This window comes from Tachypleus tridentatus, chromosome 2 (genome assembly GCF_004210375.1).
Source record: "Tachypleus tridentatus isolate NWPU-2018 chromosome 2, ASM421037v1, whole genome shotgun sequence".
NCBI lineage: Eukaryota > Metazoa > Arthropoda > Merostomata > Xiphosura > Limulidae > Tachypleus > Tachypleus tridentatus.
This window is the reverse complement of record NC_134826.1, coordinates 50,013,636-50,253,657: the sequence shown is the minus strand read 5'-3', so window position 1 is coordinate 50,253,657 and position 240,022 is coordinate 50,013,636. Positions and strand designations below refer to the sequence as shown.

General features: G+C 33.6%; 6 protein-coding genes across 13 annotated transcripts in view; 1 reads left to right on the top strand and 5 right to left on the bottom strand.

Moving 5' to 3' along the window:
• Positions 1-6,828: 6,828 nt before the first annotated feature.
• LOC143235574 (uncharacterized) lies at positions 6,829-13,435 on the bottom strand. The gene is made up of 3 exons (XM_076473824.1): positions 13,245-13,435; positions 12,074-12,197; positions 6,829-7,295 (listed from the first exon to the last, which is right to left on the bottom strand). Exons 2-3 carry the CDS (start codon positions 12,144-12,146, stop codon positions 6,871-6,873), a joined length of 498 nt encoding a protein of 165 aa, XP_076329939.1. The 5' UTR covers positions 12,147-12,197; positions 13,245-13,435; the 3' UTR covers positions 6,829-6,870.
• Positions 13,436-39,937: 26,502 nt separating this feature from the next.
• Positions 39,938-41,159, bottom strand: LOC143235566 (FMRFamide receptor-like). Its single transcript, XM_076473815.1, has one exon. It carries the CDS (start codon positions 41,074-41,076, stop codon positions 40,087-40,089), a length of 990 nt encoding a protein of 329 aa, XP_076329930.1. The 5' UTR covers positions 41,077-41,159; the 3' UTR covers positions 39,938-40,086.
• Positions 41,160-75,006: 33,847 nt separating this feature from the next.
• Positions 75,007-124,888, top strand: LOC143243587 (ecotropic viral integration site 5 ortholog-like). Of its 6 annotated transcripts, none has more exons than XR_013024693.1 (17): positions 75,007-75,328; positions 95,546-95,835; positions 103,029-103,236; positions 105,095-105,394; positions 106,599-106,724; positions 109,040-109,183; positions 110,592-110,681; positions 111,283-111,380; positions 113,962-114,022; positions 114,842-114,895; positions 116,016-116,183; positions 116,459-116,605; positions 117,193-117,342; positions 117,854-118,021; positions 119,673-119,839; positions 121,010-121,099; positions 121,597-124,888. XR_013024693.1 is itself a non-coding variant. In XM_076487285.1 (17 exons), the coding sequence occupies exons 2-17, from the start codon at positions 95,675-95,677 to the stop codon at positions 121,885-121,887; spliced, it is 2,403 nt and encodes an 800-aa protein (XP_076343400.1). In that variant the 5' UTR covers positions 75,007-75,328; positions 95,546-95,674; the 3' UTR covers positions 121,888-124,888. The 6 variants fall into 6 exon arrangements, 5 of the variants coding, with proteins under 5 accessions (XP_076343400.1, XP_076343402.1, XP_076343401.1 ...); XM_076487285.1 differs by having other exon boundaries at positions 119,693-119,839; XM_076487287.1 differs by lacking the exon at positions 75,007-75,328 and adding an exon at positions 87,608-87,626 and having other exon boundaries at positions 119,693-119,839.
• A 70-nt stretch (positions 124,889-124,958) lies between these two features.
• LOC143243571 (transient receptor potential cation channel subfamily M member-like 2) lies at positions 124,959-182,604 on the bottom strand. Its single transcript, XM_076487283.1, has 30 exons — positions 182,295-182,604; positions 181,859-181,996; positions 181,123-181,302; positions 180,405-180,617; positions 177,328-177,526; positions 172,094-172,283; positions 171,711-171,867; positions 168,568-168,661; positions 164,603-164,730; positions 160,911-161,102; positions 157,866-158,194; positions 155,810-156,062; positions 153,325-153,418; positions 152,081-152,192; positions 151,283-151,403; positions 149,909-150,052; positions 149,344-149,574; positions 147,672-147,846; positions 146,580-146,645; positions 142,257-142,365; positions 141,277-141,466; positions 140,527-140,675; positions 137,474-137,613; positions 135,416-135,614; positions 133,857-134,006; positions 133,281-133,367; positions 132,268-132,358; positions 131,352-131,453; positions 130,088-130,276; positions 124,959-127,045 (listed from the first exon to the last, which is right to left on the bottom strand). Exons 1-30 carry the CDS (start codon positions 182,307-182,309, stop codon positions 126,935-126,937), a joined length of 4,548 nt encoding a protein of 1,515 aa, XP_076343398.1. The 5' UTR covers positions 182,310-182,604; the 3' UTR covers positions 124,959-126,934.
• Positions 182,605-193,581: 10,977 nt separating this feature from the next.
• LOC143245493 (SCAN domain-containing protein 3-like) lies at positions 193,582-194,459 on the bottom strand. The gene is made up of 2 exons (XM_076491855.1): positions 194,286-194,459; positions 193,582-193,986 (listed from the first exon to the last, which is right to left on the bottom strand). The coding sequence occupies exons 1-2, from the start codon at positions 194,457-194,459 to the stop codon at positions 193,582-193,584; spliced, it is 579 nt and encodes a 192-aa protein (XP_076347970.1).
• A 9,770-nt stretch (positions 194,460-204,229) lies between these two features.
• The window catches only part of LOC143243535 (uncharacterized), an 84,288-nt gene continuing 48,495 nt past the window's right edge, over positions 204,230-240,022 (bottom strand). For 2 of the 3 annotated variants that reach the window (XM_076487281.1, XM_076487280.1), the window contains exons 2-6: positions 222,700-222,840; positions 212,441-212,656; positions 209,441-209,626; positions 208,299-208,517; positions 204,230-207,989 (exon numbers count right to left, since the gene is read on the bottom strand). In XM_076487281.1, the coding sequence (XP_076343396.1) occupies positions 207,670-207,989; positions 208,299-208,517; positions 209,441-209,626; positions 212,441-212,656; positions 222,700-222,840 (1,082 nt within the window). In that variant the 3' untranslated portion in view covers positions 204,230-207,669. The remainder of the gene's footprint in view (positions 207,990-208,298; positions 208,518-209,440; positions 209,627-212,440; positions 212,657-222,699; positions 222,841-240,022) is intronic. The other variant, XM_076487282.1, reaches the window with a different exon arrangement.

Below are 240,022 nucleotides of genomic sequence, written 5' to 3'. Positions count from 1 at the left end.
TATTCGTTGGTAAAAGAGTAGCCCAAGAGTTGGCGGTGGGTTGTGATGACTAGCTGCCTTCCCTCTAGTCTTACACTGCTAAATTAGGGACAGTTAGCGCAGATAGTCTTCGTGTAGCTTTGCGCGAAATTCAAAACAAAAATCCAAATGATAGACTTATTGTAGTTCCCCTCACTGGCACTTCACACCACTAAAAAGCGGGTTTCGATACCTCTGATATCGAGTAGCTTTGTGCGAAATTTCCAAACAAACAAACAAATCATCATCAATGGTTAGGAGTTTATCGATTTTAAAACTGTTTAAATAGAATCTATGTACGATAGAGGGCGTCCATTATGCCAAAGGGAGCATTCTCAATAATTATTTATGTTAAATTTTCGTATTTATTATAATACTTTAGGTGGGACAGCTTGGGGCGCTTGTTCTTCATGTGATACTAAGTGGAGACTGTTTTTAAATCTTGGAATATTTTGGGATCCCGAAAATTAAAAAAAAAACATTCTCGGGATAAATTTGGGAACTTTCAGTTATTTTTTCGGATGAATATTTTTTTATCGATAAAACACAAATAGTCGAATCATCAGATTGAAATAATATTGGCTTAAAGCGAAGCTGGTCACAATCGTAGTTTGTTTTGAATTTCGCGCAAAGCTACACGAGGACTCTCTGCGCTAGCCGTCTCTAGTTTAGCAGTGTAAGACTAGAGGGAAGGCAGCTAGCCATCATCATCCACCGCCAGCACTTGGGCTATTCTTCTACCAACGAATAGTGAGATTGACCTTAACATTATAATGCCTCCTCGGTTTAAAGGGCGAGAATGTTTGGTGCGACGGAGAGTCGAACATCTTAACCCACCTGGCCATGCCGGGCCTACTCTGTAATGAAGTAAAAAAGAACTTAAAATGCTCATAGCTAGTAGCAGACTTATTATTATACAAAATATATTACTTATAATAAAACTCCCCACGTTGGACAGCGTTAACTCTTCTGACTTACAAGACTAGAATCAGGGGATCTATTCCCCTCGGTGGATACAGCAGATTGCTCGATGTGGCTTTGCTATAAGAAAACAAACGAATTATAATAAAATCTCCATTCTAACTTAATTCTCTTACCCGCGGGCCCGGCATGGCCAGGTGGGTTAAGGTGTTCGATTCTTAATCTGAGAGTCGCGGGTTCAAATCCCTGTCACACCAAACATGTTCACCCTTTCAGTCGTGGTGGCGTTATAATGTGACAGTCAATCCCACTATTCGTTGGTAAAAGAGTTAGCAGTGGGCGGTGATGACTAGCTGGCTTCCCTCTAGTCTTACACTGCTAAATTAGGGACAGCTAGCGCAGATAACCCTCCTGTAGCTTTGCGCGAAATTTAAAACAAACCAATCTCTTAGACGCGCCCTCTATCGGTTTCCAAAGTACTCCTTTGAGATAATCTGTTTTTACGTATGATATAATTTTAAAGAAAGGTTTATTACTAACTTCGAGTTTCTACCATTGCTACAAGGACTGATTTTATCAAATTTGCAAGTTATAGTAATTTAAAAAAAAATAAATATCTGATTGTTTTTGGTTAACCATTAGTCTGTATTGTTTCTTTCATTTGCTTAACGAGTAGCTTCAAGGGAAAAACCAACGTGTGTTATCGCTTATGTACGGGAAGCGTCAAATCATTCTATTGAACAAATAAGGCAAGTAATAATAAGCAGTAACAGAAGAATGGAATCGAAACCTTTGAAATTCATCTATATATGTTTGTGATAAACTAAAATCGTGTAATGAAATACAATGTTGTATTTGTTCAAACGTTTAAAAGCAAAGTTTCTCAAAAACCATTTTGAAAATATTAAAGGATGAAGCTCTAGATGTAACATGGGAAATAACTTACAAATGGAACATTCGTCGTTGTGTTACATCACAAGAAGTAGTGGAGAGCAACTAACGACACCGATGTTTAGATGTTTATGTTTTTGGTTTTTTTCTTTGTTATAAACAGTTTTTATGTCATTATTTTCAGTTTGTGTTGTGGTGTTTTGTTTTGTTTTATCCAGGAACTAGAAGTCTGTTGTGTCTGTGTTTTGTGTTTAAGTTTTACCTGTGTTGTTAGTAAGAGTTTTCTATATCGATATTTTGGCTTGGTTTTCACTATGCTGAAACTAACAATTTTCTATATATACATATTAGTGAAATTAAATAATTATATCCAAATGAAGCCAAATGAATAAACAAAAATCATGAGAAAGGACTGCATTAAAAACACCAAATCCCAACCTTTGATTAATTATATTATAACCATAAATTTTAAAGCCATAAACAAAAAAATTAAAATGAAACAAAATACACTGCATATTTTAAAAAAGGGTCCTAAGGTAGAAGTTACAACGTGGGATTATAAAATGCATCCTAGGTTTTGGAGGTGACTGCGGATGCATATTTTCAAAAAGGATCATAGGGTACAAGCTACAAAGTGGGATTATAAAACGTATTCTAGGTTTTGGAGGTGACTGATAGACGGTGTATCTCCACCGAAATGTGGATCCTATTTCTTCAGTCACCTCCAAAACTTAGGATACATTTTATAATCCCAAGATGTAGCTTGTACCTTAGGATACTTTTTTATATATATTGGAGTTCAGGTTTTCGTTATCTTGTAAACAGTACTAAATCTTTCTGTTCGCTCAGTTTAATTTTTTATTTCTGATGTAAGTATTAGTTGCTTACTGTTTGGACTGGTTGGATACTTCCTTTGTTTAATAACTAAGTCTATTTTTTCTCTAAATTGTAAACATACAGAAGCCATCCTTGGTTTTGTTTCCTTCTTTATCCGTGGTTGTAACATTTTCGTCTTCTGACCATTTTGCTCTCCCTGTGTTGTGAGCACTGTAATGGTTTCCACTATTTGTTGGTTGATTACGATTATGTGTTTCTTTGCGAGGTAAATCTTACTATAAAATTAAAGGAATGTCGCTCTCTGGTAGCAGAATCTAACACAAATTCCCAGCAAAGCGTTTCAGAACAAGACATCGTTGTAAGATCAAGTTACCTGTTATATCATATACTCAAAACACAGAACATGTCTGTTAGCACTTGTTAGATAAACACATGTCTGTGTGAAACTTTTCACATTTGTTCTTCTACTGGAGTTGATGATGTGTAACACATTGTTCATCAGGAAAGTAAATAGGATTTTTTACTTGGGACACACAATATTATTAAAATATTTTGATACCAGAATTATGAATTATGAATAGGTTCCACATAAATTCTTAACATTGATTCAGCTGAGGCATAAATTATGTTAATAATATTCCCCCAAACCTAAAACTTTTCACCAACAATTTATTTTCATCTGTTTCCTACTGGAACAGCGGTAAGTCTTCGGATTTACAACGCTAAAAATTAGAGGCTCAATTCCCGTCGGTGGACATAGCAGATAGCTCGATGTGGCTTTGTTATAGATAAAACAAATACGCACTCTCATCTGTTTTAAATCACAATATATATCCAATTTCAAGTTTATTGTGGATTCGACTCTAAAATGAATGCAATGCAGTGCTTCTGTTTTAGTTTATTTCATTAATAATTTCGACAGATCCTCCGATTTAAAAATGTATAAAAACACAAAAACCTTTCAAATTCTCGTTTTTTCAAACATTTAATAACTTTTCTTTCCTTTAACTGTATAGCTTGGAAAACACAACTTGTCATTACGTTCGTGACTTTCTTGTAGGTAGTATCACTTCATGACATTTAATTATGATAATAGTAAATTAGTTGTAATTCTCATTATTAGATGTATTTGTTAAGTACCAATAGCAACTTGGTTTGTTTTGAACATCGCGTAAAGTTACAGTGTAAGGAAGGACTTTTTGTTTTGTCTTTGAATTTCGCGCAAAGCTACACGGGAGCTATCTGCGATAACCGTCAGGGGATCGAATCTGTGTTCCACTAAACATGCCTGTCCTTTCAGCCTTATAACGTCCCCATGGATGAAAGGGCGAACATGTTTGGTGCAACAGGGATTCGATCCCGCGGCCCTCAGATTGCCGACCATACCTGATTTATTTCTAAATTCTATTTTAATGTAAAAGCTAAACATATGGTAAAGAAATATAAATTCAACGGTTTTTGTGATTGAAACAACATAATGGCCCGGCATGGCCAAGCGCGTTAAGGCGTGCGACTCGTAATCTGAGAGTCGCGGGGTCGCATCCCAGTCGCGCCAAACATGCTCGCCCTTTCAGCCGTGGGGGCGTTATAATGTTACGGTCAATCCCACTATTCGTTGGTAAAAGAGTAGCCCAAGAGTTGGCGGTGGGTTGTGATGACTAGCTGCCTTCCCTCTAGTCTTACACTGCTAAATTAGGGACGGCTAGCACAGATAGCCCTCGAGTAGCTTTGTGCGAAATTCAAAACAAAACAAACAGAAACGACATAAACGTATTCACAGGTTGCATTAAAATAACTTGTTTGTATGTGTGTGTGTTTTCATACAACAAAGCCACATCAGGCAATCAGCTGAGCCCACCGAAGGGAATCGAACCTCTGATTTTAGCATTGTTGTAAATCTGTAGACTTACCTCTGTCCCAGCAGAGAACTGAAAGATCTTCTCATACACAAAGTTTGTTGCTGTTCTCTGTTGCTAAACTATATTTTTTTTTAATTAAGAGTCACAGATATAATCAACTATAAGGTGAACAAATACAGATTATAAGATCAGTTTTTACGGCATTTTTATAAAGTGACTAAGTAAACATTTAAATTAACCTTCTATGCTTAATGTTCTAAATTAATTATATTCTAACACTATGTAATAATGTCAGGGATTTATCGCAAATTTTCGGTAAAACTCCAGTAAATGTTGTTTTTTTTACATTAAGCACAAAGCTACTCGATATCAGAGGTATCGAAACCCGCTTTTTAGTGGTGTGAAGTGCCAGTGAGGGGAACTACAATAAGTCTATCATTTGGATTTTTGTTTTGAATTTCGCGCAAAGCTACACGAAGACTATCTGCGCTAACTGTCCCTAATTTAGCAGTGTAAGACAAGAGGGAAGGCAGCTAGTCATCACCACCCACTCTTGGGCTACTCTTTTATCAACGAATAGTGGGTTTAAACTTCACATTATAATGCCCTCACGACTTAAAGGGTGAGCATATTTGTGTGACGGGAATTAGAACCCGCAAACCAGGGATTGCGAGTCGAGTGCCTTAACGACCTGGCCAGGCCGGGCCTAAATCTATCGTAAGTTAACTAGATTTATCAATTATGGGTCCTTACAAAACCCATTATTTTTTTAAATAAAGTTATGCCATCATTGGACTATTATATTGGTTTCAAACATAGGATTGTATCGTGTAAGCCCGCAATATTTTCGCTGTTCACCGGAAGACAGTTACTACTAAGGATCGTCGATGTGTTTTGGGTGAAGTATGGGTGATTTCACCCAATTAGTTTGGTTATTTCTTCACAAAGAACGCCGTAATAGATGAAAATATAAAAGTATTCAACACGATGTAACGTTCAGACCTCACCAGTGGTTACACAAGTCAGTTACCTGAGTGTTAAACATGGTTTTTAACCAAACAACAAAAGCGGATAGACATTTGTTGTTGTTTTTTAATCAGTTACCTTCAGAAGTAGTTTCGAAAATATTACGTTTTCGAATCTGGTTTGTTTTAATTAAATACAAATAAACGTGGTTACCAAGTTACACACATTCACAGCTTCTTACGGTCCCGTCATATATAATGCTACTTTATATATATATATATTCATCGTTAGACTTAAACAATGGAATCTTAAGTGTAGAAACTGGTATAACAGCTCCTCCAATAGTACTTTATAACTATCGATGTAATGTTTGATTAATCCAAGTACTCGCATCCATTCTCATCGTCCTTCAATGTCAAACATACAAATATGTACTTACCTTGTTCCTTGATAATTTACTGGTTTATTACAGCCTTTCGAATTACTTACCAATTTGACAGTCTTGTGTAATGCTGAGATATATTCAGGTAAAAGTATTCTAGCAACAATTATTAACAGTGGACTAACTTGTGCTTATTATACAACACTGTTCTACAGTGTTTTACTTATAATTTAATTGTTAAAACCTATATTATTATACAATACTGTTCTACAGTGTTTTACTTATAATTTAATTGTTAAAACCTATATTATTATACAAAACTGTTCTACAGTGTTTTGCTTATGATTTAATTGTTAAAACCTATATTATTATACAATACTGTTCTACGGTGTTTTACTTATGATTTAATTGTTAAAACCTATATTATTATACAATACAGTGTTTCACTTACGATTTAACTGTTAAAACCTATACACACATGAAAATAATCTTATAAAAATGTCTTGATTAGAGATATTATCGAACAGAAGTGTTTGTTGTAAAAAACACTTCAATAAATCAAATCAAACTTATCTAATAATCCTTCATTTTACAGACTTTGAGAAGGTTTAAAACCAATCAGCGATAGGGTAACGTAATACTAAACATTTCTTATGGTGTAGATACCTTTCTTTTGGAAGCCGAGGAAGCATGATCTAATTAATTCATTTGTTATAAGACGTTATGTTAGTCCTACTATATTTTCAACACTACATTTCTAATCTAATCCCTTGAGAAATTTCAAGAATTAGAAAATATGACGAAATTAGTGAGGTTGAAAAAAATAAATTATACACACTTTTAATTCTTTGAAGTCTATAAAGGTTTAGATTTGGAATGAAATATTAAAACTATATTAGGCCTAACACAATGTTTTATGACAAATGTAATTATTCATTATTAGACATTGTTCACATAGGCAACCTCTTCATTTAGTAAAAAATGTTTCTCTAAAAATCAGCTTAAATAATTACTTGGATAGATATCGCTTCTGAGCTCTTCACAGATGACCTCTGACGCGTTTTGAGCACTTTGATGTAAAAGTTTGAAGTCGACACCGACGTTTGACACTTGTGCTACAATGGCCACGAATACGTTCCCATCGTTATTAGGTTTAGTTGGCCAAAACGGAGGTTTCTGGTTAGGCTCTTCAATCTGGTTTACCCAGAAATGGTTTGTTTTGGTCAAATTTAGAAACTCTCTAAGATAGGCTTGTACGTTGTCGAAGATTTTTTCAGTCAATAGAAGAACTAGCTTTCCTCCACGTGTGTTACAGCTGTGGCTGGCTTTGTTGTATTGGACATCTTCTTCTACAACCATCAGACATAATGTTCCTGATAACTGGAAGCCACTGCCACAGTCTTCACTAGTCTGAGTGGTAACTACAGAAGGAAAGTATGCAAACATTTTATTAGTATCAACTCTAAACTACCTGTTTATTTGAGAATGAAAGATAAAAACCTTATAACCCGAGCGCTTTTGAAAGGTTGATTTTCCTTCTTCGGAAGCAAACTGGAAGGTTAACAACTTAAAGGCTTACATGCTTGGGATTTACATTTTACGATTAGTTCTATTTTTATTCAATTATTTTATATAGAGAAGCATTATCTAGATTAATATTGATTAGAGTGTATTGAAAAGCTTTTTATTGGAAGGCCCGGCACAGCCAGGCGGTTAGGGCGCTCGACTCGTAATCTGAGGGTCGAGGGTTTGAATTCCCGTCACATCGAGATATGATCGCTTTTTCAGGCGTGGGTCGTTATAATGTAACTATACATCCCACTATTCGTTGATGAAAGAATAGCCCAAGAATTAGTGGTGGGTGGTGATGACTAGCTGCCATCTTTCCCTTTAGTTTTACATTACTAAATTAGGGACGGCTAGCGCAGATGGCCCTTGTTTAGCTTTGCGCGAAAATCAAAAACAAACAAATAAATTCTTATTGAATGACTACACTCAGTTATTGTTGGTTTTTATACCACCTGAAAGTTTAGTACATAATAAATAATTAGCACATACCTATTACTCATACCACGAGTGGTTCAGCTGTTGTTCACAAAATATTTGTTTAATATGTCAGTTATAACGTCCAGTTATTATAAAGAAAGTTTCTAAAATGTTTAATTGTTTTCGCTCTGTAAACGGAGAACATTTCAAATCAGTACTTCATGAGAAACATTAAATCAAAGAGTAAAATAAATCAGAAATAACGGTTTTATCTCTTTCTTTATGTGTATATGTCCTTAATCTTCGTGTTTAACATCGGCAACCGTAATGAAAGTTGAAACACTCAGACATAAAACTTTAACACTACATAAAATATGTTAGAACTCTCAGAACCTACCACACAGACACATAGAACTTTAACACTACATAAAATATGTTAGAACTCTCACAACTTACCACACTCAGACATAGAACTTTAACAACACATAAAATGTTAGAACTCTAACAACCTATCACACGAACATAGAACTTTAACAATACATAAAATATGTTAGAACTCTCACAACCTACCACACTCAGACATAGAACTTTAAAAACACATAAGATATGTTAGTACATATATATAATATAGCACAATAACAAAAGAATGGAATATTACTGCACATTAATAGACGTTTTCAGAGCGGACGAAGCTAACTTAGATTAAATATGTTTGATTATTGAAATTATTTTAACACTTCAGTATGCATGAGTATCATTTTTGATACAAGATTATAAGTTATTAATATTGATATATGTACACAGGATTCTATCAGACAATAAAAATAAACACGGAAAAAATTAGCGATATAGAACTTTATATATATATATGTTGGAACTCTTTTTTTATTAAAACATTTTAACACTATTCTACAAACAACGAACATTCCATTGTTACACAGGCTGTCTTTAACACAGAAGAATATGACCCAAAGTATTTTTTTCCTTTTCCCCGTTTTGGAACAACAACACACTTTAACATAATGATAACTTAGCTTCGTTTTTAACACAAGCTATTAGTAGTTCGTATATATCTGGTGGAATACACCACCTGTTCCTTTTGAAAAGAAGATCTTAGTGTTATGTGAGAGATTAACGCTTGGAGTTTGATCTTTCTGTTGAAAACTTACGCTGTCTTTCGTCACAAATTACAATAATGCATACGCTTTGGTTGTAAGCCCCTGGCTTACAATGCTGAAATTCGTGGTTCGATACACACGGTGGGCAGAGCACAGACAGTCCATCATGTAGCTTTGCGTTAATGACAAAAAAGCAAACACTTAGACTATCCCATGTAAGTTTGTATATTAGTCTTGTGGTATGCTGCTGTAAAAGCCTATGAAGGCCAGCAGGTAGCGCAAGTAGTCTAGAAACAAGTAGCTAAGTACAGAATTGGTGGTTCATGTATTTCAGGGCGTGTGACACACTTACACAACATGAATTCAGCATAAGTAATTTGCTTGAAAAAGTATAAAACCCTTGTGTGAAAAATTAGCTGAGTGCCAAATCACTCACTACTCAGTCTATGTGCAGTGTGAAAGGTAATGTGTGAAAGGAAACTGCACATTTGCTATCATCAGTATTTTAGTGTAGTTCGAGACTGCAGACCAACTAATCCACGGTGCTGGATTTCATGGACGAGCTGTAATCTAAAAGCTTCCCTATTTCAGCCGTTAAATCAAGATCTTTTCTGTCTAGAATTTAATTTAAGTGATTTGTTCTTTAAACTATTAAGTGAGGAGATAATGTCTTTACTTTGAATGAATAATTCTTGGTTGAATGACAACCTTCAGAATACTTCTGATATGATTTTGTCATTGAACCGTAAAACAAGGAAAAAAAGAAAGTAGCTACTATTACAGAGTTGGGCTGTTTTAGCTGGACTTTGTCCATTGGCGAAAGTTAAGAGAACCTTGAATTTTATTGTCATAGTCAATGACATTTTATAAATGCTTTATTGTGTGCATTCATGGAACGTTGTGACGAAAGACCTTGTCTTTTTCAACAAGACTCGTACTGGATCGTTTGTCCAGCAGGAGATTCAAACTAACAAGAACAAGGATATGCACTGACCTCCACAAACTCGACATCAATCCAACTGAATTGCTCTGGAAATTCTGAAAACCCGTCCTTTTCAACTGAAAGATCGGATTCCAAATCCTAATCTCCCAGACAACACTTAGATCTTTTATACAGAAGGAATTAGCTGTTTGTTCCATCAGATATATACAAACTACTAATAGCTTGTTTCAACGATGAATCTAAGTTATCATTATGTCGAAGTCTGTTGCCTTCCCAGGATATTGGGTTATGTAAAGTATATATACAGTAAGACATTGGTTTGAATCGAAGTCGACTTGCGATACAGAAATCTGTAAGAGTTGGATTCATCTTCATCAAAACGCTGAAATATGTGTCTCTCTGTCTCCGTCATATTCATATATCATTTTATAATTACAACTGGAACAAGTATTTAGCTCCTAAATATTATAATTGTTGTTAATTCATCACAACTATTGGACACCATTATATATGTTTGGAGTGGCATTGATACATGCTTGCGTAAGTACATTCATTTGTCACACCTGTTTTAAATCTGAGAAACTTTGGTTTCAATTGAGTTACTAACAGTGGTGGTCAAACTATTGCCAAAATCGCCAAATAACCATTAGCATGGCTAAATAGAGCACAAATCAATTATTGTTAATAAACGTTGTTCCAAAATCTTGTTTTAAAAGTTATAAGTCTAAGAATATAATATAATATAATATAATATAATATAATATAATATAATATAATATAATATAATATAATATAATATAATATAATATATTGAAAATCTCAGGGGAGTAAAAACGTTAACATGTTAAGTATGGATGTAGTCATGCAAAAGGTTAAACGCTACGAATACAAGACAATGTGCTTCAGGGTTGGAAGGAAATAAACAACTTCTAGAAGAATATTTGTGTGATGTGATGAAACATGTGAGAAAGATGTACGCCTATCAGTGACACATCATGGTTGTTATAAGAGAAATATTAGTTTAGAAATTAGAATTAGAAATATTAGTATAATTGACGGTTTTACACACAAAAATTAGCAATATCCAAACATCCCTGTTCCATAGCCCTTATCACAATATCCAAGCATCCCTGTTCGATAGCCCTTATCACAATATCCAAGCATCCCTGTTCGATAGCCCTTATCACAATATCCAAACATCCCTTCGATAGCCCTTATCACAATATCCAAACATCCTTTTGATAGTCCTTATCACAATATCCAAACATCCCTATTCGATAGCCCTTATCACAATATCCAAACATCCCTATTCGATAGCACTTATCACAATATCTAAACATCCCTGTTCAAAAGTCCTTATCACAATATCCAAATATCTCTGTTCAATAGCCCTTATCACAATATCCAAACATCCCTATTCGATAGCCCTTATCACAATATCCAAACATCCCTGTTCGATAGCCCTTATCACAATATCCAAACATCCCTTCGATAGCCCTTATCACAATATCCAAACATCCCTATTCGATAGCCCTTATCACAATATCCAAACATCCCTGTTCGATAGCCCTTATCACAACATCCAAACATCCCTGTTCAATAGCTCTTATCAATTGTACAATTTTAGTTGTTTACATTGTTGCAGTTTAATAAATAAATGATTTAAGACTTATAGTCTTGATGAATAATAGGTAAATATTTAGAGGGGAAAAAAGGAACTTTTAATATATAAGTTATGAAATGGTGAACTTTGAGACCTGATGCCATGCTAATAGAATATTTCTTGTGACACCAGTTGATGATAATTCTAACAAACAAGAGACAACCAGTTTAGGGTAATGTGTAGATTATAAAGCTGAAATAAAGAGAAATGCAAAATGATAGTCTTATGAAATGCTTAGAATACAGTTTATACCCTAGAGTTATTCGCCTTTTATTTTTATGTGTGACTCGTTTTGTTTTAATCCTTATCTTATGAAGAGCACCATTAAAGGTAAGGTTATGCCTTTCGGTATTAAAATTAAACGTACTTGTTCAGATACTTACCAAGATATATATGTAAACAAAGACAGAGATTTGGTATTCTATCAATATAATATATTATTTTAATGCAATACTAGAAATGTCGAAGTGAAAATTATGAAGTACTCACTTGTCTCATTGAAGGTCTCTAAATGAGAAGTCAGACAGCAAACGAGTATGCCAAGAAGAAAAATCTTTTTCATTCTCTCTTCCTTCCACCCGTCGAAATGGTAGATAATTACAATTACGTCTTCCTGCATTTACGTTTATATAAAAAATATAACTAGTTTAATCAGTTTCAAGCGTTTATCAATTTAAATCTCTTTGTCTTTTTCTAGAAACCAACAAATTGCGAGTATAAATGATTTAGTACTAATATACTATTTATTGCTTCTTAATAGCCATATTTTTACTATACTCTTGATTATTAAATATCACGACACACCAAACATGCTTGTCCTTTCAACCGTGGGGTCCTTAAAATGTAACGGTCAATCCCACTATTCGTTGGTAAAAGAGTAGCCCAAGAGTTGGCGGTGGGTAGTAATGACTAACTGCCTTTCCTCTTGTCTTACACTGCTAAATTAAGGACGGCTAGCGTAGATAACCCTTGAGTAGCTTTGAGAATACATTTTTACTTCAAGTGGGTTTCTCGTCATCAGCTTTGAGAATACATTTTTACTTCAAGTGGGTTTCTCGTCATCAGCTTTGAGAATACATTTTTACTTCAAGTGGATTTCTCGTCATCACGAATGGTGTTGGACGATATCACTCAAATATTATGAGTAACTAGATGCAACAAAAAAGCATTTAAATAGTTTAGTATCCAATGAATATTTATTATTAGTATTACATTTACTACGAGCAGTTAGCGGTAAGTTTGTGTACTTGCAATATTACAATTCTGGGTTTGATTCCCCGCAGTGGACAGAGCACAATTAGCTCAAAATTGTGTAGGTTTGCACTAAAGCCAACAAGTGCCTCATCTCACACCATGTCCTTGAATTCAGCAAAATGTATCTTTATTAAAACAACATCCCCGATCTCAAACTTGAATTATAATATAGAGCATTGAAGTCAACAAATTGCTAGCAAAATATTTCATTTTTGAAGCATTCGACTCTAATACTGTTATATCCTCGGTGAGCTCAGCAGATAGCCCGATGTGGCTTTGCCATAAGAAAACACACAAACACACACTGTTATACGAACGTGAATTGTATCAGTTTGATTTGGTTATTAAGCACGATATTTGAAGATATAACATTATTGGCTCTCTATGCTCTCAAAACCTGTCTTACCTGTAAACTTACCGTTGAGCCACTGACGAGCGAAGTATATCAGAATATCTATCTTGTACTTCAGGATACATCAGGTACTGGAGAAAACTTATGCTCACCTGAACGAAACGTTGAGAATTAACATTTATAAGCATAGTCTTCTAAGGTTATTCATAAGTCCCGTTTATAGTCTGTTCTCAACCCAAGAATTCTTTTTCACTTCATATATACATATATATTTATATCAATTGAAGATTATGAATAGAATACGATATATACATGTATAGATTTTCATATATGTGTGTGTATGTATAACATAGATCCGCGAGGTCATATATTTTTGTAATTCCAGAAACGTGAGTTTGGTGAATTAGGCACTGAGTCGTGTTTCGTGCACAATGTTGGTTTTAGTAGAATAAAAAACAAACAAACATAATTACCACTCTCGTTCAAGAAGTATTAGATACACATTCTTAAAATATCACAGAACGCCCTCTAGTTTAACTCCTGCACGCAACTTTAACATTACTGGATATTTAAGTGATTATTTGTGAAACCAAGAAAGTGTCTCTAAAAGCATCTGGAACACCCTTTAGAACCAAAAAACACACAAATATGTGTCGCAACTCTGAATGCAATATGAATAGCAAAAAGATCAAATATATTCACATTTAGACGTCATTTCTAATTTAGGCTTAAATTTCCATAGTTTTTCTAACATGACCGTAACGTTTCTTTTTACTGTCATGTCATATTGTAGGACACAAATTTATCAAGCGCTGCAGGTTTCAAGGTATGAATTTCCCAGAAGTCTCCGATATTTTTTGCACTACCTCGTGTATTCAACATTTAAATTGTAACTTTCAAGTGTATTTTGTAGTTTTGTTTCTTTGTTGTTAAGCGCGAAGGTACACAATGGACTATTTATAATCTCCTAACTAAGAATATTGAAACCCTGATTTATAATCTCGTAAGTCCAAAAAATTGCCACTGAGCTACTGGGAGCATATTTTGTAGATTGGAATTGATAACATATTCTATTATTTATGAGATTATTTATTTAATAAGTAATTACGAAAATGATTAATTGAAAAACAATGTCTTTTTAAATTATTAAACTAGAAAGTTTAACACGTGTCCCAGTGGCATAGCAATATATTTGCTGACTCAGAACGTTAGAAACCGGGTTTAGGTACCCGTAGTGGGCAGAGCACAGATGCCTCGTTCTGTATCTTTGCGCTTAACTTCAAACAAACAAACAAACTCTGGTGCATCATAGCAATATGTTATACAAAGATCGATTTATTTTTCTATTGATTTCGTCTGCAGATCTAAATAATTCTTTGTAAAGAAATTATTTCATTTACATAAATTACTGATTTGAATGTAAAAAATAAGACTATATTTCTAAATATGCAAACACCTGTTTCTAAATATTGAAGATCCAATACAAACAACTATTTTTACCTGACAAAATAGCACGTTAAAAATAACTCATCTATTCGATAAAATTCAAGAAAACTTGCATAAATATTCAAAATACGTTAAACATTCAACAAAAAATGCTGTGTAATACACAGTTAGATCATTATTATTTTACTTATATCTCTACTTTTTTTAAATACGTAAATTAGTAATCGAGTGACCACGGCTTTTTCGTATTTGTGTTTTTTACGCTCCTGAGGGTGACATAAAACTTGTCAAAAATGTTCAGTTCCTGTTTTATGACTGTTGAGGCCCGGCATGGCCATGTGGTTAAGGTACTCGACTCGTAATTTGAGTGTCGTGGGTTCGAATCCTCGTCACATCAAACGTGCTCGCCCTTTCAGCCGTGACTGTCAATCCCACTATTCGTTGGTAAAAGGGTAGTCTAAAGGTGGGCGGTGGGTGGTGATGACTAGATGCCTTTCCTCTAGTCTTACACTTTTAAACTAGGAACGACTAGCGCAGATAGCACTCGTGCAGCTTAGCGTCAAATTCAAACAAATATTTCACGCACTTGCACTGACTCCTTTCAAGGCCATGTCCATGTAGGTAACTATGGTAACAAGTATGCAAAAATGTAGATGTACCTACAAAAACCTAGTTAAGGTTGTAATAATTACCACAAGGAACCTATAACATATACTTGAGAAAAGGAAAGGTCAAACGTTCCTGACCATCTTGGGTCTAAATGATCAAATCACGACGGCCCGGCATGGCCAAGTGAGTTAAGGCGTGCGACTTGTAATTTGAGGGTCGCGGGTTCGAATCTTTGTCACACCAAACATGTGCGCCCTTTCAGCCGTGGGGACCTTATAAAGTAATGATCAATAGTGCTATTCGTTGGTAAAAGAGTAGCCCAAGAGTTGGCGGTGGGTGATGATGATTAGCTGCCTACCCTCCAGTTTTACACTTCTAAATTATGGACGGCTAGCGCAGATAACCCTCGAATAGCTTTGCGCGAAATTCAAACAAGCAGGGTTTAAATTTTTTGTTTGTTTGATTTTGTTATTCTTAAGAGGATAGCATTATGTATCGTTGGATTGGATATACAAACTAAGCCTTGCTCGAAACGTATATCAGCCAAATATGTCACAAAATATTAAACGATATTTTTGTAGTTCTAAAACATATTTGATAATAGTTTCATTAAAAAGAAACAAGCACAGGAAAACGAACCACATGTTTGAAAGGGGTTGCGTAGCTGAGTGTCGGAATGTAGGGGGCGCGCTTAGATGTTTGAATATGTAATTTTATATTTTTATTTTATTATTATTATTCATTATACATGTGGTCAGCTATCGGTCAGTTACCTCTTTCTTTCTTTGTGAACCTGACGATGATCGAAGAAAGTCGAAACGTAAAACATTTTCTCAACCCAAAGCAGCCGTTTCTACATATATATTTTTCTCGACAAGTGGGTTTTCTCGTCATCACTGATTATTAGTTCGTGACAGCTTTTATGAACACAGAAAGTGTGAAACACGTCGAAAAGTAAAACAACAGTAATGCAGACGACTCTTTTTAAGAGTAGAAATAAAATTAAATATTGCATAAAACATTTGTCTAGTAAAACTGTGAATGAAGAGAAATTTAAAATTTAAAATTCGAGGAATATTTGTACATGAATATATTAAACAGAAATATAAGAAATAAATTATTATTTGTTTTTAGTAAAGTAACGAGGATCGAATCACGGATAGAGATTTGTCAGGTTTATGGAACTAAGCTACTCTACGGTCAGTGTTTTTGTTATCATTATAATCATTAAACAGTTTTAACTTAAATTACCTTGTCGTCCTGTCCTAGTTACCATACAGTTTTGATTTTAAACACCTTGTAACCGTGTTACAGTTAACATGTAGTTCTGGCTTGAAACGTTCCCGTATTTAATAAGTATGGCCGAAAACATTATCACCAGTTTGAGTGCTGAAGTGATGTATCAACTCGTTCTAATCTTTAGAAGCTACAGTTAAACGAACAACGTGTTAAATTAGTTGTGTTCATTACTAGGTTGATATGTAATTGTTAATACTGGTCTGGGTAGCTACTTAGCTTCCTTTGATCAGGAATTAATGAAAACAACTAAACAGTGTCAAATACGGTACGGTGGATACTGTGTTATATTTATATGCGAGCAATAAAGTGGAACTCGCATACTCTACTTCATACAGACGTACACAGTACGGTGGAACTCAGATACTGTATTTTACACAGACGCACACCGTACGGTGGATTATTGTTTTGAATTAAGCACAAAGCTACACAACGGGGTTATCTGTGCTCTGCCCACCACGGGTATCGAAACCGGTTTTTAGCGTTGTAAGTCCGCAGACATACCGCTGAGCCACTGGGGACAACCGTACGGTGGAACTCAGGTACCGTATTTCATGTGCATCCACACAGTACAGTGGATCTCAGATATTGCATTTCATACACATGCACACAGTACAGTGGATCTCAGATACTGTATTAAGAAAGTATTTCTTAAGAGCGACGAAAGTTAAGTATTTTAAACTGTTTCAGTTGATTATTAAGCCTAACCATTTAACTTATATGTAACTACAGGTGTATAAATACGAACCGAACTGTTAAAATCACCTTAGGTATTCAACGTTCATTATTTATTAACTTATTTCATTATTAATTATATTTATTTATTAACATTATCAATTATATTCATTTATTGGCAGTTATTTTCATTCATTCATAACCTTATGATAAAAAAAGCATACATAGATTATGGTAAGTATTTATGTCTGTTTTAGCATAAAATTACAGAATATGCTAATCTGCGCTTAAAGATAATCGAACCCTAGACTTCATTGTCTAGGGTTCGATTACCACGGGATTGGCCGGTGCATTTGACGCATTGTCAAAAACAAATTTTAAATGTGTGTGTGTTTTCTTATAGCTAAGCCACTACGGGTTATCTACTGTGTCCTCCGAGAGGAGTCGAACCCCTGATTTTAGCGTTGTAAATTCGAAGACTTACCACAGGGGACAAGTTTTACATTGTAGTTGTTTAAACAGTATGCAGCATGTGAAAAACAGTTTTGCACGGGTTTGTCCTTTACCAAACGACAATCCGTACCCTGCTGGGTGACCTTCCAGCAAATAGATTTCTTACAGAAAAATGTTTCTTGCGTGTTGTGAAAGTAAGAACAGCTGAAACTGAACATAAATGTTTTTCCAGTTAATATTAAAGAAATAAAATAACAGTTTTATCTTATCCTTAAAAAGTATTAAAGTGTATTTCGTGTGGCATCTTTATTTCACACGTCAATAGAGCTATTTGAAAGTTAAAAACACTAAACGTTTTAACTATATGTTAGTGTTCTTCCGTCAAGAAGTGTCTATATACATAAACGTATACATAATTATATGTGTGTGTAGAAACGCATTGAGTTACTTGGGATCATATTAATATACCATAATAAAAGTATTTCCTGCGTACACTTTTAACAAACTTAGTCATACATTTCCGAAATTGGATGTTTTATTTACATTGGTCAATGTGTAACAGTCCATTAAAACACTGAAATACAGAATTTTAATTACATCAAAATGTTCAAAAGATACGTTGCATCTCAGTGACTCAGCGGTAAGTCTGCTTGGTCACAAAACTGGCTTTCGATACCCGTGAAGGGGAACAGCACAGTTAGCCCATGATGTAGTTTTGTGGTTAATAAAAATATGTTGTTTAGGAAATCTTTCTTCAGAGCGAGTTAATTATAGAATCACTGTTAAAGTAAAGACTGTTGTTTAATTTTCGATTATTCTGGTACAATTTCAAATTTCGCGCAAAGCCACACAAAGGCTGTCTGCGCTAGCCGTCCCTAATTTACCAGTGAAAGGTTAGAAGGGAGGCAGCTAATCATCGCCACCCACAGCCACCTTTTGCGCTACTCTTTTAACAACGAATGGTGGTATTAACCATTACATTATAACGTCCCCACGGTTGAGAGGATAGCATGTTTGGTTTGACGGGGACTCGAATCCGTGACCTTCAGATTACGAGTCGATCACCCTAACCAACTGGTTATGCCAGGCCCACTCCAGTATAACTGTTGTTTAATCTTCGAATGTTCCAGTACTACTATTGTTGTCGTTTAATAATCGAGTGTTCTGATACAACTCTTGCTCTTAGGTTATATCCTGAGTTGAACTGTAGGCAGTAGTACGTATCTTCTGTACAAAATGTAAGAATGGCGGGTTGTACAGTTTAGCGAAACGTAAATGCACTTGATAACTTCCTTTAACTCAAAGTGAAACACTTTATTCATTTTGCTTTCCACCCAAGTCAGCGTTTCGTTACAGCTAACATCATCGTAATTATTTTGTAAGTGTTTGTAAGTATTCAGTTTGTTTGACAGATCAATACTTTCTCTACGTCAGAACCCAATACACAAGAAAAAAAAAAGTTTCCCAAGCTAGTGTTTTACGTTGTGAGTCAAAAATGTCGGCCATGGAACTCTTCAGGCCTAAGACAAGGATTTTGTTAGAGTCTCTAGCTGTTCTGTTATTTTAGAGAGCGCGTGATGTGCTCCACTTTTGTGTATATGTATGTAAGTATGCTCGTGTGTGTACATGCTTATGTATATATATTGCTTAAAAAGCTTAAAAGGAACTGGTGACAGATTAATTTTTTTATACATTGCGTTCACACAAAAATTTATTTTCAAGACAAGTCGTATTGGGCTATCTGCCTATAGGGAATCGAACTTTGGCTATTAGCGTTGTAAGTCTGTAAGCCTACCCTTGCCCCACCAGAGGGACTCACACAAGAGATCTACCGACAGCGAAAGATGATAAGATATGGGTTTAAGCACCCACATATGCTTTTCTTCAGTTTGTGAGGCAGGCAAAGAGATCTTAAGACTATTAGAAGGTGTATCCCCACTTTTCCAGATAAATCCAACATAATAATATATTTTATATTTTCTCGAAGTGTAACATGTACTGTTGTGTTGCGTTCTTCTATTGAACTGTGTGTATTTTCTTACATCAAAGCCACATTGAGCTATCTGCTGAGCTTACCGAAGGGAATCGAACCCCTGATTTTAGCGTTTTAAATCCGTGGACATACCGCTGGTGGCTTGTATATCTTAAACTTGTTAGGCCCGGCATGGCCAGGTAGGTTAAGGCGTGCGACTAGTAATCTGAGAGTTGCGGGTTCACATCCCGGTCGCGCCAAACATGCTTGCCTTTTCAGCCATGGGAGTGTTATAATGTGACGGTAAATCCCACTATTCGTTGGTAAAAGAGTAGCCCAAGAGTTGGCGGTAGGTGGTGGTGACTAGATGTCTTCCCTCTAGTCTTACACTGCTAAATTAGGGACGGCTAGCGCAGATAACCCTCGATTTGCTTTGCGCGAAATTAAGAAAAAAACAAACAAAACAAAAATCTTCTATTGAATTCAATTTCTTAAGAGTTTTATTTTTTCTTTTCGAAAAAGGATATGTTTCTTAACAAACTAACAAAAAAGTTCGTTTAGAATCTTTTAACACCTTTCTTCCTGTTGTAAATGTTACTTCACTTTTTCTGTATATATATATATCGTTACTCTTTTAAACTATAAATATAAACATAAAAGCCAACAGTCGTGTATAACCATTAATAATTATTGTTTGTAACGTGTTTTGGAAACTTAACGTTTTCAACGCGTGTTCTTCATACTGTCCAAAAATCTATGTACTATGAAAACAAAGTACTACAAGTCAACCGGTAAAGCAAGTCCCTTTACTAATATTTTAAGAATTATAATTACAATGATCATCTTACTTTAAATATATATTTCTTGGTGTCGTGTCTCAGGAACAAACCAGTGGTAATGGTTGGATAGATTCGACGCCATTCAATGTAATACACTGTAATTAATGACGATAGTAATTCTAGTTAAGTAAAATGAATGAATTTCTTACAAAGTTAAAGACCGAAAGTTGGCAAAACAATAAAACCAATAAGCTTAACAATGCATGATAAAATTACACAAGTTTGATTATGAGTCTGTAAAGATCAAGTTAAGAACAATATAGAGTTTGTTTCTTTTTTTTTTTTAATTTCGTGCAAAGCTACACGAGGGCTATCTGCGCTAGCTGTCCCTAATTTAGCACATAGTCATCACCACCACCGCCAACTCTTTGGCTATTCTTTTACCAACGAATACGGGACTAACCTTAACATTATAACATGTCATGGTTGAAAGGGCGAGTATGTTTGGTGCGACAGTGATTCGAACCCGCGACCCTCAGATTTCGAGTCGAACGTCTTGACCACGTGGCTGTGCCGAGCCACAATATAGAGAAAAAACACATCCGCAGTGTAGCAAAGCTTTTAATATGAATATATATTTTGTAAGTTCCGCATTAGAAATGTTATAAGCGGACGAACCATCACAAGCAAATCATTATAATAACCTTACCTCTTCATTTGACCTTTGGTTTTGAAAATCAACGTTTTCATTTTTAATGAACGCTCTTCGTTGTGTCTCGTGGCGGCTAAAACATAAACTTACATAAAATTACGAATCTAAAGTTTCATCCTGGTAGCAAAAGAAGTATTTACAAATGTATAATACAGCTTTTCGTTAAAACGAACGATAAACTGCTTGCGGTGCATTGAAACATAGACCTAACTTTACACTTTCTTCAAATGGACAAATTGCTTAATAATCACAACAAATAGTTTAAACTACGAAATTATTTTCCACCATAGCCAGTTACTATATCTAACAGCATTGAAATTTAGAATATACACTGCTGGCCAAAATCTTAAAGCCAATGAACATTAAGAAAAAATATGCATTTTGCGTTGTTAGACTCAACCATTTATTGGAGTAGAGCTTCGAAAGATTGAAATAAGAAAAGTGAAAATAAAAATAAAAAGGTTTTTAGCATTTAATAGGGAAAATGTGAACACAATGAAATTAGCCTTAATACTAGCTGGTCAAAAGTTTAAGACCATACCAAAAAGAAGTCCTAAACAGGGTAGGAAATGCCCAACAAGAGGTCTCAGTAGTGAGTTGCACGGCCGTCATTGCGAATACCTGCAAACATTCGCTTTGGCACGGTCGATACAAGCGTTTGCAGAAGGCTGGCTGGAATGTTATTCCAATTGGTGAAGATGGCTTCACAAAGATCATGCACTGTTTGGAATTGACATCCATCTCTATAGACTTCCCTTGCCATCTGCCCCTTAAACATTTTCAGTGGAGTTCAGTTCGGGTGAACACGCTGGATGGTCCAAAAGAATCACGTTATTCGCTATGAAAACGCCCTTTGTCCTGCGGGCATTGTGGATTGCAGCATTGTCCTGCTGAAAGATCAAGTCATTTCTACACAAGCGAGGGCCTTCAGTCAATATAGATGCTCTCTCCAACATGCCAATGTAGCCAACTGCTGTTTGACGCCCCTGTATAACTTAAAGCTCCATTGTTCTATGGAAGGAGAAAGCACCCTAGAGCATGATGGAACCTCATCCACTGTGTCGTGTAGAAAATGTCTCCGGTGGGATATCCTTATCGTGCCAGTAACGTTGGAAGCCATCTAAACCATCCAGGTTAAATTCTTCTCTCATCAGAGAACAAAATCTTCTTCCACTTTTCTACGTCTCATGTTTATTGCCTCCCAGCAATGTTCAACTGAGCTGTTTCGTGGGGTGGAACGAGGTGTGGCTTTTGAAGATGTGTACGGTTTTTAAAGCCTTTCTCTCGTAGATGCCGTCTTATTGTTCTTGAGCTGCATTCTGCGTCCATAAGGGCCTTAATCTGGTTCGACGATCGGGTTGTGTCTTGCCAGACAACCCGTCGAATTTTTCTGCTCAACGCCGGCGAAATTTTCTTGGGTCGGCGACTTGAAATTCTCGTTCCGTATTCCTCTGGGTCTTTTAAGAAATTTGCAACAGCAGTTTTACTACGCCCAATCTCACCAGCGATGGCATGTTGAGAGAGACCTTGCTTTTGCAGCTCAACAATTCTGCCACGTTAAAACTCTGTCAACGTTTTAGCCTTTGCCATGTTGTTTACCCAATGTAACACAAGAGATGTCAGTGGGAGATGTTGACAACGCTAATACTTGAACACAAATGACTAAATTTTGTTATGTGTTTACCGATGAACGCTTCGTTTTAGTATGGTCATAAACTTTTGACCAGCTTGTATTTAGGCTAATTTCATAGTGTTCACATTTTCCCTATTAAATGTTAAAAACGTTTATTTTTATTTTACCTTTCCTAAATTTACATCTTTCGAAGCTCTACTCAAATAAGTGGTTGAGTCTAACAACGCAAAATGCATATTTTGTCTTTATGTTCATTAGCCAGCAGTGTATCTACGAAAATCACTACGAAACGGATGCTCAACTAGCCATATTTTTTGATTAGTTAATTTATCAAGTTTAAGATATACAAGCCACCAGTAGTATGTCTACGGATTTACAACGCTAAAATCAGGGGTTTGATTTCCTTCGGTAAGCTCAGCAGATAGCTCAATGTGGCTTTGACGTAAGAAAATACACACAGTTCAATAGAAGAACGCAACACAACAGTACATGTTACACTTCGAGAAAATATAAAATATATTATTATGTTGGATTTATCTGGAAAAGTGGGGATACACCTTCTAATAGTCTTAAGATCTCTTTGCCTGCCTCACAAACTGAAGAAAAGCATATGTGGGTGCTTAAACCCATATCTTATCATCTTTCGCTGTCGGTAGATCTCTTGTGTGAGTCCCTCTGGTGGGGCAAGGGTAGGTTTACAGACTTACAACGCTAAAAGCCAAAGTTCGATTCCCTATAGGCAGATAGCCCAATACGACTTGTCTTGAAAATAAATTTTTGTGTGAACGCAATGTATAAAAAAATTAATCTGTCACCAGTTCCTTTTAAGCTTTTTAAGCAATATATATACATAAGCATGTACACACACGAGCATACTTACATACATATACACAAAAGTGGAGCACATCACGCGCTCTCTAAAATAACAGAACAGCTAGAGACTCTAACAAAATCCTTGTCTTAGGCCTGAAGAGTTCCATGGCCAACATTTTTGACTCACAACGTAAAACACTAGCTTGGGAAACTTTTTTTTTTCTTGTGTATTGGGTTCTGACGTAGAGAAAGTATTGATCTGTCAAACAAACTGAATACTTACAAACACTTACAAAATAATTACGATGATGTTAGCTGTAACGAAACGCTGACTTGGGTGGAAAGCAAAATGAATAAAGTGTTTCACTTTGAGTTAAAGGAAATTATCAAGTGCATTTACGTTTCGCTAAACTGTACAACCCGCCATTCTTACATTTTGTACAGAAGATACGTACTACTGCCTACAGTTCAACTCAGGATATAACCTAAGAGCAAGAGTTGTATCAGAACACTCGATTATTAAACGACAACAATAGTAGTACTGGAACATTCGAAGATTAAACAATAGTTGTACTGGAGTGGGCCTGGCATAACCAGTTGGTTAGGGTGCTCGACTCGTAATCTGAAGGTTTCGGATTCCAGTCCCCGTCAAACCAAACATGCTATCCTCTCAACCGTGGGGGCGTTATAATGTAATGGTCAATACCACTATTCGTTGTTAAAAGAGTAGCGCAAAAGGTGGCTGTGGGTGGCGATGATTAGCTGCCTCCCTTCTAATCTTTCACTGGTAAATTAGGGACGGCTAGCGCAGACAGCCTTTGTGTAGCTTTGCGCGAAATTATAAACAAACCAAATTGTACTAGAATAATCGAAAATTAAACAACAGTCTTTACTTCAACAGTGACTCTATAATTAACTCGCTCTAAAGAAAGGTTTCTTAAACAACATATTTTTGTTAACCACAAAACTATATCATGGCCGAGATGTCCTGTGCTCCTCCACGGGTATCGAAAGCCAGCTGTGCAACCAAGCAGATTTACCGCTGAGCCACTGAGATGGAGCACAGAACAAACTGTGTACTGTTTAAGTAGTTAGTCGCCATCTATTGGTGAAAGAACAAAACTAAGTTGAAATGTGAAATACTTCATTAAGAGCGAATGACAAAATAATACTTAATAAAAATTCCTGAATTCAAACGTTTTCCTTCATAATTTAGTTTTGATTTTCTAACTTAGTGTTTTTTGTTTTTTAATAGTGATTTCTTTTTCTCGTGGTGAACCAAAAAATAAACTCCCGAAATCGCTTTTAGAGATAAAACTGATGCTATTCTACCAAAAAGCGACTTCTGGCTCGAAACCTATAAGAATAGTGCGATAACCAAGTGGCTCAGTGGTATGTCTGCGGACTTATACTGCTATAATCCGGGTTTCGATACCTGTGGTAGGCAGAGGACAGATATTCCATCATGTAAAGAATGAAACTTACTTTACAGCACAACAAATACCACGTTATACGGTTTTTGAAAACGTAACTAAGTATGATCCTTTACAACCATTAACATTTTTATATATCTTTATTATTAAGCCTAAAGTTACAAAATCGGGTTTCGATACTCGTGGTAGGCACAGCATAGTTAGCTCTATGTACGTGCCAAAGTGAAATTATGTTTTAATATATTTTGAAATGAAATCAATTTTTACGTTCCTTCGGTTGTTTTTATTACAAGCAATACTGTTTGTTGTAAAGCGCACAACTAATACAATGTGCTATCTATGCTCTGCCGTGTTGGGTATCGACACCCGGATCCTAGCAGTATAAGTTCGCAGACTTTCCTCTGTGCCCCTTGTTTGTTTTGTTTGTTTTTGAATTTCGCGCAAAGCTACTCGAGGGCTATCTGTGCTAGCCGTCCCTAATATAGCAGTGTAAGACTAGAGGGAAGGCAGCTAGTCATCACCACCCACCGCCAACTCTTGGGCTACTCTTTTACCAACGAATAGTGGGAATATGACCATCACATTATAACGCCCTCACGGCTGAAAGGGCGAGCATGTTTGGTGCGACGGGGATGTGTTTAAGAATATAGCGGTCACAATGATAATCATGTAACCAGCTCAACATTCTGGTTCTTGCTTTCCATCTCACCTGGTGTATGAACCATATAAACAGATGTTGATCAAAATGAGGCATTTTGTTGTGTCTGAACCAACTACAACCAACCAATACATGTAAATGAAAACTAACACTTAAAACAAGGCATCTCATTTGATAAGCTGCTTAAAGTGTAAAGAAGAATGATTGAAATTGACAATAGTTTTGGAATGTCTTTGGTGGATCACTTTCATTGGAACTTCTTAAATTCAGTGTTCTAAAAAAAAAATTTTTTTTAACTAAAGTTACACAATAACAATACTGTTTCGAAAAGTAAACGTTTGTGGTTCTCTCTAACATTTTAGTTTATTGTCACAAACGTTCACTGTACCACAAAGAAAGATCGAAACGTTTCAAAGAAGCGGAGAAACCATAGAGTTTACAAAAATATTTATTCAGCAACTGAATATTAAAAGTAGATTCAGTTTGTTTGTTGAGATTCACGTTTTAAGACAGAGATTCCAGAACGTCCCAAAGTATTTCTGAGAACTTGTTTGAGAGTTTACATTTGTGGTTCTGTTTACCTAACACTACAAACAATAAATAATTCGCCCAACAAATTGAATTACATCAGAGCCGACATTTCTCCCTCAAGCTAGAGTATTACATTCGTGGTTATTTCAGGATTATATTCAAAGCTAAACAAGTATATTTGAAATTATACAAAGTCCTGTCTATGGAAACTATTTCCTATTCTAAACAAATGTACTGCGGTCTTGACGAGAAAGGGTTCTTAAATATGACTTTGGTTATCTGAAACTCTATAACCAGCAATATGGAATATGTATAGGGGCAACAGAAAACGAGTATAGAATTTAGTTGTCGATAAGTTTGGACTGGTAGACTCAATGGAAGGGATTCAACAGTTCTTCAGAACCAACTTTTGGGCTACACGAGTCCAAAATGTGGAATGTATCTTTAGAGAAACAGACGGCGAGCCATGAATTTTCAGATTCATAGTCTGAACAAGATAGTATGATGAAGGGGTAATTAAGAATAAGCGGGAATACGTAAAAATAATAAACATATATATGGATGGTAAGTGAGAAGCTGATTAGCAAGAATGGGGTAGATTTATTAGTTTATATGGAATGGTTGATTGTTATTGTTTTAAAGTTAAGAAATATATTAATTCCAAGTGTATAACTATTTTTACGATTATATTAAGGTTTATTTTTTCCCTAAACCAATGCAGTGCTATAAAATAATAGGAGTTATTGATTAAAATAAGTTGGTTTGTTTTTAGAACAGAGCCACATTGAATTATCTGCTGCATCCGTAGTGAGGAATAGAGCCCAGAATTTTAGAGTTGTATGTTCGCAAATTTAACAATGACCCACCCGGTGAGTTTGTTTTTGAATTTCGCTCAAACCTACGCGAGGGCTATCCACGGTAGCCGTTCCTAATTTAGCAGTGTAAGACTAGAGGGAAGGCAGCTAGTCATCACCACCCACCGCCAACTCTTGGGCTACTTTTTTACCAACGAATAGTGGAATTGACTGTTACATTATAACGCCCCCACGGCTGAAAAAGCGAGCGTGTTTGGTGGGACAGAAATTTGACTAAGTTTGCAAATAATTTTTGGTATTGTGGTTGCTAATAATGTGATAAAACAAGTACATACATCAGTTATTAGATACAAGATCACCCATGCTTTCAACTGTCATGTTTCTAAACCTGAGATAATAAAAATAATAAAGAAATCTTAAATATTTAAGTAGAATCAATCTTTCACTTTGAAAAATTGCTCTAATCTGACTGATACAGTGTGATCACTTGTTGTATGTATTATGCAGAAGTTGCATGGTAACCCATCAAACGTTGAAAATATAGTTACTACTTTCTATGACTATGTAGTGAATTTACATAAATAACAATAATATTTCATTATTTATACTTATATTTTAGAAATGTACAGTTAAACAAAGGAAATTGTATTTAAGTCAAATGTGTTACTACGTATTTACAGTTTTGTATAGTAAACCAATTATAATCTATATATATTGTAAATACATAGGTAGCGACAGCATATAATAATTAACTTTTATTTTAATAAAAGTTTTTCATAAATATATTGTAATTGTCAAATGCTTTAGTACAATAGAACTTTCATTTGATTCTTAATGGACTGAAACAGTCTGAGAGTTTTCCAGCACAATATATAATAACTATTTAAATGTTAAGTAAAGAACTATTTTCGCTGACTTTTAAATTTTGGTAAAAATAATTAAAGTATGGTATACATATGTAAAGGCTATTATTAAACATGTTATGTATAGATAGATAAATATTATAATTTTGGTCTAATTGAATACATTTAGCTATCTGTAAAAGTGAATATTTGGAATTTCTTTTGAAATTTATATATCGATTAAAGTAACTGATGTTTTTGTATATATATATGGCAAATACCGAAATGTATAATTCGTGTTACCTAAAATTTTAATTACTAGGTTCATGATTTATTGTCCTTGGAGTAATTAACCATTTTTGGATTCTTGGTTTCAATGTGCACGTGAAAGTTGGTCTCAATCCGATTACTTTTTAAGTAGCTAATACCAACAAACTAGGGAAGTGCTCTATATCTCCATTAGAAAAACGTTTCATAGTGATACAAAATTCGGATCTCGACTAGATTTGGGAAGGATCGTCCTATCTTTTGTAAACATTTGTCGTAAATCGATTTATTATTTTTCGAGATACGCATGTGGACGTAGATACATACATAAGAATGCAAGTATAATAACCTCCTTCACCACTCCGGGTCGAGAGTTAAAATTGATCGTTGCCTTACCGAACAGATTTGGGGTTAAACATAACACAGTTAAGTTTTAAAACCAGAATAAAGACTGGTCAGATGCAAACTCTCTCTTCGTTAACCTGAAGATGATCTAGGAAGGTCGAAACGTGGTTCTCTGCTTATCAGTAAAAGTGTCAATATCCATTTTAGCCGTTCTGAGATACATAATTAGAGAACTGTTTACTAAGCACTCAGGAAGCTAGCCATATGACAGGTATTTCATCTGTAACTCAAAATGACATGTTTCTAGTAACTTTAAGAAATGACACTAAGAGAAGAAGAAGAAAGTTATAATGCGTAAAATATGGACACCTGCGATCACGAAGATAGCAGAATACAAAAATGTAAGCACTCCAAGCCAAAAGTAATATGTTGTGATATGTTTTGAAAAATGTTGACAAGGTAACAGCTAAGTGTTTAACTTCAGTAATGGTTTCTTCAAGAATAACCCAACCTGTTGAAGGGTCCGAGGTTCAGGAATTTTGCGCAAAGCTACACGAGGGCTATCTGCGCTAGCCGTCCATAACTTAGCAGTGTAAGACTAGAGAGAAGGCAGCTAGTCATCACCACCCACCGCCAACTCTTGGATTACTCTTTTATCAACGAATAGTGGAATTGGCCGTTACATTATATCGCGCCTATGACTGAAAGAACGAGCATATTTGATGCAACGGGGATTCGAACCCGCGATTCTCAGATTAAGAGACGAGCGCCTTAACTACTTGGCCATGCCGAGCCGTCAAGTACAATCTTTGTACTACAAGTAATTGTAGTCCATTACAAAAAATTAGGGACAGCTAGAGCTAGCATTTTTTTCTTTTTTCGTTACTTTGAGCGAATGTCGTAAACCAGCCACTTCAACTTGTTTTTGTCGTTCAATGTAAGTTTGGCTGGTTAGATTTATATGAGTGAATGTATCTATATATATTCATCGAAACAAAAATTAATCCTATCAGAATGCAGATGAACTAGCCACGTACAGAAGCGAATAACATAAATCACTGTTAACACTAAAAACAGATCAGTAATCAAAGGAACAAAAACAACAAACGAATTCATATTTAGGAAAATAATTTCCTTTTATTTTGGTAGAAAATGTTTTATCCATAAGATATGTTTATGGCTCATTAAAAGTTCCTTAAGAATACAAATCACTCCCTTTGTAAGTTCATACTGTACTGACCGAGTTTAACTTACAGTGTGTACTGACCGATTTTAACTTACAGTGTGTACTGACCGATTTTAATTCATAGTTTGTAGTGCTCAATTTTGTCTCACAGTGTGTAGTGCCAAATTTTGTCTCACAGTATGTACTGCCCTATTTTATACTAATGTTTGTACTGGAACCCCAGTGGTACAACAGTATGTGATGGGTAGATAACCCATTGTGCAGCTTTGTGCTTAAATTCAAACAAATAAAACAATCATTTCTTCTTCAGTGATTCTGAAAAAAGAATATTTCACCTTTTGAAATCACTCAGGTCACAGGAAATCGTATTTTTGTGTAAAAGTGACTTTTGTTAATTTGATTAACAGTTTTCTCTTAGCTAAAGAAGAGACGAAACGAATTACGTGCTTCAACGTATGTTGGTTCAAGATTTATGCAGATTGATATGGAAATCACAAGGCTGCATGCTCGAAGTCAATAGAAATTCGTGATTGCAACTCCCATTTCATCTGTGGGGTCGTTATAATGTAACGATCAATCCCATTGTTCGTTGGTAAAAGAGTAGACCAAGAGTTGACGGTGGGTGGTGGTGACTGGCTGCCTTTTCTCTAGTCTTAAACTGCTAAATTAGTGACAGCTAGCGCAGATAGCTCTTGTGTAGCTTTGCTCGAGATTCAAAAAACAAACAAACAAAATCGTAGACGTTGGCATGCTTAACAAGGGTGCCCCTACATTAAAAGTAATTGTGTCTAAAACCTAACTTTCAGTAAGCGGGATGACAGGACGGGCTATATATATACACATACGTAAACAAATAGATATGGCAGGCAAAAATCACACACAATCTTACATCCATAGTCTGAGCTTTCAGTTCTTGAAATAACGTACCCTATCTTCTTTGAAAGTTCATGATCAAATGGTGGATGGGATAGAAACACAAGGTTTCCATATGTTCTGAAAGCATGTCGACCCCTCTACCAATATTCATACTGTTACTGTTTGTTCTCTGATAGTAATCCTCCAGTGACACCGCGGCATGTGTTGGGACTTCCCACCGCTATAAACCGGGTTTCGATACCTGTGGTGGGCACAGCGCAGATAGCCCGTGGCATAGCTTTGTTCTTGATTGCAAATAATCAAACAACTCTACTAGTAGCTTTTTGAATAACCTATCGCTTCACTTGTTATGGTGATACATGAATTATATGTGTATATTTTTTTCCTTATAAAAAAGCCACATCGGGCTATCTGCTGAGTCCACCGAGGGAAATCGAACTCCTGATTTCAGCGTAGTAAATCCGTAGACTTACCGCTATATCAGAGGAGGACAACTCATAAATTAAAAACGTATTTATTCCACGAGATGAATAGCGCTGTTCTAAGAGAATTAAACGTTCACGGAACTAAATAGAATTAGCAATGTCTATTCTGTAAACACTGTCCTACAATGGCATTAATACTGTATTTAGGTTGGATTACGTCTCTATTACTCTTCATACTAATCGGAAGTCGCTCATGCAGTAATATATTCCAAATGCTTTCAGCCAATGCTGATAAGTTTGTGTTGAATACCTAAGGTCTAATACATAAATAATTCACAAAAATGTTTGTGCAAGTGTTTGTCCAAGATAAGACCATGAAGAGCCGTCGCTTGCACTCTCATAAGTAGTAAGCCTTAACGTATAGGATTTTCTTATATTTTGGCATCACACAAAATGAAAAATTTTAAAACATTATTGGTTCACTATAAACAACCGATCATAAGAAAAACACGAAACGGATTCCTCAGTTTACAGTAAATCAACTGATGAAAAGAAACACTCAGAATGGCTTCCTTCCTTTAGCAGATGAATACTCTAGTCATAGTGAAACAACTGAACAAAAGAAAAAAATCTGAATGGCTTTTGCTTATGAGATAGATATCCCAAACACAGTAAAACAACTGAAAAAAAATCAAAACAACTTCCTTTATCAGATATGTAAGATTCAACCCTAACTGTTCCCAAATTTTGAACTGTGTACCACAAGGAAAATAACTAGCCGTTAACAACCATAGGGCTGAATGTCAATTTTATAACGCGTCCACAGCTGAAAATGCGAAATTTTTGGTACCACTACGTTTCGAACCCTAGCAAGATGAACTTAAACGTGCACAGCAGAAACGCTTCATTTAAATGTAGAAAATAAAAAGTTTCGTTTGTTTTTTAAATATCACAACACGGGTGAGACGTTACTAAGAGTGTCTTACATGATTGTTTTTTAAGCCTAGTCATTAAATATGGCGTACAGGTCATGTAGTAATAACCATAATTGTAGGACGATACACATAAATTTAGCTTGATTTATCTGCGTCGTACGAATCATGTGAACTATTAATAATACTAGCAGAAATATCCGCCGTCCTCCGGATAGGTATAACTGCTATTTCCTGTTGAAAGCTATAGGGTCTGAAACCTTTTCTGGAACTGTCTGACAGTTCTATAGCAGTGTACTGGTACTTCACATTCAATAATATTTAATATCCATTATAAAAATGAATTTATTTAAATTTTAGTTTTAAAATGAGGTATCATTACAGCATCACATCACAGAGTAAATTTTATCGAAGTATTTCTTTGTAGACACAGTTATCAATGGAAGTGCCTCGCTTTTCTCTCACAACACTCATGAGATTTTAACTGAAGAAAAACAAATGTTTTTAAGTTTGTTTTTTAATGGTTTTATATTTGAAACTTATTCCGCTTTGTTCGTAATTTTTATTGGTTAAATACAAAACAAATCATTTTATGGTGTTTTTTATTGTTTTATTTATTGCTCGTCTCCCGTTAGGACAAGGAGATCCGACATGGCCAGATGGTTATGGTGCTTGACTTTCAATCCGAAGGTCGCAAGTTCAAGTCCCCGTCTCATCAAACATACTCCTCTTTCAACTGTAGAGGAGGGCGTTATATTGTAACAGTCAATCCCACTATTGGTTGGTAAAAAGTGTAGCCCAAAAGTTATCGGTGGGTGGAGCTGTCTTCCATCTAGCCTTACATTGCAAATTAAGGATGGCTGGCACAGATAGCCCTATAGACGTTCAAAGTACAAGTGCGAAAAAATGTTTATCAGCATCAAAAGATTTCCATTTTGATATTTCAAATAAAACGATATTCTATTTTTCAATTGAAGAAACAGGCTGAACTTAGGAATGCTCCAAAGAGAATCCTCAATACACTAAATAGTTCCTTCAAGGCATTTATTAGTTGAGGATTTTGTGGTAAACGAAATTTTCAGGCGAGATAATACCTCAGGGAAATGTAAAATAAGTTATATCGCTAATAAAGTTTGAGTGGCTGTCTCCAAGAATAAAAACCTCCACGCAGAAACATCTGCGAGAAGCAATATTGGAACACTTCAATTTATCTCGGTCGTTTTATTACGTTAAAAGTAATTCTATATTTCTTGAAATGTCTTATTTTCGACAAAATATTTTACTTTCAACACGGATATTAAAGGAGTAAAATACCCTTAATCGTAGCATTTTTTTTCCTTTTGGTCAAATTAGGCCTAAAACGTATTTCAGAAATCCTGGATTAGCTTGGACTAGCAGTACTAGTACATGGTCCGTCATGACCAGGTGGTTAGGGCGTTCGATTCGAAATCTGAGGGTCGCAGGTTCGAATCCCTGTCACATTATACATGATCGCCCCTTCAGCCGTGAAGGCGTTAAAATGTGATGGACAATCCACTATCTGTTGGTAAAAGAATAGTCCAAGAGTTGGGTGATGATGACTACCTGCCTTCCCTTTAGTCTTAAATAACTAAATTAAGAACGACTAGCGCAGATCACCCTCATGTAGCTTTACGCAAAATTAGAAACAAACAAGTACATTTAATTTAGAAAGTTGATATGTTTGTGATTTATTTTAACTCAAGCACAAAGCTACACAGTGGACTATCTGTGCTCTGTCCACCACGGGTATCGAAATCTAGTTTTTAGCAGTGATAGTCCACAGACATACCGCTTTGCCGCTGGGGGACGTTAATATATTACCGAACTGGATATTCAGGTTTATGTTCAGTTCATTATTATGGTACTCGCTCGTGAAATGACTCTCACTTCTTTCTCTTACCGAATTCCATTCAGATGATAAATGACGTGACCAGTAACATGAAAAATTAGTCATTATCACCCGAATATTGAAAGCACTATAATTAAATATCAGCAGAAGTGCCCGTCCTTTCGACGGTGAAATACAAGCTCACAGGCCCGGCATGCCCAGGTGGGTTAAGGCGTGCGACTCGTAACCTGAGGGTCTCGGGTTCGCATCCACGTCGCACCAAACATGCTCGCCTTTTCAGCCGTGGAGGCTTTATAATGCGACGGTCAATCCCACTATTCGTTGGTAAAAGAGTAGCCTAAGAGTTGACGGTGGGTGGTGATGACAAGCTGCCTTTCCTCTAGTCTTACACTGCTAAATTAGGGACGGCTAGCGCAGATAGCCCTCGAGTAGCTTTGCACGAAATTAAAAAACAAACAAACAAACAATACAAGCTCGTTTGTAACAAAGGATAGAAATTTGTTTCTGTATTTTTTCTTAACAAAATAAGCATTAAAAGTGAAATAAAATACATAAAAGTACCAATACTAGAAAGAGAAACATACTGTTTTTTGATAATTCTATTGATATGAAATTAGATGGGGATCAGATCCCCTCATGACCTTCCAGACATTATTTTTTATCATTATGTCAGTTTGTTCTGATTTAGTAGTTTTTTGTTGTTGTTGTTTTTGGTTTTTGTTTTTTTTTGGGGGGGGGGTTCGAAATTAAATGCTCCTTTATATACTTCCTCGTTTCATCTCCCTTCATTGCTGATCAACCAAGGAAGGTAAAAACGTATAATGAATAGATGGCTGAAAAGTACAAACAAAAAACACAAACTCGGCTTTATATATTAGGTTACAATGAGAGGGTGTTGACGGATTCATGTATATAAAGCTGTCTCCCGACGCTCAGTGGCAGGCATCGGGACTTAGAATTCGATGTTTGATCGCCGTATCGGACACAACTTTATTAAATCAACACTAACTAGGTATATTTAAAAAACAAAGCGAATGTTGCAGAGTACGTCTCTAGAGAGAGCCGTGTTGTTTCAAGGCTGTGAAGTAAAAATTGATGTCAGTTTTACTTATTAATATTAACGTTTGTCTTTTCCAGATCCCGTTAACTTTAGTAGTTCGAATCGAATACAGAACTTCTTTTTTACGATTGAATCTTTTTTAAGTTAAACCCAATACCGTTATGTTAAAGTAATTTAGTTGAACTCTCTTTTTATCCACATTTATTCATGTGTGCGAATAACTTTTCACCATCAGAAGGATCCTTCGCTAAGCGTCCCCTACTCTTTGTGGCTCAGAAAGTTAATGGACTTATGAGCTCGGGTTTCGATACCCGCGTTAGGCGAAACACAACTAGCTGATTCTACTTCACAACAAACACTCAACCAAACTAACTTTCGCCGGCCCGTTACAGTTACAGTTACATTTCCATTAAATCGGAATAATTTCCTAAAGATTTAGGCAAACCAACATTCATCGAACTCTACACAATATCTACACGTAATTTTAACCATTTCTGATGATGGTTTAAAGCAAACCAACATTCATCGAACTCTACACAATATCTACACGTAATTTGAACCATTTCTGATGATGGTTTAAAGCAAACCAACATTCATCAAACTCTACACAATATCTACACGTAATTTGAACCATTTCTGATGATGGTTTAAAAAAACAAAAAACTAAAATAGTATTTTTTTCTTTGAGAGAGAGAAGAAACTATATAAATGTAAGAAAATATAATTAACTGCAAAATTTAATATCCATGTCTAAGCCTATACCTTTTTCATTTTTTCCATTTCCGGTACAATTATCTTCAGCGGGTTTAATATGAAAGATATAAAGAAAATTTATAAAAATGTTCAACAAATAAAGATCAAATGTTCAAAATTATATTTCCAAAAATATAATGCATTCATTTATTTTATATGCTATTTGTTCCCTGTAATATATGTAGCTGAAAACCTTGTTTAATAAAATGTGCTACTATAAAATGAATCTTGCTAAGCCTACACGAGTTATAATGTAACGGATAATCCCAATATTTGCTGACAAAAAGCTGTGGTGTACCTTTGCGCGAAATTCAAACCAAACCTAAGCCTACACGAATATAAAAAAAGATATATACAAACGTTTACCAACTTGGATGTTTCGAGAACTTCTGTTTCTTTACAATTACATGTAATTTGTATTGCAGTTTTGTTGTTGTTGTTGTTGTGTTTTCTTTATTAAAGCACCTGCTGTCACTGTGAAGCTAACTGCTAAAATTATTTATTTTCATTACGATTGTTTTAAATGTTTCGTGAGTTCTACAGTTTCGTGGATTAACCATTTGTGGTTCTTATCATTTTAACACTCCTACGAAAAGACGTTTCTAGTCCTGATTTCTCCAAGCCTGTTCCCCTGGCTGTGGTTTCGCTAGATAGTAGATAGGGACAGTGGGAATCTCGTTAATCCATTCATTAATGGATTTAAATGGCAATTTCATTTAAATACAAAATTATTAGCCTAATATTAATAACCTTTCAAGTTGCTCTGGGGCCTATTAGGCCCCACTTTTCGTAGGAGTGTTAAAGTATTCTTGCGTGACTTGAGTAACGAAACTTGTATGTCTTTTCCTTTATCAAGCTATATGAGTAGCGTGTATTAATAACGTTAAGTGCTGCCGTAAGTGCCTCAAGAGATGTACTAAAAATAAAGAACATTTATTTGGTTTTCTCTGATTCATGTGACTTCTTTACAAAATGTGGAATATAACCCGCAGAACACCTGAAGTATAGAATTATAAATATATAATAAAGATATGTGTATATCTGTATTCATAAGTTTTAATTCTTGGCATAATGAATTTAGCTTCTTTTGTAAATTTGATTCGTGATTTATTATGTTAAAACTGTTTATAGAATCGCTTCAACAATCCTTCTAACATTGGTTTTGTTCACGTGCTTCACTCAGTACTGACGTAATTTAGAACCTCTGCATATTCTAATCCCTCAACGATTATTTGTATGCAAAAACGGCTCGTTTGGGTTGAGAAAATATTTTACATAGAAGAGCGAACAACGTTTCGACCTCTTCGGTCATCGTCAGGTTCACAAAGAAAGAGGTAACTGGCCGGAAGCTGACCACATGTTTGAAAGGGGTTGTGTAACTGTGTGTCGAAATGTAGAGGGCGGTATTAGATGTTTGAATATATAATTTTATTTATTTTATTATAGTAATATAGGTATAAAGGCTTATACGATTATGTCTAAGCCTTTTCTTCTATGTAACGCTGTTTAAACTGCCTGATACATGATTTCCGTCGAAATAATAATAAATTTTAAATATAAAGAATAAGAACAGTTTATTTATCCAACTCTAGCAGGCGGTACTGGACTTAACTCTCATATACGTATACTAGAAAACTGTAACATTATCATTATAAGTTTCTTTTAGAGCAAGAATATCCCCGCTACAGTCTGTTCACCAACAGTGTTGGTTCGGTTGGAATTTACCAACGAATAACGCCCCCACGGTTGAAAAAGCGAACATGTTTTGTGGAACGGGGATTCGAACCCGCGACGCTCGGATTAGGAGACGAGTGCCTTAACCACTTGGCCACGCCGTTCGTTTCCAGAGGCTCTCAATGGTGGTGAATGGTTTATCAGGTACATCTAGTTATTTCAGGCTAAATAAAACAATTTATTTTTGTGATTTTGAAGTTTGTAGTGCAAACTAGAGAGTTCTATTTATCATAGATCTATGACTCTAGAAAACATAACTGGGTTTATTTCAGCCAACGATTCGTCATTACGGCTTCATCTGGACAAGCAAGACAATTGTTAACTGTAAGCTCAAATAAAACCATTGATGTTTTCTGGGCTAATAAGTTCTGCTTTATTCCTATCACTTATTCAGTGCTGAACACAAAATGTGCTTTATATTAACAAATAAACTTTAACTGTTCCAATGCATGTTTAATGTTTTGTTTGTTGTTTTTTTTTGTACTCCTGTACTCGGTTATCTAAAATCAACAGGTGATATGAAGTCGCTTGACAATAAAAAAATAATACAATTTCTAACGAGTAAAACTGTTCAATATTGTTTAAGGTGACCCAAGTCGTAAGATACATATAAAAATCTTAGAGGTTTTAAAGGCTATAATTATTTTCTGGTCATACGTACAAGCGTATTAGGGTGTGAAGTCGAAATCTGTTTTAAATATTAAACAGAACGAACATACTTCCAAAGGTTTGTTGGTTTTGAATTTCGTGCAAAACTATACAAGGGCTATCTGCGCTATTCGCCCCTAATTAAGCAGTGTAAGACAAGAGGGAAGGCAGCTAGTCATCACCACCCACCGCCAACTCTTGGGCTACTATTTTACCAATGAATAGTGGGAATGACCGTCACATTATAACGTTCCCACGGATGAAAGGGCGAGCATGTTTGGTTTGACAGGGATTCGAACCCTCAACCCTCAGATTTTGAGCATCCTAACCACCTGGCCATGTCGGGTTACTATTTTCAAAGAAGCCTAAATGAATAATACTAATTGATATTTGTTTAAACTTTCAGGAGAGCCCCCCTAGTGACTGAGTGGTAAGTATGAAGGCTCATACTACTACAAACCAATCTTCGACCCTCGTGGTGGTGGGCACAGTATAGGTAACCCATTTTATAGCTTTGCGCTTAACAATAAAGAAACGAACCAATTTATCGGAGAGTGTCACAGAAGTGAGGGCACCAGTGCTTTCTAGCGATAAATTTTAAGAACATATTTGACACTAAATCTATTTTGTACATGCGATTAACAAATTCTACATTTCATCACACAACATATATCAGGAACTAAAGACAGACCAGTGGTTTGAAAATACAAACTCGTTAACAACTAGTTACTAATTATGTAACTTATATTAATAATAAATTTAATATAATCTCCATACTTTTAAGTCTCGACCGTTCGTTTGTTATTGAGCTCAAAGCTACTCATATAGGCTATCTGCGACACAGATAGTCATCGTGTAGTTTTGTGTGAATTTCAAAAACAAATACTCCAGCAGCGTTATGCCCCTGGTGATGGGCACAGCGCAGACAGCCCATTATACACTTTTGTGCTTAACTACAAATAAACAAAACCTGAGATTTAGTCTTATTTTCCACTTAACACAAACTGAAATTCCGCGTGAGAAGGTTCAGTCATCAAGATGCCGGAATAGAAAAGAAACTAACATAAACTTTTGTTTAACTTTCAAAATTTTATTAATTTACAAGGGATGGCATACACAAACATAATCTATACAAACTATTATTCAACTCATAATCTAAAACTGACACTGTATGCCTACCGTAGGTGTTAATTGTTTATAAACAACTTCTGATCAAACATGTTAGGCACATAGACAGAATGGAAAAATAACTTACTAGATAATACAGCTAATTTCATACGCATCTCTTAACTATGAATACGTAATGTTATAAAATGAATCGAATTACAAGTAAACGAAAAATATAAAATGTTTATTTTTATTATTCTAGTTAATTGTTAACAACATATAATATTATTGTTTTAGTTAATTGTTAAACAACAGACAATCTTTTTGTTGTTGTTCTAGCTAATTGTTAACAACAGATAATATTATTATTGTTCTAGTTAATTGTTAAACAACAGATAATCTTACTGCTGTTCTGATTAATTGTTAAACAACAGGTGATGTTATTGTTATTGTTCTAGCTAATTGTTAACAACAGATAATCGTATTATTTAATTTTCACATTATTTTGACTAAAACGATTAAAACAATAACTTTGACGAATTGCAGATAAATAAATAAACCTTAAATTAATTATTAATAAAGTTTTTATTACGATAGTGCATTTTAAAATATAGTTCTTAAATTGTGCTAAATGTTTGTTATATACACACATATATGTACAGTTTACGTTTCCTTCAGTATGGGATTAGAGTATTTGGTTTTTCTTTACTGTGTGTGTGTTCTTAGAGCAAAGCCACATCGGACTATCTGCTGAGTCTACCGAGAGGATTCGGATCCTAATTTCAGTATTGTAAATCTGTAGACTAACCGCTGTACTAGCAGGGAATCTTTCCTTACTTTTCATTGAATTATCATATAAAAGAAAAGCTAGCTCTAATATTGCCAAGACTGTTTTTACAAATTTAATAATATATAAACATGTGTTAAATATTTCTATCTTTGAAACTGGTATCCATTTCACACATTCCCGCCATTTAGAACAATTTCCAGTTCGAAATGAACATCACTTGGTTAGTTCTCATTCCGTTAGAGGTTCACACTTGCTATTCTTTTCTTGGAATTAGTGTCGTGAAGATATGACTGGTGACACCTGGTGGACTGAAATCTAATCCAAACACTTCGATTTGTACCAGAAGTGGAAGTCTGAGTTCGATGTATCTTTTCCTTGCAGAATAATAAAAACAGAGTTTGTTTGAAGTTATGTCCGAAAATGTAATAAATTATGAAGTTAACAGAAGAATTTAGTGTTACCAGTAGATTAGAAAAAAGCGCCAAAGAGCCCCAGCTGACGTCAAAGTACTCCAGAATGTTCACCACGAGAGCGGTAACGTTACAGATTAGGAATATTACCACGACACAGAGCAACATGGTGGCCAGTCGTATCTCTTTCTGTTGTCTAAGAGTTAGTTTCTTACGATTTCTATTCGCCTGTTTGACAGAACGCCATATGAAAGTATTGAGAACAGCCAGGGTAAGAAACGGTAGAAAGTACATCATCAACAAATACATCCAAATATAATAGATTTCAAAGTAGACCTTGTTTTTACGGAATTCTGAAGGTTGGATGTCATACACCGTAGAATTAGTGACGGAATCCCAAACCTCGATCCTCTGGATTTCCCAAAATCGAGGAATATTGTAGCACGTTGCTGCCAGTGTCACAAGAATATTGTAAACCCTCGAGCGCTTATACGTGAACAACGATCTTGCGTGAAAAGGATGGCAAACCGCTACGTATCTCTCTATGGTAACAACGACAGTCATCCACACCGATCCTGTCTGAGCGATCAGAGCTAATGGATAGATCACTGGCACAATAAAGGGAAAGACGAACCATGTATAAAAATGTAGCCAGTGTATTGTTTTCCCCAGGGTTGTTAGGCCTAACATGATTAAAGCGCACGTTAAAACTCCGGTGTCAAAGATGGCCAAACCTTGAAGACTGCAGTTGATTGAGGACTGCATTTGAGGTCGAGATAAAACAAACAGCGAAATGACGTTTCCTGTAACACCCATGACACTCAGAGTTGTAACACCGACACCAGTGGAGAGTAGTTCCAAATTGGAAATTAACCCTAATGGACTATCTTCATTATCAAATCTGCGCCATGTATCGTTCATCTTCTCAAATGTCTGATTCGTCTGGCAAGATTGTATTCTCTTTTTGATTATATAAAAATAAGATTCACTCTCAACTTTACAAAACCAAATTTCCAGTTTATCTTTTTTTTTTACTAAGTTTAATTACTAGAACAAAACAACCATAATTCAAAGACAATTAGAAGTTATCGAAATTTTCAACCGTTCCTTTTCAAAACCTAAAAATAATGATTTTTTTTTATGAAAACAAATTAAATTTCTGTCGATCAGTTATTTTACATGCTTTCTCGGCCTTAATAGTACAAGGACTTGTTTTATACAAGAATATGGAATGTGTTTCTATACTAATATTTTGTTGAAATGATTAATCAGACTTGAAAAATTGGAAGAACAATTTACTTTCAAAAAACGTTGATTAAATTACTTTCTATTAAAGCAAACTGATCCAAGAGGCTCGAACTTTACACAGTTTGTTCGATTGATTGGTTGGAAAACAATCCCATGGCTTAACCATCAAATCATATTAACGTTTGAATAGTTACAAAGAAAATGAGAGCAATAGAGTTTTTAATTTGAGGTTTTCAAAAGTACCACCTAGTATCACTTTTAGTTCCGGGTTTTCAAAAGTACCACATAATATTACTTTGTAACGAGTACCAAATCGTCACAATTTGTGTCTAACTCATTAATTAATTAATAAGAACCGAATTTCAAACAAATATTCTGGTGAGATGTCTCACTGTAAATGTTCTAGATCTAGTTTCTTTAGTTTCTCTTGAGACTTATACTTACAAGCACGATAAACACACTTTATCTTTCAGTCAAAGGCTTGAGTTCAAACAGCACATTATTTAAAGACCGAAGTGTTATGTTTGACAAGCTGACCAATTATTCATACAATAATTCGCAACGTGTTTTCCAATGGAAATTTTAACACAATTGTAAAAATATTCTACAATTCACATTTAAACTAAGGAAACAGTATAAACTATGATATGACACAAGTGGAAACTTTTAAAATACTTCAATGTCTCTTTTATGACAAGTCAATAAAAACACGCAAAATCCACAAAAATGTTCCAAATCCTTGACAAATATTCATTTGCTTCTCATAAGGGCTTGGCACGGCCAAATTTAGGCACTCGACTCGTATTCTGAGGGTCGCAGCTTCGAAACCCCCTTACACTAAACATGCTCTCCCTTTCAGCCGTGAGAGCGTTATAATGTGACAATCAATCACACTATTGGTAAAAGAGTAGCCTAAGAGTTGGCAGTGAGTGGTGATGACTAGCTGCTTTCCCTCTAGTTTTACGCTGCTAAATTAGAAACGTGTGGATTTGCGCGAAATGCAAACCAAAACAAAACTTTGTTACAAACTTCTTTTCATCTACAGTAATAATCGTTTTCTAATCTTCGAAACGCTCAATCATCTTTTCGATTAACTTAATTAAATATCTCTACTGAAGTATCTTCTTACTGTTTACCGGCTTTCCTGTCGACTTCATCAGCGACACTTGAGGAATGGAAGCTTGTATAGAGACTTTATGTAACCTTTAATCTGTCTCTTGCAGCGCATGCGTCGTAAGAGCAACAAAAATAAAGTAATACACAGTCAATACCTTGCGTTGCGTTGCGTTGCGTCATTATGAGAGAAACTTAGAAGCTGACAAAATACGTCGTAAATAATCAGTTGCTTCAAGCAATGAAAACAGATTTAAACTGTTTCAAAAAAATCGTTCTGGTGAGGTACTGCAGTAAAGTATATTCTAAATATCTTGTTTATTTTATAACCAGGATTTATGATTTACCCAGGTTCTAGAAATATTCATCTTCAGAATATATAGTACACAAGCCCCTCCTATAGATAAAAACGAAATTTATTTGTGTACAGCCTCACCATATTCACAAAATCAGATAAACTGTGTGTAGAATAGCCAAACTCATCATGTTCCACAAGTTACCGTGCATTGTTATATTACATTTAATACTGGAAACATGTGGCCGAAAGTGATTAACTTAAGATTTAAGTGGGTATATTAAAGGTATCTTAAACTGCAGAACACCGCTCTGAATGTCAGAAAAAAAAAGAAATATATATACATATATATAGTTAATGACTTTATCTCCTACTTTCATGAAATTATCTGACGCAGTGAATTCTTTAGGGAGGAGAGCTCGACGAACCCCACCCTGCGTCTGCCACTGAATTTTCTTCGTATTCTGCTGTTAACCTGAAAGCATTAGCTGAATGGCATGCAGGCAGCTGAGTTTGAGAGATATATACAGTTACCAGAGGTTTACACTGTTGCCCGATTTTAACTCTGTATAATATTTATATTAGCTTGCGTACTTGGAAAGGTGTTATTGTATAGAACTCTTCATTTAATCGGAAGTGTATTTTTATTAGGTGGTATTTTCTAAATTCAACAGTCTTCATTTAATCAGAAGTATATTTTTTTATAGGTGGTATTTTCTAAAATCAAGACTCTTCATTTAAAACTGAAAGAATATATAATAATTAAAAATGGTGACAATATGTCCCTTTCGTATTTGAATAATTAAAAAAAGAAGATTTCAAGCCAATGAAGCCATTGCAGGCTTGTGTTATCGAGCATGTAATTTAATAAACTGTGATGAAGTCCTAAATTTCTAACATAGTTATCTTAATTTATGAGGAAAGTTATTCTCACTTCACTTTCTCCCTACCAGTGGCATAGCGTTATGTCTACGGATTCACACCACTAAAAACTGGATTTCGATACCCGAAGTGGGCAAAGCACACAGAGCCAAAGTTCTAATCAGAAGCATAATATCTGTAATAAATATAAAACCAATTCGAGCAGAACAGCTGTATCCCTACGTTCAAAGCGATACATTTCACAAATCATATCGACTTTTTATTCTTTTACTTAACATTTATTTGGTCTAACCAACGAAACATCATTCACACATTTCTTAGCTGTCGATTGATATTCTATGACTTTATATAGATAATTTCAACTGTAGAAAAACAGTAAGAAAGCATAAGATAGAAATAATGAAAAAGCAAATGGCATCTCGTACAGTTATTACTTTGTGACGTAACTTTGGTGTAATATGATTATTTACTGTTCTTCCAGACCTCTTGGGGCTGAGCGTGTTCTAGTAGTTAGTCTGTCCAGACAGTGAACCTGATGATTCGTTGTTCGCGACTTGTCTTGAAAACACTCTCTGCACGTTAGAATCGTGGATGCGTTAGAAGAGTAACGGTCAAATCCCATCATTTGATTTGAGAAGAGTATCCCAAGAGTTGTGGGTTGGTACTATTAACTAACTGTTTTCCCTCTGGTATATCATTTCAGAAACAGGGACAGCTGTGTGTATGAATAATTGCATACACAAAAAATCATAACAAAATAAAACCTCTTTTCCATAGGTTAAATACAGGATGGATCAAATTTATCATTTCTATTTTAAATTTTAGTCATCAAATAACTGAGAAAATACAACCATGTAGTTTTATCATCTTGTATTTCAATTCAAACAGTTTTTATTGTCTTATTTTTTCACTCCAGTGAGTAGAGTTATCCCATAAAATGGCAACTTACAGACACTAGTAGAAGTATGGGGGTATGTTAAGGATATCGTGTATCGCACACCTTTAGCAAACACCACGACGCTGTAGATCAGCATGACCAACGCCAACATCACAACTATAGCCGTGAGCATTATCGCAGCGAACTTTGACTGAAATCGAATATTGTTTAGACGTGCTGAGAGCCGCTGGTGGTGCACACGTAAAAGTCTATTAACAAGTCAATAAAAACTTTTAAGTTTGACTACAAGATCTTAAAAACTGCGTGGTTGTATCTCATTAGTTAGTTAATTAATATTTTTTTTTGAAATAGAAAAGATCATTTTGGGCCACCTTGCGCATGGTGATTTGTTTTAATTATGAAGGAACAGTGAAAGTATATGCATGTTCGTCAAGTTTTTAAAAAAATCAAGGAAACATTCAATAATCAATATAAATAATTGCAAAAGTAAGTGCTGATTAATCACAGAACGTCTTGGCATATATAATGTGTCAAACAAAACTTAAAGAAACACCTTGCTAAAAGCTTACAGTTACTTACCAGGTTACTTCAAGTAACATAATGAATATTTCATTTTGATGTCTCTAAAAGTTATCATTTAAGAAACTTGAACGACTTTCGTGGACTTCACAGTATTTTTATATTTCTACTCTTTGGGTTTTTTTTTTATTACTATTTTTTCACAGATTTTTATTTTTATTAACAAGCGCTCTGAAGTACAGGGCGGCCCAAAAACACGTGACGAAATATGAATAACATACACGCATAAACATTTTTTTCTTACGATTTTAGTCATTGTTTACACCTTACGTAAACATGCGACAGTACTGAAAGTCTTATTGTTTATACCTTACGTAAATATGTAACAATGTTGAAGTCTTATTGTTTACACCTTACTCGAACATATAATAGTGTTGAACTCTTATTGTTTACACCTTACTTAAACATGTAATAGTGTTGAAGTCTTATTGTTTATACCTTACGTAAACATGCAATAGTGCAGAAAGTCTTATTGTTTATACCTTACGTAAACATGTAACAATGTTGAATTCTATTATTTACACCTTACGTAAACATGTAACAGTGCCGAAAGTCTTATTGTTTACATCTTACATAAACATGTAACAGTGTTGAGGTGTTATTGTTTACATCTTACTTAAACATGTAACAGTGTTCAGGTCTTATTGTTTACATCTTACTTAAACATGTAACAGTGTTGAGGTCTTATTGTTTACATCTTACTTAAACATGTAACAGTGTTGAGGTCTTATTGTTTACATCTTACTTAAACATGTAACAGTGTTGAGGTCTTATTGTTTACATCTTACTTAAACATATAATAGTGTTGAGATCTTATTGTTTACATCTTACTTAAACATGTAACAGTGTTGAGGTCTTATTGTTTACATCTTACTTAAACATGTAACAGTGTTGAGGTCTTATTGTTTACATCTTACTTAAACATGTAACAGTGTTCAGGTCTTATTGTTTACATCTTACTTAAACATGTAACAGTGTTCAGGTCTTATTGTTTACATCTTACTTAAACATGTAACAGTGTTGAGGTCTTATTGTTTACATCTTACTTAAACATATAACAGTGTTGAGGTCTTATTGTTTACATCTTACTTAAACATGTAACAGTGTTCAGGTCTTATTGTTTACATCTTACTTAAACATGTAACAGTGTTGAGGTCTTATCGTTTACATCTTACTTAAACATGTAACAGTGTTGAGGTCTTATTGTTTACATCTTACTTAAACATATAATAGTGTTGAAGTTTTATTGTTTACACCTTACTTGAACATGTAACAATATTTTATACAAACTTACAGGATATGTGTTCAGAATGATTTCCATGACTCTCCTATACAAGTGTCTACTTTACACTTGGTTGATTATTTTTACCCAGTGCTTTACCCATACTGTCTTCATCATTAAGTTGAGTTATTTTAGAATATCATTTCCTAAAGTGAAACATAAAATGGCAGTTCCATTACTCAGTAATGTTTTGTGCTTAACTACAAATAAACGAACAGATACTTTACAATATGTTTGAGTGACTTACACGACCTCCTATTGCTATAACCACTCATAAATAAATTGAAAAGAGAAAAATATTATCAAATTGTACGTAAGAAGAAATATTATTCATAAATGACACGTCATGTGGCTTGTTGACTGTTTATATACTAGCGGTGTGTTTCTCGTGGGTTCTAGAACGATTGTCAAGACTCTCACGTTGCGATTGGTCTAGAGAAATCTATTGTTTACATCTTACTTAAACATGTAACAGTGTTGAGGTCTTATTGTTTACATCTTACTTAAACATGTAACAGTGTTGAGGTCTTATTGTTTACATCTTACTTAAACATGTAACAGTGTTGAGGTCTTATTGTTTACATCTTACTTAAACATGTAACAGTGTTGAGGACTTATTGTTTACATCATACTTAAACATGTAACAGTGTTGAGGTCTTATTGTTTACATCTTACTTAAACATGTAACAGTGTTGAGGTCTTATTGTTTACATCTTACTTAAACATGTAACAGTGTTGAGGTCTTATTGTTTACATCTTACTTAAACATGTAACAGTGTTGAGGTCTTATTGTTTACATCTTACTTAAACATGTAACAGTGTTGAGGTCTTATTGTTTACATCTTACTTAAACATGTAACAGTGTTGAGGTCTTATTGTTTACATCTTACTTAAACATGTAACAGTGTTCAGGTCTTATTGTTTACATCTTACTTAAACATGTAACAGTGTTCAGGTCTTATTGTTTACATCTTACTTAAACATGTAACAGTGTTCAGGTCTTATTGTTTACATCTTACTTAAACATGTAACAGTGTTGAGGTCTTATTGTTTACATCTTACTTAAACATGTAACAGTGTTGAGGTCTTATTGTTTACATCTTACTTAAACATGTAACAGTGTTGAGGTCTTATTGTTTACATCTTACTTAAACATGTAACAGTGTTCAGGTCTTATTGTTTACATCTTACTTAAACATGTAACAGTGTTGAGGTCCTATTATTTACATCTTACTTAAACATGTAACAGTGTTCAGGTCTTATTGTTTACATCTTACTTAAACGTGTAACAGTGTTGAGGTCTTATTGTTTACATCTTACTTAAACATGTAACAGTGTTGAGGTCTTATTGTTTACATCTTACTTAAACATGTAACAGTGTTGAGGTCTTATTGTTTACATCTTACTTAAACATGTAACAGTGTTCAGGTCTTATTGTTTACATCTTACATAAACATGTAACAGTGTTGAGGTCTTATTGTTTACATCTTACTTAAACATGTAACAGTGTTGAGGTCTTATTATTTACATCTTACTTAAACATGTAACAGTGTTGAGGTCTTATTGTTTACATCTTACTTAAACATGTAACAGTGTTCAGGTCTTATTGTTTACATCTTACTTAAACATGTAACAGTGTTCAGGTCTTATTATTTACATCTTACTTAAACATGTAACAGTGTTGAGGTCTTATTGTTTACATCTTACTTAAACATGTAACAGTGTTGAGGTCTTATTGTTTACATCTTACTTAAACATGTAACAGTGTTGAGGTCTTATTGTTTACATCTTACTTAGACATGTAACAGTGTTGAGGTCTTATTGTTTACGTCTTACTTAAACATGTAACAGTGTTGAGGTCTTATTGTTTACATCTTACATAAACATGTAACAGTGTTGAGGTCTTATTGTTTACATCTTACTTAAACATGTAACAGTGTTGAGGTCTTATTGTTTACATCTTACTTAAACATGTAACAGTGTTGAGGTCTTATTGTTTACATCTTACTTAAACATGTAACAGTGTTCAGGTCTTATTGTTTACATCTTACTTAAACATGTAACAGTGTTGAGGTCTTATTGTTTACATCTTACTTAAACATGTAACAGTGTTCAGGTCTTATTGTTTACATCTTACTTAAACATGTAACAGTGTTCAGGTCTTATTGTTTACATCTTACTTAAACATGTAACAGTGTTGAGGTCTTATTGTTTACATCTTACTTAAACATGTAACAGTGTTCAGGTCTTATTGTTTACATCTTACTTAAACATGTAACAGTGTTGAGGTCTTATTGTTTACATCTTACTTAAACATGTAACAGTGTTGAGGTCTTATTATTTACATCTTACTTAAACATGTAACAGTGTTGAGGTCTTATTGTTTACATCTTACTTAAACATGTAACAGTGTTGAGGTCTTATTGTTTACATCTTACTTAAACATGTAACAGTGTTGAGGTCTTATTGTTTACATCTTACTTAAACATGTAACAGTGTTGAGGTCTTATTGTTTACATCTTACTTAAACATGTAACAGTGTTGAGGTCTTATTGTTTACATCTTACTTAAACATGTAACAGTGTTGAGGTCTTATTGTTTACATCTTACTTAAACATGTAACAGTGTTGAGGTCTTATTGTTTACATCTTACTTAAACATGTAACAGTGTTGAGGTCTTATTGTTTACATCTTACTTAAACATGTAATAGTGTTGAGGTCTTATTGTTTACATCTTACTTAAACATGTAACAGTGTTGAGGTCTTATTGTTTACATCTTACTTAAACATGTAACAGTGTTCAGGTCTTATTGTTTACATCTTACTTAAACATGTAACAGTGTTCAGGTCTTATTGTTTACATCTTACTTAAACATGTAACAGTGTTGAGGTCTTATTGTTTACATCTTACTTAAACATGTAACAGTGTTGAGGTCTTATTGTTTACATCTTACTTAAACATGTAACAGTGTTGAGGTCTTATTGTTTACATCTTACTTAAACATGTAACAGTGTTGAGGTCTTATTGTTTACATCTTACTTAAACATGTAACAGTGTTCAGGTCTTATTGTTTACATCTTACTTAAACATGTAACAGTGTTCAGGTCTTATTGTTTACATCTTACTTAAACATGTAACAGTGTTGAGGTCTTATTGTTTACATCTTACTTAAACATGTAACAGTGTTCAGGTCTTATTGTTTACATCTTACTTAAACATATAATAGTGTTGAGATCTTATTGTTTACATCTTACTTAAACATGTAACAGTGTTGAGGTCTTATTGTTTACATCTTACTTAAACATGTAACAGTGTTCAGGTCTTATTGTTTACATCTTACATAAACATGTAACAGTGTTGAGGTCTTATTGTTTACATCTTACTTAAACATGTAACAGTGTTGATGTCTTATTGTTTACATCTTACTTAAACATGTAACAGTGTTGAGGTCTTATTGTTTACATCTTACTTAAACATGTAACAGTGTTCAGGTCTTATTGTTTACATCTTACTTAAACATGTAACAGTGTTCAGGTCTTATTGTTTACATCTTACTTAAACATGTAACAGTGTTGAGGTCTTATTGTTTACATCTTACTTAAACATGTAACAGTGTTGAGGTCTTATTGTTTACATCTTACTTAAACATGTAACAGTGTTGAGGTCTTATTGTTTACATCTTACTTAAACATGTAACAGTGTTGAGGTCTTATTGTTTACATCTTACTTAAACATGTAACAGTGTTGAGGTCTTATTGTTTACATCTTACTTAAACATGTAACAGTGTTGAGGTCTTATTGTTTACATCTTACTTAAACATGTAACAGTGTTGAGGTCTTATTGTTTACATCTTACATAAACATGTAACAGTGTTGAGGTCTTATTGTTTACATCTTACTTAAACATGTAACAGTGTTGAGGTCTTATTGTTTACATCTTACTTAAACATGTAACAGTGTTGAGGTCTTATTGTTTACATCTCACTTAAACATGTAACAGTGTTGAGGTCTTATTGTTTACATCTTACTTAAACATGTAACAGTGTTCAGGTCTTATTGTTTACATCTTACTTAAACATGTAACAGTGTTCAGGTCTTATTGTTTACATCTTACTTAAACATGTAACAGTGTTCAGGTCTTATTGTTTACATCTTACTTAAACATGTAACAGTGTTCAGGTCTTATTGTTTACATCTTATTTAAACATGTAACAGTGTTCAGGTCTTATTGTTTACATCTTACTTAAACATGTAATAGTGTTGAGGTCTTATTGTTTACATCTTATATAAACATGTAACAGTGTTGAGGTCTTATTCTTTACATCTTACTTAAACATGTAACAGTGTTGAGGTCTTATTGTTTACATCTTACTTAAACATGTAACAGTGTTCAGGTCTTATTGTTTACATCTTACTTAAACATGTAACAGTGTTGAGGTCTTATTGTTTACATCTTACTTAAACATGTAACAGTGTTGAGGTCTTATTGTTTACATCTTACTTAAACATATAACAGTGTTGAGGTCTTATTGTTTATATTTTACTTAAACATGTAACAGTGTTGAGGTCTTATTGTTTACATCTTACTTAAACATGTAACAGTGTTGAGGTCTTATTGTTTACATCTTACTTAAACATGTAACAGTGTTGAGGTCTTATTGTTTACATCTTACTTAAACATGTAACAGTGTTGAGGTCTTATTGTTTACATCTTACTTAAACATATAATAGTGTTGAGGTCTTATTGTTTACATCTTACTTAAACATGTAACAGTGTTGAGGTCTTATTGTTTACATCTTACTTAAACATGTAACAGTGTTGAGGTCTTATTGTTTACATCTTACTTAAACATGTAACAGTGTTCAGGTCTTATTGTTTACATCTTACTTAAACATGTAACAGTGTTGAGGTCTTATTGTTTACATCTTACTTAAACATGTAACAGTGTTGAGGTCTTATTGTTTACATCTTACTTAAACATGTAACAGTGTTGAGGTCTTATTGTTTACATCTTACTTAAACATGTAACAGTGTTCAGGTCTTATTGTTTACATCTTACTTAAACATGTAACAGTGTTGAGGTCTTATTGTTTACATCTTACTTAAACATGTAACAGTGTTGAGGTCTTATTGTTTACATCTTACTTAAACATATAATAGTGTTGAAGTCTTATTGTTTACACCTTACTTGAACATGTAACAATATTTTATACAAACTTACAGGATATGTGTTCAGAATGATTTCCATGACTCTCCTATACAAGTGTCTACTTTACACTTGGTTGATTATTTTTACCCAGTGCTTTACCCATACTGTCTTCATCATTAAGTTGAGTTATTTTAGAATATCATTTCCTAAAGTGAAACATAAAATGGCAGTTCCATTACTCAGTAATGTTTTGTGCTTAACTACAAATAAACGAACAGATACTTTACAATATGTTTGAGTGACTTACACGATCTCCTATTGCTATAACCACTCATAAATAAATTGAAAAGAGAAAAATATTATCAAACTGTACGTAAGAAGAAATATTATTCATAAATGACACGTCATGTGGCTTGTTGACTGTTTATATACTAGCGGTGTGTTTCTCGTGGGTTCTAGAACGATTGTTAAGACTCTCACGTTGCGATTGGTCTAGAGAAATCTATATCCAGTGGTGATTAACGTTTAACCATAAACAAAAATTGACCCGATTTCAATGAAAATATTTCACTCATGTAAAAGTGCATATGACATTTTGTGAAAAATTTGTGCGTGATGGAGAAAAATGAATATCATTTTCAGATCTAGCACACAGGAATTAGCAAAGAAAATGCAAACATTTCAAGACCATCTCAGACCTGTGTATTGGAATATGACTAGAAATATCTCTAATGTCAATGATTTAGTGCATTCTATTAAGCTTTTTCTTTTATGTCGCTGCATATTCCTAGTTAGCCCAGTATATCACATTAGTTGCAGCAGTTACTAAGTGCATTATTAGTTTTGATTTATGTGGATAACCTGTCCTTCGGTGAGGAAGTACTGATAATCAAATGTACTTAATGTATCTGCCATTTAAAAGCAAGCTTTGAAACACCTTCCATAAAACTGAAACGCAGAATCATCCGTTAGGGACTTTGCTAAGATTTCAGTTTCTTGTTTTATATGATTAATTACTTGAATAAATTAAGTTTCATGTTTCATTCTTCCAGTGCAGAACTGTGCAATGAGTTTTCTACTCTGTCACACCAAACATGCTCGCCCTTTCATCCATGGGAACGTTATAATGTGACGGTCAATCCCACCTTTCGTTGGTAAAAGAGTAGTCCAAGAGTTGGCGGTGGATAGTGATGACTAGCTGGCTTTCCTCTAGTCTTATACTGCTAAATTAGAGACGGCTAACGCAGCTAGCCCTCGTGTAGCTTTGCACGAAATTCGAAACAAACTAAATACATCAATATATATCACGCATTAAAAAGTGTGTTAGTGTGAACAAAATAAACTGGCAATTTGTCGAGATGTTTGTGTTGAGATCTGTACGAGGCTTGTACGTCATTCTGTTACGACAGATAAAGACAATTGAATTATTATGCGTTATGATAGACAAAACGATACTGGGAAAAAACATGTCAGAGATTTTCAGTAAAAATACAGTATCTGTACACAGCACCCGAATGTGTTTAGTTATATTATTTCATATATTATTAAAGTAAGTAATAAAACATTGTGGTTCTTGTATGAAATGTACGGTTTAGAAAACTGCAAGGCAAAGATTCAAATGAACAAACATTAAAGTCTAAATTAAAATATAACGAATAAAACAAGAAATAAAAACGTAAAATGAGAGAGATGTATGTCCTTATTCTTACCCAATAGACCCAATAGACAATCTACTGTACAAAAAACGTTGTTTGCGGTCTCTGTTTCCAAAACGTTTCCACATATTCTTGTTTCACAGGGCCCGGCATGGCCAGGTGGGTTAAGGCGTTTGACTCGTAATCTGAGGGTTGCGGGTTCGAATCCCCGTCGCACCAAACATGCTCGTCCTCTCAGCTGTGGGGCGTTATAATTTGAGGGTCAATCTCACTATTCGTTAGTGAAAGAGTAACCCAAGATTTAGCGGTTGGTTGTGATGACTAGCTGCCTTCCCTCTAGTCTTATACTACAAAATGAGAAACGGCTAGCGCAGATAGTTCTCGTGTAGCTTTGCGCGAAATTCAAAAACAAACAAACAAATTTTTTCACAGAAAGCGTGAAGAGGCACAGTTTCCTTTCTTTTTCGTTATGGTTACAGCACGTCGTTCCTCGTGTCTTGATAGATGGCGACACGTGTCCTGTTGGCCTTTCAAACCGAATGCCAGCAGTGTCACAGTGTTTGTAGACTACCAGCATATTGACAGAAGGACTGATTAATTAGTAATTTTAAACTGCAAGTTTCACCAAGACAAAACTACGAGTCATCGGCTATAATTCTGCTAGTTTAGTTTTGTAGCCAGTGTGTGAGAACTAGTTGAATAAATTGAAATAGCGAACAAATTTACACGTCAAAGAATGACATCTGCTCCAAACGTCTCATAAAACTAAACTACAGAAAGTTTTCAATAAGACGTGTGAATTTATTCTTTATTATTACTAACCCAAGTTTTCCTTAGTTCATCTTAGTGAACAACTCTCATTCAAGAACTGACAGTATTAGAATTAAGTGTAAGTATTGTAACTTTTCTTTTCTCACACATGTGTATGTGTGCTATAATTGTGTCTCTGTGTACAACATCATGTAATTAAATAAAACAAAGTTTATGTGTATTTGTGCGTATAAATTTTGGCCTACACAGGAAAACATAGATTGACACGTACAGCAATATTAAGATATTTTGTTTCGAATATTCGCTAGCCCTCAATAAATTTGGACTAATATATACGAGAGAAGGAAACTAGTTAACAGCGCACCCTACCTACTCTTAAGATTTTTTTTTTTTAATAATGAAATTTAACCTTCACACTTGGAAAATGATACGCAAACCATAGCTTCTCAGAATAACAGTCAGGCATGCTTGTCACTGAAAATGCATTTCAATATGTTTCATCTCAAAGACACGTATCCCCTGGAATCCAGGTTCGATTCCCTGTGGACACAGTAGATAGACTAATGTGGCTTTGCTCTATGAAAACAAACTAATCGAACATGCCTACGTATGGTCCACTATCCTCAGTGGTACTTTTCTCTATGTACGTTAATTTAACCCGTCCCACGGGTGTTTAGACAGAACTAATGAAATCAGATCAATTGGTGAGAGAATCAGCATTAATCACATTAATCAACCAATTTTCAAGGCAAAGTATACAGAATACTAATATTACACTTAAGGAAACATTCAATTAGCTTTCTTTCTTGTTCGTTCATACCAGAAATTAAATTAATTCCGTTGGGCAAGCATGTGTTTATACTTTATACCAATCAATAAATCGTATTTTTATCGATAATACTGAAAACGGTAAGGGGGAGAGGGGCTTCATAACACCAGCGTCACCTCACAGCTGTAACAGAAATAACCAAAAATAATCAATATTTAGCTTGAGTTTAATCGTGAAATGTCGAAAATGTTAAATGTTGAAAGATAGCCACATAAACTATCACCCGACATGACTACCATATAAATTCACTATCATCTCTACGAATTTGTGCGTGTAACAATATTGTGAAAGACAATTTGTAAGTCCTCCAAAGCTAGAAATCAGGTTTCGATACCCATAATGTGCAGAGAACTGATGGCCCATTGTGTAGCTTTATGCTTTATTACAAGCAAGATCTTTGAATTTGGTAAAAAAGATTTTAAAAATTCGCGTCTATCGACTCAGATTTCTCACATATAAAGGAATGACAGAGTTTTTAAATAGAAAGGCAACCCTTATTTCGTTGCCTATACGTTCATGTGCCTCATGTTGTGGTACCTCTGTGTGGGCCTGTGGGCCTCCCTGTATAACTTGTGAGAGAAACTCCTTAATTAAAATCTATCTATCCATCTCTCTGGTATTTGGGTATATATATTTTGTATACCCAGGAGGGTCAGGTACACCAAACCTCTTCCTTCTTCCACTATATTGTTGGAATGGACTGATTAATATGTAATAATATCAACTTTAAACTGGTCCTTTTCAGGGTAATGTCCATTTATATTGTTCATTTTTAATAAGTCTAGAACGTAGGTGGCCTGTTTTATTTTCGATCTATTTTATTATTACTATTATTATTATTATTTTAAATGATTTTATCTTAATGATCTGATGTACAAGTTTAACGGGGAGAGGTGTTAAGGTCTCTCTTTATCATATATGCAATACCTGTATAGTTCGCATAACAACTCATTTTTTCGCCAATTTTTATCAAAATATTTTATTGTACTATGTAGAAGTGGTTTTAGGTACTCTGTATGCTGATGTAATTAGTGTATTCTGTAATGTTTGGAGTTTGGTTTGTAATTATTTTTCACTTACATTGATCCATGCAGGAGCTGCATAGTCTATTACAGGTCTAATGTATGTCTTGTATATTTTAATGATGTTTTTGGTGTTGTTCCATAGTTTTACCAGTTATACTCCTAGCATAGTTTATTCTTCGCCAAATTTTAGTGTTTATATTATTTACATATTTTTTCCAGGTAAGTTTAGAATCATATGTTAACCCTAAAAATTTTGCAGATGTAGCAGTTTGGAGAAGCTCTCCGTTCATGTAGATCTGAGGTTGAACTTTTTGATGTTTCGTTGATTTTGAAAATATTACTAATTGTGTCTTCGCTGTATTAATTTTAATTCTATATTTTTCGCAATATTCACATAATCTGTTTAGTTTGGTTGTAAGTTAGTGGCTGTTATTTCTGGTGTAGGAGCACTTTTCCAGATCGCTACATCATCAACGAACTGTGACGCGCATCCATGGTTTGGGTCTTTAAGTGGGATATTGTTCACATACGCGAAAAGAATAGGCCTAACCACCCCTCCTTGAGGGACTCCAGCTTCTGGAGTGAATAACTCTGAGAAAGTTCCCTCTACGTTCATTCTACATTTTCTGTTTTCCAAAACGTTTGATAACCAGCGAATAAGTCCACGCGGTAGTCCCATTTCATACATATGGAACCGAAGACCAATGTGCCATACAGTGTCGAATGCTTTCTCGATATCGAGGAAGCAGGCGACAGTGCATTCTTTTTTATTAAAGATATTTACTATTGTTTCAGTTAATCTAATTAAATTATCTGTTGTTTGTCTATATTTTCTAAACCCGTTTTGTTCTTTTGATAATTTTAAATTAATCTCCAAAAATGTGGAGAGTCTATTGCTTATTATTCTTTCGAGAATTTTACCCACACAGCTGGTCAGGCTGATGGGTCGATAACTGTTTGGTTTATTGGCTGGTTTTCCTTCTTTGTGGAACATTACAATATTAGCTTGCTTCCAAGAAACTGGGATGTATTCAAAGTATAGAGATAAGTTAAATATGGCTAACAGGTGGTCGAATAATTTTGGAGTGCCTTTTTTGAGAAGAATTGTTTCTATTCCACCATTTCCCGGTGCTTTGTTTTTTGAATTTTTGATTGCTTGTTCAAGTTCATTTAGTTTGATTTTTTTGGTGAGTAGTTGGGTATTGTAGTCATATGTATTATTAATGTTGCTGTTTATAATGTTGACTGAAAAGTGTGGTTTATATAATTCTGTGTTATTTGTTACGTGGTTGTTTATTTTAGTGTAGTAATAGTTGTTCATGTCAGTGTCATTATGTGTTTAAATGTGCTTTGTAACTGATGTTTGAAGGCTTCTGCTTTCTCTTTGTTGGTTTGTGCTAAGGTGTTGTAATATTTCAGTGTTGGGTATTTTCTGGTCGTGGGTTCATTTGTGAATCTTTTTAAATGTAACCAGAACTTTCTAAAGTCGGTTTGTTCGTTTAGTTGGGAGCAGAAGTTGTCCCATTTTTCTTGTTTTAGCTGTTTAATATCTGCTCTAATTTTATTTCTAATGTTGTTAATTTGTGTTTTTATTTCTTTTTCTCTTGTTGCCATGAGTAGTCTTCTTAATTGTCTTTGTTGTTTTATCATTGTTAATAATTGTTTGGTTGGTTTCCATGCATTGTTTGTGGTTGTATATTGTTGTTTTGGTACCGTGTCCGTAACTGCTTTTAAAAGGAACTCCATGATTATTTGAGTGTAAGAATCAATTTCTGATTCGTTGTTCGCTGTATGTTTAATTTTGTCTGGTAGTATGTTGTCTAATACTTTTTGAAATTCTTGCCAATTTGCTTTTTTGTAATCAAATTTGTCTTGCCTACTGATTTTATCTTTATAGGGGGTGAGATCAAAGACACACCATATTGGGAGATGGTCACTGTCAACATCTTTTCCCACATTAAAATTTATTAGCTTTTGTCTAATATTAAAAGAGGTGAGACAGATATCTAGGATATCTTTTGAATTTGTTGCATCGGTGTTATGAGTAGGTGTATTATCATTAATAATGGATATGCTATTATTATCTATGAATTGTAATAGGTGTCTGCCATTGGAGTTTGTGGAATTACATCCAAAGTTCTTATGTTTGGAATTCAGATTACCTATTACTATTGTATTTTGGTTGTGGGAAAAGATGTTGTATATTAGATTTATGTCTATACACTTTGTTGGAGAACAGTATAAACCTGCTATTGTTATTTTCGAGTGGTTTTCTAAGAGAATATCAACCACTATATTTTCATTGTTGCTGTTCATTTGGATTTCAGTAACAGAAAGATGGTTTTTATATAATAACATAATTCCTCTGTTGATGTCATGATTATTTCTTCTGTCTTTTCTTATTGAAGTATAGTTGCATATTTTGAATCTATTCTTAGGATAAATTAGTGTTTCACTCATGATAACAATATCAGGGTTAGTATCTGTTATTAAGTCTTCGATCTCGTGTTTCATGGAAGCAAGTGCACCTTGGATGTTGTTACTTAGAACTGTGAATTTTAAGAATTTAGCATGTATCCTGTGATTGTTGTTATTAGTTGTGGTATGTGGGATGTTATGTGTTTTTTATTAATTTAAATATATACTCAAATTTGTTTGTTTGAATTTCGCGCAAAGCTGCACGAGGAACACCTGTGTTAGTCGTCCCTAATTTCGTTGTATAAGACTAGAGGGAGCTAGTCATCACTCCCACCATCAATTCTGTCGTCCCTAATTTCGTTGTGTAAGACTAGAGGGAGCTAGTCATCACTCCCACCACCAATTCTCGGGATACTCTTTTACCAACGAATAGTGTGATGGATCGTAACATAATTATGCGCCTACGGCTGCAAGGGCGAGCATGTTTGGTGTGACAGGGATTCGACCCAAAAACCCTCAGATTACGATTCGAGCGCCCCTTAACCACCTGGCCGTAGATGAGTTAAAACGTGTTTTGTAATTATTACAAAATTAATTGAGAATGCTCACGAAACCGGCTACTAAAATATTAATCAATTGTTGCTTCGATAAACATTATAACGAACAAATCTGTTTTAGTTTGTAATTTAGATCGTTTTTAGCTATATTTATGACATTAGTTTGTTTTGAATTTCGCTCAAACCTACTCGAGGGCTATCTGCACTAGCCGTCCCTAATTTAGCAGTGTAAGACTAGAGGGAAGGCAGCTAGTCATCACCACCCACCACCAACTCTTGGGCTACTCTTTTACCAACGAATAGTGGGATTGATCGTCACATTATAACGAACCCCACAAATAAAAGAGCGAACATGTTTGGTGTGACAGGGATTCGGACTCGCGACCCTCATATTATGATTCAAGCGCCCCCTAGCCACTTGGCCATATATGGTTAAAATGAAGCAACCTTCAGAGTTGTTAAGGTTCGTTACTCCCTTATCGTAATACAGTTTTCAAAATGTCTTCGATTTAAGCAGTTTCTCGGGTAAGAAGTTTCAACCTGAACAGAATCAGAAACGCAGATGGGCGAGGTCAAAGTTCAAACATCAAAATGTCAAATCCTTTCTAAGCTGAGAATTCAGGGTGTATTAGCACAAGTAGATGACAATGCTAATACGTTCCAACTGGACAAGCTGCCAGTGAATTGCCGATGCCCACGGTGCCCATCTTATGGCTGGATAGGCTGAAAGGGCGAGCATGTTTGGTGCGACCGGGACTCGAATCCGCGGATTACGAGTCGAACGCCTTAACACGCTTGGCCATGCCATGCGTTTATGACATTAAAGGAACTCAATTGTCACAATTTTCACATTCAGTTGCTAATACTCAAGACGAATGTAAAATTAACTTTAAAAGTTAGTTAGTTATCACCATTAGATTCCATCTAGGAACATAGGGCCGCAATCGCTTGCGGATTCTTCAACAAGTATTTAAGTGAGTAGGTTGTTAGCCCACTGCACCGAGCCGTCCCTAATTTAGCAGTGTAAGACTAGAGGGAAGGCAGCTAGTCATCACCACCCGCCGCCAACTCTTGGGCTACTCTTTTACCAACGAATATTAGGATTGATCGTCACATTATAACGTCCCCACGGCTGGGAGGGCGAGCATGTTTGGCGCGACGCGGGCGCGAACCCGCGACCCTTCCGATCACGAGTCGCACGCTTTACGCGCTTCGCCATGCCAGGCCTAACTTTAAAAGTAGAGTTCGTTAAATTGTTGAATTATTTTGAACTTTTTAAAACTATTTCTGTATATTATTCACTGACCGGAATAACTCGTGCTTTGCATAAAATACAGGCGGACTTTTTCTTGTTTTATTGTTAATATACACTTACACTCTAGGCGAAATACATTTAAAAATTAAAAAAGTATGGTCTTGAAAGGTTTACGTATTCCATATACATTGACCGTTATAAATCTCATAAATGATATATTCATCCGCTCTGCGTATTTTCACCACCGAGATACACGAGAACCTCATAAAAGATGTATTCATCACCTATGCGCGTTCGTACAAGAGAGCTACGTAACGACTGCTGTAGAATATACGGTTACGACAAAAAGTGTTCGTACTCCTGCGTAGTGAGTAGTTTTTTCTTTATAACTTAAAAAGTATCAAGATTAGGATAATAAAAGTAAAGTGTATTATAAATATTATACTAACACACATCTAAATAAATTTTTATGTAAATTGAACGACAAATACACTGTTTATAAACAAATAACTAAACATAGGAGGGGCAGAAAGTGTTCGTGCGTTTACTTTAATGGTCAGTTGTGTAGTCTTTCAAGTGAATTCCTTGGCGCAATCTCTCCTCATAGCCCTCCATGATCGTTTGACAGTACTCGACTGGTATTTTCTTCCACTCTTCTTTACAGAAGGCCTCCAACTCTTGCAAGTATTTCGGATGACGCTGATGAATCCTGGTCAAACGTTTTCAATTGGGTTGAGATCGGGTGACTGCGATGGCCACTCCAGAAAGCTTATATGGTTCCTCTGCAACCAGGATTGCACATGTTTCGATGTGTGCTTAGGGTCATTGTCGTGCCGGAAGATCCAACGACGCCCAAGCCGCAAATTCCGAGCATCATTCTTGATATAAGTGTCTAATATATCAACGTACTCTTCTTTTTTCATGATTTCGTTGACGCGGTGAAGGCTGCCTACACCAGAAGAGCTGATGGAAACCCATAGCATGATCGAGTCACCTCCGTGTTTAACTGTAGGGACGGTGTTCTTTGGAAGATTTCGTTCCCCCTTCTTACGGAAAATATAGCGAACATCATTGTGGCCGAAAAGCTTGATTTTAGTCTCGTCTGACCAAAGAATGCTCTTCCAATAGGTAAAGGGTTTTTCTACATGCTTTCTTGCATACCTCAATCGTGCTTTTAAATGAACAGGCTTTAAATATGGAGTTCTACGAGGACGGCATGCTTTGAACTCAGAAAAGCGAGACATGTTCGCAACTGCAGAGGTGCTTACTTTAACCCCAGTTTCCTTTACCGGTTTCTGTATGTCATTACGTTTTAAATGAGGGTTCCTACTAACTTCTCTGAGAACCTTCCTCTTGGTTCCCTCTGGAATTTTGGTGGGGCGTCCAGAACGAGAGAGGTTAGCAGTTGATCCTGTGAGCTTAAACTTGGCAATTACGCTTTGAAGAGTAGATTTTGGCACATTAAGTTGTGTAGCAATACCGGAAAGAGACACACGAGACTTTTATTTTACAATAATTCGTTTTTTTAAATCACTGGACAGTTGTTTCCTGTTCGCCATGATGACCAAACAAATAATGACGGAGACGGCACTAAATTGCAGGAAGTACATTTTTTGCTGGCTAAACTCCAATAATTATGAACCCAGTGTCTAGTTCTGGAATGGTATAATGTAGTTTATTCGCCAAACTAAACAAAATTTTTACGGGAATATCAGTTTTTTCACACGTTCTGAACTGTACGAACACTTTCTGCTCCTACTATTTTTGGTTATTTGTTTATAAACAGTTTATTTGTCGTTTAATTTACGTAAAAATTTATATAGATGTTTGTTAGTAAAATATTTATAATATATTGTACTTCTATTAGCCTACTCGAAGTACCAAGGATTACGAACACTTTCTGTCGTAACTGTATACCTCCAAATGAAGTATCGACTGAGCTTTGTTGTGGTTTATTTTATGTTATCTATGTGCACAATCTTTGTTTTGGACGCGATGTTTTTGTTGACTTACTGAGCTAAGGAATGATTTATATAATATCAACACGTTCTCGTAATCGCACACATACTGCGTCCTGCAAAGGATCTTTTTTAAATAACTTTAAGAATACAAACGATATTTTTACTAAAACAATGAATGCTTAATTAAAGTGTCCTCAATTGAAGATGTTTTCATATTTACCTACAACTGACACCAGAGGGTTCTCATTCTAGATGTCCATCTCGCTATGAAAGAAACGTCGCGAAAAACCTTGCTATTGTTCTAAAGGATACTAATTTACTTTTATGGATAAACTGCATCAAAAATGACGCTTACTTTAATTAATCTGCTGAAATTACAAGCTAGCTTATCTCAGTGAAACTGTTTGCCATGAGATGTTAAGTTCGTCGGGTTTGTTTCTTGGTTGCAAAAATATTTATTTGTTGATTTTTTTCAAATGAGAATCCACATTCCATTTTATTCTCTCAGTCCTTTTGGTTTTCACTTTGAGACTATTGTGGAAGTGACGTAAAATTTAAAGAATTGTTGCAACGTTACCGACGTCATGCGACTGCTCTACACGTAGACCAAAGCAAGCTACCTACAAAGTTCAAAAAAGAAGATTACACCAGTAATGTGTGGAACTAACTTAACATACTGTTCTTAAGTTATGGCTTAAGGTGATTAAAATGGATTGTTGTGCTAATTTACTCCCCTTGGGCTGAGCGATATTTTAGGCAGTTGATAAACAAGGCGGAAAAAAATACAATTTCATTCATTGTTTATGTCATCACGTACTTAAACTTAGATTAATCTTAATTAATTATCACCATAAAAAACAGAAAGTCGTAAATCAGAGACTAAACCATCTCCTGATAGAAGACTGTTCTAGTTTTTCTTAAAGGTTCTTTCATAGATTATATATTTGATGAGCTGCCACAGTCAACAGTGTTTAAAATATATGAGAAAAACTTGGAAATAACAAACTTTGTCCATTTTCTAATATTTAAACTGTAAATAAATTTTATTGTTTTTGTTTGTTTGTTTTCTATTGTGTTGTCCCGGCATGGCCAGGTGGTTAAGGCACTCGACTCCTAATCTGAAGATAGCAGATTCGAATCCCCGTCACACCAAACATGCTCGCCCTTTCAGCCATGGGAGCGTTATAACGTGAGGTCAACCCCACTATTCATTGGTAAAAGAATAGCCCAAGAGTTGGCGGTGGGTGGTGATGACTAGCTTCCTTCCCTCCAGTCTTACACTTCTAAATTAGGGACGGCTAGCACAGATACCCCTCGAGCAGCTTTGTGCGAAATTCAAAACAAACAAACAAACAAATCCTGTTGCTTTTCAGAAAACAGCAAACCGTGTCAGCGACATTTTATGCGTCACCAACCGACCGTAATTTCAGAGTACAAAATTATACAGAATTTTACGTTTTAAACAGAAACAAAGGTTGAATAATAAACATAATAGACACAGCAAGGAATTTTTTTAACTATTTAAAAGATGGTTTATAGTTTCGAACTAAGTTATTATTTCATTCAGTGTGTTCTTTGTATTATCAGTTTTACGAAATAGTTTGTTAGTTTTCTATTGGGCTAAACAATGGCTTTCTGTGGTGTGTCGGAACGAGATTTTAGTATTATAAGCATTCCAACTTACCGATCAGCCACTAAAGGGCTTACAGTAGAAAGCTTTTTTGATAGCAAGTAAAATTAATAGTGTACTTTGAAACAAATTATTATCCGCATAATTATATCTTAAATGACTTATCTGGCGGAATGCTTCATTTCTTAAATCACTGGAAAAAATAATATAAGAATATATAATATACATATTAAGTTTTTCGCGATGTTACCTGCTAATTTTAAGTTTATAAATATATATCTGTGGCATTTGTATCAATAAAAGTAATTATAAGTTGTTTGAAAAAATAGATAATTTACTATTGTACATTGTACTTTGTTTAATTTCACGTAAAGTTACTTGAGGATTAGTTGCATAGTCGTCTTTAATTTAGATTGATGGTGACTAGAAAGAAGTCAGCTAGTCGTCATCAATCAGAATTCTTTCTGTTTCCAATTAATGAGCTTTGTTAAAAAAGTATCCAATCTTCTTTTTTAACTGTTACCTCTACGATCAAATTGATGACGTCGCTATAAATTCTACACTTTGTTCAATATTTTACAATATACATAAATTCTGATCAAATTTCTCAGTCTCTTGACTACTTGAACAGTAGCCATATGATTAGCCGTTAACAAGACCATACATTTTCTTTTCTAAGCACTTTAATACACACCAAACACTAGTTTGGCTTATTTTAAATTATTCGAAAAACTTTTTCTCTTCCAAACATAAGAACTACATTGGTTCATGGGCGCCCCCTAGGAAAGTGCAAGAGTTGACCACCTTAAATTTCACAAAACATTACACGTGTTATGATGTAAACTTAACATTGTTCATAAACTAAATATATAATAACGTTTTATTAAAACGTTAAATTCGTGTCTGCATTTAAGCACACATAGCACATTACTTTAGTGTGTTGACTTGCACTGTAAACGGCATGGCCAAGCGTGTTAAGCCGTGCGACTCGTAACCTGAAGGTCGCGGGTTCGCAGCCCCGTTGCACCAAACTTGCTCGCCCTTTCAGCCGTGGGGGCGTTATAATGTGACGATCATTCCCAATATTCGTTGGTAAAAGAGTAGTCCAAGAGTTGGCGGTGGGTGGTGATGACTAGCTGCCTTCCCTCTAGTCTTACACTGCTAAATCGGGGACGGCTAGCGCAGATAGCCCTCCAGTAGCTTTGCGCAAAATTAAAAACAAACAAACAAACAAAATGCACTGTAAAAGATGATCCCCTACATACATATTATGAACCCCTGAAAAAATCTCTGTCGGCCTTCATGCATCGGTATCCGTGATGTTACATTTAAAGGAATTGTGTTACTTGTCTTTTAATTAAAGAAATGGAATTTAAAACATTTCGTATGAGAATACAGTGTAGTACTCGTATTGCAATATAAGTTATGGTTTATATGCAGTCACACTACATTATTGAGACATTTAAAAAACACAAGACATAAAAACGTAAATAGAGAAAAAGTTTTAAATCTTGCTACATAAATTAGCTCTAATGATTTTAAATTTTCCTTTGGCCTATTTACATTCGAAAACCCCCTTAAGCCTAAGGTAATAAATAACTGCATCGTTTTGTAAGACATATACTCTCAGTCAATAAAAGTTTGGGCTCGTTCAATTTCTGCTCTTTCCTGAAGGCGAGTTTCTCAGATTGAAGCTTCAATTCAGAAAGAAAACATAAATCTAAATATATAACAAACCTTCCTCCAAGAAAGAAGGAAAAAAGAAAAGCATGTTGGAACTATTTTATATCTAAAAGTTTCGACCAGTAAGAAGAAAGTCCACGTCAAAAGTACTTCCAGTCCTTACTATAAATCAATAAAGATTTTATCTGACATTGAACTGCAATTATGTGTATCGAACTAACCACTCGTATAGATTCCTAAAAAAAAACATGATTCCAAGTTTGACGTGCAACGTTGTAATACAACACCTCCGTGCGCAGTGTACACTGGGAAGACCCGGTACTTAATGGATCAATATTTCCAAAATTGAAGATATCGTTTCCGATAGACGTCATTATAAAAGAACATTAAATACCGAAATCCTCTTTAAAACAATGTTAATAAATTGTAATAGATAACGTTATATAAAAGGACGATTTTATTCTAAGGAAACGAATAATGTTTAAGTACACAAAAAGAAACGTACAGTTGTCTAAACGTTTAATCAGTATTTAAGTTTCTTCGATCCATCAAAAAAAATAAATAAACTGACGTTAGAAAAAAAGGTGAGGTCCAAACTTCCCGGCTTTGAATTGTTTTCTTTCCTTCTCTAATTAATTGACATTTCACGCAGAATAAGGTCAAATCCAAATTAATTTAAAATTCCAAATTGCTTTAAGTCCTGGAAGAAGGAAATGCTCATCACAGCCAGAATAGTCTGAGATTGTTTATTATTTTGCTCTTTTGCTTTTAAGCATATTATGAAATCTAGATTTAATTCAAATTTCTACTCTCCCGGGCCCGGCATGGCCAGGTGGGTAAAGACGTTCGACTCGTAATCTCAGGGTCGCGGGATCGAATCCCTCTCGCACCAAACATGCTCGATCTTTCAGCTGTGGGGACGTTATAATGTGACGGTAAACCCCAGCAGAAATATTTCGTTAACGAGTGTTTATTAAGTCACTTAATCTTTCTGAACGGAAAACTCAATATGGACAATTATGAAAATGGGTCCCACTGGATAAGGATTGGCATGGCCAGGTGGGTTAAGGCGTTGTTCGACTCGCAATCTGAGAGTCTCGGGTTCGAATCCCCGTAGCACCAAAATCTCATTATTCGTTGGTAAAGCGTAGCAAAGTCCAAGAGGTGGCGGTGGGTGGTGATAACTAGTCACCTTCCATCTTGTCTTAAACTGCTAAATTAGCTTTGCAAGAAATTCGAAAACAAAACAAAGAAAATACCTACTCGCCGTGAGAGAGTAAAAAGTTGAGTAACACAGTTAACACAGCAGCGAGCCTACCAAATGTGGCCTTACTCCAAAAGCAACAAACGTAACCTCCTATATCAAGAGACAAGTGAACATTAGTTCCATCCCTACAAAACATCTAAATCAATGTTTTGAAAAAATAGTTTACAACACTTTGTTCGTTTCCCTTTTCACATTATATTCATTCAACGACTGTACTTCTAAAGATACCGTCATGAAGTAACAGCAATAAACATTAGAAATATGTGTGTGAACTTGAGAACTCTTCACCCCATCGTGCTCAGCGGTAAGTCTGCAGGCTAATAACTCTAAAACCTGGGTTTTGATACCAGTGATGGGCATAGCCTAATCAGCTTGTCATATACACTGCTGGCCAAAACCTTAAGGCCAATGAACATAAAGAAAAAATATGCATTTTGCGTTGTTAGACTCAACAAATTATTTGAGTCGAGCTTCGAAAGATGAAAATTAAAATAAATTTTTTTTTAGCATTTAATAGGGAAAATGTGAACACTGAAACTAGTCTAAATACTAGCTGGTCAAAAGTTTAAGACCACACTAAAACGAAGCGTTAATCGGTAAACACGTAAAGAAATTTAATCATTTGTGTTAAAGCATTAGCGTTGTCAACATCTCCCACTGACATCTCCTTGGTTACATTGGGTAAAAACATGGCAAAGGCTAAAAAGTTGACAGAGTTAGAACGTGGCAGAATTGTCGAGCTGTAAAAGCAAGGTCTCTCTCAACGTGCCATCACTGGTGAGATTGGGCGTAGTAAAACTGCTGTTGCAAATTTCTTAAAAGACCCAGAGGGATACGGAACGAGAATTTCAAGTGGTCGGCCCAAGAAACTTTCGCCGGCAATGAGCAGGAGAATTCGACGGGTTGCCCGGCAGGACACCAGCCGAACGTCGATTAAGGCCTTTACGGACGCAGAATGCAGCTCAGAAACAATAAAACGGCATCTACGAGAGAAAAACTTCAAAAACCGAAAACGTCTTCAAAGGCCACGCCTCCTTCTACACCACGAAACAGCTCAGTTAAACTTTACTGAGAAGCACCAAATATGGGACGTAAAAAAGTGGAAGAAGGTTTTCTTCTCTGATGATAAAAAATTTAACCAAGATCGTCCAGGTGGCTTCCAACGTTACTGGCACGATAAGGATATCCCACCGGAGACATTTTTTACACGACACAGTGGAGGAGGTGCCATTATGATCTGGTGTCTTTCTCCGTCCATGGAACAATGGAGTTTCAGGTTATACAGCGGCGTCAAATAGCAGCTGCCATGCTGGAGAGAGCATCCATATTGACTGAATGCTCTCATTTGTGTGGAAATGACTGGATCTTTTAGCAGGACAACACTGGAATCCACAATGCCCGCAGGACAAAGGACTTTTACATGGTGAATAACATGATACTTTTGGACCATCTAGCATGTTCACCCGAACTGAACCCCATTGAAAATGTTTGGAGGTGGATGGCAAGGGAAGTATATAGAAATGGATGTCAATTCCAAACAGTGCATGATCTTTGTGAAGCCATCTTTACCACTTGGAATAACATTCCAGCCAGCCTTCTGCAAACGCTTGTATCGACCGTGCCAAAGCGAATGTTTGCAGGTGTTCGCAATGACGGCCGTGCAATTCACTACTGAGACCTCTTGTTGGGCATTTCCTACCCTGTTTAGGACTTTTTTTTTGGTATGGTTTTAAACTTTTGACCGGCTAGTATTTAGGCTAATTTCATAGTGTTCACATTTTCCCTATTAAATGTTAAAAAGGTTTTTAATTTTTTATTTTCTCTTTCCTTATTTTTATCTTTCGAAGCTCTACTGAAATAAGTGGTTGAGTCGTTAGACGCAAAATGCATATTTTTTCTTTATGTTCATTGGCCTTAAAAATTTGGCCAGCAGTGTACCTTCGAGATGATCACCAAACAAATCGGACAAGTAAATTTTAATACTCGTAGCGCCATCTTACGTTTCAGATATGTAAAAACAACAATAAGTAATTCTCATTTTTGATTTTGTTTTTAATAGAAAAATATATATAGGTTTTTTTCAAATATTCATGTATATAAATATACATTTAAATCCCAAAATGAGTAATCTACATTTACATCTACAAATATGATTTTACATGTTCAGTAAACTGTATTATTTGATCTAAACTTGTGTAAACCAATAAACAGTGACGTTTTATTATGTTTGTAAATAACTAATAACAACAGCTATCGGCATTAAAGATGGGAAAGGCACCCAAGTGGCTCAATGCTAGACTTGAGATCTTATAACACTAAAATTCGGGTTTTGTTCCTGCAATGTACACAACATACATACATTTTGTTTGAGAAATTTATTATTTTGCGGGACAAGAAACAAACCAACAAGAAATGAACTTTTTGTTTCTGCTAGTGTGGCCGAGCAATATTTTACTTTCGTAAGTACGTATCTTATTTTTTCTTTTTGGCTGCAGAAGTGCACAAGTACTTTTATCAAGGTTTAGTTTCTTAAATTTAGTAGATACTTTTTTATATATATTTCAACTGGTTTCTTTTACAGTGCCTTTGTGTACTGACTCGGTTTTTAAATCAGTATCTCACGATTGGTGAAATAAAACGAGAAAAATATAATCGATTATTTGAAAAATAAAATTAGCATATCAACCTTTGTTAATTCTGTATTCAGTTTCAAACCTGAAGGTTGAGGCCAAGTCTGAATATAATTTACAATAGAAGGTTAATAAGATAAGAAAAACTCCCATTCTTAGACATCATAAATCACAAGATAACTAATTCAATAGAGACCAAAATTATCGTTACGACAATGGATAAACAAGACCAACAAAGGTCAAAGTTCAGGAGCATAATAGATATACCTATCTCTTTGCAGTAACATGTTGTTGTAGGCTTTTGTTGTTGTTGCGTGTGTCTGTTATAATTACTAATTTAGACGTGTTATTTTTATAGCTTGGCCAAGCGGAGTTTTCACGTCACGAGAGAGTCATAGCTTAATGTCTAGAACTTTATTGAAAGTTTAACTGGCTGTTTAAGTACTATAAAAAGAGACTTATGCTGGAATAGAAACTGATTTTTTTTATTCGTAATTTTTTACAGTAAGTGTTTTTATTGAGTAGCGAGTCTGTTAGATAATTAGTCATTTTTAAGTTTTAAATATTAAATTTGTATTTTGACAAAAAATATATACATAAACATGTACGAAAAAGTGCCTAAGTAAGAAAGAAGGTAACAAGTAAGTAAAATCCTTGCTTTAGCAACTACCCTTAAACCTAGGTTCCTCAGTGTTAGCAAACGCTGGTTAAGCTAACTTGTAGAAATTTTAATCTATAAATAAAATCATTTTATTATCGTTGGCCTTGTCCTCGCGGCAATCGCTTTCAAGTAGTTATGATACAAGTTGTTCCATTGCAACTTTAAATTGGCTGTGGTTGTCACGTGGCTTGCTAATTTGAATATTCATAATCATTTTAACACAATATACCCAACTTCTCTGTAGAATTATTCTTATTAATACTTAGAAGGCAATTGCAATAGCAATACATGTTCGTATTGACTACTAACCACGTTAAGCACGTTGTGGTCACCACAACTTTACCATAAGTACAAGGTTGTTTTATTTGTTTGTTTATTTTTGTAGTTAAGCACAAAGCTAAACAATTAAGCTATCTGTGTCGTTTCCTCTATGGGTAAGCCTTTAGACTTGCCATTAAGCCACTAGAGGTCCAACTATCTTTAACTGACTGGTTTACAATAGGATTTAACTAGTTGGTCTTCGACTGTTAAAATCTCACTTTCTAAATTGTTAACTTAATTTTATTAAGATACAACTGTTACAATAACAGACACTTCTCTAGGTATGATGTTTTGTTTGTTTGTAATTAAACACAAATCTACACAAAGGGTTATCCGTGCTCTTCATGGTTTCTAGTGTTGTAAATCCGCATAGTGTTTTGGGATGTATTTTACTTAGTCAATGATCACTTATTTACAGGTTGTTCAAGAATATGCTGAATCAATGCTAATGATTTATTCTTGTGAACAGAACTGAGAAGGCTATGTTCCTTAGTATTTCCATTAAAATCCAGTTTTCTGTAAATTATGCCAGCTAGTGGATTATCTGTGTTGTGTCAATCATAAGTATCAAAACACAATTTTTTAGCGCTGTTTGTCCTGAAACTTACTGTTGAGCTATTGGGGAATTTCTGTTTAAATGTTAGTTCAGTTACAAAAACGACACCAACACGACGAACCACCAACAAACCTCGTAATTAACAGATCCGACCGAAAATTAAACAATGAAGAAACACTTCTACTCATCAAAGGACTGAACTTCACAGTAACACCTAGAAATGTTCCATCTATTGAAATGAAAGCCTGTTTGGAAGACCTAGCTAAAACACTGGTAATCCATTCGAAACAAACTGAAAACACCAGCAAAACAACGAAAAAACAACCACAAGGAAGAATATAACTTCGACAACAATTCCACCGACAACCAACATCCTATGTTTCCAAGTGGAACTGAAAACATCTATTTCCCTGAAATACTTAAAATCAGTGTATTAAACAACTTTTTTCAAATAATTTTCTCACAAAACTATCAATATAAATTCACAGAAAATAAATCTAAAAAACAACTTCACACAAAAAGATATTAATTCTATAAATAACTTAAAACAAGACAAGGACATTAAAACTCTAAAAGCAGATAAAGGCAATGCTATAGTTATAATAAACACAAATACATTCAAAAAATTAACATCTTGTCAGACACAAACACATTTAAACTGCTAAACATAAATCTAACAAAAACACGTGAAAACCAGTTAAACAAACTACTACTACAAGTGTAAAATACCAACACAATCTCAGAAAACATTTATTCTTATAAACAAAAGACCGACTCACGCACACCACAACTATACGGCACCCCCAAACCTCACAAACCTGATTGTCCACTACGATCCATAATGTCGACCTTCGAATCATTTAACTATAACCTCAGTAAATATATAGAGTGGACATTTCCTAAATATGTAACATCAGCCGGCTCCTTTTTCAAAGACTCTTTTAACTCTAAATATATTTTAATCAACTGAATCGTAAAGCCTTAATGGCCAGTTTTGATGTAGTCTCCCTCTTAACAGAAGTCCCAACGACTGAAGTTTGCAAGATAGCTTTAGAACTTTATATCCAAGACATCAACCCATTGATACACATCCCCAGCAACCAATTAGCAACCCTTATAGAATTCATTACAACCAAAACTACCTACGAATAAATGGCCTAAGTGTGGGGAATCCAGTATCACCAGTTCTAGTCAACATTCTTAAGACACAGATTCAATCATAAACGATCAATTCAGCCTTACACTCACCACTACACTGAAACAAATATATTAATGATACAATTTCTGGAGTCACATCTACAGAACATACACTTAGTTTTTTTAAATCACGTTAACTCCATACATCCCAACATTAAGTTCACCTGTGAACAGGAAAAAAACTAACCAAATTGCATTTCTTGACCTCAAAATCACTAGAACTGATACACAGTTCAAAACAGAAATCTACAGAAAAATCATCCATACTGGATTATACATTCTCTGGGACTCAGCATATGAAACAAAGCAAAAACTCAACATATTAAGAATCCAAATAAACACAGCCACAAAACTATGCTCACCCGATAAAATTAACAATGAAATTAACAAAATAAAACAACAGTTCATCAACATCAACAAACTTCCTCAAAAAACCGTGGAAAAAAGTATACGCACACATCTAGACCAAAAACAAACAAGCAAACAAAAATAAATCCCAAGATACAACAAACTACAAAACCTTATACTGCTGCATACCACATGTTCTTGACATCAGTGAAAAAATAACCAACATTTGGAAAAAAAACTTATAACAAAATACAACATTCCAGTAAACACTAAGTTTATTCAAAAACCAGGTACAAAACTAAAATCCATACTATATAAAAACTACACTGACAAACACAACACCAACATAATTTACAAAATACAATGCAAGAACAGCCACGACTTTTATATTGGAGAAACAAACAGAAAAATGGAAACTAGATTCAAATAGCACAAAAAACACCTTCACACGTTTCTGAACACTGCAAATCAAATAAACACAACATAACCATGGAAAACACTCAGATATTAAGTAGGAAAACAAATGTAAACAAACGCAAAATCGAAGAAGCCCTACTTATACAGCAATTAAAACAAAAATCAAACCAACATAAAGGAACACCTCTATACCTATACTAATTAATAACTTAACATCATATGTGTAAAAAACGGCTGGTATGAGTAGAGAAAGCACTATGTAGAGGAGCGAACAACATTTCGACCTTCTTCGGTCATCATCAGGTTCACAAAGAAAGAAAGAGTTATGAATGATAGCTGACCACGTGTTTGGAAACGGTTGTGTACTTGAGTGTAGGAATGTAGAGGGCGTGCTTAGATGTTGGATTATATTTATTAATATAGGTATAAACGTGTTCCTTTGTACTGGTTTATTTTGGGCTTGAGTTGTTAAGTAAGTTAGGCTTCTTTAATTTTGCATTTGTTTATGTTTGTTTCTTTATTTAAAAATTGGGGGTTTTCTATGATTATGTTGTGTTTATTTGATTTGCAGTGTTCGAAAACGTGTAAAGGTGGCTTTTCGTGTTCTGTAAATCTGGTTTTCATTTTTTTGCTTGATTCTCCAATATAAAAGTCGTGGCTGTTATCACATTGTATTTTATAAATAATGTTAGTGTTGTGTTTGTCAGTGTAGTTTTTACATAGTATAGACCTCAGTTTTGTGCCTGGTTTTTGAATAAATTTAGCATTAACTGGAATGTCATATTTTGTTACTAGTTTTTGCCAAATGTTGGTTATTTTGCTGCTGATGTCGGAAATATATGGTATGCAGCAGTGTATGGTTTCGTGATTTTTTAAGTCGTGGGGTATATTTACTTTTGTTAGTTGATTTTGCCTTTTGTATTGATGTGTGCGTATAATGTTTTCTACGGTTTGTAGAGGAAACTTGTTCATGTTGATGAAGTATTGTTTTATTTTGTCTAATTCGTCATTAATTTTATCTAGTGAGCATAGTTTTATGGCTGTTTATTTTTCTTAGTATGTTGAATTTTTGTTTTGTTTCATGTGCTGAGTCCCAAGAAAGGTATAGTCCAGTATGGGTGATTTTTCGGTGGATTTCTGTTTTAAATTGTCTATCGATTCTTGTAATTTTGAGGTTAAGAAATAATATTTAATTGCTTTCTTTCTGTCCACACGTAAATTTAATGTTGGAATGTATAGAGTTAATGTGACTGAAAAAATTAAGTGTGTGTTCTGTAGATGTGAATTCCACAATCGTGTCATCTGCATATCCGTACCAGTGTAGTGGTGGATGTAATGCTGTGTTAATTGCTTGTGTTCCAACTTGTGTCATAAAAATATTGGCTAGAACTGGCGATACGGGATTACCCATGCTTAGGCCATTATATGGTTGTGGTTGTTGAACATGAAGTTTGTCTTCATCGTGGTGAATCTTATGAGGGTTGCTAATTGGTTGCTGGGAATGTCTATTGATAGGTTAGGGGCTCGGATATAGAGTTCTAAGGCTATCTTACAGGCTTCAGTGGTTGGGACTTCTGCAAAGAGGGATATGACATCGAAACTGGCCATTAAGGCTTTATGATTAAGTTGGTTAAGGTTAGATTTGAAATTATAGGAGTCTTTGATGAATGAGCTGGCTGATGTTACATATTTGGAGAACCTGACGATGACCAAAGAAGATCGAAACGTTGTTCGCTCCTCTACATAGTGCTTTCTCTATCCATACCAGCCGTTTTTACATATATAATTTTCTCTACAAGTGGGTTGTCTCGTCATCATTACGCCCTCTGCAATCAGGTACCCGTTTATACTCTCGTCCCTAAGATGTATCTGTCAATGGTCACATTCAAATACTCTCTCTTTCTTAACCTGAGGATGACCTAGAAAAGTCGAAACGTTATTCTCTCCTTATCAGTAAAAGTTTTAATACCAATACCAGCCGTTCTGAGATACATTTTTATTTTAAGTGTGATTCTCGTAATCAAGAATTAGCTAAATTACGTTTATAATACAAAACACTAGATGGCAGGGCAGCATGAGTAGGTAAGTTCTCATTGTGGTTTATTAAATAATCGTTATCACTTATCGTAACATTGCTTTGGTAGCGGTATCTAATGTCTATTCGTATTTGAGGAAACGCGAGTTTATTGGGTGGGAAAATATGTTTAACTTAAGTAGTGAAATATAAAAATACTAATTTTAGAAAATGTATGTAAGTTTAAAAGAGCTACTACATTTCCGTGCTTGTGAAGTAGTATTTATTATAGGCTAATAATAATAATCTCCTACTAGTCCTAGGTTAGAGTTATAGCAGCTGACTGAGTGCCCATAGTTGTGTCTTGACTTTTGTCAATGGTAATTAATATCCTTATGAATTTTGCAACAACGTAGAAGTTAGAGGTGAGTGAGTTTGTAAGATATATCCTTTTCTTAAGAGTACCAGTAGAACAGACTTTGAACTGTAATAGGGCTGCAGTGTAGGCACATGATACTGATAAACCGATTATATCGTTGATAGTATTAACAATAAAGAAATGTAAAACTTAATTAGTTCTCATTAGAATGAAATATAAGAATTTAGTAATGTATTTTTCATGTGTCTAAATTTATCCAATGATCAAACAGATGAACTCACCAAAGTAATATGCTTAGATTTGCTCATAGTCTTGCTGTGGGAGTCTTAAGTACAGCATGTTTATTGTCCTCTGTTATATATTTATATTACAAGTATTAAATGAGTTTCACATACTGTCTTGTGGCAGTATGAATGATAAACCAAGCCCAGTATTGTTTGAAGTTGGGTAAGCAGCTAACAACAACTTTTGCACTGTTTTGATGTACAAATAAAATAATGATTCCAGGGAAATGTTTTCAGTTCCTCTAAATTCTGTTAGTTAAAGTGGTTGATGTTTACAATAATTTAACAGTTTGAGATATAAGGAATAATGAAAGTTATCTTTTATAGACTCTATTGCTTTTTTTTTAATGTCTTCTAAACTATTTTTATATCAAATTGTTTGTAGATCTATGGTTTTATTGGTTAGGCCTCCTAATAATGTAAGATTTATACTAAAAAAAATTAAAAATATAATCCTAATTACCTCTGAATTTCTTGTTATTTTACATAGACAATAAACTACTTTTACCTAGGATTTTTGGTCAGTTGTTTACAATAAAATAATGTAATATTCACTACTGGTGTATTCTATATATAGCATGTGATGGTTTAAGCATAAATCCAAGATTTCAGTAAGTGGATTATTTTCTGTCATACCTCCTAATGAGGTACACAATTTTTATCTTGATGGGACTTTTTAGTAAAATCTATATTAAAAAAATTGAAATTTTAATAACTTCATAAGTATTCAGAATTAGCTTGTACAGTTTAAAATTCGATTTTAAAGGTATAAGTGAAAAGTTTTTACAATTGAGGTTTATTTGAAATTGGTGAATGTTTTTAAAATTAATGAATTTGGCATCTTCCATCTGATGCAATTACAATTTTAATTTCGTTTGTGGTTGTCATAAGAAGTTTGAACATCTGAATTTACGGAGATGATTTTTCCAAAATATTGTGTAAAAATTTGTTCAGCACTGGTGTGTTTTTCTGTGATCTTTTAACCACTATATGAGTTGCACTTTGAGTGCTATTAACAGTTTCATGCCAGACTGTAGGCATGAAACGTGAAGATATGGTGTTAAAGAGAAATAAATATATAGGTTTTGCAGGTTTATTATTGGCTAACTTACTAAAAACTTTTCATAATTATATAGTAAATAATTAATATAATCAGAATACAAGTATATGCTGTATGGTCTGTATAGAAAGATTGTAGTCTGATTTAGGGTTTGTTGTTTACAGTATCTTGTATACCATTATAATATATAAAAAGTGATGTCAAAGTAGAATAGTGTTTGTTTTTTAGAATTACTTCATTGAAGTATTTGATATCTACAATGATATCTGAAAAGCATTAAAAATTAATTTTATATTCATAAATACCAAAACATAATGAGGATATGCAATTATCTAGATCATAGGTCAATCATCTCTTGTACAGAGCTTAGTTTGAAAAAGTGCAATACAATATATTCATCGGTGTTTTACTTATCGTTATAGAATTCAAGACACTAGTGTTGACCATTTCATAAGGTAAAACATTTCCAGAGTTCTTAGTGGTGTCTTTAGTGTAAGACCTCATTGCTGTTGCACTTGTTGTTGTAACTGCTACACATTTCAGATGTGTAAACACTCCAACAATTCAAGGTACCCAGTGTGGACCATTTCATGAGGTAAAACATTCCCAGAATTCACAGTGGTATCTTCAAGATTTCACTACTGTTGCACTTCTTGTTGTAACTGCTACACATTTTACATGTGTAAATACTCCAACACATTTTGTGACTCATTCAAATACTATTTTATGCTCAATCTCAGGTACAGTTTTCATTGATAGAGATTTTATTTGTTGTACAATTTAATCAAATGTTAGGTGTACCTTCTGAAATATCATAATGGTAACATTATGTTTAACACTTAGAGGATAAATATTTAGAAATATTCAGTTAAATATGAGAGCAAAATTCTATCTTGCTCCATTAAAAGCTAGTCCTAAATCCTAAATTATGTTAACACGATGTCTTCATATCAGAATTTTTTTTATAAAGTCACTTGGGGTCTATTTCATTGGTCAGTTATGGGAACTTAGAGTAAACCCTTAAAATATCCATTGGCTCAGCTATCCCTTCTGTAAACTTCTGACAAAAATAATCTGCTGAAACTGTTGTCCTTTTTGCATTTAACTGTGGCATACAAATTTCCATTAATTTGCACAAGACCTGAAAAGACAGGACAGAATGAGGTATAAATGTCTATATTACATGAAGACACAACTATCACGTAATATGGACAACTTTGTTTTAGTTTGTTGTTTTTATTCAGCTACTCTGCTGGTCTAGGTGTAAAGGGTTGCTTGGGCTTATTGTTTATGCCTTAGGACCAGGTATTCAGCCATGTTAGAAAAGGCCTCCTTAGTATAAAGCTACATGAAACCTTTCTCACAAAATTGATTGTGATTTTTCAGAACTCATTTTCTGATGTAAGTGGAACATAGCTTGAGAAAATTAGCTTGTCTTTATTTATTTTAGTTTTTTTATAATTAATTATTGAACATACTTGGTGGAATTTTCTCATAGTTGTTTTGTTATTAATTGCTAAACAATCTCTTCACATAATCTATCCTAGTTCTTTCAGCATTAATTTCTAAGCAGATTTTTTGCATAATTTGTCTTATTTCTTTTCATATTAATTCATTAACAGGCTCTTGTTTTGAAATTAATTACTGAGCATATGTTTGACAGAGTTTATTGTAATTATTGTAGAACTAGCAACTGCTGAATGGAGCCAGGGCAACATTTATTTTGGCTTTTTGTTAAGAGTTTGTGTTGGAGATATGCTTATATTATCCATAATTAGGAAATGTGCTTAATATAGTTAACACAAGGAATGTAACAATTTAACAGTAGTTTTAATTTTCCTTTTTTGTCACAGTTAACACAAAGAACATTATGATGTACCAGTCTTCTCAATATCACTTTTTTCAGCTGGTCAAAGTGACTTGTTCTAAACAAACTGAAAGATGGAGTGTAATTTCCAGAAGTGTGTAACTGGACCTGAACAGTTGTATCTCCTTTCTAGTTCTTAATTTAGCTCATCAACATAAGATGTTCATCCAGCTATGTTATTTTGAGTTAATTTTCAACACTTTCTGCACCAGAATGTTGAGTAACTCTAATTTTAATAAAAACGTTTATTTATTAAAAGCTTATGAACTCTACACTACTGCTACACATGCTCACTAAAATTAATAATTTTATAAATTGTTTGTATTGTTTATCAGTTTAAATGTAAGCATCTTCGTTAAAACACAATCTATATACAATGCATAAAAAAACTGGTTAAATATACATTTTGTCATTTATGTACCTTTCTTTTCAACCATAAGTTCTGACTTTCCTAAGCATAAGCATTAATATTAATCCTACAATCAGTAACGACACTATGTTGTTCTTGTTAACACGTTTACAATCAGTAACGACACCATGTTGTTCTTGTTGACACGTTTACAATCAGTAACGACACCATGTTGTTCTTGTTGACACGTTTACAATCGACCCCATGTTGTTCTTGTTGACATTGAGATCATATCAGTTTTTGTTGACACGTTTACAATCAGAGCTGTATATCAATTATCTAATTAGAAGTTGTTAACACGTTTACAATTAGTGTTGTTCTTGTTCTCAAGTAACGACACTATGGTTTTCCTCTGGATTGAGAATGTTAAAATCAGAGGTTCGATTCCTCTTGGTTAGCACTGGAAGAAAAGCAACAAACTCATGTTAGAGAAAACATCTTCGGTTGTGCTTTCATTTATTTTCTTTTTAAAACCCAAGAGTCGTTATAAGTGTTTTAAATTAAAGCAGTATCAGTACTGTTAATATTTTTAAATTAAAGCAGTATCGGTACTGTTAATATTTTTACAGCTATGGAAAGGAAGTGTTATGTATTTACTTCTTTCTTTTCTTGGTTTTAACTTAGAACTTAAATAACGCCAAGTAACAAAATTTTTTTCTTGTTCCTGGCCAGAAAGTGTTATTTCTCAATTGCTTATGCCTAAAGTAAATGGAAAAGACCTATTTTTCTCTTCAGACTTTGCTTTTGTGATGGCCAAGCGTGTTAAGGCGTGCGACTCGTAATTTGAGGGTCGCTATAATGTGACGGTCAATCCCACTATTCGTTGGTAAAAGAGTAGCCCAAGAGTTGGCGGTGGGTGGTGATGACTAGTTGCCTTCCCTCTAGTCTTACACTGCTAAATTAGGGACGGCTAGCACAGATAGCCCTCGAGTAGCTTTGTGCGAAATTCAAAAACAAACAAACAAAAAAGAAATAAGCTTTTGTGACCTGAGCTCCCTGTATCCACTCTGCCAGATACGTGAAAGTGATTTACATTACAGCCGCAAATCTCGAGAAACAACTCACTTCTAAACATTTTTGTTCTTCAGTATAAATAGCTGTAAATCTTGATTCATATGTTTTAGTCAGTAAATTCATTTATTGTGTAAATGAAAATGTTCAAATCTGACCGTTTTTACATAGAAAATAGGTTAATGTCTAAATTTCATTATCCAGGTCACAAAAACAAAGTTTGAAGGGAATAATGGTCATTTTCTGTACTTTTAAAACATAAGCAATTAAAAAATAACACGCAGGATCTAGGAACAAAATTTGTGTTATATAGTGAATTCCATGCGATTTGCTTCTGGCTAATAAAAACAAGTGTTTTCAACAAACATATTTTACGTCTGATATCAAATGTAATTGGTGTTGTTCGTGTTAGCAACTGAGCTCAATAACACTTCCATAAAGGCCTGTGTCTTGATGTAATTACAGTACCTGAAACTGGTGTAATAAACAGACCAGTAAGAGTAACTTTGAAGTTAAGCCTCTTTACTGATATATCATCAGTCGATATGATAAGACAAGGCCTAGTGGTTAAGGCGCTGGGTTTCCACTCTGAGGGTCGCAGGTTCGAATCCCAATCACCAAACATGTTCGCCCTTTCAGCCATGAGGGGCATTATAAATATGGACAATCCCACTATTCGTTGGTAAAGGAAACAGACTAAGAGTTGGCGGTGGATGTTGTTGCCTAGCTGTCTCCCATCTACTATATTCCTGCTAAATTAGGGATGGTTAGCGCTGATACACCTCTAATCAAATGACATTATCTACCTAACCCTTCCAGATCCCGATAAAGAAAACCCAAGAACATACAACAACACGAATAACATACTAGGAGATAACAGAACAAGAAACACAGATCTGTATGTTTCACCAACAGACTGAGTACAAACAATGACAGTGAGAGTAACAGCAACACCAGTTTCAAACACAATCAAGGGCTTTCTTCAAGATCTTATTATAATGAAGCTTGTGACGTATACATCCAAAAATCGGATCTCCGAAACTACCGGCCCGGCATGGCCAGGTGGTTAAGGCACTTGATTCGTAATCTGAGGGTCGCAGGTTCAAATCCCCATAACTCCAGACCTGCTCGCCCTTTCAGCCGTGGGGGAGTTATAATGTTACGGTAAATCCTATTATTCGTTGGTAAAAGAGTAGTCCAAGAGTTGGCGGTGGGTGATGATGACTTTAGTTTTACACTGCAAAATTAGGGACGGCTAGCACAGATAGCCCTCGTGTAGCTTTGCGCGAAATTCAAAACAAGCCAAACCGAAACTACCTCACCGACCATCACCATTCAAAACTGGGTAATATTTTTATAGCTAAGCAGCAAGAAATAAAACAACTAAAATTTACACAAAAATATGTTTCAGATTTAACCAATAAAAATTACAGAAAATGAGCAAGTTTCAAATATTAAACCATTAAAATACAAACTTATAAACATTTATTTAGTTAAAACCTCATGAGTGTTGTAAGAGAAAAGCGAGGCACTTCCATTGATAACTGTGTCTACAAAGAAATACTTCGATAAAACTTACTCTATAATGTGACGCTGTAATGATACCTCATTTTAAAACTAAAATTTAAATAAATTCATTTTTATAATGGATATTAAATATTATTGAATGTGAAGTACCAGTACACTGCTATAGAACTGTCAGACAGTTCCAGAAAAGGTTTTAGGCCCAATAGCTTTCAACAGGAAATAGCAGTTATACTTGCCTGGAAGACCAGTGTTTCTGCTGGTATAATAAACCAACAGGAACATCATAAAACTTAAAACAAAAAACATCTACACCATCTAATACCACATGCAATACACAAGTTTCTACCTAACATCATACCACAATGAATAAGAAACTTGCAGGTCATACGCTGTTAGGCTAAATGAATCCTAAATACATATATACCTCTATTTTTAAAAACGTTTTATATGTAAAAATACGATTCTGTGTGTGCGTGTTTGACTGCTAAACGGGACTGTATTGTGAACATGGACTAATTGTGTGATCATGCATGTGTGAAGCTTATGAAAATGAGTTAATATTACCCCATGTATTGGACATGGTACGACAAAAGGAGTTTGTTATTTAAAAACTGCAGATAATAAACAAAACTTAACATACTTATACCTCGAGTAATGCAACAGAGTAACAAGGGGCATTACCTAGGATCCAGTAACAGTGTGATCAAAGTAACAGTTTCTGATAGGAAGGTAGAGGTCAACACTGACCCTGACCCTACCTGCCTGAATCCTTATGAAGACGTACCATAAGGTGGAAAATCAAGATAAACTCAACCCCTAAAAAAAAAAAAGGAACATGAACCATATTACTGAGAATGAAAACATTAAGTACCAACAGCCCCCAAAATTATATCTTTCCTGAGGTTTTCTTCAGACAGTCACGAGCTAAATTATTGGGTCTAAACTACGATTTTGTCATAATTGAGCTTATAAACGAAGTTAGAAAAAAAATCTGGCAGAGAGCTAATTACATGCGATGTGTAACTGAAAAAGTAGGCTCTACGACCTGAAACATTTAAAATCTATAAAACATATATCCAGTGGTGAAATATACCTGCCCACCCATCATGGTTAAATGTAACCAAATTACACGTACAAAAGTTACAGACGATACAAAAATCATTAATAATCACACTAAAGCATACAGAGTTCCCAGGTACACAAACATTCCCATGATGTCAGACACCCTTAACAAAGATACATCATTAATAACCCCGAAAAACTTTACCACATATGATTATAATAGACTTGAACACTTCTCGCTATTAAATCTATTAAAACTACCTATGTAACCCGTGACCATTTACTACTTCGCAAAACTGTAGATACAGAGTTGTTGTATTTTAACTTAATTGTAACATGATTAATGCCATATTTTTCACGTCGGTATCTATGGAAATGTTTGTGTTAACAATACTTTATGTTGACAATGAACAAAAAAAAAGTATATACCAGAAAGTATGAAAAAATCTGCGTAATACATTTATCGACATGGTCTGAAAAGAGCTGCTGGTGTGTGCGAACGAACTGTTGTCACCCGCATTTAGTTAACTGCAGGACGTAATGGGTTTTCCTAACTCCCGTGCCAAATTCTACTGAAAAATTAATATGGGTTTCACCCAGGGACACCCAATGAGGGAGGTATAGTCCCAGGGTGCACCCGATCCTCCCAGGGCACTTGACTAAACAACAATAGGTGAAAAGTACCATACATGTTATAGCGCAATAAAAAAGATGATTTTTCTAATTGTTTAGGCGATGACATGTTTTCGAGGTTAGATAATGTTTTGTGTCTGACTCATTACAAGTATACTTGTTTTACCAAAAACGTTTCGGTTTTAAGATATCTTTCGTATTATGAGGCTTTAACATATCATTGAAACAAACTATCAGACACAACTAAAGAAAGAACGTGGATTTAGATGTGAATTTTTTGTTTCCTATCAGCGAGTAAACTACGGCAGAATGTATCACTAGATTTGTTGGCAAGGGCATTTTGAGATCTGTGTATCAAATTCTAGTTAAAGACTGTGATAATCAGTGATGTCGAGAAAACCCACTTGTAGAGAAATATATATGCAGAAACGGCTCGTTTGGGTTGAGAAAATATTTTACATAGATGAGCGAACAACGTTTCGACCTTCTTCGGTCATCGTCAGGTTCACAAAGAAAGAGGTAACTGACCGGAAGCTGACCACATGTTTGGAAGGGGTTGTGTAACTGAGTGTCGGAATGTAGAGGGCGGTGTTAGATGTTTGAATATATAATTTTATTTATTTTATTATACGAGGTCTGTTAAAAAAATACGCGGACTGTTTGAATTGCGTTGGTTCCAGAGGAATCCGCTTGGTGTCGCTAGGTTCGCACAGATCAGCTGATTACGACGCCATTTCCCGATTGCAGGTATCTTCATTTGTGTATTAGCTACGCGGTTTCAAGTGAAGTGCGATTTTTTCGTTTGGCGGATTTCAGAATGAATGACCTGAAGGAGCAACGTCTTGCTGTGAAATTTTGTGTTAAACTTGGAAAATCTGCGACTGAAACTTTTGCTATGCTTAACACGGCTTACGGTGATGTTGCTATGAAGCGTACGGCATGAACGTTTTAAGGATGGTCGACAGTCCATTGAAGATGATAAGCGTCCTGGACGTTCTTCCACGTCAACTGACGACCCACACATCCACAAAATCAACACCCTGGTGCGTGCAAATCGACGTCTGACTGTCAGGGAGCTTGCTGAAGAGTGTGGGATATCAGTTGGATCTTGTTACGAGATTTTGACCGAAAAATTGAAGATGCACCGCGTTGCTGCGAAATTTGTGCCACGCCTGATGACGGACGAACAAAAAGCCCATCGCGTCCACGTTTGGCAGGAACTGCTTCATCGTTCAGAAGAAGATGAAAACTTCTTGTCAAGGATCATAACAGGTGATGAATCATGGGTTTATGGTTATGACATTGAAACGAAGGTCCAATCGTTCCAGTGGATGGGTGAGACATCCCCCAGATTCAAAAAAGCTCGCCAAGTTCGATCCAAGGTCAAGGTGATGCTGACAGTTTCCCTTCGATGCTAAGGGTGTTGTTCACCACGAGCACCTCCCTGAAGGCTTCACAGTGAACCAGACTTACTACATTGAAGTTCTGAAACGTCTGAGGGACGCCATCCGTCGCAAAGGGCCAGAAATGTGGAGGAGTGGCGACTGGTTTTTCCATCACGACAACGCTCCAGCCCATTCAGCCCTCAGAACTCGTGAGTTTTTTGGCCAAACACTCGATCACTGTTCTTCCCCACCCCCCTGTTCACCTGACCTTGCTCCTTGCGATTTTTTCTTGTTCCCCAAACTCAAAAGACCCTTGAAAGGAAGAAGATTTGAGACGATTCCCGAGATTAAGGCAAATGCGACGAAGTTGCTGGAGGACATTACAAAAGAAGCGTACCAGGACTGTTTCAACAAGTGGAAACACCGTTGGGATAAGTGTGTGCGTTGGGGAGGAGAGTACCTTGAAGGGGTCCCAGACCTGTAACTTTATTTAAAGTACATTTTGTTTTATGACGTCAGTCCGCGTATTTTTAACAGACCTCGTATTAATATAGGTATAAAAGCGTTCCTTTATATTGGTTTATTTTGGGTTTAAGTTGTTGTATAAGTAAGGCTTCTTTAATTTTGCGTTTGTTTATGTTTGTTTCTTTATTTAGTATTTGAGTGTTTTCTATGGTTATGTTGTGTTTATTTGACTTGCAGTGTTAGAAAACGTGTGAAGGTGACTTTTTATGTTCTTTGAATCTGGTTTCCATTTTTCTACTTGTTTCTCCAATATAGAAGTCGTGGCAATTATCACATTGTATTTTATAAATAATGTTGGTGTTGTGTTTGTCAGTGTAGTTCTTACATAGTATAGACCTTAGTTTTGTGCCTGGTTTTTGAATAAATTTGGTATTAACTCGAATGTCATATTTTGTGATAATTCTTGGAAGAAATCGGTCGACAGGTGTTTACAATGTTCGAAGAACCTTCGAAGCCCTGTTTCTTTGTGTTTGAACACGTGGCTGAAAATAAACTTCTTTTACAGATGTTAAAATAATGGACAGATCGTCCCCTAGTGGCATAGCGGCATGTCTGCGGACTTAACGCTGGAAACCGGGTTTCGATACTCGTAGTGGGCAGAGCACAGATAGTCCATTGTGTAGCTTTGTGCTTAATTCCAAACACACAAAATCGTGTATAGTCTCACTTTAGGTACGATGTTAATAGTAATTTGATCTCTTCTCTATTGTGAAATTTACACAGGTTTCTTGAAAACAGGATTAAGTTTCTTGTTGTTGTTTTTTGTGGGGGCGTTATAATGTGACAGTCAATCACACTATTCGTTGGCAAAAGAGTAGCCCAAGAGTTGGTGGTGGTGATAAGCTGCCTTCCCTCTTGTCTTACACTGCTAAATCAGGGAAGGCTAGCGCATAGAGCCCTCGTGTAGCTTTGTGCAAAATTCAAAAACAAAAAATATTCATGCATGAACTTGAATCCAGGTTAAACTTATGTCTGTTATTTTGCATAAATATACAACCTTAAATTATTGATGCAGAAACTGTAAAATCACTGGCTAATAAATCTCACTCTCCGGAGAACACTGTAATTGTTTACCCTGAAGCGAACAGATATTGTCAAAACGTATACCGAATATATATATATATATATATGTTTAATTTTCCAACATACCTATAAAAATGTCCACATAATTGTATTTTATTCAAATTGTTCATCTCTTCTCCTTTCACTTCATTGTCTCGTGCTCTGCAGTTTCTTTTCTTATTGCTGACGTTCTTTTCTTCGAATACTTTTCATTATGAGTCAGACGAAAGCGAGACACTTTCGTGAGTTAACCACTTCATCTCCGTGTCGAAGACCTGCCCTATTTCCTTTTCTTGTTTCATTTTTAGGATGATTTTTGATAGTAATACCAAACAGAGCGTGATAAGGCACGGAGAAATAAAAAAATGTTCGCTTTCACTGTATAGTTTGTGTTTAATGGTTACTTTTTTACGTTCTTTTAGTTGTGAGGTAACTTCCACAGAAAACTGATTACTTGGAGTGATTATGAAGTATAGTGTTTTGTTGATGACATCGTGAAATTGATAACACGTGTTTTATCTTTCGAATTAATAGAAAAGGCGCCTGTCTTACCGTGAAAAAGGCAAATACATTATCAGTCTATTGTAGGGCCAGGTGGTTGGGGCGCTCGACTCGTAACCTGAGGGTTGCGGGTTCGAATCCTCGTCACACCAAACATGCTCGACCTTTCAGTCATGGGAACGTTATAATGTGACGGTCAGTCCCACTATTCACTAGTAAAAGAGTTGGCGGTGGGTGGAGATGACTAGTTGCCTTTCGTCTAGTTCTTACACTACTAAATAGAGGTAGATAGCCCTCATGTAGCTTTGCGCGAAATTCTAAACCAAACCAGTTTTTTATAACTTACTGTCTGTTTGGCTGTTTACCAACATTATGACGTAACTACGACAAGCCAGTGTTGTGGTGATTTCATCGCGCATAACACAAGGTGTTCGTCGTACCTTCCATATTTTAAAGTCTGGTTTATAACTGTCATGTGCTGAAAGTCTCCGATACAGACTTACAACGCTAACATAAGGGGTTCGTAATAAAAATAAATAAAAACTCTCGACATATTGTATCGTTTAATAAATACAACGACCCCCACTTTCGGCCCCATTTTTATTTTACTTTTACTGTCTTCCAGCAAAAGCTTCACGGCCCCCACTTTTGAAAAAAAATACTACTATATATGATAACAATAGTAATCTGGGTAAAATCACGTAATGTCTACAGCTTTAACTGTCAGAACCCCCGGAGATAAGATTGGAAAACTGATGCATTTCTAGTGCCTTTACATAATGTATAAACACTTTGTCTACTGAATACGGTTAAGCACGTGGTGTGCTTTCCGTAACCTTGTAATTAATTACACGAGACCAGACGATCCAACGCGCTCCTCCGACTTTATCGATCGACATTTGTTAAACAGGCGAGAAGTGTTCAACCGCCAACTTTCTCACCTCTGTTCCATTTCTTCTGTCTCATATCTATCAACTTCCCATGAGGCTGTGTCTTTACTGAAGGCTTTCAGTGTTGGGTAGGCGTGTAGATGTGTATTATTCAATATTATATTGTGCCGAAGTGAATATGTGATACCTACGTTTCTTTACAGGCAAAAGGCCAGAAATGTTAGTGTGTGGTGTTCTACCTAAAGATACAGTATTTATTGAGCGACTTTTCCACCAGAAAGATTTCTAAGACAAGATGGCATAAGTAGTTGGTTTTAGATATTGAAAAAAAAATATATTCATTTATAATTTAATTTAGATATAATTTAAAAGCAGGTATAACTAAAAATGTCTTGAATGTGTAAGCTCAAACTAATTAGCTCGTAAATCTATAATTAGTTAAAACTTATTACCTCTTAAACTTGTAACTAGTTTAAAACTTATTAGCTCTTAAATCTGTAACTAGGATAAAATTTATTAGCTCGTAACTTTGTAACCAGCTGAAAACTTCTTAGCTCACATTATATTGAAAACTGATGAGAGCCTGAAAGACAAACTCGTTGTCACCGTTTACATATATAACACTGCACAACAAAGTTTTTGCTTCTTGAACACTGTTGGGTGTTCCTTATAGATTTTGGCTGCTGATCACGAAAATCACATCCAAATTTGCCCATCACGTACCGTTTCATCGAAATCTTCAGTTTTGCTACAATGGAAAAACGATGCTAGGGCAACTGGAATCCGTCAATGATTGCTGACTACTGTTGGACGCTGCAATGTGATGCACCGGACGTTGAATACAAACGAAAATGAGGAGCAAAATACTTTAATTATGTTGAATTTAATAGCGTATTAGAAACATAAACGCAATTAAATACGTTATTGCCGGTTAACAGTTAACTGTCTATTTCTCAGAGTTCCTACGTGATGAAGCAAAACCAAAACTATATTTGTACATACCCACTACGTACCTGTCACAATCAGCAAAAACTTTTCAGGAAGCGAAACATTAAAAAAAAAAAATGTTATGCAGTGTTATTAAAGGTTTAGGAGTATTAAGTTTGAGATGGAAATACAATTTGAACTTTGCAATAATGTATGAGGGCCTTTACGGATGGACATTTAATGTTATAATAAAAAACGAATGGCAATCTTAATATATGAACTTTTAAATTTATACTAAGCAATGTGTGAGAAACTTAAGACATGAGCCTTTAACTTGTTATAAAAAAGTATAAGAGATGAACTTTAAACTTTATTATAAACAGTATACGAGAGCCTTTAGAGATGAACTCTAATCTTTAATTGTGTGTCTTTGGTTTAAACGTAACATGTTTCAAATAAATGGATACGACAGAAGAGCATTCATGCAGGAAAAGTATACATACATCAAAGAATGAACAAGTGTGAAATCCACCCACCGGTTGAGAGAAGGGAAGAGCTATAAATGTTCAGATGTACGTGTTTAACTTTCACAGGGCCCCGAATGGCCAGGTGGTTAAGGCCTTCGACTCGCGATATGAGGTTCGCGATGTCGAATCTCCGTCATGCCAAACACGCTCGCCCATTCAGCTGTGGAAGCGTTATAATGTAACGGTCAATCCCCCTATTCGTTGGAAAAAGTAGCCCAAGAGTTGGCGGTGGGTGGTGATGACTAGTCTGACACTGCTAAAGTAAGGGCAGCTAGCACAAATGGCCCTCAAAAACAAAACAAAAACTTTCACAGAAAGATTTGTGGCTGTAATTTTAAGTGACCCATACACATCCAGGTAGATACGTATTACTACATATGTATATGAAGTTAGACAAATTTAGTTACTTTATCCACACGGAACTCTCAAGTCTTACACTTCAATTAAACAGAATATTCAATGTTTAGCCCAGTGAAATAACTTTAGAGGTTTTCGATTTTGAATGCCAAGGCGCATGTGTACGAAACATACACTCGTGCAAGTAACAATTACAGTTTAAGTCACGTAAACACATTTCAAACTATCATAAGGAGCACGAATGAAAGCAAACAGAATACAACTCGGATACTTATGACGGTAACAATAAGAAAACTAACTTTCTATCTCGCCATGAAAATACTTGAGTTAGATGGTGAGTAAAAGAAATTATGCGAAACTTACAAAAGTGAGAATATATATAATTTTAATATGTTCATTTAGATATTTGTTTTGTAGAGAGCGCATTAAATATCTGTACATTTCATGAAATTTAAAATGTAGAAATTGTGTGCAGTATGTTGGAACAAAAGTGCGATATAAATACAAGATCAGTGAAGTATTGAATGAGAAATACATTTCAGAGTTACAGGAAGTGGTCTCGTGTATGTTCGAGAACCTGGTGGTTTTGTTATCAATCGGATAACGACAAGTTTATGTTAAAAAGTTTATATAAGTTAGACATATCATTTGTTGAGGAGTTTCTGTTATGAATTTCAGCTTACAACTTGTGTCAAAGTGGACGTAACTTATATCAAAAGTTAATGAAATTTATAAATTCGTTACTGTTATGTGAACTGGGCTGACATTATATTTGTCAAATAACCCAACAATAGTACACATTACAACAATACCTTCACCCAGTTTAAGATATTGTGTCTTGAAATATCTACAAGGAATATTATTGTTTTAAGTCTGTATGCATCTAGTATCTACTTCTGTTACTTTCAAAGCTTCCTATTTATAAAGTCTAATATTTAAATATAAGTCTAGATATAATAATTTAAGCTGGCTGATCTCGCTAAAGACAATAACGGAGCCACACGTGATTCGACATACCTACCTAATCAGCGGTCGCTCGCATGTTTAATGTTATGTTTGCAGTCTGTTACATAACAGAACTGTTACATAAAAGTTACATCTTTTTGGTGTAGACGACTATAGTGTCTGTTTGTCTAAAAATCTCGTTATATGGTTGTCTGAACTGATAGATTAAGAAGGGAGAACAGCCAATCCACAACTAACTCTTTTGATTTACTAATAGCATTTGACCTGTCGTGAACATAGTGGATAGCTTAATGTGGCTTTGCTCTTAAACAAAACAAATTGACCGTCACTCTTAAAACGTTTCTTCATCCATTACGTGATAAATTCTACGACAAAGAAACACGTATTTGGAGATTCTTTGGAGTTAAGGAAACCCTTTTGTGTTTTTTATTATTGGAGTTGTTGATGTAACTGTGTTATAGACCTAGCTACAGATTCATTCGACATTGGTAATAGAAGTTTAGAAACCTTATTTATAACAACTGGATTCCCAGGTTTAAACAATAACGAACCTTCACTACAGTTAAGCCTATTCTGAATACTTGTATTGTGTATTATCATATCCTTTGCTTATTTAATCGTATTTTAATTCACTTCACTTTTTCTCTATTCTATTACTTTATAAAATGTTTAAACTTTATAAATGTTTTGGTAGAAGGTAGAATCTGTATGTTCCGAAACATCCACAAATTAAATGTTCATTTACTTTACATACACGTGTCAAAAGTTGTTTTTGCTGTTATCGTTTTGTTGCCATGGTTATATATATATACCTTCTGAGTCTAATACATGTTTGACGGTAGCAACACCTGGAACTCGTAAAGTAAGAAAACAATTCTTTTACCTGTTGAACCGTAACAGAAAACTCGTTTTATCGAAGTTAGTAATATAAATTTAAGCCAGTTAGTTTGTGTGTGTATACATATAATATGTAAATTATGGTAGATTTCAACATTAGCGTAAAAATTCAGGTTTCTTTCACCGGTTTCATTAGGAGTAAATATTGGGTGGTAGTTTAATCAAATAGTAACCTAAACACGATTGAAAATATTGGTTGAACACAAATAATCCAATGTCGTGTAGATGTTACGTAACCTTTTGACTTGTAAAAGGGTTAACCAATCGCAGGAAGAACTCCTCGTTGGAGCTTGGACACCCTGCCTCTACGACCAGACCAGTGGTTCTTTGTGGTGAATAAGGCGCTTATTTTGTAATCAGTGTCCCACGGGCGGCACAGAAGAGGAATGGCGTTCTTTAGAGAGTTGATAAAAGCCAACAGGCCATGTATGTTGGAATTTCTGGCTCACTTCCGAGCTAAAGATACACATCGTGGACGGCAGCTGGTGAGGTATATTTTATAGCCGAATGGCACACCTATCATTGACATTTACGAAATAATGCGGCCTTGGGTAAGAAGCCCGTGGGTTTAAACTCTGTTTATGTACTTTCCTGTGCATTTGTCTATGTTTTACTAGCTATTGTTTGTTGTTCTTGTTTTCCTGCGATTGGTTAGTTCTTCTTACAAGATAGGAGATTATGTAACATGTACAAGAGAGTTAGATTACTTGTATTCAACCAACATTTTCAGTCGTGTTTAGGTTACTGTTTGATTAGGCTACCACCCAATATATACTCCAGATGAAGACGGTGAAATCTACTATAATTTAGAACTACGAGAAAAGAATGTTCTCTTTAATATAGCATTCTTGTGTATATAATGTATATGTGAATAGGGCGAAGAAACGAGATGTTCTGTTCATTTTTTTACTTCTATAACGATTTCATTTTGTTGTGACATGTCTGTTTCTGGCCCTCTATAGCCACGTGGTAAAGGCGCTTGACTCGTAATCTGAGAATCGTGGGTTCAAATCTCCGTCACACCAAATATGCTCGTTCTTTCAGTTGTGGGGGCGTTATAATGTGACGGTCAATCCCACTATTCGTTGGTAAAAGAGTAGCCCAAGAGTTGGCGGTGGGTGGTTATGACTAGTTGCCTTTCCTCTAGTCTTACACTGTTAAATTGGGGACGGCTAACGCAAATAGCTCTCGTGTAGCTTTGCGCGAAATTTGAAAACAAACATTTATCTTACTATATGTGGATTCTCCAATTGCACAGCGGACTTGCAATGCTAGAGACTAGATTTTCATACTCGTGGTTGGCCGAACACAGATAACCTATTGTGTGGCTCTTTGTTTAACTACAGACAAAATAAACCCTTAATATGTGATTACTTATGTTTCAACCGGTGACTCAACAGTAAGGATTGAGCTTTTCGATCTCTGGATCAGAATTTAGATCCATCCTCTAGTTCGGATCCTGGAGGATTAGGTACTTCGAAGACCTCTTCCTTCTTTCATCGCAATTGGTATAATGGTCGTTTGGATGGTTGGTGTCTTTGAAGATACCCACGAAGTAGGCCCCACTGGCCTCCTGAAGAACTATTACGTCAGGTCTCTGGAACCTTAGACTGATCTTGCTGATAAACTAGATCAGTTGACTTCTGGTAACGACGGATTTCGCAGAGGGCTACAGTTTCAGGCTAGATTTCTTTATGCTCGAGCCATCTAAGATCTCTTGTAATTCAACATTCCCTCAGCGGGCACAACATAGACAGCCCATTTTGTAACTCTTCGCTTTGTACGTGTTATGTCAAACGAACTAATAGGCGATCTAGTTTTCGTCCATTTAGTGTTATTGCGTGTTTAACCTCAAGGCTATACAATGGGCTGTCTTCCCTTTGCCCACAGCGTTACAAGTCCAAACGTTTGCCGCTGGGTCACCGGGACTAAATTGCTATCTTATTTGTATTCCAAAATTAAGTTACTTTACGTTGTTGTCTTTTGAGTTTCATACAGGATACTCAGATTATTTAGGGTTGGGCGTGGCCTGCTAGTTAGCGAGCATGCAGGACTGGGTGTTCACGGTCCGTCTCCCATTGCTGAAAAAAAAAAAAGATCGCTCTGCGCAGGCTGTAGGACTGAGTGTGTTTTAAGTGTGATGGGCAAAACTATTTGATTAAACGAGTTGTCAGTAAGTGTTGTTAACTAGCTGCTATTCCTGTAGTTCCAAAGTTAAGGACAACTAGTGCAGAGAGCTCTTCCAAAGATTTGCTCGAATATCCGAAAACAAACAACTCTAGTAATGTATATGTGTGGGCGGGGAGGTCGTAATATTTATGGACGATATGTTTTTGTTTCTGTTGAGAAAGATGATTATCTACATGGCCACGTGGTTAAGGCACTCGACTCGTAGTCTGAGAGTCGCGGGCTCGAATTTCCGTCACACTAAACATTCTCGCCCTTTCAGCCATGGGGCGTTATAATATAACAGTAAATCACCACTATTCTTTGGTAAAAGAGTAACCCAAGAGTTGGCGGTGGGTGGTGATGACTAGCTGCCTTTTCTCTAGTTTTACACTGCTAAATTAGGGACGGCTAGCGCAGATAGCCCTCCTGTAGCTTTGCGCGAAATTCAAAAGCAAATAAACTAATAAGAAAAGTGCATTAACAGTGAAACTTATGAATGCTGAAAAATGTTAGGTCTTAGATGAAAAATGTAGGTTCACGTAGGACTTTTTGGAATTCTGTCGTTATCTGACTTTTACACTACATTAAAACTGCCTTAAAGTTTATAGATTTTGTGAACTCTTGAAAACTCAATGAGTTTGGTTTCTTACAACATATGGATGAATTGAAACGCAGCGAAGGGTAAAAAATCGGCGTGTAAGGGCTCGTTTTGTTGGGTGAGCACATAAAAATGCCACTATATAAAGATGGTTAATTTACGACTGAGCATATATTCTGCTAGAAAGGGTCATTGCACGCTAACCGTGTTTGTAGATTGTAACTTTACACACTAAAGAAAAATAGTGCACGTGCAATTTCGATCCAAATGTACGTTGTTAGAACTTGTGGTGAATTTAGGGTATATTTGCTAATTTTAGAATCGAGAATTGTACTTTACTTCCTAGATGCTTATTTTGTCAGCCAGTATGATTTTAAACTGATTGGATATGTAGCATCGACCCATTATGCACGTGCAGATTATGTAGACACGTTTTGACACACGTTCAAAGGAAAACGCACTTTTCTTCTATAAATGTTTGGGTTATTTCTAGAGTTTTCTAATTTTTGTTTTTGTTGGAGTTGTATATTTTTTCCAGTAGAGATGCATAAATATCCTACGTTACTCCCTCTAGTTACTCTGAAGGCTTATAACTCGGAAACCCGGTTTTCGATACCCGTGGCGGGCCATTGTGTCGTTTTGTGCTTGAAAACAAAGAAATCTTTTATGATACCATTCACTGATTCACTTGTAAGTGTGAATGCCTTGTAACGCTACAAAGCGGGTCTCTACACCTGTGGTGGGCACAGCACAAGGTAGCCTATTGTGTAGCTCTGCGCTTAAGATAAAAAAAAAAAAGAGTCGTTTATGATATGTTATAAAGCAATAAACGTATTTATTTATCAGACATTAAGAAATGAAGTTTGTTAAATAACTTCAATAAAATTGTGAACTGACAAGTAAGTTTCAACAAGCAGTGCTTCGTTAAATTACTTGATCCTGTTTTACCTGGAAAACAAATAGTGTGATATTTCAACATATTAATGTGGTTATTAAGAAGTTTTGAATAAATGTAAGCAAACTAAACGGCCGAAAGTAAATTATATGCATGACAGCCCTATAATTTAATTAGGTGTGGTGTTCCAGTTTACATTTGGGCTAAAACTTTTTCTATCCATTCAGTCTCTTTCCAAGAGCCAAGCGTTGCTTAGCAATTAACCTGCCAAACTGTGAATCTGGTGATTTGAATTCCATTGCAGCATAGTCACCGCATTTTGAAGCCTTGAGTGCGTTATATGAATGACTGTCAAATCCCACTATTCGATTAATCTAGTTGCCTTTTTTCCAGTCTGTCGGTGCGAATATCAAGAAACAAATCCTCTTTGTTTCATTTTCGTCAATTTTTATTTTTGGAAAGCTCATTTTTAATCCATTTAAAATTTTTATATCGATAGAAGTAGTGTCTGTTACCACATAGTGGTGTCAGCACCAGATTTTATATTGGTGGAAGTTGATGGTGACTGTATACCTGGAAGTAAATATAATAACTGTTAAAAGTTTGAGTAAGAACACTGCCTTCCTAGTTTATATTCTCTCAAGCTTTTTATTTATTGTCATCTAACATGCAGGTTGTTCGATATATAAACTTTTTTTTTCTCTTCATTAGAATGCAGGACCTTCAATTTTTTCTCCTCACCGAGATGTCTAAAAAAACTAGTCTGGTCCGAGAATGAGATCCCACCCACCAGGTGATGCCTGATGTAAAATACGTGTTACTACTGGTAGAAGTTTCAACATGAGCGAAGTTCGTGTTAACCTAACGACGGGATCTTCGACTTGTTCGGTCCCCAATACGCCTTTCAAGACGTCAGCAAACGGGATACTAAACATCGATAAACGTCAATCTTTGAGCAAGGAGGACCTCCAACTTTTAGCTCGTCTTGAAGAACAGAATAGGTCTGTCTGTCTCTTTTACAATTTCTACTTCAGTTATATAATAACCCTTCCACCACATATTTCTCAACAGATAAACTTGTGGAAAAGCAGCCAGGTTAAAGCACTCTCCCACACCCCACAGTCCAAACAGTGTGGAGTGTGTTTTTGCAGTAACGAGTGTCGCTTCATGAATCTTCGTATTCACCGACCGGGCACTCTGACCACTGCGTGTATTTCTAACCCTAGTTATTAGCTGTACAACTAATGTTATTTCGGTGATAGATTGTTTGGGCAGAATATTCATGATGAAACTTTGTAGAATGGACGGCAACTGCCTGTTGTGGAGACACAAATGTAGAGGACAACTGCCTGTTGTGGAGACACAAGTGTAGAGGACAACGGGCAGTTGCCGTCCATTCTACAAAGTTTCATCAATGTTATTTCAATATTCTTGAAAAAAATTGATTGACATCGTTGTAGACGATTAATAATCGTTGAAGATTGCTGTTGTTTCACCATTTACCATACGTTGTGACAAGCATGCTCTCATTGTGTTACTTCGTTGTGTAAACATGTTCTTATTGTTTCACTTCAGTGTGTAAGTATATTATTGTTTCACTTCAGTGTGTAAGTATATTATTATTGTTTCACTTCAGTGTACAAGTATATTATTGTTGTTTCACTTCAGTGTACAAGTATATAATTGTTGTTTCACTTCAGTGTACAAGTATATTATTGTTGTGTCACTTCAGTGTGTAAGTATATTATTGTTTCACTTCAGTGTGTAAGTATATTATTATTGTTTCACTTCAGTGTGTAAGTATATTATTGTTGTTTCACTTCAGTGTGTAAGTATATTATTGTTGTTTCACTTCAGTGTGTAAGTATATTATTGTTGTTTCACTTCAGTGTGTAAGTATATTATTGTTTCACTTCAGTGTGTAAGTATATTATTGTTGTTTCACTTCAGTGTGTAAGTATATTATTATTGTTTCATTTCAGTGTGTAAGTATATTATTATTGTTTCATTTCAGTGTGTAAGTATATTATTATTGTTTCACTTCAGTGTGTAAGTATATTATTATTGTGTCACTTCAGTGTACAAGTATATTATTGTTGTGTCACTTCAGTGTATTTTTATAACCCAAGGTACGGTGAAGATCATATATTAACTGTATTTTTTAAGTTTAGAAAGACGATGTTGGATGTAGTGTGTACAAAGATTTATTTCAGTGTAACGGCTTCCTTATTTATTACCGATTCTATTTATATTTTACTGTGGTCTATTAAAACACTGGTGGAAAAAGAAAAAGTTGTCCTAAGAATTCTGTTAGGCCACTTTAGTAGATACTACATGTAAGAACAAAAATATTGAGTACAGTGTTTAATTTAACGTTAGGGTTTGCTGTGACCTAGCGGTTAGTTTGTTATGATGTTTTCCCAGAAGTATGGAGTTTCACACATGATACTGTTTAACACACCCTTACTTTCAGCTGGTAGAGTGCATCCTTTTATTCGGTTGAAAAGGTGAAATAAACGAGACGTTTTTGGCTGCGAGTGTTGCTGGTTAGCTATCTTCCCTTCGGACGATGGTTCTAAACAAAGGATATCTGTATCTGAACCCTACAGACTTCTGATTCTAAACAAAGGATATCTGTATCTGAACCTTACAGACTTCTGATTCTAAACAAAGGATATCTGTATCTGAACCCTACAGACTTCTGATCCTAGAGTGATGTTATTGATAACATATCTTAAACTGTACTGTTATGTTCTATATAAATATATCACATATGTGTATTTATGCATCACGTGAGAGGAAAAGAAAGCTGAATCACCAAATCAGTCGTCTTTTCTGTTTTTGAATTAGCAGTAAAAAAATTCTCTCCACCGGAACTGAATCACAGTTAAGAACCAGTATAATTATAGGTCACGTGACCATGTAAGCGACTGATTCACCGTGTTCAAGGTTACAGTGTGTCTCTGTAATCGAAACGGCCTCACAGCGATCTTAGTTTAAGGATAAAGAAATGTCACGTTGCTGTGGAAGTTAGAGCGTACACAGTTCGCTTTGGTGACAAAATTAAACAATATGTTTTTGAATCTCGCGCAGAGCTATTCGAGGGCTTTCTGCGTTAAATTAAACGATATTCAACTGTGCCCTCGTCTCACCACCACAGAAAAATCAATCGAAATGCAAATAATATTATCTATGTGATGGCATATATACAGATACATTATTACTTCGGACAGTGCTGTTGTGCCAGTGACGTGTGCATTTTACTGTATATGTAAGGAAATATTAATTGTGAGTTTATGGACGCGTTAAGTTGCAGCTATTAAAGTTAACGTGTGTAATTCAGCCAGCGTAGCAAGAAGACGGAAACACAAAACAACAAAAACTTCTGTAGGGCTGAGTCATTAACGAACTATATACAGTTGCAACTAAAAATACCACAGAAACGCATTGTGGGTATGTAACTCTAGTGACCGTGTGTATGTTGTTGTGAAATTTAGTGTTGTTTTTTTAAGTCAAGAAAACTTCACTCCAACTATTAGCGTTTTAAGTCACTAAACATACCGTTTAGCCACTGAGAGGATATGTATGTAATTATACTAAGAAAGAAGTTGTTAAACAAAAAGCAATGAGTTAAATTAATCGACATAAATTATAATGACAATTTTTCCATGTAATCGTATTGTTAGTAAGACTCTTTGGTATTAATGTGAATCTTTGATGGCTCAACTCAAGGCTTATTTCGCTAAAATTTGGGGTTTCGTCTTCAATGAGTAATTTTTTGCTCAAACATACGTAAAGGTATTCATTTGAAATGGCAAAATAAATGCTTCCTTAAGTTTTAACTTTAATCACCTTGTTTTCTTCACACATATTATTATTATTATTTTGAATTTAAAAAATCTCAAATCCGTGTTTTGATTCAATATAGAGTACAAATTACAAACCTGTTATAGTTTGTTTTTTTAAATAAAATTTATTTAACGATAGGAGGACTTGATGTAATGTTCACCTCTCTTCCTCAAAATCCATTAGCCCAAGGCGATAATCACGTGCTTCTTTGTGTCTGGCGTAGTATCCGCGTATGGGAGTAGAGAAAGTTAAAACAGTTTGATTGAAATTTCCAGCCTAGTAATTAATTCTTCAGTAAAATCTACCCAAACTCAATTATGCAGTTCTAGAGGCAAGCCTCTGCTTTTCAGAACGTTGTGATGAATATTTTGTGTAGCTTTGTAGCAAAGTAAAGCCTTTCGCTTCGGATTTAGAGTTGAAGTAGGCCAGATTCTAAGTAGCGAGCGTTCTTATTTGTTCATAAACTGATAAACTTGAATTTAACGACGAAACTTGCTTTTTCTCATAACGAGGAATTAATGTATAACTTGTGCATCGGATATAGATGTGAAATCTCGAAACTAATTTTTCAGACGAAAACCGTTTTTGGAAAATTAAAGTAGTAAAAGATCTCAACATAAGGTTACTAGGCCTAACATGAGCATGTTACAAATAACTGTTGCTGTAATAGTGACACAATTCCCCTCTTCAGTGTGACTTCGATGTCGCGATTGATGAACCCATGGCGATTGAATATACCTGATTCGCCAGTAAACTGGAGTAGATTTAAAAGGTAATCATCAGACTGAAGTTAAAGAGAGTAATAGTTTCGAATGTGGTCATTCTATAATGTTAATGTTGTCTACGGATTTACAACGCTAAAATTAGAGGTTCGATTCTTCTCATTGGACACAGTACATAATGTAATGTGGATTTGCTATAATAAAATCACTTGCTTATTAGGGTAAACAATAACATTTTAGTATTTATTGTTCTTTCTGACATAGTTTTCAATAATGTGGAACAATTTTTCAGCATTTTCAATACTCCCACACTACTTATTTATATCACAAATTAAATATAATTAATTGCACAGGCAACAAAGATTGAGCAATTAAAAATAGTTACATAACCATCAAGTGTTATACATAAGATTAGAGTATACACGTACGTACATTTTTTTAAGTTTACCAAATTCAACAGTTGTGAGTACAATGTTTTTAGTACTGATTACAGAACTTATTTTCAAAGTTACATCTTTTATATTAATATAATAAAACTCATAAAAATGAAAGCAATAAGTAAGATGGAAAAGTACAAATGAAAAGTAAAAGAGTATGGGAAAAATAAATGAAATTATGCAATAAAAAACAACTTTCATTTAAACTAGATGGTTGTAAGGTTCCCAGATTATACATTAACTTTCATTCTGCTCCCCAGTGGCATACCTTTTGGATTACAATGCTAGACACTGAGTTTCTGGTGGGCAGAACACAGATAGTTCTTTGTGTAGCACATTTAATATTCAAAGTCGAAAAGTTCTCACCTGTGTGGTGGTGGTTGATGAAATGTTCATGTACTATGTCATCCAATCAGTGGTCTATTTGTCCATTGTGCAAACTAGGATCACCCAATCAATGGCGTGTTCATCCTGTATGTAACTAGGATCTCTCATTCAGCAGCCTGTTTGTTCAATGTGTAAACTATTGCATTTTTTTACAAGTTACACAAAAAATGATACATTTGATAGCACTGTAAAGGATTTTTTTATGTTAAGTTGTATTTGTTAAGGAAAATGTTACACAGTAAATTATTTACGTTGTGCCTACCACTGGTATCAAATCCTGGAGATTAGCAGATTTACCACTGCCATTAGACTATAGGAATAAGAAATAGTAAATTTTCTCACATGTTTAGTGCTGTTTATGTGTGGGTAGGTTACACAACTGTTTCATATACATGTTTGAGTGCTTGATGTGTTGTGTTTTTGTTAAAGGTTGCTGTGTTCTAGGATTTCTTTGGGTTTCTGTTATCTCTGTGAACAGTAATCAGTTCTTGAAAACATTTAATTGTAGGGTCTTCAGTCTTCAGTGTAACATCTTCTCATTGGTCTGATGTTTGTTAGCTGAAGTGTGTTCTTGCTGTGTAGTGTGGAGTGTTTGTCCCTGGGTTTATGAATTGATTTGGATGGCTGCATCGTGGACGAGAGAAGCGTGATATTCTCTCTTAAAAAATGAAACTTATCGTACTTTTTATTGTGGGAAGTTTCACCACTACATAGACTGTGTACTTAAACAAATTGTGAGTAAGGTATTGACTCTGTTATTGTTCATATGTGAGGATTCATGAAATGGGTGTGTACTTGAATGTGTTGCTTTTTAATGTATGCTAGTGGTCAGATCATTGTCTTGTACATATGTTAATGTTGTGAAATGCCAGTGGAGAGTCAGATACATGTTGTCAATATACTAATAATACACAGTTGGTTCTGATCCATTGTGTTGATTGAACATACAGTTTTTAGTGTGTCTACCTAAAAGAATGTCAAGGGTGGAATGCATTATTGGAGAGATTTTGTTTGTGGTAGTTACCAAGTGATGGTAAAATATGTGAGTAAAAATTTGACTAACCATAAAGTAGGTTTGCTGAAGGATCATGTAATTGTCTTTGGTCTAAGAAATGTTTCTGTACAATTAGATGTTCATAACAAAGATAAATGTTTTCAATGATTTTATATATGTTGTGTTTGTTTCCAATTAAGTGAATGTTCTTGGTTAAAATAATTTTATAAGTAAAATCCTTTGTCTGAAACAAGGGCTGTAATGTTACATCAAAGTAACATGATGTTTGTTCTCTAAAACATCTGGATGTGGTAAATTGGTCAAACCATCATTTGGTGGAGAAGATAGAAAATAGAAAGTTCTGGGTTCATTTTTATGAGATCCTTGGCTTTTCTGGATAATTTGTTAGAACTGATTGTATTTTTAGTGAAAGATGTTTGAGTTTATAAAGTCAGGAATTGGTTATTTTAATGAGGAGTGTGTTGTTGTTTTACATCTTTTCATGTAGATAACCTATCTGAAAAATTCAGTTCACAGAGATCTTGTGTTTCCACACCGTAGGATAAACCAAAGACATAAACATTTCTGTTAATAAGGATGTATGAATTCTAATTGATAAATTAGTAATACATTTCTGTGAAGAAAAAAAAATGTAGGCTGCTGTGTGTGCTGCAGTACTTGCAGGATGAAAAAATTAACATATTTTACATGATAAATGTTGTGTTCAGGAGCTCTAAAGAATAGAGATTGAAATATTACATTTCCAAGGAATTCGACTTTGCTTAAATAATTTCATCTTTTTAGTTGACTTTACTGATTGGGAATGCATGTTCAATCAATATTCCTTTGACCAATGAAAGTGAACATATTGTGTGTATTAAATAATAAACAATATATGAGGATAGAGAACCTTACACAAGGGAATGTAATCTTCATGACAGCTGTCCCTTGAGTGAATGTAATCTTTGTGACAGCTGTTCTTTGAGTGAATGTAATCTTATTTCATTATTTCTATCCCAAAAGAAGAACAAAGGTGCTTCATGTATAATTTTTACAGTTATTTATGAAAGTCACCTATTTAATAATTTCAACCTCAACTCTTAAGTTCACTTGAATTGTGTGAAATAAACACAGAAAACTCAAATAAATTTCATGTATTGCTTGTGCAAGTCTTCAAAATGTGTTAACTAGTACAGACTACAAATGGTGAATTACCTGTACACATGCTCTTACCTTTCACTGTTGTACTATATTAACAAAGGTAAAAAACTTTAAGTGTATCTAAAATTCAAAGTTAAATTCAAATGTTGAGGTATATAGTGGCATATGCTGGTGAGGTATGATCCTTGGATAGGTGGTTTGTGTAATGTTACTCCACAGGCTGATGACCAGGTGGGTTAAGGCGTTCGACTCTTAATCTGAGGGTCGCGGGTTCAAATCCCCGTTGCACCAAACATGCTTGTTCTTTCAGTTATGGGGGCATTATAATGTGACGGTCAGTCCCACTATTCGTTGGTAAAAGAGTAGCCCAAGAGTTGGCAGTGAGTGGTGATGACTAACTGCCTTCCCTCTAGTATTACACTGTTAAACTAGGGATGGCTAGTGCAGATAGCCCTTGAGTAGCTTTGTGCAAAATTCAAAAAACAAAACAAACAAACCACGGGCTGATAATAATTTGTAACAAATCCTTTTATGAATTTCCAAAATGAAGATTGTAGCACATCTTATGTTCCACACACTTATGAAAAATATGCTGATATTATGCTATAATTACGTATTGATTGGTGTTTATTCTTTTATCTTAGAATTTTGGAATCAGACTCAAAGTCTTTAAATATGACACACACTCACTCCCGAAAATCATCTGATGCTAGTCTAGTCTCTGTTCAGTCTTCTCAAAGTTATCATGGTATGGCAACAGAGGATGAGCAGCTGGAAGATGTCTGGGTCATCTGGGGAAGAATTGTCAATGACTGGGAGTACCACATAAAGAAAAAGAATTTGTTTGTTAAAGTAAGTGATATTTTAATGTTTTTCGTGTTGCGTATGTATGTGTAATTAATGTGTTGCTCCATATTTCATAATGTTTTAAAATTACTCCTGTGTGTGTGTATGTTATTATAAGGAAATAAAAGTGATTTATGTTCCTAAGAATTGTATTGCAATGATGCTGTTTTGTGATGAGTTTCAACTATTAAACTGCCTGCATGGTCCTACTCCTTTGGTATTATTATTATTAATGTAATATGTGATTTTTATTTAATATAACAGTGGTTCATGATTAACATCTTTATATCATGATATTAGCCTGTTTCTGTACTCTTTTGAGCATGTCAGATTGTTTTTTTGTATTCAGGGGACTAAAACTGAAAACACTGTTTTATGTATATATATATAAAGTAGCACACATGCAAGCTTAGGGTTATCTTTATATATATATGTAGTTTTAAGAACTTAAATTATTTTCTCTAAAATTGGAGATTATGCTAAATGTTTCAGATATTTTTTATTAATCACATTTAAATCTTTTAATTTTTGAGAACACTATCAGGAAGCAGTTCTTTTCCAAATTTCCACGTAATTAATTTCACTTCACTCTTAGTATTGAAACTTGTTTTCTGCACTTTTACCGACTTCCTGTAAATGATCTCAAGTAGAGAGAAACTTAACAAAATCAGCAGATCTCAGAAGTTTTGTCATCAGAAAGTTTGGAAACATTTCTGTCCAAGTAATTATTTTAACCAGGTGAAATATTATTATTATTATTCAATATTATATTATTGAAGGTGAGCATCAAAGACCAGAAAACAAATCCTGAGGAACCCCACTCATTGCACTCTGTCAGTCAGGATACATCTGTTTGTGATGACCACATTTTGCTTCTTAACAACAAGCAAATATTTTTCCACTGAAAGTTTTATTACATAAATTTCATAAGAACCTTTTCTACCACTGATCCATTTTTAAAGCACCTTATCAAGTTTTTAGAAAGTTAAGATATACAATATTTATTGGGGTATCTTTATCCAAATCAGCAGCGGGTAATTAAGAAAATGAAGTTGTTGGTAGGATTGTAAAGTAAAAGGAAGAGGTAAAATAAACTGTCATGAGAGCATGGGAAAAGAATTAACATTGCTAGTGAAGAACGTGAAATGTAACAAGTTTTTTTTAGCCAAAGTGAATAGCAGATACAAAAATGTCAAGGAAAAACAATGTGCCATTTAGCTAAACCATTGACAGTTTTGATGTGATGAATGAGTACATGATGTCTTTTTACTGGTGTTTACCTGGGTAAATTTGGTCAGAGAGAACATTTTGATGGGATAGGATTATAAAATTATGTATTGGTGTTAGAGTACATTTTAAATTTGATTATGGTAAAAATAAAACTGTTTTGAAGAAATTTAGAGAGTTTGTTTCAGCCCCTGGCTGTCATCTGATATATCATGGAATGCCAAACAAAGGTGAATAGAAGAACAAGTGGAAAACATTTAGTTTCTCAAAATAACATTTTGATGAATATAAGACTGCTAATATGGTATCTACAATGTAAATGAAGGATTTTTTTTTGTTACGTATGGAACTTGTATTGACAAATATTAGGTTTTCTCATAAGTGTTTTATAACTATAAATTATATTGTTAGCAACCTTGGCTGTTTAAATCATTTACATTTTCTAATGACATCAGTTTTGTTTGGGGGGGTGATAGACTGAAATGGATTTCATTTTTATTAACATTTTCATTGGCCTATTTGAATATTCAAAACAAAAAACTTTGAACATATGTTTTATTATTGAGATGTTAAGTAATTCAGTATGATGCAGATGATTTGTGTGAGGAGACTTCGTAAGTTATGTTTACTTTTATAGGAACAAGTAAGAAAAGGTATACCACATCACTTCAGAGGAATTGCTTGGCAACTTTTATGTAATGCTCAGAATTGTCCTGCTAAACATCAGTATGCAGAATACATGAAGAACTCTTCACCATGTGAGAAAGTTATCAGAAGAGACATTGCTCGAACGTATCCGGAACATGAATTTTTCAGAGAGAAGGACGGGCCAGGCCAAGAAAGCTTGTTTAATGTGATGAAAGCTTACTCACTTCATGACAGAGAAGTGGGATATTGTCAGGGAAGTGCCTTCATTGTTGGGCTGCTTCTGTTACAGGTAAAGAACAATGATTTTTTTTATTCTTTGTTCATGTTTTTTGTTCACCAAAAATGTGACTTTCACTGAACAAAAGTTGATGTTTAGTCTGTCTTTTGACTCACAGTTCTTGTTGCAACAGACTAGTTTAGCTGAATACATGGCTTACCATTCCTTTTCAAAAGATCAAAACAAACAAAGTAGGCCTCATATAGTTGTGGGAGCTGTATAATAGGCTATAAGACTAAGACTATAGAATAAAACCAAACATATATATTACAGGTTTAATAAAACAGTGTTTGATTATGTGTGCTTGGTTGAGTTGTTTTAATAGATAAATTTAATGTGGACTTTTTGGTGTTGTGCAACTATTCAGTTTTACTTGGTAAAGAAACAAAAGATTTCCTGGCGACTGACAGATAAAGAACAAATTGGAAATGTTAATTTTACATTAAAAACTCCATATTAAATAATTGACAAAAATATTATGAAACACTTTCTGTTTAATTTCTTATACCAGAATATAATTATCACATCATTAACTTAGTTATTGTAAAGCCCCAAATTTTTTTCTTTATATAGTGCTTGATTAAAAATGTGGGACAGATAATTTTATAATTGAACAATCAAAGGTACCCATCTCCAGTGATGGGAAAGTTTAAGTTAATCTATAAATTTAAATAATTTCATGGACTTTGAAAATGTTAATTGTATTGTACTCTTGGTGTTACTCGAAGTCAAAGTCCAAGCAACTTTTACTGCTCACCAAGAAAAGTAATTGATGAGTGTTTCAGTTGTGCTAAGAGTCACTCAACAGTAATATATGGTAAATGTACATTTTTTATTATATAAGTTATGTCACATTTTGAAATATGAATGATAGTGTGATTAGTTTCTAACAGGTTAATGTAGAATATCCTACTGGCTGAACTAAATTTGGCATCAACGTTATTCAGACCTGTTTCCCTGTCATTTCTAAAGTGAATGTTGGGCTTTTCAAATGCAGCACAGGAAGCAGCTGCCATAAATGGAAGAAAGATGAATGCTTGGATAGACATCATGATTTACAGTGTGTGTATATATAAGAGATGGGCAGCAATTTCTCTTCTATCTCAGCTGTTAACACTAGTTAGATACATACACTTGAAATTATATCCGTTTAAAAATTACAAAACAGACTAGAAACATGATTTATGAAATCCTTCATGTTTTTCTTTGTGCCCAGATGCCAGAAGAAGAAACATTTGCTGTTTTGACAAGGTTAATGGAAGACTACAGACTGAGAGAAATGTATAAACCGAGTATGGCAGAGTTAGGTTTATGCATGTACCAACTGGAATCTATTGTTCAGGTAGACATTTATCTAGTTAGTTGTGTGTGAAATTCTTAGTAAGCTGTAGTATATTCTTTTACACTTTTGAGAATTAATTTGACCATTTAAGCAGCTTTTAACCCTTTTGCTACAGGCTTGGTATAATATACACAAGTTCATGTGCACATTTGCACACTTTATTTCACTATAACCTTTAATACAGCATGTGCATCTTCACAAAATTTGGTAGACATTTAGTAAAGATAAGATTTTCATATACCAAAACTCAGATATCTTAATGAAGTATTTTAATTAAAGATTTGTTATGAAGTTTCTTCCATTAATTGTCTGAATGCAAAGAGATTTCATGTTATGATTTAAAAAAAACTATTCTTCACTCCAAAAATCTCAAATATTATTTGTGTAATCTCTGAAACCTCAAACACATTTGAAATGCTTATTTTCAGTAAGACTTTATACAGTGTTATTTTTTATACTGTAACTCTGTAGGGTGTTACTTCACCAACTTTGTAAACATCATAATAAAAAAGGAAATAAATATAAATTATTCTTTTTTTTTACTCTATAATTGATTACATATTATAATATGAAAATACAAATGTTTAGTCTAAGTAGCTTAAGTCTTATAACCATATATATTTATTACTTTTTTATTATAATGACTTACCAGTCATGCATAGCTAACATTACATAGCTGGCATTGATGCAGTGCACATGCACTCATATTACATATCTTGGTAATATAAAACTGGCTCCAAGACATCATTTCCTTGGCTATGTTTTAGTGGACTAGTATTTTGTAACATACAGTCACATTTCAGCTATTATACATTATATACTTTTTATAGGTTATTACTATTTAGAAATAAACTGTTAAAAGTTTTTCTTTTCTTTTTTTTAATATAAAACAATAAATCAAGAAGTAAAGCAAGCAATTATCTCTTCACACTATGACCTTTGTACTCATTAAGCCTTTTAAAATTTGGGACGTGGAGGATATGAAACAAAATTGTTTAAAAAGTTATATATATTCAACTATATATATATATATATATATTTATATATATATAGTTGAATAACCAACCAGTTATAAATAACTGAACTGATACCATAGAATTCCATTATAATTTATTAAGCCTAGTAACTAAGATTTTAAAAAATATGAAACTTCAAGCATAATAAAGACACAACCTACCTCACTGAAATCTTGCTGCATTGAAAGAACATGGAACACTTTCAAAGATTAAAATGGCAGGAAATTATGCTAGGGACTTTTTAATCTGTTGATTGATTATTCACGTGTCATATATTGAAGTAAGTGCATATAAGGAACTGTTTTCAAGAATAGAAATAGGTGAATAGGGCACTGTGTTTGATTCAGTATATAAGCCATATCTCAGCTCATTAAAAAATATGAGGTTCTAATTTTATATTGTAATTTGTACAAAACTATAGACATAATATTTTGACATCACAAACATCTAATTTTAAACAGTGCTGCATTCAACATACCATGTGGCTCAATAAATTCTATATTTGGATGTGTTCTTTAAATATTTACTTTTAAAGTAAGAAATTAACTTGTATATAATATTAAAGTTTGAATTATAATCTTCAGTTTGATTCCAAACTTACTGACATAGATTCATAAAACAATAGTGTAATAAAATCTCAAATGCAAGTCAACAAATGTGATGTCATGACCTTTGACCTGTGACTCATCACAAAAGGGTTAATAATTCTTGTCTTTTATTTGTTCTTGTTACTTTTCTATCTTTTTCATGATGTTTCTCTTGAATATGTATGTAGAAGTACATGTTGGTTTAACGTATAATTTCATTTTGTGAATAGTCATATTCTTATCAATTAATTATGTTTTACGAAATAGTTCAAAGATGTATTTTGTCAATACATATACAGAACTAATTTCACTAATCAGTAGTGGCAGAAAAGAATGCAAGTAATTTGTATAGATACTTTGATTAATTTTATAGAACTCAGCTTCATGTGTGTTAGACATAACGCCTTTTGAATTTCTATTTTTGCGTGTACACTTTCAGTTCTATAATTTGTTTTTATCCTGCAGAAACAGACTTTTTGAAATACATATTCACTTTTAGTCATAAGATTGATTTATCGTTTCCCTACAGGAACTGATTCCTAAGTTACATGTTCACTGTTAGCCACAAGATTGATTTATTATTTCCTTATGGGAACTGATTCCTAAGTTACATGTTCACTGTTAGTCACAAGATTGATTTATTGTTTTCTTACAGGAACTCATTCCTGAGTTACATGACACTATCAGTTACTAGATTGATTTGTTTTTTCAGGAACTGATTCCTGAATTGCACGTTCACTTTCAGTCACAAAATTTTCACACATCCATGTATGCATCTTCATGGTTCTTAACGCTTTTCACAGCTACTCTTCCTCTGCAGCTAGCTTCAAGAGTGATGGATTTATTTCTCTCAGAAGTAAGTACAGTACAAATTGTATGTTACATTAAACTGTACATAGTTCCAGGGTAGTTGAGTAATTTGTTTGCTATATTTATATAAATGCTTAGTCAATATTTTAATCAAGTGGTGAAGATATAGATGTTCTCTTGTAATGTTAGGTATTATCAGTATTTGTTTCATAAGTTTTGTATTATTATTTTTACAGTTTATATGTAATATTTCCACATAAGCCTGAATAACATTTTCTAATTGAACCTGTAGTTGCTGATCATGCTTTAAGCCTATTAATGGTATTACATGAAGGACTAAAGTTATTAACTCAGTTTGCTGAATGTTGTTCATGGTGTTTTATGAAAACATTGGTTACTGTTTCTTCTACCGTTGGGTCTTTTGTTTTGTAAGAAAATTTCTTTCTGAGCTTATACTATTTGTCGAAAATCTAGGGTAGTCTAAAAATTAGTTATTTCAGAATCATATGCTCCAAATTTTTATCTGTTTTGTATTACTCGACCAGTGTTAGTAACCAGTATGTTTTATTGCTGGTTATCAGATATCACTTACACGTAAGAGACTGAAGTATTGAGTAATTGGCTTTTGGACCACTTTGTATAATGTCGTCAGTACTCAGCTTTACACTTTTGTATATAAATATAGTTTCCATTTTTAAAAACAGATTTAAAATAGTGCAGTATCAAATGAATATTTGTGTTAATGTTTTAAATAATATGCCTTAGCTGTAAGAGACAGGTGATAAATATACATTTTATGGATACGGATCTAATTTGCATTCGGTTTAGGTTTGAACTGACAGTGGTAGAACTCAAAAGATAAACTGACTAGAATCGCCCTCAGAAATTGAACTAAATTAGGTTTAGTGCTAAGTAGTTCTTTACCTACCATTGTTAAAGAGCTGAGACTTATGACACATTATAAGCCAAGTGTGCTTACATTGTGAAGTAGAGCTCTGAACTTCTAAATGTGTGGATTAGGAAGTGTAGTTATATAAATAACAAGCAATTTTGTTTACATTATTTCCAGGCATGCAGTAGCTCCATGCAAAAATGTTTGGGTAATTAAATATTTCAAAGTGTGAAAGTATGAACAAACTAAATTTTAAGAATTATTACCTCACTGAATAGTTTTATAATATAATGAAGATCAAAGTTTGGAAACATGTTTAAAGATATTAGCTTTCTGCACTGACTGGTGATTCCTTATAAAAGGTTGTCTTGTTTTGTTAGAAGTAAAACCCTATTCTAAACTTAAAATAATTTAGTTTATGTGAGTAGTCTGTGTGTGTGTGCCTTACAATGGGTGAATTGCTTTGCCTTCTGGCATACAAAGCATTAAACTTTTCAGAAAATACCAATATTTTATGCCTTACAGAAGCATTGCTAAAATTTTTTTGTCTTGTTATTTTCAGGGCATGGAAATGGTATTTCGTATTGCAGTTGCCATCTTACAATCTTGTAAGGAAGATTTGCTACAGTTGGACATGGAAGGCATGCTTCGAGTGAGGTTTTAATAACTTGAGAAGTAATATTAACCTTGGAAATTTTCCATTAGGAAGTAATGCCACATCTAAATACTGAATTTCATTTCTGTACTTTTCAAGTATAAAAGAAAGTAATGACTTTTGTTGTGTATTTGTGTTTATTAAATATGTTAGAATAGGAAATGTAGAAAAATATGGATTGATGGAGTCTGATGTTTAAATACATTAAACACGAGTTTTGAAGAAAGTAATTTATGACACAGTCATGATGCTATTACATTCCCTTTACTTAGAATTTTTTGTTACTTTGTGGCATATGATTGTATAAATGATATAAGGTTAAAATTGGTTATTAGAAGGGTGTAGAGTTGAAATTGACTGTTATACTGGTGGAGCTATAAACAGTTAGCAGAATGATGTAGAGTTAGATACAAACTACAAATGTCTGTCTGAGTTTTGTTGGTTTTATGGTGTAATGTGTGCATATATATACTTCCTTTAGTAGTTTTTACACATACAAAAAATATAATATTTCTAAACTGCTGCAAGTTGTGTATTACATTTTTTAAAATATTGAAACAGAAATAACCCAGAAGTTTTTGTTCTTTCATTTGTGTAGTATTTTCAAAAAGAAGTGCCTATTAAATGTGAGACTGACCCAGATTACCTAGTGACCATGGGTCTTCAGGTCAAATACAACAACAAGAAAATTAAAAAGTTAGTGTATTATTATTTTTAGAATTAACAAACTTTAAGTGTGTTGTAATAATATTTATTTAGATAAAGTAAAGAAACTACCAGTGTAATGAATTATCTTATTATATGTTTGTAAAACAATATGGTAGGTGTTTAGTTCACGTAAACAGTGTTTTACTTTTTAAGAGTAGATTAAACATTAGAGACTTCTGTAAAAATGTTATTTTCCTGATATGTATAAACTTTTTTTTTTAAATAAATTTTTTTGTTTTATTTGGTACATTTTAAAATCTCATTGTGATTTAGTATTGCTATTTGATACTAATTTTAATACTAATACTGTGAATCCATGTTTTAATTCTTTACAAATATCAAACTCGGTGAGACCAAATTAATACATTTTATTTTGTATATATGATTAGCTAAAACTTTGTAATTTCAACTTCTTTGTCATATCTGTAATAATTGTTTCAGGGTGTTATATTTTCCACAATTACATTTCACAAAAAGGATAGTGGTGAAATTGGTAAGGTTAGAATTGAATTTCTTTAACTTTCTTTTTGAGAAATCACTAGAGTAAAGGTGAAGATAATTAAGGAAGTTTGGCATCAAACAGTTTATTTCAATTTGACTTAGTTTTAGAAAAATTAGAATTCATTATAATATATGAAATGTGCATAGTTTCTGTTTCTAATTTTCAAATATCTTGAATCTATCTATGATTATATACTTGAAACTTTGTAATTTCAACTTCTTTGTCATATCTGTAATAATTGTTTCAGGGTGTTATATTTTCCACAATTACATTTCACAAAAAGGATAGTGGTGAATTTGGTAAGGTTAGAATTGAATTTCTTTAACTTTCTTTTCTGAGAAATCACTAGAGTAAAGGTGAAGATAATTAAGGAAGTTTGGCATCCAAACAGTTTATTTCAATTTGACTTAGTTTTAGAAAAAAATTAGAATTCATTATAATATATGAAATGTGCATAGTTTCTGTTTCTAATTTTCAAATATCTTGAAGGGAATCTATTATGAGAACAGGTAGTATGGGTGTTTAGTTTGTTTTGTATATACATTTTATTTCATGTTTAAACTCATGAAAATTTCAAACTTCATCATAGATACAGAAGAGTTAGTTTTGTTGGCTAAATTTTACCATGTTTAAACAATTTAATTACGCTTTTATTAAGAGTGTTCAACAAATAGAACTGAAGAACAGTATTACAACCTAGAGTTGAATAATTCTGTATTTAAAGAAATGCGAGGTGTGATAAAAAAAGTTCTAAGACTCCACTTTTATTCTGAAGAATAATGTACGTACATCAGTATTATATGCTAACCCCGTCAAAGTAATCTCCCCCAGCTGATACACACTTGTTCCAATGTTCCTGCCATTTTCAGAAGCAATGCTGGAAGTCTTCAACTGTTATGTGACTAAGTTCTGATTTCACATTGTTATGGATGGTTGGAATGTCATCAAATCTCTTTTCTTTCAACTTAATTTTGATGTTTTGGAACAGAAAAAAAATCACACGGGGCAAGATTGGGAGAATATGGGGGATGTGGTATCACAGGAATGTTTTTTTCTGCCCAAAATTCTTGAAAGACACAGCAGACAATCAATACATGAAGAGTTTATCAGTTAAAATCGCCTGACACCATCCGAAGGAAACCTCTGGTTCATCAGCAATTTCACAGATGATTAATCGTCAATTACTTCAAATATTTTCTTTCACCTTCGTGACTGTTTCATCAGTGGACGATGTCGACGCTCATCCAGAATGTGTGTAATCTTTGATCGATTCCCAGCCATCTTGGGAAGCATTTTATCCACTGATAAATGACAGCCTTACTTAAGCAGTCATCATCTAAGTCTGTTCTTAACATTTTAAGGATTTCTGTTCCATCTTTACCATTCTTCACACAAAACTTGATGCAAACATGTTGCTCTTCTTTTCTGTCCATTTCTATTAAAACAGGGGTAAGAAATACGTTTGTTTTTTAACACAGTTTTTTCACAACATGGGTATAAGGACTGGAGAAATGGCTTGTTTGTAAGGCAGATCACTAGTAATACTTTGCACACACATCAGTGAAGCTCACTGCCTTAGAGCAGTCTTAGAACTTTTTGATCAGACCTCGTATAATAACTAACATTTTATATTCAAATCTACATTTAAATAACAGCAATGCATGTGGATAGGATAGTAAAACATACAAAGCCAATCTATGACCTCACTTATCTTTATAGAACAGAGGTAATCTGCAATTTAAAAAAAAGGAAGAGAGATTTTTACACATTATATTATAACTCATTGGACAAACATAGTTCAGAAATTATTCTTAGAAAATTTATCACTAACTTTAGAATTATAAATTTCCATTGTAATTGGTAATTCTTTTAAAAACTAGACCCCCCATAAATCTAACTGATACTTGCATGATAAGTTTAGTGAGAAGGTTTTCCTCCATTTACTTATAATGAAGGAACAATGAAATTTTCCTGAGTTAGTTTTGTTTCATATAAACGTGTCCAAAATATTGTGGTGAATACTTCAGTATTTTGTACAAAACTTCTCTGTTTTTGATTGTCTTCTAGACTCGAGAAAGAGTATACTTCAATAAAGGTGAAAGAGAATGAAGAACAAGTTGAGATGAGAGTGAGTGTATGAAACTTAAAACAATATCTGTACATTTCTTTTACCTTTAACTTAGTACCATAATTCATAGCAACACATAACCATAGAACTGACCAGTTACACTCTTGTTGTAAGAAAAGTTAGCAAGATCTGTGGTTAAATACATTAGGTTAGTTGTGATAAATACAGTTTTTCTACACTTTAACCCTATCACAACTAGCCAGCACAACTGGGTATCAAATAACTTGTTATTTTTGAATATAAATTGTTTATTATATGTAAATTGATCTTTAGAATATTGTTACCTAGCCTGAGTAAGGCAAAGAATGGTACCATTTTGAAAGGTCATGACCTCAGTTACTCAGTCTTTGTCAGTTTTCACTATGTTTACTTTTAGAAAGTTTGTTCTAAGTTTCGTGAAATTTGCTTTAGTACTTACACTGTGTAAAGGAACAAATCAAGGAAAATCTGGCTAGCCTAGAAAGGGTTAAGATAGCTTGCATTTTACTGAAAGATTGATACATCGTAAAGCAAATACTTGCCCATGTTTTACTTACTACTGCTTTTTGTGGTGTAGTGCATACCAGCCAGAGTTTCGTTTTCTATTTTGTTTTCTGCATAATATATTTTATGGATGAAGAAATTATTTCATGTAACTGCTCTGGTAAGTATAAAGTGAAACTTACAAGATGGCTCTTTTTTTATAAAATTAAAATATTGTACAATGTCTGAAAAAAAGGGATGGTTACAATAAAATGAATATTGTAAATTTGTACTTGGGCAAAAGATGTTTGTTATTAGTGAAATACTTCTCACTCTATAATTCTTGTTTTGTTATAGAGATTAAGGACAGAAAACAGACTATTGAGGCAGAGAATAGAAAATCTAGAACAGGTGAGTTGTAACAGAGTTAATGTGGTAACACAGCTAAATAAAACCACATATTTTACTGGTAAAATACAAGTAAATTGGAGATTTAGGGGGAACTGTCCTCCCCTAGACATTTGTAGGTTTTACTTTTTTATATGGAGCATAAGAGAATAAGAGGTTAGTTTGGGGGAGGGTGCAGAAAAATTACTAACATCATGTCAGTGGAAGTCATAATGTAGAGAATTTAAAATACTGTGTATCTCATATGGGGGGCTGCTGGCTGATAAAGCTGTCCAGTAAAGACTGCTCCCATACTGCCCCAATGTGTAGTCAACCATACCATCACCCCCTTCAAATTAAAAACAGTTAGAAAGAAACTAATATAGTTATGTGTGTGACTACAATTGCAAGAGGTGAATATAGGGAACATATTCTAATTTTACAAATTATTTGTAATGGTTTAATGTCTCAAGTAACCACTTTTTCTGCCAGTGTTAATATCTGTCTCTTCACATGTTTCCACTTGTGAAGTTTTCAAGAGTCTAATATTACAAATAATTCCTATTAATATTGAGTTTACACATATGGCGACAGTAATGATACAGGAGAATACGCGACATTACTGAAAACAAACAATACTTTACGATAATTACACTTTCAGTGCTTCACTTGAGAATATAATATTTGAGAAATAATTGCTCTAAAAATATTTTTATACGGTCCTCATAACAACCAAAAGAACTTCTTGTGTGCCTAGTTCCTTAATATAGAATAAAACTGAAACACACATCTCTGTTTTCTGGCGTATTAACCATGTAAATTATGCGTCTCTCAAAAATAATCGTTTGTGACTCGGAATATATAGTCAACAAACATAAGGTTTTGATAGAAGTAATTAATGCCAGTGGTATTTATATTAGTTTACTGATTGATGGTAGTGGTACTAGATGATGTCAGTTATAATGATACTAACCCTAAAATATTTATTACTGTTGGTGTTAATAGTAAAGTATTTATCAATGCATGTGTAAGTTTTGGTCTTCATAAAAGTATAAAGTACCCGAATTTTTAATAAGAAATTATAAATGCAATTTTGTTTTTATTGTTTGACAGTTGTACATTTGAATAACAACTTTTTTTCCAGGAGAGCTCAGACTTAGCTGACCGCCTCATTCAGGGCCAAGTTACTCGAGCACAGGAGGCAGAAGATAATTTTGCCATCAAAAGAGAACTGGAAGATTTGAAATATAAAGAACAGACAATTAAAGAAGAACTAGATGTGGCTTATGAACAAATCAGAACACTCAGTGAGGTGTTTATGTTTGTTTTATATTGTTGTAAATCATTAAATTCCAATAATACAGTTGATTTAGAAAGTATTTTTGGAATGTTGTTCCAGGATATATTTTATTTAGCATGTATTTTTCACGAACGTGCAACTTTTTGTGTATTCAACTGATTAATACAGTAAATAAATAATGCTGTGGTGATTTTTTTTTAAAAACTAAAACTCTAGAATAAATCAATTGCATACTTTGTGGTTGCAGAAAGATATTTTTTATTTAAAAATTCGTACTTCTGCTACAGACTGGGTCACAACCTCCATCTTTTGACAATTCTGTTGATGAATTGCTGCAATCTTTACAAGAAGAACTCGTGACTGTGAAACTTCGGGAGGCAGAGAAAGATGAAATTATGCAGGACTTAAGAGGTCAAATCCAGGAACTTGAGGAGGTAAGACTGTTTAACTGAAATACAGGCTTATGTGTTTTCAAGTGAACAGAGGTTACTCATGAAAATAAAACATTCAGCTAACAGATATTAATGTATAATAAAACAACCGGGAACCACCATCTGCTTTGTTATTTTGTTTGTTTTTGTGGAGAAAGAGAGATTCTTTAGTCTCTTGAGGTTCTTTCATATATTGGTTTATATTCTTCATTTTAAATCAACTTTATAGGTTGTATTATTTAAAGAAATAAACATTGGAAATTCTCAGGAAGTTTGATATGAAATATAGTATTGTTGTGTGTTAATTATAACTTAGTACTGTAGTGTGTTAATTGTAACTTAGTATTGTAGTGTGTTAATTATAACTTAGTACTGTAGTGTGTTAATTGTAACTTAATACTGTAGTGTGTTAATTGTAACTTAATACTGTAGTGTGTTAATTGTAACTTAGTACTGTAGTGTGTTAATTGTAACTTAGTATTGTAGTGTGTTAATTATAACTTAGTACTGTAGTGTGTTAATTATAACTTAGTATTATAGTGTGCTAAGTGGGAATGAAACATCATAAAACCTGTTCTTCTATATTTCAGGCTAACAAACAGTTACGAGAAACAACTCCTGACAAGACACTAGCCCAACTGCAGGAAGAACTGATAGCTGTTAAGCTTAGAGAAGCCGAGGCCAACCTGTCTATGAAAGAACTTCGACAGAAAGTGTCTGATTTACAAGCCATATGGAGGGTAAATCTAGTTTTCAAGAATGAAAATAGTATATTATATGTAGTCAGTGAAATATACTCCAACAAAGCAACTTGTAGTTCTATACAGTTTATGGTTTTTAAAGTCACTGCTTATATAATAGACTGTTCATCAACAACTTGAAAGTATGAAAATACTGATTTTTTTTTGTATTGTATTCTACAAAAACATGTTCTTAGCTGTGCAGCAGTTTTTTCTTTGTTTGTTATTGGGTGCTTATGTCTAGCCCATTTTAGAATTTGTTTTCATTTACTGGTACACAAATCACAAGTATGTTACCAGATAGTAAACAGAATTATTTATGAGGATTCAAGTTCCTTAGTTTCAAAACTGTCGTATACATTGGAACAGTTAATATTTTTTCTCTACAAAGGTTTATAGAATATAAACATATAAATAAATACCTGATCCAAATTTAGTGATCAAATCACTGTGTGCACGTCAAAACTTTGGCAGTATTTACAAATTAATTTCCTCTTGTAATTTTCACTAGCATCATTTGAATGAGGCTAACACAGACTCACCTCCACCGTCTAAGAAACAGGAAAAGTCAGTGATTGTACAACTTCAAGAAGAACTTATTTCAGCCAAGATGCATGAGGCTGAAGCTATGGCAGAACTAAAGGATCTTCATCAGAAAGTAATGGAACTAGAATCTCTGGTGAGTTACTCTACTTTCATTTCTACATAAATGTGTCAATTTAATCTCTGGTGGATAATCATACTTATATTTCTACATAAACATGTCAGTTTCTAAGAATATTTTAATATTATGAATGACATACATTGTGAGAAGTTTCTCAGATTTGCTAGATGTGCCATCTGTTGTGGTTAAGATAGAGATGAAAGAGTTAATTTTAACACAAAACTGTTAGGTTATTGTTCCTTAAAACAAAATCATAGGAAGCACTAACTTTATATACAGTTAATTTTAACACAAAACTGTTAGGTTATTGTTCCTTAAAACGAAATCATAGGAAGCACTAACTTTATATACAGTTAATTTTAACACAAAACTGTTAGGTTATTGTTCCTTAAAACGAAATCATAGGAAGCACTAACTTTATATACAGTTAATTTCAACTCTTAACTTATTGTTCCTGAAAATTGAGAAGTGTTAAGTCTATGATTATGATTATCTTGTATCAACATTTCACACAAAGAGAGAACCCCCAAAAGAAAAGTTAAGTGATGAAGCCTAGAGAAGTTACTTGGAACTTACAAGAAGGAAGTGCCCTGCATAAATCAAAACCAGAAAGTAACTTATGAATTATAAATCTAATCCTGTATATTAAGACACTGAGTAGAAGTACCTAATGTCATAAATTAGTATACCAGGAAACCACAACTCCATGAAATGCATTAAATCATGGGTTGGGTATCCTTACTGTTGGTGATAAGTCATGATCTCAGCACTAAATGAATAATGGAGAGTAATCTTTTGTAATTTTGGATAAAGTAAAGATGCCATTAGAAGTGATTCTAAACATTATTACCAGTAAAATCTAATGAAACTTAACTCTTAAAGGAAAATATCATAGGTTATTACTTACAATACATCCTGAAATTCACAAGTTTCTAATAATGTACATCCACCCAAAAAAAGCCCAAAATTCATAACAGAAATACACTAGTCCTCGGTATGAAGAATTACACCAGTTCTCTAGAAACCCATAAAATCAGTGTAGTCTGTTTTCTCTGAAATATTTCCAGACAACACTTAAATTATCTCTATTTCAGTATTAACTCTATTTATGTATAGTGAGAATATAATATAATTAAATAAACTTAAATAATGTAATTATATTAAATAGTGTGGTAATGGTGTACATAAATAAGTTATCAGAATCATGCCAACCATATAAGCTAAGGAACAGATAAATATTCTGAAGTAAGTGCTTACAGAATAACCATATGCTGTTTTGATTATAATGTAAGTGTAAATATTAGCAATCAGAAGGTTATCCAGAAAGGTACATTTGCAGGTTTAATGTGACATACTTTTAAGCAGTATGGAATGTTGAATATCGTAACTTTTAAAGCATATCTGTAATATACTGTGATTTCTTCTCAGGTTCTTATATATCATATTGAGTTCACTAGGTTTCTTTTAGGTGTTTCATAATTGAATTTTTTCAAGTGTTTATGATGTAATCACCGTACCTGTTTACATGCCATGGATGCTAAGTAAACAGATTGAATGTGTTTCATTTTTACAATAAGATTGATATAAATCACTGATAAAAATGATGGAAGAAATTAGAATCTAAAAGATTTGAACTTTCAAGAATTGTGCTGTTTGTTTCTGTCAGTGTGCTTCATTCTTGTACAGATTCAAGTCAATCTGAATCAGATTAGACGTCAAGAAGATCAAGTGAAGAAACTCCAGAACATGTTGGACGAAACAGCAAGAAGGGAAAATGAACTTCAGAATCGGTTAAAAGAAGAACAGAAGAAATATGCAGACTTGAAATCTAAGGTAACATTTGGTTGAAAGTGTACAGAAACAACTTCTGATGAATTTCTTCTCAAGTGTATCTTCTCAGAGAATTATTAACTCAGATTTTTTGTAGAGAGCTTTGTGATTGTGATAAAATACTCTAACTTGAAGGTAAACTTAACACTCATAACATTTTAATAAATGTTTAGGGCAGTAAGATAGAACATCAATTATGTATTTCTTTCTGTTTTGCGTAGATCAAATTCTGAACAAATTACAGTTTTTAAATTCATAAGGTAAATTGACTGACAGATCACGTTTTGTACCTTAGGATCTCAGTCATGTTACAAGTTTCTTGCAAGCCATGTTTCTTATTGGTTTACAGTGCACATCTTAATATGAGTAAGTTTTAATCTTTTGAGCCATAAATCCCAAACTTGGTAAATAAAGCTGAATTAATAGTAACAAATATTATTTAAATATTTATAATTTAAAATTGAGAATGACAGTTTCTACGGTGATGGAACATTGACGTTGTAAACCGGGAATTCAGTTTTAAGGTCCTGGTCCCAGCATCATTTTTTTTATCACATAAAAATTTATTGTTAAATATCATGTTTTCATTATCTCTTGTTGGAGTTTACTTTTAATTGAAAATGAAGGTTATATGTAATAGTAAAGATCGAACATAGTGTTTGAACAAATATGTAGCGAGAATTGATACAAACTGCAGAACAAATGGATACATTTTCTTGATTTCTTATTAAACATAATTTTCATTTCATTTTGGTAAATAATTACCACTATATGTATACAGTTAATTAGTTAGATCTAAACATACAACTAGATATTCAGTGCAACTCATATCATGTAGCAACTCTAATGCTTTTAAAGACCACATCATATAGGATGTAGCAAATGTAAGGTTTATTAAATGACACATCACACAACAAGTAGCATCTGTAAGATTTTGTAAAAGCTATATTGCATAAGATGTAGCAACTGTAAGGTTTTTAATAGTTTCATGAGTATTGCATACTTTCTCAAACTATTTACCTAGAATGAAAAATTTCAGTTAACATTTTGAAATTATAATTGTATTAATTTTTGTGATACAGGTGGGTATGTTCATTTTTCTTACTTAGTTTATGGAAAATAGTTTTCAGTGAACCATTATAGTAAGCTCTAGAGATATTTTATTATTTCCAGATGATAGTTGGATTTCAGCTTCAGCTTGGTGCTGTGAATAGTGAGGATGGTAAACACCTATGTGAATATGTCTCTGGACTGAAGGCAGAGGTAGAAATGTTTGTGCTTACAAAGTTCAACATACTGCAAACTCCAGTTTTAACTTGTTGAAACTATCTTTGAAACAGTTCTTGTTTGTAATACATGTATGTTAACTAGGTTGATTCTGTGGAACCAAAATGTGTTTATACTACATAGTACTTGTATTAAGTAATTATGAATATTTGAGGTTCTAAATATAACTTTAGATTTGAAATATTAGCTTATTTATGTTTGTAAGTTATGCAAGTTATTTCTGTTTTAGGTTGTATGAAGTAATAATATCTTTAAGTTTGGTGTTTGATAGAATTAATAATGATCTGTTAATTTCTTAATGACAATTCTAATGTTTCTTGGTATCAGTTAGTAATAATTCTTTACTTTTTCAATGACACTTTTATTATTTCATAAAATTTTTTATTATCATTTAGTTTATTTTTAAAAGCAAAGGCTAGATTGATTGTAACAGCTGGTATAGTTGCATCTAATTGTTAACCTTTCTTGTTTAGGTTGTTCGTTTGGAAACTTTGAACAAAAAATTGACTGCTGCTGTTGCTAGCCAAGCTGTTCAAAGTCCAAGTAGTCCAGCCAGTAGTCTTTCAAAGGACAGCTCACTGACGAACTTGAACAGTATACTAGAGCTGGCCATGAGTCATAGCAACAGTTTCTGCGATGAATCTCTGAGTGAATTTCTGCATCTTGGAGTAGATCAGTGTCAGTTAAGCAACAAAGATTTGTTAAATAAAAACACTAAAGTAAACGGGAGGCAGCTAGCTGTCTCTAAAAATGTGTATATATAAGCTGTACAAATATTTTTCTTTCACAACTTAAGTTATGATGCAAAAAAATCTCTCTCCAAGAAGCATGAATCTTGTTTTCTGTGCAGTATTTCAAAGAGTTATCTAGTTATTACTATATGTACATTTATAGTGAGCAATATTTAAGGTTCACTCAAAATCAAAATTAACCCAAATTGTTTTCCTCTCTACTTGTATTGAATTAAAAAATACAACTTTTCAGGTACTATGGAATCCACTGTAGTTGTACACCTTTTGTTCCAGTTGACAAATAGCTTCTTTCATGTGTGTTGGTTGAACAGTGATATACCTTTTGTTGTTTGTTACTTAATGTCACACATTGTCTTCAGGAATAACTTTAAAACTTGTCTACATGCTGGTGTTTGGTTGTTTTTTATAATGTTCCAGTATTGATCATATCTAAAAATGCATAATAGGATGGAACATATTTTCCCCTTTGTAAAATTCTGCCTTTCTTTCTCTGGAATTACAGGCTTCATTGTGATATGCTAAATTATTTCCTCTAAAGAGTTGTTAAATTATGTTTCACTTATCTCCAAATTTTAATGTTTTTTGTTTTGTTATTGTACTGAGCTGTGATTATCAGAATATAATCCATAGCTCTGGGGATTCATTATTTCAATGAATCCCTTAATTATCGACTGCAAAATACAGGATATAATTCACATTTATTGGCTTCCATAAGATTACATGCATTCTTTTTTATTGCATATTAAATACTCTTGGTTTTCCACATCAACCTTTATTTTTACTGGATGGTAATGAAAACTAATTTACTGCTATTATACTCTTTACACGTAAATTAAACAACCATCGATTATTCTAGATGAGGATTTGAGCTGTAATTTATATATATGATAGTTTTTATCAGATTTGTGACTTTATGGGATAATAATTAGTTTTCTTACATCTTTTGTCATTACTCAGTATTATTTCAGAGCTGCTGATATTCAGCTAATGTAGTCATGTTATTTCACTGTAATACAAGTTAAAGTAATAATTTATAACTGTGTTTCCTTATCTGTTAAGTCAGTCCATTTTTAGTACATGAATATTTGTATGTTATGTATGATATCCTGAAGAATATTTTTAATGCCTTGAAAAACTTTTTAGGAATTAGGTTTAAGAAGGATTAATGTACAATATTCTAATTAGTTGTGTAATTTAATTATATATTCTTGAAGTGAAAGTGAAATGAAACATTTTAGTATTTAATTATTACACAAACCCTTACTAATAAATTAAAACCAACTTAAATTTGTAACACATGCTCCAAGCATAGAAAGTACGTGATTCCAGATAAACAGAACTGTAAAAAGTAACAATATTATTTTACGACAGAAAGCACTAGTAAACATTCTTGAATCAGATGTATAATGTCTCATGTCCAGAGTAATTTCATCATATTCAGGTGATATTTTTATGCACTAGATTGAAAATGAGTGATATTCATGTGATACTGATTAGAATAACAATATAAAGATGTAACAAATGTACTTATATGTCATACTTTATACCTTGTGGTAATAATTACATCTTATCTTTGTGCTGAACAATGTGAATGTTATTTAAATAAAGTTTCAATACTTAAAATGGTTTTACTCCCAAGTATCATGCATAGAAATCCAGGTATTGCTTATAGTGTCTCAAGAATGGCAGTCACTTTTAATGTGTTAAAACATGCTTTTCACTCCAAATCTTAATTGTTTATAACTCTATGCTTGGTTACTTTAAAGAAGAGTGAAATTATATTGTTACAGTAGTTGTGACACAGACCATGAGTTGTATTTTGACAGCTTTGTCTGTGCACATCAGTTATCAAAATACAAGTCCTATCATAATGTTTTTAATAAGAAGAAAGAATCATTTTATGGCTACAGTGAAATTTACTATACTTTCAACTTCCTAGATTGATTTGAAACTCTTAAAATATATTATAACAACTGATATATTTTCTATAAAACTAAAACAACAGCTGTAACACAGGGACCCTTAACATACAGTAATTTTGTCATTTTTGTACTTGCATTAAGCAAAAAGTTTGCATCATAACTGTGGTGAAGATCACACGGACTTGGAGAATTTGTATTAACTTAAGATCTAAACGTCTTTAGTTATCTGTTCTGAACACTCAAAAAGTACAGTATTATATTTAAAAAAAAAAAACTTTATATACATGTTTTTATTATCATATTTTTTTAAATTCTTATGCCAGTCTTCCAGATAAAATTTTGACATACTGTATTCAATAATTTTTTAAACAAAATATTTCAGGTTTTGTAATGATTAAATTAAAACGTTTTCCCACCTAGAAATGGCCAAAAATAAAATAAACATGGAATGATTTGTACAATATTAGCAATGAGAACCTGAATCCGAATTTGAAGGAATTTTTTGTCTATTTAATTCTGAAATTTAGTGTGGCAAAAAAAAAGGTTTTCAATTGTTTTATAATCTCAATATGAATTTTTTAATAAAATATTCTGTTTGTATAGCAGAACAGTTTACATAAAATCAAGGTGGTAAATTGAATTACTTAATTTTTATTCTATTTACACAGTGAATAAACTCAATCATATTGATGAAACATCTCAAGGCACAAGTTATTATATTTTTATGTAAAAACCATAATTCTTGTGTTTTTTTCTAACAGTTTTAAAATATCAGTATCTTAGAACTCCTTTGGTAAGCCCATTAAGATACTCATATTTTTTGTTGTTTTAAATTAACTATGTCACGATCCCCACCAGAATGCTGTTGAATGCAAGATTTCAGAGTTGCAGAAAGCGTACGAATGTGTGTAATTTACGTGGAGAGTAGCTTTTTAATTAGCTTGCATCAGACTATACTGTTTAGTTGTAGAAATTTTTATTATTTAATTAATTTTGACTCAACCAGTTGACTATTATTCCAAAGATGATTATGGTAGTAAGTGTTTTACTGTAAATTTGTCTTTATTTAATAAAATATTTAAAAACTTGAACTATGGTGTTAGTTTTTGGAAAATTATTGATGGGACTATAAAAATTAAATTTATATTGAATAAATGGAATGATGTTCCAAGTTGCTTGTGGAACTATTATTACACTACCAACCAACACTGCAGTTTCCCTTTAGTAACAGAATGTCAAGATCAGTTTTAGACTACAACTTTCACAAGTTACTGACTGAAGAGGGTTGGTATTACGGTTTACATAGATCCTTCTACAGCTGGCCACCCTGCTCACTCTTTTAGCCGTGGGGGTGTTATAACGTGATGGTCAATCCCACTATTTGGTGGTGAAAGAGTAGTCCAAGAGTTAGTGGTGGGTAGTGATGACTAGCTGCCTTCCCTCTAGTCTTGCACTGCGAGCACAGACAGCTCTGATGTAGCTTTGTGCAAAATTCAAAACAAAACAAACCAATCTTGTACAGTTATGACTTTCATGTTTCTACTGGTTCATGGATTGCTGATTAGCAGAGTAGAACTAAATTAAACAGACTACATGTAACTATCCTACTTGTGATAAAACCCAGGGGTTACTGGACTGTTTTAATATCCTGTAATTAATCACTCTTCTTCCTCCTACTTTAAAAGTTACTTTTTAATATTCATTCTTTATTAAATGACTATTACATTTTTAAGTTACAACCTAAAGATATATACATTAGGTTTCTGATATTAATGTGACTACATGTACAATAACAGTATACATTCGAGTTTTTTAAACAAAACGAACAATGTTGATAATTAATACAGATAACTCAGCTATAAATGAACATTTACACTTTATCAGAGTTTGTAAGATGATAGGTTATAGATGACACATGTTAAGATAAAAATTAAGTGTTAAAACTAAAACTGCGATCAACTCACCTCATAGGTGAAGTTGTATGATTATTTGTGAATTATACACAACAAATCATGAAATAGTCTCTGGACATATTTTCATCTTAAGTATTTCTTATATAAACTTTGGTTTGAAATACTGCAACATTAGCTCAATAAAACGTTTATATTTTACGACAGGGCATCATATTAACAAGTGTATGTTTATATAGTATATCCAACATTGTTTACTTTTTGAGTGAAATGGATTCTTATTTGTTTTTCAGGTTACATACGTCTTAAAAAATATCAGTAAGTATATAGCATGTCCACCAAACATGAATAGCACGGCTGTAGATCTAGTAGCTAAAAGCTTCTGATAAATATGGGAAGGAAGATTTACTTATCTTTCAGAAATTTTTTTTATTAAAGCTAGATATTAATTAGGCAGAGAATGTTAAGTAGGGTAAAAAGTATCTAAAATGAACAAAGAAAGTGTGAAGCTATATACAGTATCTAATTTCAATACGTCCATAGGGAAACTTAATGGATATTGAGCTTAACATTTCTAAACAAGAAAAATCTTTTAAAAGATATTTAACAAAACCAATCAGGGAGGTCAACCCAAAGTCATTTTTATAAAGTCTGTTTAAATATTATTAAATATTAAAAAATACTAAAATTAGGAGTTAGGATAGAGTACAAAAAAAATATCTAACTAAGAAAGAGTACGTGTAAGGTTTTCTGTCCCAATTCATACAAATTGTAGTTAGTTTTGTACATATTAAGAGTTATTTCAGCATCAGTTCTTTGTCACTCACAAATATACATAACCCTTTCTTTTAACTAGTCATTTTTTGCTGTTTTTAAGAATCAAAATACTGACAGTAATAACATTTGAACCATTTCCATGTGCTGACAAGCAAACAAACAACAGTAATAAGATTATATTAGTTTTCCAAAGATGGACACTTAAACACATTTAGAAAAATTCTAGTACACTCATTAATAACATAAGTCAATTCATAAATATATTAATTATTTTTGTAAATTTCAAAACCAAAAACAAATACAAAATAACAAACTTGTATTTTAAATTTTAGTTTTCAAGGATGTGCATAACAAAAATTCAATGGTTTTGTAAACAGTAAAATTTTGTCTGTCAAAATTAAATGGAAAAGTAACACTTGTTGAAAGTAAACTGAGATGCAAGTGTGAGACTTACTGTCTACTTGTTTTAAAATTTTCTGTTATCTTCTGAAGAAGCCTTACTTCACCATCAGGCAGTGTTAAGAAAATATCTTCAGTAATCTGCATCCAGTTCAGATTCATCTAAAAATCAAAGTAAACTATTACTATGTAAACTACATTTGTTTTTTACAGTTTCACTTTGGTATTCTAATGTCTGACAGATCACAGATGTTCTTTTGATTCTTATGGACCAATCAATGATCTGGTTATCAACCACTTGTAACACACACTATTTACTTGTGTACTGTCAAAGATTTCTTGAGTCATGTTAATGAAGCCATGCTGTAGGTAAGAGGAAAGATTTGTGTTTTTCCAAAAAATGGGTCCCCATGTAACAGAAGTCTTATTATCATAAACCATTTACCATCAGAGTCTATTAACAATAGTAGTTTGAAAAACAATTCAGTCACTAGTAAAAACTTGTGACCACTAACCATAAGTGGATGAATAAAGATAATGACAGAATATTCAAAATGCAACATATATCAAACTGTCTCAACAAACCAGGTTTCCAGCCCTACCAGGAAAAAAACAAAATATCTATTATATGACAAAAATACAGTAAAACCTGTCCAAGCCAGAAACATCAAAATTTTGCAGCATTATTTTAATATTTCTGTTATAAAGGGCCCTCTATGTGGTGGAACCTATGTAACGCTGATAGAAACCTCTTTCACCTACCTCATCTATCAATAAGTTGGATTAGAACCTGAGTAAGTTTAAAAAAGGTTTTGATTACATATTATTTTCTTATTTAATTAATAATTTCTTGGACAATTCTTATAGTAAGTATTAGTTAAATATATCCTGTTCTTTTTTATGATTTCATTATTTTTACAGTTATATTAGATTTGTGATTTGAAGAAATATATTTGTCTTTTAAGTGCAAAATTCTACTCTTTAAAAATAATTCTCATGAAAAACATAAATTCCTATCTTCCCTGATTTTAAAATTTAGGGTAAATTAACTAAATACCCTCATTTTTTAAAAGTTGTTTGTTATGATGATTCTAATGAAATCCAAACTCTGAGAAGATTGATACAGATGATTCTGTGAACGTTGACAAGAATGTTTTAACAGAGACTGATGAAACTGGTTTAAAATCTATAACAGAATCACAAGATGGTAACAGTGTGAGAAACTCAGAAGATGAACAAAGTGGAAAAGATAGTGAGGGAATAGAAATTCCTACTTCATCACAAGTGTTAAGTTATATTAACACTATCAAATTGTATGCAAAAATGAAGGGGAAAATAAACTTCATGAAAAGGCCATAGAATTGGCGTTCTCTTTTAACCGCATGAGAAAGCCCATTAAAAAAATGAAATATTTGAAATTGGACACTTTCTTCAAATAAATTTAAGATTTTGTGTATTTATGTATATTTTTATGTCTATTTTTGTTGTTATTCTAATAAATATAGCATAAACAGTATAATAACTTTATTCACAAATGTCTTACTTCCCTTGAGTCAAGCAAGCATAATGTTCCACTCAAAAATTATATATAATTAAAGAAATGCACGTTCACTGTCTAAACTGGAAATTTACTCAGTTCTGTGTGATTCCGCCTTAAACAGGTTTTACTGTATTAAGTTATCAATACTCATTTATTATATGTATTTGGTCTAATAAGTTTCACTTCATCCTGTTATTTACTAACAAAAATAATACGTAGAAAATTGTCTGAACTACATGACTGTTGGAGATGGTGTGAGAAATGCTCTTTTAAACAGTGTTTGGTCTTGTGGTTAGCAAACCTGGTCTGTGCATCCTAGAATTTGTGGTTTGTATTTCATTGCTTTACAAATGTGCACCACACTTATTTGGTCAGATAAAAGTAGTCCAAGAACTAGCAACTGATACATTCCCTGTAATCTATCAGTAAAAATTAAAGACAGAAAGTACAAGTGGCCCTTTTATAGCTTTCTGCAAAAGGAATGGCAATTCACAGCTACCTCTGGTGTAGTTCTGCACAGAAATTCTAAGCAAATTGATAGAACTTGGCCATTTAATTCCTTCAATAAGTTGGATAAATCCAGAATGACCCTGAACCTCATTACAAATCATGTCCACCCCACAAGTGCCGCATTTGGATCATGGTGAACACAAAGCAATAATGCAACAATTCACCTTGTTTGTATTGCTAGAACTGGTTTGAAAAGCATAAGAATAGCTAGTTATCTTTATTCACCAGCAAAATCAAAATATCACTTCACTTGAGCATCATTTAAATGAAGTTATAAGAAGCATTTGTTACCAATATTTTCTTTATATATTTATAACTATGTTCCTTGATAAATATTTGCAATTAAAACTTGTGGAAGCTTGCATAGTTTAGGCACACCTAGTTAAAATATGGTCAAATCTGACTTATTGGAAGCCCTCTAAAAACGTAATTAGTAACTGGTTGTAGACCTTGTATGTGATTTATAAAAACATAACTTAGTATTTTGTTATCTCAATAAATTGCATGTTTCTACTTTTTTTTTTACTGATATAGTTATTTCTGTGTGTGTGTGTGTAGTTTTCACATAAGAAAACATATGATGAAGAAAGTTGTTAAGTTGATGTCATCATAGTTGCCTTAGTTTCTTCATAACCTTCTCAAGATGATACCTGTTTTGCCTGTCAGTGGCCATAACTATAATGCTACATGGTGTGAAAGAATATGGGCAGCAGTGTTCTTCATTGGTAGTTCAGAGAGTACCTCAAGACTGCTTGATTAGTTATGTAGTTATCAGTAATTGCTCTGGATAAATCCAATATTGCCTGCAAATTAACAGTTCTTAAATTTACATAGTCTTGTAGATGATTTCAACCTAATAAGTTGAGGATACCAAACCCAGTTTTAGTGACTGTGCCACATCCATAAAACAAGTGCGCATTCTGCTTGCAAATTTAGGATTGGATTTGGCCTTTATTTCATTCTTACAAACCCAAAGATTCAGTACCATTTAAAGATGAATATCTGACTATCCTGTTATAGTGGACAATATCCTATTCTTCTACAGTTAATTTTAACTTAATAGATAACAATATATTATAATACTGGAAGAACAATAATAGATCTTAATGACAAATATCAAATTCATGCCTATCCATAACACAAAAACTTAATACCGGTAATTTATCAATACTGTGTTCTTCATTTTGAAAGTGAATGTTCCACAGTTCAACTTCTCGCCATGCCTGGTCAGTGTTCCATGGATCATCCATATATCCACGATGTATAACATCACATATAACATCTGCCCCAGTTTCTGTCTGACCATCTACGTTTTGTAAGGTTGCTCCACAACTCTTGAAAAACTACTTAAAAAATCTGATGTTAAGTGTCGCTTTATAACATGCAATTAATTATATGCAGTAAATTATATATCTCTATGTGTATAAGTGAAAGAACTTAACACGTTAGTTTTTGGTCAATTCACTAACATTACAGATTATAGCATTAATAAACCTGTACTATGATGTACATTGTTCTAGTAAACACAAGTTGTATAATTTTCTTTTTTTCTGCTCTGCTCATGCCAAAATATATTGAAAAAGTCTTGTAATCCCAATTTCATAACTACATATTATTCCAAATGACCACATAACACATTAGTCATGTTTAACAAAATTAGAATAGCAAAATGAGTTACTTTGAACATTAATAGCCTGATATTTTAACACTTTATCGACTAAACAGAAATACATTTTGGAAACAAATTACACCAGAAAATTTGAGTTTCATACATAAGCTGTGTTATTACTGTATGTGGAAACTAAGTTTTTATCCATTTATACATCTAATTAGTAAGCTGTAAACATGTTATGTTGAATGTTTTCATACAAAACTATCAGTTTTTTTATTACGTGTGTTTATTAAGTAGAATCTAATCACACTGCATTAGTTTAAGTATTTTGACTGTGATAATGGGAAAACAGTAAAAGAACACAGAATAGACTTTCTATTTTTACTACTCTTTGAATGTTTATTTCTCTTAATCTATAAAAAAATGCAGCTACTGTTTAAATATGATGTGAAAGTATTTGAATCTGTTTAGAAACATACCAGTAGTGTATTCCAGCATTTTAAACAAACAAGACAACAAACACCCCAGATTTTTTCAAACGTTTGGTCCTTTACATGTCATCAAAACTTCCCCACCAAATTCTTCCATATCTTAAACTTAATTTCAGCAACTAATTATACCTATTTATTTATTTCAGTGTATTAACTATGTTATAACTTCCAACGTTTTCCTTTAACAGTTTCTTTACCTTGTATTCTAATAAGTTTCTTCTAGTTAGTTTTTGTCTATTTAATTTAATAACCTATTAAGTGCTTTGCTAGGTTCATTATTATCTGTGACACTGTATCTAAATCTTGCTCTCTTACCTGTATCATATCTTCTTCATTTTGCCATTTAAAACTACCTTCAGTGTCAGTCATACAGAGATCATAAATAACACTGTATTTGTTTCCTCTACTTATAAGACCCTATGGTAAGCCAAGTAGCCATACAAATGAAAAAAAAAACTATGTTTAATGAATAGTAAGAGCTTATTTTTTCAATCTCTAATAACAAAAAAGTTTTGAAAATACTGTTCAACATTCTTTCTACTCTGCCAAACAAAACCTCTGATTATTAAGTACTAGCAAATATTTTTATTTCAAACATTACATAAAAAGCAATGAGATACAATACAAAAACTGTATTCTTTCTCTAATTATTACACATTACACACATGCATTTATTACTTACATTTTCACCATGTCAGTCTTTATTATTTCTCCAGTATCTTTCTCACAGCTAATAATTAAAATACTGTAATGTTTATGAAAAGAGTACTGCTTAACCTCATTGAAAAGAGAAACGTTCTAATATTCATTCAATAATATCTAATAAAATTAAAGATATTAATGTTTGTTTTCAATATTAAATCCTTTCTAACTATGTTCATCAGAGATGTAAGGAAGGTGCAGGTAAGTGTAGCAGTTGTCCCAGGCACAAAATAATAAGGGGCAGCAAAGTGACCAAAATAGCTTTCTAAGACCTTGACAAAAGGGGCACAAATATAATGACCAGCCTTGAGCATTTATATTTTCTAGCTATGATTCCATTGTTAATTATAATCTTATCAAAAGTGAGCATGTAGAATCAATACCCTCTTGTTAACTAAACTTGAGTTCTACCTAAGTCAGCCATCTTTGTTGTAGGATTACTTAAATGTTCATTTTCTTCTAATATTTTTTAAGCCATTATGAAAAATGTTACCAGCAACTGAAAACTGATTTATTTATTCTCTCTTACCCCTGGCAAAGAAATCTGATGCACACCTTCAGTAACAGCAATAAACTCTAGACCTTTCTCTTCTTCTGTAACCAGTTTGTTTTTTTGCCATCTGAAAAATATGATACAATCTCAAAACACATTCTGAAACTAATATCTTAATCACTCACATTATTGGACCCCAACAAACATATCCAAAAAAATAAAAAAACCTTAATCTAATTTATAACACAGCATACATTTTGTAAAAACCAACACCACAGGCACGTATAAACATTTTTCTAAATCTTCCCCCAAAAAACTAAAAACTCCATCTGTTTGCCATAATACTAACCAGTTTAGCAATTCTATCAAAGACATGATTTTACAAGTTTATAATTAAACAAAGCTAAAAAAGATATGTAAGAAGCCTATTGTATTGCTGCTCTGAATACTATACTACAACCAATAGTTAATCATGAATAATCAATTTCTCTGGCTAGATTACTTTCACATTTAGTGAAAGCAATAACTCACATTTAACAAGTTTATGTTTTATTGATGCAATAATGATAGCACAGCATTTGGTGTCTTATAAGAAAAGAAATTAATATTGGAGTGATAATACAATTCAATTAGTGTATAGTCTCCACAATGGGTTTAAAATCTTTAAAATAAACAACAGATGAGTAGCTTAGTCCTGTCTTGGAAAACTAACTGTAATGAAATTATTTCAAGGCATACCTTAATATATGTCCAGCTAACAAACTTTTTTTTTAAAATTGCAAATAACTGTTGTTTGGTTTGAATTTTGTATAAAGCTCCATGAGAGCTATCCACACTAACCGTCTCTAATTTAGCAGTGATAGACTAGAGTGAAGGCAGCTAGTCAAGTATTGGCTTACTCTTTTATTAATAGCAAGAATAATGGCCATATTGTAATGTCCCTGTAGCTTAAAGGGCAAGTGTATTTGGTGAAATGAGGATTTAAACTCTTAGACTGTGAGTGAAGCTCCCTAACCATTAGACTCCAAAGGAAACAAGAAATTACCTACCTAGTTATAATTACAAATATATAATGATTTGGTCCCCAGCATGGTAAGGCTCCTTTCCCTTTTAGTCCAGTTCTTCCAAGTGGATTTCTAAAATGCATATAAACGATAATAAACATAACATTTAAAGCTAATTTTAATAAAGCAACTAGAATAGTGATCTAGGATACACAATATATAATAGATGTGAAACTTGTGAGGAACCATGGACAAACTATGCAGCTAAATTTATATTTTATACATATTCAAGATAATATTTATAATACAAATAAATTTACATTTAACTTACTCTTTACGTCTACATTCTGCTGTGTAGCTAATTCTTATGTCTTGTACAATATTATCCTTATATTCTACTAGAAACCTAAAATGATATACGGCACAGTACCCCATATAATCTACAAAGAAGCTAAAGCTAGATTAATATATTCTACTAAACATCTAAGCTTCATTTAGCATCTTCATACCATAAATATACTGTATGGAGTAAACTTCAACTATGTATATACATTTTGTGGGTAATTCTACTACTAAGCTCAAACTATGTTCAATTACTCTTACACCAAAATTAATACTCACACAGGAAGCCCCTCTCCATCTAACTTGTACTCCAATGTTGTCTTGTCATCACCTAGAATCCACGATCGCCTATCAACAAGAGAACCATCTGCAGTAGTCGATAAAGAATTCCATTTTAAAACAGGAGTGGCACCTTTGGTTTTGATCAGACTACTCCATATTGTTGAAAAGAATAAAAACATATAATTTAATCATACTTTAGATATTTTATAAAATTTAGATTTATGTTTTTAAGTCCAGTTTAATATCTTAGAGTCATGTGTAAACTATTTAAATGTACACCTATAAAGTCTGTCTTGTTCAGAAAATAATGGTAAAGTACATATATATATATATATATATATACACACACACACACACACATATATATACACAGAACACAAACCTAAACGGTGAAGTTATTTATAACAGATGCCTTCTCAAATAAATGAAGTTAAAAGGCTAAATGCTAAAACAATATATTAACAACAGCCAATAATCAATGTTATAGCAACATATGTAAATACCAGATGTCTTCCCAGTGGCACAGAGATATAATGTTAAAAACTTTGTTTCAATACCTATGGGAGGCACAGTACAAATAGCCAACTGTGTGGTTTTGTGCTTAATAATAAAACAACAACAAAGGACCATTTCATTCTGTCATAAGGTCTCTTTTTTAAAAACAAAAGCACCCTGACTTTGTTTGATACATGAAACATTTTAAAAAGCTTTAGAAAACAAAACCTACATTCATATTAAAGCTGGAGAAAAAGTTACTGTAACATTGTTAACATGTAGTTGATACTAATAGAAACATTCCAAAGACAACTGAAATCAATTTAAGTATTGTTTTGTGAAGATTTCTGTTTGTCTTTAGTTCTGCAAAAACAACAACTTAAGAGCCATCCCTAATTTCAAAGTGACAGACTAGGGGAAAGGTATCTAGTTTATGCTACCCACCACTTGGACCACTTTTTACTAACAAATAACAGGATTGATCATCACATTATAATACCCTTATGGCTGAAAGAATGAACATGTTCAGGGATAAGATTCAAATCTTCGACCCTGAGGCATGACGTGCCTTCAAAGTAATATTTAGAAATTAAACTTTGTAGTATAGTCACTTTTATCCCAACCTGTATGAGATTTGAAAATGTAGTCAGACGTTTTAAGTACTACTGACCTAAGACAGACTTGTTTTTTACACTCACAAACAAATATACGATTTTGTTTGGTAAGTATTTTGATCAGACAGATCTGGAGTTATAGCAAAGTATCATGTTGATACTGGGTGACTTTAAAACAGATTATTGTATGAGTACAAGTACTTAATGGGCTCCATAAGTTTTTTATAGGAACTACATGAATGTCTTTGTTACTTTTAAGTAACATTCAAAAGTACTGAAAAAAATGTTAGAATTTCAATATTACAATTTTAAAAGCAATAGCCAGAAGAATACTATTTTTAAAAATTAATTCTGAAGACTTAGTTACATCAAACTATTTTCAAAACATGTGTTGTGTTTCTCAACTTTATAGTTTAAAAAAATGGAACAACTTGATTAGAAACTCACAATAATACATCTTCATCAACAAATGGCTGAAGAAAAACTGGAAATTCAGAACAATGACGGGTGTAAATAACAGGTTCATATTCCACCCACAAAACCTCCCATGGCACATATCTATCTGGAACTGGAAATCGTTGGACCATAGTTCCTGGGTATGGACTTTTTCGAGCAAGAGTATGAAAGGAGATTTGGTGCACAGAAACTTTGTAAGAGAATAAACTATATTCAAATTTATATTTTACAAATAACAGTAACACTAGTAAAGATCCTGAAGTAAGCAAACCAAACACCACATTAGAAAAACTTTATGTAATACCTTTTTATCCATTATCCAGTATTTTCTAACAATATAGATATTTTTTATGCTATCAAGAAATATACTTACAGAAAGAGATATGATAATAACAAAAAAAAAACAGCCACAAAACAAAATTGAAGCCATCATAACTAAGAAAAGGATCTGTATGTGTGTTTGTTGAATTTTGTACAAAGCTACTTGATGGTTATTTGGATTAACCATCTCTAATTTACAAACAATAGACTAGAGGGATTTGAACATTACCCACTACCACCTTTTGAGCTATGCTTTACCAATAAATAGTGCAGTGGTAGTTAGCCACCCTCTTTTTTTTTTAATACAGTTTTAAAAAACATTTTTGAAAATGTGTTAAATGTGCAAACCCCCACCTAAATGCACCACTCTAGTAGCATTGACTGTGACATTATAATGCCTCCATAGCTGACAGAGCAAGCACACTTGATAATTGAACTTGAACCAATGACCCACAGACTGCAAATCAAGTGCACTAACTATCAGGCCATGCCAGGTCACATAAAAAAGTAGTTCTATGATTTTATTCTTGTCCCAATAATTATCTTACATTGTCTTCTACCACATGTAACTTGTACACACGTTTTAGTAATGGTTTATTACTGGCTAAAATGCTGAATTGTTTTTTTCAACATTGTGTAAACTTTTGCTTTTTGGTGATTAATTTTCACAATAAAATATTTTAAAAACTCTCAAGATATATTTTTAAGCTTAAAAAATTGAGAAAAAAGAAAAGTTTTGAAAAAATCCTATAATTTCTTCATTGCTAAGGAGTGGTATTTCCAATGTACATGGAACCTTATGTAAAAGAGGGAATAATCATATAAATGAGAGACTCTGAGGTTTAAGCTTAATCATTCAGGAATTAGAATACTAAACAGAGATGAAACAGCCAGAATGTTTTTAAGAAATTAGTAAGTGTTGTAAAAAACAATTTAATACTTTTGTGAAATAGCTAAAAGATTATTAATTTACATAATTGTCAATTTATGGAATATTTATTTTTTAAGTGTATGTAACACATAAAATATCACTAAATTTAATAGTCAAAACTAATCACTATAATTAGTTTTATCAAAAATGGATGCAATATGATTATTTCAAACAGATTAGGCTCAAAAATTAGCTGCACATTAATGTAAGCATATGGATCAGACTAACTGGTAGAGTGTATTCTACGAAAGTGACTGATATATATATATGCCTTTAAGTATTTGATCTACTTTGTATATGAACATTTTGTAAAAGTTCTTTTAGTTGACTATTCTTTTCAAACTGTTGATTTTTATAACTCTATTAATTCATTTACTTCAAGTCACAGAATTCTGAAAATAAAAAATACACAACACAATTATTTAAAGATAAAAGTACTAACTGCTAAGCAAATTAACATATACAAGATACAAAAAAAATCATTCAAGCAATTAGATTATTGTAACCTTTGTTTGTTTGCCATCCCTAATTTTACAGTGTAAGACTAGAAAAAAGGTAGCTAGTCATCACCACCCATTGCCAACTCTTGGGCTATTCTTTTACCAATGAATAGAGGGATTGACCATCACATTATAATGCTCCCACAGCTAAAAGGACGAGCATGTTTGGTGCGACGGGGATTCAAACCCACAACCCTCAGATTACAAGTCTTGTACCCTTTTCTTCATGTTAACGAGTTTTGGTTGATTACTAGAAAGTGCATTATCTATTATATTATACAATGCATAATTTCCTACCTTCCTTCTGTGACATGTTTGTAAGGTCTTCTACAAAAACTTGAGCTTGGTTCATAATTCTGTCTAGATGGCTTATTAAACCTTTGAATTGTACCATCAGATTTTTCTCATGGTCAATATCTTCAGCTATTGTTGTTAAGCTGATGAGATAATAGATAAAATCATATTGGTTTTTCTAACAGCAAAGCTATACTGGGATATCTGCTGTGTCCATTACAGAAAATTAACCCTTGACTTTAGTATTTTAAGTCCACAGACTTACTGCTGTTCCATCAGGGGACAAAATTAGATTAACAGTCAGTTGTTAGAAGTTGTGACCATAATTTGCACATAAAATAGAATTTCTTTGCACATGCAAAGTAAATTTAGAAATTGTATTTTATTTCATGTATTAAAAAAATCTACAACCATGTAGTTCAGTTTCCATTAATACAATGTTTAAACAAGTAAATAAATTAAAAACTTTAATCTTCAAAAAATACTACAATACTTGATTTTGCAACAGCAAAATTGCATGCTTCCTATGTCTCAAGTTTCTTTTCTAAGTATAGCACATCTAATATGTTATTTATGCTTTAATAGTTACCCAAGGAGTATAAAACCCCAAGGGTCAGATATTTAAATCAAAACTATTAAATAAAATTAACATATCACATGATCGTTGTCAAATTATTCACACATCAAAACATTTCAAAATTCAGTTAATAATTCCTAGCACTCATCACACAGTATCAGATAATATCATAACACATATTAACTTTAGTATCAGATAAAAATTACACTTAGACACTCAACTTAACATAATCATGTTAAGTGAGAAAACAATGCAAACTATAGTTAAAGAAACAAGGTGAAAAGAAAGATAATTAGATTACCCCAACAAAATTATTTGTCTAAAAATAAAGCATACATTATCTTTGTACAACAGCCAGAATATACATACTTTTAAACCTTAATCAGATGTTTTATAATTTCATGTTTTACTTAATTTCTAATGAAACAAAATCATTATACTGCAGTAGCAAACTGTATTTATAGCTGGTATTAAGCTTTATCCAAATTATAATTGATTAAAGTGAAATGAAGTCATTTTTCACAACATATAATTAATTATATATTTTACATCTGAAAGTACTAAAGATACTATTTAGCTGAGGTACTTAGATGGGTGAAATGATCCTGTTTTTGATAAAACAAATCTCCATGTAAACTTATATAATGACAAAGCAAAAAATAAATTCCAATACTCAGTGCTGATACAATTTCACCTGTGACTACAATTGTGATTAACCATTTTCCAAAATAAGTTCCAGTACTTAATATTGACAGAATTTCACCTGTGACTACAATTGTGATTAACCATTTTCAAAAATAAGTTCCAGTACTTAATATTGACAGAATTTCACCTGTGTCTACAATTGTGATTAACCATTTTCAAAAATAAGTTCCAGTACAGAATTTCACCTGTGACTACAATTGTTATTAACCATTTTCAAAAATAAGTTCCAGTACTTAATATTGACAGAATTTCACCCTGATTATAATTATGCTTTGCCATCTTAAAAAACAAGCTCCAATAGTTAGTATCAACAAAATTTCATCCTTAACATACAAAAAAAGAAAGATATTAACAATTATTCTAATAACAGCATTCTACTGTTTAATCCCAGTTATCCTAACGAGTTCTGATTTTGTGTGTAATGCACCTTTGGCAAAGGATATGATGTGGATGAAAGACTATTATGCCCCATTTCTCGGGAAAAATCCTATCATACCAAATAAAGGATGCACTGTTTGAAAATACAAGCAACCTAGTAGTATCAGTTTAAAAAAAAGATATTCATACCTTAGTAATTGTTATTCTAACAAAAGATTTATTTTTTGAGATATAAATAAGATGTGTTATCAATATTACTATATATCATCCTATATTGTTTATATCTTATGAACCATCAAGTTCTTAAGTCATCTGTTCTGACCAAATATTGATTCCACTAGTTAACTGAACTACCAGAACTGAGCTACTAGTTCAAGCCAAAAACTCTACACATAACTGTCTTTCACAACAACTTATGGCAAATAAAAATAAAATATTGAACTTTCTTACTTTCTTCAGTTTTCAAATTTTAGACCTAATTTAAAAGTTTTGAATGATAACACATATCTAAGATATATACATACACAAACACGTAAAAAACAAAGTCAAAATATCTTTAAAATAAAACCATAGTTTGGTCACAAAAATCATACTTGATTACTTGGACCTAAAAACTATCAGTAACAGTATCATTTCTAATATCTTAAGTCACTCATATTTACACAGCAGATCAAAAGATATTGTTCCAAGAATAGCTAAATCTAACATTTTCATTTATTCTACTTACACTTTCTATCATTTAAATACAACGAGTTAATTCTATCACTTTTTATATAATACAAAAAAGTTAACCAAATGTTATTTTGAATAATTTGTTGATGCTAACAGAGTGGCATGTTGTAGCAGATGTTAGCTATGGCTGCACTGATTATAGATTAAGGACATAAAAACAGGTTAAAGCAAATTTGTGACAGTTGAAAACTCAGCATTAAATTGCTATCATCAACCCCAATCGACTCCATAACAAGCTGTTAAATTTCTCAATTCAACTCCAGTATTATTATTTGCCACTGACCTGTTCTACTGTGACCAATGCTTAAAATGGGTCAGTAGGTGTCAGTACACATCACTATCATCTTTAAGTTCCACTGGTACTTCTCATCATAACCAGAAATATGTACCAGAACTTTCACATATTTTTTTCCCTTTCAAGTACTGAAGCATTAGTGTATAGCAGAGGATTTGTGGATAACTTGTTAAGATATTTTTTGACCTAAGATGGGCATTGTCATTCTTAACAAAAGGCTTTTTACAATAAAAATTGAATTGTTGGGTAATAATACATACCAATGGCTCTCAGGATTTGTAAGACCAGTAATGAAAGTAATAGTTCCAAGTTCTTATAAAGTGTGATTAACCTTCAGTGTTTGTTATCATATTAAATAAATCATCTTACAGTTGAACTTGTTTCTTTGATAAATCATCCCCTCTTACACTTTCTTCTTCACGTTTGCAGTACTCTTGAACTAAATGTTTCCAGTAGTTGTAGTCTTCTTCATGAAGGTATCCACCAATATTTTCATCGAATAAACTTCCATCCTTCATCTAGAAACCATATTTATATATCAACTGTATATCAACATATTTTACCTTATATATGAAAAAATAATAGACATAACAACATAAAGGCAATTTTGAAAATTACTTGAACTGTATTCTTTCAAATACAACATGAACAAGTCCTTCCTATGTTAATTTACTGAAAACAAAGATGTATACCTAATGGTTATTATTACTAATTTCAGTTGTCAACATTATAACACATATCTGTGTATTTATATACATATTTTGCATGAGATGTTATATTGTACAGTTGGGTGAGTGTTAAAATGGCCACAACAGATTAATCAGTTTATATTGCATGTTGTTGTTGTTCTTACCATGCACTCACATCATTTTATAGACTAATAAACCATCAAAACTCAATCAATTTGATCAAATAAATTTGGAGTCATTTAATATATATTTTAAAAAATAATGTTAACTAGTTTTTATCAATGCTGAATTCTAACAAATTATTTTCCAAACCTACTGTTCTATTTACACAAATATTTGTTCACACGTTAACATATAAATTGATTATTCATTAATTTCTTGTAGTACTGATATTAAGTTATTATGTATAAGATCACCTTAAAAATCTTACATATTTTTTAGAGGTCTTCCGACATTTCACACAGCATAGTCCATACATCCAGTTAACAATTCCAATTAAATAACTGAAAATACTCAAAGGAGCAGGAAGTCGAAGACGGTTTGCAAAATCAACAATTAACTGATATCTTTGAAATTTCCAGACAGCAACTGTTTTGCTATCTATCTTAGATGCCCTAGCACTGAAAATTCACCAAACATATTTTAGTATTAGTGGGGAAGGTAATGAAATCTGTGTATAATTTATTTTAACAAAAAGCAACATGACCTAACAGGTGACTAACAACAATTTATTGATGTTAGAATTCGAGACATAGAAATTGTTCAAGTATGTTTAAGTCCATAGGAAAGAAAAATTATGGTCAAAACCTAATGACCTTTCTCCCTTTCACCACGACATGGCTTTAAAAAGTTTGTTACCTGTGTTATTGGGAATACTTAAAAGGTTTGTGGTATTCCAACACAGTATATCTTCAACTTCTCTCATTAAGCTACTGCACAGTTTTGGTTAGAAACAGCACAAGGCAATGATATTAATTCAAAATGTCCTCCTAATTTTATATAACTAATACAATATATTTCATTTAAAAAGATAAGTAACAAAGGTCATTATTTTACTGTACATATGTCAATAAAAAAAACCTTAATAACAGACTATATCTTATAATGTGAGTGGTTCATTTGAGTGAAATAAGTATATTAAATTATGAATAAAGTAATACACATCAATGTTACAACAATGAGAAAAAACAGTTAAAAAAAACTACACTGTTTCTGAATGTGAGCTTCCAGGTGGGTTCTTTGTCAAGTTGATCAAACAGTAAGTGACTGCCATTATTTTGGTTTAATTAGAAGTTATAAAATCAACCGAAAAATAAGTTTTCTTAATTAATAACATATCATCAGCACTGTTGATAAGTTAGAGGAATTAGTCATAAAAAAACTTGAAAATAATTTACACACAAAACCTACGTGAAAGTGGCATATAGGATTGTGAGAAGGATCATCTTCAACAGAACAAAGTACTGAATAGAGAAAATGTATGGCCAAACTCCAGTTGTAGGACACGTGTAATCTTTGTCTAAACATATGTGGAAAATAATTAGCATTTGACACAAAATGAAAGAAGCAACATATATTTATTCTTCAAAAGTTTACAAGTCATCACTATTCATATTACACACTACCTAGAAACCTTATAAGCTCTAGTTGTGAACTACCTATTACTACACCTTACAACAATATCTTGTTTACAAAACATACATCATTTGATTTTTGACAGATTGTTGAATAATTTCCCTTCAAAGCAAAACACTACCACTAGATCATCATATGATAATACTATATAACACAAATTTTGTTCCTGGATAGTATGTGTTATTTCTTAATTGCTCATGTTGTAAAAGTACAGAAAATGACCATTATTCCCTTCAAACTTTGTTTTTGTGACCTGGATAATGAAATTTAGAAATTAACCTATTTTCTATGTAAAAACGGGTAAATTTGCACATTTTCATTTACATAAGGTCTGAATAAAACAACATATGAATCAAGATTTACATGTGTTTATACTAAAGTTATACAAAAATGCTTAGAAGTGAGTAGTTTTTCGAGATTTGCAACTGTAATGTGAATCACTTTCATGTATTAACCCCCAAAATAGTCTCCCATCATGTTTTTCTCATATGCTCTCAGGTTACAAAAGCAAAGTCTGAAGAGAAAAATAGTTTTTTTCCATTCACTTTAGGCATGAGCAATTGGGAAATAACACTTTCTGCTCAGGAACAAGAAAAAGTAAAAATTTTGTTATGTACTGTAATCTTCTGAATATCAGATCACAATGAAATGCATGCTTTATCAGCAAATTATTTCACTACACATTTAAACTGAAAATTTGTTTAACATCAGAAAACGTTTTTATTTCACTGAGACCTCAAAATGAAATTTAATAGAAATAAGACAAAAAACTGTTAAAAGCTAGACTAATATATCTACATTTAAAAAAACAGACAGCTCATAGTTGAAACACAATCACAGAATACTGACTAAAATCCTTGTACACAGAATAAGTATTAGAAATATAATAATGTATCCCAACATCTTGACATCATTCCAAGTTGACCCTAACCCTTGGGTTATCAAACATAACCTCCTGGTAACCTATCTTCTGGTACATTTGTTATAAAAACATTAACAACTTTATATTTAAAGTTATTATTAAATGTTTACAATGAATGACTATACTACTAATAGAATGGCAATAAGCAACCAATTTAGCATACAAGTTACAGATATATGTATTTATATATATGCATGTATAACATTCAAAAACAAACATTATTGTACTACATATTAAAACTGTTATTGTATCCTCTTTGAAAATAATAATATAGGGAGAGTTTAGGTTCAAGCATCAATGTAATGGGGTATAGATATGCCTAAACCTTAGGTGTATGTATCTGCTTTTATAAAGATTTATTAAAGGTATAAAGACAGTAAACTACATAAACCAAATTCTATACATTTAAAGCACAATACAAGTAATATGTTAAGATGTTACCCAACAAAATGTTTAGAAGCTAATTAATATATAATCTTTAAATAAAACACTCATCTCTGATAGTTTATGGTTTTAGAAAATATCTGTATACTAGATTGGCTTAAGAGAACCTCTTTCGAGGAGATCTAGTGAATTAAGTAAATCATAATAAGTTATAAAGTATTATTGTTTAGAAAATAAATACGTGAGACCTTTTACACAATATTTAATAAAATCAAGGTAACTGATGTAAGATTTACTGTACATACAGAGGTTATTCTTAAACAAGTTAATGTTAAAAAGACACAATTATTTGTTCTTTTTTAAAAATAATTGTGTTTTTAACACTGAACATTACCCAAGTGCCAATAAATTTTTAAAAAGTTTACATTAAGTTAAAGTGCTTGCAAAACAAGTTAAAAGAAAAAATAAACTACACAATAACGAGAGTACTTTAGTCTTTAATATCTTCTTTAACACTGGATATAACTAGAAACCTGTTTAAATTAATTTTTTCCTGCTATTCATCCAGACTTTCAGTGATTTTTATAATTTACATGTTTAAGGTTGTTAATGGAACTGAAACTGTCAATTGATGTTTTTTTTTTCTTTATACTTTAATGATGAGAATGGTAAGATACAAGAACAAAAACATAAATTCTGACAGGGTAGAAGCTGCTTTCCTAAGACAGTTTTATTTGTCAAAAAGGGTGACTGGCCTTTGGAATGGGTTGCTCTAAGATGTGGCAAACACAAAACATTTAAAAGAATTTATGAAAAGGTTTAGTAAATATCTGAATGATGAGGGACAAACTTAGTTTTCTGTGTGTTTTTGTTAGTTTTTTTTTTAATTTAGTAGATATTCTATTTGGATTAATAATCCGTTGTTTTCCTTAAATTTTATGCCATTTTAAATTACAGTATTTAGAATCAATAAGTTTTCTTTTAAGATTGAAAGATGGCTTAATACAAATTGAAAAAAAATGAACTTAGTACTTTAATGATCGGTTAAATAAAATTATTATGAACAAACTTGCTCAAATTTTCAACAGCTCAATACATACACAAAATAATTAATATTATATACAAGTTAATTTCTTAATTTAAAAGTAAATATTAAAATAACACATCCAAATATAGATTTTATTGAGTCACATGGCATGTTGAATGCAGCACTGTTTAAAATTAGATATTTATGATGTCAAACTACTAAGACTATAACTATACACAAATTATGAACTCATATTACTAATATTATCAAACTAGAATATAAAATTAGAACCTCATATTTTTTAATGAGCTGAGATATGGCTTATATACTGAATCAAACACAGTGCCCTATTCACCTATTTCTATTCTTGAAAACAGTTCCTTATATGCACTTACTTCAATATATGACATGTGAATAATCAATCAACAGATTAAAAAGTCCCTAGCATAATTTCCTGCCATTTTAATCTTTGAAAAGTGTTCCATGTTCTTTCAATGCAGCAAGATTTCAGTGAGGTAGGTTGTGTCTTTATTATGCTTGAAGTTTCATATTTTTTAAAATCTTAGTTACTAGGCTTAATAAATTATAATGGAATTCTATGGTATCAGTGTAGTTATTTATGACTGGTTGGTTATTCAACTATATATATATATAAAGCTTTTTAAACAATTTTGTTTCATATCCTCCATGTCCAAAATTTTAAAAGGCTTAGTTGATTTATTGTTTTTATATAAAAAAGAAGAAAGAAGTTTAACAGTTTATTTCTAAATAGTAATAACCTATAAACACATATATAATGTATAATAATTGAAATGAAACTGTATATTACAAAATACTAGTCCACTAAAACAGTCAAATGGGAAGTCTAGGGGTCAGTTTTATGTTACTGGATACATAACATAATTGCACACGCACTGCATCAATGCCAATTATGTAATGTTGGCTATGCACGACTGGAACATGATTATAATAAAAAAATAGTAAATATATATCGTTATCAGACTTAAGCTACTCAGACTAAATATTTGTATTTTCATGTTATAATATGTCATCATTAAGGAGTGAAAAAAATGATAATTTATATTTATTTCCTTATTTTTTTTATGACGGTTACAGGTTGGTCAAGTGACAGACCCTACATAGTTAGAGTACTGAGAATAACAAAGTATACAGTCTTACTGAAAACAAGCATTTCAAATGTGTTTAGTAGGTTTTAGATGTTTACATGAATAATATCTGAGATTTTTGGAATGAAGAATTTTTTTTAAATCATTATATGAAATCTCTTTGCACTCAGACTAGTAACAAAACAGACTTGATAACAAATTTTTAATTAAAATACTTCATTATAAATCTGGTTTTTGATATACAAAAAGCTTGTTATTTTTACTAAACGTCTACCAAATTTTATGAAGATACAAACGCTGTATTAAAGGTTATATTGCAAATACTTAACATATGCAAATGTGTAGACAAGCTCACGTATATCATACCAATCCCATTGTGAAAGTGTTAATTTACTAAGTCTAAATGAACACAATTAGCAATTTCATGTTTAACTTGTGTCGAATTTTGATGGAATTGCTGATCTCTTGATATAACTCTTCTTAAAGCTAAATTTACTTTTATAACCAATATTTTTAAGCAACTTGAAGAAAGTATTCAAGATAATTATTTTAGATTATATTGTATCAGGAAGCACTTATATAAATAACTATATTTTAAGAATAATAATAAGATAAAAAAACAATGATGGGATACTTACAGTTACCAACATAACATGAGTGAGTGGTTTTCTGGTAAATTCTTAATGTTTGGCATCTCTCCTGGTCTATATTCATCACAAAAACAACATATTAATCACAGAATTTATTAATCAGTATTTAGATACTAACATTCGTTAATGTTTCACTTCATTTCTGAGAGTTAGAAAGTATGTACGTATGCATAATCTATTTAATGTCACATACATAAAAAAACGACTATAACAATTTACCACACATTTAGTACATGTTTAATAAATATATGTATCAGTTAAAACTTTGTTTTACCAAAGTGCAGTAAACTTACTCACAATTAAACAATATTATTATAATATATACTATATTAGATAAATTAACACCATTCTTAAAACATAACCATTTTAAATCACATTTAGACTAAAACCTCATCTATTTCCTCGGGCCTGTTAAATGTATACAATGAAAGCACCATAACAGAACTAAAGATATCTGTAAACATGTACATTTGAATACCAGTTTTCAGATTAAAAATTGCATATCAATGTTTAAATCATACTTTTTAATACCAAACTCTGTACAATAAATAGAAAAAAAAATTAAATTTTAATGGAAAGTAAGGATTGTTAGCTATTTATAGCATTACTATAAAAAGTTTACAAATCAAAATAAATGCTGCACAGTTAAAATGATAATAGTTGGTTAGATTTTAAAGCAATTTTCAATTTCTACTTTGGTTGGCAAATTTAGACTGCTTCATTTAGTTATATAGCCCCCTGTGGCACAATGGTATGTCTGCACACTCACACCACTAGAAACCAGGTTTTGACACTCATAGTTGGCAGATCACAGATAGTCCATTGTGTAGCTTTGTGCTTAATTTCAAACAAACAGTTTAGGCATATGAGTCACAACAGATTTTTGGTTCATGAATGTTTTGAATAACTGTCAATCACTTCTATTAAATACTACCATACTTGAAATACATTAACATATTTTTAAATATAAAGGAATAAAGATACATACAAATGCTCGTGAATTAATATCACAAACGTCTCTCTAAAAAAATCAGTGATTATCTTAAAATTTTATTTCATAAATGTAAAACAAAAAGTTACCTTCTAAATCTTCAACTGGTGCTAAAAATATAGAGAACCAAGCTCTGTGAAATGTTCGCCTGAAAAGTTCACTGCTTAATGGGTAGTCTGGGTAAATGACAGCATGTATTACCACTCCACAGCTAATAATCACAAGTATGGCCATTCGCATGAAGTTTACAAAGTCCACAGTTACCTAAAATGGGGTTTGACACAAATGAATATTTTAAAGTAAAAAAAACAAACTATTCCAGATAAACAACTTTAGATATAAATGTGAGTGGATATAATTTTTATTTGATATATTCTAAATTTATTTTCTATTTTCATTCCAGTAAACTTTTACCTTATTTTTGAATATAAATTATAGTTGTGCATTAAATATCTAAGAAAAATTACCAAATCTACAAAACGTGAATTAATACATGACTCTGATTACAAACATTATTAATTATATAATCCTTTTAGTTCTCTATTATAGATATAACCAACCAAAGTGTGTAAAATAAAACTTGAGGTCTCTCTCTCGTTTTTGTCTGCAATAAATATCAGTATCTGAAAATTCCTTTTAGAAATCAACAGAATTTAGTAGTTGGACTGAATCCCTGGATATCAGCAGCCGATGCATTCATTTTGATAAAATTTAAGACAAATCGACTTTTACGCTCCAGATAAATATAAAAGGATACATTTTTATTTAAACCAACATTTTGCCATTGCAGTTTCTTCAGGGTTAATATACATAACTGTTTGATATTGGAATATTATAATATCAAACATCTATGTGTTCATTATAAGTGAAATATTATGTCTATGATGTGAAACAATTCCATGTATAACAAGTTATGAAAATTAAAAGGTTCTTCATAACACATGCCTATTAATTAATCCATCAAAAGTGTAGATAAATTTCATTAAAAAAATACAGTTAATAAATTATTGCATTTTGTTAATAAATACCCAAATAAGTATTTCTGGAAACTGTATCAAAGATAATTTAATATTCACTTTACAGTATTATGTCACTTAGAACGATGTAGTAGGTTACTGATTGATGCATGTGAAACATGAAGCATACGTATTTTTTGTACTGATTTGTATTTCCAAATGCATTTAATTTCTTTAGCAGCTAGACAAATAAAAAAATCTTTATATCACAAGATATGGCAACTGCCAAGTTTTATTAATTCAGAAGGAAATGTGTTAGATTAAAATAAAACTAACTTATGAATCTCAGAAACCATGGCTGTGTGATGTATAATTACACATTTTGTATCTCCCACAGACAGGACTGATTCTAGAACATGTTGCATCCTAGATACTACTAAGGTACTTGAAAACTTAATCTATCATATGCGCATAAATCAATTTACTTTTCTTATATGCCCCAAAGCTGGTCAAATTCATCTGTTGTCCTATGAATACACAAGGAATACCAAACAGCCATGTGTGAGAAAAACAAGGAATGGAAATACTCTCCAACAAGAGAGCATGATTGAAAACTTCAACTCAATGTTCTCAACATGGAAATATATATATATATATAATATTAATGTAATATATCTTATCTTCACTCTGAGTTACAACTACAATGTTTAAAATCTCAATCAACTAAAAAATTAGTACATTTCTATAAACCCTGTTACAAGAATTCTAAATTTACTTATGTTCAAAGCACACATTAGGCACATACCATCAATTTCACTTTATACAGTAGAGGTCCCAAAGTTGGAGATAATGGGAGATATATAGCAATGAGACGATAATAAAAGTACAGCAGTCCAATACACATCAGTACCCTTTCATTATAGGGATCAAAAACGTCACTCACATGAAAAATACGCCCAAGTGAAAACAGAATGACAAAGGATATAATGAACACAATTTCACAACACTTCAACAACAGAGGTGCACTGGGATATCTCTAGAGGAAAAAAATACATACCAACACAGTTTAGCACTATTTGTGTTAGGATTCATGAATATCTACAAAGTTCTTTTATAAATACAACCAACTGTATATTAATAATTAGTAAACATTTTCTTTAGTCTGTGCTGTAATGTGCTACTGAATTGCTCCTAATGTATACATATAAATCAGAACAGTTACAAATAGTCAACTTATAGTAACTTCTTCAATAACCATGCCATCGTTATAATTAAAAAACAGAGGGACACATTTTGCTTTCTTCAAGAGTACACCATTTTTTATGAGAAGTTGTATTTTTCACTCTTTATATGCTCACAAGTATCCTTACTATGTATAGACAATACGTTCGTCTGATGACCTCCACAACCAAAAGAAATGTCCAGGCACAAACAGTGACATCTAAATAGAAATTTCCACATGATGGCCACAGAACAGCCATGCTGAATAGCCCAAGGTAAATTATGTAAAAAACCTGAAAATTACAGTTTTTTATATACTTTATCAAAACAGAGAATTTCTATGAGAAATATAAAGCTAGATATTGTTAAATATAAGTGAATAAAATATATGTTTATACATTTAATAGTTTAAATTTGCTTGTAGAAAGTTTTCAACAGCTAATGAAGCACAGAATAAAGCTTAATTTGTACAAAACATTAACACTGATAAATCAAATTCTTCATGATTTGCTTACAAGTCAAATAAGTAAAGGAAGGGAGATAACTGTGTTAGATTGTTTCCATTAACATTATTTATTTTCCAAATATTCTCTTCTTAATTTACTTTCTAAACATTATCTTCTTATTATTAAGACTGTCTCCATTAACCTAACTTAATTTTCAAATAATTTCTTCAGAGTATGTATCTTTAAAAGCAACAACTATAATGTTGAAACTGACATACATCATTCCTTGTGACCTTCTGTACTCATTGTTGAAGAATGAAATGGTAATTTAATATTTAATAATCAATCATTTATCTTTAAGTTCATTATTCAAATTCTGTCAAGGAAACTTCAAACTGGTCACATAAATCTTTATATTAAAAAACTTGAAACAAAGATGATGAAATGATATACAAATTTTGCATAGTAAGAGAAAAATGAGACCATATATATATATATATATAGAGAGAGAGAGAGAGAGAGGGAGTATTCAGTGATTTTATCAGTTCAGTATCTTTTAGTGACTTGGACAGTAAAAGTTTTTGTACTTATAACTCTGTGATTTAATTAAGACAAATTAGTATAGCATATTTATTACCAATCAATTTGCCAAGAAGTCTGTAACTTAATTAGGGTTAGCCTAAAAGCAAATGTAGTCTGTATCAAACTTTATTGAAGAAATAGATTATTTATTTATTGTTACCTGGACTACATCAAGTAAAACAAATAACATTTTCTTACACTTATTATGGAATGAGACTTAATAAAATATTGTTTCTTAATGCAAACCAGAGAGTAAAACGTATAAACAAAACTGCATTAAAAGTCATGTCTAAAAAGCATGCATATGACTGAAAAAAAACATACCTTTTATCTAAAAATAATCTTTACAAAACAAAACTTAAAATCCAAAACACTGCACAAATAAAATAAGTTTACATTCAGACAACAGTAATGACGTTTGTTTATTATACAATCATACCAAATACAGATACATCAATTTCATGAAGTGTTTTTTAATACATGCAAGTTTCTCACCTGGAATGTCCATAATTTGGTAACTGGAGCACTCCACATAAGACAGATCATTTTAAACAGTGATGGACGTGTGTCGGTAACACCATTTCTGGATTTTTGTGGTAGTTCTGTTTTGTGGTCTCTAAGGCCACAGCAGAAAACAAATTTACAAAACAAATGGTGATTGTGTGACATTAAAACAATTTTTTTTACTAGTTTGATAATTATTATACGTTGTTGTAAGTATTACATATGGCTGTGCACAAACTTTATATATTTTCCTGTTTTCCATACTGGTTTTCTTCTGTATGAATGATTTGTTCATTTATTCGAAATATACAACTTGCTGAACCAATATTATACAGAAGTGAGACATATGTCGAACTTGAATATCACTAAATCAAAACCAATAACAATTTCTTTCAATAAATCAAACAATTTATATGAATATTACCAGTTCAAAATACATATCTGCTTGCTTTAAAAAAAGGAGCAAACATAGGCATCTAACTGTTAATTAACAAGAAACATCAACAACTTTTTCAAAAAGTAGACTTATATTCTACTACTGAATAACCATTGAAAATGGATGTATACAGTTTTATTATTCTCTCATTTCATTTTACATTCTGCTATCCTTTTTTTAATTCACATTTACCACTGATTAAATCTAATTACTTAAAAGTAGTAGTATACTTTGTAGAATATAACTGTAGAGGTGCCAAGAGTTTGTATTACATTCCATTATGCTACATATACTCTATAGTAGTAGGGAGAAAATAAAACAAACAAACTAGAGCCTTAGCCATCATAACTCACTGGACTACATCTGCTAACCAAATATAGGATGAACTGGCTTTGCGTTGTGAATGTTGATTCATCTGATCTTTTGACTTTCCCAAACCATCTGTTTCATCGTCAAAGTCTGTAGCTAATAACAAACAGAATTACACTCTTCTGATACACTATACCATTGCTTTTATGCAAAGACACTTGAATGTCTAAATACATATATTAAACATTTCATGTATATGTTTTCTCTAATAAAATAAAATATGTTACTTTATTTACCCTCCAAACATTTCCCTACTGTTGATGCCACAGATCTTTAAACCTCTTTAAGTATTTTCAACAAGTGCATATACAAACCTAGTGTTAATAATAAATCACCATTGATGTAACAAATACCACAATTTTCAGCTCTTCTATTAAAAAAAAAGAGATTTGACTGACACTATAACACTACATTACCATTTTACAAACCTATGTTAAGAACAAATCACCTTTCATGTAACAAATACTACAATTTTCAGCTCTTCTATTAAAAAAAAAAAAGAGATTTGACTGACACTATAACACTACATTACCATGTTACAAACCTATGTTAAGAATAAATCACCTTTATGTAACAAATACTACAATTTTCAGCTCTTCTATTAAAAAAAAAAGATTTGACTGACACTATAACACTACATTACCATGTTACAAACCTATGTTAAGAATAAATCACCTTTTATGTAACAAATACTACAATTTTCAGCTCTTCTATTAAAAAAAAATATATTTGACTGACACTATAACACCACATTACTATGTTACAAACCTATGTTAAGAATAAATCACCTTTTATGTAACAAATACTACAATTTTCAGCTCCTCTACTAAAAAAAAAAGAGATTTGACTGACACTAACACTACATTAGCATGTTACAAACCTATGTTAAGAATAAATCACCTTTCATGTAACAAATACTACAATTTTCAGCTCTTCCATTAAAAAAAAAATATTTGACTGACACTATAACACTACATTACCATGTTACAAACCTAGTGTTAAGAATAAATCACCTTTCATGTAACAAATACTACAATTTTCAGCTCTTCCATTAAAAAAAAAATATTTGACTGACACTATAACACTACATTACCATGTTACAAACCTAGAGTTAAGAATAAATCACCTTTCATATAACAAATACTACAATTTTAAGCTCTTCTATTAAAAAAAAAAAAAAGAGATTTGACTGACACTATAACACTACATTACCATGTAATCAACTTACCATTATCAATGAAACTTGCCCAGATATCATTCGGATTGGTTTTGAATTTCACCCAAAAATACATGGGGAAAACAAAGAATGCACAGAGCAACACCTTAAAAACACAAAAAACACAACATTTGATATTGAAAATATTATCACAAAACATTTCACACAGATCTTCCATATGTATTTATATATATCATTAAACAATAAGCAACTACAAATGTACTTACAAAATATGTTGAAACTACATATGACAGTAATAAGTCAGACATGTCAAGAGTCAGTAAGTGATAAAAATTCAATTGATTTTTAAATTAAAAAATAATTGTTCTGTAACTTTTTGTTGTAATTTGATCACTAAAATAAAGTTGAATTATCTTATTAGGTGTAGTAACCCCTGAGTAGCTGTATTATTAAAACATTTTACTGTTTGATAACATATTTGTAGTTTCTTAAATATTTCTACATAGGATTAGAAGAACAACTCATGGTTACAAGGCAGTTTTTAAGATAGAATCAGCTACATCCTTATGGTTCTTTCAATGATTTGCAGATCTAAAAAAACAAAAATACAAGCTTCCAAACAACTGAACAAAATCCAGATTTTCAGATATTGACAATTATAATAGTAAATCCCACTATTTAGCTTATAAATAACTGCACAAACAGTAAGTTCTAATGAATGGTTACACTCACTACAGTCAACAGTTTTCAATTAGGAATGTTTATGCACAAACATTGGGGTCAATGATTTTGCCACTTGTAGCATATGTTGCAAAAGATGCCATTTGGGTTGAAAATATGGAATTTTAATCAGTGCAAAGATGTTCTGTAACAAACATTATATATGTTTGAAATTGGCTCAGTAATAAAAGCTGAATTGTTATAAAACCTTATTTCCAACTGATAAACAAGCAAATTAAAAAAAGTTATACATGGATAATTCAAGGCTGAGAAAAGTTTAACAATCTAAAGCATTACTGGAATTGTATTGAAATGGTTTCTTGCATTTTTTTGAAAGTCTTGGTAGTTTGGTCAGTAAAGGCTACTAACAAAAGCTGAAAGCTGCAGTAAGTAAAAATTTCTTTAATTGTAATATACTAAAATAAGCAAAGGATTCATTTCAAAAAGAATAAGGGGCATAGGAAAAAATTCTTAAAATTTTCTACAGCTTTAATGGAAATGTGTTTATAGCTTTAAGTTCAACAAATATTTCAGGTGATAAGCATTTTTTAATATTACTTCATTTATAAATTATATCCTTGTGTTCAAAGTCGTGAATTATTCCATTTCAAAGGCTCTTCACACATGTATGTGTGATTGTAAACTCATTTCCTGTGTTAGTGTTTCCCCAAAATAGTAAGTTACTTTATGATCAGTTACATTTCTTAGTTTCTTTGCACTTAAGAACAAAACTATGCAATTGGCCATTTTTGTACCCACCATGAGTTTCAAAACCCATTTTTTAGCATCATAACGCTGCATAAGCACTACAGAGAAATTAATAGGGGAAAGAGTTATATTTATTTGTAAAAAAATGTAAAAACCATTCTTTATATATAATAGCTAACATTATTACTTGCTTCCAAAGTATAGCATGCCCAATTAGTTACATGTCAGTTTAGGAACACTATTTCCAACACTAATTAAGCTTTGAATTATTCACTGCAGATCATTCTACTCGAGTCCTAAAACACACATAGAAACATTAGTAGAGATACGTTGATATGTAATATTTGTAATACTTTTTTTAAATGTAATTTCTTTCACTGAGTACACTTGACTGCTAGATTATGTATACATTTTTAAAGACTTTTTTCAGTGTATTTATCAACTTTGAATGTTTCTCAATAACATCAATAAAATGAAACTTTCTTACATAATTAAGATATCACTCAAAAATTCATTCACACAACTCATAATGGTATAGGTATATAACTAATGCAAGTTGATCACATGTAGATATTTCAATTTTATTAAAAAAGTTTTAAACTCCATCACAAAAAAAGAAACAAATTTAAATCCCTGGAATAATAATTGGTTTGTTACTATATAGTAGAACTTATTTTAATTTTAATATATACTGTGTGTGTTTGTGTGCATATATACATATAATGTACAAAATCACTATCATGGATATCACACATCTTTTGTCGACAGTTTTAACTAAAGAAAATGTAACCATGCAATGTAGACATATTATATATAGCACTTCTGGCGTTGTTATCACACATTTTCTTTTCGGCAGTTTTAATGATATAAAATGGAAAAATCTACTAAATGTATTATGTACAGCATCAGTGATGTGAATATCACATACTTTCTACCAACATTTTTAATGAAAACAAAACGACAGTTAAAAGTAAGTTTAAGAATCATATTGTAAATATATTCAATGCTTTTAAGACAATAATGTCACTAACTGTGATTTACAATTAATGCCTCAACTAATATCACTATACACAACAACTTAAAGTATAACCATATTATATATTCATACCTTAACACACAAAGGTAACTTCACAACATCCCAGGTACGCTCTTTGATATGAATGTTTCCATAAAACAGACTTGTCAACCACATTTGACAACAAGGATGGGCTAAAAACATATGATTTTTGCCTTCAGCTGCAAGCTCCACTGCAGTTCTGTATGACCAGTCAGGGCTTTCTTGACCCAGAATATCAAATGATCTGCAGCTTGCATCTCTATAGCTTATGTTAAGTATCCTAGTTGCCAATTCAGAAAATTTACTGACACAAAAAAAAAGTACAATGAAAAAATATACAGGAAGTAATCACATTGTATTATGTTGTACTTTCTACTAATAAGTATTGTTTAAATGAATCTCAAAATTCAATAAAAAGCCTAAAATTACGTAATTGATCACAATTGCAGAAGAATATTAGACAATGTTTTATAATCTATAATTATTCTTACCAACTTAGAAACTGAATTACAGATTACACCATTTGCAACTAAACCAGTCCACATGTCTTTGTATATCAAACTGAAAAAATAGACTTTACTACAATTTTTTAAAACTCCCATTCGCCTTATTTATATATACTTCTCTACAAGTGGGTATTCTCGTCATCATGAATAAGCCTTATTTCTATTTAAAACAGATCTAGATAATAAGCAATTTAGAAAAATTAAAACTGAGTTTGTGTTATAAACTATAATTTCCTAACATTCACTCATTGCTAACGATGTTAAACGTTTCACATAGTTAAATACAGCTACACCTTTCGTTTGGTCACATACACGTGTCAAACAATTAGGCATTCACAATGTACAAATGGCCATATATTATTAGTATGAAATAACAAAGACATTGTCTCATTTACAGTTCTTATACAGTCAATATTCATTGTCATTTTTCACCATCAAAGGCATTCATAATATACAACAGTCCTTAAGTGTGAACTATGTATGTGAAGAACCACAGAAAGCACTTGTAATACCCAGCAGTCCTTAAGTACAAACAATGTTGACGAAAACAACTAACAGAGTTAGAAAATCATTCATCATTTTTAGTTATTTAAATCTCTAATTATTTCAAAAACCTGCAAACGTTTTTTTAGCTAATTCATTTCATGTCTGTTATAAAATTTCTACTGACATACTTAAAGAACAGATCTGAACACAGAAGAATGAAATGCTGGGCATTCAAAAATGAAAACAGAGTAATATTTCTTTTGTTGTATTATATCATATGAATAGCTTACTAAAATAAAAACAACTGAAAATTACAAACATGGCAATGAACACTTAAACAAAATTAGCTAAAAAATTATAACACTGAGTACTGTCATGAAAGTAATCAAGTATCAGTTTTACAGCTCCTTGAAGTTCAATTTGTGCAAAGAAGAAAAATAAAAATACGATTAACCACAGTTAAGCCAACTGAAATAAACACTGTCTTGGTGAATATGTCAAAATATAGGGTGATTTTTTATATGCAAAAACGGCTCGTTTGGGCTGAGAAAACACTTTTACATAGAAGAGCGAACAACGTTTCGACCTTCTATGTAAAAGTGTTTTCAGCCCAAACTAGCCGTTTTTGCATATAAATTTTCTCAACAAGTGGGTTTCTCGTCATCACTGATAGGGTGATTTAATAAAGATATTGTACATTATGACATTATACAATATGAAAGAGACTAAGTGTGAAATTCACCCAAGTACCTTTACATTATACAAGTGTACAAATATGTTGAAGACATATTTTTTTTCTATCTGTAGCCATAAAATTAGTGAACAGTTTGTTGATGAAATGAGAATTTTTTAAGTGTCTACAAAACATAGCTCTATTATAGAGCTCTTTTAGAATTACACTAATGAAGTGTTAAAACAAAAGTTATTTGTTTTTATATTCAGTATAAGCCAACAGAAATAAACATTTCAAAACCTAATGGCATCATATCCATACCAGCCGTTTTTAAATATATAATTTTCTCTACAAGTGGGTTTTTTCATCATCACAGATCATTAAATATAATAAAATAAAATTTTCATCTTCTAATAAAAAACTTTAGAGAGTAACATTTTACCATTTGTTTTTCAAAATCTTTAACTTGTAACTTGATTCTGAAATATAATTAGTCAGTTTATTACAAATGTTGGAAATAACAAGAGCCAGATGGATGGGTTGGTCTGAATTCTGCCACAGGACTTCTGCTAGTATTGATCTGTTAGCGAAGATTGCCCACATTGTCATAAGTGTTAGTGCTTTTCTTTCGGCTGCAGCAGGACTACTGACATACATGCCTGCAGCATTGAAGGAAAGTCTCTGAGAACAAACAAACTTTGAAAAACCAGTTGTTGCTTGAATAAGTTTGTTTAAGTCTCCTTCAAGGAAGTTTTGACCTCTCTTTGACAGCTAGAAAAAAAAGTTAGAACGAAGGGTACATCTCACATCTTATGAAGGAAATTATACTTGTCTGCATTAGTTTCACAGAGCTGTATTTAAGTTTTAATTAAACACTTTTATTATTAATAAAATTAACATCAGGATGTACTTTATAATTCATATTTTTATATTATCTAAGCTTTCATTTCCTAATTTTAAAAGGAAATATTTGAAAAAATCCTCAGTCTTTAGGGTAACATACAAACTCTCAATTTTCCCCTTTTAGTCTGTAAAACTTCAACAGCATATATACTGCATACTGTGTATATTAAGTACATATGATCTCTAAGTAATTCTAAGTCATGGTATAGACTTTAACATCCTAATTTGTCTATTCACTGAGATTTCAATAAATTTTCCCAACTCAAGACAGAAGCTCTTCACCCCCCACTTCAACTCTCCTTAATTTTCAAAGAAGTTTTAATAGAATGTCAACCAAAATAACTTAAATAGCTTTCTAACTAACCTATAAGTAGATTAAAAAACCATTAATACAATGAACATCAAATCGGCTTACACAAATCAGTTACTTCTGCTGAACTAACATTGAATTGCAAAGTCAAAAGAACAGTTATACACGAAAGTGTGAAACACAAAACAAGCTCACTCTACTGATTATAAACATGTATGCCAAATAAGATCATATGGTTGTGAAAACTCTTTTGAAAGTTGAGGAGGGCTTCTGTCATGGGTTTTAAAAGTTCACTGATATATCAGCAAATGGTGTTTGTTTGTTTCGAAGAAAAGCCACATTGGATGTTATCTGCTGTGTCCACCATAAGGAATCAAACCTAAATTTTAGTATTGTAATGTAAATCCATAAACTTACTGATGTCCCATTAGAGAATTCAGAAAATGAAGAAATTAAGATATTGAAATTGTATATTTGTATCTCAGAGCAGCTCTTATGGGTATTAACATTTTTAGTAATAAATCAGAGAACAACGTTTCAACCTTCTTAGGTCATCTTCAGGTTAATGAGAAACTGTATATTTGTACCTTGTTTATTTATAGAATGGATTTACATTTCTTATACAGTGTAAAAGCTATACTGTTGAAGTTGCACAAACTTAAAGGGGGAAACAGAGTGTTTGCACGTCACATGACAATAAAGGTGATGAATGAAAATATTTTTTAATATTTTCTTTTAAACATTAAAAATAAAACACAGGTAATACAAAAATTTGGATCATCAGCTACATTTCAATGCTAATTTTATTGAATACATTTAAAACAAAATTATGTGATGAAAGTTTAATTGTAACACTGTAAAATGTTCTGACATGTATTTGGATTAAAATATAATGAACTTTCAGAGTTATAGAATGTCAAATTTAATGTATTACTAATTTACTATTTGTAAATAATGTTTTTCAAAAATTGTTGAAAAAGTCCACATTAATCCAATAATCATGCACTATATTCACTTAAGATTAAAGGCTTGAGAGGAGTGACTCCCTGTTGCTGTTCTCTTAGTCTAAAGCTACAGAATGGGTTATCTACTCTGTTCATAATGGGTGAAATGAATCCTATATTTTACCATTGTCAATCTGTAAACTTACTGTTGACCCGCCAAAGGACAAAATATACTATAATTTTACTGAATGAAATATTTAAAACTGTTCTTATCTCTATACTTGTAAAAGTACTTTTGTCACTCTTGGGACTTCCATGGGATGTTATATTCAAAGATTACATAACCAAAGTTTCAATGATAAAAGGAGGTTCATAGCTTTAAAATTAATATGAAACTATTTTCACAGCTCAGTACTGAAAGACAAGAAAGCTAACCAAACCCTTTTACCAATGCCCAAGAAACTTTTAAGGTACATCACCCTTAGCATATCAAGTTACATATTTACATTTAGAAGTTTCCTTTCATATAAAATTCACCCTTGTCTATGTTCACAAAATCAAATCACCAAGCCTGTTGGTATGTTTTGACATTTTGTACAGCAAAATTACTTTCTCTTCTCACCAAATAAAATTTGAGGAATAAAGCTACAAATCTCTCCAATATATTTATGTAGGTTACATATGAACATAAGAATTAAAAGATTTTCAGAAAAATTTGTGAACAATGCCTTTTGTACAGGTACATTTGATGAAAACATAACTTTAAATAGCTTCAATCATAATTGGTTTCAAACTAGTGTCTACATATATGTGTGTGTTTATGATTTGTTTGAAAGGAACTTTATAAACCCTACATGAACTTGGATGATAGACCTAACTTATCAGCACTTCTGGTGATATTCACATTTTAATCACATAGACTGTTTTCCATATCCAAATCAGTAGTGTTAACATATTAAGAAATATTCTCTTTCTATAGATATCACATTCTTACAAATCACTTACATTGTATTATGATAGTAAATGGCACAACACAGTAAAAAAAAAATCAAATGACTTCATAAATCAATTGCAAAAGCTATTAGAATGAAGAACCTATTTCAAATAATTATTTAACATGAGAGTTCAAAGTAAGACAAAAAATTACATCATAATAAAACTGAAACTGTCTTACAAGCCTTTCTCCATTGAGTTTTCTATAAGAAACATGACAGTAATTCAACTGATATAAATAGCTGAACTCTGATATTAAGTTAAAGGCCTCTTCAGTAGTGATGTAAAGTATCAAGTAAAAATACTATTAAAGTTTTCCTAATTTATAGATCCTTACCAATCCATGACCAAGAACTCCTTCCCAACAGACAGTCTGAAAGAACTCCTGGTTCTGTATTTTAAGAAACAAGATTTTCAGCTTTGTGGGTGTCAAGTACTTGTGAATTTGAAAGCCTTCCTTTAAGAAGAGATTTACAAATCTTTCTCGGCCTGAACGAAACAAAGCCTGTTCAAATATTTCCTTGGATATCTGAAACAAACAATTTGGTATATATTCTACAGACGAATTAATAACACAACAAACATAAACTTCAATTTGTATGATAGCTAAAGACAAAAGTAAATATGTTAGTTTTGTACACTCACACATTATCAAAACAACATTCATATTTTTCTCGATAGTGCATAATCTAAATCATTTTCTTGTATTTTTACAAGGTTTATTCTTTCTTAACGTCAGAACTTTTATATTACTTTATAACTGTGGTGAGTCCATATACCCCCTGTTTTGATTGACTGCATAATGCAAATACACTGCTGACCAAAATCTTAAGGCTAATAAGCATAAAGAAAAAATATGCATTTAGCATTATTAGACTAAACCACTTATTTGAGTAGAGCTTCAAAAGATGACAATAAGAAAATAGAAATAAAAACGTTTTTAGCATTTAATAGGGAAAATATGAATACCATGAAATTAGCCTAAATACTAGCTGGTCAAAAGTTTAAGACCATACTGAAACAAAGCGTTAATCGATAAACACATAACGAAATTTAGTCATTTGTGTTCAAACATTTGCATTGTCAACATCTCCCACTGACATCTCCTGTGTTACATTGGGTAAAAACATGGCAAAAGCTAAAAAGTTGACAGAGTCTGAATGAAGCAGAACTGTCCAGCTGCAAAAGCAAGGTCTCACTCAAAGTGCCATCACTGATAAGATTGGGCATAGTAAAACTGCTGTTGCAAATTTCTTGAAAGACCTTAAGGGATACAGAATGAGAATTTCAAGTAGTCAGCCCAAGAAAATTTCACCTGTGTTGAGTAGAAAGATTTGACGGGTTGTCTGGCAAGACACCAGCTGATCGTCAAACCAGATTAAGGCTCTTATGGATGCAGAATGCAGCTCAAGAACAATAAGACGGCATCTACAAGAAAAAGGCTTTAAAAACTGTAAACACCTTCAAAGACCACACCTCCTTCCACACCACAAAACAGCTCGGTTAAACTTTGCTGACAGGCACCAAACATGGGACATAGAAAAGTGGAAGAAGGTTTTGTTCTCTGATGAGAAACAATTTAACCTGGATGGTGCATATGGTTTCCAACGTTACTGGCTCGATAAAAATATCCCACCGGAGCCATTTTCTACACGACACAGTGAAGGAGGTTACATCATGATCTGGGGTGCTTTCTCCTTCCATGGAACAATGGAGCTTCAGGTTATACAGGGACATCAAACAGCAGCTAGCTACACTGGCATGTTGAAAACTGAAAGCCCTTGTTTATATGGAAATGACTGGATCTTTCAGCAGGACAATGCTGCAATCCACAATGCCTGCAAAACAAAGGACTTTTTCATGTCAATTAACGTGATTCTTTTGGACCATCCAATGTGTTTGCCCTAAACTGAACCCCATTGAAAATGTTTGGGGGTGGATGGCAAGGGAAGTCTATAGAAATGGATGTCCATTCCAAACAGTGCATGATCTTCGTGAAGCCATCTTCACCACTTGGAGTAACATTCCAGCCAGCCTTCTGCCAACCCTTATATCAACCATGCCAAAGCAAATGTTTGTAGTTATTCACAATGACAGCCATGCAACTCACTACTGAGACTTCTTGTTGGGCATTTCCTACCCTGTTTAGGACTTCTTTTTGGTATGGTCTTAAACTTTTGACCAGCTAGTATTAAGGCTAATTTCATAGTGTTCACATTTTTCCTATTAAATGCTAAAAAGGTTTTTTATTTTTATTTTCCCTTTTCTTATTTTCATCTTTCGAAGCTCTACTCAAATAAGTGGTTGAGTCTAACAATGCAAAATGCACATTTCTTCTTTATGTTCATTGGCCTTAAGATTTGGCCAGCATTGTGAGCATGTAATTTATTTAGAATGAAAGTTGTTATTTAAATTTTGATTGGCATGATACAGTTAAAGCAACATAGATACAAGCAAAGTTGTTGGTACTGGTCTACCTATTTGAATATGGAGCTCTACTTAAGGGATTAAATTACCTGCTTTGCTTCATAAGTCTATAATATCACTTAACATCGGTATTAATATTTTGATGTTATACAATATTATTGTCTGTTATTGAAAATACTTTCACTTTTACAAGTATTTCACAGCTTTTGGTATTATATATATATATACATATATATCTACATACATAAAATGTAAGTTAATAACAAATATTATTAACAGCTTGCAATAATCTAATTGTCACTAAGCTAGCTTGTAACAACTTACGATAACAATGTAAGTATGAAAGCCTACACCAAACAGTTCCTTCTATCATAACTGAGAGGGTCCTAAGTGATGCCATGGTAACAGTATTGTTCTGCAGAGTACACTAAAGTTACTGTTGTAATCTCCCTTTTTCATGCTGTCATATGTGCATGAGCACCAAAAGACAAAAACAGTTAATGGAAGGTGCTTGTGAACAAGATATCACATTTGTTCTTGTATCTTGAGGAGAGACTAACAGGTTGGCTTGAATGTTTTGTCCATTGGTTTCATATCTTATTGGCATCCACTCTGTTTACACATGGCATGTAAAGTGCCAGCATATTAGCTTTGAAAGAATGTACAAAGTTCTTTTTGATATATTTGTCAAATCTCCAGATATTTTGCCTTAACCATGACATCTGTATTCTATAGTCATTACAGAAAATCAAACTATTACAATAAGAGCTCAAATCACTAGCATGATGACAGCAAATATATGCTTCATCCAATATTGTTACAAATTTCCATTTATCACTTCCCAGGTACTCTTTTTGTAGTTTTTCACAAATGGTCTTCCATTTAGTTTTATGGCTCTTGTGAACTTTGCTCTTACAGCACTTTTATATTATTCAGAGTTCCAAGGGGCATCCTTTGTACAGTTAAGCTGAAATGAACCACTGTATTACTTACAGTTACAAACTATTTAATATTCTAAACTCCCTCTGATATGACTAGTAGCAAAGTGTGATGTAGCCTAACAGAACCATTCCTTTCCTTGTTTTAACAAGATGTAACCATGCAATATTCAACATATTATAATGATTAGAAATAGATGTAATTAAATGTACATTGATTTGGACTCTTACCAACTGATCTCTCAGGACACCAATTATAATCAGTTAATTCCAATCTTTTACCATTACCATATAAAAAGCATATTAATTTCTGTATCTAGCCAACTGTTAAATTTATTTTCTTATGTTTCAATATCAACACAAATGGAAATGATCAATCTTAGCTCCTAAACTTTACATGTTAAATGAACTTATGTAGCTTTAAATTCATTTTAGTGTTTATGTGTATATATATATTATGAAACATAAACAATACACAATATGATTCCATGTAATTTTTGAAAAGAGTATTACAGATATCCTACTTTTCAATTTTGTAATTTTTACACTGACTTAAGTTGTCCTACTTCCTAAGTTCAAAGATTATATAAATTTCTGCTGTGTTTATTAGATTCACAGACAATTCATAAAAAAAAACCAACACAAAACTGAATTACTTTGATACCTTAAATTTATTTGTAAGATCTTTTCGGAACACTTCATTGAGTGCTACGTGGGGAGAATTCCAATCAATACTGAGATAGAGGTTTTTCTCCATCTGATTATACCAATTTATAGCATCAGGCTTCTGAGCTGTACAGAATTAAGAAAAACAAATAAATACACAAAGATGTCTTACTTGTTGTTATTTTTAATACTAATTAAAATACTTTACTTGTATCAAGTTAAAATATGATCTATATCTCCAGAAAAAATAATCTGGTCATTTTCACAAAGTTTCAGCAGTTGCTGTTGTTTGGAATCAATATACAAAGATACAGGTTTTTCTTATTCTTGATTAAATTAATAATTTTAAGCTTTAAAAACATTAGAGAAAAGTGTTATTAGAAAGATTCGTAGTGACTAACTATTAAAGTGTCCACTAAATCAAACTCTTTTAAATACAACTAATTATCATAAAATGTTTCAGTAAATAATTAACTAAACATATACAGCCCTTACTTGCAGTTTCAAACAGGTGATCATAAATCAGTTGATATTAACAGATGTACACTTCTACTGCTGTAATGTACATTATAACTTTTTTAAAAATATTATTTTGAAACAATCAATTACAATTAAACATTATGTGATGTCTTGTATAGAGATGTGAAAATTTACCAGTCTAACGCCATGGAAGTAGCAACTTTTAAGCTTGGGCTACAGTGAATTCAATATGTACTAGCCCAGGGCTAGTAGGATTCTACTTACAATGAGTGCATATGTGTAAAATGCAACTCTAATCTATATTTAATTATTAAAGTTAACCAAAATGCTAACAAATATGTGTATATCTGTAAAATCCAACTCTAATCTATATACAATCATTAAAGTTAGCAGAAATGCTAAGAAATATGTACATATGTGTAAAATGCAACTCTAATCTATATTTAATTATTAAAGTTAACAGAAATGTCCCCCTATGGGCAGCTGTTTATGCTAGTATTTACAATTTGTAGTATTCATACTTTATTGAAAAAAAAAAAGATAAAAGTAAATTTTTTAAATAAGATTTGTTTCTGAACAGTACTTCATAAGAAAAAGTTTGGATTGTGTTCTTTAGTCGTACAGAACTCACTGCATCAAAATGATTCAATGTACAGAGCTTAAAATGTTAATACATTTTACTGATATAAACTATAACATTTTTGATATATTAAAAGTACTATAATTTATTGAAAGTATAACAGTTTTTTTTTAAGAACTCCAGTTTCTCAGCACTATATTTAAAAATTACATCAGAAAAGATATAATCAAACCCTCATGTACAGTGCTAATGAAAGTTGTGTTCTGTGATAAAGAAATGGTTGTTACACATACAATACTTATTTCTCTACTTGTCTCAATCTTGAATACCAAAAGTGTAAATTTTTTTATAGATTTCTGTTTGTGGTGCAATCCAATAGATGGCATAGGAATTTTGGTTACATACATAGATGTTGACATGCATGTTACATTACAGTAAGACACAAAATGCTTCCTTCCATTGTTACTCAAGTGTTTACTGTCACTGAAATTTCTGTAAAGCTGATAAACTGTTTATTAATAATAAGTTAATCTATCAGTCATATGCATGACATACAAACACATACATGACTCAACAACCAACTAGTAAATTAATGCCTATTTAATTAGTTTTCTATTTATAACAAATCTACACAATTATTTGTTGGTAAGTTAGAAAAAATAATTTTTTGTGCAAAGTTTTTAGTGATATTAGATTAAACATCTGTGGTTAGGTGATGTAAGTCATGTCATCCACTCTGATTTGGAATATCAAACAACTATGTGGTTGTTTTAATTTTCTTAATTATGTAGACTGATTAACCTGCTTAGATATTTTACTATTTTATAACATTAATTCATATTATTTTTCAATATGATAGCAATACTAGTCTATATCGTGTATGGAGACTGGTTAAACTACCCATATGTTTTAAATCTGTGTCACATATGTTATGATCAATCATAACATATTTAGTTTTGTAATATTGCAGAAATTACAATCACAAATAAAAGCATTAGTGTGGACAATGTCCATATAAAAACTTATGGTTACATTCTAGCTTAACTAACATGTAGCATTAGTGTGGACAATGTCCATATAACCATGTAATATTAAAATTATTACATTATTTGCAATTAAAATCTTTAGGAAATTTCTATTCAAATTTTTTTCCATTGTTGTAAACAAACACAACAGAAGTCAGGTTTGAAACTGTTTACAGACATAGTTATTTTTCAAAAGATTTTGGTGACACAAACTGAAAAAACTAAGCAAAATTTCAAAGTATAGAGGTAAAACGAGATATACTTTGATAGATTGTTTAGGGAAAGTATTCATCATGAAACGAGATATAATTTTTACCCCAAAAATAAAACAACTTTTAAATATTTTATTATTATAAACTATCATAACTTATTTGTGACTATAATAATATGCTAATAAGTGCTTCTGAACAAAACCAATAAAATATTGTATTTGCATGTAATAAAGTAACATTTAGATCTCTTGGCCCTTTTGTCCAGGCATTTAATTTTTAAAAGGTGTCAACTTTTACTGAAACATTGAGAAGAGACTGTCTGATGTAAAATATATACTACACAGCCAGAAATAAGTGGACACCTAACCATCACACCCATATGTGCTTGTTGAACATCTCATTCTAAAACCATGGGCATTACTATGGAGTTGGTCCCCCTTTTGTTGTTGTAAGTCTCCACTCTTCTGAGAAGGCTTTTCAGTAGATTTTGGAACATGGCTGCAGGGATTTGCTCCTATTCAGCCATGAGAACTTTAGTGAGGTGGGGCACTGATGTCGGGTGAGAAGGCATGGTTCACAGTTGACATTCTAATTCATCCCAAAGGTGTTCAAATGGGGTTGAGGTGAGGTCTCTTTGCAGGCCAGTCAAGTTCTTTCACGCTAACTTCAGCAAACCATGTTTTTATGGACCTTGCTTTCTGCATAGGGGCACTGTCATGCTGAAACAAAAAGGGCCTTCTCCAAACTGTTGCTACAAAGTTGAAAGCATGCAATTATCTAGAATGTCATTATGCTATAGCATTAACATTTCCCTTCACTGGAACTAAAGAGCCTAGCCAAAACCATGAAAAACAGCTCTAGACCATTATTCTTCCTCCAGAAAACTTTACAGTTGTCACTATTCATTCAGGTAGGTAGCATTCTCCTGAGATCCACCAAACCCAGATTCGTCTGTCAGACTGCCAGATAGTGAAGTGTGATTCATCACTCCAGAGAATGTGTTTCCACTGCTCCAGTGTCCAATGGCTGTGTGCTTTACACCACTCCAGCCAATGCTTGGGATTATGAATGGTGACCTTAGGCTTGTGTGTGGCTGCTTGGTCACAGAAAAAGCTCCCGACAAACAGTTCTTGTGCTGATGTTGCTTCCAGAGGCAGTTTGGAACTCGGTAGTGAGTGTTGTAACTTTGGACAGAAAATTTTTACATGCTATGCTCTTCAGCACTCAGCAGTCCCGTTCTGTGAGCTTCCATGGCCTACCACTTCGTGGTTGAGTTTTGTTGCTCCTAGACGTTTCAACTTCACAATAACAGCACTTACAATTGACTGGGGTAGCTCTAATAGGGCAGAAATTTGACAAACTGACTTGTTGCAAAGGTGGCACTCTATGACAGTGCCATGTTGAAAGTCAGTACAACCCATTCTACTGCCAATGTTTGTCTATGGAGATTGCATGGCTGTATGCTTGATTTTGCACACCTGTTTGCAATGGGTGTGGCTAATATAGCTTCATCCACTAATTAGAAGGGGTGTCTACATACTTTTGGCCATGTAGTGTATGTTATTAATGTGAGTTTTTTAAAATTTTTCAAACTACAAATTTGATGAAATACCTTATTTTACTGTGTGCATTTAAAAGAACCTAAAAATAACAAGAGTAAACTTACACTGAAAGAGAGCTTTGAGAATGTATTCATCTAAATTTATCAGGTCACACAAGTGACTATGAATATTTAAGATCATCAGGTAGGTTTGTTGCCCCTAGAAACAGTAATTAGACATATATATACAAATAATGTGTTTGATGTTAGTAATCAGATACATGAAATCATACTGAAACACATCATTATGCATTTTTCTACAATAAAATACAATGCAAAAAAATACATTTTGACTTGAACCCCATAAATGGCTATATTACAAAAATCCATTCAATGTCCATGAGTTATCAAACTAATTCATAATTTACTAACTCTATCTGAACAAAATGAAAAAGTATTATAATATTACTAAGACACAAACTTAATCATTAGATTGTATATATATAGTTTCCATCCCCTTCTTTTCAAAGTGCACTAAATCCAGGTACCAAACCCTGTCTTTATCATATAGATTTTTGTTTTCTCTCATATAATGACTTCAGACTTCAGATTGCAAGATAATTCATATTAAACTATGCACTTTCTTTAAAACTGTGAGTAAAAATATCATTAGTTAACATTATCATGAATGATTTTAACAAAACATTTGTATTACCCTAATCTTTTAAGAGTTAAAAAAGCATATGAAATGAACCCAATGTATATAATAGCAAATGGGAAAAATCCTTCAAATTTCATAAGATTACATTACTATATCCTTGCAACAATTAAAACCTATAAAAATTTAAATTATTTTCATTATAAATATGATTCTTTAAATTTCATACAATTATCCATCTTTTTGTCTCTTTCTCTCTCTCTCTCTATATATATATATATACACACACACACACACACACAATATAAGTGTACATAAAGAGAAATATACCACACAACTTATTCATCACAATTTGTTCATGAAATCCTCAGCAAAAATTGAATAGTAATATGCTTTTCACTCAAGCAAATCTTACATAGTGGATACATACTGCTGCATGTTTTGTATTATAAAATAAAACAGAGGAAAAAAAGTATCTCCTGTAAATAGCTTAATATTTGAAACAAATGTTGTTTTATCATGTTACCTTCAAGTTATTGACGTTGAATAGAAATTATACATATGGAGAAAACAAGAAAGATACGTTTATATCATATTACTTTTGTGTAAATTTTCAACACAACTATTTCAGAATGGGGAGCAAGTTTAATTTTAACAACTTTTTTCTTCAGATAGTTCCTCATGACTTATCTCTGCGTTTTTATTTAAGCACCAAGCTGCACAGGGGGCTATTTGTGTTGTGTCACCACAGGTATCAAAATTCAACTTTTAGCAGTATATATCTGCATACATACTGTTGTACCAGTGAGGGCCTCAAGATTTGATATGTACTGATAAACAATACATTTTTGTTGTCAATTTATAGCAAGTATCAAACATTGTATTATATTCATAGACTATAGGACATCATACCATCTAATAAAAAAATATAAAAGCTAGAATGAAATATTTATATCTTGTGCATAAGAAACAATGTTTTTGAAACTGAAAATGTTAAGTCTTTTTGATGACTAGTACTCAAACAGGCTCTCTTAAATTTAAATAATACTCATCATAATATAATGTTCTGAGATGACAGGATACTTACTGGCCCATCTAAGCTGTTCCATCCTTTAAACCAAATTAAAATTATTATAATATCTTAAACGCCAGGCCTTATCATTCATATACTTATCAAGTTTTTCTTAAACTGACTCAAATTTACTACAGCATCCAAAGGCCAACCACCCTGTTGAAAAATGAAACTGTCTTAGCTGAAGGTGACATCTATCCTGCCAAATTTTATATCTGTGTCCCCATAGTCCTACCATTCTCACTGTTAAATATGATACACCAACACTATCGATTTCTTTTACAATCTTAATTACCTCAATAAGGTTGCCCCAACTCTTCTTTTTTCAAGAAAAAACAATATGAGAGATTTCAGTCTCTTCTCACATAAAACCCCTCCATCCAAGAAACCATTCTAGTAACCCTTCCCTGAGCCCTTTCCAACAATTCGATGTCTTTCCTAAGGTTAGAAGCCAAAGATTGAAACGAAAACAATATTTCAAATGTGTCCTAACCAGTTATCTGCACAATGAAATTATAACCTCTTTAGGCTTGTATCTAAAATCCTATTTTCCATACCACTAGCAACAGCACACTGCACTGCTTTATAGACTGATCAATTATTCTGCCAAGATCCCTTTCCTCCACACTGTTGTTAAAGTTATTTCCATCCAAATTATGCTTTTAATTCAAATTATGATAAGTCACTTGTATTATCTTGCATTTATTATAATTAAAACCCATCTACCATCTTTGTCCAGCTCATTAAATGATCTAAATCCATTTGTAAATTAGCAGCATCCTCTTCACAGCTAACAACATCCAAGACCTTAATATCATTTGTAAATGTAATTAATTTAATGACCATTCCTTCATCTATGCCACTGAGCCATGGGGTACCCCACTTGTGACAATCAATTTTGAGGGACCTCCATTTGTAACAACCTTATGCTTTTTTCATCTAGCTGCTCTTCTATCCAATTTGCTTACTTATCCCCCAAACCTACTAGATAATTTTTTGCAAGCCTTTCATGTGGCACCTTGTTAAATGCTTTCTGAAAATCCAGATACACCAAATCCACACCCTCACTCTCATCTGTATTCTTATCAAAGAATGTCAAAAGATTTGTAAGGCAAGATTTTACCTCAATGAAACCATGTTGACTATCCAATAAAATTCTAAACTTTGTTAAATGTCTTGCAAAGCATTTTTTAACAAACATTCCAAAACTTTTCCCATAACTGATGTAAGAACAACAGGTCTATAATTACTGGGACAATATTTACCACCTCCATTAAACAAAGGAATTACATTAATAAACTGCCAATCCTTTGTTTGTAGTTAAGCATAAAGCTACACAATGGGCTATCCATGGTGTGCCCACACAGGTAACAAAACCAAGTTTCTAACACTAAGTCTACAAACTCACCACTGTGCTACTGGGAAGCATTATATAATAATAATAATATCTTTTTTTCCCTATAATTTACCCTACACATTGTTAAAAAAAACATATTTTTACATTGATACCTTTAAATTAAGGGTGTCTACAAAGCTCACCTGCTGTGCATGTTGTACACATTCTAGTATTTTATCTCTGAAAATATTTCTGGATATGGTATTTTCATCAAGGTCTGGAAACTTTTCTGCAATTTTCAAGGTAATCTGTGGCTTCAAGAAGTTTTCTATAAATTCTTGGTTCCATCTTCCATGAATCCTCAAGATAACACATGAGAATACTTGATCTCACTTTATGCCCAATTAAACACTACACTAAGCCTATAAAGGTTTAGTCTTTCATTAGTTATTAATGTCCCTAAGCCTGAATAAATATTTATTCTCATTCAACTTCTAAACAATAGTGGCTTTCATCACTTAATTATATCCACTCCCTTCCACATATATATGTTTATATACACTAGTATGAATAAACTATATCTCACCTATGCTTCACTTCTAAGAATGCATATGCTAGTATGTCAGCAAGCCCTCCACTTCCCTGAACTACCAAGACAGGACAGTGGTTCAGTAGATGTTGCAACACAATGTACACACATTCATACCCTCCTTGAACCAGCAATGCTATGACAGGAACCTCTGAGCCGTCTACCCGACACTTGTAATCATGTGTTTCTGATTAAAAAATAATATAGTCTTTATATTAATTGATAAATAATACATGCATACACATCTCTTTATACATTTCTTATTCAACTGTTGAAGAAATTGTTGTAATACAATATAGATAATTCAACAAGACTCTATTTGAAAACTTCCTTCTTGTTTATTTATCTCATTTGAAACTTTAATGTACCAAAATAATCATAGATAACAATAATAGTGTGTGTGTTTTCCTTACAGCAAAGCCACATCGGGCTATCTACTGAGTCCACCAAGAGAAATTGAACCCTTGATTTTAGCGTTGTAAATCCTTAGGCTTACTGCTGAACCAGTGAGGGAAAAATCTATAAGCTTTCATAAAAGCATGTGCATATGCCACTTATTAATAATACTTATTTTATGTTAATAATTCTAAACTTTGTGTAGCTGTTCTTAAAACCTCAGGGTAGAACAAACCTAATAAAATTATTACATAACTTACAATTCTTTTTAATATTATCCTTTCTCAGATTATGAGTTGAGCACCTTGACCTCCTGGCCAAGCAACATTCTAATGCCCCTGCAGCTGAAAGGCAAATGTGTTTGGGTCAATTCCCCTATCCTTTTGTAAAAGAACAGCCCAAGAGTTGGCAGTGTGTAGCAATGACTAGCTGCCTTTCCTCTAGTCTTACACTGCTAAATTTGGGGCAGCTAGCATAGATATCCCTCATGTAACTTTCTGCAAAATTCCAAATACAAACAAAATTTTCCTGCACTTCACGACAATGATCGATTGTTTTGCCAAGAAATAGAAAAACAAACATAAGTTTGGCAGAAAATTTTAAAAACTGATTTTTTTCTAAACATTATTTAAATTAGGCTTAACTGGATGTCCAATTTATCATTAATAACTTATAATTCAAATGAGCAGTAAATAAGGCACTTGTATAACTCTTAAATTTTTTTTTTCTGTGTGTGAATTAGTTTCACTTAATTTAATTTTCCGATTCTACATATACGTCTACACTTTACTAAGATAGGTAATAAATATAATAAACACTGGAATACGGATAGAAATATGCATTTTAGTTTAATTTGTAAATTTCATAAATAGCAATAGCATATATTATATACTATGCATTATTAATCCCACCACCTCACTCAGTTTTTTTCAAGAATCCTTCACTAGAGGGCCAGTATAAAAATAATATTTCCCAAACATTTTAAATCTCTAATCTAGTCTGTGACCCCATATTCAAAGAAATAATTGTTGTTGTAGGTCATAGCATTCTTCTGAGAAAAACAACATTGTCCTTAAAATCTAGACTTTTTTAGTTAATTTAGTTGGAATAAAGCACTTTCAGGTTTCATTACTACATGTACAATGAAGACTAAAGTTACAACATTAAACTTAATCCAACCCATCAGACATTTTCAGGTAACCACTCATACCAGTAATAGATAAGCTAAAAGGGGAATTTGTTTGACTTAAAATATTAGTGTTTTTATTATTACTTAATAACTGATGAGAATTTATTACATTAGTAAACTGTTTAAATTAAGATTTGGTGCATGTAATTAAATAACTGTTCCACGTTGTAGCTGTGGTAATTAAAGGGATACCTAACAGTTGATAGAGGAGTTGGTGGTATATTTATCTACAGTTTGGTTTAATAAGTGATGTGATTTTATCTAAAATATAAGCTTATACTTTTATTGATAAGTTATTGTATTACAGCAAAAATAATTAAAAGGCATGTCACTGTCACTTCTCATTTTAAAGACAAACATTATTAGTTTAGAAAGGAGATAAGGTAGTGTTAAAACAATAACACACTCAATTCGAACGTGAAACTTAACACTGTTGTCAGTGGGCTACTTGTACTTAGTGTTGTTTTTTATTCCCAGACTGCAATTGTTAAAAGTAGTGTGGGTGCTCACCCTTTATTAGGTACAACAGGTGCAAGAAGCAAGGTTTGTTTAGGAATTTGGGGTTGATGGGCATATTTAAAGAAATTGTATAATTTGTATGTGTAGTTTATAGGTTGGAGGAGAAACTGAAAGGCAGTTTTTAACAGTAGAGGTGATAGAAAATGAGAATGGCTGACTGCAAAAGGTGGCAGCAGGATATAGAGCAAACTGAGGTTTTACACGAAGGATACAGGGGCTAGTGATGACTTTCAGGAGGTTAGAGGCAGTAATGATATAGATTTGATTATAAAAACCAGGCTCTGGTAAAGAACACATTTCATCCTAGAAGATGCCATGGAGTTTACAACTGACAAAGAAAGTGACATAGTGATACTGTCTTTGTAGTGCATGTTAAGAATGGCATATAAGAAGAGGTAACTGTTAATTACAATGCATTCTAGAAACAGGGCCACAATAACTTAATTTTGTCATAGATATTGCCAAGACTCCACTGAGGGTATAAAATTATAAATGGGCCACTAAGGTTAAATACTTGGATTTATGAAATACATTAAGTGCAAAATGGAGAATTTTTTTTGAATGGATAGTTTACCTTTAAATAGGATAAAGGCTGGTTTGTTTGCAAGGACTATTAACTCAACTGTGAGGCCAACTCTAATGTAAAATTACAAAGAGGGCCCAAATAATAAGAAAAGATGATTTTCATATAATAGGAATAACTGAAACCTGCCCAAAGATAAACATTTATAATGAAAAGAATTCCTTTAGAACATAGGGTTATAAGTTGACTAATAAGAATGGAGTAACAAAAGGAAGGAGGGAATGCCTTTGTACATAAAATATGAATTAAAACTTGTTAGACTTGAGGATATCAGAGCTTATAACAATGCAGTTGAATCTCTTTGGGTTATAAACAGAAACACATTCTAAATAGAATGTGTCACATAACACCAGATGATACTGATAAAATTATAATAAACTCTACAGAGAGATGAGAGTTAAGAATTAAACTGTTAATGAGGTTATAATTATGGGAAATTTGAAATTTAGGCATAGATTAGGAAATGTTAGAGTCAAATGATGAGGGAGACAGTGTTTTAGAAATTGTTCAGGTTAGTTTTTCCAACAGTTAGAAAATATATAAAGAAAGGGCATTTTAGATTAACTGTTAACTTCTAATAAATAAATAGTTAATAGTGTAGGTTTGGGAACATATGGGTGCAAGTTATCATTTCTCAATTATATCTGATGCTTTGATACATATGGAAATAATGAACAATGAATTTTGGTTCCAAATTTCAAAAAAAGAGCAAATTTTGAAAAGATGTAGCAAAAATTTGGAAACTAAAGTAGTTGGAGGTACTGATCAAATGTGGAAATTATTTTAATTATTAAATATTCATTACAGAGAAAAAAATGTCAGCAAGTAAAAAAATCTAGACAACTCACAAAGGATACAAGGAATAAAATTAGGGAAAAACTTTATAAGAAGTTTAAATTCACTGCAATGATTGGAAATTAACACATTAATTCTGGGCTTGTTAAAAAAAAAATTTATAAACTTAAAGAATGATAAGTTTCCTGAACTGGATAATAGGTTGGATAAACAAATCATCTGTTTTTTTAAGTGCCAAAAGATTCGAAGTTGGCTAAATTTACTTTTCTTTTCAAAGCATATCATCAACACTGTCCCATTAAGTACAGACATATTAGTTTTATGTTAGTGGTGAGAAAAGTTACTGAGTTTGACAATGTGCTTTGTGAAATCATTTTACAAAATTCAGAAAGCATTTGATGAGGTACCACATAAAAGGCTTGTTGAACACTAAATAGTAAATTGGCAAGATGGAAGAAAGCAGAGGGTTGTTTTAAAATGAAGTTCAATCAGACTGGACTGTTGCCACAAGTAGAGAACCTCAGGGCTTGGTGTTAGGATCTCTATTTTTGTTTTTTAAAATCATACATAGATGAAGGAATCATAAAATAGATTATTTTAACTTGATTATATTAAAGTTTATGTGATGCTGGCTGTAAGGATGATGCTATTGCTTTATCAAAGGATTTCAATTATTTGAAAAGTTTGACAAATAAATAAAAGATAATGCAATCACAATTTGAATTATGGGTATAACTGTGATTGAAATAACCTTAATGGTGTTAAGGGGAAACATTCCTGCTTCTTCAATCTCTTGTTGTAGAAGAATAAATCAGGTTTTAGGCTGTATTAGTTGAAATATCGAATGCAAGTCTAAATAAGTTATAATATCATCATATAGGTCATAAGCTATATCACATGTGGATTACCGTGTTCAATCTTGTGTTCCTTACTCTAGGAAGGACATTAAATTGTTGGAAAGGATTCAGAGGAGGGCAACTAGAATAATACCTAGGATAGAAAAGTTGTCATATGAAGATAGGTTAAGATCTCTGAACTTCTTTTAAGTAAAAGAAGAGTTAGTGAAGATTTGATAGAAACTGTTAAAGGGTTGAGAGTGTTGACACAACGTTTTTTTTCATATTGGTAGTGAATATGGTAAAGCTAGGTAAATATAAATTTTGGGAGGGTAAAAGTCATCTTCAGCTAAGATAACTTTATTTTTCTAATAGGGTAGCTGTCCTCTTGAACAGATTGCCTTTGGACGTAGTGGATGCAGTTAATACAAACGAATTTAAGAGGAAGCTTGACAAATACTTGAAGGATAACAGCTGACAGTTTTTTTGTAGAGGGTTTGGTTTGATTCAGTGGGTAGGACAACTTATATGTACTAAAAGGCTCCTTTTTTTTTTTTGTTGTTATATTAGTTGCATGTCATGACATACCTCATAATGTCTCAAAGGAAAAGCATTTTTTCTCAGCTTTTACACACATCTTTTTCACAATGAATACATTTAATTTCCACTATCAAAAATAACCTAGAATTATTGTGTATCCAGGTATTACTCTCCTTGAATATAATCTTATTAGTTGTCATTATACAATTGTCAACAAAGTTATAAAAAATCAACAGTCTCATTAGTATCAGTTTATTTACATTAAAAAAAGAAACTTTACAAACAATCACTAAATAATAAATATGAATGACAATACAAATATTTTTACACTTATATATAAACAGTTTTTGTTTTTAAAATTAAATTACTATACCAGCTTCTCCCTCTAATTCCATTTCTGTTATTTTTTCAGTGTCAATAATGTACTGTTCTAAATCAAACAAGAAGTGGTGAATGCCCCTCTTAGCAACAGTTTCATCTCTAACAATTATAAAATGTGAATGGTCTGGATTCAGCTCATATTTGTTTTCTTCTGGTCGGTTTCCATCATTTTCAATCTCCACACGTCCAAGCTTAAAAAAGAAAAGGGTTTCAAGTGGAAACAACTTTCATTTTACTAAAACCTTGTCATCAAAGGTTTATGAAAAATATAAGTTATGTAATACAGTTCAATTAATTAAGAATCTAAATATTCAAATTAGGTGCAGAGACAACTGGATAAAAAAAAACAACGTTCATATAAGAATAGTATGGTATGATATACATATGGCCCCTTTATGTTAAAATTTTAACTGGTTCAGTAAATCATCACATATTTTTTGTTTATTTATATCTAGGGTATACCAACAACTCTTGCATCCTACTACTATTATACTGCTTTTATTTCACAGTCTTCCGTTTAAACATTTCTGAGAACAAGTGACAATAATTACACCTAAACAGTTCCAGTAAATCTTAACATACAGCACTATCACACTGGCTTCCTTCTTTATTATGTTACATCTTTAAAAAGTTATCCTTTTTATAAAACTTGAGTTGTGTTTGTTTAATATTTATATATATTTATGGATAGTCTGGTGTTTTAGATACCATTATTCTTTGTTTAGACTATTTTAAAATCAATTACACATATGATTCCACCTAATGTGAAATTTGAGCCCTAACTCCCATGGAGAGTTACAAACAGAGCTCTTGTGCCTTAAACGACTGTACAATTTTAAATTTCCCACATGCTCCAAGGCTATTAATACAAATTCTAATACAGTTGGTGTGGAGAGCAGTTACCCATCAAGATTAACATAAAAATATTAGTATTTATACTACAGCTGTCAGACCCCAGTTCAAATTGATATCTACCATTAGCATTTCATGTTAATCCTGTTATGTTTACTTCATGTTTTACTCTTCAACAAGAAGAATAATGTTATCTCTATTTACTTCTGTTTTTGATATTAAGTAACAGTATGTATATATATATACACAAACACACAGAGAGAGAGAGAGAGAAAAAGAAACATATAGCAATGTTACTCTAACCTCCCAATTTGGCTGGAGCCACTATTATGCCTTTTAAAATTGAGTATCACTTTTAGCATCCTTCTTTAACTAGTACACACCACCATACACACTTATTGCTTATCACATCTTAGTAGAGAAACATATGTTCATATTTATACCAACTTTAATAAAAATGAATTCACTGACTATTCATACCTTCAACAAATCAGTATTTACTCACCTACAATGTATGACAGATAAACAAGAAAACAAATAAATCTATATTAAAAATTACACAATAGTTATCAACAATAAATCAGAATATTCATTAAATAAGAAATTTGATATAAAGTACACACTGCAATAACTATAGATCTTTCTTTAAATCATCCACAGATCTGATTTTTCTGACAGTTTCTTATATAAAACTTTACTATCAGAACATCAGATGTTCAATTCTTAGTTAAAATACAGGGTGGCCTGTAAGTCCCTACCCATCCATATGTTATTATGTTATATTCAATTACACATGTATTATAAACTTGTTTCTTTTTTTTCAGAGAAATATGGCCGATGTAAGCCCATTTACAACTGAAGAGCGTATTGTGACAAGTACATGGGTACATGAGTGCAAGAATACCGGTGACAGCACACAGATCACTGGATACATAAGATATATGGATGGGTAAGGACTTACGGGCCACCCTGTAGTCATACACATCTGATAAATAAAAGTAGTGCTCTTGAGATACATTATAAGGAACATATAATATTAAGATATGCAAATTAATAAATTGTTGAAAAATATAAAAAATAGACTCACAGGTTGTTGTCTGTTAATTTTGAAATACATACATACAAAGCATTTTATTTTTGTCTCATATCTCCTCACAAGCAAACCATATTTTTTTACTTACTTGGCATTACTAAACAGACTAGCTATTTTCCTTGAGAATAAATGTTAATTGAAATATAATTTTCTTTTGAAAACTTATTACTTGCTTATTGTTCAAATAAGATGTTTATTAAACCTACATTTCAGTTATTATCAAACTATTTCTCTACCACATGACTAAATCATGAGTACAAGAGTTAATTTATAACAGTTTGATACCAATAAGAAATAGTTTAATCTTTCTATTTTAATTGGTGAAACTGTGAAGCTCTTTTAACCAAGCAAAAGCGATTATAAGATGTTTTTCTACAGACTGTTTTCATATTTTCTCAAATTGCTAGCCAATATTTCATGTTATCCAGTAAACAAAATAATATGTTCCAACATTCCTGAGAAATTTAACTTTGCTTGAAATATTTCATTGTTTTAGTTAACTTTCCCAATTAAAAATACTGGGTTCATCTATATTCCTTTAGTTATGACCAATGAAAGTGAGTGTATTGCATGTACTAAATACAAACAAAACAAACAACCAATAGATGCAACTTTACATGAGAGAATTTAATCTTCCTGACAGTTTTCCCTAAAGTGAACTTAATTCTATTGCATTATTTCTATCAATGTTATCATAAATGTTTAGTGAGGTTAGAAATATAATTATAAAACAATCAATTTAAGTTTTGCATGCAATTACTTACACACACACACACACACACACACTTGTAATGCTGAGAACACTACTTGCAGTAAAACAAACATTTAGATTCTACAACTGATGCTTTTATATTTTAGATTCAAGCATGACACTTGGTAAATAGCAAATGAGTAAAAGGAGTTTAGTCAGTGTTCAAATTCTGCTAGACATTCTCATTATCAAAAGTTTAAAATGCCTACAGTACCACAGGAGTTAGCAGTAGCATTAAAGTTGAGCAGTTTGTTTACAATATCACAGTAACTTATATCAGAACTAATGAGTTTAAAACAAATTTCTAGAGTTAATATTAACAACAGGAGTATCAGTTCCTAAGAGCATGATTTATAATGGAGATATAACTCACATTATTAAGGATCTCTGCATACTCAACTAAGTCTTCCCGAATAACACCAATAACTGTAAAATATTTCGAGGCAGAAATAGACTGACCAAAATGCTTGTGGCAAAAGGAGGATTGACCAATTTGTAATGCTTTATGAAAAGCATCTCCAATAGCTTTGGCTATTCCAGTGTTGGCTCCATGAGTTATAATCCACATTCTTGTTGTATTAGCTGCCTGAAAGAAAAAAAATTATTTATTTTTTATGCATGTAAATATTTTGTAAGAATCAATTTTATTTCTGCCACTTATATGTATACATTTTAGCCCAAGTTCACCGAATTAATTAATTAATGACAAGGATCCAAAGCTTGTGTTGTTTAATCAACCTTGAACAGCTAAGTAGCCTATAGGCTAACTAGAATAGGAAAGGAATAATCTAACTGGCCAAACTGTTGTTTTCAAATAAAGTTTTTCATGATTTTTTAAATATTACATAAACATACAAACATAAATATTAGTAACTGTGACTATCTTTAAAAAACTCACATCTGCAATCGATAAAACCCATTTATATACGTGTCCTTGGAGTGGCCCACTTAGAAATTTTGCAAATTTCAGACCCTGTTAATGACTATAAAGTTTACTAAAACAAAAAGTCCCATATGTAATACATTCAAAAGTCCCAGAAAATATTTAATAAAATTATTCCAATATACACAAAACTAAATTGGAAACATACTATAAGTAAACCCTTAAGTAAATCATCCAGTCTGCTGGCATTTTTCCATCCACTAAGAGGTTTTATATTAGACACCACAATCAAAACAATTCGAGGGCTATAAAGTTGCCATTCTTTGTGCATCACCTCTCCAATACTTTCCATCTGAACATCATGGTTAACTTGAATGAATGGTCGACCCTATAACAAGCATTAGTTTAGTACAGCTGGCTAAATGTAGATAAAAACATGTACATAAGATGCATGTTATTTAATCTAGATGTATTGTGTTCCTTTAGGTGAAACCTACACAATAATCCTGGATTAATGTAAACATTTGTTAATATTCACTACCAGAAATAACATACAAATTACGTTTTATGGTGTTGCAAAATAAATTTTGATAACTGATAAACTTATGTGTAGAAACAGTAACAAGGTAAAATAATATTGTCCAATACATATTTACAGATATTGTTGATGCCAGAATCAATAAACTACAAAGTTTCACACAAAACCTATGTTTATTTAATTAGACTTACTCAAATCAAATGAAATACAAAGTAGTTTTACATATTACAATTATCAGAATAACATTACTTCCAGTTTATAAATACTTTATAATTTTAACTTCTAAATGATTCTTAGGTATAAATCATCATTTTATTCTACAAAGAAAATATATTTAAAGCTAGATTCACTAAATTAATCTAGACCCAACATGAATATCAACAAATATTCTTTTTTATTAATTTACCTCTTCCTCATAAGCAAAATTTCTCCAAAAATGAATAACACCTTTCTTCATTTTTCCTGTATCTGTAACATCATTGGTGTGTCCTAACAATTCTTGACAGGTCAGTTGTGATTCTTCAAATCTATGTGTTTCAGCCATCTATATAAGAATATATGTTTAAACAATACACAAACTAAATCTTTAATCCAGGCTGTCCTACTAAATTATTTTGAAACTCTACTATAGGACTTGTAAAACTTATCATTATGATAAGGTTCTACCCTTGATAGACAATCCTCTTTAAGAAAACACGTCAAAGAAAAGTGAAGACAACTCCTTGGGTCTATTAACTAAGTAAACCATAAGGCTAGTCCAGTCTGAGTCTTTAGTTTCGGGGCTACTGTAACTTTCAATTGTGTTTGATTTACAAAACTAAACTAGCAAAATGCAAGTTTACCAAAACAGGGATCATCCAATACAGCCATGCTGAAAGATGTACTAAGATTGGTTGGTTGGTTGATTTAGTGTTTCATGGCACAAAGCAGCTAGGCTATCTGCGCCAAACGTCCGGTAAAAAGGTAAAACTAAAGTAAATGTAGTAAAATTCATAAGGAAATAAAGGTAAAACAAAACAGTTTTAAAAACATAAATAGCATAAAACCAATGTTGACATCCAGTCTACAATGTTAAGAGAGAAACTACAGTAAGAGAAGTTGTAAAGGACTTTCTGTAGCATAATTATAATTACCATTACCCGCCAGGAAGACTGACATGTAAGTACAAGAACCACCGTCAATCACCTTAAGTTGGCCTTTCCAGTCCCGATTCCGGGTTATGTGTCATTATGGCCATTATCAAAAAGTAATGTAATAAAAGTTTTCAAAAACATGCAACAATTTGTAATAATAACTCGCCAGGATGACTAAAGGGTAGTTCAAACAGCAGCGTTAGTCATCTGAAGTTGGCCTTTCCAGTCCTGGTGTCGAGTTATTTAATGTTAATTTCAAATCGAACAAGAGAGATTGTGATTCTTAAAAGGAAACCACAATAAAAAAAGGTTTAATGAATAAATATAAAACATTTAAATGGCATTAAAAAGATTAATGACCTTTAAAAAACTAAAAAATTTATCAAGGTGGACAGTGTCACCGTCACCAATAACACTGTCTAATGTTGTGGACAAACCTTGGAACAGAAGATGTTTAAAATAGTGCCGTCATTGAGAGTCGTAACGATGGCAAGAAAGTAAAATGTGGCTTATAGTGACCTAAGTGTTACACAGACTACACACTGGTCTATAAGTTTCAAATAAAAGAAAACGATAAGTTAAAAACTGTGACCAATGAGTAGTCCAGTTAGAACAACTTCTTCCTTCCGATCCTTAAGGAAGCAAGACTGCCAAAGTCCAATATAGGGTTTTATTTGGAAAAGCTTGTTTTCGCGTTGCTCACTCACTCCAAGTCGACTGCCAGCTGGCACGGAGCCAAGCCTTGAATACAGGACCATAGTCCATGTATGGAATAGGCACTGCAGTGACAGTGCCAGAACAGATAGATTTAGCTGCCGTGTCTGCAAGCTCGTTCCCGTGAATACCAACATGGCCTCGTATCCAGAAAAACTGGATAGAAGTATAGGGTGGCCCGTAAGTCCCCACCCATCCATATGTTATTATGTTATATTCAATTACGCATGTATTATAAATTTGTTTCTTTTTTTCAGAGAAATATGGCCGATGTAAGCCCATTTATACCTGAAGAGCGTATTGTGACAAGTACGTGGGTACATGAGCGTAAGAGTACTGGTGACACTACACAGATACAGTGGATACATAAGACATATCGATGGGTAGGGACTTACGAGCACAGGCAACTCTGTACAGTTACGACAGAAAGTGTTTGTACCCCTGCGTTCCGAGTAGTTTTTTACTCACAACTTAAAAAGTACCACGATTAGGTTAATAGACATATGGTGTGTTATAAATATTATACTAACACACATATACATAATTTTTTATGTAAATTAAAAAACAAATAAACTGTTTATAAACAAATAACCAAAAATAGTAGGACCAGAAAGTGTTCATACATTTCAGAACGTGTGAAAAAACTGATATTCCTGTAAACATTTTGTTTAGTTTGGCGAATAAACTACATTATACCATTCCAGAACTAGACACTGGGTTCATAATTATTGGAATTTAGCCAGCAAAAAATGTACTTCCTGCAATTTAGTGCCGTCTCCGTCATTATTTGTTTGGTCATCATGGCGAACAGGAAACAACTCTCCAGTGATTTAAAAAAACGAATTATTGTAAAATAAAAGTCTCGTGTGTCTCTTTTCGGTATTGCTACACAACTTAATGTGCCGAAATCTACTCTTCAAAGTACAATTGCCAAGTTTAAGCTCACAGGATCAACTGCTAACCTCTCTCGTTCCGGACGCCCCACCAAAATTTCAGAGGGAACCAAGAGGAAGGTTCTCAGAGAAGTTAGTAGGAACCCTCATTTAAAACGTAATGACATACAGAAACTGGTAAGGGAAACTGGGGTTGAAGCAAGCACCTCTACAGTTGCGAACATGTCACGCTCTTCTGAGTTCAAAGCATGCCGTCCTCGTAGAACTCTATATTTAAAGCCTGTTCATTTAAAAGCACGATTGAGGTATGAAAGAAAGCATGTAGAAAAACCCTTTACCTATTGGAAGAGTATTCTTTGGTCAGACGAGACTAAAATCGAGCTTTTCGGCCACAATGATATTCGCAATATTTTCAGTAAGAAGGGGAAACGAAACCTTCCAAAAAAAACCGTCCCTACAGTTAAACACGGAGGTGACTCAATCATGCTATGGGGTTCCTTCAGCTCTTCTGGTGTAGGCAGCCTTCACCGCGTCAACGGAATCATGAAAAAAAGAGTATGTTGATAAATTAGGCACTTATATCAAGAATGATGCTCGGAACTTGCGGCTTGGGCATCGTTGGATCTTCCAGCACGACAATTATCCAAAGCACATATCGAAATATGTGCAATCCTGGTTGCAGAGGAACCATATAAGCATTCTGAAGTAGCCATCACAGTTACCTGATCTCAACCTAATTGAAAACATTTGGCATGAGTTGAAGAACAGGGTTCATCATCATCATCCGAAATACTTGCAAGAGTTGGAAGCCTTCTGTAAAGAAGAATGGAAGAGAATGCCAATCGAGTACTGTCAAACGATCATGGAGGGCTATGAGGAGAGATTGCGCCAAGTAATTCACCTGAAAGGCTACACAACTGACCATTAAAGTAGATGCATGAACCCTTTCTGCCCCTCCTATGTTTGGTTATTTGTTTATAAACAGTTTATTTGTCGTTGGTATAATATTTATAATACACTATACTTTCATTATCATAGTCGTCATACTTTTTAAGTTACGAGGAAAAAAACTACTCACGATGCAGGGGTACGAACACTTTCTGTCGTAACTGTAGATGTTAATGAGAAATGGGCCAGTCGGTTTTGAATATCAGCGAGAACAGGGTGTGAACCAACATGAAGCGATTCCAGAGCCAGTAGAGAACTAAGCGAATCAGTATAAATAGTGCAGTTGGAGTACTGCTTAGCTTCAATATGATCCAGGGCAAGAGAAACGGCATACAGTTCAGCAGTGAACACAGAAGCTGTAGAGGGAATTCTGCATGCAACCACCAAACTGCAACAAACCATGGCAGAGCCCACAGAGTCACCTGATTAGGAACCAACCGTATAAATTGGAATGGAAAGATTTTTCAAAAGATGTTCAGTAATTAAAAGACGGTACTTCCAATCGGGAGTATTTGCACTTCTCAGATGACTTAAAGAAAGGTCACATTTAGGGACTGTAATAAGCCATGGTGGGATGGACTGACCAGTGGATACCGCAATGTTATCCAAGGACAGACCCAATTCATCCAACTGTGCCTGAATGCAAAGGTCAAAAGGAGCAATGGCAGATCATCTGTTCTGAAAAAAGTATGGCCCACCGAGTAGGGAAAACACAACCCCAGGTGGGATGCTTTGGTAAGGAACAAAGTTTTGAAGAATATAGTAAAGACAGTTGCAGACAGCGAAGGTGCAAAGAAGGTTCATGAGTCTCTACATATAAACTCTGAACTGGGGAGGTGCAGAAAGACCCAGTGCAGAGCCAAAGTCCTTGATGATGAATAGGGTCCAGCATCTTTAAGGCCCAGAGTCTGGCAGAGCCATAGACTAGTGATCCATAGTCGAGTTTCGATCGAATAAGAGCACGATATATCTTTAACAAAGAACATCAATCCACTCCCCAACTGGTGGTAGACAGGACACGGAGGATGTTCAATGCTCTTGTACATTTGACCCGTAGCTGCTTAATTTGTGGTATAAAGGTCAGCTTATAGTCAAAGATAAACCCCAAGAACTTAGTCTCAGGGACCACAGGCAGCAAAACTTCACTGATACGGAGTTCAGTATCAGGGTGAATACCCCGTTAGCAGCAAAAGTGCAAGCAAACGTTTTAGAGAGAACAATTAAAGCCGTTTGCCGTGGTCCTCTTCAGTACATGATCGAGGGCAGTTTGTAGTTGCCGCTCAATCTATCTCATGTTCAACGACTGACACGAAATGTGAAAGTCATTGACATAGAGCCCGTTTGCAACAGTGACAGAGAGTTGTTCAGTGACGGCATTAATCTTTATACTGAAAAGTGTGACACTCAAAACGCAGCCCAGAGGGACCCCAAATTCCTGTAGAAAAAAACGGGAAAGTGTCCAACCCACACGAACTTGGAATCTCCTGCACGTTAAAAAATTTTTAATAAAAATGGGTAAATGGTCACGTAACCCATATATATGGAGCTCTCGCAAAATGCCATACCTCCATGTTGTGTCACAAGCCTTCTCAATGTCAAAGAATATTGATACAAAATGTTGTCATTTGAGAAAGACTTCTCTGATTGATACTACAAGTCGAATCAGATGGTCCATGGTGGAGTGCTGTCATCGGAATCCACATTGGGTGGGGGAGAGGAGGTTGTTTAATTCGAGGAACCAAACAAGACGAGCATTAACCATCCTCTCTAAAATCTTACAGAGACAGCTTGTCAAAGCAATTGGACAGTGGTTTGAAGGAATCTTGGGATCTTCCCAGGCTTATAGAAAAATAAGATAATAGCCTGGCACCAGGCATTAGTAAAAACATTTTCCTGCCAGATCCGGTTAAAAAAACAATTAGAAGAATATCAAGAGAAGCAGGAGATAGATGGTGCAGCATGTCATAGTGTACACCATCTGGTTCAACAGATGTACTGCCAGACCGATGAACGCCCAATTTCAGTTCTACCAGTGTAAAGGGACAATTATAGTCATAAAGACAATCACTTCGAAAGGAAAGAGGTGATCACTCTGCCCGAGTCTTGATGGCCAAGAAGGTGGAGGAACAAGCAGAAGCACTAAATACCCAGCAAAAGCTTTCACTTAGAGAATCGGTGATGCTCCAGATATCATCTACTTCTTGGCCATCAAAGAGTAAGATCAAAAGGGGGACAGAAGTGTAGTGCCCACTGACCTTTCGAACCCTGTCCCACATGACTTTGGAACTGGTGGTAAAAGATATGCTACTTGGGAACTTAATTCAAGATTCCTTCTGGCTTTGACGTCTTACCCACCTAGCATGTGCACGGGCCTGCTGGAAAGCAATGAGATTTGAAAGTGTGGGACATCTACGGAAAGTATCCCAGGCCCGTTTTTGAGCTTTCCTTGCCATGTGGCAGGCAGGATTCCACCACGGACGAGGATATAGTGGAAAACGTGTCGAGGTTTTAGGAATACATTGAGTAGCTGCTTGTATAATACAGTCAGTTACTGCTGCCACAAGTTGTCTACTGATGGCTGACAGACGATGGCAGGATCAAGTTCAGCGAGAGCAGTGAAAGTGGACCAATCTGCCTGATCCAGCTTCCACTGGGGCTCGCGGGTTGGGTGGCATCGACCACGGCCAGTCTCTCTCAAAAGTATAGGAAAATGATCACTGCCTCGTAGATTATTGTCAACCATTCATGAAAAATGGGATAATAATGAAGGGGAGCAAACTGAGAGATCAATAACAGTAAAGGACTGAGTAGGTGCGTGAAAATAAGTGGAAGAACTACTATTGAAAAGAGTAAGGTTGTGATCAGAGAGCATACGCTCCACAGAGTGACCCTGCCTATCAATAACAGCACTTTCCTAGAGGGGATGATGACCATTAAAGTCCCCCAGGATTAGAAAGGGAGATGGCAACTGTTCAATGAGAGAATCAAGGTCTGATTGATCAAATGCCTCTCCAGGTGACAGGTAGAGAGACCAAACAGTGATGGTATGACCCAAGGAAACACGGATGGCTACGGCCTCCAAGGGTGTGTTGAGTGACAAAGACAGGGTGGGCACATGCTGATCAACCAACAGTGCCACCCCTCCATGTACTCGTCCATTACACAGCCTGTCATTTCTGTACAGAGAAAATTGCCGAAAGGTGAATGTATCAGCTGGTTTCAGAAATGTTTCCTGTAAGGAAAGACATACAGGATGGTAAGAAGCAATCAGTGTTTTGATGTCATCCAGATTAGATCGTAAACCTCGACAGTTCCATTGTATCAAGGTGGCCATTTTTAATGACGTGTCGGCGAATTGACTGGAGAACCCTACTGTTTACGACCACGTCTTTTTTCTTTACTGTCCTTTTTCAAGAGAGGTCTATCGACCTCCATGGATCCTGTCCTGAGTCGATTGGGCAGGTCTTTGTTCTTGGAAGGAGATTCCAGTGACTTATAACGCGAACGAATGACTGTTTTGCATCTTGAGGTGAGAGAAAAAGATGTATCCGAAGAAGTTTCTGTACCTGGAACCAAATGATGTGGATCTTGGGGTTTGTTGGAATGTGTGGGAGGAACAGAGATGGCTGTAGAAGTTGATTCATCAATTTTTTTAACTATGGAGGTCAAAAGGCTTTTCATTTGTTTTGAGAACAATTCTCTTGGAGGCACAGAGAGATCTGTCTGCACTCCCATTGTAGTTGTGGAACGAAGTGCAGCAGCATATGTCCAAGATGAAGTGGTGAACAGCAATTTTAGAGCCTCAGGATAAGTAATGTTATGAGTCGTTTTCAAATGCTGCACCTCTCTTTCCTCCAACCATTTAGGGCAAGGGTGAGAACCATTGCAATTGAACAATGTGGTTTTGTTTCACACTCATAGGCATCATGGTCCTTGCCACCAAAACAAGCACGTCAGGGAACCACGACAAGACGTCTTTGAGTGACCAAACCTCTGACACTGGAAACATCAGAGGATTTGGAATGTATGGCCGAACCCTGCAATTAAGATAACCTACCTTGATGGTGGCAGGTGCACGTGGTGATGTAAATGTTAAAACAAGGATATCTGTCGGCAGTGTAACTCCATTTTTGCGAGTGGAGATACGCCTCACTGCAAAAACTCCTTGAGTGGAGAAACCAGCGAGAATCTCTGACTCGAGGATGTTCTTCAAATCCCTCTCAACAATAACTCCTCCTGATGAATTCAAAGTATTATGAGGTGTAACCTCAATAGATATATCCCCAATTTCTTTTGAAAGCAAGAAGAGTTCACTGTGTTGGGATGTGGATGTTTTAACCAATATGTCTCCAGATTGAAGCTTCTTTACTGACTTTGGAGAGCCAACAAGTCCCTCCAGTCCCTTCTGAATAAAAAAGGGGAGTATTTGCCCTATAGGTTTCTCTGAAAGACAATGTAAGATGAGAAAATGAGGTACAACTGGTGGTACAGATGTTGAAGATTGCTGATCAGAGTCTTCAAGACATGGTCTTTACCTATTGACTGATTTTTCACTATTTTATTTAATTTTTTATTAGAAGGATCCATAGAAAAAAAAGAAAACTTCGGTGCCCACTGACTCCACCCACTATGGAGCTCTACAAGGGGATGCACTACAATGTCAAGCAAGGAGACTGCAGCAACGCCAGGGTTTCGTGAGCGCTATACCCAAACACCAGCATCATATACAATGTCCACAACACCCGTTGAGAACTTCCAACACTGGTACTTGGTTGACTCTAGCCCAAGTGGACCAGCCAACTGACCCAAGAGGCCACTCAAAGGCCGCCGGTCTACAGGAATTCAAGGCCAAAGTGGTGTGTTACGGTTGGACCTCTCAACCACCAGGATCCTCTCCTTCCCTTCACGGGTCGCCACGCACGGCAAACACGTGGGTGGATGTTTAGATCCCAGAGGAGGTAACCTGAAAGAACAGAACCTTCCCTGGGAGGTCTCCTCACCACATACAGGAATCCACACTGAGGGGTGTACTGAGATACTGTTTAAAGTCCATTTCTACGTATATATTTCTATTGTGTAAGCACTAATAGAAGATTTCAAGATTTCTTTTTTCATTTTGTGAAGGGCAATTTAGAAGAATTTAAAACAGTGACTTCAAAAACACAGATGCTAATTTTCTGCAAAAATCACACTTCAAAATTTAAAAACAAAAGAAAAAACCTTCATCATCCCTCCCTCCTGAGTCTGCTGCTGCACTTACCCAGAAAATGAAACTTACGATCATCCATGACATACTCACGTCTTTACAATTTGTTGAGAGAAACTCACAAAAATTGTATCGGTATTAGTTTTGAAAGAATTTATTGTAGAACGTTTCATTTCGTCACATTGGTATCTTGTAAGAGTGATGTCCAAGTTAAACTTGAAGAGGCCTCACTCAGACAAGATCCTTTCATTAGTTCCAGTGCTTGCATGTTGGACGAAACATCAACTTGCAGGCTCGGCAATACGTTTATTCGCCCAAAGTGTCCCCATCTGTTGGCCTGAAAATAAACTTTTACGAACCGCTCATACGAAGTCTTCGAAAACTTGGATACTTTAGCGTTTTAATTAACACAACCAAAAAAAAAAAAAAAGTTTGACTATACTGGCATTTCAAAAATTCAATCTTGAACTTTACTGAAGTACAAAACTATGCACTTCACAGCATACAACAAGTGCTCTAGGTGCAAGTACTGTATGCTCAACTCGCATGTTTTCGTTTTTTAAATAAAATAGATTTCAAAAGTCCACTAATTTATATATTTATATTCTTTAAAGGAGTCAAGATTAGTGGATAAGCGGTGACAATTCACTTCGAGACTTTGGTTTGTTTTAAATTTTGTGAAAAGCTACACGAGGGTTACCAATCCATAACGTCACAGTGAAAGACCCGATGGAACCCATTTCTAATCATTGCAACCCACCGCTAATTACTGGGGTACTATTTTACAAACAAAGAGTTGGATTAACCATCACTTAAAATGCCCCCGTAACTAAAGGGCGAGCATGTTTGGTGTGACGGGGTGTGACCCTCAGGTTACGAGTCGAATGTCTTAACCACCTGGCCATGCCGAGCCTTAAAGATTATGGAGGATAGAAATAATTATTGCTTCAATCATTATATATTTGTGTATTTTGTATCTCCTTTTTAGTATTGTATTGTTTTTTGTTTTCGTATTTCTTAATTATTAATATTTTTGTAGTCATAAAAACAATCTTTTTTTTGGATTGGTTAACACTTTAATTAGCTTATTATTTCTGTTTGAATATTTCAACCCTTAACTTGCACTTTTCTATTACCCCCTTGATTAATTTTACATTATTCCAATATTGCTTCATGCATTGAATAAATTTACTATAGGTTCTTTGTTTAAAATATCTTTGGAATTTTCAAGACTTTACGAATCAGCCAATATGTGGTAATACCTAGTTAATATTAGAGGGATGACACAAGTTGCAGTTAGGTAACATTCGATAGCATTAGCCTAACTTTAGGTCTTAGGCTTAAGTTTGAGTTGGAAACTAATATGGGCTTTGATATTTTGTTCGCTTTTTTTTTAAATCAATCTCTAACAGAGTTAGTAACAGAAATAAAAACCTAACATTTTCACTATAGCCATAGTATAGTATAATTATAATGTAAAAGTGTTAGTAGAAAGGTTAGAAAACTGCATCAATATACCATCCACTAAAGTATCGTCTGCTATTTTAAACTTTACGTTTACCTTATGCTTATATAATTATTAATTTACCTCGGTTTACATCTTTTCAAGTTTATAGATCGAAAAAAATTCACTAATATTCAACAAATATTTTTAAAACTTTGCATTATAACAATGATAAGAAATGATATATACCATTTATATTAAAGCATCAAATTTTTAATTATAATCTTTTTTTTAGAAGCCCTAATTCAAGTTAAACATTACCCCTTACTAATCTTAGTTTACTGTACCTCTGAAATCTTCAATTAAATTTCCAGGTCATAAATAAATACAACACAATATTTCGCATGTATCTAGATTTGTGTCGATATAATTACACAAGTTTATAGTAACACCCAGCACTTGTTTCGTTAATTGCATTGGTACCGACAAGCATATTCTTATCCTACAGTATTAATGTTAATCTTTGCTCGTGTGAATGTCGAACGTCCTTGATCGTCTTAACGAAATCTACTGAAATAAAATTTTCAATCAATCATAGCAGCTACGTTAGGGTTCTATGATCGGCTTACTTGTGTACCGTTTTATGCCACTATTTCTTTTTATATAAATATATATTTTCTTATTATTAATGAATAATGTTTTTAATTTTTAACGATTACGATTAACATAATAATGTAAATGCATCATTAAACTCACATCAAACAGTTAATTTTTTTTTTCCATAATTAACTTGCAATACAGTTAGCAAATAACCAGTTTTTCATCTGGGTGTTGTATATCCTTAACGCAGTGGTTCCAAAACTTTTTTCTGGGTCGCACTTTCAGAATTAAAATTTGCTCGCGCCACACTGAATTTTTTATTGATAAAAATATCTTCAAAAAGATAGCACAGATAGCTCATTGTGTAGCTTCGTGCTTAATTTAAAAAAAGAATGAACTAAAATTGTAACTTACACAAAAACCAAGAATAGCCACTTTTGAAATGCAAAAAATAAAATAAAATTTTAATTGCAAAAATATTATATCATATAATCAGGCCTAGATCAAAACTTCGGAGAACTTTTCCAAATTCTGTGAGGAAATGAATACATTTTATTTTATGCAAAAGGCAATATTGTTTTAAGAATAAAATCATTATGAAACATAGGCAAATTTATTAATTTTCACTCAAAATGTAAAGGAGAAGTAGCAGTTGAAAAATCACTTGTAACATTGCTTAACTCCGTGTTTCTCAACCATTTTTGTGGCCCGGCATGGCCAAGCGTGTTAAGGCGTGCGATTCGTAATCGGAGAGCGCGGGTTCGCATCCCCGTCTCATCAAACATGCTCGCCCTTTCAGCCGTGGGGGCGTTATAATATTTCAGTCAATCCCACTATTCGTTGGTAAAAGAGTAGCCCAAGAGTTGGCGGTGGGTGGTGATGACTAGCTACCTTCCCTCTAGTCTTACACTGCTAAATTAGGAACGGCTAGCACAGATAGCCCTCGAGTAGCTTTGTGCAAAATTCAAAACAAACTCAACCATTTTTGCTCGTGGTCCCCTTTTGAGTTTGATTTATCTCTGTGATTCCACTCCTTGTAGGTGTTGTTACGCAGGAAAATGTTATTTTATTTTCACATTGTTGATTTATAATATTATTTTTACAATACTGTATTATTTTCAAATAATTTGTTTATAATATACTGTTTACTTACACAAGTAAAAAATATTCTGTTAATTATTGACATTTTATTCAGTGTGATCCTTGGGCCTGATGAACACTTGAAAGTTTTTGGATGTCTGGTTGTAGTGTGGCCAGTGATAATCGAAAATCACTTCTTTTCACAACATCAAGACGGTTATGTATTTTTGATAGCAAATAAATCACATGACTAAAACCAGTTTCAACCAGATATGATATGGGAAAAGCGATAAAATACAGCTTTGTCTTCTCCCAGAGCTGTGGAAACTTATTAGCTATTTCACTACTTATCCAGAAATAATGTTTGTCACGTTTAAATCTAGCTTGGGCTGTTATATCACTGTGCAGTTCGTTGACATATTCTTGTAATGTGATGTCAACATCAGACACATTCACCTCAAATGGATCCGTCACCCAATCCGGAATATTCATATCCAGCGGGTCGCTGAACTGAATCTGCATATCACCATACAAATATTTTAGATATTCCACATACACAATAAGGTCGTAATTTTGCAGTTCAATGCAGTCAACGATGGCCAAAAAAGGAAATTGCGTGAACTCGCGACGTCCAATATTACTCCAGTATAACTTTAGTTTTCCAAGAAAAGCAGTAATGACCTCTTTGCAAGATATAATGTTACAGTTTTTCCTTCTAATTGTTTGTTCAACAAATTCAACTTTTCAAAAATATCTGATGCAATACTGTCCCAAAGTGCAACAAAACGACAATTTCCCTTTGATAACCAACAGACCTCTGTATGCGTTACTAGTCGTTCAAAATCTTTCTCATTTTTATCACAAAGTTGTCGGAAAAGACGATCTTGAAATGAACGAGATTTGATAAAGTTGATAGCCTTTGTTACAACGGTAAGAGAGTCATACAAACGTCCTCTCAATTTCTTTGAAACCAAATGCTGTCGGTGCATCAATGTATAAAAATAAAACGCACTTCAGGAACAGCAGATTTTAAATGAGCTGTAAATTCTCTGTATCTACTTATCATTGAATCAGCACCATCAGTTTCACAAACCATCATATTTTCAAGAAAGATATTGTTTTATTTGAAATAACTCTTCACTTCTTCAAAAACTGTTTCACCTTTGGTGTCTGTTCTAAACTTTCAAGCAAAAAGCATTTCTCTGAGCTAATTATTATCCATAAATCTATCACATGTCATCGGTAGCGCTTTATTATCCTGTGAAAAGGATTCATCAATTTGCAGAACAAACTTTTAAACTTGTAACTGAACGACTAGTTGTTTTTCAACATTATCTGCCATTTCATCGATGCTGATGAATTGCTCAAAGGATGACCTAAGTAATTAAATGTGCACTTTCATTCATGAAAGTTGAAATTACAACAGACACTGCTGGCAAAATCAAAGATTCAACTGCATTATGTGGTTTGCCAGCTTTTGCTATTAATTTGGAAATCTTGTAGGATGCAAGTAAATCTTTGTCTCCTGTAGCTGTTCTTTCACTCAACATTCATTTTACCGTTGTCCTCATTTGGAAATTATCATTTCTTGTCCTTGTGTGCTGTCTCCAAGTGCTTCCATAACTTACGTGGCTACAAGCTTTTATTTTAAATTGTAACCTTACATATTAAACACATTGGCATCCTACTGTTCAGTGGTGATTGAATAAAACTGTGGGCAAGGTACTCAATGGAAAGTTGCCGACATTTCTTCTACACCACATGGATAATCTGATATCTAAAATAAAAACAGATCACGTAAATAATAATGATGACAATGATAAATTTATAGATATATTAAGAAATATATATTAGCACACTTTTTGGCTACAGAAATAAGTTTATATAGCATAATTCCTATTTACTGTATTGTACCGAATATAAACTGCGCTCGAATGTAAGCCCCACGGTTAAAAGTTGACATGCTTATTGAAAACTTCCTCTGCGTCCGAATATAAGTCGTATTCTTATAATAAGAAAGATACGTGATAAAATTCCTTGATCCTTTATAATCCGTATTTTTATTCAGTTAATTTTACAAAGAACAAATTACGTCTGCGTCATCAGAACGGTGGTGGTACCTCTTCCAGTATTTCTCATTCGTAACCATTGTTTATTGCTGACAGTATTCAGAAGTAAGTTTTTTATCTGTCATGCTGTGATACCACGAGAAGTTTTTCAAATGAATAATGTGTTTTTTACCATGTATTAATTGCATTTAGTAATTTGAGTTTCTCATTATTTTGCTTGTAAACTGAGAACTTCAGAAGCGGGTAGAACCGAGGAAGACATTATTAAAGTTAGTTGATGAACTGTTTGCAGAACATGATATGAATAATTTTGAATTCATATGTCATATAATTTAACAATTTCGTTAAAATGCCACAAAATCAATGACATAGAGGGAATTCGCTAAAAAAATTTGTGGAACCCTGAGGGGTTGCGTGTCTGCGTAAATACCTCAACTTTGATTCGTTCCTAACAAGGGCATTGAAGACATTTTACATGATAATATCAGATATGAAACTGAACGTCTACATCGTGGGAAAAGAAATGTGTGTCTTTTTTTCCACACAAGAAAAGGATAATGACAAGGTTTCACTGTGTAATGCTTCATTGTTTGTAACATCAAGGAAATATGTGTATGATGCAGCTAAAAAATTATGTTTTGTTTTTCACACGTGTTTCCTTCGGGTAATTTTTTCTTTTCAATAAACTATTTTATTTTGAAATACATTAATTTTTCTTCACATAATCTGACAGACGTATGTTTAAGAACAGTGTCAGTCCTAAAGAAATTTATGAATCCAGAAGTAACATCTTTTGGGAAAAAAATTCAAAATTAGCGGTACCAAGAGCCTCGCCTCACGATTAGTATAACAAAAAGCCATCACGCAGATTTAGGGTCTTTTTTCTTCACAAAATTCACAATATTTTAAATGAAAAAAATTAAAATAGTACCTACCAAAAGGATGAATTACAAACACTTCCTTACACAAAAATCACCCCTGACTTTCAGATCGTATTGACCTACTCATCTACTGCACGACCCAAATATTATCTTCATTTTGACACAAAATTGGAGAATCCAGCACTGGATGTTTGTCGATGTTCAATAATAATTCTTTTAAGTTCTTAAACCTTGCTTAGGCTTAAAGAGGAAACAAGAACGTGACACAACAATCAGGCTCTGATGCATGTAAACATTTTAACATTGTTGAAATGATTAGTATATTAATAACATCTTCGACGTTTAAGTTTAACGATAACAATAATGAAAAACAAACAAACATTAACTTGAACAATGTTTAATTTTTTATGATTATTATTTTGTTGCGCTTACTCAAATTTCCGTTTATCTTTCAGACCCATTAGCTACAATGTACACTATAAATTAATGATCCACTAATTGGTTTTTCTGTCATGTACTGAAGAGTATCTTGAGGATGATTGTTCTCATGTTGTTATGTTCTTTGACCAATTGTTGTTCAGATATACTGATTGCTCTGCAATGCAATAAAAAGCTATTTTCGCATTCAGTTGTTGTAAAAAATAATTGCTGTTAAAAATAATTCGGGTATGAAATGGAGCGCCCAGAGCGAGTTACTTACAGTTTCTTCTCTAACACTATGTGGAGTAAGAATCAACTGTTGAGTTCTTCAGATGGTGCGCTCGTGAGCACATGGTTAGTGGAGTAGTGACCCACAACGATAGTTTTAGTGCTACTGTGAATCAGATGAAAACATTCACAGATACCAGACTGACGTTTTGATTGTTACTCCAGTACTAGTCGCGTCCGGTAACTTCTGAGCCGTGGGGAGAAGGGAACCTTTGATTCAATTTTAAATGTTAAATATTTTATTCGGGTAGAAAAATTTTGGTGGCCCAATCAGAATTTACCGTGGCCCTGTAATTTTCCGTCATTCACGTATGGCCTCTTCGAAACATGGCGTGGGTCCTGGGGGCCTATGTGGCCCACGTGACAAACACTGGCCTAATTCAGTGTGATAAATACGTAGAAACGTGGATATTCGGACGAAACATTTGAACTTCCGGGCGGGAAATGTATTAGCCTGTGCACACATTAAAACTTACGCCATGACGAAAGCAAAACTAGTTCAAATACGAAGCCGCTTTCATTAGCGTTAAATATCAACAATTAACCCCGGATTAAGGCATGGGCTTACCGGGCTGAAGCCCAGGTCCTCACACTATTTAGGGAGCCTCAACCTATGGCTATAAATATAGTGCACGTAGAGGTTCTGTCTCGAAGGGATCTTTATAAGATGAAACGGCTAGGGCCAATAAAACCCCCAATCTGGCCTTGACAACAATAATATACTGGTAAATATGAAATTACGCGCGAATACAACTAGACATACAATTGTCTTAGGATCGATCGTTGCAAATGCACAGCTAACAGATGCAAATTCTTTAAATATCCCTTTACTATTTTTAAAGTATTTGTAGCCAATAAACAGGCAGTGCGTTTATAACTGTTGCAACGTGAAAGTGGGTGACACTTTTACTTCGCATACGATTTGAACCCATTGAATTATGTGGGAATTCTACTTTTTTTTTTTTTACATTTTTCATGGAGTTGAGTGTAGTTCAGGGTTTTTCGTCAAAATTCGACGCATATGTGTTTCATCTTGGTCTGCATATAACTCAAATTTTGCGCTATATATATGTGTATAATATATATATTTTCAATTAAAAAGTCTCTATCTGAAATAAAGTCCAAGTTAAAATAATTAACATATTGGATAATTTTAAGATATAACCCTGAGTTAACTTGTGTATAAAACAAATGTCGAGTCTGGATGATATTAAAGAGAACAAATTTTCTGAAGTCCAAACCCGGACACCTAACTGATGAATAATAAAATAAAAAAAAACTGGAAATGAATGCTGTTGGTCTCTGCGCCCACAACTGCTCGTTTAAAAGTTCAGACTTTATAGCCTACTAAATAACCAGAAAACATTAATGCAGTCATTCGCCGATGTGAGTAAATTAAGGAACTGCTGGGCTATCACAGCACAGTTCAACAACAATATTTACAGGTGAATCATGTGCTGCTCTGCGCATGCTCAAGCGAATTTAAAAAAATTTAAGTATGATAACCATGTTGAATGATTCATTTGCTCGATGTACTCTTGTTTCAGGAAGCGGTAAACTAGTTGAGCACTATGGGGTTTTGCGTTATCATTATTAGAGCAGCGACAAACTGCTCACCTGATTAGTTAAACAATTTTCTGCAACACATATTTAATTATTGAAATAGTGCTACAGTCTAATGATCTTCAGTAAAGTCTAGTCGTGATTTCATTTCCCCGAAACGGGGCGGAAGACCGCCTGGAGGAATCACCTAGTTTAACCACTCGCGCAACAATACAGTGGTGTTTTGTCTGTCATTCAATCAGTAGATACTAAAATGACATCACACAGAAGACGCTTGACGTTACAATTTCTACTGTCGTGATGTCAGTAAAACGTGCGCATGACATGAATTATGAGAAGAATTATGCATGTAGACTACACTAAAGCATGGCATATGAATTTGAAAAGCAAAAAATAAAAATATTTGCCAGTCTTAATTTTGGTTTTATTTACTCTTGAAATAGAACAGTTTTGGGTCTCTATAGAAGTACGTCTAATATCATGGGCTTCCGTTTTGTTTCTTTAAGATACTTTAGAGTCATTATTCTATAACTAATTCCGAAAATAAGAATGTCTTTAATTTTACCGTCTTTCGTTCTGAATTTGTTTACTTGTTTTTGAATTTCGCGCAAAGTTACTTGAGGGCTATCTGCGCTAGTCGTCCCTAATTTAGTAGCGTAAGACTAGAAGGAAGGCAGCTAGTCATCACCACCCACCGCCAACTCTTGGGCTACTCTTTTACTAACGAATAATAGGATTGACCGTCATATTACAAAGCTCCCACGGCTGAAAGGATGAGAATATTTGGTGTGACGAAGATTCGAACCATCGACCTTCAGATTACGTGTCCAGCGCCCCAGCCATGTGGCCATGTCTTGCCGATAATGTGATGGTCAATCGCACTGTTCGTTGGTAAAAATAAAAGTAGCCCAAGAGATAGCGATGAAGGGTGTTGACTTGAGTTGCCTTCCCTCTAGTCTTACACTGCTAAATTAGAAACGTCTAACGCAGAAAGTCCTCGTGTAGTTTTACGCGAAATTAAGAAACAAACAAATTGAAGAATATTGATTAGCACAGCCACATGCAGTCCAAAAATCTTTAAAATAGAGAATATATATATATATTCACGTGGTTTTGTAAGAGATTTCAATGTTTCACAAACCTTCCTAACAAAACTTATAAAGTAACTGTAAGGTAAATTAATTTTCACACCTATTAGCTAAATTACTAGAAAATTTCTTTCTGGTGATTAATTTTTGAATTCGGAAGCAGTCACAGTTTTATTTCTGCCCACTTACAAAAAGCAATAAGATGACTACAAAGTTCTTCTTAAAGAAACAGATCTTTGGTTTTTTCTTATATTTGACTTTCATGTGATCCATTGATTCTGTGAATATAACTAACATGTGACCAGTTGTTACCTGGTGTTTTTAATCATTAATATTTTCCCATTAATTTCAGCAGCATTTCTTTAATGCAAGCTGTTATACGGACACTGACGTTGAATATTATTATATGAGAGTAAGAACAAAATGAGGATATTATGTTATTTATTGAGAAAAGTATATCAAATGTACCAAGCATTTTGCCGATGAGCTGATTTACAACGTAAATTGGACAGCTGTTGCTTAGTTTGATAGTTCTAAAATGATTCTGTTAAGTTCTTTGTTATGCAATAAAAATAAGACTTGTTTATTTGTCAGTGTTGGCAGTTTAAGTTTGAAAATTAATTAATGGTAGAATTGATTCACTTTTTTGTGTCTAGATAGAGCCATGAACAGCTCAATGGGAACGATAAAGCTCGCAAATATTGTATGAATGCGTGCTTTTTAATGATTTTACGCAGAAAAAACAACTAAAATGTCTTGTAGTTTAGTATGCTTTTAAAATAATTGTGTAACTTGTTTGTTTGTTTTGGAATTTCGCACAAAGCAACTCGAGGGCTATCTGTGCCAGCCGTCCCTAATTTAGCAGTGTAAGACTAGAAGGAAGGCAGCTAGTCATCACCACCCACCGCCAACTCTTTTACCAACGAATAGTGGGATTGACCGTTACATTATAACGCCTCCACGGCTGGGAGGGCGAGCATGCTTTGTCGCGACTCGGGCGCGAACCCGCGACCCTCAGATTATGAAGCACACGCCTTAACGCGCTAGGCCACGCCAGGCCCAATTGTGTAACTAGAACTAATATTATCAATAGGACATTATTTGGTTCAAATATTTCCAGGAAACTGAAGGAAAAAAGATTTTGAGATTGCTATGATTTGGTTTTGTTTGTTTGAAGTTAAGCACAAAGCTACACAAAGGACTCTCTGTACTCTCTCTTCCTACCACGGGGATAGAAACCCGCTTTCTAGCGTTGTGAGTCTGCAGACATACCGCTGTACCAGTGGCGAACTTGTGATTTTATATTTTACAATATGGTGTGAAATACCTTTTGGATTGATCGATTTATGGGCCTTAGGCAATGCTGGATAAACGACATTTTTGTAGTTAATTTAGTGACACATTTGTTGGTTTAAGCTTATATAAGTAAAATTGTACTTTAGGAATAAAATGTTGAGTATATGACGAATACAAAAATAAATGAAATTATCTTTATGAGATAATAAAAAAAGGGAAAGAGATATTGAATAGTTTAGGGGTGGGTCTTCTGTCATAAGTTTGAACTATTAACATGATTATCCATCACTGAATGACACTTTAGGGTTTTATAATTTTATTGTCTTAGAATGGATAAGCTAATTTAGGTCTTCAAAAAGTGGATTTCAGGATGTCTTTTAACTTTATAACTCACAACAAATAAATGTTACTTTCTATTTTCATTTGTGTACCTCAGTTATGTTGGTAGCAAGGAGCCGACGTCATCAAGATGTTCGTCTCTCACTAACTATGTTAAATGGTGTAGTAAGCTCCTCATTACAATATGCAACTGATGTGCACTGAAATGAGACCAAGATGTGATTGTTAATCGTCATCATAATTGGAAGTTTTTAACCTGAATTTCGTCTTATACGCATGTGATCTGAACAACCAGATCAGTGATTCCAAGTGTTATAACCAGGAGCTAAACTGAGGCAGAAATGTTTCTGATAGAAATGTCAAAATGGATCATAAGGAGGGTTTCACCTCTTCCATGATCTTGATTGTGAATCATAAAAGGAGTTTCACCTTTCCCCCACGATCTCGATTTAACCACTGGGTATAGTCGTGCCTGATTTTGAACTACTGATAGCTAATCGACAACACACGCTACCCCAAGAACGTGGTCGAAATCTTTGGTGAGTTTCTATAGACTACAAAAGATGTTATCGGTTGTACAGAGAAAAATTTTGTCTATTTTGCTCACCAGGGTTACTTAACATCATCAGGTAGTTTCATCTCACCTGGTGAACAAAATAAAATTTTTATTCTTTATAACCAATACGGTCAAGTGTTTCACAGATGAAACTGTTGAGCAAATATTTCAAAAGTTACCTGAGTTGCTTCTGTTGTAGCGTAAGCAATATATCACAGCCGGTGCATGAATACTTATTAATGTTCCAGTTGTCATTTGCTCCACGTCACATGTAGCTCCGCCCACACTGTGTCCACAAACACGAAGTTACTGTTGTTTTCTTGACAGCACAAACTCTTGCACGTGTGGTGTTCGTTTTTAAATTTCTCGCAAAGCTACACAAAGGCTATCTTCGCTAGCCGTCCCTAATTTAGCAGTGTAAAACTAGAGAGAAGCCAGCTAGTCATCACCACCCACCGCCGACTCTTACAAACGAATAGTGGGATTGACCGTCACATTATAATGCCCCACGGCTGTTTAGTGCGACGAGGATTCGAACCAGCGACCCTTAGATTACAAGTCGAGCGCCTTAACCACCTGGCCATGCCGGGCTCACAAGGGATGTTCCGAGTTCATTCGAGCACTTGGTGAGAGTGGTATCCTCTGTAATGTGATACCGTTCAACAGTCACAAAACACATAAATGAGAGTATGCCTGAAATAAACACATCCTCGAGTCGTTGTACTTGCATTGTTATCAGATAATTTTCTTACCGTGGAAAGAATTTAAGGTGATTCGCCGTTTCTTTATATACAAATCGATTCGCACACAGTAATTTCTTGTGTAAAGATCAATCGTATGACACAGTAAACATAACTGGCACATTAGAATGAATTATTGGAATTTTTAATATAACACTTTCAACACTCATGTATATCCATACACGCAGTACTACTAGGTTGCTCGAACGTAATTAGCGCTTAGACAAAGGATACAAAGCTTAATAATTTAAAATCTTATGAACAATTTCGTCTTATGAGCAGAAACACTTGAACATATGTAAAAAAAAAAAAAAACACAGAATGTTTATACTAAAACAATTATTACACAACCCAGGTTTACATATAACATTTTTTTAAAATTACATATTACACTTTTTGTTTAATTTAGAAATTCAGGAACATTTGTCATATTAAAATTATTTCGAAACTTAAGTATGAAATTTAAGTTTTTTAAAACAGATTTAAAAAGTGTATATTTAAATTTCATCTCAGCTCGCAAACCACGAGAACAATTTAATTATTTTTCGTTACGAGGGTCTTATTTGTGTGGATAATTCGCTTTATTTGAATGTTTTGTTATGGATACACTTTCCAAGATCATAAGTGCCACTCAAATCGTAAGTTTTTATATAATATAAAAGCGACATCTGTGAGAATAATTTCAGTTAGTAAGTCATACATGAGTTTCGTTTCTCGTTGGTTCACTGACTTATGAATTTCAATACGTTTACAGTTTCTCTACCTTGACTTTTAGGCCCAAGATAACGACTCATTATAAATAGATAAAAATTCTAAAATGAATCTGGCAGCCGAAGAATAAAGAAACTAAAAAATACGAGAAAAAGACGTGAATAAAAATGGCACCTCAGACCTATCTTCTTTTTTTTTTTCTCACATAAGTCACAGCCAGAGGTCTTTCATTTAATACCAGAACTCGTAAATAGAGCTGGACGATAAGAGGGAAAAGTATCTGAAATGTCATTTATATATAAAATAAAATACCTTAAAAGTTTTGGTTCAGATGCCTAAAATATATTTGGTTGGTCGTTTTTGAATACCGCACGAAGATACACGATGGCTATCTGCACTAGCCGTCCCTAATTTAGCAGTGTAAGGCTAGAGGAAAGGCAGCTAGTCATCACCATCCATCGCCAACTCTTGGGGTACTCTTTTACCAACGACTAGTGGGATTGGCGATAACTTTATAACGCCCCCATTCCTGAAAGAGCTAACAAGTTTGGTGCGAAGGGAAGCCTAAAGTTAAACCATCCATATCCTAACATCTAACAGTTAAGCCATATAAAAGACACACTGCCACTTCATATACAAACTTACAAATGCGAGTACATTCGTGACAGTGTGACACCGTTCAACCGAATTATAAACTTAGATGAAGAATACCAAAAATATTTTAAAAATCACAAAAACTCTACCTAGCATCATTACGCATAGAAAGTGAACTCAGAAGAATAATGTATTTTCTTGGAAAGTCCTGTATTTAGCTCTTTTCAATTTAAATATACAGAATAACTATTCAGTATTAAAATGGATATCACAAGAATATTTTTACACATCAATACAGCTAGACATGGCCAGGTGGTTAAGGCACTCGACTCGTATTTTGAAGGTCGCGGGTTCGAATCCCTGTCACACCAAACATGCTCGCCCTTTCAGCTGTGGGGGCGTTATAATGTGACAATCAATCCAACTATTCGTTGGTAAAAGAGAAGCCCAACAATTGACGGTGGGTGGTGATGACTAGCTGCTTTCCCTCTGGTCTTACACTGATAAATTAGGAACAGCTATTGTAGACAGCCTTCGTGTAGCTTTGCGCGAAATTCAAAACAAACCAAAACATATCAATACTGCAGTAAATTTGTTTTCTATACAACACAACAAAAAATGTCATTCATAAATTACACATTTATACATCCTATATATACGTGTGTGTGTATAAAGTGTGGCTTTGGAGGCCCCGCCCCCAATAAATATTCTAAGAATGCAACGAATACAGTTTCTTCTATATTTGACGAAACTTACCTACATCATACATAATGTTTATCATGAGAATGATTCAGTGAGAAAACAACCACAGGTTGACCATCAAGAAAAATGTGTTGTCCTACTTTTAGTTTTGCTTTCCGTCACTAGGATGTTCCTAGAGTCCAATGTGTATGACATATTCTTTTAATTTTTTCTTCTTCTAAAATAAGTAAAGCATTACTAAATTACTTGCTACACAACAATAACATGTTACATTAATTCTACTACAAACATTTATATATATATACAGTTGAATATGAAAACAAACAAAAAAGGAGTTAAACGACAGAACAAACATTAAACAATACAATGTATTAGCGTAAAGTCACGTGCAAATAGTACACCATTTAAATCTTTACTAAAGTTATATACAAATACATCGATCAGACATTTTTATTTAACACTATAAACAAAAACGTATAATTTTTTATTACTTCCTAAAGAAAACCGAATGATTCATTCTCCTTTGAGTTTCTCAGAAATGGACGTGGAAAATAACCGCCCAACCTTTTATTGTTATGTACCGTAAACCTTTTATTTTTATGTGCCGTATGTGTTTCAATTATACATAATTCTTAATTTTTTATTGTTGTTGTCAAGCACGAAGCTACACAATAGACTGTCTGTGGACTGCCCACTGCGGGTTATCGAAACCCGGTTTCTAGCGTTGTAAGCACTCAAACTTGCCACTAAGCCAGTTAGGTGGTGTGGTTTTTAATTGGTTTGCTTTGCATTTCGCACAAAGCTACACGAAGAGCTATCTGCGCTAGCAGTTCCTAATTTATCAGTGTAAGACTAGAGAGAAGGCAGCTAGTAATCACCACCCATCGCCAATTCTTGGGCTACTCTTTTACCAACGAATAGTGGAATTGACTGTCACTTTATAACGCCCCCACAGCTGAAAAGGCTAGTATGTTCGATGTGACGGGGGTTCAAACCCGTGACCCTCAGATTACGAGTCGAGTGCCTTAACCACCTGGCCATGCCGGGCCCGGTTTATAATAATCGATATTCTATGTATGACTGCGCGTGCGACAAACCGGGGTACATGAAGTTGGGTATGGGGTTTGTAATTCCTCTTCAATAAAAGCTTAAAGAAAATATGGAATATATGTTTTTCAAGACAAATTATTACAATTACTATTTTGATATAACTGTTATTGTAACAATAAGTTTACAGTAAGTTTTTAATATTAGAATGGTTAAATGTTTCGCATATGACGTCTTTCCTCTTTAAAAAAAATGTTGGAATTCACTTTGAAACATTCAGAAAGATTTTTAATTCGAAAACGTGCTGTTAGAAATACAAAAGAGTCCGTAACATTAAATATTGCTTTAATATAATAAGAAAAAATATATGCTTTGCCATTTAACAGAAAATATTTCAGCTTATGTATCTGCCAAAAAACCGAGTTTGGATATCTGTGGTGGACAGATCACAGATAGCCCATTGTGTAGTTTTGGGCTTAATTCAAAACAAGCAAACATACAAACAAAGCTGCTACACGCTCGTTGGTGTTATGAAAGTAAAAGCCCTCAGTGTGTCCCAGAAGAGAAAACGGTTAGAATCATTTGGAGAACAGAGAATGGTAATATTGATAAGACTCTAACAGAATAGTATGACGATGGAATTATCTTGATAAAACTGACACAATAAAGAGCAAAAAGCGTATTAATAAGAATAAATTATAAAGTATGTTTGTCAGAAAGATTTGGATCAGAGATGGAAGGTTTGGAAGACAACAATAAAACGTGTATAAGATTGAAACACATAAAGAACGACATATTGAATAAGACAAGAAACAGACATATATGAAGATATGATAAGATGAACAGCCTAGTCAAAACAAAATAAAGAGATATAGAAGGACGCAACACGTGATAAATCTTGAATAACATACGAAATCAAGGTAGCTTGAAAAGGCTTAATTGTTGAAGAGAAAGCTGTGGAAAAGTGAACAGAATTGAAAACTAAAAGGAACACAAAACAAAACACGATGATGTCGGGGTCGATCAAAGAAGACCGTAGACGTGGTAATCTACGTGGAACTCGCACTGGATAATTGATTGTTTGGAATTACTCACAAAGCTACACAATAAACTATCTGTGCTCTGCCCATCAGAGATATCGAAACCTAGTTTCTAGCAGTGTAAGTCCGCAGACTTACTGCTGTGCCACTGGTAGGGAGAGGCAGGCAGTAGAAAAGAATGGATAATGATAATTTGAAGGATCATAAGCTGGAGAAAGATAACACAAAAGCATAGAAGATAAAGTAATAACAAAAGAATATAACAAGTAAAATGGAAAGGAATGTACATTGGTCATCTAGATAGACCTGATAAATAGAAGGACAAGTTTATCTTGACAAGTCATGCACCGAAGAAGGGATGGTATTACCTTTCATGAGAAAATTAACCCTGAATGACCTTGGCACAAAGATATTTTAAACATGATAAACCAGTAAGTTCTATAGTTCAACAGTGGAACAAAATATACGTTCGATATTATGCGCCTTGTTTCCACAATCAAGGCTCAACGTTCTAGTTATTTTCAGCAAATATTTTTCAGCTGCTTTTTTGTTATAGGAAATTATGTTGGTTATGATATAAAGTGTTGTTTTTTTATATACTTGGTTAACGTATAATAGATAATCCAAACATTTATTTACAGTTAAACCTAAGCTAGTAATAATACCATTGAGAACGAGATGTTTCAATAAGATTCCAAGTAATGTAACCTTGTGATTGGGAAAAGAAATAACCTGTTATAACTGTTCATCTCTCGTGTAATTTGAACAAGTTCGTATCCTTTTTAGACTTTATTTTTGACTAGAAAATTTATACGTTAAATTTTTGTCCTCACTCCCCATACACGGTCTGGAACGGTTACAAATTTCAAACATCCATAGTTCTGCAAATTCTTTTTGGAGTGTGACGCCTAAGTTGTGGAGACGACAAAAGGTCTGGTTCGACATCATCAGAAAGTGTGGCTTGTACGACCTTATTTGTAGCAGCGTCTAAGTGTTGATATTTGCATTCGGAACTGAAGTTAATCTTTTCCTCACGGAGCTCAATACTCCAGAATGGAAGGCGTGGCCTATTCCGACGATGAGACCAATACCGATAACAGGTAGCACTTGCTGCAACCAATAGAATTACTCCCAGTGTGGCGACAACAGCAATCAGCGGAACTGTTCCATCTGATATAGTACGAGCTGCAGAACAGATTATATGTTCGATAATGTGTGGTTTACTTCACATATTCTTGAATGTTTACGACAAAATCGAAATCAAAGCATTCCTTTTTAGAAAAAAGTTATTAATTTGCTATAATAACCAATGGAAGTTATAGGTACAAGAAATCAAACAAGTTTTGTTTAGCAACAACGTAAAAAACAACTATTTAATAAACTACCATCAAGACAAAGTCAAACAATATTTACATACATATCACACAAAAAATAATGCGGAGAAAAACACTGAGAAATCAATAAAAACTATGAAAGTAAAATAAGATTACACACCAGAACTCTTTTGCGCTGTAGGGGGCGCCAGGTTTTCCATTAAGAAGATACAGTCTGAACAACTGGGGTCATCCTTTTGGTCAGCACAAAGGCTAAAACTTAGACAGTTCAGTGCTACACAGTGGTCCTCTTTCCAGTGGTAACCCGCAGTGCAAGAATCACACAACACACCTCTGTGTCCTGGCAAACACGACGTGCACGTGACTTCTCCTGATTTATCTAGAGGTGATATATATATATACATACATATATGTATCCCAATTTACACATTAAAAAAAAAGAGTAAAGAAAATTAGTTGTAAGTTTTTTTTAAAACTGAAATATAATAAACAATTAAAAACAATTATGAAAAATAATCGTTATAAATTCACGTGAAAAAGTAAAAAATGATGTTCATATGAAACTACAAGACGAGGTTGTTGAAAACGCACGGATTCTGTTATGTAGTTAAACATAACCTTATTTACTTGTTGGACAAACTTTTGTCAATCTAATTTAACTCCTCCCGTAAAAATCAAAGATTAATGTGAGATTTTTTGTAAAATACACTTTAGTAGCATGAAAAAAACACAGTTAAATTAACAAAAAATATAATAATTAAGAAATGATAAAGTAATAAACAGTACGGAGTAAGACTATCAAAATAAAAGCGATAAAATAATAGACAGTACGGAGCAATACCATTGAAATAAAAAACGATAAAATAATAAACAGTACGTAGCAAGACTATTGAAACAAAAACCGATGAAATAATAAACAGTACGGAGCAAGACTATTGAAACAAAAACCGATAAAATAATAAACAGTACGGAGCAAGACTATTGAAACAAAAAAACGATAAAATAATAAACGGTACGGAGCAAGACTATTGAAACAAAAAAACATGATAAAATAATAAACAGTACGGAGCAAGGCCATTGAAACAAAAAAATACGATAAAATAATAAACAGTACGGAGCAAGACTACTGAAACAAAAAAAACACGATAAAATAATAAACAGTACGGAGCAAGACTATTGAAACAAAAAAACACACGATAAAATATTAAACAGTACGGAGCAAGACTATTGGATCCAAAGATAAAAGAACAATCAGCATGTGGTAAGATCGTCAGTCAACAACAATAGAAAAAGATAATATACCTAATGAGCATTCTTCTGATGACGTAGTGTTAGCACAAGGGCATGGTTTACACTCCTTTCCCTCCCTATAGTTTCGACGTGAACAGCTCTCACACCATCTACCGGCATAACCAGGAAAACACGTGCATTTCACGGCGCCGTGCATTCTCGTGCAAGCTACCATTCCTGGTTCACTACAGTTACATTCTGCCAGTATTATAAAAGTATTGTAGCAAACAACATAAAAACTCATTGATGAAAATACAGAATACATTTTAATATTATTAATGTGTTAATAATGACATATTACCAGTTAATTCATATATTAATTCTACACGCAGTAACAAATATATGATATGAAGTAAAATCTCTTTGAGTTCAAAATGATGGTTGAAAATGCAGCTACCTTAATATAAGATGGTGGTCTGCAACTTATAATTACTTAACTTTCTAAAGAGAGGCGTTTGCGAATTAATTTAAGAAAATAAAATAAACTGTTAAAGTGATTCTTTGTTTTAGGTTTAAACATTTCATAAATGTTACTTCTAATAAGCATTCACATCCACTAACACTAGTTGTACAGGATAATATAAGCAACAACAAAAGATATGGTAAGTTATGCCAAACAGTATTTCAAATCCTTCCCACACAAAACTATACTTTTTCTTGTTTACTTCGTACATATATATTACTAACAAGTATATATTTTTAAACCAAATTATTAGAAAAGTCAACAAGGTCAAACCAGGTATAAAAAATTATTTTACTTTGAAACAATAGTTTACATAGCTTGAATACATTAAAATAATTCCTATGTGTAGTTAATGAAAAACAACAACAAAATGCCTTATTCTAAACCGGATAAGTTCCCAAAACATACAAGTACGAAAAACAGCTAAAACAAATAATACATTCAAGTATTTTAAAATACAAGTTAAGTTTGCGATGGACTCTAAATCAGCAACACACACGTATCTTATTTTGCCGCGTTCCTAGGGCATTATTAATGAGTTGTTCGTGAACTTATCACTTCACTTACGCTTGAAACCATACGCCATTTTGAAAGAACTACTTAAAACTTTATATACGAAATTCACGAGCAGTTTGGAGCGTGCATTCTCCTTATATTAATAATTTAATATCGAATTTTTTTAGCTTGTTTAATAACTTTAAGTAAATAGAGTGAACACAGTTTAGTAGCTCCTTTGAAATAGGTTGGCTGAATTTTTATTTTGCTCTAATGTTCATTCTCAATCGTTCAGAGGAGACATTTCTGACAGCAAGACCTTAGCGAAACAGTTCTACAGAGTTTATAAAGTGAAACGCTCTAACATAAATCATTCCACTGTTCAGTTACTAGAATCGTTATTTTTCTGTAAGTAGTTTCTGTCTAAGACACGCTATCTCGTTTTGCAGGCAACCCTAAGCTGTACAGCCTTAGGATTTAAGTTGGTAATATTTTATGGTAGCTATGGTTCTGCAGCTGAAGAAACTATGCAAAGTTCAAGTACTATATTTTTCGTGGTTTTATTAAACGGTCTGCGGTTTCATATAGTGGTATGTAAGTCTAAATAACGTTTCGAACGTCACAAGTACCGCCACGTAAACTAAGTTAACGTTCAAAGTTACGTTGACTTTTAATCTCCTTAATTGGTGGCGTATCATGGGGTGGTTTAAGGGGCCACATACTCCCACTAAACATTAATACCTCCAACTGAAAGGTGTATTTTACTGTATGTGAAAAACACAATAGACCAGTCAAGTTCCCTCCACAGTTAAATTGTGTCCTTTTCTAGAATGTCATTGTTCTTAAAGTTAAAGTAGTTTAGTAGAAATCGATAACTATAGTGAAATGAAATGAATGAATACAAAATAAGCGAGAATATTATAACTGGAAATATAAACCACACCGAATCCCAGTCATTGCTCGACTAATATCAGTGTGGGTAAAACTTGAACCCGTAATTACATTTGACATTCTTATAGTATTATTATTATTGTCACAAATAATCAAGACACAATTTCAATATCGACGCTAACGTTGCACATTTATTCAATGCTATATCAGGTTTGTTTTGGATTTTCGCGCAAAGCTACACAACTGCTATCTGCGCTAGCCGTCCCTAATTTAGCAATGTAAGACTAGATGGAAGGCAGCTAGTCACCACCACCCACCGCCAACTCTTGGGGTACTCTTTTACCAACGAATAGTGGGATTGACCGTCACATTATAATGTCCCCACGGCTGAAATGGCGACCATGTTTGGTGCGACGGGGATCCGAACCCGCGATCATCAGATTACGAATCGAACGTCTTAACCCACCTGGCTTTATCAGAGTCGCGAAAAGATTTTTCGATAATGTATATGTAACTTGTTAATTTGAAATATCTCGACGTGAGAGCTTGGCCTTAATAAACACTCAATATATTAAATACAATACACGCTACACCCATAATACATCATACATCTGATAACTTGACAAATGCCCTCCTGACAATTGCCCCTGAATATCTGTCCCCCGCAGCCATATATTTTTATATTAACATAATTGACTAAAATAGTAAAAAAACAACAACATAGACTTCTTGTATTTCTTAGAAAAATGATTTTTTTTTCAAAACTGAATAAGATAAAATAATACAGGTTTTATGCTAAATTTTATTTATTGTAATAAAATAAAAATGTTGAACTATGTAGTTATATAGCGTCAGTAAACTAAAACTGTAAGTTATGGGCTATTCCTCTCAGAAGGTCCAACAAATAAAATATTTATTAACATCTGAATGTAGGTCAGTAAAACCTCGTGACACACACAGTAAAAGATAGCTGGATAAACACTTTCAAATAATTATTTCTACTATAAAATACAAGAAATGTATTTTATTTCTCCTATTTTAGCCAGTTTTATTAATAGAAGATATGGCTGATACGACAATATATCATATATTTAGTTGTATGATGTTTTTATGAAAATCTGGTTTCTTATTGTATTTTAAATGAATTTCAGAGGGTAACAAACCTGGTTCTTTGGGATTGGATTGGTAAATTTTCCCGTCATCCACAGCGAGGTCGTCCATACTGGAAGATTTAGTTCGGACTGATTTCTTTGGCGCAGGTATACGTTTGTTACCACTGTAAACAGCTGACACAGTGAGGTCATACAGAGTACCTTCAGTCAGCCCCGAAAGCGTCTTGGATTTCGCCGAAGGTGGTAACAACAGTTCTTTCGTTTTTCCTGTTTAATAATGTAAATATAAATGTTGAGAATACTTTTTTCTTAACCGTTATTATTATAATTATAAATACTTTGAAGGATAACATTTCTGAGTTTCTTTTAACCCAACATTTTGCGTTGCATTCCACATCTGAAAACAAAATTTTATATTTAAGAAGAATCTTAATTCGTTTAGACACATAAACTCGAACGAAAAGAAAATCAATAGAGACGTCATTTAATCGTCTAAAACTAAAAAAAAATCGCAAATAATATTTTCTGCGAACTAATAGGCTGGGGTGTGACCAGTGGATATCATGCTCAGGCAGTGAAACCCATTTTAACGGTTCGTGACCCACTTAAGTAAAATTGCGTTCCACACTTTAGGGGTGGCGTGGCGCTAGAAGAGTGACAGTAGAGTCTCTTTATTCGATCATATAAATATAGTTCCCAAGAGTTGGCGGTGGTCGCTGTTGATTAGTTGCTTTCCATGTAATCTATCAGTTGAAAAATAGGAACGATAAGCGCAGATACTCACTGTGTAGCTTTGATACTCACTGTGCAGCTTTAATACACACTGTGCAGCTTTGATACTCACTGTGTAGCTTTGATACTCACTGTGCAGCTTTGATACTCACTGTGTAGCTTTGATACTCACTGTGCAGCTTTAATACTCACTGTGCAGCTTTGATACTCACTGTGCAGCTTTGATACTCACTGTGCAGCTTTAATACTCACTGTGCAGCTTTGATACTCACTGTGCAGCTTTGATACTCACTGTGCAGCTTTAATACTCACTGTGCAGCTTTGATACTCACTGTGCAGCTTTGATACTCACTGTGCAGCTTTAATACTCACTGTGCAGCTTTGATACTCACTGTGCAGCTTTGATACTCACTGTGCAGCTTTGATACTCACTGTGTAGCTTTGATACTCACTGTGCAGCTTTAATACTCACTGTGCAGCTTTGATACTCGCTGTGTAGCTTTGATACTCGCTGTGCAGCTTTAATACTCACTGTGCAGCTTTGATACTCACTGTGCAGCTTTGATACTCACTGTGTAGCTTTGATACTCACTGTGCAGCTTTGATACTCACTGTGCAGCTTTGATACTCACTGTGTAGCTTTGATACTCACTGTGTAGCTTTGATACTCACTGTGCAGCTTTAATACTCACTGTGCAGCTTTGATACTCACTGTGCAGCTTTGATACTCACTGTGCAGCTTTGATACTCACTGTGTAGCTTTGATAATCACTGTGTAGCTTTGATACTCACTGTGCAGCTTTGATACTCACTGTGTAGCTTTGATACTCACTGTGCAGCTTTAATACTCACTGTGCAGCTTTGATACTCACTGTGCAGCTTTAATACTCACTGTGCAGCTTTGATACTCGCTGTGTAGCTTTGATACTCACTGTGCAGCTTTAATACTCACTGTGCAGCTTTGATACTCGCTGTGTAGCTTTGTACAAAATTCTAAAACAAACAAGTAAACTGTGAGTTAGCTGTACATATAAAAATTACATAGCCATGGCCAAATACATACACTGATAGAAACGAAAGATGGTTACAAGTTACTAGAACAGTTGTTTTAAATATATACAATTAAAAGTCCTTTCATGTAAAACGTTAATTAGAAAGCCTACCGTTAAGAATAATTAAAGCGGATAGGCAGTGATATAATTTTAAAATGTTGCAAGTACTTGGAACAGATGACAAGAATGTAAGAACGCTGATACACATCTTACGTAATTACTTACCACATCTGTGTTACTGTTGTTGTTGATGTTTTTGGAATTTCCCACAAAGCAACTCGAGGGCTATTTTAGCAGTGTAAGACTAGAGGGAAGGCAGCTAGTCATCACCACCCACCGCCAACTCTTGGGCTACTCTTTTACCAACGAATAGTGGGATTGACCGTCACATTATAACGCCCCCACGGCTGAGAGGGCGAGCATGTTTTGGCGCGACTCGGGCGCGAACCCGCGACCCTCAGATTACGAAGCGCACGCCTTAACGCGCTAGGCCATCCCAGGCCCTATCTGTGTTACCTGATCGAGGCAAGTTATCCACATTATTTACCATATCTGTGTCACCTGATCGAGGCAAGTTATCCACATTATTTGCCATATCTGTGTCACCTGATCGAGGCAAGTTATCCACATTATTTACCATATCTGTGTCACCTGATCGAGGCAAGTTATCCACATTATTTACCATATCTGTGTCACCTGATCGAGGCAGGTTATCCACTTATGTTAAAATTTTATCTCTTGTTAAGTACAAAGCTTTACAATGGGCTATCTCAGCTCTACACACCACAGGTATCAAAACACGATGTTTATCGTTATAAGCCCTCATATTTTAATTTCAACATTTGTTTCTCAACAAAGGATACTTCACAAAAAATTGGACTTGTAAAGTTGTTTCAAACTGTATAATGAGAGAGAAGAATTAGGTAGTAACTACGTTAATAATATTTGTGGATAATATCCATGGTTTATATCACAAACGAGTCCCACCTTGATCTGCTATACAGCTCTTGTTGTAAACAAATTTCCGAAATTTTCTTTCCACTCGAGATCTTTGAGCGTAATATTACTAACTGTAGTGTAATCGTGTAATGTTTATATAATCATCGAGTGACGAGGCTACAACAAAAAGTAACCCTGAGAACCATCGATCAAATAGATGAATTAAACTCTGCCAGAACTTTGAGATTCTACGCGTGCGCGTGGTTACGTCATATAGCAGCCAACAGCATTTTCCGGACAAGATTGTGAAGGAACGATGTTGAAAGACAAAAACAACAAACAGAAAACTGGACTTATTTTATTTGTTTGTAAAATAAAAATATAACTTTATATGCGAATATATTACATCCTGAAAGTTTTTTATTTATTTATTTATTTTTGGGTGGGGGGTAACAAATCGAGGCATGGAAATAACAACCCTTTTGCTCCGTAGGAAATAACGCACCTGTTTCTCAAAAACGCGACAGTAAAATCAACTACAACCCACTATGAATTTTCAACGATTTGATGAGAATTCAACTAAGTGAAATTCACTCTATATGTTACCATAAAAATATGAACTAATCAAGTCAGTGAATCAATGTTCTGAAATCAAGTAAAGCAAAAATAGCACAAAGCAGGCCTTGGTAGTAACTCATAGAGGTTGGTATCAGTTATTTGTTTGTTTCTTTTTTGAATTTCGCGCAAAGCTGCACGAGGGCTAGCTGCACTAGTCGTTCCTAATTTAGCAATGTAAGGCTAGAGGGAAGGCAGCTAGTCATCACCATTCACCGCCAACTCTTGGACTACTCAATTACCAACGAATAGTGAAATTGACTGTCACTTTTTAACGCCCCCACAGCTGAAAGGGCGAGTATGTTCGGTGTGACGGGAATTAGAACCCGCTACCCTAAGATTTCGAGTCGAGTGCCTTAACCACCTGGCCATGCTGAGCCCATATTATATTGTCAAATGTTCACTAGCTAAACGTGTAAGCCATGTAAACTAAAGTTCAAAGCAATGATTATTTTGTATTTAGCACCAAACACCTTGCGGGATTTCTTTTGCATTGACGTTTTCTGGATTATTTAGTCTATTCCCAAAATTTTAATACTCATACCAGCCATTTTGGGATACAATGACCTTCTTGAAGGATATCTGATGTTCGGTATTTAACAACAACATTCTTGAAGAATAGTGGACTGTTGGGTATTTAACAATGGTCTTCCTGCAAGAATAGTTGATTATTGGGTACTTAACAATAGCCTTCTTGAAGAATAGATGATTGCTCGGTATTTAACAATAGCTTTCTTGAGGAATAGTTGATTGTTGGGTATTTAATTATGCAATGGTAAGGAAATGATTGTTGTATAGATGTATCTGTGTCTGCTGGTTTATTAGCTCTATACATTTGTTACCTGCATTCATGATTACGTAGCTATAAGTATTTGTTCTTTGAAGTGGAGCTGTACGTATCTTTTGGTAACATCAATTATATATTAAACAACAGTTTAAAGTTGGTGAGCGTTTACAAGCAAAAAATAACAAATTTCAAGCACACATCAAAAGAAACGTCTTTTTTTTTCTTTTATCGAGACAGCACGAAAGAACTACAACCTTTGCAATTCCATTCGACCAGATACTTGTCATGGCCTTTCCCTCTTCCCCAGATGTAATTCTACTTTACCCTTTTGCTATGATCTGTTTAAAACGTGGCATTCGATGTGACCTCCACATTTGGTGAGGTCTATGGTCGCTATCCTTTGCAGTTTATTAAAATGAAAGTTGTAATGTTGAACAAAAAAAAAAGCACGTAACCATGGTCATGAGACTAAACAATGGTATCCATAATCGACGATGGTCGAAACAGTTCCAAGAGCAGCTGCGGCTTTGAAACACTGCTATTTTTTGTGGGTTTTTTTTAGTTTCAAAATTTTCGTGCAAAGGTGGTCGAATGGTTACTTGCTCACAACCGATCCTAAGTTTCAACTGAAAGGCTAAAGAAGAGGGAGGCAGTTAACAAAATTCATGGAGAACTTTTGGGCAACTCTTGCTTGACCAAATATTTGGATTTGAACATCATCCTTATAATCCACCCATGGCTCCAAAGTGCGGAGAACGAACCATGAATCCACTGGTACACAATATACTAGACACTAGGTCAGCCATATTGTTATTATCATGATGAAACACTGAAGATACGAAAATGAAAAATTGTTAAAGTTTTTTTATGTTACCTTCTGCGTTGTTTTCAGAAAAATATATGGCCCAGCATCGTCAGATAGTTACAGCGCTCGATCCGCATTCTGTGGGTCGCGGGTTCGAACCACTGTTACACCAAACATGTTCGTCCTTTTCAGCCGCGGAGGCGTTTATAATGTTTCAGTCAATCCCACTGTTCGTTGATAAAAGAGTAGCTCAAGAGTTGGCGACAAGCGGTGATGATTGACTACTTTCCTTCCGTCTTACACTGCTAAATTATGGACAGCTAGTGCAGATAACCCCAGTGTAGCTTTGCGCGAAATAAAACAAAACAGAAAAATATTCTTAGAGATCGGGATGTAAGTATTTCCCATGATTATAAAACGACATAAATCGGTTAACTGCTATTAGGAAGTTTTTTGGTTTCGGAAATTCGTGCAAAGCTATAGAAGGACTATCTGCGTTAGCTGTTCCTAATTTTGATCAGATAAACTAGACAGAGATAACACCTAATCAAAAGAACCATCCACAACACCTGGGCTACTCTGATCGATTGGTAATATTTGATCATTTCTTTTTATAACACATACGCGGCCAGAATTGCAGAGTGCGTTTTGTGTGTGTGTGTAACAACGAGATACGAACCATGAACCTGCGGATTCACAGCCAGACTCAACCCTCCATTTTTAATGAGTAATTCACATGATTAAACTGATGATATACGTTGTGCACTCCTTTATAAAAAGAGTTTACGTTGCTGTGATGAGGCTTGACAGTGTCGCCACTGGATATAACAAATATAGTGTGGGTGATATACTGTTTTAATTATCACACATCACTTCTTAGGATTAAGAAAAATTCAGGATTTGGGCTAAACACAAATCATGTTTATAAAAGTTTTAATTTTGTCTTTCGTTTATATTCTTCTCCGCCAGTTCGATGAATACACAGAACCTTCTGTTCACACTGCATCAGTCAGTTTATACTAATTATTTCATCTTTATCTAGTCACATAACAAAATTATTTAAGGTTTAACAAACGCTTTTCATTGACAAGCTATTCAATAGAAGTTAACTTCGCGACATTTTCAGGGAACAGTAAGCAATACAAAAAGCATACAGTAAATGTTTTGCTTACTTGACGCGGTTAGCTCTACTAAAACTTTCCTTTCACATGATTGCCTAAGCCTACATACAATCGTTGGCAGTGACAAGCCGAGAGTTCAGAAAATATACTACGTAAAAGTGTAATACGAAACGTATGTACTCATACCGAAGATTAAATCCCATACTACGACAAACTAAGCACCGCTAGAGCAATGATGGGATATAATGCCCAAAGGAAATTTATGTCTTAACGACTGAGTACGTGAGTACGTGTGTTTCAGTCAAGAGTCATATATCTGTGTCAGATTTCTTCAGCTGTCAAATGATAGATTAAAAGGAAGGCTGCAGTCAGCTCCATTCATCGCTAACCCTTGGACTATCCTAATCAAATAGTGTGATTTGACCGTTACACCTATAACGCACCTATGGTGCCAAAGTACGGTAATATTGAGGCACGGGTGATGGAATTTCAACTCCACGATATGGCACATTAACCACCGAGAGGCGACAATATGAAAGTTTAAGTTTTATGAAAATCTATAGCGAGCTTTCCTCACACAACTAAAGACATTCCATTATGATTGCGATTTTAAAACATCGTCGGAGAATTAAAAAAAAACACACACACAAGAAAGGTCTAGAAATAAAAACTCGAAATTATTTTTTGGCTTTCTAATAACCAGTAATCTTAAACACAACTTTAATTATAATTTATAAGCGTTTCATGAAGAAAACACGAGCGAAAACACGGAAAACATGCCCATTTTAATCTCAATCAATGAAAACGCGATGAACAAATTCTTTGAGATTTCTGAACGTTACACTCATGAATGTACACACGTTTCAGAAGCGGAAAAACAAACGTAAAAATGGTACAAATAACTCTTTCTGCATACTAAAAGCCACGACGCTTCAAAATCTTGTATACTAAATGGTTAATGCATCTTTGAACAGGAATAACAAAGTACAGCTTTCTTTTAAAGCTGGAATTCAAACCACGTGGCTGACCTGTTCACCACTTTCATTACAATTGAAAACGGAACAAACCAAACAAATTCAAATATTAAATGTTTGCTGCCCGTCAAGGGTAAAGATTAAAGGGTTATACGAAGCAAACAAAATAAGAAGATACATAAGTATGACAGAAATATCGTATTACTTCTATAAACACCAACCTTATACCGAGAAATAAGAGCTGTACCATAGCGTACTGTCAACCACAGTAACATTATGTGTGAGTAGATGTTGTTTCTAATGTGCCAGTTTTACAACAAGAGGTAGTAACAGAGCGTACTGTCAACCACAGTAACATTATGCGTAAGTAGATGTTGTTTCTAATGTGCCAGTTTTACACCAAGAGGTAGTAACAGAGCGTACTGTCAACCACAGTAACATTATGCGTAAGTAGATGTTGTTTCTAATGTGCCAGTTTTACAACAAGAGGTAGTAACAGAGCTGACTGTCAACCACAGTAACATTATGTGTAAGTAGATGTTGTTTCTAATGTGCCAGTTTTATAATAAGAGGCAATCACAGAGCGTACTGTCAACCAGAGTAACATTATGTGTAAGTAGATGTTGTTTCTAATGTGCCAGTTTTACAACAAGAGGTAGTAACAGAGGTGACTGTCAACCACGGTAACATGTCATATACTTCGTAGACCAACTTTAGTGTTAATTTACTTATGATTGAACCAAATGCCTTTACACAGTATTTTTGAACACTTTTTTTTCATCTCTTCTGGGTTGGGTGTGGTCAAGTGTTTTGCTTGTCTGGAGTATGAATTCAATTATTCGTGATTCGCAAAAGCCGTTCCGCACTTTGGAGACCGTGTGGCGATTTAAGTGTCAAAAGGTCAAATACGAATGCCTTATCATATAAGAACAACCTACGTTTCAAAGCTATTTAATAGCTTGTCTATTACTTCAAATTTAACGACGACTAAGTGTGCGTCGCCCTTACCTATACCGCTTTGCGTGAAATTCTGAAACAAGTTTTTACGTTTCGAGTTTAAAATAGACGTAAATGATTCAACGAACATGTCACTTATAACGTGCATACGAAACAACAACACGCTGTCACGAGCAAGCGCAAGACCGTCAAATGAGGTAGTAAAACTGAATAAAATCTGCATGAACACACAGACACATATTATATATTTATGTGCATGTGTGTATTATTAATACAAATTCAAGAATCAAAGTCTTAACCCACAGAAAAAAATAAGAATAAATCCCAACAAATAACACCAGGACACAAGTTATATGATGGAAAAAATATACAACTTATCCTGGTTTTGGAGGCACTAGAAGAAGTAGGACCCACATAGCGGTGGGGAGGTACACTACCAAACGTAACCTCCCTTTTAATATTTTATCGGTTTTACATATATGTGTGTAGGTATGTATGTATATGAAGGCTGAGTGTGTTATATTACAACAGTTTTGAAGCCTCGCTATGTCGCTACAACCGGTAATGCTCTCGTCTGAAGAGTGCATTTTAAAGATAACTTTGTTGAGTAGTTTCCATTGAAAAAGGCTCAATCGTAAGATAATTTTATTTTAAAACTACATCTTTCCTTTATACATAATTTCCATAATCCGTGTAGTGTATTAAGATGAAGGTTTTAAAACACTTGTTGTACAATAATACATGGGACATTTGCCCAGTGAATTGGCTATATGGGCATGTCTTCGTATAAAATAACATGGATACCCGTTTCATTCTTCAGCTGCTTGAGATATGCGATGATTGAACGTATATATTCTGGAAGCAGCTTCTGTACGTGTGACTTGTATCGCTTTTCCAGAAGGAAAACCTTCTTCGTTATGTTGCAATGATAAAACACGTAGAAAGTTTTTACCTTTGATCTTATGTTTGTGGATTCTCGCCTGTTATAAAACGCCGCATTTTGCTCACCACGCTTGTGGAACGACTTATTGCAGGTCTCTTTATGAATGGTTCTGATACCCCAAGTTAATGCACATTCCTTTGTTTTCCAGTGCCATTAAGAACAAGAGGTATTACAAATCTGAACACATATCACATTTTTAAGATATGAGGGTATGAATATTTCGTTATTAGAAAGTGCTGTTACTTAGCCTTCCCAAAAATTTAGTTTTCAAACACATTATACTGTTTACAATATATCACACAACGTCAAAATATAGCACTAAGGCCTTTCAACCGCAACTTTATATGGGTTGTAATTGTCGCGAGACTTAATAATTTGCATATTCTGAAGTGTTTTACTATAGCGTACCTACAATTCTGTGTGAGAATGCACAATAAAATATTCAGTTGGTTAATTCTGTATCTGAGGAATGGCAAATACACACAAACAAGCAACGTATTGACCTCTCGTGACTGAATGTTTCATGGTACAGTAGTATATGTAATTAACATTTTAAATTATTCTCGAATATGTCGGTCCCCTTTTACTCTAAATTTTACAAAAACTTTAATCACATGGCAGTTTAAACTTTTCAAATTACTCCATATCTTAATTTATACTAAAAATAATAAAAAGGAAATTGTTTTATGTGCATTGTTTAAAATAACCATTTAAACCACACAAACCTATGGGTTACCTCATTTCCGTTTAGCCCGTAATTTTTAATCTTCTGTTTTATAAACTATATATGTTTTTTTGCATGGTGCAGTTATCAGAAATAAAATGTGTTCTTATGAAAAACATTGGAAAAAGAAAAGTCTTAGATAATTTTAATCCCCTTGTTTCTATTTATATATTACATTAGAATAAATTAATTGCGATAAAGCAGTATATTTTTTCAAAGCTTCGATAAATCTAAATCCACTGTGGTAAAAGAATACAGTTTCGTTTATTTGTTTGTTTTGAATTTTCGTGCAAAGCTGCATGAGGGCTATCTACACTAGCCGTCCCTAATTTAGCAGTGTAGGAATATAGGAAAGTCAGCTAGTCATCAACACTCATCGCCAACTCTTGGGCTACTCTTTTACCAATGAATAGTGGGATTGACCGTTACGTTATAACGCCCTCACGTTCGAAAGGGCGAGATGTTTTGGTGTGTCGAGAATTCGAGCCCGTGACCCTCAGATTACGAGTCGAGCACCCTAACCACCTAACCATGCTGGGGCCAAGAAGAAGACAGCCAAGACAACACGTGCTTATGTAGGTTACTGTAACTTAGAGGTAAAGTGAGAGTGTCATTACTCCTAACTTAAATACTTTATATTTACAGTAATATAACATCTTACCGTGACTTTTACCATTAACCGAGGTGTAAGATAATGAATACGCCAAAAGCAGTACATCCTTATCACTAGGTGAAGCTGGATTTTTCCAGGTCAAAGTGACAGAGTGCTTGTCTATATCTTTAAAACCAACATACTGGGGAGCTGAAAAGAAACGAAACAAAAACTAAATTAGTAAGAATTATTTTTTCAACGTCTAGTAACATTAAGTTATCAAAGGCACCCAAGCTAAGAAGCATAAGTTCATCAGGGGTGTCTTCATTCAGAATCATGAACGTCTACCATTAGCGACGTAAGAGTTTACTGAAACAGTCTATAAACACTAACATAAGGCTTTACTAAAACAGTCTAAATCCCAGTAATATAACTTTGTCAAGGGTGTCTAAACGAAGAAACATAGCATTACCTACGCCTCTACATTAAGTAACATTAGTTATAGACAGCGACTGTACTAGCTAACAGAAGTTTGGAAGACTCATGATATCAGTACTGTCATTATTCATATTAGGCCCATGATATCAGTACTGTCATTATTCATATTAGACCCATGATATCAGTACTGTCATTATTCATATTAGACCCATGATATCAGTACTGTCATTATTCATATTAGACCCATGATATCAGTACTGTCATTAGTCATATTAGGCCCATGATATCAGTACTGTCATTAGTCATATTAGAACCATGATATCAGTACTGTCATTAGTCATACTAGACCCATGATATCAGTACTGTCATTAGTCATATTAGGCCCATGATATCAGTACTGTCATTAGGCATATTAGACCCATGATATCAGTAACTAGTCTTGTTAGTCCAATGATATCAATATTGTCAATAGTCTTGTAAGACATATGATATCAATATTGTAATTTGTCAAGACAGAACGTAAAATATTTTTTGGAATAGTCTTACTAGCCTTTTAGCTTTAAAGAACATACTTATAATTTTATATAGGTAAGTATTTCACATCTAACTCGAACAACCAACAAACAGGATTAAATGGGAAACAAGTTAGTTGGAGAAATGGGGGAAGAACCATTCCTAGAACTACATATACAGCTATGTTGTAAATTTCTGTTGGACATTGTTAAGATAGATGTAAATATCTTGAAAATTGACCAGTCACGTTTTCACTGCAAATGCCTCTAAACTAGAGTGTCAGGACCTTTTGAGGTGCAGTTCGAAGTCCTAAGCTTGGTTTGTTATGACTTTGCCTTATGAAGACAGACACTCCTGAACTGGCGTCAGGACCTTCTGAGGAGCAGTTTGAAGTTCTAAGCTTGGTTTGTTACGACAGTCTTAAGAATATAATACATTTTACATTTAACAGTTAACGAGTTTTAATTTTTCTGTTTGTAAACCACGTGCCAAGAGTTTATTGATTTCAGATATCTATTTTGTTTTTTGAGTACGTGTATTTAAGAACCTTAGAGTTACTGCTTGTGCACTCCAATCCAATCTACGAAGCAATCATTGTCGAAACACTAAACTGTAAACTATTGTCTTTACACGCAAAAAAAGCTTAGCAAAATTGTTCTCTAAAACAAAAACAAACATATAGATTTATTTGTTGTTAAGCGCAAAGTTACAAAATGGTAAATTCCCAGTGGTATAGCGGTATGTCTGCGAACTTGCAACACTAGAAACCAGATTTCGTTACCCGTGGTGGGCAGAGCAAAGATAGCCCACTGTGTACCTTTGTTCCTAATCCCAAACAAACAGGATAGTAACTGTGTTGTTCCTACGACAATACTCGAATGTTAGCGTTATAAGTTTTCAGATTTGCAACTCAGCCACTAGGAAGCTTGATTTATTAATATAATAACTATTGCGATTAACTATTTTGCCTGGCGTAAAGTTTTAGCTGTTTTGGGAAGTGCTATTATTAGGGTTTAAGCATAACAAATGATGTAATATGTGCAAACAGATTCCAAAGACGTTATCAAAAGACGCAAATAATTTCGTATATCAAAAAACAGTTTTAATAGTGTACATAAATATATACATTACACGAAGTATCAAATTTATTATCAGAAGGAAGAAAAAATTTCTCCGTATTCTTTATATTTCATAGTGAATTTATTTCTGTTTCGTTTTTGTTTCGCTGCGACATCGAACATTAACGTACACTTATTATAGTCTAATCTGATCTTGTCTATTTCTTTACTTTTTTCCTTCGATCATGTTTGTTTTTAACCTTATCCTTCACTAATGCTAGTGGATCTTATTTGTTCGAAAACTTTCTTCACTATTCGTATTTTGTGCTGAATGGATTATCTTGTTGATTAAAGTTCAAAGCGTTAAAACAGCGTTAAAATAAGCGATTTTGTTACATAAAGATATAAATAAAAACATATTTCGAAGCACGAACAAGTGTCATTTCCAAAAAAAAAAAAATCAACACTTTAATGTAGGCAACTTAAAATCGCCTATGTCCTCTCGAACAATCTGTTTATCCTTTTATGCCCCCCTCCTTCCCAGTGACACAACAGCATGCCTGCAGTTACTGGTGGGCAGAGCACAGATAACACTTTGTGTAGTAGTGTGTATTATAACAAAAGAAACAAACAGAAAACTATTTTTTATGTATTTATAATTTACCAATTTTTCTTTCTTTTTTAACGAAAATGAATGTTCTAAAAACCACTCGCACTACATTTAAGCTACAATAGAAAGATTCCAGTATTATTAAAGAGACACACTGCAAGGCCAGGGATAAAGTAGGGAAAAGTAAATTGCCCAAGCGCGTAGTAGTTGTATTCAGCAATGAAACACGAAAAGTAGTCCCCATTTTTTACTAATAGTTACCGCCATGCGCAGTAAAAGATGATTTTCAATGAAGACATGCATCAAAAATAAATCTTTCTGTATTAGTATAAGTAATAACATTTTATTAAACTTATCTCACTGCTTATCAAATTCCTATAAGCGCAAAAAGAAACAGGACAAACCTGAAGAAACATGGACATCGATTAAAGAGAAAGTTTTTTTTCACGATTACTCTCTCAAAGTGACGTCATTGACATTGAAAAATAATTCGAATCTCGAAAATTCTCGCTCTCGATGTTTTTGTTGTTTCAGGGAACGTTTGCCAATTTCGAAGTGTAATTTATGTTTCTTCCTAATACAAGTAACTCCACGTGGCGTGTTTTTAGTAAAGTTTGTTTTGTTTGCTTTTTAAATTTCGCACGAAGCTACACGAGGGCTATCTGCGCTAGCCGTCCCTAATTTTGCAGTGTAAGACTAGAGGGAGGCAGCTAGTCATCACCACCCACCACCAACTCTTGGGCTACTGTTTTACCAACGAATAGTGGGATTGACCGTCACATTATAACGCCCCACGGCTGAAAAGGCGAGCATGTTTGGTGCGACAAGGATTCGAACCCGCGACCCTCAGATTACGAGTTGAACGCCTTAACCCACTTGGCTATGCTGCGCCGTGCTTTTAGCAAGAAAAACAAGAATCCAACAACACGTTAAAGTGGTCATTTTCAAGAAACAAACTGTGTAGTAAATATAATATATATATTATATAAATATTTTGTTTCAAGAAATCTGAAAAGTATTCACCATGCAGAAAATAAAATAACTGCAGAAAGCTGATAAGTTATCCCTAAACAGAAGGAAAGTAAAATAACTGCAGAAAGCTGATAAGTTATCCCTAAACGGAAGAAAAGTAAAACAACTGCAGAAAGCTGAGAAGTTATCGCTGAGCAGAAGATAAAACAGCTACTAAAAGCTGATACGTTATTGCTAAGTAAAAGGTAAAACAACTACTAAAAGCTAATAAATTATCAATAATCAGAAGGTAAAACAACTACTAAAAGCTGAGAAGTTGTCGCTAAGTAAAAGGTAGAACAACAACTAAAAGCTGATAAGTTATCTCTAAACAGAAGGAAGGTAAAACAACTGCAGAAATTTGAGAAGTTATCGCTAACAAACCGATGAGATGGGGTGGACTTCGGATGTAAATCTGTATATACCACTCTCGGGAGGGATATATTTTTTTCTGTGCGTTGAACAGATGCGTCAGGTAGCGTTTCTAAATTGAAAAGTAAATTGATCTTTATCATGTAACAAACAAACGAACCGAAAATACATTTGAAACAAAAGTAAACAAAAACAGAGACCAAAATCACACATTTTTAGTCCTGTATTATCAGTATTTTGAAATAATATCTAGCTGTGTCCGTTCACAGTGTAGACAAGTCTGAACACTCATCCATCAGAGTGAGACTAATGCATTTAGCATCTTTCTATAACGCATTTTGATTGGTTTACTGGCTAGATCCAGGTGAAATTGATCCAGGAAATGAACCAGATTGTATCATTTTACTTCATTGAATAAAAGAACTTCGTGGGGATCATACCCCCAGCACTCTCTTAAAAAGTGACCATCTTCAGCTTTCACAGTATGCACTTTACCTAAAGCAAAAAGTTTACAAAAATCTCACTCAATTAGGTTCAAAGAAGTGGCAGCCCTGGAAAATGAATGTAACTACAATTGTTATACGTAATCTAATGATTCTTTAAGAATAAAATAAATATCTCTGTACGGTTCACAAACACCCTGACATAAAACTTATTAATTTTATAATACAATTGTGGAATGCATGGTTACTAGAAACACTACACATATTTGGGTCAAGTACTGAGAAATCATCATGCTCATACAAATACACTATGTAATAAAATTTTTACTTTTTCTTGTTCCTGGGCAGAAAGTGTTATTTCCCAATTGCTTATGCTTAAAGTAAATGGAAAAGATCTATTTTACTCTTCAAACTTTGCTATTGTGACCTGGGTAATGAAAATTTCAAATTTACCCATTTTCCAGAATATTCCAGGTAGATTCAGTGCTGAGTAGCTGATAGAAAATTTTCTCGAACTTAAAAGGATTTCCAAGAACTTTCTAGAATGTTTTAAACGCCTCAAAGCTGTGCTGTTTCATAACGAGAATAAGTATCCGTCTCTTCCCTTGGCTCATTCGGTGCACCTCAAAGAGGAATACAACAGGGTCAAGACCTTTCTAGAAACCTTGAAGTATGATAAGTATGGCTGGGAGGTTATCAGAGACTTCAAAATGGTGACATTCCTGATGGATCTCCAAGAAGGCTTTACCAAGTTTCCCTGTTATCTTTGCCTTTGGGAAAGCGCTCTACAACAGGAATCACTGGCCACAACGGACTGAGTTCTCTGTGGGGAGGCACAATGTCAAGTGTGAGTCACCAGTGTACCTCCAGAAGGTGTTGTTCCCACCATTGCACATAAAATTGGGTCTATAAAACAATTTGTCACAGCTCTTAAAAAGGAGTCTGCAGCCTTCAAGTACCTTCGAAATTTCTTCCCTAAGCTATCTGAGGCAAGGGCCAAAGCAAATGTCTTCATTGAACCACAAATAAAGAAGATCCTGGAGTGCACAGAACTCCCGATGAAGCTCAGTAGGAAGGGGAAAAAAATGCTTGGGGCAGCTTTCTCGCAGTGGTTCGGGGTTTCTTGGGCAATCACAAGGCCGAAATTATGTGGAACTGGTAGAGGCTCTGGTGAAGAACTACGGCAAGATGGGCTGCAGGATGTCCCTGAAAGTCCACATCCTTGACGCTCATCTTGATAAATTCAAGAAGAACATGAGATCATACTCAGAGGAGCAAGGCGAGCGCTTCCACCAAGATATATTGGACATTGAATGCCGCTACCAAGGAGCGTATAACGAAAACATGATGGGAGACTATATTTGGGGTCTGATACGTGAAAGTGATTTACATTACAGTCGCAAGTCTCGAAAAACTACTCACTTCTAAACATTTTTCTATAACTTTAGTATAAGTACATGTAAATCTTGATTCATATGTTGTTTTATTCAGACCTTATGTAAATTAAAATGTGCAAATTTGCCCGTTTTTACATAGAAAATAGGTTAATTTCTAAATTTCATTATCCAGGTCACAAAAACAAAGTTTGAAGGGAATAATGGTCATTTTCTGTACTTTTACAACATAAGCAATTAAGAAATAACACATACTATTCAGGAACAAAATTTGTGTTACATAATAATATTAGTTTGAAAATAATTATAAAACCTTTTTGAGCATCAATTAATGAAAATGTTCTCATAATGAGAGAACTCATTTTATTAAAGAAGTAAAAAGAGAATATTTTGCTAGGAATATTTTTAACAGCGGAATGATATTTCTCCCAGATTTAACTTTTACTTTTGAAGGGATTTCTTTCCTTTTTTATTTTTTGTATATAATATAAATATCTCAAGGTATTAAAATATTTTAATATTTAGCTATATTACCCACAATTGCATGTAAGTATATAAGGTGTAATGAAGAATATTTAATTACCTACAAATCGGGCTTTTGTTTTTGAAGTTCGCGCAAAGTTACACAAGGGTTATCTGCGCTAGCCGTCCCTAGTTCAGCAGTGTAAGACTAGAGGGAAGGCAGCTACTCATCACCACCCACCGTCAACTCTTGGGCTATTCTTTTACCAATGAATAGTGGGATTGACCGTCACATTATAATGTCCCCACGGCTGAAAGTGTGAGCAGGTTTGTTGAGACGGGGATTCGAACCCACGACCCTCGGATTACGAGTTGAGTACCTTAACCACCTGGCCATGCCACTTTTGCTTAAGAACGCTGCTCAGTAAGATAATATTTATATCACTGTCGGAAAAATCACGTGATTACAATGTTTGTGGTTTATTTGTATCCATATCTACGATACTGATTAATGAATTATATTCTAAATGTATTTTCTCTTTTATATTCATTTGTATTTGTCCTGATGGGTAGGGTGCTAGACTCGAAATTCACGAGTCATGGAATCAAACACCTTCACCAGAAGTTCTCGCCTTTCACCCGAGATAGGGAGACCAATAATTTAACTTCCAGTACTTTCACTCCCCACGTAAAAAAAGGACATTAAAAATGAACACATAAAAGAAATCAACATTAAAAATGGCATTTATTACAGTTTATTGAATATGGTTTGGTTTAAATTTCGCGCAAAGCTACTCGAGGGCTATCTGTGCTAGCCGTCTCTAATTTAGCAGCTTAAGACGAAAGGGAAGCCAGCTAGTCACCACCACCCACCGCCAACTCTTGGGCTACTCTTTTTCAACAAATAGTGGGATTCACCGCCACATTATAACGCCCCCAACGCTGAAAGTGCGAACATGTTTGGTGTGACGGGGGATTCGAACCCGCGACCCTCAGATTGCGAGTTGAGTGCTTTAACCACCTGGCCATGACAGGCCTTTATTGAATATGATGCATGTTAGCAGCTATTGCTCGTAAAAGGTAGATATTGTTATTTGGATTACATTAGATATTGTTATTTGGATTACATCTAGCAAGAATAACTTGCAGCCGTTTATTGATACCTTTATATTTCTTTTTTGTAGTAATAGTAGTTATTTAAATTTATGATAAGATTTAATTTAAATAATATAAAAATAAAAATTTAATTAGTTTTAAAATCTAGTTAAGAAAGTATTAGGTTGAGGAATAATTCGTGAGCGTTTTTAAATAATTTTTAAATAATTTCATTCAAGCATTACACCCAAAACATTTATTATGATACTTTATTTCATGTTTTACCTAGGTATATAGTATGCATTGTTTTAAACGAAATTGCAAGAAATTAAATGCGAAAAGCAGATGGTGTCGAAAATGCTCGATTTTGTCCACTTGACATTCCATTTAATGAGCTGAAAATGAAAGCAAAAACTAAAGACATATGAAAATCAAACACACCATCTATTAGAGCAAAAAATTATCTACCAAATGACATGAAATATTTTGCGAAAGCGTTTCATTTATGAATACATTTTGTTAACTTGAAAAAACGCTCACGAATTATTCCTCAACCCAATATTTTAACTTAAAATTTTTAAACTTCCGAAATAGATGGCACTATCAAAAATGTGGAAGTGTTGTCACCTAAAAATCGTAGTTTAGGGTTATCGCGTTCCAATCTTTGAAATTTAATATAAATTCTATACAAAGGAGAATGTTTGGCACAACTGAAAACAAATTCAGTTGATCTGGATGACAATAACGACAACGGTATTAACAGACGGCTGTAAAATCTTGATAGATATAATCCAGATAATAAAATTGGTTTTTGCGAACAATAGTTCATAATCTGCTCACTTTTTGTAATCGTTAATAAATGTCAGTTTTAATGTTGATTTTTTACGTATGTGCCATTTTTAGTTTTTATTTTCTTAATATATGTCAATTTTTAATTTACTTTTTTTTATTTTGACATGAACAGTCAAATTACCTAGAACCTTGAATCAGGGACAATGTAGAGGACTCTACTATAAAGCTACTTATTCAGTTACTATAGACAAGGATTAATATTAATCCGCTAATCTGGCAGCATACATATACCAAAAGTAGTGTACCGCTAAGATTACACACTCACCTCCAGTTTCAGTAAAATCTAAGTACCATACCAGATCCCAGCGTTTTAATTACCAGGAGGCGAAGAATCTGTTTGATAATTGTGAATGTAACGTCACATTTAAAACACTTGACTAGCAACCTATGGGTCACGGGCTCGAATCTTCACTTAACATACTCGCCCTTCGAGCTGTGAGGGTGTTACCAAATAGTAGTAAGTAGTAGCCAGGTGGGTTAAGGCGTTCGACTCGTAATCCGATGGTCGCGGGTTCAAATCCTTGTCGCACCAAACATGCTCGCAGTTTTATCCTTGTGGGCGTTGTAAAGTTACGGTGAATCACACTATTCTTGGTAAAGGAGTCGCCCAAGAATTGTCGGTGGGTGATGATAACTAGCTACTTTCACTCTTGTCTTACACTGCTAAATTATGAACGGCTAGCAAAGATAGCCCTCGTGCAGCTTTGCGAAAATACAATAACACTGGGATTGGGGTGATTCAGGTACTATATAAAACTCTACACTACTAGCTTAGGATGTGATTTGCTTTCTTATATTGAACTTAGTAGAAAGCTACTCGAGAGCTATCTGCGCTACCCGCTCTAAATTTAGCATTGATAGACCAGGTGAAAGGCAGCTAGTCAACACAATTCACTGTCAACGCTTGGGCTGCTTTTTTACCAACGAAAAGTTGGGTTGAATGTCATATTATAGCACCACAATGGATGAAAGGTTCTGTTTGATGACAAGGATTCGAACCCGCGACCCATAAATTAGAAGTCAAGTGCGTTAAGCACCAAGCTAAGATAATCCCTAAACTTTTTTATTGTGCTACTGTAGCTCTGTATGTGATTTTGCATTTTACAATGAGATTAACAGATGCTACATTCTGAAATTAACCAAAATTTTACAACAAATGCTACATTCTGAAATTAACCAAGATTTTACAACAGATGTTACATTCTGAAATTAACCAAGATTTTACAACAGATGCTACATTCTGAAATTAACCAAAATTTTACAACAAATGCTACATTCTGAAATTAACCAAGATTTTATAACAGACACTACATTCTGAAATTAACCAAGATTTTCCAACATATGTTACATTCTGAAAATAACCAAGATTTTATAACAGATGCTACATTCTGAAATTAACCAAAATTTTACAACAAATGCTACATTCTGAAATTAACAAAGATTTTACAACAGATGTTACATTCTGAAATTAACCAAGATTTTACAACAGATGCTACATTCTGAAATTAACCAAACTTTTACAACAAATGCTACATTCTGAAATTAACCAAGATTTTACAACAGATGTTACATTCTGAAATTAACCAAGATTTTACAACAAATGCTACATTCTGAAATTAACCAAAATTTTACAACAAATGCTACATTCTGAAATTAACCAAGATTTTACAACAAATGCTACATTCTGAAATTAACCAAAATTTTACAACAAATGCTACATTCTGAAATTAACCAAGATTTTATAACAGATGTTACATTCTGAAATTAACAAAGATTTTACAACAGATGCTACATTCTGAAATTAACCAAGATTTTACAACAGATGTTACATTCTGAAATTAACCAAGATTTTACAACAGATGTTACATTCTGAAATTAACCAAGATTTTACAACAGATGCTACATTCTGAAATTAACCAAGATTTTACAACAGATGTTACATTCTGAAATTAACCAAGATTTTACAACAGATGCTACATTCTGGGATTAACTAATTTATGTTTCTGAATATTTACATTTGTTATTGAATAACTGTTTCTATTAATTAAATACATTAATAAATTATTATCTCACTAGATATAAAGTAGAATTAAATGCTTTCTGCACGTGCTTTTTTTTAGATCAAAGCCGCAGGAATCGAACCTACCTCTCTTTCACCGGAGATTCTGGAATATGTAGCAGCGCATTAGGAATATATATATATATATACTGGCCAGTCTGACAAGAAGATACATAATCATCGCTACTCACTTCAACTGTGATATCACACAAACATTAATTTCTCAACCATCAGTTGTATACGAGTTTACAGTTTGAATATTTTTTTTGTATTTAATTCGGTATAACGTACATGCCTCCTTACTTTCTCCATGTTTGTCAAAAGACGTAATGGATTGTGCGTGTGTGAATGGTCAGACGCCACAGATAAAAGTAACGTTGCTAATAACGTAGCACAGAAAAAAAAGACACTGAAATTATAGGACAGACACTAATTTCATCATCGTGTTAATGACAGCATTTATAATAATTAGACATGCTCTAATGGATAAGATAAGAAATTATGGTCTCGTTTATCACTTTATGGAATAAACAGAGGAGCAAGATAATAAAATCTATTTTAAGGTTAAGAACCCTTATGACCTGAAAAACAAAAATCTAAAAAAACAGTTAAAATGTAGGAATACAATAGTGTACACTGTCCAGTTTATTTCACAACGAACAGGAAGACACATAACTTTAGTTTTAAGCAAGAACATGACGTAACAGCTTTCAAAATTTGATTTCGTAGTTAACATATTTGTACTGTGAATCTCAGATTTCACGTACTCTTACCGCAAAAAAAAAACACCTCACTTTAGGTTGGCGGTGCGCTATAAGAGTGTCTGTCTAATTCCACCACTCGGTCAGAGCGAAGCAACTTATGAATTTGGGGAGTGTGCTATTGGCTAGCTCTATAGATCATCAGATAACCTTTGCTAAAATTATATAACAAAAAAAAAGGAATTTGATGTGGCCAGTGAGGCTATTTTTGTTTGCTTGTTTAATTGGAATAATTATGTCTTTGACATTAGGGCTAGCACTCATGAAGTAAGCGAGCGAGTTTTGATAATTTTATGCATAATTAAATAAATGTCAATAAATCATAAATAGGAGCTTTATGTTACTTGATCTCTTATGAATATATTCATGAAACGAAAAAAAAAATATTTATTGAAGAAATAGTTCGCCCAACTACTACTAGTTGAAATACATAAAATCCTATAATGACTCAGTGGTCAACTTGAAGGCTTATAACTCTAAGACATGAGGTCTAATTTGTGTTTTGAGTTCAACAACAAAGAAAGGAGAAGGAAATATTGAAACACAACACGGCTGTCGGAGTCGAGCTTTAGTAATTATCACAGCGAGACTCAATAACACGTGTATATCATTTTATCAGAACCATACAACCCTAAACGCTATGAATGGATACTGACAACAAGAACGTGAGTTTTTAAAAATATATTATTTACAGTAGTCCAAAATTCTACTGTATCATTAGTTAAAATATTGGCACTAGTTCCGAAATTCGCAAACATTCTAACTGGTTCATATCGTAGTTGGTTCATTTGGGAGAAGCTACTTTTAAGATTTTTTTTAAAGGTTATTTCACTGTTTGAAAATTGTGGTAAAATGTCTCACAGGTTGAGTCTGACAGAAGTGTTACTTCTAAGTTGGTCCATTGTGAAGCAATTGCTTTCCAGATGGCCAATTATGGAAGAGCTACTTCCAAGATAATCCACAGTGGAGAAGTGGACTAAAAAGTTTTGGTAGGTTTTAAATTTCGCGCAAAGTTACACAAGAGCTATCTGCGCTAGCCATTCCTAATTTAGCAGTGTAGGGAAGACAGATAGTCATCACCACCCACTACCAACTCTTGGGCTACTCTTTTAACGACGAATAGTGGGATTGACCGTCACATTATAACGACCCCCAGCTGAAAGGGCGAACATGTTTAGTGTGATGGGGATTCGAGCCCTCGATCCTCGGATTACGAGTCGAATGCCGTAACCATCTGGCCATGCCAGAAAGAAGAGCATTGCCGTAGACTAATGTAGGTCTACATTTTCCTGTGTGAACATTTGATATCAGTCATCTTTCATACTTGGAGCAGACAGAGAAAAGAAGGTGAGTTTGACAAAAGATGTAGTCTATGTAGACTTCTACGCTATCAACGTTAAACTGTAAGGCTTAATGCTATTTTGTAGGTTTTACTATTCTAGAGCAAAATTAAAAGTTCATGGATTGGAGGTTTAATCTGGATTGATGTTTTCGTTGTCGATCTTTTCAGTACTGGTTGGTTAATATTGCTGCCCCTCACCTTTTCAAAGCCAACTTGTGTCAGCTAAACATTTTACTTATTCAGACACGGACAAGTTATTTTAATATCCACATTACCAAAAATGTTATACATAGTACGTGATGGCGTCTGACCGTCTAAGGGAATAAAATACATCTCATGTTTTTCTCGGGATACTGAATCTCTCTTTGCGTGTATTTTCATACTGACAGGATACAAAATTTGGATACCAGGCTTAGTAGGCTTGTACTCACGTAGAAAAACTATTCCATTAATATATATAAACATGAACCATAACTCCATAGTACTACATTTGTGTTGTAACTATATGGCTTGGTAAAACTATATTTCACTATATTTCTGCTTGTTGATATATACTTACCACATAAAATTATTTATGTAAGAGGTACAGAGTCACCTAAAAACAATATTTACAAAAACAGTTAAACGTTAAATTAATTTTCTTTATTTGTATGCCCCCAAAACAATTAAAAGGTGATTATAAAAATAATTTTGTATGAAAATTTATAAAAATAATTAGAAAATAATTCTTTATATGATGAAAGTTTAGTAAGAAGTTATATTAATACATTTATTTTTGAATAAATGAATCTAGGCATTTCAGACTTCAAGCAGCAACATAATATAATGGAGTTTGTAAGAAAAAAAAACACCCAAAAACTGAAACTTCAAAACAAGATCCAATTGAACATCTAGCACCAGCAACTTCAAGAAGCGATGAAACTTCCGCTTCTAATACTGCGCAAACTAGAAATGATGAAGATCCAGCAACTGTTCTTCCGGATTGCTGGAGTTGAAGAAAAAAATATGATGGTTTGGTTGTTTGGAGGATGAAAATTGGTTGTGATCACTGCGCCAAATTTGATTCCATAAACATGAAGGTAATTCATGTATCGATGAAATGGAGAAGCTGCAGTGTTGAAGCATCAGGAAGGAATAAAACCGTCCAGCAAGCATCTCTCAGAAAAAATAAATGAATAAACATTTTTCATCGAAGGCAAACAATATATGTGCAATGCAACTGAAAGATCTTGCAGGTGATGCAATTACCAAATGCCTAGATAAAATAAACCAAAAATATATTAGCTCCACATGTAAAGTTTTTAATACAATCTACAGTGTAGCAAAATGAAGCAGGCCATTTTCTGACTTTGAAGATGAGATAAAAATGGGACATGGGAGTGGAACTCCATTCTCGGAAAACTGCTGTCGGAATAGTTCATCATATTGCAAATGAAATATTTACTGAAACAATTGAACAAAATTTAAATCTTGTGTCATCACTGATGAAGCTTCAACCATATCTAGTGAACCAGTGATTGAAGATAAAGGTTGAAGATTGTGATCTGTCGTCATTAATTTTTTTTATTTGGTTGAGTTGAAAGGATAGGATGCTGAAACTATATACACACACATCTCTATTAAAAAGTTTGCATGATACAGGATTTGATAGTGGATATTTGAAAAATAATTTGGTCTCATTCTGCTCAGATGGTGCAAGTGTAATGCTTGGCTTCAAGACAGGTGTGTGCACTAAACTTAAAAATTATTTTCCTGACATCATAATTTTTCATTGCTTAAATCACCGATTGCAACTTGTTTTAGATGATTTTATCACTGATGTGAAACAAGTAACTCACTTCAAAGTGTTCACAGATAAAATCTAAACGAACTTCCACCGATCACACAAGAACCAAATGCAGCTTTTCGATATTTCGGAATAAATTGGACGAGAAATTCTAAAGATTGGTAGAGTTTTGGGACCAATAAGGGCTGCTTGCAACCTAAGATCAACACTTGCTGTATGGCGTGCCTGTCCAGCATTATACAAATATTTTTCTACTGAGAAAAACTTATTCAGGAATGGCTAGCTGTCTTTGCAACAACTTCTTCCTAGAGGATTTAGCAATAGTGATTTATATACTACAAGAAATGTCTTTACTTTCTAATGCCCTTCAAGCCAGAAATTTAAATTTAGCAAGAGCTGAAAAACTAATAAAAATGGTCATTAAGGCACTTAAAATGCTCAAAGAAAGTAGGGGAACCTTTGAAAAGGAAATTGGTGAAACCATTGCTTCTGACGCCTTTAGGAATATTGAGTTTGTTGAAAACCAAAGATATGTAGGCCTTCCTAGTCAAAAACTATTGGAAGCAGTAATAAAAAATATGAAAGCCAGATTGATGGATTGTGATAACTTAAAATAAAAAATAATGTACAAGCGAATGGCAATAAAATTCATGAACTGGTAAATATACCTGAACCAAATTCTTGGAATATTGATGAAGTTGTTATCCCTTGGAAAGCCGCTGAAGAAACATTGTATGAATTCAGTAAGCTCTTTCATCACGAAATCAGCATTAATGATTTCCGTAGCTACGTGGAAAATGTCCTACCAAGTCGCCACAATCATGAGATTCCAAGAACTGTAATAATATCACAAATACTGTTGGTCTTAGTTCCGCAGAAGCAGAAAGATGGTTTTCAATAATTAATGTCATATATTCAGATAAAAGAAGCCGCCTTACAGTTGAAAATGTGGCAAACCTGATGACAATTAATTTGATTGGCCTCCCATTGGATTCATGAGATCCCACTTCTTCTGTTCAAACGTGGCTAAGAAAAAAACCACACAGGTGATGACAACAGAGTTAAACATGGAAGGAATAAATATTTTAATAATAATCAAGTGGCGATTTGGAAATATTTAAATAAATAAATTATTTCAGTAAGATATTTTTGTTATTATTTTCATTGCAAAAAATTGGGGTATGTAAAGCGAGATAGAACCGCTTATCAAAATTTTTGAATCCCCCACTGGTCGTAACAGGCAAAATAAACAAGAAACTGCTCAGTGCGATATAGTAGGAAGACCAGAACCGATATAAACACAAGTCGTCAAGTTGAGACCTATAATATTAGTAAAATATGAGACATAATTCATCTAATCAAGTTGAGTCCCATAATTTTGGTAAATTATGAGACTCGCAATTCATCTAATCAAGTTGAAGCCTATAATACTAGTAAATTATGAGACTCACGATTCATCTCATTTTTTCTAGATCTTTATATAAAAATCATTTTCAGTCTGAAGCTGTAAAATTTATGAAATCACGTGCGAATCTAACACATGTTATGTTTTACCAGTTATTACTTTCATTTTTCATTCACAGTCAGGTTTTGACAGTAGTTATAAACCCTGGTATAAAAACCGAACATTCAAAGAAAAATTGTACACATACCTTTATCTGTAGATAAGTGTCGTTTATTTATAGAGTTTTCGAACGGCTGTTTTGAATCTAAAGCTATTTCCTCATCACGGTGAACATCTTTGAAGTACGTTTTGCCCACAAGGCAAAAGAATAGTACTGAAATGTTATTGTACAGGGTGATCTAACGAGAAAGCCCTACTGATGTCTTATGAAGAATGTAACACACTAACAACTAAAACTTACATCACTGAAGTTGAACACTTAGCTTATACAATATTAGTTAGAACACCTGGCTTTTAACAGTGTCACTTAGAACACTTGGCTTATACAATATCAGTCAGAACACTTGGATTTTAACAGTGTCACTTAGAATACTTGGCTTGCAACAATAACAGTTACATGTTTTGTTTTTTTGAATTTCGTGCAAAGCTATACGAGGGCTATCTGCGCTAGCCATTCCTAAATTAGCAGTGTAAGACTAGAGGAAAGGCAGTTAGTCTGTTTGTTTTTTTAATTTCGCGCAAAGCTACTCGAGGGCTATCTGCGCTAGCTAGAGGGAAGGCAGCTAGTCATCACTACCCACCGCCAACTCTTGGGCTACTCTTTTACCAACGAATAGTGGGATTTATCGTCACATTTTAACGCTCCACAGCTAAAAGAGCGAGCATGTTTGATGTAACGGGTATTCGAACGCGCGACCCTCAGATTTCGAGTCAAGCGCCTTAACCACCTGGCCATGCCGGGCCTCCTAGGCAGGTCAACAGTACGGTTTACAAATTGACAACTCTAAAATGCTTGGCTTGATTCCCCACTTTGGACAAAGCGCATAAAATTCATATAATTATGAATCTGATCAATTCTTGGTTGAAATTTCATATTTATATTCTTTGTTTGTTTGTTTTCTTAAATATTGACTATAGTTTCGATATTTTCCGCTCGTTATACGATCGGTTTTTATTCCTTAAAGGTTAACAATGTCCTGTACGAACAGTTATTTCGCTTTCGAAACTGCATAATCAATAATGTCTACTTGTCACAAACAACCATAAGGTTATATATATATAGTTATTACTAGGAAAACCGAAAATTCAAATAAAATCGTAACTGCTTGTTGCATGGTCAATGATATACTAATTACGTTGAATCTGATTCCATGCAGAAGCTATTGAAACATTGTATATCTAGTTTTTGGCCCCCAGAGATTTAGCGATAAGTCTGAAAGCTTATAATGTTTAAAAAACGGGTTTATATGCCCGTGGTGGGCACAGCACAGATAACCCATTGTGCAGCTTTTGATGAATTTTGTTCATTTGTTTATTCGAGGTTTGTTCTGGTGAAATGTTACACATTCTTAGTCCGAATAAAACTGATACCATTTGCTAAATCATTAAAACCTCGAGGATACAATATTAGAAATTACAGAATATCAAAGCTTTTTAACCCTTTGCTAAAGGCGTCATGCCTCTCCAAAGGTACACATTTCGGTGGGTCACAGACCCATCGTCGTCAGCAAGGAGATATTTTGACTAACTGACAAGTTGGCGTACCCAGTGCTACAGTTTACTTAAGAAAAC

Excerpts from the sequence above, each read along its gene's own strand:
- LOC143243587 (XM_076487285.1), top strand. The coding sequence starts at position 95,675 with ATGAGCGAAGTTCGTGTTAACCTAACGACGGGATCTTCGACTTGTTCG. Across the intron at positions 116,606-117,192 it reads AAATCCAGGAACTTGAGGAG|GCTAACAAACAGTTACGAGA; the intron begins GTAAGACTGTTT and ends TCTATATTTCAG. Across the intron at positions 117,343-117,853 it reads ATTTACAAGCCATATGGAGG|CATCATTTGAATGAGGCTAA; the intron begins GTAAATCTAGTT and ends AATTTTCACTAG.
- LOC143243571 (XM_076487283.1), bottom strand. Across the intron at positions 153,419-155,809 it reads AGTTACCTTTGTGTGTTAAG|GTGTTGCTCTGTGCATTCTT; the intron begins GTATGAATATAT and ends TGTGTTTTTAAG. Across the intron at positions 151,404-152,080 it reads TGGTTAGCAGATGTAGTCCA|AGACCACAAAACAGAACTAC; the intron begins GTGAGTTATGAT and ends CTGTGGCCTTAG.
- LOC143235566 (XM_076473815.1), bottom strand. The coding sequence starts at position 41,076 with ATGGGTGTTACAGGAAACGTCATTTCGCTGTTTGTTTTATCTCGACCT.
- LOC143245493 (XM_076491855.1), bottom strand. The coding sequence starts at position 194,459 with ATGCACCGACAGCATTTGGTTTCAAAGAAATTGAGAGGACGTTTGTAT. Across the intron at positions 193,987-194,285 it reads GACTAGTAACGCATACAGAG|ATTCAGTTCAGCGACCCGCT; the intron begins GTCTGTTGGTTA and ends GGTGATATGCAG.
- LOC143235574 (XM_076473824.1), bottom strand. The coding sequence starts at position 12,146 with ATGAAAAAGATTTTTCTTCTTGGCATACTCGTTTGCTGTCTGACTTCT. Across the intron at positions 7,296-12,073 it reads AGAGACCTTCAATGAGACAA|TTACCACTCAGACTAGTGAA; the intron begins GTGAGTACTTCA and ends TTCCTTCTGTAG.